Source organism: Bubalus bubalis, chromosome 8 (assembly GCF_019923935.1).
Source record: "Bubalus bubalis isolate 160015118507 breed Murrah chromosome 8, NDDB_SH_1, whole genome shotgun sequence".
NCBI lineage: Eukaryota > Metazoa > Chordata > Mammalia > Artiodactyla > Bovidae > Bubalus > Bubalus bubalis.
In genome coordinates, this window is record NC_059164.1 from 92,977,485 (window position 1) to 93,265,842 (window position 288,358).

General features: G+C 42.7%; 2 protein-coding genes and 1 long non-coding RNA gene across 9 annotated transcripts in view; 1 reads left to right on the top strand and 2 right to left on the bottom strand.

Moving 5' to 3' along the window:
• Positions 1-4,054: 4,054 nt before the first annotated feature.
• On the top strand, positions 4,055-135,229 carry NRF1 (nuclear respiratory factor 1). 6 transcript variants are annotated; one of them, XM_006043401.3, is made up of 13 exons: positions 4,068-4,192; positions 40,311-40,387; positions 49,305-49,536; positions 56,858-56,972; positions 63,006-63,132; positions 75,406-75,546; positions 88,581-88,739; positions 89,772-89,969; positions 91,698-91,799; positions 97,656-97,813; positions 104,735-104,859; positions 127,949-127,990; positions 130,272-135,229. In XM_006043401.3, the coding sequence occupies exons 3-13, from the start codon at positions 49,314-49,316 to the stop codon at positions 130,433-130,435; spliced, it is 1,554 nt and encodes a 517-aa protein (XP_006043463.1). In that variant the 5' UTR covers positions 4,068-4,192; positions 40,311-40,387; positions 49,305-49,313; the 3' UTR covers positions 130,436-135,229. The 6 variants fall into 6 exon arrangements, with proteins under 6 accessions (XP_006043464.1, XP_006043463.1, XP_044802792.1 ...); XM_006043402.3 differs by lacking the exon at positions 40,311-40,387 and having other exon boundaries at positions 4,055-4,192; XM_044946857.1 differs by lacking the exons at positions 4,068-4,192; positions 40,311-40,387; positions 127,949-127,990.
• A 2,631-nt stretch (positions 135,230-137,860) lies between these two features.
• On the bottom strand, positions 137,861-138,549 carry LOC123334798. The gene is made up of 2 exons (XR_006552932.1): positions 138,351-138,549; positions 137,861-138,268 (listed from the first exon to the last, which is right to left on the bottom strand). It is a non-coding gene; the product is annotated as an uncharacterized LOC123334798 (long non-coding RNA).
• Positions 138,550-199,707: 61,158 nt separating this feature from the next.
• The window catches only part of UBE2H (ubiquitin conjugating enzyme E2 H), a 103,135-nt gene continuing 14,484 nt past the window's right edge, over positions 199,708-288,358 (bottom strand). Inside the window, exons 2-7 of one of the 2 annotated variants that reach the window (XM_025291519.3) lie at positions 246,066-246,142; positions 245,223-245,297; positions 228,209-228,248; positions 226,846-226,898; positions 210,604-210,732; positions 199,708-201,483 (exon numbers count right to left, since the gene is read on the bottom strand). In XM_025291519.3, coding sequence (XP_025147304.1) covers positions 201,380-201,483; positions 210,604-210,732; positions 226,846-226,898; positions 228,209-228,248; positions 245,223-245,297; positions 246,066-246,142 — 478 coding nt within the window. In that variant the 3' untranslated portion in view covers positions 199,708-201,379. Of the gene's footprint in view, positions 201,484-202,034; positions 206,354-210,603; positions 210,733-226,845; positions 226,899-228,208; positions 228,249-245,222; positions 245,298-246,065; positions 246,143-288,358 lie in introns of those variants that run through there. The other variant, XM_006043406.4, reaches the window with a different exon arrangement.

Here is a 288,358-nt window from a genome sequence, read left to right on the forward strand (position 1 = left end):
AGAGCCTACTCAAACTCATGTCCATTGTGTCAGTGATGCCATCCAACCATCTCATCCTCCGTCATCCCCTTCTCCTGCCTTCAATTTTTTCCAGCATCAGGGTCTTTTCAAATGAATCAGTGCTTCACATTAGGTGGCCAAAGTATTAGACTTTCAGCTTCAGCATCAGTCCTTCCAATGAAAATTCAGGACTGATTTCCTTTAGAATGGACTGGTTTGATGTCCATGCAGTCCAAGGGACTCTCAAGAGTCTTCTCCAACACCACGGTCCAAAAGCATCAGTTCTTCGGCGTTCAGCTTTCTTTATAGTCCAACTCTCACATCCATACATGACTACTGGAAAAACCATAGCTTTGAATAGATGGACCTTTGTTGGTAAAGTAATGTCTCTGCTTTTTAATATGCTGTCTAGGTTGGTCACAGCTTTTCTTCCAAGGAGCAAGTGTCTTCTAATTTCATGGCTGCAGTCACCATCTGCAGTGATTTTGGAGCCCCCCAAAATAAAGTATCCCACTGTTTTCATTGTCTCCCCGTCCATTTGCCATGAAGTGATGGGACCGGAAGCCATGTCTTAGTTTTCTGAATGTTGAGCTTTAAGTCAACTTTTTTACTCTCCTCTTTCACTTTCATCAAGAGGCTCTTTAGCTCTTCTTCAATTTCTGCTGTAAGTGTGGTGTCATCTGCATATCTGAGGTTTTTTATATTTCTCCCAGCAATCTTGATTCCAGCTTGTGCTTCATCCAGCCTGGCATTTTGCATGATGTACTCTGCATATAATTTAAATAAGCAGGGTGACAATATAGAGCCTTGACGTACTCCTTTCCTAATCTTGAACTATTCTGTTGTTCCATGTCCAGTTCTAACTGTTGCTTCTTGTCCTGCCTACCGATTTTTCAGAAGGCAGGTCAGGTGGTCTGGTATTCCCATCTCTTAAAGAATTTTCCACAGTTTGTTGTGATCCACACAGTCAAAGGTTTTGTTGTAGTCAATAAAGAAAATCTTCTTTAATCTCTTACAGTAGATTTTTCCATATTTTTTCTGAGACTGATTCTAGAATCTCAGGTTCTGTTGAGCCTTTTGGTCAGAGCAATTGGAGTTTCCAGGCTCACCTGTTTTGGAAAGTTCAATGGCCTTCTATACCCACAGGTTCCTCATGTGTGGATTCAACCAATGTTAGATCAAAAATACTTGGAAAAAAAAAATACTTGGAGAAAAATTGCAGAAAATTCCAAAAAGCAAAACTTGAATTTGCTATGCACTGGCAACTATTTACATCACATTTACATTGTATTTACAATTATTTACATATCATTTACATTTTATTAGGTATTATAAGTAATTTAGAGATGATTTAAAGTATATGAGAGGATAGGAAGATGTGAGTGGGTTCTTTGCAAATACTAGCATGTATGCCATTTTATAAAAGGGACTTGAATATCTTGGGATTTTGTTATCTGTTAGAGTCCTAAAACTACAGCTCCTCCGATACTGAGAGCCACAGGCCAACTGTAATTTGTATTACTTTTCTATTTTTCTGAGTTGGGTAGATACAGATCTTTCATCATGTTTATTGAAGATCTATTGGGACTTCCTTGGTTGTCAAGTGGTTAAGACTCCATGCTGTCAAGGCAGGGAGCACGGGTTTGATCCTTAGTTGGGGAACTAAGATCCTACATGCCCTATAAACAAAACCCCTACCCTCATGCAACTTCTGAATTGTGGAAGATACATGGTTGGAGAAGTACTGTATAGAAAGTATAATCCAGTGCTTTCAAACTTTTTTGCAACTGTAAGCCAAGAAGAAATGTATTTTATAGCATGGTCTAGCACAAACATACACACATATGTACATACATTTATACACCTGAAATGAGTTTCATAGAATAAGAGTCTGACTGGGTTTGATGCCCTCTGATATTTTCTATTTCTTTTATGGAATGTTGGTCATGACTCACTAAGTTAATTTTAGTGGCTCTCAATCTACAGTCTGAAAAAAGCTGGTAATGGTTAAGAGCACAAGACTGAGGTCAGGCTGATGGCTTTCAGACCTGGCTCCATCTTTTACTCTCTGGGTTTGAGCAAGCCATCTCTTGCTAATTTTGCTTCTCCATCACCAAAATGAGATAATAATAATACTGGTATCTACCTCATAGACTCCACTTGAGAAGTAAGAAAGGAGGTAATGTGTATAAGGAATGTAAAATAAGGCTCAGTAAACATAGGTGTTAAATACCAGGTGTGATGATGGAAGGAGGAAAGGAGGGAATGTTTCCTGGAGGAGACCTTAAAGAGGTACTAGGAATTATTCAGGGGCAGGTTTAAGCAGATACATAGAAGAGAGAGCAGCTCTATGCAGATAGCAGTCCTTGCAATGTTGAGAGACGGGAGAACTTCCTCTGTCCTATGACCAGAGAGCTTCCCAGTTTGGTTGTAGTCTGAGGGAGAAGTCTGTGGCAGATGAGGTTAGAGATGGCAGCTCGGGGTCACATCCTTGTCATGGCGAAGAGGCAAACCACTCCAGTATTCTTGCTGAGAACCCATGAACAGTATGAAAAGGCAAAAAGGTATGACACCGGAAGATAACCCCCCAGGTCCCAAGATGTCCAGTATGCTACTGAGAAGGGCAATTACTAATAGCTCCAGAAAGAATGGAGCGGCTAGGCTAAAGCAGAAACTAAGGGCCCTGAGGGCACCTCAAAGAGTTTTAAACTAACTTATGTGTAATGGGATCTTATTAAGTCTGTTAAGTCGAGAAATGACATGATTTACTTTTTTGAAAGACCATTCAAACTGGAGGGTGGAGAATGGCAATTCCTGCAACAGGGAGACCATGAAGGATCTATTGCAGTATCTTGATGAGAGATGCGAGTCACCTGGACCAAGGAAAAAATGACATGGAACAACTGTTTCAAAAGATCTAACTGGATAATGGCATTTGAGGGAGAAAGGAGTAATGGATCTTTCCTAGGTTTCTGGCTTGAAGACCTAGGTGGTAGGTGGCGACACTCTATTAGAAATGCTGGATAAAAAAGACATTTCGTTTTTAGTTACCCTTGCATTTTGAGATTAATGGCATCTTGCTGAAAATTAAAAGTATCCGGATTTTGTGAAACTGTTTCCTGATACCCTTTGGGATGTTTATTAAGTCCCTAAAACAACTGGTTCTTAAACTATGGTGCTTGACAACCATGTGTATTTACGGGTGGGGGAGGAATGGAGAGGGGTGTTAGAAATGTGGGTTCCTGGGCTAAGAAGCTAAGATTCTGGAGAAACCATTTGGACCCCAGAATTTAAATAATTAGCCTGAATGACCCCGATGCAGGTAGTCTCCAGACCACAATTTAAAAAACAAAGAGCACTCTCCGGTGTCCCTAACATTAGTTTTTCTACTCTTCTCTCTCTCTCTACTTGCTTGGGGAGGGGTCCCTATTGCTTCTGACTGCCTCCACTCATCGATTATGTTCCTAACAGTGAGGACTTCCTTTATCCTAACAAGTACATACATCTTCAGGGCGCCCAGAAAAATATTTGGCAACGAACAGGCCCTCTAGAAATGTTTGCCAAACGTATGAATGGGCGAAAACATTTATAGATTGCTTGGTACAAAAACTTTAGCTTTTAAATAGTTCGGCAGGGTTTGAATAGAGAAGCAAAAGTCATTCCAAAGGCAGGGTGAGGATGCGACGGGCAAGGCAGCGGGGAGGAAAAGGCGGGGGAAGCCCCATGCCGGTGATCGAGGCACACTCGGGAGGTCCTAATTCCCGGGACTCGGGGGGCGAAAAATGTGACTATTTACGGATTAGCAACCATCTTGGGTTGCCTGCCTTACTTTCCCGGGGCGTCCACATTTGACTTTACTACTGTTGCCTCTGCGATTCCGGCCCGATCCAAAACTCTGAAGGGAAATGTGAACGCAGGGAGACTCGGGGGCTGCGGAGGCCCGAGCCCAAGCCCCCTTCGGGATGCCCCGCCGAAGTAGCGCCGACCTCCCCATCATGGCGGCGGCCGGGCGGGGAAGCCGAGCCCGTGCGTCGCGTGCGTGCCTCCTCTCCCTCCCCTCCCCCTCCTCGGCGGCGGCGGCGGCGGCTTAGGCGGCAGCGCTCGCCATTGCCGCTGGTGGCAGGAGGCTGCGAGGAGCCGGCGCGGTCGCAGTCTCCACGGCGCAGGCCCACGGTAGCGCAGCCGCTCTGAGGTGAGTGCCCTACCGCGCAATCTCCAGCTATTTCAGCCCCGGCGCAGCCGCAACACGCCGCCCGCCCGCCGGCCGGCCGGCCCGCCCCGCAGCCAGCACCCTGCCGCCCCCGGCTCCAGGCCTGGGCCCCCGCCGGATTCGGCCCGCCTCGGGCGGGGGGCCCCGGCCCGGCCCAGTCAAACCGCCACCCCGAGGATGCGCAGGCCGCACTAGGCCCCAGGCGTCCTGGCGGGCTCGGGAGGGAGGCGCTGCCCTCCCGAGAGCCCCAGGGTTCCGGCCTGCCCTGCCGCTTAAGGCTCTTGGGGCCGCGGCCTCGTCTCCGTCGTGGAACCCGGGGCCCCGGCCCTGCCTTCCCGTGGGTTCGGGAGCTGGTGGCCCGGGAGAGCGCGCTGGCCTGGGAGCGGGAGGTGGGCGGGCTGCGCGGGACCGGAGCGGCGGCTCCCAGCTTGCCTCCTCGGCCCTTCCCGGCTCTGGTCCGCGGGCGGCGCGGCGGGCTGGGCCGGGGCGCGGGAGCCGCTGTCTCCTGCGGGAGAGGAGGCTGGCTCTTCGGGCAACCTCCGAAGCTTCCCTCCCGCCGGGGTGGCGTGGGCTTGTTACCCAGGTAGACTGGGGGACGCTGGAATATGGCGCTTTGCCCACCTTCTTGCAAGTTAGGAGGCGGCAGCGGCGGCAGTTCAAGGAGGAGGGCGCGGAGTCCTTTTGTACGCAGAAATAAGGAGCGACATTGTGTTTTCTTCCCTAGCTAAGATGCTGCGGGTGGAGGGGCCTGGGTTCTTTCTGTGCTTGGGGTGTTGGTCCCCAGGGGGAGGGATAGGGGGAGTGGCGCGACCCAGGAAGGGACCAAACCTTTGACACTGGGAAGACAGGAGCTCTGGATGGCCTTGTGCGTGGGTATTATCCCGCAACCCCAGCCTTTCGGGGAACTCAAGGGTTTGCCCTTGCATGTTAGCCACTTAACTGGGCCATGATGTCCACCTCCTCTCTCACCTGTTGTGCCGTTGCTGTTGGTTCTAAACTTTCGACGGTTCATCTGACTGTGCCCATCAAAACTTGAAGTTGTTAAAAAATTTTAATATTTTTAAGGCTTCAAATGATAACTGGTCCAGCCAGTTGTCAGCGGTTGCCTGGTCTCCATCCCTTTTTAAGCATTAGATTAGAATATATTAATTGCTTGTTTTAGAGCTGATGTCAGTTGTGCTTAACTCTTTCTGTGGTCAGAGTAAAATTCACATTTTCTTAAGTGTGTAGAAACAGGGCATTGGAAACTGTTACCGTGAAAGGTAGTGTGAGTGAGACTCTCAGCTCGGACAGTGCTCTGCAAGAGAATGGGTATGCACATCTCACACCTTTTGTTGCAGGATATCATCTGCTGTCACAGTGATCCTTTCCCCATTTCACCTTCCCCCAGTTTTAAAAAAAATTCCTTTTCCTTTGGCCTTGAACAGTAAGTTACTGGATTGTTCCTCACTCAAGGGAGGTGGGGACGAGGGCTGGGAGATGCTAGGATTTTTTTCTTCCCATAAGTCAGTAGTAGCCTGACTCCCTAGAATTGTGTTTGAAAGTTCTTGATGTGTTATTTCATAGTGAAAATATGACTAACCCTTATCTGTGCATCCAAGTGAGATTTCCATATTTTATGAGCGCTGAAGCAAACATGCAGTTATCAAATGTAATGTAGTATACTTAACCTTAACTTGGGTCCAAAACTGCATGCAGAATTTTTTTGCAGGACCTTTTTCCCACATTCGGCTAGGAGTTAGATGTGCCTTTCAACGGGGTCCATCAGGATAAGAATTACTGTTTACTCTCTTTTGGTTCATCGTTATTTGAAATCCTTTGATTTCAGTGAACGCTTTCCTCCTCCCCCCATCAGACTCAGCATACATGAAGAAAATGATTTTTTGCTTGGAAGTTGTAATCATATTCTCATTTAGGGGAAAAGATTTCTAATTCCCAAGCCAGGAGTTTTCTTAACCATGTTTTAAGCAAATTCAGCTCCTGGATTTAGGGAAATATCTCTTAAGTGTAGGAGATAATGAGGGCCCTTGTCTAGTTGTAGAGGGAATTAAAGGAAAAGGAATTTCAGGTTTCCTTCCCAATTCTTGTGTATTCCAATGGAACCCAAAATTGTAGGTTGTTTTTTTTTTTTTACATTAAATCGCAGTTAATGTATCCATCTCTAATTTTGTTAGGTAGCTGAAGACCAACTTCCTAGGATATGAGTTTGCATTGCATCATAGGTTCAGGCAGACTTTCTTCAAGAAGTATTTTATGTGAAATGATAGGAAGTGGGTGACTTTTAAGGGAAATTAAGCTCCTTGTAGTCTGGGGTTAAATTTTTTATACCTCTTTCCTTATATGTAATAAGGCATTCAATCAGTGTTAGTTGGGGAATGATAATAATATGAGGAACATAATGATTGAAATTAAATTTTTTTCCACAAGTATTTGAACAGGCATCTTGGTTTCTGGAAGGACTAAACTGTCAGCCTTTAGAAGCACACCCCCAGTCTCTGGAGAACCGGAAGTTATTGCATACATTCAGCTTCTGTCTGATATCTTTAGGCAAGCGCAGTCCTTCATGTTGCAGTGGGCTCTTTCATCCACTCAGTGCCCCTCTGTAAAGGTGGAAGGTAGAGGGGGAGCTCTTTGGGTTGTTGAGTCACAGAAGTGTCTAATCTCAAGAGTTTCCGCGTACTCTCTGTAGGACTGTAATTCAGGAAATTCAATATTTGAATTTAGATGTTTATATGTGACTAAGTGTGATGTTTATTAATATGTTTGTGTGTGTGTGTATATATATATAGTATTTGGAAAATCATTCTTACTGAAGAATAGCAATCTTTGGTTTTATAAAAAACATTTCAGAAAATGCTTTATACTGAAGTACATTTTCTCTGTGCTCTTTCTTGTTTTCCTTGAGAGCTGAAGCCAGTGTTTTCAGCCTGAGCTAACCCAGATATAATTTTTCATGAATACTTAGTAAACAGCAATGGAAAAGAAACCCACTTGTTAAGTTTATTTTAGAAACATTTTATTTAGACCAAGTCCAATCAGTATTTTTTTAGGCTCTGGATACATGTTAACTTTTGAGCATTATGTATCATATAGTTTCTTCCTTATTAACTCCCTGGTGGATTATCTACTTTCTTGGCTTTTCAGGTAGTACTTTTATCTTATCTATTTTACTAAGGAGGTCAGGCTGGAAGAGAAAGAGTAAAGGAGGTGAAACAAATCAATTTCAGGTGTTTCCAGATGATTATAACCACATTGAGCTATTGGAAACTTTTAATCCTGGAGCAACAAGAATGCTTTGTCTGAAGTTATTTTGATGTAATATGGAGAAAACTTAAACAATGAACAGAATTTATGATTGCTAAGTGGATTATATATACCTTGGAGTATATATACGGGCTTCCCTGGTAGCTCAGAGGTTAAAGCGTCTGCCTGCAATGTGGGAGACCTGGGTTCAATCCCTGGGTCGGGAGGATCCCCTGGAGAAGGAAATGGCAACCCACTCCAGTATTCTTGCCTGGAGAATCCCATGGACAGAGGAGCCTGTTGGGCTACAGTCCATGCGGTCGCAAAGAGTCAGACACAACTGAGCAACTTCACTTGGAGAGTGTGTGTGTGTGTGTGTGTGTGTGTATATATATATATATTTTTTTTTTTTTTTCCGCCCCCTGCAGTGTGGTTCATAATTAAGCTAAAATGTTTCAATCCTGCTCAGAGCGGTTTAATTACTGACCCTTCAAAAATGTTTCATCACGTGCTCTTTAGTCCTAAAATGTGAACATTTATATGAACTGAAGAAAAGTCAGAAATACAGCTTCATAAAGATATTCTAGTATATTTTTAAAAGACTGCCCCTCCCCCATAAAAAAGGTAAAACAAAACCAGGGGGCATTGAAGGCAGGCTACTACATTGTGATCCTTTGAGGTCAGTCTGTACTTTATCATCAACAGCAGTCACTTAGAAAATAAACCGACCATAAGGAATCTTCTCCAGAATTCCAACTTGATAACCTTCCTTATCAAACTGTTTCTGAGCCATTAGATAATTTCTGAGGAAGCCATGCGTAGTAAGGGAGGAGTGTGTGTGTGTGTTGGGGAGAGAGGGTAGGGCGGAGGGGGGAAAAGGTAGATGAAACTGGTAATCTGGTTTTATTCATTGGATGATCACTGAAATTTTGGAGATATATTTTTAAAAGAAGCTAAAAGAGCTACTTCTGTTTGGGTCATTTTGATGATATACATGATTTGGTGTCTGCTGTTTGCAGTGTATTATTTAGTATATCAGGCTTCCCTGGTAGTTCGGATAGTAAAGTATATCAGTATAGTATTCACATTTGTTCATGTATGCTGATCTCTGTGGTTACAAATGTGAAAAGTTTGGCTGACAGTTTAAGTGGAAATTTTCATCAGAACTTTTCAATGGTGCCTGTTGGATAAACTATGCCAAGCCTTTTTCAGAATCATGAAGAATGAACTTTGTGTGCTTAAATGTTAAGACCATTTTTTAAAAGAGATTATATTTACTGTTGGTAATTGTAAAGTCTTAGCTTTTTAGAACTTGGAGAGTCTGTTTCATTGCTGCCACTGAATGTTAATGTGGTTAGGCTGACAGCTAAATCTACAAAAGACAAGAGGAAATGAAGACATATCCCCATGAAATATTGCTTAAAAACTAAGCGGTGGACTTGAAGTGGAGAGCTAAGGACTCAGTTCAGTCGCTCAGTCATGTCCGACTCTTTGTGACCCCATGGACTGCGGCATGCCAGGCTTCTGTGTCCATCACCAACTCCTGGAGCCTACTCAAACTCATGTCCATCGCATTGGTTTGCCATCCAACCATCTCATCCTCTGTCTTCCCCTCCTCCTTCCACTTTCAATCTTTCCCAGCATCAGGGTCTTCTAATGAGTCAGCTCTTCACATCAGGTGGCCAAAGTATTGGAGTTTCAGCTTTAGCATCAGTCCTTCCAATGAATATTCAGGACTGATTTTCTTTAGGATTGACTGGTGGCTAGGGACTAGGGGACTTAATTTGATTTATGTTCAAAAGAGAATGAGGCATTCTTTCCACTGGGAAATAACCTTAAGTGTGTCCTCACTCTGGAGTTTTGCCATTCATTCACTAGGTAGCATTTAACTATATACTATATTCCGGACATGTTCTAGATGCAAGAGGAACAAATAAATCATGGGCTTTGTCTATAGGGAAGAAAGATAAGGGTTCAACTAACTATAATACAACTTATTGAGCACTAAAATGAAGAAAGAGTGGTGTGGGATTATAGAAGAAGGGATGGAATTCTGGGGGAAGGGATGAGTGACGCAGGGAGATTAAGCGAGGTTAGGGAAGACTTTTCATGTAGTGGGTGTTTTAAGTATTGGGTTAGCCAAAAAGTTGGTTTGGGCTTCTCTATACCATCTTAAAGACCTGAATGAACTTCCTGGCCAACCCATTAGGACTTTGAAGGATGAGTAGCTGCTTTACTGATGAGAAAGAAGAGTCTAGAGGAAGGGCATTGATAGTCCGATTTGAGAAACACCAAGTAGATTTTGCTGTACTTGGGGAAGTACTGGGAAATGAAGCTGGTGAGATTGTGGCCTGATTAGGAAGAACACGGAGTTAAAGATTATAGTTGGTTAATGGATAATGATGATGCCTTTAATAAAGTAAGGAATGTATAGGGAGAACAGAGCTTGAGGAGGAAGGTAAATAGGATATGATGTATGATGCTAGGGGGTATATAATGCTGAATAGGTAAAGTTAGGTACCTAACGATTTGGACTTTAGATCAAGGGAAAATGGGGAGGAAGGGGTCTGTTAGGATCTTTGTATTTGTGGGCATAATGTGATGTAAAAACTGCCAAAGAGTATAATATCAAGAGTGAGGAAGGAACTGAGGGCAGCCCTGGGTAGCATCTATATAAAGGTCAAGTGGAAGAACAGAGGCCTGTAAGGGAAGTTGAAAACCAAAGCCTGAAGAGAGAAGGTAAACGGTATAGTGTTGAAGAAACTGAGGATAGGGATTAAGGGAATTTTAACAGGGTATAGCAATGTGGGGAATCCTGCAGAGCTCCTTGAGGCAAAAACTGGATTTTATCAGGATATGTTTATGTGTATGTATGTATGTATTATTTTGTCATGAATCATGATAATTAAACAGATTTACAGAGTCTTATTGAATATAGAGGTAGAGCCTTAAAACACAAGTTAATATTAATGGATGACAAGTGTTTAGAAATAGGTCCTGCTATTCAGGAGAATTACAGCATTAAAAACTTTGGGAGATGACTTAAATTTTAACAATTAGAGTTTATGTATTTGAGTATATATAGTGTAGCATATTTGAGCTTATCATCTCTTAAAACACAAATTCCTTTTGAAGGGTTTCGAGGTTTTATATTTATATGATACAGACAGGGGTTTTTAACTTGGGTTTTATAATTCTGGGGTTCATGGATATATTTTGGCTATGAGATTCTGGGTCTTGAAATTGTTTGAAAAATACTGTGTGGGCCTGTGTGATTTTTCTGCGAAGAGGGTCCTTTTATAAGATTCTCAAGGGGTTCTTGACACAGAAAAGTTAAGGGCCGTTTTGGCCCTTGGTAATGTAAATGTTGGCTATGTTAGTTGGCTGAAATCAGTTATCCTGACTGGGCTAGATCAAGCAAGGGAAAGAAATTTTGAGTAGGTGTTTGGGGTGAAGAACTTGGGAAGATGGAAGGTACCTTTCGGAGAGAAGAGTAGGAGCGCCAGAAGGAAGGTGGGAGGAATGCCAAAGCAAAGCTTAACCAGCTTTAGAATTTTGCCAAGTCATCCGAATTCCTTGCTTTTTTTATATTCCAGAATTTATACTTGTACTGTATATGACTATTCATGCACTCTATACAATAGGTTTTGTGGGAGGATCAGATTACTATTGTTTTAAAGAGAAAGTGAGTTTTGAAAGAAAGCTGAATAGTTCATTAGGTTACAATCAAACTCACTTTTTAATTTTAATTTCTATTTCACACTAGGGTAGTTGATCTGTAACGTTGTGTTAGTCTCAGGCGTACAGCAGAGTCAAATTCATTTGTAAGGTTGCTTATGTGCACTTTAGAAAACTTCTACAGTACACATATAGATATATTCTTTACTATCTGAGCCACCAGGAAGTCCATAGAAAACTTCTACAATGTACACGTATCAATCTGGTGATCTGGGACAAATCATGTATTCTCTCCTTGCTTAATTCTTCTGACTGTGAAATGAAAATACCATTGGCTTGCTTTATAGAGTCTGTATAAAATATGACAATTTAGGAATGTTTTAAGATCTAAGATACAATGGTAACAAATTGCTAGTGTCCATGTTTCTTAAATCATTGATAAAATGCAGAAATTTAAGCAGATTATTTAATAATGTTTCATACTAGAACTTTACTTGACTCCCAAAATATTTCATTCTGAATTTTAGATAATTGATCATTTTTACTTTCTTCTTCTAATCTTTGGATCCTAATGAGATTAGGAGGCAATTTTGTCAGCTAGGCCCTGGATTCTAGTCAGTGATCTCTAACTTTTGTTGTCACCCTTACAAGTAAGTTTTGAGCGCACATTCTGAAAAACATTTATTTATAGATGGTATTCCTGTTATTGTACTAATATATTTATGTGCATTATAAAATATGTAGAAGGTAAACATTTTAAAAGAATCAGGTAAAAATTGTCTTGCTAATGATGGTTCAGTAATTTGTGAGCTTGATTTGCTTGTTTTTGTAAATATATTTGCTTATAATTCATGTTTTTTTCTGTAATTAATGCCAGTTGGCAGTTGTATAGGATACCCTGTAAAAATATTGGTAAATGTAAGAATTACATGAATAAACATGTTGGATAATCTTAAGAAAATTTGTGTTATGCAGCTTGCAGTTGGGCTTGTGTTTGTGGATTATGTTTGAAAGTGAAAGTCGCTCAAGTTGTGTCCGACTCTTTGTCCCGTAGTCCATGGAATTCTCCAGGTCAGAATACTGGAATGAGTAGCCTTTCCCTTCTTCAGGGGATCTTCCCAACCCAGGGATCAGACCCAGGTCTCCCACATTGCAGGTGGATTCTTTACCAGCTGAGGCACCAGGGAAGCCCAAGAATACTGGAGTGGGTACCCTATCCCTTCTCTAGCAGATCTTCCCGACCCAGGAATTGAGCTGGGGTCTCCTGCATTGCAGGTGGATTCTTTACCAACTGAACTATCAGGGAAGCCCTTTGTCTCATTAAACAACTGTTAAATAAAATTTTCAGTAGTAGATCTTTCACATGATAATCACAAATGAAAGCGTCAGTTTGCTCCATACAAACACCATCATGTGTGTGTTACTCCCTCAGTCATGTCCAGCTCTCTGCGACCCCGTGGACTGTAGCCTGACATGTTCCTCTGTCCATGAAATTCTCCGGGCAAGAATACCGGAGCGGGGTTGCCATTTCCTTCTCCATGGGATCTTCCCGACCCAGGGATTAAACCTGGGTCTCCTGCATTGCAGGCAGGTGCTTTACCATCTGAGCTACCTTAAGGTCTTTTGACCCTAAACTGAATTTAGAAACTAAATTTGAAGAAATAATTCCAGTGTCACCAATTATGTGATTGATTGTTAACATTTTTGTCTTCCTTAATTTTTAATCTATTTTGAAAGTTTCTCTACATTGAAAATGTATAATTTTTGTAATGAAAACTTTTAGAAAAGAAATGAAGCAGCCAAATCAGTGGTTATCTTTGGTTTATGAGCATATATGCTCACAATGAAAATGCATTCATTTTTATAATTAGAAAAAATTAAAAGTATGATTATGGCCATAATATAATTATGGCCGTAGGGAGTCGCTAACAGATTTTGAGCGCACAAGTCAATTCTTCTCACTAGGCCTATTTCCCCATTTGAAAAATGAAGAGTACAGAAATGGTAAAGTCTCTTACTAAATAAAAAGTTCCTTCTAAAATTATTTCTGAGTTGTGTTACGATGTGTTAATAAATATATTTTTTTCTTGTAAAAAGTGTGTAAATATGTTCATTGTAGCGAAGAGAAAAAATTTTAAAATAATTGTAAATAAACAGTTTACAATTGTTTACATAGATATTTAACAGTGTTTTTAATTATACAGTTTTAGATATTTTCCAAGTATACATGTATGTTGGCACGTGCACTCACACTGTGCTTGTATGTACTGTATGATAATATGAAATAGTACTCTGTATACTGTCTTGAACCAGAAATGTCTAAGGATGTTTGATTTGTTGGTTTTTGCCTTGGAACATTCTTAATGGAACAGTTATTAAATCCATTTCAATGAAATATGAAAGACATTGAAAGTTTCTGTCGAAATACAAATTTGTCCAGGAATGCTTACTGCCTGTTTCATGCTCTGTATGGTTTTGCTGAATTAAGGGTAACTTGGAGTAAGCATGGAAGGGCTTGCCTGTGAAAGCTTACTTAATGAAGAATGAAAGCTAAATCCTGGGTTAACCTCAATTTCATTCACATATTAACTTGCTTTTTCTCCACTCTGTCCTCACAGTTCCTGAGCCAGGATTCCTATTTATAGGATAGTTTCTGGTTTGTGTCAATGTTGCTAGTCTTTTGTTTTGTCCTGAGACCTTCTAAGTTGTTATATTCCCATTGAGAATAAGTTGATATTAGTAGCAGCAATCATTTAATACAGAAGTGTTAAAAATGCTTATTTTTTTAAAAAAGCATTATCTGTGGAAGGTTCAAAAGATTTTATGTACGTAAAATATAAATATCCGTGTTTATAAAATGCTGTGTAGTCTAATCCATGCTCTGTCTCAAATAAGTATGTGATGTATATAATTCTATTTTCATGTAAATAATACTGGCTTTTTCTCACCTTTCTTAAAGATTTTGTGCAGTGGATTCTCTTTAGAAAAGTTAGTAATATAACCCAATTTTCTTGCCTACTCCTGTTAGTTCTGCTTTAGTCTTTCTGGAAGCTGGTTTGTTTGTCCTTTTTGTTTATTCCTTAGTTATCACAATTAATATCTAAAGTTGTCTAGTCATTTTTCATCGAAGTATAGTGTAAAGCCTATGGAAGTATATGCTGGAAGGAAAAAAGTCTGATTTGTTGATTCTTTTCCCTTCTACTTTGAAAATTAGAAACTTCTAGGAGAAAGACTTTATCATTTATACTTGACAATTAAGATGGTTAAATCAGTATCTTTCAGACATAGGAGTAGGTGGACAATCTGGGAATAAGTACAGACTTTTTGCCTCAAACTTTTTTTTTTTTCCGGTGTTTGTGTCCGAAAGATGTGAGAGCAGCAGCTAGTTCTAGCTTGGGAATCCACCGAGATGTATTGTTTTCATGCCAAAGAGATCCATTTTGTAGCTAGATGAGTAGTATATATCCAGTTTACTTTAAATAGGTAATCTTTGCTGCTGCTACTGCTGCTGCTAAGTCGCTTCAGTCGTGTCCGACCCTGTGCAATCCACAGACGGCAGCCCACCAGGCTCCCCCGTCCCTGGGATTCTCCAGTCAAGAACGCTGGAGTGGGTTGCCATTTCCTTCTCCAATGCATGAAAGTGAAAAGTGAAAGTGAAGTCTCTCAGTTGTGTCCAACTCTTTGAGACCCCATGGACTGCAGCCTACAAGGCTCCTCCGTCCATGGGATTTTCCAGGCAAGAGAACTGGAGTGGGTTGCCATTGCCTTCTCCAAGGTAATCTTTGGCTAGTATTAATTTAGGGCCTTTGGTAAGGTAGTGGTTCTTACCTTTTAGGCTAGCACAGTTTTGAAATTCTATTTCTTAAAGAATAGTGATTATTTTATAACAATAATTGTTTTCCCTAAAAGATAAAATAATGTGCAACTGTTCCATATAAATATGCATGCTCAGATTTGGCCTACCCGCAGAGTGTAAGAACTCTATATCCAGTGGCCTAATTGACATCTCTTGGGTACCTCAGATGCACTTCATCCCAAAATGAGATGCCCTTTTCAAACTTGGCCCTGTTCCATTCTTTCTTACCTCAGTGAAGGGTATCACTATTTCATCTATTTTCTCAGAACAGAAACCTGGTCTTTTCATATTGTCAAATCGTGTTTAATTTTCTAAATAAACTCAAATTGTCCTCTTCATTTCTACCATTACCACTTCCATTTGAGTAGTTTCTTTTCTGGACTGTTGCGATAACCTATAACTTAGCTATAAGTTAACCTATAACTTAACCTATAACCTGTAACTTAACAGTGCATCCACACTGGCTGAACACTAGTCCATTCTCCTCATTGCAGATCGAGTTAATCGAACTTTTCCAAATACACAAGTTTGGTCATGTCCCCGTTTAGGATGAAGACGGAGCTCCTTGCTGGGGCTGTGCCGCCTTTTGAGCTCATGTCATGTCAGACATGCTGCCCTCACCATTAGGCCTTCCCATTGCTCTTCCTTCTGCCTGGAAACCTTTTTCCTTTCTTCTCTCTGGTAAAATCTTAAAAATTTTATTCATTTCCTCAGGGAAGTTTTACCACATTTCCCTTATTTTGTACTTTTTCTTCACCATGTATGTCTGTATATGTCATTTTACATTTGTTGGTTTATTACTTGGTATATGTCTGTCCCTCCCACCAGATTGTAAGCTTTATGAAAGTAGACATCATGTTGGTGTTCACCACCAAGCACAGTGCCTGACACAACTAATATGTTTTTGAATGCCATGTTTTGTGTGTTCATCCTCAGCAGCCCAAGTGTAGGATTTCTAGATTTTTTTTTTTTTTTCTCTTTCTTTTCTATACCCTATTGTTGAGAAGCAGAAGACTAGATTCTACAGCTTCCCATTACTGATTTGATTGTGTGGGATGCATTTCCAAGAGTGTTGTATATTATATAGTTCTTTGTGAAAGAATTCTCTCTATAGGCTAAGTTTATACCAGGGAAGTAAAACCAGTTTTAATTCAGGCCACTTACTTAGAAAATGACTGAAGAAAAGCTCATCAATTCAAATTGGTTTAACATATTATCTTGGTATTGCTTGAGGCCTTTTCATGCTTGCTGAATGAATTACTCATTTTTATTATATTGACAGCAGGGTGAAATTATTTCAGGAGCCTGGTAGGTAGTATAGGTCTAGTTGAGAGCTGGAAAATTCCAAAATAGAAGGGTTGTGGTAGCTGTAGTAGTCTACCTTGAGTTATTACCTGTGGGTTTTTTACTCTTGTTACAGTGTAAGTCACTGTGAGCCTTTTTTTTTTTTTTTATGTTGGAATATAGTTGATTTACAATGCTGTATTCATCTCATGTATAGCAAAATGGTTTATTTATACATATATCTCTTCTTTTTAAGATTCTTTTCCCATATAGGTTATTACAGAGTATTGAGTACTATTTTATATTCAGTGTGTGTATGTTAATCCCAACCTTCTAATTGATCCTTTCCCCCACCTTTCCCGTTTGGTAACCATAATTTTGTTTTCTAAGCCTATGAGTCTGTTTTGTGAATAGTTCAGTTGTGTCATTTTTCAGATTCCACATACAATCAATATCATATAATATTTGTCTAACTTACTTCACTTGGTACAATAATCTATAGGTCCATCCATATTGCTGCAGATGGCATTATTTCATTCTTTTTTATGGCTGAGCAATACTCCATTAAATAACACCACACCTTTATCCATTCATCTATTGGACATTCTACCTTGGTTTATTGTACTTGGGGTTTTTTCCCTCCCTTTTTTGTTACAGTGTAAGCCAGTGGTTCTTAGTCATTGAGAACTCAAGAGCTTTTGTTTATATGGGTTGTAACTTATGATACTTACTATATTAGAAATTAAAACGTTTATTAATTTAAAAATAATAACATACCCAATACATGTTAAAATAAGTGAAACATTGTAATTAAAAAAAACATATTTTCCAAAACAGCAATTTAGTGAGAAGAATATTTTACAGTTTTTGCAAATCTCTTTACTGTCTGGCTGGATAGAAGACCTCTGGTGGATACTCCTATCTGCTTTCACACTCAGTCTGCTGCAGTATGTTACAACTTCTGTTAAAGTATAAGAAGATCTAGCCTCATACTAAATATGTAGTTGGAAAAGGGGAAAGTATTTTAAGAGCATTTTCAGATTATTGTAGATGATACTCTTTGATATTATACTAAAATTCAGCAATGTTAATTTCTTCAAGGTTAATTGCAATGCAGAATCTGAAAGCACATCTATCTATGCTTTGTTACATTAAAATATATTGGTTGTCGTGCACTTTGGATCTTTTAACCCATGCATGGTTTTTACGCAGATCTTCCAAATGTTGGCATAAAAGTCACATTCATGAACCCTACCACTGATGTCATCAGAAAAGGCTTTTAAGTAATGGAAAATCATCAAGTTCACTGTGGTGGATACAAGTTTTCCAAAGTTCTAATTTTCACTTGAAATACCCAATTTTATCATTGACAACAAATGCTCTCAGTTGCTTGAAGTGATGGGCTCACTTTGTTCATTTTTGGAAAAATGTCTGTCAGTTACCCAGGTCTGAATAGCCACATAGTTTGTTAGCCACTCTTTCAAGTAAAAATGGTATTCCTTGGGGAAAAAAGCCTAAAATTTTTTGAAATAACCATCATACTTCTGAATACAGAAGTACTCTGTATACTTTTTGATTATCAGTTCCATTCAGTTGCTCAGTCATGTCCGACCCCATGGACTGCAGCACGCTTGGCTTCCCTGTCCATCACCAACTCCTGGAGCTTGCTCAAACTCATATCCATCAAGTTGGTGATGCCATCCAACCATCTCATCCTGTGTCATCCCATTCTCTTCCTGCCCTCAGTCTTTCCCAGCATCAGGGTCTTTTCCAGTGAGTCAGTTCTTCATATCAGGTGGCCAGAGTATTGGAGCTTCAGCTTCAGCATCTTCCAATGAATATTCAAGACTGATTTCCTTTAGGATGGACTGGTTGAATCTCCTTGCAGTCCAAGGGACTCTCAAAAGTCTCCAACACCGTAGTTCAAAAACATCAGTTCTTAAGTGCTCAGCTTTATTTATAGTCCAACTCTCACATCCATACATGACTATTGAAAAAAGCATAGCTTTGACTAGATGGACCTTTGTTGGTAAAGTAATGTCTCTGCTTTTTAATATTCTGTCTAGGTTTGTCGTAGCTTCTCTTCCAAGGAGCAAGCATCTTAATTTCATGTATGAAAGTGAAAGTCGCTTAGTTGTATCTGACTCTTTGTGACCCCATGGACTGTACAGTCCGTGGAATTCTCCAGGCCAGAATACTGGAGTGAGTAGCCTTTCCCTTCTCCAGGGGATCTTCCCAACCCAGAGATTGAACCGGAGTCTCCTGTATTGCAGGCGGATTCTTTACCAATTGAGCTATCAGGGAAGCCCTTTTGATTTCATGTATAATTTTGGCTATACAGAATAGTAAAAAGACATGAATTCAAGGGTGAAGATTTAATAAAATAATTTTTACTCCTTCATGAAGACATTCTTAAATAGTGAAGTTGATTCTTTTATCATGAGTACATGCGGGTGAAGAATATAATGACAACCAGTACCGTTCAGTGCCACTGCCTTAAATTGTGCTGAGATTGCCAGTAGTTTTACCCTACCATTGCTTTTGCATTCTAAGTGCAAATATAAGCACAGTGAGAAAAGACAAAGAATGTCTTAGCTATTATGAAAATAGTTTGACCCAGGGATCCCCAGGTTTCTAAGGTTCACTTTGAGAACTGCTGCTGTAAGCTATTTCAAGGTTGAACCAATCATCCCACACGTCCCCCTTCAGTTTCTGGTCCAGGATTTTACACAGAAAAGGTGCTCAAAAGATATTTGTTTAATGAATGTGATTTGATGACATTTAAACAGGACAAAACTTGAGTAAATTTATGTAGCTGCCCTCCATCCATCCAAGCAGGCTTGATCAGGCAGCTTTCCCATAGACATTGGTGAGAACAGGGTGAACAAATGGAATGTGGATGATAATATACCTGGTAAATGCAAATGATGAAATACCTGAATATAAGGTGATGTTGAAATTAGAATTAACTGATTTCAGGAATGCACAGGAAAAGGATATACATGTACAAGTTCCTACAAAGCCGACACTTTGAGCCTTGTTAGGTTTCTATTAAAGTCGTCTACTTTTTGAGTCGTTAAATTTGTCGTGGTCTAAGAAAGGATCCTCAAGATGGATCTGATCTGACAAGCAAGCATCTCATTTAAATTTCAATAGGTCACAGTTTGTGCTTGATCTAGTAAAGTCGTCAAAAAGAGTTATTGAAGTTGAATGTTAAAAACAAATCACTTTTTATGAAGAATAGTGACTAAAAATCCTTGGTCTAAATTAACTGCAGACCCCGGTAGTCATTTTCCTCTTTAAGGAAATATGTCCAATGAATACCCTACTGTGTATTTTGGGGCAAGAAATTGGGTGATAAGACGGTGTGATATAGCCTCTTTTATACCCTCTTTTAAGTGTAGAAGCTTCAGTTCATCTAGCTAAGTTTTGATAATCTCAAAATTTGTTAAATAGTACTTCTCTTGTTTTGAAGTGATTAGTTTGTTACAGGTTTTCTAGATAGGAATGGGCAGTAAATTGGGATTTGAAATGGGAAGGAACAGTGTTAGTTCTAAACCATCCCAGGTCTTTCTCTGCTCCCACCCCCAATCCCTACTTTTAAAAAACTTCTCACTCCTAGTTCAAATAAAGATTATAAGAGGTAGGGCATTTCTAACCATCAAAACCACATACTTTTTTGTTTCATGTTAAAAGTTCCTGAGTCTCCTTTAAACATATTGTAAGTTTTTGTCCTTTCATCTTTGGAAAGTCATTGCTTCTGTTTAGAGTGAATACTACCAAAAAGTTGGATAAGGTAGGCACTAGCTAAACTTTGGTCATCATCATGCCTATTTAACAGTAAGAGAGGATTCAGCTAGTACAGGGGTGAGTTACTATTTGAGAGTCATTTATGTGTGCTTCTTGTCGTAGGTGCCATGTCCTGGTTAGAAACCATTTAAAATCACCAAACTGGAAACTACCAGTCACCTTTTAAGGCTGTCATAAAAATAAGATTAACTTTATTTTTATGACGTCCTTAAAAGACCAAATTCTGTTTTAAAACTAACCAAAGTAAAAAGTCTGTTTTCAGAGTTGTAAGTGGAAATGTAAAATAAAGTCAAATTAAAAATAATCCATGTATTACAAATTAAAGATAATTTATGTATTATATTTCCTGAACAGATTTAATTTTGAGCTCTGTATGCAAGGCACCAATGGGAATGGTTGCTATAGATCTTTTATGGAATACAGGTTTCAGATTGTTATTTGCTTGTAAATATACACATGAAAACCTACTTTTAGGACTCCTACTTTAAATTTTCCAGAGAATTTTCTCACTTATAAAAGATACATTTGTAACTGTTATTCCTGTAGTACCATATCCCAGTTCAGTAGTTTGCAATGAAGGTTAAGTACTGCTTACTACTTTGATATGACTTCTGTAGCTACCACCTTTAAATTTTTTAAAATACTAAAGGCATAAATAAGGATGTAGAACAATATAATGGATACCATATATCTTCTATCCAGCTTAAAAAATAAAATATCTCCGATAATATTGAAGCCTCCTGGCCATTCTTTCCCTTTCCATCTGTGACTATTATTCTGAATTTGATGTTTATCATTTCCCTTCATTAAAAAACAACAACTTTACCTTTATGTGTTTTATCCATAGGAAAGATAATATTGTTTTGTATGTTTTTAACCTTACATGAGATTGATGCATGTAGTTATAGTTTACTCATTTTACATGCTGTATAATATTTGATCCAGTGACATATAAAAGTAGTATATAATCTTTGAAGAGAATTTTGAAAATAAAATATACAGATGAAAATTTTGTATCCCTGTTATCCAGAGATACCACGGTTCCCTTTGATTACCCTGCTTCCCACTTACATTTATGCATTTTCTGGGTACATTTTAATATGAATGGGATACAGTTTTATGGATTACATAAAACTGCAAAATAGCCACATAAGGGCTGTAATCCTTTTTTAGTTGAAAAAGAAAATGAGCTTTCCATATTAGATATTCCACATAGACCAGGTATTCCACATACACCTAGTAAATTTGCTATCTATATCAATTATTGATGGTGTATTTCTTAGTGTGGAAACACTGTATAAGTTGCATCTGGGAAGAGTTAGATAGTATTAACATCTTTTCAAAATTTAAAACTCTGAAATTTTTGTAGTAAACTTAGAAGATAAATGATACCTCTTTAAATATTAAGTACTTTTCTGGTTTTAACTTATTGATTAAAATGAAAAAAATGAAATATTTAGGTATGCATCTAATATATGTTCAAGATCTATATGAGGAAAACTACAAAGCTCTAATGAAAGAAGAGCTAAAATAGATATTAATGGATAGGAAGACTCAATAGTGTTAAGATGTCAGTTCTTACCCCCTTAATCTGTAGATTCAGTGCAGTCCCAATTAAGATCCCAGCAAGTTATTTTATGGATATCAACAAACTGATTCTAAAGTTTATATGGAGAGGCAAAAGACCCAGAACAGCTAATACATTGTTAAATAAGAACCAAGTTAGAGGACCAACACTGCCTGACTTCAAGACCCACTATGTTGCTGCTGCTGCTAAGTCACTTCAGTCGTGTCCGACTCCGTGCAGCCCCATAGACGGCAGCCCACCAGGCTCCCCCGTCCCTGGGATTCTCCAGGCAAGAACACTGGAGTGGGTTGCCATTTCCTCCAATGCATGAAAGTGAAAAGTGAAAGTGAAGTCACTCAGTTGTGTCCGACTCCTAGCGACCCCATGGACTGCAGCCCACCAGGCTCCTCTGTCCATGGGATTTTCCAGGCAAGAGTACTGGAGTGGGGTGCCATTGCCTTCTCTGAAGACCCACTATAAACTATAGTAATCAAGGCAATGCAGTATTGGTGAAACAGAACAGAGGGCCCCAAAATAGATGCCTATAAATATAGTCAACTGATCTTTGACGAAGGAGCAAAGGCAATAAAATGGAGCAAAGGTTGTCTCTTCAACAAATGGTGCTGGAACACCTGGATATCTACCAGCCAAAAAATGAATGTAGACACAGACTTCATACTCTTTATACAAATTAACTCAAAATGCATCATAGACCTAAGTGTGAAACACAAAACTATGAAACTCCTGGAAGATAACATCAGAGAAATTTAGATGACCTTGAGTATGGTGATGACTTTTAGATACACCAAAGGCACAACCCATGAAAGAAAGAATTGATAACGGTACCTCCACGCAGTTGGATATTATTTAGCACTAAAAAGGAATGAGTCAAAGCCAAGAAAGACATGCGTGTGTGCTAAGTCACTTCAGTCATGTCCGACTCTTTGTGACCCTATGGACTGTAGCCTGCCAGGTTCCTCTTCTGTCCATGGGATTTTCTAGGCAAAAATACTGGAATGGGTTGCCATGCCCTCCTACAGAGGATCTTCGTACCTAGGGACCAGACCCTAGTCTCTTGCGTTGCAGGCAGATTCTTTACCTGCTGAACCACCAGGGAAGCCCCACTGTTAGAGTTCTTAAAGAGGACCAGACCTCTCTAGTTTAAGATCTATATGGATATAATTCTGTTTGTGTGTACATTTGTACATGCCCCAAACTGCAGCAGAATTGTGTATCAATAGGACTATATCAGATCTTATCTGGGTATGTATCCAGTTCACCTGAGACAGTCTTCCTAATACATATTTTGGACCTCATGGTTGAAAATCTCCTGGTGCAGAATCTTGGAGTTGTTTTGGTTTGCTCCTTACTTTCTGCATGCTAGTTTGTTAGGATAGGTGCAAGCCACCTCTCCAGTGCCCCCCAGTGGTTGTCTTTGCTTTGCAGGAGGATGCCTGTTGATGGGAGAACTCATTGCTTCCTAGCAACAACCAGCTCTGTCTTCACACCCCTATTAGAAGAATGATCTGTTTGCAGGAATTCTGCCTTACCTACCTTAACTTCTTGCCAATTTGTTCTTATTGAGGTCACGTAATATTTATAATTCCTCTTAATAATTCTTTAATATTAAATGAGAGGTCATTTTCGGTAAAGCCCTTTCTTTTCTAGATTTAGACCTCTCCATTTTTTTCAACTATTCCTTATAATAATTGACTTTTTCACAGTTCCAATGTAAACATCCCAAGATGTTTAATTTTTAACATCTTTAAAAAGTAAAGTGCTCACAGTACAATGACAACGGGAAATGTCCAGTTCTGAAATTTGGTCTTGAGGTGATAAAAATGCTCCCAAAATGACAATTTAAAAACATAATCCCCCCCCCCAAAAATATGATTCCTGACTTTAGAGACAGTTGTGAATATTGAGTGGTAAGGGAAGGGAGGGTGACGTGCAGGTAGAATATCCTTTCACACCTACCTTAAAATTACTGTTCATTTTCTTCTAATCAAAGTATAAGAATAAAAATGTTTTCCTAAAAAAAAAAGTGCCCAGCACTAAATACAAGTGTGATCAAGCTGATGCAGAAAGCACCTTTCATTATCCATAGTCTGCATATGATGCTTGTCATGATTCTTATTTCCACACTAAATTTAGTGTGAATCAGCACTCCCTTGAGTTTTTTTGTTTTGTTTTTTCTGTGATGAGGACACAAGTATTCATCATCCTGTGTTCTTCTGCAATGGGGTTTTTTAAGCCAAAGTTCAGAATATTATGTTTATGCTTGTTAAAATTTATCCTGTGAGGTTTTACTCATTCATTTAGGCTGTTTGAGTTTTTTGGAATTTGATTTTACCCTTCAAGTGCAGACTTTCCTATTTCTTGCATCTCTAGTTATCCACTTATTTGATTAACATATTTTTCTGTTTCTTTTCAGTTTCCAAAACAATTGTTGCCTTTTTTCCCCCACTTGTCTTTCTCAGTTTCAGATGCCATCTTGTGTTTCTTTGATGAATATGTATAGCTAAACATGAACCTCAAACAACAGAAAGACATACACATTTGCAGAGCCCCTAGGAAACTGTAGTGTGCCTGAATCATGTTGAACATTAAGAAGCTTTATAGCTATTTTTCTTTGACATTTATTAATTTTGATTATTCATTCTTTTGGTATTTTGAAGCCAATTCTCCTGTGTTTTCAGCTTTCTCTACACTTTTCTGTGTGCGTTTGAAAAGCTTGCAAGTCCCAAGGACTGTGGCTATCGTGCCTAGTATATAACATGACCCTGGGGCCAATCTCTAAGGCAGAGGTCTTAACAGGAGGCTGATTTTTGGGTCTTAGTTTCCAACTGCATGATGGGAGATTTGAATAATCAGGGAGCGCTCTGTGGCGTCCTAAGGAGCCTCGAGGGTACTGCAGGAGGTGAGGGGGATGAATACCTATGCTGTCAGCATTCCCCAGCTCCTTCTCAATAGGAAGTGTTCTACTTTTGTCTTACATTTTGAAGTTCTACATTGGATTCTGTTTAAAGAAAGTTCTCAGAGGACATTGGGCAGTTTTGATGGTCTATATATGAGTCTGTCTGATTCCATGAGCTTAGAGGTCACCTTCAGATTTTTCATTCACTGAAGGGGGAGAGGGGCTTATCATGCTGTTTGTCTTTTCTGTCCCAGATCTGGGATTAACTCCCCACTCACCATCCCCCCATTGTAAAAGTAACTACATAAAAGGAGAAAAAAATCTGTAAAAAGTCTTCATGATTCCATTGTGCACAGCGGAAAAGCATTCTTGACAGCTTCAATGTACCTTTCTAGATTCTTTTGTTTTTCAAATGAGACCACATTCATTTTGCAGATTTTTTACCCTGGTTTTTTGTTGTCCGTTTGTTTTGTTTGTTTATTTGTTTTTCCAGTTTACAGCAGTATATTGTGGACATTTTTCTGTGTCAGTGCCTATCAGTCTACTTCATCCTTTAATACTTCTGTAATATTTCTCTGACCAGTGATCTGTAACTAAACTAAGTCAGAGGAATATTCCTTGTTGCACAACACATGGAATCTGTTCTAAAGTATGAACCTACTTTTATTTACATCTTATTACTGGTATACTCATTTTTTTCAGCAGTTAACTCTTTATTAACTCTTTTTGGGGGTTGTGATATTTATTTTTTTCCAGTTGCTTCTCTTTCCTCTGGTTAGATTATACATCATGACCTCAGAAGTATTATCCCAGTGAAGCTATAGATACAGATAACCCTTTGTTTTAGGCAATAGCTCTAATTTAGTGTCCCCTTTAATAGTTACAAGACTTCTTAAGAACAAAATATTGGCAGACAGAATTATACTTTTATTCCAGTATATTACTACAGATGAGAAAAGCAGTTAGTTGAATTGTTTTGACCCAAGTGAGCTTAGTTCTAAGCGCCTAGGAAGGTGGGTGACAAGCAGCTTTTGGTGGTTTGACAGGCAGCTGCAGGGTGTTTATTGTGGCCAGGACTAAGCGGCTGCTAATAAATGTATCTGGTAAATTACATGTGATGGTCCCTTTCCCCCTTTCGTTTCTTAGAATTTTATCAAAGATCATGTTGCGAAATTGGTAGTGAGAAAAATATTTATTTTTTTATTCTTATAGGATGGTTATTACTTTTTTTGTACAGTGTTCTGTGATTTTTCAAATAACTTCTAAACAGATGCAACATTTCTGTAGTCATGGAAAAATTTGGTGATTTTTTTTTTTTGAGCAGGAAATATAGTGTAAATGTTTTTTAAGTAGCTTGTATTTCTTTAGAAACTTAGGATAGCATTTCTCCCTCGTCTTTTAACTTTAGGCATATCTTGTACAGGTTAAACAAATTCTAAAATGGAAATGTTATTCCCAGTTTGAAGTGAAGTCATTTTAATTTTATATTCAACCACTTTGCAAATTTTATTCTTGAAACATATGTGCTTTTTTACTTTTCTCTAACTTTCTTTCCTTATCTAGGATTCTAAGATTTTAAAACTTTGATTATATGCTATTATAGTTTTAATTTTGGAAGGAATTCAATATATAATTTGTTTTAATGGATTATGTAAATACGGAGATTTTTATTTTTGAATAGGTACTATATAGATTTAGATGTCTGACACTGAAGTGTTTATGGTAGGGACCATTATTTTGCTATTTAGAAAGGTTTCTTTATTGTTATTTATTTATACAAAATCTCTTGAGTATTCTTTATCTTTGTCTTAAAATGTATTTCATATGTTATTGTCCAATTTAGGAGGTTCTGATTTCTGATTCATTCAGTAAACAAATTTGAGTAATTATTGGGAGCCTTGAATAGTTCTAGGTGCTGGAGATAACACTGAATGAATAAAACAGAAAAATCTTTGCCCCCATGAGTTTACTTTCTAATGGGTTGAATAAAAAGATAAATATTCCAAGGGGAAAATTATGTCAGCTTGAGATTGTCCCCATATCTTTCAGACAGTTAATCCTCAAACACACCAAGGCTGCAGGGGAAACCTGGGCTGGATATATAACAGACTTCTGACTGACTATAATCATGGATTGCAACTTGAATGTAAATACAGGCATCCAGTTGCAAGAGTTGGACACAATTTAGTGACTCAACCACTAGGGTCATATTTACTGTCTGTTCCCTTTCATACCACTTTCATTTTCACAACTGTGTTAATTCTTTTTTGTTGTTGTTGTTGTTGTTTTTAACTGTGTTAATTCTTAGTGAGGATCTATTTATTGCTGCTTAAAAATGATACCTTCCCTAGTGCTTTACAGTTAAAAATATTTTCACATTTCATTTTTTAAAGTGGCTATAGCATAATAATTTTGGTTGAACCTAATGAAATTGCTGATGTTTTGGATCTCTAAAAAGCAGTTTCACATTGTTCAGTCTCATACTGTGTTGTGTGTGTGCTTAGTCGTGTCTGACTTTGTGGCCCCATGGACTGTAGCCTGGCAGCCATGCTCCTCTGTCCATGGAATTTTCCAGGCAGAACACTGGAGTGGGTTGCCATTCCCTTCTCCAGGGGAATCTTCCTGACCCAAGATCGAACCAGCGTCTCCTGCCTCTCCTGCATTGCAGGTGGATTCTTCATTGCTGAGCCACTGGCAAAGCCCAATACTGTGTTATACCTACCTTTAAAAACAAGATATGAACATGTTTTATTAATCGTAAAGCACTATTATGCAAACTGACAAACCTTGAATTTTGTTTCTATCATTTACTATTTGCTTTAGAACAATTACTTAACCTCATTGTGCCTCACTTCATCATGACAGTGATCCTAGAGTCATGAGGATTACATAATACATTATAATGTCATTATATATGTAAAAGTCCTTAGAAAAGCACCTAGCATATAGTTAAGGCTCAGTAAGTGTTAGCTATTATTATTACCATTACTACCCTATGAGGTAGGCATCATCCTTGTCAGTTTTGCAGATGATCAAACAGAAGCTCATAGAGATTTTATGATTTGATTCCAAGGTTATGCAACTAGAAATCAAAACCAGGCATTACTGATTCCAAGTTCTGGCTTCTCTTTGTTTACACTACAGCTATCAGGGAAAGAAAGAAAAAAAAAAGAAGAAAGAAAGACTATTCATATAGTAATTTGTAGAGTATATCCTTGAATCTCTCCAACATTGTTACTTATTCTGTTTTCATAGACTGTTTTGACATCCATAAAGAAAACTATTTGATAGAAATCTGATACGATAAGTAATTGTGACCTAGTGTTATATTGTTACCTTAGAAAGGGTAATAGTGGCACTTTTATAGCCGATTTGTCCAGAAATGAATGAACCCAAATAATAAATGTTTACCTCAGTATTTTTAAGATTTCAAGTGCAGTTCTTAATTATATTCTTCCAAAAAGGAGCAAAAATAAATGTTAAAGAACATTTAAAAGCACCTAAAAGCAGTTTAAAAAATAGCACACTTAAGCATCCAGTTCACAACATGCCACTCCACAGTTTCCTGTGGGTATATAATGAACATCTCAGTTGTTCCTCTGACATTCATTCCCATCTCAGTAAATAGCTATTAAGTTCTTCCGGTTGCTCAAACCAAAAACCTTGAAATCATTTTTTTTCGACTACTCTCTTTTACTCTACCCTGCATCCCAATGGTCAGGAAATCCTGGCAGCTGTATCCTCAAAACATGCAGAATGTAACTACTTCTTATCACCTCTGATGCTGCTATCCTGGTCCAAGCCATGCTCATCTTGCAGAAACCTTATAATTGGTCTTCCTGGTTCCACCCTTTCCTCCCTTCAGTCTACTCTCAAATACCAGCCCAGAAAATCAGTTTACATCTTCACCCTTGCTCAAAACCTTCAGACATTTTCCATCTCATTCAGAGTAAAATCCAAAGATCTTATGTAGCCTTCAAGGTCCCACAAGCCTGACCCTGGCTAATCTCACTGCTGCTTCTCCCCTAGCTTAGGATATTTCAGGTTTATGGGCCATTTTGCTGTTCCTTGATCACATCAAACATGCTCCTGTCTCAGTGTCTTTGCATTTGCTGTCTTTGCTGCCTTGTATACTTTCCCCCCACATGTTTCATGCTGTCTCCTTTACTTCCTACAGATTTGAGCTCAGATATGGTCAGAAAGGCATTCTTAGCCTGCAGCCTCTCTTGTCCCCACCTCTCCCCTCCCTAAAATATTGTGTATATACTTGTTTAGTTTATCTCCTTCTGGTAGGATGTAAAATCCAAGAAGGGGAGGACTTTTTAAAAAATTCATGGCTCTTTCCTCTGTGTCTTCATCAATGCTTGACACACAGTAGGTGATTTTTATGCATATGTTTTTTGAATGACTTGAATTTCTTGACAAGTCATCTCAGTTCTTCTTCCACTGCATTTGATATTATTGACTTCTCTCATTTGCCCTCCATGACACTTTCTATCTCCTGATTCTATTTTTTTCCTTCCAGCTTATTTGTCTTCACCTGTTGTTTTTTTCCTTCTTCAGTATGTTCCTTTGAATAGTCTCCTTTGCTTCTTTTATTACCTACTTTACATTAATTATTCCTGGTCAGTTTTATTCATGCTCTGTGCTTTCATTACCATCTCATTTTTGATGAGTCTCAAATTACACCTGCATCAGAGGCATCTGTGCATCACAGCTTCAGATCTGGGTATCTCCTTGGACAGTTCCTGTAAATATTGTCATGCACTGTCCTCCTCTGCAAATCTGCTCTTTTACTCTTCTATCTTGGTTAATAAGCCACTCTTTAACCCAGGCCAGAATACTGGCGTCATCCTGGATTTAGCTTTTCTTCACTGTTCTCATCAAGTTGTTCACTAAATCCTTTACATTTTCACCCCCTAAATATTTCACACATGTTCTCCATCTCCATTTTCTTAATTCAGGGCCCCATTAACTCTCCCTCATTGACCATTGAATTAGTTACCTGTCCAGTTTGACTGCCTCTAGCCTCAGTCCTCTCCAAGTGATTCTTCACACGCCTGGGAGGACTGTTTGCTCCTTACCACCTTTAGTAATGCTTCATTCTGTAGTCTAGAACCCTAAGGGTGACTGGGAGTTACTGCAGTGGGCTTTCATGACTTGTGGTTATTCCTAGACTGAACTGATAAATACTCTCTCTCTCAAAAGTATTGCTTACATTTGTGTTTTCAAATAAACTACCTGATTCATGGGTTTCCCTGGTGGCTCAGCTGGTAAAGAAGCTGCCTGCAATGCAGTAGACCTGGGTTTGATCCCTGGGGAGGGGAAGATCCTCTGGAGAAGGGAAAGGCTACCCACTCCAGTATTCTGGCCTGGAGAATTCCATGAACTGTATAGTCCATGGGATCACAAAGAGTCGGACCCAACTGGGCAACTTTCACTTTCAAGTGATTTATAGTATACTCTTCATAATTTGTTCCCCCCACCCCACCCCCCGCTTCCCTCTCAGACCATCCCTCCCTTCCTTCCTTTGGTTGTTATAAATGGATCTTCCATAATATTGAGTACCTCTGAGCTATAAGATGAACTACAAATTATTTTGCACAGTAGATAAGGCCCCCACCATCTGGCTTCCCCCCAGCTGAACCTCTGGTATACTGCAGCTTGGTCATGCTCCATATGTTACACTGTTTCCTCTGCTCTGAATACTTCCACCCCAGCCTCCTTCCTGCTCCCAGTGACACCTCTCAAATAGCTACTTCTGTAACATCTTTCCTGATCAGAATAAAATCCAAACTCCTTTCCAAGGCTTACAAAGGCCTTACTTGATTTTTTCCAATCTTATCTCCCTTTACTGTTTCCCTTTTCACCAAACTCTTCCTCTGACTGCCTCCTTACCCATTCAGGTCACAAATCAAATGTGCCTTATCAGAGACCACCCCCCTCCGCTGCCATTGTCTTATCATATTGCCTTATTTTATCCTCTGCATAGCAGAAATTCTTATTTTTTCCTTTATGTCTTTATTGTCATGGCTCCTTCCTCTGGAATGTAAGTTCTTTGAGATGAGACTCTGCCTTCTTGCTTATCACTGTGTCTCTTTCCTAGAACCTGGTTCCCAGTAAATTAAAAAAATTTTTTTGTTAGAGTATAGTTAATTTACAGTGTTGTGTTAGTTTCAGATGTACAGCAAAGTAAACCAGTTGTATATATATACGTATATCCACTCTTTGTCTTTTCCCATATAGGTTGAGAAATGGAGTATTCCTGCCATATCAGTAAACAAGGATGTCACAGTCACAGCAATTTCGACCCTCCAAATGTGAATTTCTGAGCCCTAAGGGGCACCAGGAAGCAAAACAATACCTATGATCTAGCAGCCTTGAGGCTGCAGCCACTCCCTACAGTAAGCACTGAGGAAAAACACAGGATACTGGCCCAAATAGCTGAGATGCATATGAAAGGAATGATTTCAATGAGCCCAGACTCTTGCACCTTCCCATACATAGAAAAGAGAAAAGTGCCAAATACCTGGTTTTCTTTAATTCACAAAAATACTTTTTGATGTTCAGACTACCTGCCCTTTGTTTCAGACTTCTATGTAACCTGACTCTCTGTGCCCCCACCTCCCCCCACCTCCTTGGAGCAGTTCTCTCAGGGTTATTTGAGATGCTGTCTCCTTGGCTTGAAGTCCTAAAAATTACCGCTGAATAAAACAGAACTCTCAACTTTAAGATTGTGACTGTTTTTTAAGTCAACAGGCTCATTATTGAGTAGAGTTCCCTGTGCTGTACAGTAGATCCTTATTTATTATTTTATTTATAGTATGGCACCCCACTCCAGTACTCTTGCCTAGAAAATCCCATGGACAGAGGAGCCTGGTAGGCTGCAGTCCATGGGGTCGCTAAGAGTCAGACACGACTGAGCGACTTCACTTTCACTTTTCACTTTCATGCATTGGAGAAGGCAATGGCAACCCACTCCAGTGTTCTTGCCTGGAGAATCCCAGGGATGGGGGAGTCTGGTGGGCTGCCGTCTATGGGGTCGCACAGAGTCGGACACGACTGAAGCGACTTAGCAGCAGCAGTAGCAGTGTGTATATGTCAATCCCAGTCTCCCAATTTATTCTCCCCCCTTATCCCTTGGTAATCTTAAGTTTGTCGCCTACATCTATAACTATTTCTGTTTTGTAGATAAGTTCATTTGTACCCCCTTTTTGTTGTTCAGTGGCTAAGTTGTGTCCAACTCTTTGCGACAGGATACTGGCCCACATAGCTGAGATGCATATGAAAGGAATGATTTCAGTGAGCTCAGACTGCATGGACTGCAGCATGCCAGGCTTCCCTGCCCTCCACGGTCTCCTGGAGTTGCTCAAATTCATGTCCATTGAGTCAGTTATGCCATCCAACCGTCTCATCCTCTGTCGCCCCTTCTCCTCCTGCCCTCAATCTTCCCCAGCATCAGGGTCTATTTCAATGAATCGTCTCTTTGCATCAGGTGGCCACAGTATGGAGCTTCAGCTTCAGCATCAGCCTCAGTCCTTGCAATGATTTACTGCTTTGGTCTCCTTGCTGTCCAAGGGACTCTCAAGAGTCTTCTCCAGCATCTCCTTTTTAGTTTCCACATACCAGCAATATAGTATGATATTTGTCTTTCTCTGTCTGACTTGATTCTCTCAGTATGAAATTCTCTAGGTCCATCCATGTTGCCGCACGTGTCATTATTTTATTCTTTTTTATGGCTGAGTAATATTCCGTTGTATAGAAGTACCACATCTTCTTTATCCATTTGTCTGTCGATGGGCATTTAGGTTGCTTCCATGTCCTGGGTATTGTAAATAGTGCTGCAATGAACATTGGGGTGCATTTATCTTTTAAATTATGGTTTCCTCTAGATGTATGCCCAGGAGTGGGATTAATGGATCATATAGTAGCTCTATTTTTAATTTTTTGAGGAACCTCTATACTGGTCTCCATTCTACATTTCCATCAACAGTGTAGGAGAGTTCTCTTTTTCCCATACCCTCTCCAGCATTTATTGTTTGTAGATTTTTTTTAATGATTGCCATTCTGATCAGTGTGAAGTGATACCTCACTGTAGTTTTGATTTGCACTTCTCTGATGCTTAGGGATGTTGAGCACATTTTCATGTGTTAGCCATCTATATGTCTTCTTAAATATTTGTTGATTGATTGGATTATCTACCCTCTCCTCTTTATACATTGCATTGTTGAATTTGCAATCTCCAGTGCTGGAACGAGCGGGCATTGTAAATGGTCAAGGCAGTCCAGGAATGGACATCTTGAAGAAATCTTGTTGTTAAGAGCATCTTCTTCTCCCTCCACTTAGTCAGTTGTTGCCAGTTTGAAATAATAAAAATTAGCATTTAATGGAGGTGGAGGGCACTCTTCCAAGTCCTTAATTACTTCATTTCATTTAATCCTGACATTAACACTATGAGGAAGGTATTAATACATGATTACCAGTTTATAAATAGGGTAACTGCTGTACATGGAGAGATTAAGTGTAACCGCTCTAGCAAATGACAGAACTGACTCTCCAGCCCAACCTGTAACACAGTACTGCTTACTGGCTTACCCAGATTGTCCTGATTTTTTAGGAAAAGTCAGAAATCTGGAACTTTTATTCTGTTTCTCTATTTTAAAATGTTGGCAATTCGTTCACACTAAAAAAAAAAAAACAAACAAAAAACCGTGCAAACCAAACAAAACACATATGAGGGGCTGCTTTGGTTTATGTGGTTTCTCTCTGAATAGACCTGGAACTGCTTATGATCCTACCCTTACGATCCTGGTACTCCAGTGCTGGATGGATGGTTGTAGGGACGATGGCAACAGTCATTTCCGATTCTGCTTTATTTTCTTGCTCCACAGTAAAATAAAGCAAAATAATGCCTTATGTTTCTGTAGCATATTGCAGTTACAAAGTGTTTTCATATACATTGTTTGACTTTTTAAATTTCAACTGATGCTGCCACCATCAAACTGTATGTATGTGTCCCTTAGCCTTCAGTTTCACAGTGGATCAGAGGAAGTAAAATGCAGGAAGTAAACCAGGAAGTGATGAGTGTTAGGCTCACTGCTTAGCCTGCTTTTCAGTATTAATCAGTATTGCTGTTGCCCCACTGATTTCATTATGTGCAACTCCATGTGTGAGAAAGCATGCTTTAAGTGTTATTTATTTTAAATTAATGAGACAATACAGTATCCATAAATTATGCACAATTTATGGAAAATGCATTCAGTACTGGGGTTTCGGTTTTTAGATTTTGACCCTTCTGCATATACTTAATTTCTAGTGACTAATCTGGTTCCCATTTTTACATGTGTGTTTTTTCTTAATTTCTAAATTTACATAAATAATAATCTATGCAAATAATAATTTATATAAACAGTAGGGACTTTCATACCATTTAAAATTCAATTTAAAATATTTTTTATAAAATGATATAATGATTACAAGCATTAAAATGTGAGCTCAGTTCTTCATTTTTTCCCCCCAAAAGTCAGTCCCTTGTCCTCTTTTTTAAAACAAAACAGTAACAATTTTGTTCTCTTCCCACCTTTTGGAAGTGGGAGTGGGTAGTTAGCTAAATAAGTCATTTAATACAAATGAAGAAAAACATGAAACCAATTGACCACCCTGGTGTTCACGGAAGACAGTGGCTTTGAAAGACATTGCTTTGGCAGCTTATGAGTTACATTCATTCTTGTGGCAGGGAAGAATGCTGTCAGGTCTTCCAGTTTGTAGAAACTAGTCTTTCACTAGTGGTGAAGAACCTGTCTGCCAGTGCAGGAGACAGAGATGTGGGTTCGATTCCTGGGTCGAGAAGATCCCAGATCGGGAAGTGGGGCACAGCAGCCCACTCCAGTATTCTTGCCTGGAGAATTTTGTGGACAGAGGATTCTGGCTTGCTACAGTCCATAGGGTTGCAAAGTTTGGGACATGACTGAAGCAGCTGAGCACGCATGCTAAGGCAGTGATGGTGGGCATTGAAGGGTGAGGGGACTGGAAGGCATGTTAGAGGGACTGGGATGAGTGACTGCAGATGCAGTTTGAAAATCAATTCGATGTGCATATTTTATAATGCAAATTCACTGGCCTCTCAGTTCAGTTTAGTTGCTCAGTCCTGTCCAACTTTTGCGACCCTGTTGACTGCAGCATGCCAGGCCTCCCTGTCCGTGACCAACTTCCAGAGTTTATTCAAACTCGTGTCCATTGAGTCGGTGATGCCATCCAACCATCTCATCCTCTGTCGTCCCCTTCTCCTCCTGCCTTCAATCTTTCCCAGCATCAGGGTCTTTTCTAGTGAGTCAGTTCTCATCAGGTGGCCAAAGTATTGGAGTTTCAGCTTCAGCATCAGTCCATCCAGTGAATATTCAGGACTGCTTTCCTTTAGGATGAACTGGTTGGGTCTCCTTGCAGTTCAAGGGACTCTCAAGAGTCTTCTCCAACACCACGGTTCAAAAGCATCAATTCTTTGGCACTCAGCTTTCTTTATAGTAAAAATCATAGTTTTGACTAGATGGACCTTTGTTGGCAAAGTAATGTCCCTGCTTTTTAATGTGCTGTCTAGGTTGATCATAGCTTTTCTTCCAGGGGCAAGTGTCTTTTAATTTCATGGCTGCAGTCACCCGCTGCAGTGATTTTGAAGCCCCCCAAAATAAAGTCTGTCACTGTTTCCATTGTTTCCCCATCTGTTTGCCATGAAGTGATGGGACCAGATGCCATGATTTTAGTTTTCTGAATGTTGAGTTTTAAGCCAACTTTTTCCCTCTCCTCTTTGACTTTTCATCAAGAGGTTCTTTAGTTCTTCTTCACTTTCTGCCATAAGGGTGGTGTCATCTGCATATCTGAGGTTATTGATATTTCTCCCAGCAATCTTGATTCCAGCTTATGCTTCATCCAGTCCAGCGTTTCTCATGATGTACTCTGTATATAAGTTAGATAAGCAGGGTGACAATATACAGCCTTGACGTACTCCTTTCCGAATTTGGGAACAGTCTGTTGTTCTATGTCCGGTTCTAACTGTTGCTTCGTGACCTACATACAGATTTCTTAGGAGCCAGGTCAGGTGGTCTGGTATTCCCATCTCTTTCAGAATTTTCCACAGTTTATTGTGATCCACACAGTCAAAGGCTTTGGCGTAGTCAATAAAGCAGAAGTAGATGTTTTTCTGGAACTCTCTTGCTTTTTCCATGATCCAACGGATGTTGGCAATTTGATCTCTGATTCCTTAGCCTCTTCTAAATCCAGCTTGAACATCTGAAAGTTCACGGTTTGCGTACTGTTGAAGCCTGGCTTGGAGAATTTTGAGCATTACTTTGCTAGCATGTGAGATGAGTGCAATTGTGCAGTAGTTTGAGCATTCTTTGGCATTGCCTTTCTTTGAGCTTAGAATGAAAACTGACCTTTTCCAGTCCTGTGGCCACTGCTGAGTTTTCCAAATTTGCTGGCATCTTGAGTGCAGTACTTTCACAGCATCATCTTTTAGGATTTGAAATAGCTCCACTGGAATTCCATCACCTCCACTAGCTTTGTTCATAGTGATGCTTCCTAAGGCCCACTTGACTTGGCATTCCAGGATGTCTGGCTCTAGGTGAGTGATCACACCATCGTGATTATCTGGGTCATGAAGATCTTTTTTGTACAGTTCTTCTGTGTATTCTTACCACCTCTTGTTACTATCTTCTGCTTCTGTTAGGTCCATACCATTTCTGTCCTTTATTGAGCCCATCTTTGCAGGAAATGTTCCCTTGGTATCTCTGATTTTCTTGAAGAGATCTCTAGTCTTGTTTTCCTCTATTATTTTGCATTGATCACTGAGGAAGGCTTTCTTATCTCTCCTTGCTCTTCTTTGGAACTCTGCATTCAAATGGATATATCTTTCCTTTTCTCCTTTGCCTTTCACTTCTCATCTTTTCACAGCTATTTATAAGGGCTCCTCAGGCAACCATTTTGCCTTTTTGCATTTCTTTTTCTTGGGGATGGTCTTGATCTCTGACTCCTGTACAATGTCACGAACCTCCATCCATAGTTCTTCAGGCACTCTATCAGATCTAAACCCTTGAATCTATTTCTCATTTCCACTGTATAATTGTAAGGGATTTGATTTAGCTCATACCTGAATGGTCTAGTGGTTTTCCCTACTTTCTTCAATTTCAATCTGAATTTGGCAATAAGGAGTTCATGATCTGAGCCAGTCAGCTCCAGTCTTGTTCTTGCTGACTGTATAGAGCTTCTTCATCTTTGGCTACAAAGAATATAAATCTGTTATCAGTATTGACCATCTGCTAATGTCCATGTGTGGAGTCTTCTCTTGTGTTGTTAGAACAGGGTGTTTGCTATGGTCGGTGCGTTCTCTTGGCAAAACTCTGTTAGCCTTTGCCCTGCTTCCTTCTGTACTCCAAGGCCAAATTTGCCTGTTACTCCAGGTATTTCTTGACTTTCTACTTTTGCATTCCAGTCCCCTATAATGCAAAGGACATCTTTTTCGGGTGTTAGTTCTAGAAAGTCTTATAGGTCTTCATAGAACCGTTCAACTTCAGCTTCTTCAGCATTACTGGTCGGGGCATAGACTTGGATTACTGTGATATTGAATGGTTTGCCTTGGAAATGAATGCAGAGCATTCTGTCGTTTTTGAGATTGCATCCAAGTACTGGGTTTCGGACTCTTGGTGACCATGATGGCTACTCCATTTCTTCTAAGGGATTCTTGCCCACAGTTGTAGATATAATGGTCATCTGAATTAAATTCACCCATTCCAGTCCATTTTAGTTCACTGATTCCTAAAAGGTCTATGTTCACTCTTGCAATCTCCTATTTGACCACTTCCGATTTGCCTTGATTCATAGACCTAACATTCCAGGTTCCTATGCAGTACTACTCTTTACAGGATTGGACTTTACTTCCATCACCAGTCACATCCACAACTGGGTGTTGTTTTTGCTTTCGCTCCATCTCTTCATTCTTTCTGGAGTTATTTCTCCACTGATCTCCAGTAGCATATTGGGCACTTACAACCTGAGGAGTTCATCTTCCAGTGTCTTATCTTTTTGCCTTTTCATACTGTTCATGGGGTTCTCCAGGCAAGAATACTGAAGTGATTTGTCATTCCCTTCTCCAGTGGACCACGTTTTGTCAGACCTCTCCACCATGACCTGTCTGTCTTGAGTGGCCCTACACGGCGTGGCTCATAGTTTCATTGAGTTAGACAGCGCTGTGGTCCATATGATCAGATTGGTTAGTTTTCTGACCAATCGGTAAGATCCAAATCTTGGGTTGAAGATATACACAGGATAGTGTGGGATAGAGTTAACATGCGGAAGCATGTTATGGTCAGAGACTGTGCTCTGGGACAAAGTGGGGAGCTTTGATGGAGCACTTGATTAGAAGGCTGGAGATGTGGGCTCAAGTTTTGATTTTGCTGCGAAGTGGAGTTGTGACTTTGGGTCTTAGCCTTTCTGCATCTCAGTCTGTAAAATGAGAAAATCAGAGTAGTTGGCCTCCAAGGTCTTAGGCATCTGGTTAAAGATAACTCTTTGTGAGCATCTAGGTCTGACTGATTATCAAGATAAAGAAGACATATATAGTTAGGGGATCCAAAGTGAATAATTACAGGTTTTCAGCCAATTATATTAGGGTATTCTTTGTACTTCCTAAGAAATTAAATAGCAGAGGAAAATTTATGATTGGAAAAAAAAAACATGAGTCTCCTGCCTTTTCTCTCCTTCCCACCCCATAGCCCTATGGTCCAGAGACAACCTTTAAAAATGATTTCACTGTTTGTTTTTAGCTTCTCTTAGAATTACTTACATGAGGCTTAATAATATGTGTAAACTTCTGTTTCTTGAATTACCAACTTTAGACCATATCTGTGGACTTTTTTAGTATGAAAATAAGAATTTAAGTCACTTTTTCTATTTCCTCCTTTCTCCATCCCCCATTTTTTGATAGTTATATTTTTGAAAGTATTTTATTAATTATTTTTATAGTTTCAAATTGATAGACTTATTTTTTGATCCATCAGCTTTCAGTCCACCAACTTGCCATTTTGTACAATGGCATTATAAGTGCCCCATGCACTAACCCTCTTTCTAGTATGCCAGGTTCTGGGAGCCATACTTGACTGTTACATCATTATGGTTAATATTTTTAGTTTGTCTTCCATCCCCCAAGTATTATGTGCTTATCTTTATGTTTAGATTACTGTTTTTACCACATTACATTTCTTTGCCTTCTTTAATGGCCATGTCCAGAATCATAACTGTATGAATATTCAAAAGTTTTATGTCTCTTAAGAGCTAAGGAAGTAATTGGGTATGTACTTAAAGACTTAACTTAGTAAACCATTCATTTACACATTTATTCAACAGATATTTATTGAATATCAGACTTGTCATCACAATTGAATTTAAAATAGTGAAAAATTGGAAACAACCTAAACAACTTCAGGGAGTTAGTAAAATTCCTGCTATGCATTTTTATAGGGAATGCTCTTTAAACATTAAAAAAAATGATGTTAAATGTTAATAACATAAAAAATTCTGTTCTATAGTAAGTTTTAAAATATTTCTAAAACAATATATACACTATAGCCTCACTTTTGTCTTAAAAAACACACACACACACACAAAGCAACCATGTAAGAAATTCAGGGGAAAATGCTAGAAGCATGAATTGTTGTTTATTCGTTTGGTGATATCTGACAATTGGGACCCATGGACTGTAGCCCGGCTGGCTCCTCTGTCTGTGGGATTTCTCAGACAAGAATACTGGCGTGGGTAGCCGTTTCCTTCTCTAGGGGATCTTCCCCATCCAGGGACTGAACCTGCACATCCTGCCCTGGCCAGCGGATTCTTAACCCCTAAACCACCGGGGAAGCCCAGAGGCAGGCACGCCAAATTGTTAATTTGGTAATGTGGCATCTCAGGTGGTGTTGATTTCTGTTTCTTTCTTTTTTTTCTGACTTGTGTTTTTTCAGTTACCCAAAAAGAACATGTGCCACTTTTATGATAATTTTTTAAGCTAAAGATTAAAAAATTAGAGTTGCCAGTTTTTCTTGAAATAGTGTATTAAAATAATCTAGGAGTACCCGATAAGGTTCAGTAAATATTTGTGAAGTGGATGAGAGAATGGTTGATCCTAGAGGTTTCTGGATCCATAGTATTGACACATATACAGTCACAGTTTTATCCAGAAGCAAGTCCTAGTTATCTCAAAAGAAAAATCATGCATTGAAAAATCTAAGAAATGGCTTTAACTGAATGTTGGTTGTGTAATGGCAAATCCAGCAGACTCGAGGCCCACTACAGAAGCGGCCAGGCAACAATGCTATATTTCACAGCAAGCAGGATCTGAATAAAAGTGTCCTTTGTGCTTGTGAGACTGAGGGGTGGGACTTGGGGCAATTTATGTTATTTCTCCTTAATGGAAATTGAGGCAGCCTCTAATCCTGCTGTCACATGACAGCTACTTATTTGATTTTTTGGCAATTTGGGGAGCAGCTGTGGACACATGATTTTTCTGCAGAAAGGAGCCAGCTGCATTCTTACCCGTTTGAAAATGCCTGAGTATACTAAGCTTCCTATCCACCATGTTTCTGATCCAGTGATAGCTTCAGCAACTCACTTCCTTTTAATTGATATTTGTAGCTGTTGATAAGCATCTGAATATTTGAGAATGCATTTTCTAATCCTTTTTATCATTGTCATCAACATTCATTAGGTACCTTCTCACTCAGGGCACTGTGACAGACACAGGGTTGTAAGCTGTAATGTGGAGACGACTTTCCTCTTTGACAGGTGGGTCACCATTATCCTTAGAATCATTTTGTTTTCAGCAGGTTAAATTACAATGTAAAGAAAGAATCTGGTGTGAAGGCAGCTGAAAGCTCCGTACCTTTGGTCCCCAGACTCCTGAGTATGACGTCTGGGTATTCACTCCCGTCCTCTTCTTTGCCACGTCCTTCACAAGCCGTTGCCTCAGCCTGCAGCCAGCCCCCTTCCTTCATTCTGGCACCCGACAGACTCCTGGCTGAAGACTGTCCCCCCTTCACGATTCCTACTCAGTGCCCTTGTGGTCCTCTCTTCTCAGTGCTCCCGTAGCCTTTGGTGATGATTATCACTAGAATATGATTTTTTCTTTTTTAAGGAAAAAGTTTTTATTTATTAAAAAAATATCTTTTGGGGAGCAGCCTGTGGGATCTTAGTTCCCTGACCAGGGTTCGAATCTGTGTTCCCTGCATTGGAAGCACAGAGTCTTAACCACCAGACCTCTAGGAAAATCCTGGAAAAAGGCTTTTTTAAAGGCAAAAAGCCTTCTAAGTTAATTTTATCAATTTGTACTTATTTTTAAGCTCTTTTAACCAAGGGTCCAAGAAATACAGTCAAGGAATTGGGTAGGCAAAATTTCTATAATGAGTAAAAGAAAGCTTTGCTTTTGATTTTGAACACCTTTAGGGTGAGGGAGTGACACAGACAGTCACTTTTCCTATCTTTGCAGCGTTGAATTATCACAAGGGATGGATTTGCTTGAAATATTCTATGAACCTATTTTATTAGAAATTTCTTTAACAATGATTAGAAGCAAGTCATTTCAAAACTTAAAAATAGAATGTAGAAGAACTGTACTGTTCATCGTGGCAGTCACAGCTACTTGTAGCTATTTATATTAAAATTATTTAAAACTAATTGTCACGTTTCATGTGGTCAGTAGGCGCATCTGGTTAGTTAACCACATGTGGTTAGTGACTTATTATTTTGGACAGTGTAAATTGAGAACATTTCCATCATTGCAGAAATTCCTATTGGACAATACATCAGCTCTTCTATAGGTTCTAAAGCAGTACTGTCTAGAACTTATAGAATTGATGTATTTTGAAGCTTTTGGTGGAGTAGATGCACCTATTTAATACAGAAGGATGTTTATTCCAGTTGAAGAATTTCAAGCTGTGCTTGAAATTCCCTGTGCTTTCCTTACATTTTTCCTTGGTTGTGGCACCCTCTAGTGTTTCAGCTTTGTTTAGATCACAAACTCCCAATTTGCGATTTATAAGCACCTTTTCTCCCAATGTAAAAATAAATCCTGTAACTTGCCCTTTGACATTTCTATGCTTTATCTGTCTTTATGTGGAATAGTAATACTAGTAATAATAGTTTACACTTAACTAGCACTTATTATATACCACGTTCCATTTTAAGCCCTTTTATAAAAGTTGGTCCAAAAACTCGTTTGGTCCTTACAATAATTCTATGAAGTAGTTTCTATTAATCTCCCCAACTGAAAGACTGTAAAACTAAGGTGTAGAAGTCAAGTGGAACTTGTCTAAGGTGGTAGAGAGTGGCAGAGCAGGGACTTGAACTCAGTACTCTGGCTCCAGAGTTTGTGATCTCAACCACTCTGCTGTGGAAGTGAGGATGAGCTTTCAAGCAGGAATGGGGTGGAATGGAGAGGACAACACCTTGCATACTCTTGGCATGCTCTTGTACTAAATTCCTTGGGGCTAGTTGTATAATAAGAAAACGAAACTCGCAATCTCTGCAAGCCACACTGGAAATTATAGTTAGTCCCTCCTATTGATTTTCAGCAGATATACATAGATCTACTGTACAGTCAGTCTGCCCAAGAAGTCAAGAGTGGTAGATAACGGTCACAGCTGCCACCACTACCACATTTTCTTCTGTTTGTCCAGACACTGGACCCAGTGTATTTATTGAATAATATAACAGATCTTTTTGTGATTGTCACTATTATTTCCATATATGCCATAAAAAGGCATTTATTATTGTGATGTTGATTTTGAGGTTTACTGGAATGTTAGACTTATTAAGTACTTTATTAAAAGAGCAGGTAAGATAGACTCATAAACAGATAAAAGTTTGTATAACTCTTACTTCTCTTCCTGTCTGTACCCCCTTCTCACGTCTATGTCCCATTTTTCTCTTCCTGTCTGTACCCCCTTCTCACTTCTATGTCCCATTTTTCTCTTCCTGAGGCATTTTATACTCTTAACTTCAGTTCAGTTCAGTTCAGTTCAGTCGCTCAATCGTGTCCGACTCTTTGCAACCCCATGAATTGCAGCACGCCAGGCCTCCCTGTCCATCACCAACTCCCGGAGTTCACTTAGACTCACGTCCATCGAGGCGGTGATGCCATCCAGCCATCTCATCCTCTGTTGTCCCCTTCTCCTCCTGCCCCCAATCCCTCCCAGCATCAGAGTCTTTTCCAATGAGTCAACTCTTCGCATGAGGTGGCCAAAGTACTGGAGTTTCAGCTTTAGCATCATTCCTTCCAAAGAACACCCAGGGCTGATCTTCTTTAGAATGGACTGGTTGGATCTCCTTGCAGTCCAAGGGATTCTCAAGAGTCTTTTCCAACACCACAGTTCAAAAGCATCAATTCTTTGGTGCTCAGCTTTCTTCACAGTCCAACTCTCACATCCATACATGACCACTGGAAAAACCATAGCCTTAACTAGACGACTGATACAAAGGGAAGAAAATATGTACCTTTGTGGATATTACTCACAAGTGTCAATAAGTAGCAAAATTTTATATTGATTTAAGTCAATACAATAAAATGTTTTGACATTTTTATACTATCAATGAAGTGATTGAAAGACATTTTTATAAGGACACCACTATGGTTTGCTTCCATATGCCGATGGAAGCTGAATACAAAATCATAGCCTCTTTTTAATGATTAATCAAACTCAAGATTCCATTTGCCGATGGAAGTTGAATACAAAATCATAGCCTCTTTTTAATGATTAATCAAACTCAAGATTTTGTATTCAACTTCCATCGGCATATGGAAGCAAACCATAGTGGTGTCCTTATAAAAATGTCCTTCAATCACTTCATTGATAGTATAAAAATGTCAATACATTTTATTGTATTGACAAATCAATGTAAAATTATGCTACTTATTGACACCTTTGAGTAATTTCCACAAAGGTACATATTTTCTTCCCTTTGTATCAGTCAGGACCTGTAAACCATGTGAGGTATTTCAGTGAATTTAATTCTGGAATTGGTTACACAGGTGTTGGAAGACTAGAAAAGCAAAAGCAGACACTGAGTTAATCTAGGTAACACGGGAAGCAGCTACCCCCGCTCCCCTTGGGCTGGGGGAACAGAATAGAGGAACCTAAGAGTTCAGAGGGGCCCCCACACAGCTGGGAATCTCACTTCCGAGTGGGATGTCACACAGCTGGTGCTCAGCCAATGGAGAGAGGGGCACAGCTGGAGTTGGGAGATGAGGCTATCCTTGGTCATTGGAGCAACTCGATTAGAAATGAAAACTGCAAGGCAATCCCTTCTCTCCACTTCTTCCCATCTTACCCTGTTGTCTCTCCTTGGTAAAACCTAATATGAAGCTGGTGAATAAAGTTTGCCAACCCAGCCCAGAATTGGCTAGAGAGCATTTCAGTACAGGTATAGAATAGAGGGCTTGGAAGTTGAGAGAAGAGATGAATGGCTAGCACAGTATTATAGGAGAACTAATGGAAACTGTAATTGCCTGGCTCTAGCTTTACTGATTATAATGTGCAACCAATTACCCACAAGCATTTATTAGGGAACAAATTATGATGGCTGCTATTCATAGAGACTTTAGTACCCAGGCCCTGCCTGCCATGAACTTATAATATTGGTTTCACAAAACCATCCACTCACCCTGAAGTCATTATGAAGTTGTGTGTTAAAGCTTGTTTTTTCACATATGTATAAAAGCAGTATGTGGACTCTTTGGTTGTTACTAATGAATATTTACAAATTTTATCCACATTGGAATGAAAAATATTATGTGATTCCAGTCATAAATTAGGCAGTTAGCCTTACTCAAGGTAAGACAATTTCTAAACGTGAACTGTGCTGTTCTCTTGATCTGAGCATGAGAAAGGGACTTGATTTTTCTAGTGATGGTTTGCTCTAGCATGTTGAATTTTTAAAGTTTCAAAATGATCAGATTGGAAGGCTATATTGGGGTTATTTGGTTTTAAGGTTCATTTTTCAAAGTAATACATTCCTGTGAGAAAAGTTCAAATAGAAGGATTTATAATAAAAAATCAGTGGCCTTTTGCCACACTCTTCACCTGCACCTAGTCCCACTGTTCAGAGACAAGTTACTCTAACTGTTTCTGTTTATAGTTTTAACTATTTTGTTAATAGTATTATCAAACAGTATTACCTCCATAACTTTAGAAAACATACCTGTACTACTTTTTCTTAATTTATCAAGCTTGGGGCATTTTACCTCGCTGTACTTCCTTTCCGCTCTGTTTCTGAGTTGCATTGTGATACTGAGATCTCGCTGCTCTTGGTCTGAGTCCCTCACTGTGTGAAGATAGGATGTTATGCTCCCAGCCATTCTCCAGCCTCTCTGCCGCCTCCTGCCTCCTTACCTCTCTCAGCCTGATTTTTGCCTTCACATTGCCAGGGTTCATAACTTTTACATTCTACTTTGTGTTATATTTAACCTGCTGGATTTTTTAAGTATAGTTGGAGTCTGAAAACGGAAAGCAAGAAGCTGCATCATGACTATGGCTTGTTCTTCTTTTCCTGTAGACCTCAGTAATGTGAGGAGTGTGTGTGTGTGTGTGTGTGTGTGTGTGTTTTCTTCTTCCTCTGCAAGTCCTATAACACCCTTGGGCTGTTTGAAAGAGAATATTCTTAGGAAGGTCAAATGGATTCCTTTTTTCTTAAGCTCCATTTATTACTCAGAATTAAACCACATTTTACCTTGTTTCTATTTTCACTTTGACTCTCTTGTTGCAGTTGTTTTAAAGTTTTTCCTGGTGTGGTAAAATTTTGATCCATTACCCTATGTCCCTCAAGAATCAAATTATTGTCTTTGGCTTTAGGCTTTTTTGGGAAAGGCTGTTTTGTTGAGTAAAATTTCTATCCCAGTCATGAAATTTAGATTCTGGACATGTCTATGAATTAAATTGAACCTCTCTGCTTTTCTGTCCCAGGTTTTGTCTGTGGACATTGTCTTGCTCTGAGAATTTCCCCCAGGCTGTTCTTGTAGCTTTTCCTTTGATGTGATAATTCTATTGGTGAGTCTAAGGCTTTCTCTTACTTTTATTTATACCTTGATTGGATTTCTCAGCCTGCTCTTCCACTTTGTTTTTTTTTTTAATACTCTACACTTAATCTCATTATGTGTGGATTAGACTAAATTTAACTGCCCTTAGACATTTCATCCACATTCCAGTAGCTCCTTACATACTGTTGACTACAACTAACAGGATGCTTCTGAACAGAAAATCTGTTTTTCTGAGTTCTCTTCCATTATCTTTAGTCCCATGCCTACTGGTCCACAGTGGCAAAAATAGGAACTCCTCTGTCTAAAATTCCCCTTCTCCAATCCCTGATGCATGTGTGCTTAGTCAGTAAGTCTGTCTGACTCTTTACAATCCCCTGGACTGTAGCCTGCCAGGCCCCTCTGTCCATGGGATTTCCCAGGCAAGATACTGGAGTGGGTTGCCATTTCCTTCTCCAGGGGATCTTCCTGACCAAGGGATTGAACCCATGTGTTCTGCACAGGGAAGTTCCCCATTCCCTTCTAGATTATATGTTAAAGAAGAACCTTCAGATGAAGTATATGTTGCACCGCAGGTGATGATCTAGGCTAAGAAACAGGCTTTAATAAAATTGCTACCAAGTTGTGTTATTTTAGGGGGGAATGCTTTTTTAAAAATGGAGTGTAAGTAATCTGCTGAACATCACTGGTTCCAGGTAATAGACATGCCTTTTTATTTGAATGTGATGTTTAGAATCACACTTACCTGTTGTCTGTCCTTTCATCTTGCTTTTCATATCTATTCAGAGGAATCACTGTTGGGTCCATTCTCTGTTTTGTGCATTCTCATGAAATTATGTTAGAGGTGTTCCCTATAATTTCCTTATGTTAATGTTTTGGAGTCTAGTATTTGAGTCGCTGAAGTTAATATAATAAAGTCTTTTTAGATGCTTGACTCAAAATTTTGTGCATGCAGTTAAGAAAGCCATGGGGCTTCCCTGGTGGCTCAGTAGTAAAGAATCTGCATGCAGTGCAGGAGACTCAGCTTCATCCCTGGATTGGGAAGATCCAGTGGAGGAGGGCGTGGCAACCCACTCTTGCCTAGAGAATACCATGGACAGAGGAGCCAGGCAGGCTGCAGTCCATAGGGTCACACAGAGTCAGAAATGACTGAAGCGACAAAGCAGCAGCAGCAGCAAGAAAGCCATATCCTCAGAGTTGGATGCGTAGCTTAAAGATGAGGTAATTGAGGCCCAGTCCTTGAGAGACTAGTCAGGTAATGTGTCAAGAAGGATAGAATCATGAAGACATAGGAATTCTGGCATCATAATAATTAGTGTTGAGCTTTTATGTGTTCTTCACCGTATCTGGAAAGTTTCCTTTAACCCCCTTCCTTTTCAGGAAAGGTACTACTTTTTTTTTTCTTTATCATTAAAAAAAAAAAGGTTGAAATTGAGGCTTACAGGTTAAGTAACTTGTCCAGGAGTTCTGAATGTCTGGTAATAGCCTGTGCTATTTTTAAATTTTCATATTATCTAATGTTTTTATCTATCAGAAGTTCCTATCATTTTTGCTGTCCAGAGAATCTGACTTTTTGAGGATGAAAGCTGGAATGCATCACTAAAAATGACTTAAGTGGGATGGGGTATGACAATTGCCTGCAGTATGTGTATGCCAGTCATATCTGGCTTTAGACAACCTGTTTTGCTTACTAAATTATGAAACCATTTAAAGCATCCTTTACAAGTATCCCACTCTGGTTCAAAGAAGTCTGAAATGATCTTGCCTTTGCTTTTTACAGAGTGTCAGCAGACAGGTTAGTGAGGCTGAAGGATGGCCTGGGGAAAGACCTAGAAAGAGATGAGGCTCTGGGTAGGAGTGACAAGCCTGTGAAACAGACGTCCCTATTGATTTATTCTGTGAACTGCTGTTCTGGAGAAAAGAACTGAAATCCATTATGCCAAGTGCATAGCGTACAAATCCTTTTGAAAAGGATTTAGATGCCATCTAATCCCAAATCATTTAAAAACAATTTTGGAGTACCCAGAATTCTAAAATGCCCTAGGCAGTTTGTCTCAGACTAGAACAGTGAAATGGATGGAAAAATAGTATTTTAATGGTATCTTCCTTTCATATATTGTGTTTAATTGCATGACTTAAATGATGCATTAAATTGCATTTTTAGATATGTACGAATCTGGGGGTATCTCGAATCTTCAAAATTCTATCTAGTTTCTCACCATTAAGTATGATGTTAGCTGTAAATTATTTTTTTTTATCAAGTTGAAAAAGATGCCCTCTATTCATAGTTTGCATTTCTTCCTTTTTAAGACTAACATTCCATTGTTTGTGTGTCCACTTTTTTTTAAGGTTCAAATTCATTTTATTTTTCAATTAGTTTTGTAAATTTATTTTTAATTGGAGGTTTGTTCACATTTTGTTACCCATTCATCTATTGGTGGATAGTTAGCTGCTTCCACCTTTTGGCCATTGTGAATAATGCTGCTGTGAACTTCAGTGTACAAAAAGCCTTTTCAGACCCTCCTTTCAGTTCTCCCAGCATATATAGTACCCAGAAGTGTGGAATTGCTGGATCATATGGTAATTCTTCTAAAAGTTTTTTGAGAAACTGATATGCATAGTTTGATATAAAAGGATGTTCACTTCACTGATGTTTATAGTAGCAAAAATATGGAAGCTGCCTTCCTACCTATATATCATGGCTTCCCAGGTGGCTCGGACAGTAAATCTCCCTGGGAGACCTGGATTCTTTTCCTGGGTCAGGAAAATCCTCTGGAGAAGGGAATGGCAACCCACTCCAGTGTTCTTGCCTGGAGAATCCCATGGACAGAGGACCTGGCGGGCTACAGTCCATGGGGTCGCAAAGAGCCAGATACAACTGGGTGACTAATGCTTTCACTTTCCTATATATCAGTAGGTGATTGATTGCATAATTATGGCACATCGATAATCAATCAAGTGAAGTATTCTTCAGCTATATAGAAAGGTGTATGTCTGTTTTGACATGTCAAAATGTCCAGATATCTTGTCACAGAATAATATATGTATTGTGAACCTATTTTTATTTTAAATCATACATATGTATGTATGCTTCAAAAGATTGTTAAGGATAATGTACCTCTCTGTATGTTAGGGCAGGGGGAAGAGAGAACAGAGCATTAAGTGCTGTCTGTAGGAGAGTATACCTTAGTCCTGTTACTGTGTCATTTCAGGGTGTATAAGAAACACAGTGTTACAAGCAGAAAAACCAATTTGAATGATCACAGTTTGGGAAAAAAATGTTTAGCTCCTATATGTGTTTAAATTACAAAGGAACTGTTAAGTATTTTACTTACCGTTTTTATGTGCACAGTGTCAAATGCAAGTCACCAGGACCTTTTAAATATCTTTTTTATCATTATGGATAATACCAAAGATATTTATTGTTTTGTGACTTTAAATATAAAATTAACGCAGTGAATTTCCATCAGAATAGTTTCATGCAAGGAAAATGTTCTACCATTTTTATGTCATACGGTAATGATGCTGCCCATTTCCTATGATTTGGTGTGGTGAGGTATATAGTAAAACAAAAGGCTTGTCGAAGTTCCTCTTCCCTTGAGGAAAGTATTTCTTAGTTTAAGTATTAACCTGTATTACACACTGAATCCTGTTCTTTACCTTTTTTTCCAATAGTGGATCTTCATGGAGGAACACGGAGTGACCCAAACTGAACACATGGCTACCATAGAAGCTCACGCAGTGGCCCAACAAGTTCAGCAGGTCCATGTGGCCACCTACACCGAACACAGTATGTTGAGTGCTGATGAAGACTCACCCTCTTCTCCTGAGGACACCTCGTATGACGATTCAGACATACTTAACTCCACAGCGGCTGATGAGGTAACAGCCCATCTGGCTGCTGCAGGTAATGTTTAGATTGGAATCTCTTCATTTTTGGCTTAACTCTGGTACTGTGCTTATCTGAAAGAGCCAAGGATACAGGCATTCAGATATCTTCATATCGTATCTTCATGATTTTTTTAAAGCCTTGTATTTTCAACTTGTACCTGTATTACACTGAGACTTAGGTTCTAGACTCATATACTGTGACATATATACTTAGGTGCATATACTTAGGTTCTTGTGTGAAAAGCCTTGCATTTTAGGTTCTTGTGTGAAAAGCCTTGCATTTTCAACTTGTACCTGTATTACACTGAGACTTAGGTTCTAGACTCATATATGTGTGACATATATACTTAGGTGCATATGCTTAGGTTCTTGTGTGAAAAGCCTTGCATTTTAGGTTCTTGTGTGAAAAGCCTTGCATTTTCAACTTGTACCTGTATTACACTGAGACTTAGGTTCTAGACTCATACACGTGTGACATATATACTTAGGTCCATATACTTAGGTTCTAGACTCATATACTGTGACATGAACATGAACATGTCATACATAGTGACATGAACTTTGGTTTTGCTTTTTCATCCATTCCAGTACTCTTTACTTTTAACTCAACAGCTCAGTCATATTCGACTCTTTGCGACCCCTTGGACTGTAGCCCACCAGGCTACTCTGTCTGTGGGATTTCCCAGGCGAGAATACTGGAGTGGGTTTTCATTTCCTTCTCCAGGGGATCTTCCCCATCTAGGGATCCAACCCGGGTCTCTTGCATTGGAGGCAGATTCTTTACCATCTTAGCCACCAAGGAAGCCCTACTTTTAATTCATTTAGTCGATTTACATTAAATGTAATCACTGATATATTTGGGTTTAAATTTATTATGTTTACTATATGCTTTCTCGTTGTCCTGTTTACTTTCCTTTCGATTTTTTTTTTTGGAGTGATTAAAAGGTGTTTTTTTTTATTTTTTCATTTTTTTCTTGTTAGTTTAGAAGTTATATGTACTTGTGCTATTATTTTTGTTTCATACATACTTAATATTAATTTTCCCTCTTATATCCAGCTTGCTTTATGTTGGTTTTTCTCCTCATGTTCTGGTTCTATTTGGATGAATGCTGGATGTGTGTGTGTTTAGAAAACTATTTTTAGAATAATTTGGGATCTAGAATAATACTATTGTCTTCTAGCAAGGATTTTTGTTTGCTTCTGCCAGTACCTGGGCACTAGCAATCCTGGATGATCTTAATCCAGTTTAAGGTTTTGAGATTTTCTGGGCCTCTAAATGACTTAAAGCTGGGTGATATTTTGTATCATTCTCTTTACTGTTTACACTGTACATTTAGCACTATGTGGAAAGCTCCATGTAGACCATGTCTGGATGGATCTAATATTGTATAAGGAACACTGATTTTGAAGATACTTAGGAAAAGATGGACAGGAAATCAATGATTAGAAATAGCCAAAGTACTACATTTTTTTAAAATGTATATGCTGTATTTAAGTGAAAGAAGACAGCTACAGTGAAAATAAACTTTTGCTGTCTGTTGTTACCCACTGTATTTTTCTGAAATAGTGAATTTAAAAATAAGATTTAGTGGCAAAATACATAAAACATGTTTGTGAGATATATTTTGAAATTTTTATACTTCCCAGAAGAGGGCATCCTAACATAATGAATCCAAGTCAACTTCTTGGAAGGAAGGTGTTTTTGAGACATAGTTTTGCTATAATACAGTACTGCATTGTCATAGTGTTAAGATTAGCAAAGAACTTTAACCCTCTTATGTGGCAGATGTGGAAACTGAGGCCCAACTCATAGAAATGATTTAATCATTCAACAGTTATTGAGAAATTATTACATACTTTATATTAGTATATATAGACACTATAAACAAGACAGGCAAGAACTTGCTCCTAAAGGACCTTACAGACCAGTGATAGGAAGAAGGGTACATATAACCAAGTTAAATAATTTCAAAACCACTGAGTTCTCTGAGGAATATAATGAACTTTAAATGGAGAGGGAAGGGTAGCTGGTTACCCTCTTTTTCTATTCCTGTTTCCTTCTCTCCCTCTGCTGAAGTAACCACTATTCTGAATTTGATCGTCATCATTCTCTTGAATTTCTTTCATATTTTTTTGTGTGTATCAGTAAACAATATTTAGCATTGTTTTTGCATGTTTTTGTCTTCCCTTGTGGCTCTGCTGGTAAAGAATCCGCCTGCAATGCGGGAGACCTGGGTTCGATCCCTGGGTCAGGAAGAGTCCCCTGGAGAAGGGATACCCACTCCAGTATTCTGGCCTGGAGAATTCCATGGACTGTACGGTCCATGGGGTCACAAAGAGTCAGACTGAGTGACCTTCACTTTCACTTGCATGTTTTAAATTATATATAAATGGTATCACTCTGGTATTGTTTGTCTAAAAGTGTTTATTTCGTGCAGTATTATTTTTCTGAGGTTTATTTATGTTGATAATATGACTAGATAATTTTCATTTTAACTGTTATTTAGTATCGATTCATTATCTGAATGTGTCATATATTGGGAGAACACTTAGGTTGTCTATAATCTTTTACTATTTACAGTTGCTACAAATAAAAATTATTTTGTGTTTTCTTGTACATATTGTGAGAGAGCTCTTGGCTTTGGTTTTCAAACTTCTTTTGACAGTGTGCCACAGTAATAATTGTGATCTAGAATAAATGCACATATAACTGAAATAACAATTTCTCATGAAGTGATACTTAACTTCTACTGCAAGTAACACACTCTATGATATGATATCTTTCACTTTATTCCATGTTATTAAAACAAACAAAAAACTACTCATAGTTTTAAAAACGCTGCTTCAGGGTATACTCAGGAGGGCAAAGATAGTCACATTTTCAACTTTACTGGGTATCCCAAATGTCTTTCCAAATACTTTCATTTGTTTGCATTCCCACCAGCAGTGTACTCAAGTGCCTATTGCTTCTCATCCTTGCCACATTTGGTATTGTCAATTGTTTTTATTTTTGCCAGTCTGATGGGTATGAAATAGTATCTCAGTGTTGGTTTAATATGCTTGTTTGAGCAAGAGGTTTCAGCCAGTGCAGGAAAATAAGATAGAGTATTATCTCAGAACTTTATTGACTATTCTTATTTTGCATATTTTCCTTTGTCCATTTTCCCAGTTTTTTTTTTTTGAGTTACTGATTTTTTCTTAGCACTAATCTCTTCTTGGTGAATATTTATTGTAATTATCTTCTTCTCTTAGTTGTCCACTCCCTGCCCAATTTTTTGTTATTTCTTTTTGTTCATAGAGGTTTGGATTTATATCATTGTGCAGTTACTGGTGTTTTATCCTTCTGGAGTTTTGTTTAAGCAGTTCTTCTTAACCCTGTGTTTCTAAATACTTTCCAGTAGTTTATTGTAGAAGTTACCTAGTTTGTTGTTATTTTATTGATGTTTTTGTTTAACATTTAAGCCTTTAAGCTACCTGGAATTTATTTTCTTGTATAGTATGATGTATCGATCTACTTTCATTATTTTTGCATGCAGACAGTCAGTTGCTCCGACACCAGATCTTTAATCATCCATCCTTTTCCCATCTCTGTCTTTTGACACAGCAGGGTGTTTGTGAACTCTCGAGTAAGTTATGTTGATTTATTTGTCTATCTTTTCAGTCAGTTCTACACTGTCATAAGGGATTGTAGCCTTATAGTAACTATTGGTACTTGGTAGGATGAGTGCCCCTGCTTCCTTTTTAAAATCTTCAGAAATTCCTTTGGCTGTTTTTAGCCCTTTGCATTTCCATTTAAATTTAGAATCAGGTCTTCCCTGTTGGTCCAGAGGCTAAAGCTCTGCCCTCCCAATCCTGGGGACCCAGATTTGATCTCTGGTCAGGGAACTAGATCCCACATGCTACAACTAAGAGTTTGCATGCCACCACAACAGAGATCGAATGTGCTGCAACCAAGACCTGGTGCAGCCAGATAAATAAATAAATAGGGTTTATTTCCTAGGAAAGAGGGAATAGGTTGTTCTTGATAGGATTTATTAAGTTAAACATTTCAAAATAAACATTCATATAAAAAGGTATTTAAAAATAAATAAAATTTAGAATGAATAAATATTATTTATTTTTATATAAATATGGACATGAATTTGAGCAAACTCCGGGAGTTGGTGATCGACAGGGAGGTCTGACGTGCTGCAGTCCATGGGGTCACAAAGAGTCAGACACGACTGAGCGACTTCACTTTCACTTTTCACTTTCATTCATTGGAGAAGGAAATGGCAACCCACTCCAGTGTTTTTGCCTGGAGAATCCCAGGGACAGGGGAGCCTGGTGGGCTGCCATCTATGGGGTCGCACAGAGTCAGACACGACTGAAGTGACTTAGCAGCAGCAGCAGCAGAATAGGCAAAATTAATGTAGGGTGAAACAAACAAGAATTGTGTCCTTATGATGGGAAGTACAGAGAAGAACTGATGGGAAGGTACAGGAGAGAACTATTTGTAGTGATGATATTACATATCTTAGTAGGGGTTTGGGTTTCATAGTTGTATGCTTTTTAAAAAATTTATTGAATGACTTGTACATTTTGTTATATGTAGATTTTATCTCAAAAGAAAAAACTTACAAATATTGAACTCTAGCTAATGATACTTCTACTGAAGTATATAGTGGGATCATACTGTAGTTTAATTTGAAATGTATTTAAAAAAACCCAATATGGGTTGATGAATGGGTAGGAAGGTGGATAGATACATATAGTAAAATATTAGTAGAATCTAGTTGGTAGATAGGTGAATGTTCACTATAAAATTCTTTCAACTTTGCTATATATTTTAAAGTTTTTAAAAAATATATTTGAAACTTCTAATACAATAATAATAAAAATGTTGGACTCACACAACTCAGTAACATAATGGCAACCTGATTAAAAAATGGACAAAAGACTTGAGTAGACATCTTCCTAAAGAAGGCATACAAATGGTCAATAAGTGTATGAAAAGATGCTCAGCATCACTAATCATCAGGGAAATGCAAATCAAAACTATGATGCGATACTGCCTCACGCCTGTTAACATGGCTGTTACCAGAAAATAAAAAAATAAGTATTGGCATGGATATGGAGAAATGGGAATCCTTATATGTTGTTGGTAGAAATGTAAAATGATACAGCCCCTATGGAAAACAGTATGAAAGTCCTCCCCCAAAATTAAAGATACAATTACCATATGATCCAGTTCTTCCTATGGATGTTTATTCAAAAGAATTGACATCAGGATCTCATGGAGGTATTGGCAATGCTGTGTTCACTGAAGCATTATTCACAGTAGTCAAGATGTGGAAACAATCTAAATTTCCATTGACAGATGAATGTGTGTTAGTCACTCAGTCGTGTCTGACTCTTTGTGACCCCATGGACTGTAGCCCAACAGGCTCCCCTGTCCATAGAATTCTCCAGGCAAGAACACTGGAGTGGGTTGCCATTCCCTTCTCCAGATGAATAGATAAAGAAAATGTGGTATGTATGTATGGAATATTATTTAGCTTTTTTTTTTTTTAAAAAGGGAGGAAATCCTACCATATATGACGACATGGATGAACCTTGAGGGCATTATGTTAAGTAACATATACCAGGTTAAAAGGACAGGTCCTGCATGATTTACTTACATGAAGTATCATATTCAAACTCTTATTCTCCTCTGCATATAGTAGAATGGGGTTGGCCGGGGCTGGGGTGTGGAAATGGGGAGTTGCCATTAAAGAACATAAAGTTTCAGTCATCTTCAGTCAAGATGAATAGTTCTAGAGATCTGCTCTACAACATTGTGTCTATAGTTAACAGTACTATATTGTACACTTAAAGTTTGTTGAGACGGTGGATCTCATATGTTGTGTCATTACCACAGTTTAAAAAATTAAATGTTAGGAAAAAATGCATCAGTAATATTTTTTCTTCTACCAGCTGTTTGTTTATAATGGAAAGGAAGGTAAAAGGCATTACCTTATTTCTTGCTTATTTTGGGGCTCTTTGAGTTCAGTTCAGTCAGTCAGTCGTGTCTGACTCTTTGCGACCCCATGAATTGCAGCATGCCAGGCCTCCCTGTCCATCACCAGCTCCCGGAGTTCACCCAAACTCATGTCCATCGAGTCGGTGATGCCATCCAGCCATCTCATCCTCTGTCGTCCCCTTTACCTCCTGCCCCCAATCCCTCCCAGCATCAGAGTCTTTTCCAATGAGTCAACTCTTCACATGAGATGGCCAAAGTACTGGAGTTTCAGCTTTAGCATCAGTCCTTCCAATGAACACCCAGGACTGATTTCTTTTAGAATGGACTGGTTGGATCTCCTTGCAGTCCAAGGGACTCTCAAGAGTCTTCTTTAGAGAGGTTTTATTTAAGTCAGACTGAGTATACTACTAAATAACATGTAGAGAGGCTCATCTAGATTTTCAGGGAGGCCTATTGTAATTGAGCCATTTATAGAACATATATGCCAGGATAAATGTGAGCACTTAAACCTGATTTTCATTTAAACCTTTTAGGGGGTTCACAAATAAAGATAAAGATGGATTGTCTGTTTTAAAAAATAAAAGGAATGCCACTGATATGTTGAGATTGGGTGAATCAGAGACTAATAATTCCTTAAAGCCTACCCTTTGTTTTAGTCATTAGTTTCAGGGCAAACCAGACCAAATTTTATTAACATTTTCCCCTTAGAGTGGGACAGTTTTTATTACTTTCCTTTCGGGATGCTTTCATCAACATGACCTTGTGGTTAACAGTTCCATTTAGGGCATGATTCTCAGATATATAAGAAAAAATTTTCCACTTAAGACAGTATTCTTCTAGATAGTCCTTTTAATATGTGGTGGTGGTGGTAGGGTTGGGGTTCCAAATATGAGTGATTATCTCTGACTTTCTGACTTGTCAGTGCCTTGTAACGGAAAGAGGGGCACAGGAATGGAAATGAAATTTGAAATCTGTAACTTTTTTTGTCTTGGCAAGCTCTTCCTCTCAATGGTGCTATTTCATCTAGCACCTTTGAGAATATTGCCTTAACAGTATGGGTATCCTGATAAAAAACATTATATAAAATTCAAGCTAGTATGTGGTGGGGAGGTGTAAGTCATTAACTTTTTAAAAATCTTCATTGTAAGTTTTAATGGTAAATTAAAATATGATCCATGTTGAACAGGAGTGAAGTATATTGATGGTATCAGTAATATTCTATACTTATTGATAATACACTAGGAAATAAATGCTACTTTTTTGTACATCTAATTGTTTTCTGCTTGGTGCAGTTAACAGACTCTGCCTGGTCTCAGCACATACGTTATTGTTTCAGGTCCTGTGGGAATGGCTGCTGCTGCTGCTGTGGCAACAGGAAAGAAACGGAAACGTCCTCATGTGTTTGAATCTAATCCATCTATCCGGAAGAGACAGCAAACACGTTTGCTTAGGTGAGGGCTTCCTTATCCATATTGTTGCTGTTCCTCAAATACTTTATGGTATGGATGACAGAATATACCTTATTAGGTTCATCAGGGGATGTGGTGTGCTGTGCTTAGTCACTCAGTCATGTCCAACTCTGTGACTCCATGGACCGTAGCCCACCAGGCTCCTCTGTCCATGGGGATTGTCCAGGCAAGAACACTGGAGTGGGTTGCCATGCCCTCCTCCAGGGGCTTTTTCCAACCCGGGATCAAACCCAGGTCTCTCACATTGCAGGCGGATTCTTTACTCTCTCAGCCACCGGGGAAGCCTAAGAATACTGGAAAGGATAGCCTACCCCTTCTCCAGGGGATCCTCCCAACCCAGGAATTGAACCTGGTTTCCTGCATTGCAGGCAGGTTCTTCACAAGCTGAGCTACCAGGGAAGCCCTTCATCAAGGGATACCAAATTAAATTCTTTCATGACAGAATTAGACTTTAAAGTACTCTAAACAAAAATAAATGAAACTATAACTATGATTAACAGATGTATGTTGTTGTTTAGTTGCTGGGTCTTATTAGCCTCTTTTGCAACTCCGTGAACTGCAGCCCACCAGGCTCTTCTGTCCATGGGATTTCCTTAGGCGGGAATACTGGAGTAAGTTGCCATTTCCTTCTCTAGTGTGTCTTCCTGACCCAGGAATTGAACCCATGTCTCCTGCATTGGAAGATGCTTTACCACTGAGCCACCAGGGAAGCCCTAACTTCCCTGTATAGATGTATAGAATTATATTATTTCATTCAGAGAAAATTTATTAATATATGCCTGCCATGTGCCAGGTATTGTTCTGGGCCTTGGGAACCTAACAGCTAACAAGATAAATTAAAGAGCTTATATTCTAGTGGAGGGAATAAGAAATATATGATACATCAGATGATGAAAAGTAAAAAAAAAAAAAAAAAGCAAGATAAAATAGAAAGGTTAGAGGATTGGGAGGGATATGGTAGTTTTTATTTTTCTATAGAAATGATCTTTGTTAAGGCAACCTTTGAACAGAGACCTGAAGTAATTTTAAGGGAAACCATGTTGATATCTACAGGAAGAACTTTTGGGGCTGACGGGTAGTAAAAGCAAAGGTTCTGAAGTGGGAAGGCATGTCTTAGGTATGTTTGAGGAGCAGCTAGAGAAAGAATGAGAAGAGGTGTGGTCATAATAGTAGTGGAAAGTCACGCCATGGCGTCTTCTGGTCAAGTCTAAGGGCTTTGACTCTTACTCTAAGTGACATAGGAAGTCAATGAAGACTTTTGATTAAAACAATGATATAATCTAACTTATATTTTAAAAGTATCACTCAGGCTACTGTGTTGAGAATAGACTGAGGGTACAAGAATGAAAGCAAGGCTGAAGATAGAAGCACATACGTAGCATTTGAAGCAGACTAGGAATGAGTGATCCACACAGTCAAAGGCTTTGGCATAGTCAAGAAAGCAGAAATAGATGTTTTACTGGAACTCTCGTGCTTTTTCGATGATCCAGTGGATGTTGGCAATTTGATCTCTGGTTCCTCTGCCTTTTCTAAAACCAACTTGAACATCTAGAAGTTCACAGTTCACGTATTGCTGAAGCTTGGCTTGGAGAATCTTTGAGAATTACTTTGCTAGTGTGTGACATGAATGCAATTGTGCGGTAGTTGGAGCATTCTTTGGGATTGCCTTTCTTTGGGCTTGGAATGAAAACTGACCTTTTCCAGTCCTGTGGCCACTGCTGAGTTTTCCAAATTTGCTGGCATACTGAGTGCAGCACTTTCATAGCATCATCTTTCGCTATTTGAAATAGCTCAACTGGAATTCCATCACCTCCACTAACTTTGTTCATAGTGTTGCTTTCTAAGGCCCACTTGACTTCGCATTCCAGGATGTCTGGCTCTAGGTGAGTGATCACACCATCATGATTGTCTGGGTCATGAAGCTCTTTTTTGTACAGTTCTTCTGAGTATTGTTGCCACCTCTTCTTAATATCTTCTGCTTCTGTTAGGTCCATACCATTTCTGTCCTTTATTGAGCCCATCTTTCCATGAAATGTTCCCTTGGTATCTTTAATTTTTTTGACAAGATCTCTAGTCTTTCCCATTCTGTTGTTTTCCTCTATTTCTTTGCACTGATCACTGAGGAAGGCTTTCTTACCTCTCCTTGCTATTCTTTGGAACTCTGCATTCAAATGGGTATATCTTTCCTTTTCTCCTTTGCTTTTTGCTTCTCTTCTTTTCACAGCTATTTGTAAGGCCTCCTCAGACAGCCATGTTGCTTTTTGCATTTCTTTTCCATGGGGATGGTCTTGATCTCTGTCTCCTGTACAATGTCACGAACCTCCATCCATAGTTCATCAGGCACTCTGTCTATCAGATCTAGTCCCTTAAATCTATTTCTCACTTCCACTGTAGAGTCATAAGGGATTTGATTTAGGTCATACCTGAATGGTCTAGTGGTTTTCCCTACCTCCTTCAATTTCAGTCTGAATTTGGCAATAAGGAGTTCATGGTCTGAGCCACAGTCAGCTCCTGGTCTTGTTTTTGCTGACTGTATAGAGCTTCTCCATCTTTGGCTGCAAAGAATATAATCAGTCTGATTTCGGTGTTGACCATCTGGTGATGTCCATGTGTAGAGTCTTCTCTTGTGTTGTTGGAAGAGGGTGTTTGCTATGACCAGTGCATTCTCTTGGCAAAACTCTATTAGCCTTTGCCCTGCTTCATTCCGTACTCCAAAGCCAAATTTGCCTGTTACTCCAGGTGTTTCTTGACTTCCTACTTTTGCATTCCAGTCCCCTATAATGAAAAGGACATCTTTTGGGGTGTTAGTTATAGGTCTTATAGGTCTTCATAGAACCATTCAGCTTCAGCTTCTTCAGCGTTACTGGTTGGACCATAGGCTTGGATTACTTGATATTGAATGGTTTGCCTTGGAAATGAACAGAGATCATTCTGTCATTTTTGAGATTGCATCCAAGTACTGCATTTCTGACTCTTTTGTTGACCATAATGGCTACTCCATTTCTTTTAAGGGAGCCTCTTGAGAAGCCTATATGCAGGTCAGGAAGCAACAGTTAGAACTGGACATGGAACAACAGACTGGTTCCAAATAGGAAAAGGAGTACGTCAAGGCTGTATATTGTCACCCTGCTTATTTAACTTATATGCACAGTACATCATGAGAAACGCTGGACTGGAAGAAGCACAAGCTGGAATCAAGATTGCAGGGAGAAATATCAATAACCTCAGATAGCAGGTGCCACCACCTTATGGCAGAAAGTGAAGAGGAACTAAAAAGCCTCTTGATGAAAGTGAAAGAGGAGAGTGAAAAAGTTGGCTTAAAGCTCAACATTCAGAAAACTAAGATCATGGCATCTGGTCCCATCACTTCATGGGAAATAGATGGGGAAACAGTGGAAACAGTGTCAGACTTTATTTTTTTGGGCTCCAAAATCACTGCAGATGGTGATTGCAGCCATGAAATTAAAAGATGCTTACTCCTTGGAAGAAAAGTTATGACCAACCTAGATAGCATATTGAAAAGCAGAGACATTACTTTGCCAACAAAGGTCCATCTAGTCAAGGCTATGGTTTTTCCAGTGGTCATGTATGGATGTGAGAGTTGGACTGTAAAGAAAGCTGAGCGCCGAAGAATTGATGGTTTTGAACTGTGGTGTTGGAGAAGACTCTTGAGAGTCCCTTGGACTGCAAGGAGATCCAACCAGTCCATCCTAAAGGAGATCAGTCCTGTGTGTTCATTGGAAGGACTGATGCTAAAGCTGAAACTCCAATACTTTGGCCATCTCATGTGAAGAGTTGACTCATTGGAAAAGACTCTGATGCGGGGAGGGATTGGGGGCAGGAGGAAAAGGGGACGACAGAGGATGAGACGGTTGGATGGCATCACCGACTTGATGGACATGAGTTTGAATGAACTCCAGGGGTTGGTGATGGACAGGGAGGCCTGGTGTGCTGAGATTAATGGGGTTGCAAAGAGTCGGACACGACTGAGCAACTGAACTGAACTGAGGGAATAAGTGTGTACTGAAGGGGTTAAAGAAAGGAAAGGAACTATCAAAGAGTCTAAGAAGTGACCAGTGAGTCAGGAGGAAACCAGGAGAATGGTGTCTTGGAAACCAAGTGCAAACATTGTTTCAAGAAGGAGGACTTGTGATCAGCACTATCAGATGGTGCTGACAGGTTGACTAAGATGCAAATTGACCATTAAATTTAGCAACATGGAGAACATGATTGAACTTGATAATGTGTTTTCAGAGGAGCAGTAAGGATGAAAGGATTAAAGGGTCTTCAAGAGAGAATGGGAAGAGAGGAATTGGAGACAGTGAATGTATTTTCTTATCATTCTTTCAAGGAATGCCACTGGATTTCTTTTTTGCTATGTGGTCCTTTACTTGGCTTCCCTGGTGGCTCAGATGGTAAAGCATCTGCCTGCAAACCGGGAGACTTAGGTTCAGTCCCTGGGTTGGGAAGATCTCTTGGAGGAGGAAATGGCAATCCACTCCAGTACTCTTGCCTGGAAAATCCCATGGATGGAGAAGCCTGGTAAGCTACAGTCCGTGTGGTCACAGAGTTGGACATGACTGAGCGACTTCACTTCCACTTCTTCCACTTGTTTTTATTTCTTCTGAAGAGTTTGTAGGTTGCAAAGAAAGATTATTACACATCTGTGGTACATGGAGGACTTCATATTTTGACAGGCTGCTCAACATGCATTTGTGTATAATAAAAAATTTAGTCTATAAAATGTTTCAGAAGTTTCTTCTTGTAGTATTTTGTATATCCAAATTGTTAAGATGTTTATTGGAATGTTGAATCCAAATGGAGTACCAGCACTTGTAAATGATATGGGGACAAAAGTTAGAAAATATATTCTATATTAAGAACATAAGATTATAAGAAACTGAAGGGAAAATCCAGAAAATACTTAATGGTAGTTTTCAACACAGAGGTTATATACCACTAGATGGGCAAAAAAATTTCCTTTCCTTTAATGATAAATCTTACTACCTTTAATGATAGTACAGGCAGGAGGAATTGAATATATTTTTTATAGAGCATCTTTTCTAAAAGGGGCATAGACAGTGCTTTTGGAGAAAGATGGAAAACTTTCTTGTGATTTGTTGGCTTTGCTTCATTTGAAATGACATGACTCACCAGTCCCTTGACAGGGTAGACTGTGTTCACAGAAGAATTATGGAATGTAGAACTTTAAAATAATCTCCCATAATTTCCAGGAGAGGACAGTGTTTCTGTTTAATACAGTGCTGATGTATTTGAAAAAGCTCTTTTACTCCATCCTCATTTGTAAAATACTTCAGGACTAAGAATTATTGTTTATATCACAGTGAAAATCTGGAAATGACAACATTTTGAAGTAGCAAGATATAAATAGGCTTCCCAGGTGCTCAGTGGTAAAGAATCAGCCTCCTAATGCAGGAGACGCAAGAGATGCAGGTTCAATCCCTGGGTCAGGGAGATTGCCTGAAGGAGGAAGTGGCACCCCACTCCAGTTTTCTTGCTGAGAGAATCCCATGGACTGAGGAGCCTGGCAGGCTATAGTCCATAGGGTCGCAAAAAGTCGGACGTAACTGAGCATCGGAGCAAGACATAAACAATGATGATATCAGTCAAAGAAATGAGAAGCAGTTCATTTTAGGCCCCTTCAGTAAGCATGGAGATGATATAGTAAAGTCTATAGGAGGACATCTCAGTATTAATCTTTATTATTATAAGCAGCACACTTTTGGTGCTGAGATCAGGAAGTATGATACTGTCTGTATTCAATGTTGTGTCACGGCTGTGTCCTGGGGCAGACTCTCATGTCAGTGAGCTAGTCACGGGTCTTTAGGACAAAGGGATGTACATATTTCTGCTGAACAGGATATTAAACCTCACACACACCCTTTTCACAATTCAGGTAACAGAAGACATACCTAATTAGAATAAATTGTCTCAAGTCAAAGGAAATCTTGTGTCTGTGTCACATAATTTCTGTCTTTTCGTTCTCTAATTCAGGAAACTTCGAGCCACATTAGATGAATATACTACTCGAGTGGGACAGCAAGCCATTGTCCTTTGTATCTCTCCCTCCAAACCCAACCCTGTCTTTAAAGTGTTCGGTGCAGCTCCTTTGGAGAATGTGGTAAGAAAACTGTGTGTGTTCTCAGATACCCTTTGCTTTCTTTGAGTTGTTGTTTGCATTCTTTTGATCCTTTGTCTAGCACAATAGTTATTTTATCTTCCCTTCATCCAGGGGTGGGAATTGAGACTGGTTTTCAAACTCCTTTATGCAGATCAAAGTAAAATGGATCATTTCTGTTTCTCCTTTTCATAGCAAGCTATTTTACCTCATCAGATGCAATGGGAAAAAATGATGTTGTATTCCTTAAGAAACCAATGCAAGATTTTGTAGGAAAATTGCTGAAACAAAATGGTATTTTCTCAAGATGTGAACTTCCTGAGGCAAACCTGGGAGCATTTTACTAATCACTGATATCTGAATTGCGTATTTTAAATCCTTTTTATTTCTTCAAATAATTGGTTTAATCCTTCAGTGTTGAAATATAGTTGAATATTTTTATTATATCCCTATCTATAGCTAACTTTATGAAAATAGTATTTTACTCTTGGATACTTTTACTATGTGAATTGTTCTTTCTTTGGATAAAGTAACTTTAAATCATTAATAGAATAATGATCTGTCCAGAATTAAATTGCATTTTATTTTTACTAGGATAAAATTTCTGAGCTTAAAATGAATTTATTAGATTTTCTCCCATATTGAACATAGATATTTCAAGAGTTCAGAATTAGTAATCAGTTGAGATTTTGTTTATTGTATTTTTTTCCCCATATACAGATGTTGTGATTCTTTCTAAACATTTTTGAGTTTGAGTTTTTCCTCAGATTCCTGAGTCCCTAGAATAGGATGCATATTAAGACCTTTCCTGAGTGGAGTGTGGTAGATGGCTTTTCTAGTTTCTACCTGACTAACAAAATAATGGAAGTGAGACCAGTTAATTCTGTTATAAACCATAATATAAATATTATAATTATATTATTGTTAAAGATTTTATTTTAGATTGGAGCAGAAACAATCCAAATCAAAACCCAATTCTATTCAATTTATGTGACATACTTACAGTGACTCACAAGTGTTTAAAGTGGCTGCAAATGATACCATCAAGAAAGTGAAAAGACAGTCTACAGAAGGGGAAAGAAAAAAATATTGGCAAAATATATCTGATACAAATTTGTATCCAGAATATATAAGGAACCCTTATAACTCAGCAGTGACAAGACAGTTAATCCAGGAATACCCTGGTGTCAGTGGAGAGGACTTCATGCTTCTACTGCAGCAGGCGTAGGTTCAGTCTCTGGTCAGGGAACGATGACCCGGCAAGCCGCGCAGCATGGCCAAAAAAAGAAAAAAGACGATTAACAGAATTTAAAATGGCAAAGAATCTGCATAAATATTTTTCCAAAGAAAATATAGAAATGACCAGCAAGCACATGAGCACTTGATAAATAACTTAATCATTAGGGAAATGAAAAGCAGAACTACAGAGAGATACTTCATGCCCACTATGATGAATATAATTTAAAAGATGGACAATAATAAATGTTGATGAGGATGTGAAGAAATTGGAACCCCCATACATTGCAGTTAGGGATGTAAAATGATGCAGCTGATTTGGAAAACAATTTGGCAATTTCTCAAAATATCAAAAGAACAGTTACTATATAACCCAACAATTCTACTCCTACATTTACCCAAAAGAGCTGAGAATAAAGCTTATACATACAGTGTTCATAGCAACAAAACTTATATATAAAAACCAGTGCACTATATTTGTAGAAGCATTATTCATAATAGCCACAAAGTGGAAATAACCCAGATGTTCATCTGTTGATGAATGGATAAAAAAAGTTGTATTATCCATCCAGTATAGTATTACTTAGCAATGAAAAGGAATGAAGTACTGATAAATGTTACAATATGGACGAACCTTGAAAACATTGTGCTAAGTGGAAGAATCCATTCATAAAAGGCCACATAGTGTATGATTTCACTTATGGGCAGTGTCTGGAGTAGTCAAATCTCAAGAGACAGAAAGTAGGTTAGTGGTTGCCAGATTTGAAAGGTGGGGGGAGGGAATGGAGGAATGGAAAGTGACAGCTAGTGAGTTTGGAGTTTCTTTCATGGGGGATAGATTATAATGATGTTTACGTGACCCTGCAAATATTTAAAAGAGTAAATTATACACTTCAAATGCGTGAATTGTATGGTATTGTATGGTAGGTTGAATAATGAATGGCCCCCAAAGATACACAGAACCAAGTCTTTATATGACATAAAAGATTTTGCAGGTGTGGTTAAGTTAAAGATTTTTGAGATAATCCAGATCACCCTGGATTATCCAGGTAGGCCCTAAATCTAATCACAGTGTCTTTATGTAAGAGGGAGCCAAAAGGAGATTGATACAGAAGGAGATGTGTCAGCGGAAGCAAGAGGTTGGGTGCAAGGAACAGGTCAGAAGCAAAGCAGTATGTGCTCAACAGCAGCTAGGCAGGATGAGAAAATGGTACCTCCCCTAGAGCTTCCAGAACAACCAGCCCTGCCAACAACTTGGGCCTATGAAACTAACAGAATGAATTTCTGTTGATAGAAGCCACCAAGTTTGTAATACTTTGTGGCAACCATAGGAAGCTAATATGTACGGCATATTAATTATATTTCGATAAAGCTGTTAAATTTTTTTTATTTATTTTTTTATATTACTTTCATCTTTTTTTTTTTTTAATATCGATGCATGATACAGGATGTTTGGGGCTGGTGAACTGGGATGTTAAAATTTTAAAAGCAAAACAATAAGCAAAGCAAATGTCAGACAAATCCCTACAAAAATAAATCATGGATCACAGCATTAATATCAGACAAAGCCAAATTCTCAAGACAAATGAGTCTTAACTGAGGACCATAGGTCCTTTAGTATTGATAAGCAGTATAAATTTATAATGAACCTTTTATGTCTCAACATTAAAGCAAAGAATATAGATCAAAAATTAGTAATGGGAGGAAAAAAAATAGAAACCACAGTGGTAGTAGGAGTCTTTAATATCTTTGTCACTCAAGGAAGAAAAGTATAAATAAGAATATAGATATCTGAAGAATAGAATTAATAAGGTTAATATAAAAGGTTAACATATTTAACATTGATACCATACGAAGGGAGAATATACCATATTTGAAAAATTACATGAATGGATTATAAGAATTGACTCTGTGTTATTATTAGGTCCCAAAGTAAATCTTAATAAATTGTAAAAGATAGAAAATTACACAGGTCATATTTTTTATTAAAGAATAGAAAATTTAGAAGTTAATATAAGAAAGATTGACAGAAATTTTCAGCCACATGGAAATTTATAAATACCTTTTACTGTAGTAGTTTTACAATGTTGTGTTAGTTTCTGCTGCTGCTGCTGCTGCTGCTAAGTCGCTTCAGTCGTGTCCAACTCGGTGCGACCCCATAGACAGCAGCCCACCAGGCTCCCCCGTCCCTGGGATTCTCCAGGCAAGAACACTGGAGTGGGTTGCCATTTCCTTCTCCAGTGCGTGAAAGTGAAAAGTGAAAGTGAAGTTGCTCAGTCGTGTCTGACTCAGTGACCCCACAGACTGCAGCCCACCAGGCTCCTCCATCCATGGGATTTTCCAGGCAAGAGTACTGGAGTGGGGTGCCATTGCCTTCTCCAGTGTTAGTTTCTGTTATACAGCAAAGCCAATCACTTATATGTATACAAAAACACTTAAGAGAAAAACTTAATCTGTGAACTATTTAAAAACAAATTTTAAATAGCCTGAAAAATTATGATCTAAACAGATGCTCCAAAGCATGTTTATTGCCTTTATTTTTTTTTTCTATATATACAAGAAAGAAAGAAAAGAAACTTCATCTGAGAAAGATATACAGTAAGTAAACATGTAGAAGGAATTAATGATTTTGTAAATAGAATTGTTATTCAAGAAATGGTACTATGAAAAAGTTCTATGAAGAAATGGTATGATGAACAGTTCTATGAAGACCTGCAAGACCTTCTAGAACTAACACCCAAAAAAGATGTCCTTTCCATTATAGGGGACTGGAATGCAAAAGTAGGAAGTCAAGAAACACCTGGAGTAACAGGCAAATTTGGCCTTGGAGTACAGAATGAATCAGGGCAAAGGCTAAAAGAGTTCTGCCAAGAGAACACACTGGTCATAGCAAACACCCTCTTCCAACAACACAAGAGAAGACTCTACACATGGACATCACTAGATGGTTGACACCGAAATCAGACTGATTATATTCTTTGCAGCCAAAGATGGAGAAGCTCTATACAGTCAGCAAAAACAAGACCAGGAGCTGACTGTGGCTCAGACCATGAACTCCTTATTGCCAAATTCAGACTGAAATTGAAGGAGGTAGGGAAAACCACTAGACCATTCAGGTATGACCTAAATCAAATCCCTTATGACTCTACAGTGGAAGTGAGAAATAGATTTAAGGGACTAGATCTGATAGACAGAGTGCCTGATGAACTATGGATGGAGGTTCGTGACATTGTACAGGAGACAGAGATCAAGACCATCCCCATGGAAAAGAAATGCAAAAAGCAACATGGCTGTCTGAGGAGGCCTTACAAATAGCTGTGAAAAGAAGAGAAGCAAAAAGCAAAGGAGAAAAGGAAAGATATACCCATTTGAATGCAGAGTTCCAAAGAATAGCAAGGAGAGGTAAGAAAGCCTTCCTCAGTGATCAGTGCAAAGAAATAGAGGAAAACAACAGAATGGGAAAGACTAGAGATGTCTTCAAGAAGATTAGAGATACCAAGGGAACATTTCATGGAAAGATGGGCTCAATAAAGGGCAGAAATGGTATGGATCTAACAGAAGCAGAAGATACTAAGAAGAGGTGGCAAGAATACACAGAAGAACTGTACCAAAGAGATCTTCACAAGTCAGATAATCACGATGGTGTGACCACTCACCTAGAGCCAGACATCCTGGAATGCCAAGTCAAGTGGGCCTTAGGAAGCATTACTATGAACAAAGCTAGTGGAGGTGATGGAATTCCAGTTGAGCTATTTCAAATCGTGAAAGATGATGCTGTTAAAGTGCTGCACTCAGTATGCCAGCACATTTGGAAAACTCAGCAGTGGCCACAGGACTGAAAAGGTCGGTTTTCATTCCAATCCCAAAGAAAGGCAATGCCAAAGAATGCTCAAACTACCGTACAATTGCACTCATCTCACATGCTAGTAAAGTGATCCTTAAAATTCTTCAAGCCAGGCTTCAGCAATACGTGAACCATCAACTTCCAGATGGTCAAGCTGGTTTTAGAAAAGGCAGAGGAAGCAGAGATCAAATTGCCAACATCCACTGGATCATGGAAAAAGCAAGAGAGTTCCAGAAAAACATCTATTTCTGCTTTCTTGACTATGCCAAAGCCTTTGACTGTGTGGATCACAATAAACTGTGGACAATTCGGAAAGAGATGGGAATACCAGACCACCTGACCTGCCTCTTGAGAAATCTGTATGCAGGTCAGGAAGCAACAGTTAGAACTGGACATGGAACAACAGAAAAGGAGTACATGAAGGCTATATGTTGTCACCCTACTTATTTAACTTACATGCAGAGTATATCATGAGAAACGCTGGACTAGAGGAAGCACAGGCTGGAATCAAGATTGCTGGGAGAAATATCAATAACCTCAGATTTGCAGATGACACCACCTTTATGGCAGAAAGAGAAGAAGAACTAAAGAGCATCTTGATGAAGGTGAAAGAGGAGAGGGAAAAAGTTGGCTTAAAGCTCAACGTTCAGAAAACAAAGATCATGGCATGTGGTCTCATCACTTCATGGGAAATAGATGGGGAAACAGTGGAAACAGTGTCAGACTTTATTTTTTTGGAGCTCCAAAATCACTGCAGATGGTGATTGCAGCCATGAAATTAAAAGACACTTACTCCTTGGAGAAAAGTTATGACCAACCTAGATAGCATATTGAAAAGCAGAGACATTACTTTGCCAACAAAGGTCCGTCTAGTCAAGGCTATGGTTTTTCCAGTGGTCATGTATGGATGTGAGAATCGGACTGTGAAGAAAGCTGAGCACCGAAGAATTGATGCTTTTGAACTGTGGTGTTGGAGAAGACTCTTGAGAGTCCCTTGGACTGCAAGGAGATCCAACCAGTCCATTCTGAAGATCAGCCCTGGGATTTCTTTGGAGGGAATGATGCTAAAGCTGAAACTCCAATACTTTGGCCACCTGATGCGAAGAGCTGACTCATTGGAAAAGACCCTGATGCTGGGAAAGATTGAGGGCAGGAGGAGAAGGGGACAACAGAGAATGAGATGGTTGGATGGCATCACCGACTCAATGGACATGGCTTTGGGTGGGCTCCGGGAGTTGCTGATGGACATGGAGGCCTGGCGTGCTGCGGTTCATGGGGTTGCAAAGAGTCAGACACGACTAAGCGACTGAACTGAACTATGAAAATCTAATGAAATAGATAAACGAGCATACTAATTGAGAAAAAGGATGAAGAAAACAAATACACAGTCTTAGAAGTGAGATGAGTTATAGTTGCAGATAAAAAATAGATTGAACATTGTAAGGAAATGCTATGCATTAATTCTCTTCTTTTAAAAACCTCAACCAAGTGGATAATTTAATAAAAAAATAACCAAATATATCCAAACCAGTAAGACAATAAACACATACAAAATCTAAAAAGTAATTAAACCACATCTCTCAAAGGGATACTACACTCCTGATTATTTCGAGTGACTTCCATTAAACCTTCAAAGTATAGAATATTCCTTAATCTTATATATATATTGATATACAGGGTGGTATTAAAGAATCAGAGCTCATATTTACTGTAATCAGTTGTACAGTATACTCTGCATAATCTCATATTAGTAACAGTAAAAGAAATTATTTGGATTTTATAATAATGCCTAACATTTACTGAATGCTATGTTCTAGGTTATAAGTTATAAGCAGTTTTCATGTATTATGTCATTAAATAATATTAAAACTCTGGTATTTGCATTTTGTCCTCCTGCCTGAAGCTGTCATTAACCTTTCTTCTTGCTCTTTTTTCTGGAGGCTGCTGGGAACTCTGGACGTTTAAAATTCCATAGGGCTGTTCATCTTTGGGATATGGATTTCAGACTCAAAATTATCAGTTTTTTACAAATTTGTCAAAGGAGAATTGAAAATTTTACTGGGCCCCCTAATAGATGGTATTGAAGCTTTTCTTATGGTTTCCAGGTTTTCATTTATTTCTCTCTACTGTGTTCTGCCCATATTACATCCTTGCCCACAATTGGAATGTAAGTTTTAGACAGGTTAATTGAATCATGCACATAGGTTGGTGTTAATGTATATAGCTAAAAACTTCACTTTGGTGAAAACTGTGTTTAAGTTTTGATTTTGTGAGTGATTTCCCACACTGATTTTTCCTTTATGTGACTCAGTGCCCTCATGTGTGAAATAAAGATAATAGCAACCTCACTGGGGAGAAATAGAAATTAAAGTTTATTATCTTTCTCCTATATGTAGTCTTTATGAAGAACTGGCATGAAAGGAATTGAACCTTGAAATCTCAAAAGACTTGGATGGAATTCTTGTCTCATACTTTGTATCTAATGGGAATTGGTAGATGGTAGATTTTAAAGTTGTTGAGTCGTAAGAACACTCTCTTTATGACTTACTGCTATATCACATACTTTAATGAGCTTTGTAGGAATAGGCCTAGGAACCACAGTCACAGAAGCAAGACGCAGCTCAGGGGTTATCACAGCTTCCTTGAAATCATCCTTCTGCCTTCGTTTAATTCCACCTTCCCAGTGGATAAGTGGACTCTGGAGTTGGTCATGATTTCTTGTTCTAAGTCATTCACTTATTTAGATAAGTTTTTAAAAGGTGGCTTCAGGTTGCTTGAAACGTGGAAGCATATTTAAAAAGTAATAAAGTAAGGGACTTCCCTGATGGTCCAGTGGTTAAGAATCCGAGCTCCCAATGCAGAAGGCATGGGTTAGATCCTTGGTTGGGAAACTAAGATCCCATATGCCACATGACACAGGCAATAATAATAATAATATAAAAAAGTAATAAAGTAAAAGCCCTGTTGCTTGTTTATTAAGTTATGCAATAAATGGCTAAGACTGTTAGATATAAAGTATGAGGTAAGAATTCCATCCAGGTCTTTTGAGATTTTAAGGTTCAGAACAAGGGATCCAAGGGGTTGGGGAAAAAGAGATCTGGACTGAGGCAGGAGAGAAAAGAGGCTGACATTGGGACTGGAGAGAGAAGAGGATGAAGCCAGCAGATTCTGTGGGCCACAGCTTGTGGCCTGGCTCTGTGCCAAGTGTGCTTCAGGATCCCTGATCTGAAGGCAGCCCTGTGCTTGGGCATCTCTTTGTTACATTCATCAGATGACAGTGTATTTTTAATCACAGAGGAGCTCATAGGCAAAAAATAATCTTAAAAATCTTTTTTGAGACCTTCCTGAAGATTCTTCTTTTATCCAGAAAAGCAAGTGTACAGAAGGATTTTGATATCTTGTCTGAGATTATTTTTGCAACGTCACTAAAGGCCCATTGACCTTATGGTTGTAGCAACCAGTTCCTAAATCCTCAACAAGCTCATTCTGTGCCCAGAACTCTTAAGTCTCCTATAAATACCCTAAACTCAGCGTCGCTGTAGTTATGAGAATGTTTTATCTGTACATGTCTGAATATGTGAAATGTTTCATAATGTATGTTAAAATAAAAGGTCTGGTTCCTGTGCTTAGTGATGTCATAACACTGGTTGTGTGCAACATAGACCAGCGTAAGTGACACACGATTGTTTGAGTCTGTTGGCATTTAAAAGAGTAAAAGAATTAGGGCAAGAACACTTGGGAAGATTTCTCAGAGAAAGTGGGAATTGAGTTGGTCTTGAATAATGGATAGTATTTGAATTAGAAACAGAATTAAAGACCCAGAGATAGAAAGTGTGTTAGTTGCTCAGTCATGTCCAACTCTTTGCGACCCCATGTACTGAAACATGCCAGGCTCCTCTGTCCATGGGAATTCTCCAGGCAAGAATACTGGTGTGGATTGCCATTTCCTTCTCCATAGAGATAGAAAAGAACTTGCTATATGCAAAAGTTAGTGAGGAGGCTGGCTGGCTAAAGAGGAAGGATGGTGAGCAAAGTTGCCTAGTAGGACTCTGGCTTATACATGGGGAACTCAAGAGGGTGCTTATTCACATAATCTACAGAGCTGAGCGTGCACAGCTGTAATTGGTGGCCTTGGCAGAGAGCATTGGGAAAGCAAGGAATGATCAGAATGGTTGAAATGCAATCCTGTAAGAAGTGGGGCATGTAGGACTATTTTTGAGAGAAAAAGATAAATGATCAGAAGTGGCTGAACATACAGGCTTTGGAACTACTTAAAAATTAATTTGACTTTCTGCTATATTCCTATATGATTTGGGAATGTTACTTAACCTGAATTTTCTTATCTGCAAAATGGATATAATGGTAGTTTCTTTATAAAACTGTGTGAGAATTAACTGAATGTATGCAGTGCTTGACACATAGCAAGTATTCAATAAATAGTATTTTATTATATCAATCTTTCAGAAATTTTAAATGGCAGCAGTATAGAGAATGAATTGAAGGAGGAGAGCTTGGTAGGCAGACCAACTGAATTTGTTTTTAAGTGGTTTTTAACTTGAATTGTGAAACCAGTTAGTTGGCAGTGACATATTGGTATGAAATGACAAAGGCTTTAGCTGTGGATTTTGGAATAGAAAGTAGAAGTTTCTAAAAGAAACCTGTATTTCATCATATCTGTGATACCATGAGTTATAGGATGCACCATTATTTATGTGCCACAAAGAAAGAAAAAACACTGATAAACTTTGATATAGCACTTACTATCACTTAGAATTTTTATTTTATACTTATTGAAAGAGCTTTTTCAGGCTTACTTAGAGACAGCTTTTGATCATACTGCTTTTGTAAATATGTAAAAAGGAAAATTTAAGTGAAATAAATTTCCAATTTCTGAAATTGTTTTTAAAATTCAGAGTCCAATTCTGAATTACTTCCTGTTTCAGAGTCATCATTGTCTGCATGGTTGCATGTAATATATTGTCTTCCTTACCATCAGGAGCATGGGTGATGCTGCATTTCTGTAAAAAGAGCTCTGCTATTGTCTCTGAGACTTTTTCTCAGCTGTGACAAGTTTGTTGCTGGTGCTTTTTGGTCTTACGGAAAGATCACTGAGAAAGTTATCAGACAACAACCAAGGTTCACATTCCGTTCTGAAATGGTGCTAAATGGTTTGCTGATTGAAAAGGCCTGGGGGTTGCAGTTGTGCCTCCATAGCAACCATGTTCACGTATGTGCAGGCCATGACTGCTGTGCCCCATACCACTTTGTCTATAGCAATTTTAAGAGGTATCCGAGTTTCCAGAGGAATGATAAATGGTGGGGGGTGGGGGGGGATTATCTCAGGATTGATAAATTAGGTAGAATTAAATGCTAGCTTTATAACTCTGGGAAAGTTAGTTAACTTTACTAAGCAAACTTAGAAATACTGTGCTCACAACCTGAAGTTGTAAATTACTCTGAAGGATGTTCTCCCAGCATTTTTTTTTTAAATCAAGATATAATGGATAAATTTAGCAAAATGCCTGGATCTGAATTTCTGGAATTCTACTGACCCATAAAATGGCTGAAATTGTTTGAAACTAGCTATTAATGTAATAATAGTAATAAGCTAATGATTTTTTATCTTTGAATGCAAGATGTTTCTGCACAATGAAAGTTTTTTTTACTATTTTCATTTACTCTTACTATGGGCATATATACTGATGTAATGGTTTAACCTGATACATTAAAGTTCAAAGACTATAACCTATGCTTACTCAGTTTTTCTGTGGGTTGGTAGTGTAAAAACTCTACTTATGATGTAGAAACCTAGAAATCAGAAAATATATATCCTTAAAGATGTCATGGCAACACAGCTATTTACAGTAAATACATTGGCAATAATTTTTGAAACTCTCTCTTTAGAAACCAGGATAAAACTGAATCTCTAGAGTAATAATGATTCTATAAGTTTGCACTATTTTTCTTTCATCACCTTTATTGTTGATCTGTTGGAAATTTCTATAAAAGTTTTACATCGTAGCCAATAATTTTTACTTTTCCATATGTTTGAGGTGGAGTATGGGGATTTTTCTCTTCTAATCTTTATAATGAGATATTTATAGGGAAATATATGGTGACTGAGAGTTCAGTCCAGGACTATAACATTGTTATAACTTCTAAGTAAACCTCATATTCTCTTACCTTTTTTTCTATGATGATGGCCTGAGCCCTGAAAGCAAGTTAATTTTCTATCCCATCTTGTTACATTTTTATAACTCCATGGCTTCCTTTACTATCCCTAAAGTATCCTCATCCCCCCTGATCTATTTCTTATAAGTAAGTGAACCCATTATTGGTGGTGGTAGAATCCAGTGAACTCTCTACATTCTGTAGAAGAATGTGTACATGTGCAACTTGCTGCTGTTCTGTTTTTTGTGAGACTTTCACTAATAGTGGAAGGAATGGAGTCAGAGCAACAGTGTCTGGTTCAGACATGGCCTTGTCAGAGTTCCAGAGGCCTCATGTTTTTAAAGTCCACCTCTGTCACCAGGGAGTCCCTGACAGAAAGGAAGAGGACTTGACCTGTGGTGCTGTCTCTGGCCCCAGGCCTACTGAGAGTGGCGCCTGTGGCACCCGGCTACACTGTGACGCCCAGTATACACGTCTTGTTTTTTTTCTCTGATGCCTTTTAGTTCAGCCTCTTGTATAGCTGATCTCCTGTTTGATAGTCTAGCTTTGTAGGAAAACAGTGGGCATAGCAAAGTTTCAAAGAGGGTGCTTAAAGTTTTAGAGACATAAATCCTCAGTGATCTTGGAAATGACTTTGGTAATTAACTGCCACAGGTGGGTTTTATCAGATGGCCTGGGAAATGCAGAATATGAATACCATTCCTGTTAGATCTGGACCAGGTAATGGGGCCAGCATTTACTGAGAAAATGTGATTTTTAACTGACGAGCTGTATTTCTAGAAAACTCTTTCCTCTCGCTTCTTTATCCCATTGTTACCTGTAATTTCATCATCTTTATATTTAATTCTGTACGATGTGATGTCTTTGGGCCAGCGGGTATTTTTACCTGCTAGTTGTAGACATGTTTGTTCTTAGGGCTCTGCAGTGGCTAAGGGAGTCCAGCCCCACCCACTCTCTGGTTGCTTGGCACCAACCCTCCCTGGTTGTTGGGCATCTTGTTTACTTCTGCCCTTAATTCCCTGCAGGTGCGTAAGTACAAGAGCATGATCCTGGAAGACCTGGAGTCCGCCCTGGCAGAGCACGCCCCTGCACCACAGGAGGTTAACTCAGAGCTGCCGCCTCTCACGATCGATGGAATTCCAGTCTCTGTAGACAAAATGACCCAGGTACAGGGCGGGGAGTGAGGAGGAGAAACAAGTGGCACAGGTGTGGGCGGGCCTCACATTGCTTTTTTTAGTTTTGTCCTCAGTGATCCACCATCAGAGGAAGATGCAGGCTGGAGTCTGATAGTGAAACAGTAGCGACCTTGGGAAAGAAAATGTAGGCCAGAAGAATGCCCCCCAGCTGAGGGCATGGATGCGGTCTTCTCCTCCTGTAGGCAGTTTTTTCCTTTCAGTTAGGCCCTTGGGTTACTTTTAGCTGGAATTGGTTTGGACAGGAGACTGTTAGAACTTTGATGAATCACAATCAAATGGGGCAAGAGACCTGCAGTCTCTTTTGGGCTGAGCTGGTCCTCTTTCCATATAAATTCTGAATTCTACCACACTGATGCCACAGGGGCCTCCCCTCTCCAGGGAATAAGAAGACCACCCTCCTGGGTCATTGCTTCCCTGCTCTCTCTTAGAGAAGGAAAGTCAAAATGTGCTAATCCTGGTAAATCAACATAACCTCAGGGGTTTTGCTGAGACTGTTCCTTTTGTTTTTTTAGCTCTAAAAGTGATAGCTTGATCAAGATCAAATGGCTTTTTTAATAACATATCTTCCTACCTTTTTTCTTTATTAATACTTCTAGCTTTAAATCCAGTTGTGAGTTTTCTTTTCTTATCTTTGTTGTTGTTTTTTGTTTTTTTCTGGCCGTGGCACATGGCATGCGGGATCTTAGTTCCCTGACCAGGTATTGAACCTGCATCCCCTGCAGTGGAAGCACAGACTCTTAATCACTGGACCACCAGCAAAGTCCCTTCTTTCTTTATCTTGTTCGACTTCAGCAGCATTTATCATACTCCTTCCTTCTCGGGACTTTCTTCTTCAGTTTCTGTACCCCACACTCTCCTGAATATCCTCCTGCCATTCTGCGTGCTCCCTCTCAGCTCTTCTGCTCACTCCGCTTCCTCTCACTTGACCAGTATTGGTGTGTCCCAGGGCTCTGTCTGTAGTTTTTCTTCAAGTAGTCTCATCTGTCAGATGGCCTTTATATCCCATCTGTGTGTGGTCTGTACCCCAGCTTATATTACTAGTAGATTTTCGGTACCAGACAGGTCCAAAACAGAACTTTGATTGCCCCCACTCCCCGCTCCAAATCTGTTTCTCCCTCTAGTACCCTCACATCAACTAATGGCTGCACAGTCCATCTGGTTGCTCAAGTCCCCTCACAGGAGTAATCCTTGGTTTCCTGTTTTGCCCTCACTACCCACCACCACATTTAGTTTTTCAGCAAGTCATGTCATTTCACCTCTGAACATACTCTGAGTCTGACCATTCATCTCGGTCCCCTTCGCCACCCTTGCCCAAACCTTTAGCTTCATGCATGGACTCTTTCCATTGATCAGTTCTGTTGATCTCCTTTCTGTTGGAAGTCCATGCTCTACAGAGACACCAGAGATTGTTTAAAAAACTTAAATCAGGTAATATCACTCTTGTGTCAGCCCTTTAATGGCTTTCCACTCTTCCTAGAATCAAATTCAGACACTGCCACGGCCTCTGAGGCCCTATATAACCAGGCCTCTACCTCATTTCTCCTTCTCCCCCTTAGTCACTGTGTTCTGGCCATGCTCGTCCTCCTTTCTGTCAAACACCCCAAACTCTTTCTTTCACTTTTGCTATTTCCCCTACCTGAAACATTGTTCTCCCAGACTGTTGCATGATTGACCTTACCTTATTCAAAGTCTAGCTTAGATTTCACCTCCTGAGACAAGCCTTTCTTGATTGTCCCATCTAATGAAGCTTTCTCTTCACCACCAAGTCACAGACTAATACAGCCCCATTTTACTGTCTTTGCAAGACTTATCACTACCTGAAACTATCTTATTTGTTAAATTTCTACTTGTGTATGATCTGTTTCTTCAGCTAGAATTGAGAGCAAGGGCTTAGTTTCTTTCCATTCTTCACCATGGTCCAGTATAGCTGCCTGGCATCAGATAATATCTGAATTCTAAATATGGTTGACCCTGTGTATCTGTGATTTCTGCATCTGTGGATTCAACTGGGAAAAAATTGCAGAAAGGTCCAAAAAGCAAAATTTGAATTTGCAGCACTGGCCCCTGTTGACATAGTGTGTACGTTGTATTAGGTATTACAGGTAATATAGAGACAGTTCAGAGCCTACAGCAGGATGTGTGTAGGTTATGTGCAGATCCTGTGCCAGTTTACGTAAGGGACTGGAGCATCCCCTAATTTTGGCTACCTATGGTGGGCTTCTGCAACCAATGCCCCGAAGATACCAAGGGACTGCTATAGTAATAGTATCTGTTCATTAGATGACCTGAAGGTCAGAACAGAAAGGAGTCCAGTATCATGGGTAACTGGATCGCGAGGCTCCTGAGCAGGCATTCATGCAGTCCAGACATTGATGCTGCAGCTCATGGGGTGGCGCCTAGTTTTTTTTCCCCTAAGTCTGAACCGGTCTAAACTAGCAACTTGGTCTGAAGTAATGCAATATTTTATAAATATAAAGCTAAATTGTAATCTTTTGATTGTTGGATTCATAGATCTTTCTGTGGATACTTGAAAAGCATCTCTAGATAATGGTTCAAAGAGGAAAACATTACCTAAACTTTTTTCCTGTCACTTCATACCTGCTATTATTAATACGTTGGGCTATTCTGACTGGTTAAAGAAAACATAAGGTGAATTTTACCTGACTAATGTAAAGAATCTACTCTATCTCAGATATAAAGTACATCTAAAGCTGACTAAGCTTCTGATTAAGAGGCTTACTTAATCATTAAGAAGAAGGAATGTACCATGTTTAAGAAACTCTTCTCCTGCCATGGGAGTGTTTTGCTTCTTTGTCACATTTGGTGTGTTTAGTTGAAATAATCTGAGATTTTTATTATATTAAAGCATGACTACTGATAATTAGGAAAGTTTGCTGATGATCATAGAAGTCAGAGCAAACAGTTTACTTATCATGTTGGGGGTAAAACATTTGAAATTATTTTTTCATTTTTGTGAAATATGCACTCAGTAGAGCTTGGTGCAGTGGTGCATCCAAGGGAAGCTGGTACCAAGTCATGAGTCAGTCTCAGAAGTGCTTTGTTGGAAGCTACATCTTCTTTATGGTTGTACATTCCCTCTGTACCCTTCTCACCACAGATGACAAGTGAAAAATAACACGTAGCAAACAAAACAAATGGTGAGGAGGAGTGAGCAGAATGATGAAAAACCCAGCTCCCAGCTGAATGGAAATTTCTGAGTATTCCAATCCTGGGGGTGGCCCCCCCCCCCCCACAGTTGTTTTTTTTTAGTTGTATTTTATTTTGTTTTCCTCAAATAATTTCTTAATGTGAGACAAATACCTCCCTTTAAAAAAATTTTTTTAACCTATTGATCCTAAAACTATTAAGGGTAGTAAAAGCAGAGTTTAATTTCAAACCAAACCTAGATAGGCAAGGTGATGGGAATATAAAGCATCAGCAATCGAATGTACATTGGTAAAATTTTTCCAGAGGGCAGGTTGGCAAAATTTTCAATGTGCATGTCATGCCCTCCAAGTAAGCAAAGATATATGCTCATGGCATTGTTTATAAAAGGAAAATCTGAGAATAATGTGACTGAATAAATTATAGTAGTGGTGTTTACCTGGAAAGAAGAGCAGCTTAGCCCAGAAGAGACTAGAAGTGAATATGCAGTGAAATATTGGATGCTAGAAATGATGATTATCTCTCTATCACAGTAGAATAATACTGTGGTATATTAAATTAAAAACTGATTATAAAATAGCATTTCTTATGTACCGTATAATTTGAGGAGTTCAGGGCTTTATTTCTGTTTGTTTGTTTCTACTAGGGGGGCTAGATTTTTCCATTCAGGGAATACAGAATTAATGATCTCATTTGTTTAAAACATGCACACAAAACTTGAGCTTGTGTGTGTGAAATTTTAAAGGTGTATACACCAATATTAACAGTGATTATCACTGTGTGGTGGCATTATGGGTGATTTTCATTGTCTCTGTCTAATAAGCATGAATTACTTTTATAACCATAGAAACCCAAAATTGAATTTTTTAAAGTGCAAGTTTTATGATGTTTCTGCTTTGTTTTGTCCAACGATTTTTTTTTTTAGTGTTCTGGTGAAGATGTCAACTGTTTTTGTTTTTGTTTTTTAAATTCTCTTCTGTAGCTACTGTGTGTTGGAAGGCACAATACTAATTCTTTACAGGAGTATCTCATTTAAACCTTGCTGTCCAGTGTGAGAGTGTTTACGTATGTATATAATTTCTATTTTATAATCAAGGAAGAAGAGCTCAGATATGATCTGTAACCATAAAGGACAAAGTGGATACCAATTTTGGATACCAAATTAAGTTTAAGTGTATACCAATTCTAGAGACCATGATTTCCTTGAAGTGATAAAATTCCAGATTTATAAAAGTGCACTAGAATAGAGATGGACTTGGGTTAACCAGACAGCTCAACTAATCATCTTATCTGCACCGAATGCTATGGAGATGACTACTTTAGAAATATAATTCGATATACGACCGAAAATGAGTTCTGAATCATCTGAAGAGAGTAAATTGCATTCAGTATTGTTTCAATGTTCAGTTCGGTTCAGTCACTCAGTCGTGTCCGACTCTTTGTGACCCCATGAATTGCAGCACGCCAGGCCTTCCTGTCCATCACCAACTCCCGGAGGTCACTCAGACTCACGTCCATCGAGTCGGTGATGCCATCCAGCCATCTCATTCTCTGTTGTCCCCTTCTCCTGTCCCCAATCCCTCCCAGCATCAGAGTCTTTTCCAATGAGTCAGCTCTTCACATGAAGTGGCCAAAGTACTGGAGTTTCAGCTTGAGCATCATTCCTTCCAAATAAATCCCAGGGCTGAGCTCCTTCAGAATGGACTGGTTGGATCTCCTTGCAGTCCAAGGGACCCTCAGGAGTCTTCTCCAACACCACAGTTCAAAAGCATCAATTCTTCAGCACTCAGCCTTCTTCACAGTCCAACTCTCACATCCATACCTGACCACTGGAAAAACCATAACCTTGACTAGACGAACCTTTGTTGGCAAAGTAATGTTTCTGCTTTTGAATATGCTACTAGGTTGGTCATAACTTTCCTTCTGGGAGTAAGTGTCTTTTAATTTCATGGCTGCAGTCACCATCTGCAGTGATTTTGGAGCCCAAAAAAATAAAGTCTGACACTGTTTCCACTGTTTCCCCATCTATTTCCCATGAAGTGATGGGACCACATGCCATGATCTTAGTTTTCTGAATGTTGAGCTTTAACCCACTTTTTCACTCTCCACTTGCACTTTTATCAAGAGGCTTTTTAGTTCCTCTTCACTTTCTGCCATAAGGGTGGTGTCATCTGCATATTTGAGGTTATTGATATTTCTCCCAGCAATCTTGATTCCAGCTTGTGTTTCTTCCAGCCCAGGGTTTCTCATGATGTACTCTGCATATAAGTTAAATAAACAGGGTGACAATATACAGCCTTAACATACTCCTTTTCCTATTTGGAACCAGTCTGTTGTTCCATGTCCAGTTCTAACTGTTGCTTCTTGACCTGCATACAAATTTCTCAAGAGGCAGGTCAGGTGGTCTGGTATTCCCATCTCTTTCCGAATTGTCCACAGTTTATTGTGATCCACACAGTCAAAGGCTTTGGCATAGTCAATAAAGCAGAAATAGATGTTTTTCTGGAACTCTCTTGTGTTTCTTTATTTTGATTCTTTACAAATTAGAAAGTTAGCATAGTTAGTTAAAGTCAGAAGATCTAGTCTTTAAGTCCCAGCTCTACTGCACAGTAGCCCTGGTTCCTAGTTTCATCTAATGAAAGTGAGAAAACATGCCTTCCTACCTTATGGAGCTGGAGGTAGAAAAAATGAGATGTTATATTGAAAAGTACTTTGAAAACTAAGGAATCACACAAAGTATTACTACTAATTAGAAATGCTAGATATATATGTTACTTATATTGAATAACCTGAATATAACATTTCTCACTCATTTTTCACTTAGAGAAACTTAATGAACTTAGAATTTTGATTTTGCTCAGCAGTGAAGTACAACAGTACAGTTCACAGGGTATTAAAGAATTGAGGCATAAAGAGAGAAAACAACCTAGGGACTGAAGCAAGCTAGTGACAAACGAATAGAACTTAGACTGGAGTCCATACTGCCAGTGCTTGCTTCTCCCTCTCTGTCTCTCCCCCAACTCCTGTTACTCTCTCTTTTTTGTGTAAAACTATATTGTGATCATCACTCAGATTGAGCGTTTCAGGTCATCTACACTGAACAGTTACTGTTATAAAACAATTTCTTGATTTTCTCTAACAATCATCAAAATTGCCTTCTACAACAGATTGAAATTAAGATACTAATAACATAGTATCTTAAATTCTGTGTGAACTGAATGCCCTGATTCTTTTAGGAATCAGCTTATTAGTTTCGGTTTTTGTTATGTTTTGCTTATTTTTGGTAAAAGTATAATTCTATATGAATAAATAGATTGTTTACCTGAAAAGCTTCTGTTTTTACTGTTATAAATATATCTTGATTCTGATATTTTTATGTTTGTCCGGCAAAAACCACACAGCTCTGTAGTATTTTTAGTGAAAAAATGAAAACGTGAATTTCTAGGCTCCTTTAAGAACAGTTGCTAGACTTTATCCCATTTCTGTCTGCCTCTTTGCATAAGAATTGAAGGAGGTTGAGAAAAGGCTTAGGAGAAGAAACCATTAATTTAATATAGATTCTGCAACCTTGTTTACAATGAAATAATTAAATCATCTTTTTCAGAGGTTTTGAAAGCCAGTTTAGCAAAATTTTCTAGGATATTTCAGACCAGAGACCAGAGGATGGCCTAATTGTGCTTTTCAAACTTCAGTGTACAAAGAAATCACCTGAGAGTCTTGTTTGTTTAAATGTAGATTATAGATCAGGGCTGGAGTGGGACCTGAGATTCTGCTTTCTACCTTCTAGGTGATGCCAGCGCTGTTGGCTCTCAGACTGTACTTTGAGTTTAAGGACTTAAATCATTTCTTCTAGAGTCTTTAATACGATTTTGCTGGTGGAAAATCAGTTATGTTCTTTACCACATTTGAGTTCTATAGGAGTCTTCTTGTTCTTGGGAGGTTGTTAACCTTTTTGGAATTTGTGTTAGAAAATATCCAGGCAAAGAATTATAGAATAAATACTTCTGGAAAGAACAGCCTGGTATTATTGGTTAAAATCCACTCCTTTTCACCTCTCCCTTTCTTCTCCTTCCTTGAACTTTTTGCCCTCCTCTTACTCTCACTGGGGCAGTCTTCGTTGCTTTAATATCCCCTTGGAGTAATGATGCAACAGGATAGTAATTCTTCACCAGTTTTCAGGGGAATCTTCAGAAACATTCAGCAAAGTGTGATTACTTCTTTGAAAGAAATTATTCACAGGGATTAATAGGTTTTACTCAGAAAACGTTCATCAGTTATCAAGTTAGGTTTTTTTGAGTATTGCTTTGCTTTGTTTTTAAAAAGCATATATTTTCCCTTTTCTCCTCAAAGACTAGGAAATTATGCTAAGTGAAATATGCCAAACACGAAGGACAAATATTGTGTGATTCTGCTTACATGAGGTATCTAGAATGGGCAAATACATAAAGACGGAAAGTAGAATAGAGGTTACCAGGGGTTGGGGGAATAGAAATGGGGAAGTATTGTTTAATGGATAGAGAGTTTCTGTTTGATGGTGAATGGGCTCTGGAAATAGCGGTGATGATTGCACAACATTGCAAATGTACTTAGTGCCACTGAACTGTATATTTTAAAAGGATAAATCTCATGTATATTTTACTACAATTTAAAAAAAATTTAAATAAGAAGGGTTGGATAAGAAGTAATTAGTTCAGTGGTCCTCAAACTTGGCTGCACAGTAGAACCACAATGGGAACTTAAAATCCTAGTGCCCAGGTCATGCTCTAGACCAATTAGACCAGAATATTTGGGGCTGAGATTTAGGCTTCTGCAGTGTTTAAACTCCCCAGGCAGTTCCATTGTGCAGTCAACTTTGAGAACCACTGTTATGGCTCACAGATCCTGACTGCTTCTCCCACTGTCATGTCAGAATCTCTGTGCAGAGTAGGCTTTTCTTACTGTCTAAAATGATCAAAAAGTATTGATGTATCTGATGCCATTCCATATCTTGTAGATGTTAGGTAGGAAGGATGCAATCAAGAGGAAAGAAAAATAACAAAAACATTGGCTGTGTTCTTACATAGAGCACAGCCTGTTTTGAGTAGAGTAAAATAATTCAGGGTATATTCAGGAATACTAAGGGAAGGGAACATGCATTTATATTCCATATTCAGGACAGAACTAGATTAGAGAAAAATAATTGTGTACTGTATGGCAAAGAATATCTAGAGCAGATGACTATTTCTTTCAAATTAGTGAAAAGATAACTAGAAAAATCAAGTCTTATAAATTGTAAAGAAAAATAATCAGTACACATATAAGTCTCAGCTTCACTAGTAATGATAATTAAAATAAATCATTTCTCCCATATCCAATGAGCCAAAATAAAAAAGAATAATTAGAAAATGTGAAGGCAGCTCAGGAGTTTACATGTGAACCCCCGTTCCCCTCACGCTCTCGAGGCAGCTGGCAGGCAGGAGCCAGGACCTGTCTCGGCCCAGCGGCTTTGGACAGTGCACAGGTGCTGGAGCTATGCGCTTCTTCCCTTTTGGAAGCAAAACAAAGGAAAAATGTGAAAAGTGAAGGGAGGTTTTGAAATAACTGGGTTTTGTTTTGCACCTTTGGTGGGAATAAGATTGACAAAATCTTTTAGGACTATAGTCACACAGTATCTGTGAAAATGTTAAATGCATATACCCTTTAACCAGCAATTCTTTTCTGCTAGAGAAATACTCACAGGTGTGCTCAAAGAAGCATGTCCAGGCAACTTTGTGTTGTGTTAGTGTTAGTCGCTCAGTCGTGCCCGACTCTTTGCAACTCCATGGACTGCAGCCCACCAGGCTCCTCTGTCCATGAGATTTTCCAGGCAAGGATACTGGAGTGGGTTGCCATTTCCTTCTCCAGGGGATCTTCCCAACCCAGGGATTGAACCAGGGTCTCCTGCACTGCAGGCAGATTCTTTACTGACTGAGTTACAACCTAAATGTTTATCAATAGGAGAATGGTTAAGTAAATTGGAAAAAATATGTCCTGTGGATACTAGGCAACTACTTTTTTTTGAAAATGATATTATTCTAGTTGTACTGCCACAAGCAGATCTCTATGGCAAAATGTTGAGTAGAAAAAGTGAATTATACTAAAATATGTTTTTTTCATCATATAAGACTGTGCCTTTCCAGCATATATCTGTGCAAATGCATAGAATTTGACCTGTAAGAAAGGATGTTCATCAAATTAATGTCTCTGGACAGGTAACTAGATTAGGGAAGGGTGGATCAAGAAGAAGGTTTTGACCTTATCTTATCTGTGTTATTTAGATTTTTATACAGAAGAGCACAGTTAGGATAAGGTAGCAGAAACTGACCAGTCTGAGACTCCTTCAAAGAGAAGGTAGAATTTTAAGAATGTTTTGATTAATGGGAGAGAGACAGTGTAATGGATTGATGTTGTATGGAGACAGAGGCAGAAGTGTTGGCTTGAGAGAGGAATGTCTTCATTGGCTGTCCCTTGAATTCTTTGATTTTATCTTTCCTTCCAAACTTGTTCTTCCTGTGTTTCCATGAAAGTGTGTTTTATGGGAAAATGAGATTAAGAGAAACCAGTGTTTCTGCTGGCCCTCCTGGGGAATGTGGGGACATAGGATTGGTGTTTCTAGTAAGGAAAGCCACTTTCATTACCTCTGTGAACAGAGGTCAGGGGTACAAATAATTCCCAATAATGAGCAAAAAAATCATTTTGCTTTTATTTTCTAATGCTCTTTAAATATCCATCTGAGTATGATAGGGACTGTCAACTGGAAGTTCACAATTTTAAATTAAAATAATGAAGCCACAGTCTGAAAGTTCTTCGGTTTTCCTTCTCTGCTCTGTTGCTGTTTTCCTGTTTGATGTAGAAAACATTATCTTTTAATGTGGCTTGGTTTTAGCTGTTATCTCTTTAAATATGTTGCATATTCTCCAAACTCTTCAATAGATATGGGGTTGGCAAACATTTTATTTTGAAAGGCCTTTTCTTGGTAACTGAACCTAAGTGGACACCTGAAGCCTCAAAATTCTTCATCTTGGGTACATGCAGAGCAAAGAGATGGAATGAGAAGAGTAGTTGGGAATATATAAGGGTAATGTATTGTTGGACCACAAAGAAGTGGCTGAATTTACAAGTGGAAAATTTATAGCATAATAAGAAGTATTGTTTCATTTTGGCCAGATTAAACTTTAAGAGTTAGAAAAATCTTCTTTAAAACTATCTGTGGTTTCTATATAATCTTTATTTTTGATTGCCACTGGCACAAATTTAACATATTTTTTCTTTGCTGAATGTGCCCTGGAAGGAGTGGTGTTTTCTATTCTCTGCTGATTTGAGGTGGGCTTTACTAACCAAGCTGGACACTTGAAGCCCGTCTTGAGCCCTAAATCAGAATGAGAGGCCAGGAAAGCTTGTTGCAGCCCAATTAAAGGACAGCCGGAGAGGATAGGCTTTACCTTTGCTCATCCTGTTGATTGTCTCCCCTGCGGATTAAAGACAAACCTTCCTTAACAAGCACATTGAGTAGCTTGGGTTTCCAAAACTCTCCAGGACCAGTAATTAATCCAACTGGTAATGAGAGCACAGTGTTGAATTCTGGAAAGAAATCATTTAACTCTTTCTATACTAGATAGCTTGTTTCCCTTTATTAATATTCCTTTGTGAACACTCGTTATTTGGAACAGTATAAAAATAGTGTGGTGGAAAATTGCCTTTATCACGTTATCTCTGTGCACTTAAATGCAAAAATTGTCCTTCATCCCTAAACTGTACATACTTGAAAAGTTGACTTTTCTGGTAGAAAGTGCTTTTTGCCTTTTATTTTGATATAGAGGCAAATTTTGTACAGTTGATGGTACTTCAAAAAGTAAGATCTGACTCTGTATTGAAATTTGTCAATTTCACTCTGGGTCCATTTTTTAACTTAATGGGATTTTCTTTTTTTTTTGTCTGTGGAAGTCACCTTTCCTTTGTGCTGCTTCTGTTTCTGCTGCCTCTCATTAGCCTCTACTATCTTCTTCTTAGGGCTTTGAAATATTTCCCATCTAGAAGTTCTAGCAAATAAAACATCTTTTCAGACTTTTATGAAAACTTTTGTTTTTTTTTGTTAATTTAGAGATATTTGGCCTTCTTGTTTCATTATCTCCTCATTCTATGGATATAAAGAACTCTCCTTTTGAAGACTGTTAATGGAATTAAAGGGGAGACGCATCTGAGAAAGCTATCGTTTTTCTATATGAAGAAATGTAAATACTGTGAGGATTGAACCTTTTCCTTCTCTATATAACTGAGGCTAGAAAAAGACACACTCCTAGGAAGCCAGGATAAAGGGAAAAATGCCTTTGAGATGCACTTTCTTAAAATAACTGAAGAAGTGACCTCATGAGCCAGCTGATAGCCTGGGTTTGCAAATGGATACATTTCTATTAGCCTGCTGCTTGATGCCACAGAGCCAAATATATAACAGAGTGTATTATATCATATCCTGCAGGCTGGAGACTGTCTGGGAGACAAGGGGGGCTTAGAAAGAGAGGTGAAATAGCAGGCTTGGGACACGAATTAGCAATGTAAATACTGTCAACCAAAACTTTTTATTAGTTGAACATTACCGATTTGGGTTTGTGATTCCATATTATCTGCTAATTTCTATCATCTTTGAATTAAATAATATTTAAATGAGAAAGCTTGATATTTAAGTAGGTTCTTCAATACAAGGGTTGCTGTACTCATTCTCTCAATAATACTTAAGTATTCCCATTTCTATTTTTTTTCTTTCTCTACAAGCTACAAGTCCATGTCCTTGGGTCTGACTCATGCTAAAATTGTTCTCATTTTGGTCATAAGAGGCAATGTAAGTGTGTCCTTAGATGGAAGATGTTGCTTATGTCTGGAGTACTGTAGACCCTCAGGTTCAGAGGAAAGCAGGAGATCTGAGGGGGAAGACTATAACTTGATAAACTGATTACTCTTGCCAAAAATCATTGTTAGCAATTAAGAATATTCACAAAGTAGCCTCCCCTTCTCCCCCAGCATACACGCCCATCGTGGTAACCATGCCAGAAAACAAAGAATGGTAGTTGTCTCTGTGGTTAACTGTTTGGTCTGGATTTGATTTGTAAAATAATTTGGGTGAAATCCATAATATGTTTAAGGTCAACGCATGTATCATTATGTTTATCTATATGTCAGACTCATAGACATTGGACTACCTTACTAAAAACTTTGTAGAAGAGTTTTAGAGTTATTTTCCCTTTTTATTAAGTAAATCCCATTTATTTTCATATATTTTCATATAGTCAGTCATGTTACTGAATTCTCTTATTGTTTATAGTGGTTTTTCATTTTATTCTCTAAGGATTTCCAGATACACAATCATACTATTTACAAATAACAGTGATTTTCATCTGTTCCTCACCTCTTAGTTCTCTCATCTTATTGTTCTGATTACTATCTCCAGAACAGCACATTTTTTTTTCTGAAAACATGTTGACTTTGTTTGACACCTTATATGCATAGACGTTCTAGAAGGGAGATGAGCTATAGCATCAATAGAACCTTAGGGGGTAGAAATCAAACACAGGACTAGATATTCTTGATCTTATAGGAACAAGTGTATGACATGCAGCTTAAGGTGCACTTTATCAATGTATGTATAATTCTCCATCACTCATGGAGCTCTAGTAACCTGTGGGAAGCAGTCAGTTCTAACATCACATTTTGGAACTCTAGGACCCTCTAGGAAGGGTCTTTATTTTATAATCTTAGAATTTGTTGGGAGACACAAACATATCCCAGATGAATTTCATGACGGCTGATGACTGTGCTCTTTTTTCCAGGCCCAGCTTCGGGCATTTATCCCAGAGATGCTGAAGTACTCTACAGGTCGGGGGAAACCAGGCTGGGGCAAAGAAAGCTGCAAGCCCATCTGGTGGCCTGAGGATATCCCATGGGCAAACGTTCGGAGTGATGTGCGCACGGAAGAGCAGAAGCAAAGGGTGAGGTTTCTCTAGCCTGAGTTTCCTGTTGCTTTTTTATTCTGAATCAACCAGCTCATTTTTGTTGTTCTACTTCTTAGGCTATAAAAAGTCTAAAAACATGTGTAGTAGTCAAACCTATCCTCGAAAAGAAGTTTGATATCCACTGATTCCTGTTTATCAGTCCATCACCATAAAGACTTGGGATAGGTCTATGAATTTATATTCCTCTCTGCAGTTGCCTTTTGGACTATTGTAATTTTATAAGGTGCTTGGAAAACTAAAGAAACTCGAAGTAAAAGTATTAACCACTCTGCATATTAAGTCACTTCAGTTGTGTGCAACTCTTTGCGACCTTATGGATGGAGCCCTCCAAGCTCTTCTGTTCATGGGTTTCTCCAGGCAAGAATACTGGAGTGGGTGGCCATGCCCTCCTCCAGGGGATCTTCCCAACCCAGGAATCGAACCCATGTCTCTTAAGTCTCCTGCATTGACAGGCAGCTTCTTTGCCACTAGTGCTACCTGGAAAGCCCCATTAATCACTTTGAAGACTCAGAAATGTCCTTATTTCTGGTTAGCAAGAATCACTGTTGAAAATACGTATAGAGAGATGTGAAACTAGTCAAGTCTGATGATAATGAAACATTTTTAAAAAGAAGAAAGACTAAACCAGGTATCCTCCCTTACTTGTTCTGCATATTTGTTTTTTGGTTAGCTTTTAAATTTTACTAAGAATCTCATATAAAATCCTTGACAAAAGAGTAACCTTCTTTTATGAGAGGTTTACGAGTTGACCTCAGGTTAGAGTAGGGTATAAAACCCAAAAGCTAATCCAGACCTTGATCAGGAAAGAAACCAGTGTGAAATCTCTGGTACTTGGTGCTGAATTTCCCTGTGTTCAAATGGGTCTGTGAGAAGTAATCCTGAAGAGAGTTACCCCATCCCAGTTTGATTTGATTTGTTTGATAACTAACCAGCTGCTTATTCCCCATTGGAACTAAATAACCAGCATTCTTTGTGACTTTATGTGCTTTTCTGGTCTTTTGATGACAGGTTTCATGGACCCAAGCACTACGGACCATAGTTAAAAACTGTTATAAACAGCATGGGCGGGAGGACCTTTTGTATGCTTTTGAAGATCAACAAACACAAACACAGGCCACAACCACACACAGTATAGCCCACCTGGTACCATCACAGACCGTAGTCCAGACTTTTAGTAACCCTGATGGCACTGTCTCGCTTATCCAGGTGAGTAAACCTTACAGTGAGTAAATCAGATTGTGATTTCTGAAGCAGGTCAGACTAGAGAGTTTTATTTACATAAATTCTTATATGAACTTTATACAGCTCCCTAAGATTTTACTACCTGAACTTGATTTTTTAAATAATATTTTAAATTGCTTGTATTTTGCTAAATACAGAGCTATAGATAGCTTTTCTGTGTATTTCCAAATCAAAGCTCTGTTAAAAAAAAAAAAAAAGAAGAAGGTTTTCACTTTTTGTTATTTTACTCTGTTAGTGGCCAGGAAATAGTCCTTCTGAATTACCTCTTCTGTGGTAAAACACAATTTGTTGGTAGATCAGTTCAGTTCAGTTCAGTCGCTCTGTCGTGTCTGACTCTGCAACCCCATGAACCGCAGCACTCCAGGCCTCCCTGTCCATCACCAACTCCCGGCGTCCACCTAAACCCATGTCCATTGAGTTGGTGATGCCATTCAACCATCTCATCCTCTGTCATCCCCTTCTTCTCCTGCCCTCAATCTTTCCCAGCATCAGGGTCTTTTCAAATCAGTCAGCTCTTCACATCAGGTGGCCAAAGTTGGACTTTAAGCTTCAACATCAGTCCTTCCAATGAATATTCAGGACTGATTTCCTTTAGGATGGACTGGTTGGATCTCCTTGCTGTCCAAGGGGCTCTTCAAGAGACTTCTCCAACACTGCAGTTCAAAAGCATCAATTCTTTCTTTATAGGCACTCAGCTTTCTTTATAGTCCAACCCTCACATCCATACATGACCACTGGAAAAACCATAGCCTTGACTAGACGGACCTTTGTTGGCAAAGTAATGTCTCTGTTTTTCAGTAGGCTTTCTAGGTTGGTCATAACTTTCCTTCCAAGGAGTAAGCGTCTTTTAATTTCATGGCTGCAATCACCATCTGCAGTGATTTTGGAGCCCCCAGAAATAAAGTTAGCCACTGTTTCCACTGTTTCCCCATCTATTTGCCATGAAGTGATGGGACTGGATACCATGATCTTCGTTTTCTGAATGTTGAGCATTAAGCCAACTTTTTCACTCTCCTCTTTTACCTTCATCAAGAGGCTCTTTAGTTCTTCTTCACTTTCTGCCATGAGGGTAGTATCATCTGCATATCTGAGGTTATTGATATTCCTCCTGGCAATCTTGATTCCCTCCTGTGCTTCCTCCAGCCCAGCGTTTCTCATGATGTACTCTGCATGTAAGTTAAATAAGCAGGGTGACAACATACAGCCTTGACGTACTCCTTTTTCTATTTGGAACCAGTCTGTTGTTCCATGTCCAGTTCTAACTGTTGCTTCTTGACCTGCATATAGGTTTCTCAAGAGGCAGGTCAGGTGATCTGGTATTCCCATCTCTTTCAGAATTTTCCACAGTTTATTGTGATCCACACAGTCAAAGGCTTTGGCATAGTCAATAAAGCAGAAACAGATAGGGAACCTCTAAAATTCAGATTGGGGTGAGAAGAGAAAGTTGGTTAGCTGACATAAGGCACCAGTGATGAAACATGATGGCTTCTAATATTGACTTATTTGGTTGAAGTAAAACTCTGAAGCTCATGTTAGTGTCTGATGTATTATTTTAGTTGTTGATTTCATATTTCAATGCATATTAATCATTACCTCTGCTGAATTTGGGATTGAATGAGTCTTTACTTCTGAGCAAAGGAGAGGTTGAAGAAGCCATTCATCGACACTTACTACTTCAATCTTTTTGTTTAGGTTGGTACAGGGGCAACAGTAGCCACATTGGCTGATGCTTCAGAATTGCCAACCACAGTCACTGTTGCCCAAGTGAATTATTCGGCGGTGGCTGATGGAGAGGTAAGAAAGAGGATTTGGTCTGTTTTCACTTGCTTGAATGTATAGGTGGAAGAGAAGGGAGGGGCCAGAATATGAAGAGACTGTAAGTAGCCTAGACATCTATAGCATTGTCTTATATAAACCTTCTAAAAATATCATTCCATGCCAATTTTGCAAATAGCATACTCAGTGTATGACATTTGAAATTAATGGATCTTTATGATTCAGACGTAACTGTCAGGAACTTAAAATTTTACATTTGCAACATAGCATTTTATATCCATTAAATAATTTTATGCTGTGAATCCCAAAGAATTTAATCTTTAGACTTTATTTTTAAAAATTAGATCATTAAAACAAGCTGACTAAAACATTCTTTGAAGGGATATATATATGTATATATATTTGTAAATCAGTAGACATGATTTATTGCATTGTAAATGAGCCTTTGAAAATACTTCACAAGAAAATCCTTCCTTGGGAATTCCCAGGCAGTCCAGTGGTCAGGACTCGGCACAGAACTCCAAGTTCAGTCCCTGGTTGAAGAAGTAATATCCCACAAGCTGTGTGACACAGTCAAGAAAACCCTCAAAGAAGCAAAAACAAAAAAAGCAAGAAAATTCTTCCATATCAAAACTGATCTAATTATGAGATATAAACTTAAAGGTAGTTAACCTTTATTGAACACTCAGTAAACTAAGCACTTCTCAGCTCTAGAAGTATAGGTTCTGTTATCATCTTCGCTTTTTACACAATAAAAAGGGGAAAGGTTAGGTGACTTGTCCAAAGGTACAGAGTAACCTAAGTGTGCAAGCTGGGTAACACATTTAGAAAAATGTTGTCTAAGCTCTGAGCCATCAGTGAAGTTCAGGAAAGGGTTTGTTAAGTGACTATAGGCTTTTCCCCTAAAGGTTGTACTCCTGAAGTTTGAAAACTAGCCAACAGATGTCAAAGAGCCGTTTCAGAAATGAAACTAAAAATATTATCTCCTCTTTGCTCAAAACCATAGACTGAGAACATCACAAAATCACTATAATTTGTGCATCTCAGGAAAGGTAAAGAACTGCTGCATTTCATGGCTAGTGAGGTGAAGAGAATTACAGCAGGCTCCCGCCAGCCAGCGTGTGGTGAGCCCCTGCCATGCTGCAGTTCAGGTGTTAGATGTATGGAGCTGAATTACACAGGAACCCTGCTCTCAGAGAGGGGTCTGTGTGAATGAACTGTAGTCCTCGCTGTAAGAGATGCTGCAAAGTGGTACCTTCAGGATAGAATGTTTCTAGTAACCGAGACTGGGAGGATTTGGGGCAGGAGATGGCCTTTGGTTTCCCAGTATAGAAAGGTAAAAGTCAACAGGAAATTGACTTATCAATTTCCATATGATATGGAAGAATGGACTAGCTGAGGGGGAAAGTTGTCAGTCCCCAAACACTAAGACTAAAGGACAGACACTCCTTGAAGTGTGAAGGAGGTAGTGAAGACACAGGTTGGTACGTCTGTGGGATTGGTTACTTTTTGAAGTTATTTACCGTATCTCCCGGAGAAGGCAATGGCAACCCACTCCAGTACTCTTGCCTGGAAAATTCCATGGATGGAGGAGCCTGGTAGGCTGCAGTCCATGGGGTCGCTAAGAGTCAGACATGACTGGGCAACTTCACTTTCACTTGAATGCATTGCAGGAGGAAATGGCAACCCACTCCAGTGTTCTTGCCTGGAGAATCCCAGGGACGGTGGGGCCTGGTGGGCTGCCGTCTATGGGGTCGCACAGAGTTGGACATGACTGAAGCGACTTAGCAGCAGCAGCAGCAACCATATCTCCCTACTGAACGTTTCCTGGGTTTAAAGAAAGTAACTTTGAGTTTCTATTTAAAGAAAGTAACTTTGAGTTTCCTAAACACTTCTCTAGAGATGGGTTTTTTGAAACCTGTTTTACAAAATAACTTCACGTAATCAACATTTTCAAAAGTTCATGGAAAATATGAAGGGAAAAAACATCTTAGTCATGTATCTGTGGCTTTTCTACCAGACTAACATCATTTTAAGTCATTTATATGGAAGTGTGTGAATGACATACACAAATAACCTGTTGGTAAATATCCAAATTCAGTCAGATTTTAAAAATTCTCACCCTTCCCATATTTCCAATAAAACAAAAAGCATATGAAGAAAAGAAGCATACATTGTCTCAAAAAGTGGCAAAATGTTTTCGATTTTATGGTTCGCTTCTGTTTGCCTTCTAATTTCTCTTAGATGTTGACATGATTGTTAAGCATCTTAGTTTTAAGCCATGAGTGCTGTGATTAGTCAGACTATCTCACAGGCTTGGAAAGGTAAGACCACATCAAGCCAACAAAGCATTGCATCAGATGACTCAGGAGAAACATCCTTCTGCCTGTATTTAGCATAGTTTCTTCCCAGGAACAGAAAGTACTTTACAGAAATAGACAGTACTTATACTTTTAGAAGTTGTACGGTCATTTTGTTATCTTAGCCTTGCCAGTGAGAGCTCTTAGATTAAATCATACTGCATTCAACATCCATTTAGTTGCATCACTATGATATCTGATAATAGTGGTACACATGATTCCGTTAAAGAAGCAGCAGAAGAGCTGAACTATGGACACATTAGAGACGTGAACTTTAAACTGAACCATCAACACATGTTAACAGTTTTGAAGTAGCATAGCTTATTTTAGGTGGGCTTTTTATGAATATCAATTTATTTGAAGTATGGGCACACTGAAGAACAAGCAGGGAAATATGAATAATGGAACATGTTCTTCATCTGGCCGTTAAGTAAATGCTTTCTGAGTTCTGTGCCAGGCACTATATATACTAGAGGTGAGCGACTTCACTCTCACTTTTCACTTTCATGCATTGGAGAAGGAAATGGCAACCCTCTCCAGTGTTCTTGCCTGGAGAACCCCAGAAACGGGGGAGCCTGGTGGGCTGCCGTCTGTGGGGTCGCACAGAGTCAGACACGACTGAAGCGACTTAGCAGCAGCAGAGGAAAATAAAGACCTTCCTTGCTCTTAAAGAACCCACAGGTAGCTGGTAGAGAAAAACACATCAGAGGAAATGGCAATGAGATAAGGATCTAGTAGAAGCCAGCCCAGGGTGTGGTGGGACACAAGATGAGAGGTCCTGAGCCTTGGGCTGGCTGTAGGGAGTTGTCTTCAAGCGGAGCTGTCCCAGCTCTCATCTCACCTGATCTCAGATTGGAGGGGTGAATAGGAAGCAACGGCAGGAAGGACGGGAGCTGTGTTCCTGTCAAAGGGAGCAGTACACGCAGCACATCACAGTGTGACAGTGGGGGAGAGCCACAGGTGGTTCACGGTGGCCAGAGCGACAAGGTCGCCACAGTTTGAAAGGCCTCACTGTAGTGGCTCTGTCTCAGAAAAGCACAGAAGCTGACCATACGTCCTCTGAATATCTTTCCCTTCTAGAGTGTGTGGCCCTTTCTCTGGGACATGGTGACGCCCAGGCATAGATAACCATAGAGTGGTTCCCAAAAGATGGCAAGGGAGTCAGCAAGAGCCCAAGCAAGTACAACCAAAGCACTGAGACTCAAGAATAGGAAATTCCAGAGAAATGTTAACACCTAAGCTGGTTGATGTATTGCCTATCAATACTCTGAATAAAAATCTCTTCACCTACTTCTTCTTCCCACTTCTTCTCCACCCTTTACCACAATCCATTAATCTTCTGTGCCATAAATTCAACTTCCTTAACATATACTGTATATGGCAACATTCTAATACCATTTCCACTACAAATAATAGCTGTAACTAAATGCATGTGTATGAAGTTGCTGCTGCGAGTTGAGCCTGAGTACTTGGGAGAGCTGCACAGGGCCACACTCTGCAGCAGGGTGGGCAGAAGTATAGTGGGACAGATCTGGAAAGAGGAAATGCTACAGGGCTGGCCAGCTTCAGCTGATTTTCAGAATAGAAGCATTGGCCATCTAGAAATTGGGAATGTAATTAATCATCTCAAATGATGTTGTTTTCTGTGATGCTCATTGGAGTAATAAGATCAAAGCAATAATATCTTAAGAAGCAAGAGTTTTGTGAATTCCTGAGTGGGCACCTTTGCAGCTTTAAAGGAAAGAAGTAGGATGTCTCTGGCTCTCAGAGCATGGAAGGCTTGCAGCCACAACCCATTGCCCATAAGAACTCAGGGCACATACTAAGGTAGCTCAGAGGGGTGTCTCATTCTCTGGGGGGCCTTTGACAAACACTTGGAGAAGCACTGTGATAATCAAAGTATAGCAATAGAACCAAAGAGGGAGGCATTTTAAGGATCTGTTCTCTTAGAGCTTGTGGTACTTTCTTTGGGACACAGTAATGTACCAGCACAAGTGAACTAGCACTGGGCCCCAGTGGGAGTTCCAGTAAGAACAGCTAGCATCCTAAGACCTGAATCTGTAGAAATACTATACCTGAGCTGCTTGGCTTATCACTTGCCATGTTTTAGAACTGAAATGGCTTTCGTTGCCCCTGCTGCCTTTTGGGTTTTGGTGGTGGTGGATGGGAGAGATACTTAACAGTATTTATTGAACAAAATGGACTGAAGTAGCTAGATTCAGGTATCCAGAACTGGGGGGTGGGGGGATGGAATCTCTTAATGCAAAGCATTATACTGAAATCAGTCATTGTCAGCCAGGTACACCCCTATGCCCATCAGAGAGGACATTTGGCGGTGTCTGGAGATATTTTTGATTCTCATGACTGGGGAGGATGCTGTTAAACATCCTACAATGCACAGGACAGAACTCAAAGAATTGTTTAACCTAAAATGTCGGTAGTGCCAAGGCTGAGAAACCCTGTGCTAGATCTAAAAAAGCTGAATTTTGATCTACTCGAATAACCAGATAGTATGGTTTTTTGTTTTGTTTTGTTTTGTTGGTTGTTTTGTTTCTTCATAATTCCTCACCAGTAAAAGAAAAACAGTTTTTGCTACATTAAAAAAATTATTTATTAAATTTGGCAGTTTCCATCAAAAATAAAAATATGAAGTAATTTTGATATATAATTCTACCTCTAGGAATTTACTGAATAAGTAGACTCACATAAACTATACAAAGTACTATATATCATCCAGTACTGTTTGTAATAGCAAAACATTGGAAGCTACTTAAATGCCCATTAAAAAAATGGCTGGTTAAAATAAATCATGTGTATCTATGTAATCCTATGCAGCCATTATTATGAATCATGAACGAATGAAGTAGTTTGATACATTCCAAGTTAGAATCATTTCAGAGCTGTATTGTTTGTGAAAAAAGCAGGGTACAAGAATATATGTAGTATATGCTGCAGTTTTTCTTCAGAGTGTGTGTGTGTGTCTAAATATGCTCATATATCAGAGAATATCCCTGCAGAGAAATGCAGGAGAAATGGAGAAACAGGTGATGGTAGTGGCCTTTGGCAAAGAGTCTGGAATACTGGCACTGTATCCCCTTTGGTACAGGTTGAATGTTTTTTTAGAAGTATACTTATGGTTTGTTCAAAAACTCAGATAATTTGAAAATTATTTGAAAGGATACAGTGGAAAATCTTGCTTTCTGTTTTCTATCCAACCTATTCCCACATCTCCACACACACTGAGGAAAATATTTTCATTGGTTTCTTTTGTGTCCTTCCAGAATTTCTTTGTGCAAACGTAAGCAAATTCAAATATATATTCTAATACCCCCTTTTTAACCCAAAAAATATCATGCTAAAAACCCTGTCCTATACATTGTAAGTCATGTTAATTTATAGCATGTATGTATTTGGCTGAGCACATGGCAATTTTTTAGAAATATGACTTTTGAAATCATAATCCCCATCCTCTTGTGACTGATTTTTTTAACTAGCCTGTCCTTTTCTGCCTCAGGTGGAACAAAATTGGGCCACGTTACAGGGGGGTGAGATGACCATCCAGACAACGCAAGCGTCAGAGGCCACCCAGGCGGTAGCATCATTGGCAGAGGCCGCAGTGGCAGCTTCTCAGGAGATGCAACAGGGAGCTACGGTCACCATGGCACTCAACAGGTGGAGGCAGGGGTGGGCAATAAAAGAGGAGGGTGACTCTGTCCCTGTATACAGATGTAAAGAGAAACGTCGTACCTCACTTTGTCACAACTGGCATTTGAAACTTAATACTCTTAACCCATAAGATATTGTAAAGTTGTCTTGTAATCAGCCCTCACCCACCCTATTCCCATTCCACTCCACCCCCAGCAACCAGTTCAGCCTTTCTGACTTCCTGCTAAAACCTGCTGGTCAGGGATATGGGTCCCTTTTGCTGTATCCTGTTCTGTGATCATTAACAGACCAAAAGCAACAGCAAGGTGTGCCTTGTGTTTTTAAAGGGACCAAAGGATGTAATAATAAAAAAAAAAATCAAGAAGCTTTGGGATTGATTTTCCTTTTACCCTACAAAGAAACTGCTTTTTGTTATGGATATTAATCCGTGTTTAAGCTGATCAGGAGCTAACTTTACTGACTTTTCAAGAAATTTGTTCTTTGCTTATCAGTGCCTTTGAAATAAAATAAGTTTTGGATTATTGGGGAAAAACTGAACCTTTTTTCTTCAGATATACTTAGGAAGGATACTGTGAATGGAATACTCTAGAAAGAAGTAGTTCCCAAAATGAAATTGTATTGTTTTCCATGCTGTTACTTCTATTGATTGTTGACAGAAAAAAATCATCCCCATATTATTCTTCTTCTTGTTCATTGCTAACACAATTTTATTTTCAATGGACCCAGATACTTTAAATAATGGTTAAGAGGGTGTGCTTTGAGGCCAGGTTACCTGGGTTTGAATCCCACCTCTGTCCCTTACTAGCTGTTTGACTTGGGCAGTTTACTTGACCTCAATGCCCAGGCTTTCCTCTGTGTAAAACGGGGGTAGACAGTACCTACTGTGAGAATTGGAGTGAGAGTTGGAAAAGCCAGTGCATATGAGAGCCTCAGATTAGTGTCCATCGTATGGTAAGGCTGCTGTTATCATTATGTGATAACATTAGCATAACATAATGTGATTATCATTATGTGATGAGACATTAGTCTCAAATAGTCGCTGGATTCTTGTGACATGCCAGCACTCTACTAGGTAAGATTGTATATAACGAGTGCTCTAAGATATATTGTCTGCCATTAAAGAAAGAATAATGTGATTGGGAGATTGATTTCAGTAAAACATTTAGCAAACATATTAGTCAGAGTGTAATTCACTGTACAATTGTATAGTGTGGACTATGAGCATAGGGGGAATTCAGAAGGGGATCACCTCCTTCAAAATATAAACATCAGATAAAGTTTAGATTGGCTGTGATGGACAGTAGAAAGCCTTGATAGGCTTAGTTAGGTACAGGTTTCCATGAGGCTGTATAGTACAGTTGCTGAGACCATTTCTGAGGTCATATTGGTTCAGGTTTGAATCCTTCCTCTGCCATTTAGTTGCCATACTGTCTTGAGAAATTTCACCCCTGAGCATTGGTCTCATCAAATAATGATAATTTTCATCATGTAGAACCGTAAGGATTCATTGAAATGATGGATATAAAAGTCTCATCAAACTGGCTGGCCTGTAGTTAGCATTTCAGGATTTATATTTATTATCATTTAACTTAGATTTTAAGATTCATCTATTCAGAATTGCTTATAGTAAAAAGAGATTAGAAATGGAAGTCCACTTGAGAAGAGGTGGTCCACTTGTGACTTGTCAAAGGCTTGGAAACTACTAGTAAGAGTGGAGATTAAGTGACTGGATTTTGAAGGAAGTATGGCCAGGACTTGGTGATTGAACTGAAACATATACATGCTTATCCTTCCAGAGTTACCAGTGAGTCCCTGAGTGACCTGGAACAGAAACTTTTTTCTTAGCCCATTGAACCGTATCATTTTTCACTGACATGAAAGTCTTATTTGGTCTCCTGCACTGTGACTCAAGCCCACTCGTACCCTTGAGAGAAGACACAGATAAACTTCCTGAAAACCAAGACCAGAGTGAGACACTCCTTCCTTTTGGTTTGGTAACCCCTCACTGATGGACGGGGCCTTAACAGGCCACCATTGAAGGCCAGAAAAATTTCATGTCATTGAGCCAGCACCTTGGACAGTCCAGTGAAGTGTGTGTCCTGAGAACCCTGTATGCTGGAAAATATGAGGCACATTTCTGGCTCCCTTTAGTGTGAGGACCAGGGCTTTTTTCCAAAGGCAAGGAGGGTAATGGTTTCCCCTGGGGGCTTGTTAACAAACTCAGAGGCAGCTGAGGCGGCTACAGTGTTTACTCCAAAGGAAGGAGAATATGGTTCACCGTGGCATGAAGGAGGAGTAAAGAGATGTTGAAATCTGTTTGCAATCATGGCCCCAGTGAATGTTGGGGGATGGTGTGTGGCAGCCTCTGCTGGAGGTGAAGAAACCAAGCCTGGCAGTGATGACTAGACATTGCAGGCTGTTAGGGGAACATCATGGGCTCCTAATTCCAGGAGCTATTATCACTGTCTAATGTCAGGAGGGTTGGGCTTGAAACACAAGCCCTTGGTGTTTGCTTCTCTGTGGGATGAGACCCATTCCCAGCCTGTCCACAGAATTTGTTGCTGGAAGTCATCTTGGTGAAAAATACTGTGAATCTGGGCTTTGTTCCTGTGGTAACACGATTTCATAGAGCTGCTCTCTTCCAGCCATCTCTTTCAGGTGCAGGTGGAACAGGCCTGGTTCTGTTAACAATCACCTGCACCTTGGCTGCACTGTAAGCAGGTGTGGGCACAGACTAAAGAGAGAGAGGCTGGCCACGTGGAATGGCAGGTGGGGCACAAGACAGAGGGGCGCCCTCAGCTGCTAATGGGAAAGGCAGTCGGGACAGGTGCAAAACAGGCCTTCTTTTTTCCAGCCATGCTGGTAGCAGTTTTGTATAGCAAGTTAGACTGAGGGCCCTGGGGTCACAACCTGTCGCCCACCCTGGCTTTACAATAACCGAAAAGGGGTATGGAGAAATCATCATTGAATACCCTGGAAACTTGTTAATTTTAATTATTTTCAAAATACAGAATCAATCAGTACTTCTAGGAAGGAGATAGAGAGTCAAAATGAACAAATGAAAAGCAGAGCATCACAACTCAAAAAAAAAAAAACTGTTCCCCCTGAACGGGCCAACGTGAAAGCAAGTGAAATCACCATTTGCTTGTTGCAGTACAGTGATTCAAGTTTCAGTCTGTTGGTTTAAGTCGTCCTAGACTTACATTCTAGGTCCTGCAGAGTCAGTACAGTCTTTGTGCATAAGGATGCATGATAAATATGGGTAGACTGAATCGATGTTTGCCCTCCTATAAATGTGTGCTGTGTTGTTGACAGGGAGATGGTTTTTACTGCGTCTCTACTGTGTATGGTGCTGTGACTCAGTGCTGTGGGGAGAGAAATGCCCCAGGAAGTTAGAATTGCTGTTCTTTTGCAGTGAAGAGGCTTGGCTTTAAAAAAGGAAGTGAATCCTATTTTTAAAGAAAAATTTACTCTTACCATTTTTTAAAGGAAAATATTGGCTTAAAATTAGAGATATTATTAAAACAAAGCATGGCTTTAATATATAGATTTGTATTTATTTGTCCACAAACATGGGATGGACAACCTAGTTCAGAAATCTTATCTGGAAATGGAGGGCAGAGAATGTGCAGCTGCCTCTTTTTCCTATAGATGAAGGTTAGACACTTGCAGATAAAAAGTTGATGGAAAAAAGGGAGAGGGGGGAGTTGATGGAAATTTCTCATTGTAATTCTGGTTTGGAAATGACTTGTTAAAAAATTGTGAAGTAGTGGCTTAGTGACATTTTGATCCTGATTCACCTTTTAAGTAAAGGTAATCTTTTTCTAGCAGCATATCATTTGATCATTTCCCATGAAGTCTAATGTAAGTGGTTAGAGTAGATTTGGAAGTAGTTGTCTGCTGACCACTGGCGGCACCATTGTCTTCATGCTCCAGGTGAAAGATTCATCCGTCACTGCTTTGCCCCTGCCTCCTGACGGGGCATGCAGTAAGTAACCTCACTAACGTGCAGACCTGTAATGCCCATCAGACCGCTCATCCCTGGCTCCCCAGGTTGCCTTAGTCGTTGCTGGTTCACAGCTTTTCTTCTCGCATAACATACTTTAGAAAGGTATCAAAGAAAATGACTTCAAATGTTTAGATTTTCAGACATCATAAAATGGGTGTGACTGGATACAGGGACTCTTCCAGGTCAGGGCTTGGGTAGCTGTTCCCCCCTTGGAGCCTGGGAAACCCCATACTGGAAGCATGCATCCAAGAGCGGCAGGGCAGCACCTCTGATGGTTGTAGAAATAAGATTATTGTAGATTGTGATTAAAAAAAACTGTGGGGAATGAGCAGTCGCTGAGGCGACCTGTAAACAGAGCTCCTATTTCCATATAAACAATTCTCAAAAACCAGCTTTCTTCTTCAGAGTACCACACAGTTGAAGCCTTTTCCAAAGACTCTACTTTTTGGCTTTCCGTGAAGTCTCAGGTCAGAGTGTTAAATATTTTTATCATTAATAAGTGATAGCTGAACACTGTTGAATTGTCTGGTAGTATTATCTGATACAAGTTTCTCAGAAAAATATGCAAAGTTATGGGTCTTAGGCATTAAATAATCATTTGTTTTACCATCTCTAATAAATAGTTATGATGGACCCTAAAATTAAAATCTACCTTGTAAAATGTAAAGAGTAGCCTTAGTAGTAATTCCAGGTCAAGGGTCTACTTTGCCTCTGAATTCATGTTATAGGTACTGTGGAATGACTGACTGTTGATATCAGATCTGAAGTACATTTTAACATAGTGATTGATCTTGACTTTTAAAGGGGCTGTATGGAAGCTCTGATTCTGTCCAACTTTTTTGCTCAACCTTAATTCCATCCCCAAATTTTTTTATAAAGGAAGTAAAAAAATTGAAATGTATAATATCTTGGACTAAGTCAGACAAAGAAGGCTGGAAATTAAAAACATCCACAGCTGAGCAACTAGGAAAGTGGGGGAAATCAGCAATTTTGCTCTTATTATTTTGAACAAATGTCAAATAATATTTACATGGGGAAATACAAAGTTAGGTAAGAAAAGCAGGTGATAAAACTGTAATACAGTATGATCTTGACTATCTGGTTAAAGTGTTTAAGATTATTAGGAAAGTAACTCGATGTTTTAAAATTTTCTTTTATACTTAATGAAATTTTTATGAGTTTCTACATGTATTTTATTATCAGAGAAAAATAACTTTTTAAACACACATAATTTAAAAAGCAAAGCAAGTTAGCAAGAGGGGAGAGTTTTCTATTTAATGAGACTTTTTTGTCCATTGGACTTCTCAGACTTCTTCCAGAATCCTTATAGTGTTAAAGAAGTCTTCCCCAGAAGAACGATTACGTCAGTTGCTTTTCTTGTTTGTTGACTTTCTCAGGTGGACATGACACTGTTGAGTTTGGTACATGTTGCTCTGCCCGCAGTCATGACACGTTTGCCCTCAGCAGTCCACAGCCCTTTGCCCTTCAAGATGACTGCCATAGTTACGGCAGAGTCTGCAGCTATAGTGAAGCTGAATCCACTGGCTTAGGCAGTGTCTGACCCAGAACTTCGTCCACCTCTGATAAGCTAAGTGACGCCACCTTCTCTCCTCCAGGCCCACTTTTGATATTCCCTCAGTACCTTTGCGAAGTGGTACCTGATGCTTTCCCAGGAGAGGTGCTGAATTTATCTAGTATTTCGTCGCTTGCTCTCCCCCAGTACCCGATATTTTAACATCTCTGAAGTTTGGATGGTAAACTATAATCTTATGATTACAGTTGTCAGGAACTTTTTTTTTGGCCACACCATGTGGCTTGGGGATCTTAGTTCTCTGACCAGGGGAACCACCAGGGAATTCACAGGAACTTTTCTTTTTTATTGGCACATAAAACAGTAATAATACATTTTATAGTTTGTATCATCACAGAATCAGTAAAAATGAATATTTATGTATATAGTAAAGAAAAGAAAAATGGGATACAAACTGTTAGAATAGTGTGTAAAGAGATGGCTAATATCTTTCTGTTCTACAAAGTGTTTGCTTTGCAGTGAAGGAAGATGTATTTATTAAGTTTTGAATCAAGGAGTTTGGGCTTATAATGATAATTTAAACTTTTAAGTGTTAATTTAGTGTTGCCTACATATACATGAGGCAAAAGGAAGGGGTGAACTTTGCAAGATACCAGTCAACCATTACTCTGTATTTGTTATCATGGATGTAAATCAAGTTGTTATTATTTAATATATTTTTATGAATATTTTAATTTTTTTGTTTTATATTGGAGTATAATTGATTTACAATGTTGTGTTAATTTCAGGTGTACAGCAAAATGATTTAGTTACACATATACCTATTCTTTTTTAGATTCTTTTCTCATATATGTTATTATAGAGTAGTGAATAGTTGTTATTTAATATTAATTGACTAAAAAATACCAGGTTTCTGACTCCTCATATTATCATCCATGCTTGGCCATAAAAGGGCAGTTTCAGGTGGTCCTCCTTGTGTAAGAGAAAAGATGAAAACAAAACCTTGTGACCCACAACCAAAATGGCTTTTGCATTGTGACTTTGTACCAGAGCTCCCACTATGACTTGCAAGCACTCTGTTGATACTGATAAAAAAGAGACTGGGAAGGAGTGCCGTCTGTCCTCAAACACCCATTTCCTAGGTTTAAAGAAAAGCCTCACTCTAGCTGTATAAGTATGAAAGACTTGGCATTTCTCTAGCTATTTCCTATAATCATTTAAAAATTGCTCTGGTTCTCTCAGTAACACTGGAATCCCTTGTTTGCTGGGAGGCTCTCAAACATGGAGTCAGGGAGCCATCCTAGGAAGGATTGAAAGTTGGTTTGTCTTGCTGCAGCACTGTTCTTCCTTCGCCTCACGCATCCCCCTCCTGTTCCTGTACCCACAGCGAAGCTGCCGCCCATGCTGTCGCCACCCTGGCCGAGGCCACCTTGCAAGGGGGGGGACAGATCGTCCTGTCTGGGGAAACCGCAGCAGCTGTCGGAGCACTTACTGGAGTCCAAGATGCTAATGGTAAGACAGCATGAATATTTTATCGAACTTCTTCCCTGTTTCCACAGAAACCTTCATGACATGACTGACAACAAGCCCTTCAGAATGAAGATGAACTTTGAGTTTTTATTGGTAGGCAGTTGATACCTAGAAAAATTCTAGGAGCCTCTGATTTCTTTCCCTAGTAGGAGAATTTGGGTTTCCTGTGGGGAGGAAGGAGTCAAAATAGTGGCTACCTAACTGAATGGCTTATTTGAGAAGTAACTGTTTGCTGTGACAGGACTTGCTGCGAAGGATTTAAAATTTTTCTGTGAGGTGCATTTTATCCTTTTTCTCCCATGGTGTAGAGGAGTGTCCTTTAGTAGAGCAGAGACTCTCTTGTGGGCGAGTGCATTGGGGTAACAAAGAATGTTCTGACCATCTTGAGAAAGGTAGCACCATCTCATATCAAGGTCAGCCAGCAGGCTGTGATAAAGGCGCTTTTCTGGTTGATGCTATGCGTTCTGCTTCTTGTTCAGTGCGGCCTCACCAAAGACCTCTGGACTGAGCCAATAACATGCCACTACTCTGCCCTTCTTTCCCAGCTCTTTGATTTTCTGGATATTGGTGCTATCCTGAATAAACAAAAGAGATAAAAGTTCATAGAAATACATTGACAGGGATTTCCAGCTCCAGTGCAGCTCTCTGAATCCATTTCAGCAGGCTCTGGGAGTCAGTTATCAAAATTGGGCTGCCTGGGAAAGTGCCTCAGAAGTCTGGTCAACAGGAGGACCAGCCCTGCTCTGTGAGACTCTGTGCAACTGTTTATTGAGCGTTTAAAATGTACATATAATGTTTAAGTAGGACAAATTAACTACTCTATGGTTTTTGGAGATCTGTAGTTTAAAGTCCTAGAAAGAGGATAATAATAACATACTTTTATTTAGGCAGACAATTCCTTAGTGGCATGAGTGGCTAAAAGAAAAGCCCTTGGCACTTTTTGAAGGATAGATTCCTAAGAACAGAATAATATGTTAGTGGAAAAGTCTTTGAAGAAAGACAAAATGCTGCATCATTCTTCAAAAGTGGGGAGAAGAAAGCACTTCGGTCTTCCAGAGAACAATAGGAAATGTAAAGAACCGTGTGGCTTCTGAGCATCATTTTCTTCATACAGACAAACAAACAAACATATTACAATGACAGCCTGCTTTTTCTGTAGGGCTAGGGGCTTTCATGAACTAACCCAAATAGAGATAGAGTTGATCTTGACCAGAGCACTGCAAAGTAAAGGGCATCTTACAGCCATGTATATTCAGGATGAAATGAACCATAGTTTGAATTAAGGAAATCCTCCCTCTTTAGCTAGAATCCTGCTCTTGTTTTCTTTTCTTTTTCTGTTCCATATCTGAGTCCTCATCTACCTTAAATGGAGAAGGATGGGATATCTGATTATGTCACATTCTGAATTGCAATTACTGTTATTCACTATGCGTGCATGCATGCTCAGTCGCGTCCAACTCTTTGTGACCCTATGGACCATATCCCACCAGGCTCCTCTGTCCATGGGATTCTCCAGACAAGAATACTGGAGTGGGTTGCCATTTCCTGTAGGGGATCTTCCTAACCCAGGGATCAAACCCACATCACTTACATCTCCTGCATTGTCAGGCGAGCTCTTTACCACTAGTACCACCTGGGAACTACCCCTGTTCACTATGAAACTGCTAAAAATACTTCCCAGTGTGGATTTGATGGGAGACATTGTTATCCTTTCTAATGGTCTTGACCTGTCTGAGCAAGAAGAGACTGCTTTGTAGTTCTACCTACTACTGCTTTGTAGTCCTCCCTAGGCTCACCTTTTCAGATAGAGGAGTTAATAGGTAAGTGTAAGAACTCTCTGGGTCTCCCGCCAAGTAGATATGTCTATTCAGCCATCAAATCAGACCATTGAGTTGTGCCACATCCTACTAATGTTAGGCAAAGGCTCACATCATGCCATCTATACCTTGACAATTCAGAAGATGAATCAAATATTGGATATGACCCAAGTAATTCTGATACACCTTCTTCTGTCTTCTAACATTTTTACCCAGAGTGCTGTAGGATTTACTCTGGGACTTGGAACCAAGTTATTCTCATTTAACCAACTAATTTGTCTGTCTGGACTTTTAAGGGTTCTTTTTTCATCATTATTTCAGATTGTGTCATGTTGGCATTGTTTGTCACTTCTGTGGTGACAAGCTTATGGTATCTGCCAGTAGACCCAATTTATTATCAAGAATTGTTATCAGGAAGAACCAGATGATAGCAGAACAAGTTGCTATTTGGTAACAGACATAACTGGGGAGAAAAAAATACATCCCAGATTCCAGAGCATGACTTAAATAAAAATCCTACTAGCAGATGACTCTTATAAGAACAGTGTGTGGATATTGGCCTGTTCAGGCCTGAAGCAAGAATTTCAGCATCTTCTAGGATGGAACTACCAGGGATGGAGGACCACTGCGTATGAAACTTGCTAGAGTACAGTAACCAGCACGAGACGGCCAGGGCAGTGTAGGCCAGTGGCATCAAGGCAGACCTGACAAAGACCTTGTACCTGAAGCCTTCTCCTTTTTTCTGGATCCTGTCCCACCCCAACACTAAAGGGACTACTCAAGCACTAGCATTACTCTATTTCATTTGTGTTCTCTCATTTTAAATAGTTATAAATGAGTCTTTTGTCTTTTATGATGGTGTTTCATGATTTGGTTCAGTTAAAAGGTTTTCACAGGTGCCTTTCTCTTCAAAATGTGTAAGGCTGGGAAAGGGCTCTGGTTGAGTTCTTTCCTTGCCTTTTTCTTTTCTTTCTTTTTAACACAGTTATCCCTTGCTTTACCCCCACAGCACACCTTAAGAGGTTGTACAATTTTAAATTGCCCATTGGTTTCCTTTCTCTCTACCATCCTCTGTACCCTAGAACCCCCTTTGCTAATAATAATGGACTTCAGGACCACTTCAGATCTTTTATCTTCCTCCCTGTTTCAACAACAACAACAACAACAAAATGACAAAAATCTAGATGGGGGAAAAAAACGAAACAAATAACTGAAGTTCATGGTTAATCAATAATGGTAATGAGAATCATCTGCTTCAGCTGTTGTCCATCAAGCTTCTTACCAGAGTTGCTTAGAAAGGATCAGTGTTTCCTAAAATGGTTGGCACTTTTCTAATAATATCACAGGAAAAAAGGGGAGCATAGCATTTTCTTGCAGGGGGTGGGGGGTTGTTTTGGTCCTGATTATAAAGCTCATCTATGATCCCACTACAGAATGTTTTTTGAGGGTTTGTTTTGGTTTTGTTTTTGTTGAGTTTTTTAAAATACAGCCTCCCCCACCCCATTCATAACTTTTTAAATCTAATTAGGATCATGTTGTACTATTTTATGACTTGTTTTGAAATATCTTAACCACTTTCATCTGGCTAAATGTTTTTTGAAAAGATCACTTTAATACTTGCTAATATATCATCATATTATCCATCATAATAATCAATCCCCTATTGTCGATAATTTAGGTTATTGGTAATTTTTTACAACATAAATAATAGTGTTCATCTTAGTACAAAATCTTGCCCACACCTATGAATCTTTGCTCTCTACATAGCTTATCCTTCCTAATACTTCCAACAGAACTGTTTAGAACCTGCTTAGTTACTCCTCACCAACATTAGATATTAGCATAATTTACTTTGTATGTGTATACCTATTTGGTAGGCAATAAGTTGAATTTTATTTAATTTGCATTTTTTAATATTAGTGAAAGATATTTTTACTTTTTTCTCCATGTTTTTATCTACACATATATATTTTAGTATTTGTCTATTTGTGTTCTTCACCCATTTTTCTACTGAGGTCTTTAATATATAAAGAGTTTCTCCAAATCAGTAGGAGAAAGATATAAAGAAATAATCCCTTTATTGTGTGTGTTGCAAGCTTTTCCCAGTTCATTTTTATTTCACTTCTGTTACTTTTACTTTTGTTTCCTTGTTTCTCTTTCACCCAAATCAGATCAATATCTAATTACATTCCAGTTCTATGGATTCAATTTTTATTTAAATACTATAAAATAATCTTGAATTTATTTTGGTATATGGCATTATGTAAGAATGTGAATCTTAGCTCCCTGACCAGGGAGCAAACCTGGGCCCAGCAGTGAATGCTCAGAGTCCTAACCACTGGACCACCAAGGAATTCCTGGGTGGGTGCTGTTTAGAATGAGGGGAGCTTGTTTAGGGAGACATAGATCATGGTCAGAAGGAAGTAAACTCAGTTGAAGAGTTGTTTCCTCAGAATCCTCTGCCCAAGCCCTCCTGCTGCCCTTCAGTATGTGCCCGGGCTCTTTCAGTCTCCCCACCTGTCTCCAGGGAAACAGAGACCAAGGTGGTATGGTTGGGGAATGTGGGAAAGAGCTTGGGGGGGTGTACATTTCTGCCTGGAGCAAGTTGACTGACCCACTGCTTCCCCTCCTGCTCACTGCAGCCTTCCCTTTGGCTCTGCCTCCAGCCCTTGATTTCATTCCCCAAAGTGTTCGTAAAGTACATCTCTACTATCCAGCACCCAGAGACTTTCCCCTGCCCGTGCTGTCCTGCGTGAGACAGCTGCCTTCCCCATGCCCTGAAGTGGGGCATGGAGAAGTGGGCTGGAGGGCTGGTCTTCTGAACACTGAAGCTGGTTGTTACAAGGCATTTACATTATGCACAGAGGAGCAGCCCTTCTCATTTCTCTTCAGTACCACATGCCCCTCTTTGTTCTGGCCTGGCCCTGGCAACAGCCTTGCTACTGTTGACTCTTGCCCCAGATTCATCAACATAGTTTCCTACAACCTGAAGACCCTGCTCTGCTCAGTCTTGCTGCACTATAAACAAATGTACATTCTACTATCCATTCCAACTGCCAGATCACACTAAATCAGTTTTCAAATTCTTTGAGGAAAAAACCTTGATCTTCCTTTCACATTGACCATGTCATCCCTTTTTCACCTCCTTGTTTTTCTTTAGCCTTTTTAAAAACTTTTAAAAATATGCATGTGTTTTCCCAGTTGAATTTAATCTCAACCATGATCACTGGAATGCTTTTTTTTTTTTTAATTGGCATTTTTAGCAAAGGGGATAAAAGAGTAGATGGATGAGGACAGTAACATAGAGTTCAGATAAGGCAGCAGGACTTTTGAGTGGGGTCCTTGCATGAGAGATTAGAACACACATTCCTATCCAGCAAGGCCTCCCACGTGAGACAGGATGGCTGAAAGGTCCATCCTGTACTTATATAAAGAGATCAGCCCAGCTGGACCTGCAGCAGGCAACATGTGTGTGTTAACTTTCTGTAGAAACCTGCTTTATGTGTATTATAGAAACCTTTAGGGTATTCTTAACTTGGATCTGTGGATCGTGAAAAATTCTGCACAAAAGTTTTATATTTATCTGGGATCTGCAGCTTTGATCAGATGTGCAAGTAGATCAGAGAGAGCTCCCATTTCCCCACCCCCCACCAAGATGAAGAACCTCTACCATAGAAACTGTGGCTAGGGTCACAGAGGGTATCTGATGTGGCATGGAGAATAAAAGGAAGGGCGGGGAAGGTGGGAGGACCTTCAGGCCTAGATGGGTCCTCTGAAAGCTGTACCACTGCCGAGCTCTGTGCTCTCAGGCAAGTTCCTTAAGCCTTAGCTATATAGTTAGGAGGATAATACTACCATGAGGTAGTCTGGAGCATTAAACAAAGAGATTCCTGTGAAGTACTTAGCATAGTGCTTGGCACATAGATCCATCATTCATAAATGTGAAATTATTATTAGCTGCCAGCATCAGTTTCTTCGCAAGCATCCCCCCAAATACATTAAGTGGTACAGAGCGCACAGTACTGTTCAGCAGACCCAGCTTTCCTGTCTATAGGACAGGTCCCAGTGCTTACCTTACACAGTTGAAGGATTTATGGTCCAGAGTTGAATACTGTAAAAATGGGAATATATGGGAGTATTTTCTATAACCTTGAGTGAAGGAAATTGAAGGTGACGTTGTTTAATGGCTCCTGCAATCGGTTATATCACCTTCCTTGGTCCAGGGCTGCTGTTCTCTTCCAGCAGCATTTCAGCTTCCATCACAAAGGGTGACTTTTTTCCTCACTTTTTCTGTATTATCACCACCACCATCATCCATTATTATTTGCAGCATGTCCTTTTGTTCCAGCTCATCTTTAAGAGTAAGAGATAAAGTGCCAGTGCTCATCTTGATCAACTATAGAATACATCTCACCTTCTCCCTTTTCCTATGGTCCTCGTTTTCTGGACCCATTAATATATGGACTTGTTCCCAGAAGAGTCAGTGAAGATGCAAGTATTAATTAACTTAGGAAATATGTCAGTGTTGCAGCCTCCAAAAGATGCGGATATGCTATTCTTGTGTGCACTAAATCACTCTTTGCCTCAATATTTTAAAGTTTAAATAAGTAAACTGTATTAAGTAAAGTTTTACTGTAAATATGCATATTCAGTCACCATAAAGCATGATAATAGCTTTAAAATAACTGTTGTTACTTTGACACTGTGAGACTGTCTGTACCTTGAATGAAAAAGTGGGGAGTTCAGTGCCTCCTAGATTGGAAGCAGTAAGCCCCTGAGCCCCAGGGTTGTGTGTGTGAGGTGAGAGCCTCAGCCTCAAGCCTCCTGAGAGCAGGAGCTGTGGGTTTTCAGGCCACCATCCTGTAAAGTAAATGGCCCTCTTTTCCACTGACAAGGAGACCTGAGGGGAAGCTAAGATGTTAGGATGGTGTCAGTCAGACCAAGCCAAGGCATTGCCTGTTCTGTGAGAAAAAGTACAGGAAGATTCATCTGTCATACAGCTGTTTTCCCCTTCAGAATCGCAAGTCTTTCTTTAAATGGAAGGGGTGTGGGACATACTCAGAGACCCGGGACGATCACTTCTTAGGACAGATAAGGAGAGCTCTGAGCTGTGGCTCAGAAAGAACGGTGAGGCTGAGCCCATGAACTAGGGCTGCCTGGGAAGCTGCTTCCACACCGGGGAACTGCAGCAGCCAGGGCAGAGCTCAGAGTGGGACCCTGCGCAGTGTCCTCCAAGGGCCACCCTGAGAAACACTGTCTGCAGAGAGGGGCTTCCCCATTTAAGTCAGCTAACATTTCTCCGTCTAGTCAAGGCTATGGTTTTTCCAGTGGTCATGTATGGATGTGAGAGTTGGACTGCGAAGAAAGCTGAGCACTGAAGAATTGATGCTTTTGAACTGTGGTGTTGGAGAAGACTCTTGAGTCCCTTGGACTGCAAGGAGGTCCAACCAGTCCATCCTAAAGGAGACCAGTCCTGGGTGTCCTTTGGATGGACTGATGCTAAAGCTGAAACTCTAATACTTTGGCCACCTCGTGCGAAGAGTTGACTCATTGGAAAAGACTCTGATGCTGGGAGGGATTGGGGGCAGGAGGAGAAGGGGACGACAGAGGATGAGATGGTTGGATGGCATCACCGACTCGATGGATGTGAGTCTGAGTGAACTCCAGGGGTTGGTGATGGACAGGGAGGCCTGGCGTGCTGCGATTCATGGGGTCGCAAAGAGTCGGACACAACTGAGCGACTGAACTGAACGTTTCTCCTAAGATGATTCATTTTCATTCTGGGAAACATGTTGGTAGATGTCATACTGGGAGAATAACTATTTCAGTTTCACTCCTTATTTGCCTTTTGACAGTGTGCATTAAACATTATTATTTAGGGCCTTCATCTTTTTCTTTTCTTCCTACCTTCTTTCCTTTTCCTTTTTTTTTTTTAATCAACACCCCTACCACTAGCCCTACCACTGCCACCTTGCAGTTGACTAAGTAAGTACTCTGCACTGACCTCCCTTCACCCAGGAAGGTGGGTAGAACAGAGCTTATGGCTTGTTTTGTAGAGGCAGCTACACTAGGACTTGCCCAGGGTCACTCAGCTGCTGAATGGTGAAACCAAACCCAGATCTCCAGGACTCTGTACTGCCTCTGTAGGCTCCTTTCACCCCCACTTCACTCCATTTTGCCAATCCAGTCAACCAAGAAAGTAAAGACGGTATAAAACAGATGAAAATCATCATCTTTACTGTATCTGATCAAACTGTTACTTGGTGTGGCTCACGTTTTTCAGGCTTGTTTTGAGAAATGGTCATAGCCATGTGTTGCTCACTTTAGAAGTCAGTGTCATGATGAGTCTTAAGAGAAGCAAACAAGTAAATGGAGTCAAAACCCAAGATCTAAAGTTATATCCTGGGAATTCCCTGGTGATCCAGTGGTTAGGACTCGACCTGTCATTGCCAGTGCCCAGACTGAATCCCTGGTCAGGGAACTAAGATCCCGCAAGCTGCATGGTGCAGCCAAAAATCTGTTAAAATAAAATAAAGTCCCCCGTACGGTAGCTACTAGCTATATGTAGCTGTTTGAATTTAAATGGAAGTTGAATAAAATTAAAATTCAGTTATTCAGTCACACTAGCCACAAAGTGCTCAGTTAGCCATATGTGACCTGAGGTACTTTTTTATTTATTTTTAATTTATTCACGTTCAAGTTTAAATAGCCACATGCAGCTAGTGACTACTAATGGACACAGATACGCAGCATCCCCACCACTGCTGGACAGTGCTGCTCTGAAGACCGCGGCAAAAGCACTGTGGCCTTCTGGCAGGTTGTGCCACCCTGCACAGGGGAGGGCGACAGAAGTGCATCACAAGCCTTCCTTCCCAGTGACCTTCTCAGCTCAGAGACAGCAAAGCTTTGCTAAAAAAAAAACCTGCCACGTGACTCCAGTAATCCACGGCCAGTAAACAGCTGGGCAGAGGGTTGCAAGAAGAGCTGGCCTATTTTTGTGCACTGCAGAGTCCTGAGCAGGAAAATCTGAGACAGGAAGCAGTGGCGACACCTAGACTCACTTTCTGGTCCCTTTATTCACACCAAGGCCACTTGCCCATTTCCACTTGGATGATCCACAAGTGCAAATTCCTCTTCTCAGCTGCAGCCGTCTTCAACACAGGTATGCTAATGGACGTATCATGGCCCCCAAAAGGATGAAATATCCAGAGCCTTGTGGGTTACAGTCTGAAAGAAGCCATTAGCATTGGATGAATTCCAGATTTCACAGTGAAACATGGCTGCTTCTGAGAAATGGGAACGTGGAGATGTGTGATGGCGCTCTTGATTCTAGAATCCAAAGAGGATTACAGTTCTATGTCTCATGTATGTTACTCATCCAGCCCTTTCGTATCATAGAGGTTTGTCCTCCTTCCCCACCCGCTTCATTATGATCTGAGGTCCAAAATGCCTTCCAGAATAGCTCTCAGAGGGAAGTAGCAGTTTTTTTGACACCCTGATCTCCACCCCCTCCATTCCCCCAAGATATACATTGATGGCACTAATTTGGGGGGCATTGTGAGCATACAGTAAGTGTTTACTACTACTACTATTACTGTTATTAAACACTCACATTGAATGGGAAGGGATTTAGTCTTCAGAGGGTTCACTCTTAACACCTCTGGGATGCAGTCTTAGGATCTGGTACAGTGAGCTGGAAGAAGGAAGTGAATCTCACACTGAGAATCCTTGCTTCAGAAAGCCTCTGGCATTAATAGACAAAGATTGTATCCCTGAGGATGCTGGGGCAGACAAAACTGAGACCCAGTTCTCCAAAAGTACCAAGTCTTTTCTGTCACTCATCAGACATTGCCTATACAGCTCAAGGAGTTTTTAGTTTTGGTGTTCTTTGGTACCTTTGTCTCCTGCAAAGATGCTGACCTGTGGATACATTCCGAAGGAGCAGAACTGCCTCTTGAAAGTATCACTGTGGGGAATTCCCTGCTGGTCCAGTGGTTAGCACTCAGTGCTCTCACTGCCGAGGGCCTAGGTTCAATCCCTGATCAGGGAACTAAAATCCCACAAGCTACATGGCACAACCAAAGAAAAAGAAAGTATTGTGATGTTTAGAGTCCTCTTTCTCCTTGCAGAGTCTGCAAGTTCAAAGGGGATGTGTCATCTCCTCTACACCATCATAAACTGGAGTGGCCTCAGGCATTCATCATTTTACATAAGGAATTGCTACTAATTGAGGCCCTTCAGAGAAAGGTAGGGCCTTTACAATGAAATGACCCCTATACATTCGTGTCAATTCTTAGTACTCATCTGAGCCATGGCCAGGTCCTTCAGATGCTTTGAGGTGTTTTTCACATTGAAAGCTGAGTTGGCTCCTTGGGACCCCAGAGGGAATTAGCACACGTGTGAAGCCAGGTTGGTCTGTGTCTGGTATTCTCAGCTTGGGGAAACTTGACAAGTTAGGGGCATTCTGGGCAGAGGACTCTCAGGTCAGGGCTTCAGGGCAGAGATTGCCGAGAAGGTACCCACCATCTGGCAGACAGACACCACTGACCACGGCATCCTCTCCACCTCCAGCGTCCTCAAGGCCAAGTTACATGTTTCGTTATCTCATTCTCCTTCCCTTTAGGTCCCCAGATCTTTCTGAGTCTTTGTATTCGAAAGACAGATTCTGGTCTTAGATGATTCCAGCTCCTTGTAACCAAGACAGAATCTTGGTGCCTGTCATTGCAGGTAATATTCTGTAAAGGGATTTTTTTTTTTTTTTTGCTTACCAAATCTAGAGCCATAATTGGACAAGTTTAATTGGAATCATTACTATTCAGTATGTGGATGAAAAAGCAGTTTTAATTAAGCATGTAAGAGGGGGATTAATCACTGTTCACACAAGAACTAGATTATCATAACAGGAGAAATTCTTATAAAGTTTTTAAGGTTCTTGGTTAAGGGTACTTGCCTCTTTTTATTTGTGCTTGCATTATGATTTTGAAGGAATGTCAGCACACTGTTTCTAACTCTGATAGCCTGCACATCACAGCCACTATGGTTTTGGGGCCCTTCTGGCTCTCAGATTACCTGTGTAAATACAGGGATTCACTTCTCAGCTCTACCATTTGCTTAATAAAGAGCGAATGTGCAGAACCTAGCAGCAGCAGCAGCCTAGCAGAGCAGTAATCTAAACAGGATAAACATGCTTCCTCTTTGTGTGATGCTCTTTCCCCATCCTCCTGCCAAGAGCAGGATATCAAATGAAAGGAAGGTTGTGGTTGGAGTCAGTAAAGTGAATGTCTAAGTGGCACCTGCTTCATTCACCAGATCTGCTTTCCCGGGGCCTCCCACTGTACATCTGCTCCTGACAAAGCCTCTTTTCTCCTCCCGTTGGTCAGAGTTGAGAGCAAAGGCCCAGCAAGGAGACATACTGGTTTTGCTTTGTCAGCACGATTGCCTGTGACATTATAATTATACCAAATCTTCATTATTAGAAAGGCCCCAATTTAGAGATTTTCAGAGTCTAAATGGGGTTTTCAAAAGTAAAATTGATAGAAACATCTTTTCTGTTGTAAAGCTAGCAAATGGATCTGAGAATCATTGAAGGGGTCTCAATATGGAAGCTGAGACACTGCTCTGAGTGAGACTACAAAGACCTGCTATCAGATTGGCTCACCGAGGCGGCCAGCAGTTCTCTGACTGTGCCCAACCCAGCCTCCCCTGCTGCTTGTAGTGCCCTAATGTATAGCTCTACTGCAGTACTCTCCAGTGCTGGCAGAGTTTCTCACCTGGGCACCCAGGAGGTAGGATATGTTAAAATAAGTTGATGGAGTCGGGCAGTAAAAAAAAAAGCTATGATGTAAATAAGGGAAATGCCAGGAAAATATATTTTAGGTGAATGCAGAGTGTCTAATTTCAGATTGAGTTTCCATCTAAACAAAAGTAACTCTTAGCATGTTCTGCAGTGTGTATGCAGTTGAAGCACGCTTAAGGTGTGGAGTTGGCTCACTGAAAGCTCTGGGAAGGTTTTAGAGCCTTGCTCTAGCCCTTTATAAACTGAAATTAATTAAAATCAAATAAAATTAAAGACTCAGCTCCTCAATTACACTAGCTACGTTTCAGGTGCTCACAGGTACACTGTGCCCTGCTTCACAGTGAGTTCTCAGGGACAGGACTGTTTAGAGATTGGTCTGAACCTCCTGAAATGCCTTGACTGCTTAAGTGAGCCTTGGACTTAGGGAAAAAACCTGAACAAACTTTTTGGCCACCCCAATATTTCAGCCACCCCAATATTTCAGCCTTGCTGGAAGGAGAAAAGGAAACTTGCCTGATTATTTTTGGATCAGCTTCCAATGGTGTTTCTTGACTATGATCTTTGTCTTTTCACCTTAAAATTATTTTTCCTCCAAGAATCTTGTGTCCTTTCTTCAGCCCCTCCAACTTCTCACAAAACAGTAATAATAGTGATATTAAAAATGTATTGAAACTATGAGAAAAGACTTTAATGTTCAGAATGTCTACTTATAGCTGACCTGCTCCCTGGCCTTCCCTTCCTTCAGCTTTCACAGCCCCACTGTTTGCCTGAAGAGTTCTTTTCTCATTAAACAGAGCTTCTCATTGACAAGAAGGCATGTGAACACTTGGAGGCCGAGAGTGTGTATATGGATTGTTCATTTTGTGTACAATGTGGGGTGTGGACAATATTCCTGGGGGTTGAGCACTGAGCTGGTGGCATCTTCCATTTTCAGCAAGTCTGGGGAGTAAGGGCAGACCTTTAAGCTTGTTTCTTCCATATGTCCGTCTCTGTTAGCTACTACATGGTGGCTTTGACTCCTGGGAGAAAACCTTTATGAAATAACGATGTGTATGTATGTTAGTCGCTCAGTCGTGTCTGACTCTTTGCGATCCCATGGACTGTAGCCCACCAGGCTCCTCTGTCCATGGAATTCTCCAGGCAAGAGTACTGGAGTGGATTGCTATTCCCTTCTCCAGGGGATCTTCCCAACCCAGGGATCGAACCCAGGTCTCCTGTATTGTGGGTAGATTCTTCACCGTGTGAGCCACCCATACTACCTCAAATTTAGACAATATCTCTTTTCTCAAGAACTTAAATTATTTAAATATAATGTTACTTATCCTCATAGCAGCCCTATGAAACAGAAATGGCCCTTTTGGTTTTATAAATGTAAATATAGTCAATTCTTAGTTGCCATACACACAATATTTGTCATGCAAATCACTCATGGCACGTTTTAAATCCTTGGACAGTGTCTCTAAGCAAGCCAGGGTAAAGCCTGAACCATCTCTTCCACCCCCTGCCCAGCTGCTGCATACTTAAGAAATACAAATTAGTTTTCATGTTAGCTTAAAGAAGACATGATTAGAAAATAAGTCTGTGACAAGAAAAGCACATCATGAAATCAGAGTTTAGCGGGGGCACTGTGGAGGAAATGACCCATGCTTCCTTTGGTTCAACTAAGAGGGGACTCGAAAGATCTACCTTTATATCATGGGCATCATTAGCACTCAGTGTGCTGGCACATTTCCCAAAGGAATCTGTAAACCCCATGGGTAGATGTCAGAGACACCTCTGTACCCCAGGCACAGGTGTGCATGGGAAGCAGACTTCCTGCTGCTGCCCTTTCTGGTGGCCCTTTTTGCCCAGTGCTTTTGAAAAGTTCTGTGTCATTGTCAGGCCTCTGTATGGCAAATTGCCTGTTGCGAGTGGATGCTGAACAGGCCACAGGGGCTTCATCTTTGTGGAAAGAAGGAAGTGGCTGGAGGGTAGACTTAAAAGGCTACCCTTCCAGGCACTGCAGCCTGCATGGGGTGGTGGCATTCCTTTATTCTACAGTCCTCATCACCTGGTCACCTAATGGTCTTGAGCCACCAGGGAAGCCCAAAAACACTGGAGTGGGTAGCTTATCTCTTCTTCAGGGGATCTTCCTAACCCAGAAATTGAACCGGGGTCTCCTGCATTGCAGGCGGATTCTTCACTAGGTGAGTTATCAGGGAAGCCCCAGTGGCTTTAGTAACCATTAATGATATTATGTAGATCCATTATTTCACTAAAAGTTTCAAACTAGTGATTTCTCTAGTGTTATCATTCCTCTGCCTTTATTAGCTGGAATTCTTTTATAAAGAACTTGTCCCCATTAACAGTTTGGTTATGCTAACTACAGTCCAGAGGAAAGATGGAATAATACTCAATTTAAATGAAGTTTATAAGATAGATTTCTTTCTTTGTGATCGTCTGACCCCTTAACTGTTTCTTTCCACCTCTAATCTGCTGTCTTTAGGTGTCTGATATTGTCTAAAGCAAATTTTGCTGAGGCACTCAGTCATGTCTGACTCTGCGACCCCATAGACTATAGCCCACCAGGCTCCTTTGTTTATGAAATTCTCCAGGCAGGAATACTGAAGTAGGTAGCCATTCCCTTCTCCAGGGGATCTTCCTGACCGAGGGATCAAGCCTGGGTCTCCTGCAAGTGGATTCTTTACCATCTGAGCCATCAGGGAAACCCCTAAATGATGCTCTAAGATTGGGCTAAGTGAGGCATTGAAAAATCTGGAGAGCACCTTTGGCAGATTTTTGCCTCAGTCTGTCCTTGTTCAGATGGAGGAGGCAAGGGCTGGGTGGTAGGCACAGGGGGTGGGAGTCCTTACACTAGTCTCTCTCCTTTTGTGCCTATTTGAAATTTTCTGTAATAAAAATTTTGAACATAATAACAGAAAAATAAATCTCCATTCTTAACTCTAGGTAAGAAGACCGATTGGTCTCCTGATTGGTCCATTTCTACACCCGACTATTGCAAACTCTTGGTAAACAGCTTGGTAACTTTCTCCTAAGGTTTCTGTCAGATGGGCTGTATTTAATGTTTGAAAATACCAACTCTTTACGTACTGTTCACACCTTCTCTACTACACAGACTGGAGATGTGGAGTGTTTCCCCATCCCCTTCCAGTGGTCTCTGGAACTTTACTAGAGTGCTCCTGCCCTTCTCCGTGCATCTCTGATCAGACATCCTCCTGAGTACCTACATGTCCTGCAAGCTTTCAACACTTTTCTCTCCTGCCATTTTTGGTTTAAAGCCCTCTTGGTCAGAACAGCATGGATCAGAGTCAGCTTCAGTCTTCCATTGGGATTTCAGTCTCCAGGATGTAGCCCATGGTGATTCTGAACACTAAAGGACAAAACCCTGATTTTGTTCGTGTTCCTGGGGACTCTAGTAATTTCAAGAGGGAATGGTAAAATTATATCTCCAAATTATGTTTTGAAATACATTCACTAATAAAGTAAAAGTGAATTCACTCTTAACGTTTGGCTTGTGGGATGCAGGCAAGACAATTTTCTTGTGGTCTTCAAAATCAAGATTAAGGACACAGTGAAACTGCCCTACCCAGAAAAGGCCACTGCTATGGAAGTTATTCCAGAAAGTGGTTTTTCCAAGAGCAGGTTGAGATGGTCTGGTCAGAGGAGAGAAATCTTGGGTGCTGAGGAGTGCCTGTTACACCAGGGTACCTCTGAGTCTGCTATTGGCTTCATGAGAATATTCAGTACTTGCCAGATGTAATACATATTTTAATCCATAAATCCCTCAAATGCCCTCAAAAGCCATGGACTTTAAAAACACGGAAAAGGAAGATTAAATGTCCCAAGAGCAGCTAATATAACAGAAACAGAACCACTGAGAGAGAAATGCTTTTTCTATTTCTCCCTTGTCTTACTATTATGAGGATTACCTGGCTCTCCTTTTCATTTGATATCATTGTTCTTTTCATGACCTTCATTTTCTTGCCCTCATCTGTCCTCTTTCCATGTGGTCCTTGTTTGTGTTTCTTGGCCTGTTTATCTGCCTGCTGCCTGCCTACTAGCTTCTTTACCTGGTTTTCCGTCATGTTCTCCCATCTCTATGCCAGGACACACCATGCCTATTTTTCTTCATATAATAGTGGCTTTTCTTAGATGTCAGGCACTGATGTAACTTCTTTCCAGGCCTGGAGATAAGATTTTTTAAAGGACTTCCCTCCTTCCTGTCCTCCCTAAGGACACTTATAGATATTTTTGATGGCTCTTTAAAAACTGCAGAAGTAACTTAGGTAATAACAATAGATGATTTCACTTTCTTATTTATTCCTCTCCTTTCCAGTCACAGTCACAGGTTCCCCATTTAAGCCAGCATTTTCCTAATACATACAGTTCACTTTCTTATGCATAAACCACAGAAAGCATTACATTGCGAATTTTTCCTTTCAGCTTTAAGAATTATTGCTCTTTCACCAACTGTTACATTTACTTGATAATTTATTTGTTTAGCTACTTTTCTCTCACAACCATCAATATTTTTTCCCAAACTAAAAGATATTTCCATGACCAACTAGGAAGGCCTTTGGGCTGAAAGGTTCAGTTACAGCAAACAACAATTCCCAAAGGTTTCCCAGATTGTGAGAGCACATGAAAGGCCCATTCTTCCTCAGGCTGTCTGTCCCGTTCTGTCTTGTCGTGGCGTGGGGTGGGGGGAGGGCAGCCTGTGGTTCTGGGTGACCCTGACTAGGCTTGCAACTCTGAGCTCTGCTGGGCTCCAGCGTGTGCCATTAGTTTTGGGGTTTAGAAGTTTATCGGCATGGTGACATCATATCATACTGTCCCTGATCATATAGTTAACATTCTTAATATTGATTAGTGGTTTAGCCTAGGTTGTGTCTTTACTGCTATACCAAATCGACAGCTATTTCATATATGTCATCATGTGGTTCCAGTGCCTGTGCTGACCATCGCTGCATTCAGAAAGGAAGCAGCCCACCAGTCCATCTGCCCTGATTTCATGGCTTTTATCTCTAATCTTTACATCTTTGAAGGCCTTTGGCAAATGATGTGCTTCCTGGCAGGAGCAAATCGCAGCTGAAAGGAGATCTGCACTGTCTCTGCTTTCCTTTCTGCTTCCTGAGAGCTGTAGTCTAACATCTGTGACCCCAGCCAGGCTTCATCAGACCTCTCATTCCAAGTCATCTGGGAAAGCAGCTGACAGTGTTCACCTACTGTGTGCCAGGCACTGTGCCAGACTCTACCCACGTCAGCACATCTAGTTCTCAACAACCCTGAGAATATTAGGAATTACCATTTTATGTAGGAGGAAAGTGAGACTTCCTAAGCCTGTAAGTGGCAGAGGCAGGATTCTTTCTGACTGGGAAGCTAATGGAAATACAAGCGCCTGTTCCACCTTCACATCAAATGCACCTGAACTGCCATACAGCACTTGGCTGCTGCCTTAAGAGTGTTGTGGGGACAATGGTACTCATTCCAAAACGAAGTAAAAGGCTTCGGGCCACAGAGACCAAAGCTAAGGGGAATGTAATCAAGTTTCTGAAAATCATGAAGAATGTGATCAATTGTCATATTCAGGTATTAACGTCTACTGTGTTCAAGTTGCTCACTGTTCAAGAACATCATCCTGCCAAGATCTAAGTAAGTAGTGTTTGTATAGAGAAAAACAGTAGCTATTTGGGAACAGGTTAGCACAGATCTGGTGCCAAATGAGTGGTGAAGCAATAAAATCCCTGGAAGGAGAGAACCTGGTAGGCTGTTCTGTCTGGAGGAACCCCTGAAAGACAGGGAAAGAACAGGACGTAGGTTGGCAGGGGTAATTCTAGGCAGAGAGACCTGCCTGAGTAAATATATGTGGTGGCTAGGGTATACTGAGGAGACAGGAACAGTTGTGATAAAGGCATAAGGTAGAGTATTTGTGGGAAAGGCTGATATAATCCCTCATCTATTAGCTATTTGGACTTGATTCTCCCTTAGTAGGGAGCCACTAAAAAGGCGGGGGGAGTTGGAGTAGCTGTTGTCAAACAATATCTCAAGATTTAGCTAACTGTGATGTATAGACTTATTCATCAGATCTCAAAACGCTGCTGCTGCTCCTAAGTTGCTTCAGTCATGTCCGATTCTGTGCTGCCCCATAGACGGCAGCCCACCAGGCTCCCCTGTCCTTGGGATTCTCCAGGCAAGAATACTGGAGTGGGTTGCCATTTCCTTTTCCAATGCACAAAAGTGAAAAGTGAGAGTGAAGTCGCTCAGTCGTGTCCAACTCTTACCGACCCCATGGACTGCAGCCTACCAGGCTCCTCCGCCCATGGGATTTTCCAGGCAAGAGTACTGGAGTGGGGTGCCATAAATGAATTCCCGTCAGTAAATAAATTCCAGTTATATGCATGTGTGTGTGTGAGAGAGAGAGATGCATCACGTGGTAGGTTGGTGATGGAACTCATTACCTCAGAAGAGGCCAGGAATAGAGTAGATCAGCTCATGAATGATGAATCCAGAGTGTGCAGGGCAGTGACCCTAACCTTCAAGTTACTCTCGCTGGCGCCCATGGTCTACCACAAAGCCTCCCCTGGTGACACGTTCAGAGAAAGACCACTGCAGAACCCGTTTTGCAGAAACCAAGGAAAAGCAAATATCTGAATTTTCAGAATGTGTGTCCCCATGTCCATCGTGTGGAAGTTTTAGAAGATCCCTCTGGCTTCTGTCTGGGGAGCAGAGAGTGCATTGGAGCCAGGGCTGACGCAGGGCAATGTGGCGGAAGCTAACACGTAGTCCAAGCAAGAGAGGATAGGAGTTCACCCAGGGGATCAGCGGCCGATGGTGGCTGTGTTCTGGGTTTATCTTTGAAACGAGAGAATTTGCTGATGAATTGCGTGAGAAGTCAGAGATGGCCTGACTTCCAAGTTTTGGGCCTGAGCAACTAAAAGAATGTAATTGCCATTTGTTAAGATGGGAGGAGCGTGTTTGACCATTTGGGCTCAAGAATGATACCCAACTGGTAGAAAAATAGAGCAGGGTCAGGACTCCTCTTTCTGTTCTGGGGCCAGCAGTTCCTCCAGGATTTGGGGGCTGACTGCTATTGGCCAAGGAAATCCTTGCACTGGGACCTGAAGTTCCCAAGTCTCTTTTGGCCTCTTTTTCCATTTTTGCCTATTCTGTAAACCTTACCAAGAAGCCTGAGAGGAGAGGCAGCAGTGAGCCCAAAAGGGACTGTCCTCTCTCTTCCAGGTCCCTGCTGGCTGTAGTGGTCAATGGTAAAGGCTTGCCGGTGCCTCCCAGCTGCCTTGCCTTACCACCGGCTCGGTCACTCAGTCTCCCTCAGTCCATGTTTTGTTTTGTTTAAATAAACTTTTTACCCATATGCTTTGGAATTTAAAGAAAAGGGGGGATTAGATTTTCTAAACTGAAGAACTCTATGGTTTCTTACAGCTTTGAAAGATGAGGTACCCGAGATTGGGGTACTAAAAGTTCCAGGTTTTTATAAGTGTGTGCTTTTATGGTAAGTCCATGGTTCTCCCAACAGTACTTGCCTATCATTTGTGAAAGGGAAGAATACCTGCCCTGCCTGCTGCTCCAGAGTCTCAGCAGGAAGCGAGTGCTGTGCAGTGGGGGTGAGAAGACTTTGAAAAGCACTGTACAAATGCCAGGAGAGCTTTCTTACTAGGGTTGTGCAGGGTCTCTGTGAAAAACAAAAAGGAGAACTTCAAGTCCCTAATGTAGAATGGGAAAGGCTTCCTGTTGCTTAATCAATCAAAATGACCCAGAATACAAGCTGAGATTAACATACGCCTTCTAGATTAGGGCTAATCAGGGGCAGGCTGAGCAGATGCAGGGACAATCCTGGCCTGATTACTGAACCTCAGCATTTAATCATCTCTCTTGCAAGGGCAGCCAGCCGATTTAGTGCGCGCTGGGTTTCCAAGCCTCTAGCCCCCTCCCCCTTTCCTTGCCATGGACATAAAGGCTGCTAGGTCAGAGACACTGAGACGATTTAATCTAATCTCATGTCAAAATGGCTGCATGTGTGAGATTCTAAAACCCTCACAGTGGGATGGTAATGCACTTATTTAAGGTGGAGGCAGACTGAAACTGTGTGTAGAGAGTAACGCCTTGGGTTTCAAGGTATCCGAGGTTATGAAATGCCCTGTATATGGGATTTCTCCAAGAAGCTTTTTAGATATGAAGTCGCTGTCACTAGTCATTCACTCTCGAGACGGCTTTGTGTGGGAGTCATCACCCAGTTGTTAAAGGCCAAATTGACTCCTTCCCAAGCTGTGAAGTACAGAATATGAGGTCTTTTAAAATGGTTTTATTTGGATGAGCTTTGAATGGAGTTGTTTCTGTATTGCTTTTTCTGGAAACTTCCTAATCACCTGAAGGCTCACCCACGTCAATCATTCTGTCCCGGGGTTGGGGGGAAGGTAGATACCTGTGCAATCTCGGAAGGCAGGTTTCATTCAACTGTGTAGAAAACACCTGCTCATTGCTAGGGGCTCAAATACGGAGATTCCATCTCTCCCTTAAGGAATTTACAGTTTCCCTGGAGATAAGACAAGTAACCAGTGATAAAGTATATGACCATCACCTCCTCCATGGAGACCAGTGCAAAGTGCTGTGGACCCTTGGGAGAAGAGGAGCTCAGACAGGAGGAGGAGAGACTGCAGCTGAAGGAAGAATAGAAGCCCATTCAAGGAACAAGCCAACAGTCATTCCAGGCAGGAGTCAGAAAGTGTGCACACCATTGTGGCAGGTGTGGAAAGAGCCTCAATCAAGTCGTTCACCTTCCTGGAATGTACAGTGGGTGGAGATTCACGTATCACCAGGCTGAACTAACTGAGCGACGGGCTGATGTGAAAGGCTGAAATACCTGCAAAGGGATTTGGACTTTATATTCCATGGGCCATTGGAAACCAGTGAAGAGTTGTAAAAGAGGAGAACAAAACCAGTTTGTGTTCAAAAGATTATTCCGGTTATAGCAGTGTCAGCTAGTTTGAATTTCTGCATTTGAACCCTTTTCCATTTTATTTTAGGGCAAATCTTCCATGATACTAAAAAGTGTTTCAACAACAGTGTGGGACATGGACCCATATCATAGGTAACCCAAACACATCATAAACCAGTAAGAAAGAGATTTAATTCTAACAATTCTTCCAGCTTCTCTCCATCCCAGCACTGACCCAGGACCATTGCTCGTAGTCAGTAAGAAGGTCCCACTCACAGTATTCCGTGTATTTGTAAAGTTTGTAACTTGTTATCCCAGCTTAGAGCTTTTGAATGAATCAGTCTCAGAAGCAAGAACAGTGAAATAAGACTGATCTTTGCTTCTGGTTTTGGTTGCTGTTTGCTAGCAGTACTCTTGCCTGGAGAATCCCATGGACAGAGGAGCCTGGTAGGCTGCAGTCCATGGGGTTGCTCAGAGTCAGACATGACTGAGCGACTTCACTTTCACTTTTCACTTTCATACATTGGAGAAGGAAATGGCAACCCACTCAGGTGTTCTTGCCTGGAGAATCCCATAGACGGAGGAGCCTGGTGGGCTGCAGTCCATGGGGTTGCTCAGAGTCAGACATGACTGAGCGACTTCACTTTCACTTTTCACTTTCATACATTGGAGAAGAAAATGGCAACCCACTCCAGTGTTCTTGCCTGGAGAATCCCAGGGATGGGGGAGCCTGGTGGGCTGCCATCTATGGGGTCACACACAGTTGGACATGACTGAAGCGACTTAGCAGCAGCAGCAGCATGAGGGTTCTTTGGAAGTGTCCTGGTTTTGCCACAGGGCATTTGGCAAAAAACGTTACTTCATTAACTTTGTCTGTTTTGACCAGAAGACAGGATGAAAGTGATAATGGAGATCAGGATGATGGAAGGGGGTCTTGGTCTTCACATATTCACATATACTCAGGCCCATTACTGCAGTCTAGATGCCAGGGACTAGAGCCCAGCCACACGTTGGTTAGGTCCTGCAATAAAATCCCTTGACCTGCTGCCCTTGAGGCTATGCTGATGCCAGTATTTGGTATACCTTGTACCTCATACTAAACATGAACCAGAGCCAGGCCTGACCTTGAAGGAGCCCTCAATCTAGGTAGATGGGGAAGACCTATCTACATGCATTAGCCAGACCTACCAGATTATATCCTCCTGTCCAGTGCTTACTGAGAATCCCAAGGAGGCTGCTCTCAGTATTGACTAGAGCTGGGATAGGCTTCCAAGAGGAGGGTTTTAAAGGGGAAGGTGTGGGCAGTAAGGGAATTCCAGGTAGCAAACAGCTTGAGCAAAGGCCCAGAGAAAGGAAGGTTACCAATGTGTTGGAGAATTGAGAATAGTCCAGGGTGATGCCCAGAGCACAGGGAATCGAGGCTGTAAGGGAAGTAAGGCTGGACAAATCATAAGAGTCCTGAATGCCAGGCCCAACATTTGAACTTTACTATAGGCTTTGGGAACCTTTTAACTAGCATCAGGGAATTTGAAAAGTTTGAGCTTGGGAAATGACATGTTACAGAAAGATAACTTGGGCGGCAGAAAGGAGTGAATGGAAAAAGGAACTGACTAGAGAGATGTGAAAGCCGTTTGCAAAGGTCTAGGTGAAAAACATTGAACCCAACAGCCTTCTGAAGCTGGCCCCCTCCTTCCCCTTTCAGGCCCCAGCATCTCAGTGTGAGGACTGTGGGCCATGCCTTCCATTCTCATTAACACATAGCAGGGTAAGCCTGGAATCCTAAAAACGTTACAAAACAGAACATTTAGCCTCATTTCAGGTTGCATCATTAAATGTTATGGTGTTGTATTGTGTTTGTCGCTCAGTCGTGTCCAACTCTTTGTGACCCCACGGACTGTAGCCCTCCAGGCTCCTCTGTCCATGGGATTCTCCAGGCCAGAATACTGGAGTGGGTAGCCATTCCCTTCTCCAGGGGATCTTCTCAACCCAAAGATCAAACCCAGGTCTTCTGCATTGGTCTGAGCCACCAGGGAAGCATAAACAAATACTTATTTCCAAACTGTCAACAGTTATCCCTGGAAAACAATTAGATACAATTTAACGTTGTAAAATTGACATGTTATTTTATGTTTGATATTTTTTTTTTGCATTAGGAAATATGCAGGTAAAACATCCCTTTTTATAATTAATTTTTATTTTCATCAAAGTGATACACAGTTTTAAATGGCAAAACTAAAAGGCCTTTAAAAAAAAAAAAAATATATATATATATATATATGTACCCCAGAGGCAACACTCCATGTTTTTTTTTCTGGTATTTATGTGTATTATTCTAAATAATAGTCATATTATTTCTTGAGTTGAGACATTATCACAATTTTCAATAACTCAGTTTCTATGTTTATATTGTTATAAACATAAAATTTTTATAAAGGTAAAACTTGTTCACTGCCACGACGAGTGGGTATGGTTAATCCTTGCTTTTTTTTTCTTCTACTTTTTAAGGAGTAATCACCGGTTCTACCCAATTCTGGAAGACCCCTCGAGGTACTCTATCCCACAAGCTCATGCCACATCCCCTGTGTCCTCCAGACGTACTGCACAGCCCCTGTCCTGGGCCTTCCTCCTGTCCCCAAGCTCCCTACAGTGGGTTCTCTGTCTCCTGGACCCCACGGCCACTTATTTCTTAAGTTTTCCTGTCTCATTTCTTTGGGGAACAACCTTCAGAGCTTCCAAAGAAAGTGTGCACAGGTAGCCGGCTTTTGCAGCCCTTACAAGTCTAAGGAGGTGTTTATTCTGTCCCCACACTTAATTGGCGTGGGTGTCATTTCATGGGCTGGAGAGAGAATTCTAGGCTGAAAGCATTTTCTCTCAGAGGTTTGAAGCCACTGCTCCATCATCATCTAGCCTCCAGGCTTGCTTTTGAGAAATCCAATAACGATTTCCAGTTCTTTGTATGTGACTTTTTTTTTTACCCTTTCTCAAATCCTTTGGAACCTCTGCTTTATCCTTAGTGTTCTGAAATTTTACAAAGCTGTGTCTTAGCATCCAGATCTTTTTTCTTCTGTTCTGCTGGGTATCTAAGGGGCCTTTTCAATCTGAAACTCATGTTTTTCAGTTCTAGGGATTTACTTGCAATGTGTCTGATAATTTCCTACCTTGTGTTTTTTCTAGTCTCTAGAAATCTTTTTTATCAGAGATTGGACCTCTTAAGGTCTCCTACTTTCCATCTTTTAATCTCTTCTGCTCTCTGGAAGATTTCCTTGACTTTACCGTCTCATCTTTCTGTGGAATGTATTTCATCTATTTGATTTCTTTAACAAATTTTCTCTAATTTTAATAAAAGTATCCGTTTGTATGATACAAATCTTTTCTGTCTCTGAAGATATTAGAGTTTAGGGCCATTTGTTTTTGTTTCTGCTTCCCACGTTGTGTGTCGCCTCTGTTCCTTAAGAGTGAGGCACTGAAACACAGCTGCTGGGCTGTGCAGGGCAGAGCGGGGTGGCCTGCAGGGCTCGGGGTGGTGAGTATGAGGACTGCAGGGCAGATCTTTCATTGTCTGCACACCCCCGACCCCTCCCCTGCCCACCCACCAGATACCTCATAGATCTTCCCTGGGACTTCTCCAGGTCAGCTTCTCAATACAGTGGATGAACTTCAGGTGTCTGGCCAACAAAGGCCTGGGTGTTGGGATTGGTAGGACCTACTGGTCCAGTCAGTTGAATACAAACTGTCAGCTAACTCCTGTCTTTCACTTCTTCCTCTCAATCTGCAGTAGCTGAGCCTCCATGCCCTGAGAACTCCAGGACACAGGACGTGCAGCTTCCCCTTCTTTAATGTCAGAACCACTTTATGTATGCTTTGCATCTCCCAGAAATATACTGGGTTGGCCCAAAAGTTTGTGTTTTCCCTAAGATGCTATTTAAAAACCCAAGTCAACTTTTTGGCCAACCCAATATATTGCCATCTCTCATTCATATCTCTTTTTTTCTCCTTCACTATAATTTTTGTTTTATGAGGAAGAAGAATTTTATATGTGCATTTATTCTGTCTTATTTAATTGGAAATTCTTTTTTTTTTTTAATATGTCATATAAAATTGTCAGTTTTCCTTTCTTTGGAAGGACTGCCCTTTTCTGAAATTATTCACTTCCTTCTCTCTTTCTACTAAACACTTCTTTTTACTGTGAAATAATAGTGATATTAGGAGGTAGTTGGGATTTTTTTTTTTAAGTTGACCCCAGAATGTATTTAAATTTCTACTGGTCTATGAAATCTAAAATCAGAAAACTAATGACCTAGGCTTTAGAAAAAAAAAAAAGCTGACCCAGAGGAGAGGGACAATGGCCAGAAGCCAGGCTAAGTTTAAGGGTGAAGTTTTTTCAAGCTGAGAGAAACTTGAGCATAGGCAGAAAGAGGGTTGAAGAAGTCAGTGTAGCAGAATATCCAAGAACATGAGTGGTGGCTCCTCCTAGAGAGGAGGGCAGTCAGAAGAGACAGGCTTGTTGGGAGGAGAATTCGTCCCTGAGGGGTCTGTGCGAGCCTCCTAAAGTTGGAGAGAGGCAGGCAGGTGGGGTCATCTCTTGGCACATTGGGGCGGCCCTGTTCTGAGGCATGTTTTTACAACTTCTCCACATTCTCTTTCCTGATAGTCTGTTTTAAAGAATTAAAATGGGGTGGGGAAAGGGATGTATTTGTGCCTGGACAGTGGGTATGCAGTTACCTGCGGCTGCAGACAGTGGTACCCCAAGGGCTGGAGCTGATTGCCCTGTCCAGCCATCATCTGGGAACCTATGCCCGGCACTAACGGTCTCCCCTTGTCTCCCCAGGACTGGTCCAGATCCCTGTGAGCATGTACCAGACTGTGGTAACCAGCCTCGCCCAGGGTAACGGGCCGGTGCAGGTGGCCATGGCCCCTGTGACCACCAGGATATCGGACAGCGCAGTCACTATGGACGGCCAGGCTGTGGAGGTGGTGACGTTGGAACAGTGACATGCAGCCATACCATGGCATCATTTTCTAGTCTACTTCAAAATTTTTTACACGTTTGCAGAGGTGCAATCAAATGGAATTAAGTCTCTCGACTTTGGAAGAAAAGTTTTGTTAACCTTTTTTTTAAAAAGGAAGAAAGGCAGTGGATTTTGGAATTGCATTTTTTAAAAAGCACCACTCTTGATTTTCTGGGATTGGTGGAATAAGATACTGTGTTGTCAATTTCACAGTCCCGAAAAAGCCAAATTGTGGCAGGACTTCTTTCTGCGGAAACGTGTGTATACTTCGGTGTGTGTATGTGTGAGTGTGAATATATGTATATGTGTACATATGAATATACACATTTACATATATATATAAAGTATATATATATGTGTATGTATATATATATATAAATATATATATATGTATATGTATATATATATATAAAAGAAACCCGCATGGAATTTTCTGTATGAAATCAAGGTGAGCTGTGGAAAAATAATTCACCCAGTTTAGTGGGTGTAGGGTACGTGGCCAGACAGCCGCCTGGTTTTGTTCATACCAGGGTCATGCGTTGAGCTACTGACAAACTCAGGCAGAGGTGACCATGCCCTTCACCAAAGCTGCCTCCCGGTGGCCACCCAGAACTCTCCCTGCTGGGCTCACCTGAGAACGGAGGTTCCGGATTGGGGTGAGGTCCAGAAACTGTGCTTGCAAGATCCAGGGGCCACGTGGTCTGGCAGCTGAGATGCTCCTCGGGCTGGCCCAGATGCTGACCTTGCCACAGGCAAATGAAATGTCTTTAAAGCTCCCAGGCAGGACCGAGAGGGTTTTCTTCAGCCTCCCATCTCCTCCCCTCCCCAGGAAACCTTCTCGATCTCACAACTATTAACCCGTCGCTTTGGTTTTAAGGTCAGTCCTGAATTGGTCATGTATATGAACTGAAGGTGACAGAAGTATTAAGGGTTTGAGGAGTGCGTGCGCGCTGCGTGTGCTTGTGGGTGTGTGCATTGTGGAGAGAGAATGAGGGGGTGGGAGGAGTTGGAAGGGGAAAGGAAGGAGGGAGAGAAAAATCTTTTAAAGACCAGGGTGCACCCATGGGAGCAACCTTTTTCCCTTCCTGTGACTTCCTTTAGCTTAACAGAGGAGACAAGAACTGACAGGGGCTCCTGGCGTGAGGAAGGCTGGCCACCAGACTAAGGGGCACTGGGGAGAAGAGGGCTGAGAGTGCGTCCTGCGCCCCTGGATCAGGCCAGATCTCAGAAGGGACCCTGCAGCTGTCCCAAGGTGCATCATGCTAGGCCCAGGCCCCACCGCTTCCTTCTCACGGCTGTTAATTGGTCTGGGTGTTCTTTGTAACAAAATTCTGTGATTTCTCAGCCACAAGCCCTGAGTCTCCAGGGGTTAAATTCACCTGACTTTTTGACAGGCCAAATCTCTGCTCCTTGAGTACAGGGACGACTCTTTCTCCCTCCTCCTGGGCCCCCCCAACTCCCGTGTGTGACTGTGTATTTAATGTTTGTTTTTTGTTTTTTTAATGCGACATTAAAAAGATTCTTCACGTCTTGCTCAGCCTTTGAGAAAAGTTTCAGATTCTTGTATTTGCTTGTTTTATATAAAACTATCCAGTGTTCTTTGTATTTTTTTTTTCCTGTACGTAATGGGGGGAGGGAAGGGAAATTTACATAAAACAGTCCTAGTTCTACAATTTGTTATTTTTTTAATTATTATTTTTTATCATCGTTGTGAAACTGTCCAGGGGCTTTAAAGTCCATGTTCCTTTGTGGTAAAATACCCTCCTGATAGTTTGAGAAATTGCCAAGAAGAAGAAGAAAAGCAGAACCCCAGTAGCAGAGCATGGATTCTGTGTCGTTTTCCATTCTGTCTATTACTGCCTCATTCAATAAATAGTTAACAATGTGGCAACAGGAAGTGGAACTGTTCGTCTGTGTAGGAGCACTTAGCCTCTTAGGAGCTCTTTTGGGGTGGCTTATTCTGCTTTGTAAAAGGAATAGATGCTTCTATTCAAGCTCAGTGATCTTTGAACCATGTTCCTTGGCGTTGTGGAGCCCTGTAAGGGGAGTGTGGGAGGGGAAGGGGGTGGTTCCTGCCTATCTTCCCTCACCAGAACAGCTCTGTTGAATCAGTTTTACAAAATGCTGTCCAGGGGGGTTATGGCGGGGGGGGCATCTAGTTTAAAAATTCCTAAAGATGGTTAGAAAACCTCTTCTCTGGAGTTCCTTTTTTAGGGGTTAATTGCATTCCACATTAAAATCAGGGTGGTGGTACTTGTCCATCTGTGTCCTCCCCACATGAGTGGTGTTCAGTATTGCAGTGGGTTTTCCTTCTTGAAGGGGGGGCCCCATGCCTTTGTTCCCTCAAGGCCGCCCTCGTGGCTTCCCTCACAGCTCACTACTTGAATGTGGCAGCTGTCATTGTGCCCCTACCTCCTGCCACGCCCCCAGCTTCGGGCCCTTCCTAAAGCTCCAGTGGCTTTGCACTCCCATGCTTGTGCCCGCTGCTTTCCTCGGCTCAAAACGATGCTCTCCTTGCCACCTCCATCACCCTTCTTTCCTTTTGTTAGGTGTTTGGGTCTGTTTCCTGGTAATAATGATTACAGTAGTTGAATGCGGGAGGCCAGAGATGTTTTCCTTGCTGACTGACAGTGGCTTGATAAAGCCAGTGCCACCCTTCTCCCTTCTTGCCCAAATGGCACATCATCTATTGTAACCAGAGAGGGTGAGCCAGAGAAAGGACTGGTGGCAGCCAGATCAAGCAGACATCATTGCCATTGGGCACCCCTGCAACAGCTGGCTGTCTGGAGTCCCTCTGTGGGGATGGTGTCTCTTCATAGGCACAGTAATTCTGTTTGCCTGGCAAGACCCAGATGCTGCCTGTTAAACAAGCGTGTGTTGAAACTCTCTTTGGTGAGGCTGATGGAGAACTTCACTTCTGTTACTGCCCAAATCACCAGCAGGAGCTGCTGACTCAGCTGCCTGCAGGGCCCCGGCAGGTGCAATCAGTGAGTAAAGCGGAAGCCGTTCCATTGTGAGAGGGGAAGGAGTGATGGAGATGGGCAGAGTGGAGAGCATCTCTAAAGAGAGTGGCCTCTCCTGAGTGCTAATGGACTGTCTCCAAGCAGGAGGAACATGGGCGCTGCAGTCCTGACTTTTAAATTTTCCAGAGAAACTGAGGAGTCCAGATTTGTGCATGAATCTCCTGATTTCAACAACAAATCAAAAGTCTTTTACATACTCTGCCAACAAAAGAAAACCCACCTGTAGACCAGCTCTGGCCCCAGGCGTCAGTTTTGCTTTAGTGAATGCCTACCATGTGCCAGGTGAATGAAGCATAGCAGTTGCCCAAGAAACAGGATGAGACGAGGAGATGTTTTTGTGTGAACAAACCGTGGCAGCCCAGCATGATAAGGTGCCATCTGGACAGAGTGATGTGGCAGAAGGGGTTCTGTTATCTCATTTTATCTGCTCAAGGGTCCTCTGCAATAAGTAGTTTATCATCTAGGCTCCAGACAAGGATCTGGTGCTCACCGAAACTTAGACCCCGGGCTTGGAATTCTTGCCTTTAAGTCCTACATCTGAGAAGATCCATTGGCGATGCTGGTGACCATTGGAGCCATCTGAACTGAGATGAGTGAGCCGAGGAGAACCAAAAGGGCAGGGAAGAGAAGGGACTACTCACCCTGTAAGAAGAGCCCCAGCTGCCAGTGTGCCCTGGGCCTCACTCAGACCCAGACAAGGCTCATTTCCAGCCACTTCTCACGTTGAAGAGGGCCTGCTTCTGCATTCGCCTTCCTTCCTATCCGCTGCTGTTCCTCTTCTCTCCTCTGTCAGCACCCTCCCAGCCCCCTGCAAAGCATCAGCTGTGGATGGAGTAGCTCTGGGCCTGTGGTAGGCCCTTTTGGTATCGGGAGGAACGTCCAAGCTTATCTGGAGCAGAAGCTTCGTGGGCTGAGGAAGACAAGCCTACATTTCCCCTTGCACCTCCATCTCAGTGGGCTGTGGGCCGCCCAGGTCCTCAGGCCAGGCCAGCCTGTGGCCTCTGCACAGCTCGTGCTCAGATGCCAGCATCAAGGACGCCCATCAGTGCATCCCATCTGGCCTCTGCTGTTTGCTCCAGATTGGCAGCTCTTGGAGAAGATCCACCCGGGACAGTGGAGACAGCCCAGAGGAAGGAGGCGCACAGAGCGGGGAGATAACGGCGTTAGGACTGGACTCGGAAATAGCTGGAGAATTCTGCTCCCGCTGCTGCTGGGTCCCTGAATGAGTCCCCAACCCACTCTGAATTTGAGTTTCTCCCTCCTGAAAAACCAGTGGGCTGTTAGTGGATGTTTGTTGAATACTGAAGTGTATTTCTGCGAAGAGTTGGAGACGGGGAGGCAAAGGTACCAGGATAATACTCATCTGCAGAGCAGGGCCAGCACCCCCAAAACCCAGGTCTTCCAGAGCCACCTTGTACGGCAAGGACAGGCCTGCGCCCTAGCCCTGTACAAAGGCCTTCCTAGCTCTAGTTTATGAGAACCATGGCCTATCTGCAATTAAGAGTGTTTATATGGTAGCAGTTAAAATAGTGAGCACTTGTACAGCTCTTACAATGTGCCTTGTTCTAAGAGATTTACATATACGTTGTTATTTATTAGTCTTTGCAAAAATTCTCTTACTATCCCTACTTTACAGATGAGCAAACTGAACCACAAAGAGGTTAAGAGGTAGCTTATTTAATACTTGGGGACGGGAGCTAGAAATATTCCCCAAACTTAATGCGCTTGTCAATAAAATTGTTGGTGTAACTTAACTGGGTCTCAACTCAAATTTCTTCTGAATTTATTTACCCTTTAAGAAACTCATAATTGTCAGTTATTAAATGGCTACTCTGCACAAGACACTATGCAAAATACTTTACACCTTTATTTCTAATCCTTCCCACAACCTCAGATGGAGGTTAGATTCCATTTTATAGGTGTGGGAGCTAAGACTCGGCCAATTCCGAGAACTAGTAAAGGAGAGCTGGGGTCAGACTAATAAGCCTCCCTCCAGAAGCTCAGCTCTTTGTGCCAAGCTCTCAGGGGACAGGTGACATAAAATAAGCTGCACATCTGGATCCCCATGTTTTATATACAGAACTTATGGCTGTGCTGGGTCTTCATTGCCATGCAGGCTTTCCTCTAGTTGCAGCAAGAGGGGGCAGTGTACGGTTGGCAAACTCCAGTTGCAGTGTACAGGCTTTTCATTGCAGTGGTGTCTCTTGTTGATGAGCAGGGGCTCTGACACGCGGGCCTTCAACAGTTGTGGCACATGGTCTCGCGGCTCCCAGGCTCTAGAGCACAGGCTCCATAGTTGTGGCGCACTGGCCTAGTTGCTCCACGGCACACAGGATCTTCCCGGATCCGTGATTGAACCCATGTCTCCTACATTGGCAGGCAGATTGTTCACTACTGAGCCACCAGGGAAGCCCCTAGATTCTCATTTTTAAAGGAACCTCCAGCTGAGTCCTGAGCTCAGCCCACATGGTCTCCCAGCTCTCCCAGTGGTCAGTGTGTTCTGAGCAGGAGCTAATGGTCCTTAACCCGAGCGTGCCATACCAGGAGCATCCTCACAGTGGCTGGGCTTTTTCATCACATGCACACACCCATGCATGCACGCACACGCACCCGAACACACACAGGAACTTGTATACAGGCAAGCAACCACTACATCCTACTGAATGAGAGACCTTAATTTCCCGGGGGTTCCTTATTCAATCAAAATCCACAGAACCCCAAAAACATCCATTCCCACATTCTCATTACTTCCAAATAGTTCTGCAAAAATCCAATGTTAACTTTGTTAAATGTAAAAATAATGTTTGATGTAAAAATGTTGATTTTATTGCTAAGAAAAATCAGCCCTATGAGATTGTGCCAAGGGTGAAGGGTAGTGAAGTTGCTGGTGCTCGAACACATTCTTGAGTATGAACAGTCATGTTACGCCTTTTTTTTTTTTTTTTTTTTTTTGTCTGCACTGCATGGCATGCAGATCTTAGTTCCCAGACCAGAGATCAAACCTGTGCACCCTGCAGCAGAAGCTCAGAGTCCTAACCACTAGACCACCAGGGATGTCCCACATTATGCTTTCTTTAAAAACCCCAGGGGGCACTTCCCTGGCATCTGAGTGGTTAAGGCTCCAAGCTTCTACTGCAGGGGGCACAGGTTTAACCTCTGATCAAGGAACTAAGACTCCACATGCCAGGAAGTGTGGCCAGAAAATTAAAAAACTAAGTTAAAAAAAAATAAAAAATAAAACCAAAAGCCCCAGGGCCCAAAGTCAGAGAGAGATCAGTTGATGTTAAAACCCAGGAAGCTTTGGGCAAGGAAGCAGGCCAAATCTTGGCAAAGCTGGGTTGTGGTGTCTTCAGTTAAGCCTAAACCTCAACCAGTCTTTGGGCTCCCCTGGCCCTTGTGTGCAAGAGACTTCTAAAGCTGGGAGGGACATTAGCCACCACCCATCATTAGGCCATGAAGTTTAAGCTTACAGGCACAGAGAAGCCCAGGGCCCCGTGACTGGTGGCATTGTTCCCAGACTTCTGACAGTGGAAGTCATCCGTACCCCCACGGCCCTCTGCTCCCTGAGTGCCTCCTGTGGCTTTTCCATTCAGACTCTCAAAACCCGAAATATTTTCTAGTTCCCTTACCAGAACTATTTTTATAGAGAGCTTTTTCTTTTTTTAATTCACAAGAGTAAAATTAAGAGAGATGAAAGACAGAATAGGATTCTTTATCCTAACCCACAGTTCTCATCGGTACAAAACACTGGTTAAACTCCATGGACAACAGACGTTTCTGGAGATCTATATCACCAATAGTGTGGAGTCGCTTGCCTCTCCCAATGAAGTGGCTGAGTCGGGTGTCACTCCTGTTCCGCAAATGAGCCAGGGGAGCTGGCTTGGTCTAGGCCGAGCATCCTGACTGTGAGTCCTGACATGCCCCAGCATTGCCCGGCCCACCTGCACAGACTGAATGAGACACCGAAAGCTCCTGGGGTCCACTGGTGATCAAAACCGCTCTGGATGTGAACAGCAGAAATCCGGAGGTGCCTGACAAAGACGGACCGGTGTCCTCGGAACCCAAGTTTGCACTCCCCAACAGGGAGGGGGTGGTATCGGGGAGGACACAGCTGATTGGCCCGCTGAAGTCACGTGTGTCTCCGGACTAATCAGCCTTGGGGCGGGGTAGCCAAGCCCAGCTGCGGGGCTGGCCGTCGCACAGGTGGAGCAGCCCTTGCAGGGGCTGGGATATGGATCCACCGCATGGCAGTTGCCATCGTTTCCACCGAAGCTGCGTCAACCAGGGAACAGTGAAGCTGGGATCCCTAACAGCTTCCCCACTGCCCTTCATTGCCTCTACGAAGATCCTCCTGAGTCTGTGAATGTCTTAAGTCAGAAAATTAGGAGTCATTGGATAATCAATAGCGTGTCCCTTCTCCCTGCTCCCACCACCCCCAATAACCTCAAGGTTTTTTAAAAGTTTTAATGATACATAATTTACATTCTATTAGGTGCATTCACTTTAAAGTGCATAAGTCAAGGGGCTTTAGTGTATTTACAATGTGTAACCATACACAAACATTTTCGAATTTCACATTTTCATCATCCCCAAAAGAAAAGGTTTTTTGGTTTTTTAAACATTTTTCTCGAAAAATAATTTGAAGCAGGTTATATAAAGGATGTGTGCAATGAGATTTTAAAAAAAGGAACTCAAGACCAAATAAAAGGAGGTCACACATTTGCCAACTGTGGGGTCAACATAGTGATATGATGAAGGTTCCCGTTTCGCTCCCAGTAAAGGGGTTCCTGTAACTAGAAGAAAGGAACAAGTCATCAGTTATTCAAAAGAAAGCACCACACAAAAAAATTCTTTTTTAAGTTTAATGGTAATTACATTCAGCATCTTCCACGTTTTTTAAAGCATTGAGCATTACTTTAAAGTAATGCTCTGCCATAAGTGTTGGCTGAAGCTTGATCTGAACCTTCCTGGAATGGAAGTCTCCCCCTGCACTGGCTCCACTGGGGCTTCTCAGGGTGAGAGGTTGGCTAGAAAATGAGGCCGCAGGCTTGGGGAGGGCAGTGGAGGCCACAAGGAAGGCTCCGTCTTCCCAGCCTGGGTACTCAGCCCAGCTCCATCAACAGAGGCACTTCAGGAGGGTCTTATGTGTGTGCTTTCAATTTTGACATTATTCTGGGAGAGGCTGTAGGTAGTTATTTGCAGGTCGCTAAGGAAAGGGAGGAGGAGAGACCAGCATGATGAGCAGCTGACCACTGAGTCATGTGAAATGGTGCGGCTGGAGGCTGTTTGGGGCTCACCCATTCCCTGGTCATTGGGAAACACAGCTGAGGACATTCAAACCCCTACGTTCTCTAGAAAACCACCAATCATAGGAGCCACTCCTCCACCAGGGCTTCTTGTTGTTTAGTCACTGGGTTGTGTCCGACTCTTTTGCAACCCCATGGACTGTATAGCCCACCAGGCTCCTCTGTTCATGGGATTTCCCAGGTAAGAATACTGGAGTGGGTTGCCGTTTCCTTCTCCAGGGGATCTTCCCAACCCAGAATCCAGGTGGATTCTTTACCACTGAGCCACCAGGGCTTACTAAGAGGCAAAACAAGCCCAGCTGCCTCCAGGTACCACTCCAGCTGATCCCTCCCCAATTTGTATAAGACCTGCAGGGAACTGGAGAGGCGCTATTGGGGTCCTTGGAATTGAGAAAAGTGCTTATAACTAACAGGATTTCTGCAAAACCAGGCTCCACCCCCCATTCTAGAGGCTCTGGACCACACCCTCATCCCCAAATACTGCAGGTCCTGCCTTCCCTCTGAGCACGGAAGAGGGTGAAGTTGAAGTCAGTATTGAGACTAAAGCTTCACGTGGTCTGGGCCTAATGATGCACCATATTTACAAAGCTATGGAATTCACTCAAAACCTCATTAAGGAATTAGAAGGGAGAGTCAACAGAACATGGCAAAGGCAGTGACTGCGGAAAGTAAACACACCTTGTGTTTAAACCCACCAAGATACCTTTGGTTTCATAAAAGATACCTCAGACTTGGGGGTTCATCAGTGGCAATGAAGGGTTCTGTTTCCACACAAGGGGGTGCCTCTTCGGGCATCTCACCTCCCCCGATAATCTTCACAGGAGGTTGTCCTTGTTCTCCTGGTCCAAAAGGCTTCCAGCCCCCGCCCTTCCCCCATGCCACCTTCCCAGGAGAGCTGAGAAGGCAGAAGTCTGGCTCCCAGAAGAGAGAGACCTCCAGGGCAGGGCAGATAACATCAGGGGGTGGGGAGCACACACATTAAACCCTCCAGAAGTGTCTCTGTTAATGGAGCTCAGCTGGGGGCCCAGGATGAGAAGAGGGAAGCTTCATTGCTACCTCCATCACCCTCCCCAAGCCAGCTGTCTCCTTTTCCAGTGGGCCTCTTACCCCGAGAAGCCCCAGTGGAACCAGTGCAGGGGATGACTGCCAGTCCTGGAAGGTTCAGGTCAGCCGTCGGAACACTTAGGGCAGAGCTTTGAGAACCCTTACATGAGACTAATCCACCATCAAAAACCCACAGCCCACCAGCCCTTCCACTGCAGCAACTGGCTTTCCAGTGTCTGGTGTTTGAGAAGAGAGACACATCTGCCATGCATGCAAAACTCGTGCATTAATTTGCAGTTTGTTCACCGCAACAGCACTTGCAAACATTTAAAAAGCTATGTGTGACGGGCCTCCCTGGAGGTCCAGTGCTTAATAATCTGGCTTGAAATGCAGGGCCTTGTGTTCGATCCCTGGTCAGGGAACTAAGATACCACAAGCTACAGGGCAACTAAGCCGGAATGCCTTAACTAAAGACTCCGTGCACCACAACAATCCCATATGATGGAAGGAAGGTCCAGCGGGCCGCAACCAAGCCCCGATGCAGCCAAATAAATAAATATTAAAAACGAAACTGTGAGCTAACACCTAGATTGTGGTCAGAGAGCTTAAGGAGATGCAAGAGACCCCCCTTCCCACCTTGGCTGAGGAACCAGCCCAAGTCTAAACCTGACATGTCACAGAGATATCTGGTCTAGTCCCCATCTAAGGCTGCCATCCCCCACAGCACCCCAACACCTGGGTGTAACATCTCCAGAGACGGAGAGTTAACCCATCTTAAGTTACAGCCTGACCTGACCTAGAAGTTCTGTGAGACAAACAGAATCTGCTTCTCTGTAAAGTCTTTCCATTGTGTCTGGGGCCACAAAGAACTGTGAAGGTCTCCATGCCTTCAAATACTTGAAAACAGCTTTCACATTCCCACCCTTTTTCATGGCTAAAATCTCCAGTTCCAACATTTCCTCGAGAGTGGTGAGCTGTTTCTAATTACAAAGTGGACTAGATGTCCTGAATGACCCTCCCAGGGAAAACCAAAAGAGCTGCATTTAAAAAATATTTTTTAAAACACATCTTTAAATGTATTACCGAGCTAGCAATAATCAATCCACAAATGGGAACCTTGCTCCCCAGACTGTCATTGGTCTGGTCCAGCTCACTGCAGGTGCTCTGAAGATGGCACCAGACCCTGACTGAGGCACAGATACAGTCTATTCACACCCACCCATCCCCATCCCCCATCCCACCCCCATGACCTGATGCTGTCCCTCCTTCAGTGTCATCCCAGGTGAATATGTAGTTAACCGGAGTCATCAGCTCTTCCTTTCACCCACATTTCATTAGAGTCTGGTTTCCTCCATTTTTGCCCTTGTCCAACTGATTTTTCTTCTAAACGTAGGGTTTTACACTTTTCCTTCTCAGATGTCAACTTGGTGCTTCTCACCTATCACTCTGTCCTGGGATCTCTCAACCTCAGCTCTCTTGACATTTGGGTCAATCATTCTGTCATGGGGAGCGATCCTGTGCGTTGTAGGGTGTTGAGCAACGTCCCTGGTCTCCACACACTAGACGCTGGTAGCAACTCCCACTCCAGTTGAAATCAAGTATCTCCATATTGCCCAATGTTGCCCAAAGGGGCAAGAATGCCCCCACTGTTCTGGCTGTTGTGGATGTATCAACCACATGCTCCGACTGTATCCTATGGCAAATGACTGTGGTGGGAGCAGGATCGTGTCCTCTAGCCTGAGCAGAGGGGCAAGTCCAGGGTTCCTCAGCCTCACCTCCCACTACTCCCTTCCCGACTCTTCTGGCATCTTATGGCTACAGCTTGGTCCTCCTGGAGCTGGCTGTTGCCCCCGTCCCTCTCCACATGATCCTCTTCTCTAAGGCTCAATCTGCTGCTACTGTTGCTAAGTCACTTCAGTCGTGTCTGACTCTGTGGAACCCCATAGGCAGCAGCCCACCAGGCTCCCCCGTCCCTGGGATTCTCCAGGCAAGAATACTGGAGTGGGTTGCCATTTCCTTCTCCAATGCATGAAGGTGAAAAATGAAAGTGAAGTCGCTCAGTCATGTCCAACTCTGAGGGACTCCATGGACTATAGCCTACCAGGCTCCTCCGTCCATGGGATTTTCCAGGCAAGAGTACTGGAGTGGGGTGCCATTGCCTTCTCCGAAGGCTCAATCTAGGTGCTACCTTTACTCAGAACCCACAGGATCAGCCCTGCCGTGGGGACCATGCCTTCCTCTCTGGGCCCAGTGCCTCCTACCATCTCCACGGCACAGACCTGCCCTCCATCCACATAGCTATTCATACCTGTCCTGCCACCCCAGCTGAGCTGTATGTGCTGAAACAGGCCCCGCCTACACTGGCCTCCAGGCCTCCATCAGTGAGCCCAGCCCTTTGCATTAGGGTCCAACAGGGGTATCAGTTGGCTCAAGGGAGCACCTCCCTTTGACCTAAGGGGCTGAGGGGCTACATGAACCATGAGTGTTCCTTTCAGTCCTAGGGAACTTGGAATCTGGGGGTGAACAGGATCCTGGAGGTGCGAGCAGAGCCATGCAGAGTGTGGAAGCTGGAACTTGATACCCTGTTGCATTCCAGGGCCTCCCCATTACACTCTCTGTTACACACCTTGCCGGTCCTGGGCATGAAGGTATGAGTGAGATCCTGCCGGGTCCCCAAATAGCTTTCAATGGATGGAGAAGCAGACCTCCCAGAAGGTGCTTTCAATGAGGCAGCCAGGACTGGGGGAGAGGTGTGTCCCGGGCATTCAGATAGCTGCCAGACCATAGATTCATGAGCACGGATAAAGGTGGAGGGGCAAGACCCCCCCATGTGGGTTCTCCTAGCAGAACACAAAGGGAAGTCAAGAGCAGTGACAAGGGGCCAGCCTGCAGGCCAGGTCACACGAGGCCTCATAAACCATGTAAGGCGCTTGGCTTTATCCTGGGGTGGGGGAGGGGGTGCCATGGGTTAGATTAGCACCGAGGACAATCCGGGGGCCGGGCTGAGAGGTGGCCATGGAGACAGTGCCCAGGTGCTCCCCATCAGACCTGGCTCTGGTCTCATCACCCCAGCAACCATGGCCCCTCTAGAGGGCAGGGCCTTCGCAGTAGTTGAAGGGGCCATAGCCCGGGCAGCTCCTTTCCTGCATGCAGAGCGGCGTTCACAGCCTCGGGAGGCAGATGGCCAGGGCTCTGCTTCCCTGGATGAGGTCAAGGTGCTTCGTCATCCGTCCTGATCCTGGCTGGCCCGCGGCTGTGAGGATTAATTGAAATCACAAAAATACACATTGTAAGTTGCTCAGAGATCGGTAGCTCTTTCCTTGACTATAACTGTCCAAAGTTCCCCATCCCCACTCCTGATTTCCTCAACTCTCCCCAAGACCCCAGATCATCTCATTCCTGTCTGCCCCTCCAGGCCTCAAAGAGCCAGCCTGGAGCAGGGAAGAGGCCTGGGGTCTTGTTGCAGATGGCCTTAAGTCCTGCTCCACCCAGCTCCTCGGCTTTGATGATAATTTATTCTCATCGGGCCGTTTCCCGAGTGCTCACCCTGGAGCACCACACAGGGCCCCCGCCAAGCGCATCCCAGGCTGTCCCTGGAGGGGGCCTGCCATGTCACAACAGCACACCGCCCCTCGCCACTCACAGTCTTAGGGACTAAGCCCTCTAAGGCAGGAGACCCATGTTCCCTCACTCATCTTCCCAGGCAGTGTTTCTGGCTCTCACTCCAGTCCAGCCCCACAGCCTCCATCCATCCAGACCACCTCTTCCCCACCAGGGACCTGTGCCCGTGTCTCCTCCCTCTATTCCTCCTCCACCTACTGCAGGTGGTCTTGCCAAATCACTCACCTGATCGTATCACTTCTCTGCCTTCCATGGCTCCCACTGCCCTCAGGTTCAAGGGCAAAAATATAGCCCCTAAGGCCCTCAACAATGGCCTCTTGCCTTCCAGCCTGGTGTGGTCCCAAGGAAATCTGGGCTTTCTCCAACACGCTCCGTTCCTCCTCCTCGTCCTCATCCAAGTCCCATGTCACTCAGCCCCCAGGGCTCCCATGTCCCAGCAAGTGCCCCTCGTACCCTGCTTGCTGCCTACTCCAGCTACACAGTGTGGCATGCCGTGAGTGCTTAATAAATGTCTGGCATGAGGCAGAAACCCACACTCTCCCTGTGCCTGGCTGTAATTTATCAGGTTTTGTAAACTCCTGTGAGTGAACGGTCCCCTTCTCTTTCTTAAGAGCTTGGGCTCAGACGCTCTCCTCTGGGGTACACATCCTCAACAGCCTACACCTCCCCCACCCTGCCCAGAACTCCTCACTCGGCCCATCTCATCCTGAAAGGCTGCAGCTACATGGACCAGGGCAAGCCTGGAGTGGGCTGCCCGTCCCTGCCCGCCATCAGCCCCAGTGCCTGGAACCACTGGCCACCCTGAGGGCAGGAGGCAGGGAAGGACAGCTAGAGCTACAGGGGACGGGGTCTTCCCAGAAATCGGGGGCTGAGCAGGTCTGGGGGCTTGGGAGCAGGGGGAAGGATTTTGCATCTGTATTTGTACAGTTCACTGAGTCAGAATACATGTGTGTGCGCACATGTGTACACACACACACACACTTGGAGCTCTAGTCCCACTGCCCCTGAGCCTTCTGCAGGTGCAGAAAGTTCCCAACAGGCCTGCCCCCCACTACTCTCCCACCTCTCCTGACCCAAGCCAGGTTCTTGACCCCAGGGTCTGTCTGAAGGAGCTCCTGCTGCAGCCTGGGCCCTGGGAAGTTGGGTGCCATCTGTCAGCAGACCCTGAGGCACACCTGCCGTCCACCCAGCGGAGGGCTGCAGCTAGAAGCAGGGCTTCAGCCCAGGGGCCACCAACTTCCAAGGGACCCGTTCCCCTATTTATGCAAATGGATTAAACATCACATCTCTAGGTCCTTTGTCCCACCCTCCTGTCCACCACTGTGTCAGGAAGGATGCCTGGGGACAGACGGCCAGTCCTCTCTCTGCCCTCATTCCCCCAGACAACAGCCCAAGGGAGAGACCTGCTCTTAGTGAGACAGGGAAGGGGGCCCTCCCCTGGGGCCTCAGAGCCCACCCTGAACAGAGGGCCTCCAGGTAAAGGGTAAGGAGGCTCCTCACCTAGAAGAGGTGGGTGAGGGCAGTGGACCCCCAGTGTTCCCTCCTTCCTAAGCCCTGCAGCCCGCCCACTCCCTCACCTCAGCCTGGACCCCAGCCCTCTCAGTGGCACTGAGGACCCCGGAGAACATCTTGCCGGCTGATTCAGAGACCTGTGACCTAGGGGGGCGCAGGGAGACGCTGAGTTCACTTCCAGCTGCGCCTCCCTCTGCCACTGCCCAGTGGTCCGGGGACCAGAGTCCCCTCCTCCTCCGCAGCGGGGCAGCAGGTCTAGGTGGAGCATGGACCCTCCCTCGGCGGCCGGCGGAGTTGCTGGCTAAGCCCTCGCACCATAGTTGGCAAGTCTAGAACCACCGGATCCCATTACCTCACCAGTGTGAGTTCTACCATTGCCAAAAATGGTGGGAGGCAGGCAGCGGCGGCAGACCTGGGACCCCACGAGCTGGGGGAGGAGACAAGGACAGTTAGCGTGGTTCACGGAGGGCTGGCGGGAGGCACCCTCCCCACGACTAGGACAAGGTCACTATGGTGTCCTTCCTGGTGGTGGCCCTGGGAGGGGAGCCAGCCCCTCCTCAGGCCCTCCCTCTCCTCAAGACCCCTGTGTACGGCAGAAGGGAGACAGCGGGGGAGGGGGGTGCAGCGATCAGGACTAGCCCAGGCCCCGAGGCTATGCCCACCCACTCTCGAGGAGATCCCACAGACAGGGCACCCCCACTCCAGGCCACCAGCTGGTGGTTCAGCAGGAGATAGGTGTGCTAAGGAGGACAGAGGAGTCTGGGGACTGGGGCGCCTCTCTAAACTTCTGCCTGGGCTCGAAAGAAGAGACAGCTGAAGTGGCAGTGCTTTGCTATTTACCAGGCACTCCATGTCACGGTCCCATTTGATCCAGGAAGACCCCTCCCATGACAGTCCCTAGAGCTTAAAAGTCACCAGCTGGGCACTCCATTCCACAGGTAGGAAGGTGTATTTCTGTACATAATACTCTTCCCTGTATGTGTCTGTGTTAGTGGCTCCGCTCAGTCACGTCTGACTCTTTGCGACCCTGTGGACTGTAGCCCGCCAGGTTCCTCTGTCCATGGAATTCTCCAGGCAAGAATACTGGAATGGATAGCCATTCCCTTCTCCAGGGGGTCTTGCCAACACAGGGATTGAACCCTGGTCTCCTGCATTGCAGGCAGATTCTTTACTGACTGAGCCACCAAGGAAGCAAAATACTCTTCCCTATCATCAAGCCCCAAAGATGCAAATCAGTCCATGTGTGGGGTCTCTTCCCTAAGGATGGTCAGTGAACACCTGGGCAGGGCCTTCCCCCCACGACTGGGCTCAGGTAGCTGCTGGGCCCTTGATATCACTCATATTGGCAGGTCAGTGGCAGGAATGGCCAAACCAGAACCAGCTTATCCCGTCCACACAGAATTCCTCAACCAAGGAATCCACATACACCCACACCTGCCCCACCACTCCCTATACTCCTGGAGCGTTAGTGCAACCTGGTTCCCTAAGGTAGCACCTCCTCAGGCCTCCTGGTAACTTACCCCAAGGACAGCAAGCACCTGAGTACCACATCCCCCATATGTGGGCAGGCCCTTTCCTACGGAGCATGGAAGCCTCTTGGGTCCTCAAGTCTTCAATCAGCAGGGTGGCCCAACCTTCCATGGCTGGAAAGATCTATTTGCCCTACAGGCCCCCTGGGCAGTAAGTGGGCCCATTTCCAAACCAGAAGCCCAGGCTGGAGAAGCAGCTGTTTGGGAGACTGGTCCCATTCCACAGGGCTGGGGGCCTGAGCAGGGGCAGGGAGACAGCAGCCACTGCCACGGGGAAGAAGAGAGGTGCAAACACAGCCAGGCCTTCCACGGATACCCCACTGGGGTGGGGTGGCTGCAGGCCGGGGGAGGGCCAGTGGGCCTGGGCCTGGTTACTGGGAGAGGAACCCCCATGGAGGGAAGTCTGCTTGGTGGTGACGGTGACGGCACTGAGGCCTGTGGGGGCACCAGCACAAAGTGGGCTCTGGGTCCAGGAGTATTCCCAGGGACCAGCAACTTGGCCAGGAAGCCCTCGAGGCCCCCACCATCGTGTGTGTGTGTGTGTGTGTGTGTGTGTGTGTGTGTGTGTGTGTGTTGGGCAAGGTCGGGCCCTTTCCACCTTCATCGGCCACGCCTGCAGGCTGGTGGGCGCCTGGGGAGGGGGTGTCTTCTCTGCCTCCGGCGCACCAGCCCGGCTTCTCTAGCAGCACCAGCACCGCAGCCCCCACCAGCAATCAATGGAGCCAGATCACATTTCGCAGAGCCGGGCTGGGACTGGGATAATGGCGGGGATTGAATAAGCAAATGGAGTGTGGGGGAGGGGCGGGGAGTCTGGAAAATCCACTTCACACCGCCCCTCCCGGGAGCTGCCATCTCCAGCGGCCCCAGGCCCCCGCTCCCTGTCTTGCCACCCCCGGCTACCCGGACGAGGGGCCCTGCACTGGGAGGCTGACACCCGGGGAGTGGCTGCTCTTGAAAAAAACACCAAAATGGAGAGCAAAGTCCTTCCCAGAGACCTTCCCACTCCGACAAGAAAATGCTTTCAGCTGCAGCGGCAGGGACTTAAGTCAGGCTGCAGGAGTTCCTAGGGGACACAGGGCATTAGGATGGGCTAAACATCTCCCAAACTGAGAGGTGTCTGCTGAATGGGTGGAGCCCTTCTTCCTCCGGGAAACACACAGAGGATTCAGGCCCCGTTGTAACGGGTGGTGAGGAACAAAAGTGAGAGCAGCTGGAGAGGCAAAATGGGGGCGGGCCCCCCACCCCAAACTTAGGGAGGAGCGCCGGCTGCAGGGGTCCTATCCTGGGGTCCCCACTCTTGTGGGTGAACTCATCTCTCCAAGCCAGGAGGAGCTGGGGCCTCACCTGGGACTGAAACTAACTGGGGCCTGAAGGCTTCCCCCGGGGGATCCCTGCTGGGCCCCCAGAGGCGGGGGCGGGGGTGGAGCATGGAGGCTGGCTGGAGGCACAGAACCGGCCCCTCCACACTCCCAACCTACAGGCTCAGCAGAGGCGCCCACCTGGGCAGGTGTGCGGGTGGGGGGAGCAGAAGCAGAGCCACAGGAAGACGTGCAGCCCAGCTGGCAGCCACCCCAGGTCTGAGGGCCCACCGCAAAGGGCTGCCCTCCGGAAGTCCCAGGGACGCGCCTTCACACCAGCCGCCTTCAGGCACCCCCACCCCTACTGGCCAGGGGTCAGCCCCTTGTCGCCGCCCCTCAGTCCTGGAGCCCTTGAGTTCTGGAGGGGAAGGGCTGCAGCAGGTCGGCCATCTTAGGCCTAGAGCAGACACAGGAGGAGGAGGGCACAGGGTGGCCAGCCCTGTGGGGGCTGGGCCGTCAGAGGGGACAGCCAGCTGCAGGGCGGCAGCTGGCCCGGGCAGAAGTCCTTCCCCTCCTGTCCTGAAACCAACAAAAATGCCACGTTTCTCTTCAGGGGCTTGGAAGACCTTCTGCCTAGGGACACTATCGCCACACCCAGGAGGGACTAGGAAGGGGCTCCTCCCAGGTAGGGAACCAGCAGAGAAATGGCCTGACCCATTCAAGGTGGTCCCTAGTTCCTGGGCAGGAGGGTTTGTGAGCAGCCCATGGGATCCAGCCATCCTCCACTGACTGACGGCCTCAACCACACAACTCCCACCCCCCCACCACCACCATTTCACTTTTTGGCTCAGAAACCAAAAAGGGCTCTTACTGGTACAGACTAAGTCCTTGCCTGAGGCTCGCCCCCTCAGAGACAAGCAGCTCCATCAGGGACAAACCGCTCCATCACAGACAGGGCCAGTGACTTCGGGTCTGACAGCTCCCGGCTGGTCAGTATCCCAGGTCAGCTGACGGAGTTCTTGCTGACCACTGTCCCCGGCTGTGTCCAGGCCTCTCAGCCTCATTCTCCGCTGTCTGGGGCACCCTTGGGAAGCCGGGCCTACAGATTCAGAGCTGAAGTGCCTCCAAGCCCTGGGGGACAGGGGGGCGCCCACAGCACAAAACCCATCAACAAGGCTGACCCCACACACATTGCGGCTGAAGTGCCAATCAGGCCCAGCTGTAACTCACAGACTGGGCTCTTCAGCTGGGTCTTTTCTCCCCGAGCCTGCTGTTCTGTGTACAACATGACTTCCCTACAGGGCTGTGATGGAGATCAATGAGGGGACTTACGTAATGTCGCCTGATACACCAATGACAGCAAAGGTTCAAAAACGACAGCCCCAATCCAGGGAGCCACATTCCAGCATGTGCAGTGTAAAGGGGGCCATTCACCTCCACCCCAGACACAAGGCCTGAACCATACCCCGGGACTCTAAGCTCACCAAGTACCCAGCTCATGGTGCCATCCAGACAACCCACTCCATGACAGGCTCTCCCCCCAGGGACGACAGCTCTCCCCACCACCTCCGCACTCCGCCTAACCTCAAGGACACCCCCTTCCAGGGGCTGCCCGCCTCAGTTCCTGCAGCAGCAGGCTAGGCCCTGGGCTGCCAAGCAAGGTCCCACTCCAAGGGGGTGCTGGGAGCCAAGCCAGCACCCATGGCACCGCCTTTGCGACCCATGGTACCGCCCAGGCTGGCCCACAGATGGTGACCACCCCCCACCCCCCATGGCCATGGGCAGCCCCATCTGCTGGCCCAGCTCAGATTGCCAGGCGTCCAGCTCTGCTGTGGCCCCAGGCAGTGTAAGGCGATCCGGCTGCCCACGGGCCGCCGCGGCCCTCGCGGCAGCTGAGCCAGATGGGCCAGGGAGCCGCTGAGGAGAATGGGGACCTGGACACAAGACGCAGGGGTGGGGTGGGCGGGGGTAGACGGCTGAGGCATCCTGCTTTTCCCATATTGGCACTGCACATGATTGCTCAGAGCGGAGAGACACAAGCAAAAATGTGCTAGTGCCAAAGTCGGCCAAGCAGACGGTAGTGGTGCGGACCCGGGGAGGTACCTGTTGGAGGGACGTGGTACCTCAAGCATCGCTGCAGCCCCTGGAAGCAGCCCGCTTCCGACATCCAGGCCCACTGGAAGGGGGGTGGCGAGGGACGGTGAGGTGCTCCTGAGACACTCGCGGATCTGTCTCTGCTCTGTTTATGGCCCTTCGGTAATTCACTGACCGAGACTGTTCACAGTGAATTCTACCAGTGCCATACACAGAACAGGAGTCACGCTCTCTGGCCTCCGACCTGCAGAGAGACTCCCGCTCCAAGGCCCAGCCTCCCACCCTCTGGTCGGCCGCCCCCTCGTCCCACCCAGCACCTTCACAAGTTCCACAAGCCATGTCTCAACCCAAGATGACCTCTGAGCTGAGGAGAGGCGCCCAGCTCCTGGCTTTGAAGAGGGTGCGGGGAGGGGGGGGCGGTATCCAGATCAAGGTGTTTCCTGTCTCAGCCTGAAAGCCGTCCGCAGTCCCTCTCCTGTCCCCCAGCCCACATCAGCTCAGCTGCCGGAGCCTCCTCTCTGCCCATCATGCCAGGCCCCAAATGAACAGTGACCAGCAGGACACCCAGGGCGCCTCTCCTGGCCTCTGAGCGGACACCAGCAGTCCTGTCCCAAGATGCCTCAGTCTCCTCCATCCCCCATTCCCAGCCTGCCCCGCGGTGGCCAGAGGAGCCCCAGGGGCCCAACCAAACCCGCGCTCTCATCCCAAACCTGACCAGACTGTGAACTGTGCAAGCTAGCCATCTCTGCTGCTGGCCCGCAGCTGGAAAAAGCCAGGACAGGAGGGGCGGGGGGCCAGGGCCAGGGGGCAGCATGCATGGAGCTGGAGGCATGGCTGCTCTCTAGCAAGGGGAGCGGCTTCTGGCTGGCTCCGAGGGAACCGCAGAGGAAAGCAGGAGGCAGGGAGGCAAGGGAGGGGCTGAAAAGGTTGCATCAGTGGTTGCCAGAGCGGCTGCCTAGAGAGAAGTTGCTGTGGAGGCTCCTGCCTCTGGTGCCAGGCTCCCTGGGGAAGGAAGGGGAGGAAGGGAGCGAGGGTCAGTCCCAGAGGAGCCGGTGCTCGGGCAGAGGGCTGGGAGCTCTGCAGAATGGTAATTCTGGCCTACTCTGGGCCAGCCTGGAGCGGAGGGCAGCGCGGCCCCCTGGAAGGGTCAGAAAGAGTCGTCTGGTCCAGAAATTATGAAAACTCCTGATGATGCTTCTCCCAGGGACCTCAGGGCTGCTGGCACCTACGCCAAATCCTCAACCAATTCTGCCCTTGTCACTTGTACCTGCTACTGCTGCTGCTAAGTCGCTTCAGTCGTGTCCGACTCTGTGCGACCCCATAGACGGCAGCCCACCAGGCTCCCCTGTCCCTGGGATTCTCCAGGCAAGAACACTGGAGTGGGTTGCCATTTCCTTTTCCAATGCTTGAAAGTGAAAAGTGAAAGTGAAGTTGCTCAGTCGTGTCGGACTCCTAGCGACCCCATGGACTGCAGCCCACCAGTCCCCTCCGTCCATGGGATTTTCCAGGCAAGAGTACTGGAGTGGGGTGCCATTGCCTTCTCCATGTCACTTGTACCTAGGGGAGCCCAAATCACCACTCTACGCTCTATGCTCCACTCTCCCCACCCCCCAGGGACTCCCCACCCTGCCAGAACACAGGCCCCTGCTGGGCTCTGGTCTTCCAGAACCAAGCCAGCCTGGTTGGAAGGAGGTTTCTGGAAGTCACTCTCTGGCAGTCTGCCTCAGTTTCCTCCATAAAACTCCAAACCTTGCAGAAGGAAAGAAGAGACGAAGGTGGAGGTGGGGGAAGGGAGTTGTTGGGAGCCTTGTTAGCCAAGACAGTGGCTCTAGGGGAGGTAGTTTTCAAGGTTCTCCAGGTGTAACCAGCAGGCTCACCCAAGGGGCTGTTGAGATGTAGATGGATGGGCACACCCACAAATCTGCATGCTAATAGGAACCCGGGCCCCTCCACGGCAGGGGACGAAGATCCTCCCGGAGAAGTTTCTGGGAGCTCTTTCCCAAAGCCTCTCATCCAAGTGAGGGGAAGCCTTACTTGGCGTCCTTAAACAGAACCCTGAATTCCCTTTTCCTTCTTGTCTCTGGGGAGCAACACTGGGCACTAGCCCGGCCCCGGGCAACCAAGGAGCAGGCTGGGGTCTGAGGAGAGGACTGTAGCTATGGATTCCCCTCTGCCCTGCCCTGGAAATACAAGTAACCATAGGTAAGAGCGCAGGGTCACCAGGTTCTTAGGTGCTCTCCTGACTAATGTGGCATCTCTGCGCAGACACTCAGTCTCTGTTCTCACCTTTGCCACTGCTTAGGGAGAGAATGCCGAGAATGGCTAACAAGGCCAAATCCCCTTCCAGTCTCCCTTGCTCGGTGCAGAGCTGGGCGCGGCCCCACCCCTGCGTCCGCCTGGCTAACGGGAATGCGGCAGGCCCTGGTGCCGCAGTGCCGGGGTGGGGCCGCGACTGCCACCCCAGCTAGGGTCAAGCCCCAGGGCCCTGCGGCACATCTCCAGTTTCAACTCTGGGGAGCTCGGGCAGGGGCCCTGGGAAATCAGGGTCTGCCTGCTCTGCGGAAATGGGGAACAAGGGGAGCTGGGAGGGTAGTAATCAACAAAAACCTCATTTGAAAGGTTCAAGAGGGAAAACCGAGGCCTGTGGTTTAAGAGGAGTCCTCAAGCAACCTCCCCCTACCCTCCCTGGGCGGACAGGGTTGGGGGAGGGGACCCAGCCCCGACTTTTGAAATCCAAAGGCACAGAAATCCACCTGGGGTGTGGGAAGATGAAGAAAAGGTCCCCAAGGAGGCTGGTCCCTGTCTCCCACCTTGGCCGTGAGTGAGCTCCTGGCAAAGAAAGAAGCCCCCAGAACTGGTGCAGGTCCGACCTGCAGGCCAAGTGGGTGGGCCTGTCCTGCCCACAGTGCCACCAAAGTGCTCCAAATACTTGAGGGTCTCATGTATCCTACACACCCTACAAGGTCTCTACTGACAAATCCTTCCTCGGTGGTCGCAGCTCCATCCTGCACTGTGCTGGGACAGCCTTGACACTTTGGTCTGTTTCCCTTCCTCAGTGCAGATGCCTTGAAACATAGAGCAGGTCTCCTGTTCTCCTCCAGTGCTATGGGCTTCAGAGAGGTCAAGAGGTTGAACCCTTCCAGATCCCAGTCTTTGACCATCCGAAAGCCCGGAGGCTCTCCACTTCTACACAACGATTCTGGAGTCCTGGATCCCAGCTCTGCCCACCGCTTCCGGCAGGGATGGGACAAATGTCCCCAAGGTCTAAGGGGTGGTTGGGGCTCTCAGATATGCCCAGGGCACGGTACCTGCCGTTGTTTCTCCCCAGAGGTCCTAGGGGAGGGGCCAAAGCTGCTTCCCTCGCTGCCCTGGATGCCAGAGCACCCACCATTAACACAGAGGTAGGAGCTCTCTAGCTCCATTAACCCGGTTGGCAGAGGAAAAAGGCATAAACGAAATTCTGACAAGTGAGACTGGTACCCAAGAATTTTTTCTCTTTTTACTTAAGACCGACTCCAGGGGTTCCCCATTCACTCCCCGTAGCCAGCACCAGGATTTCCAGTGTTGGAAGGGAGGTCCTGAGCAATAAAGAGACCAGCAGCAGAGGCTGCGTCTCAGCAGCCAGGATTTGAACCAAGAACCAACCTCAAGGGGAATTCGCTGGCCAGTTGTGGCAGAGAGCTGGGCGTGGGGCCTCCGCTTTCCTTTGGGTGCGCTCAGCCCCCAGTCAGGATAGATTTCTTTCTCCGCTGGAAGAACTGCCCACTCTGTGCCCGTTGGGCCCGCTGCGGGCGGGGCAGAGGGTGATGCACACCCTGTTGAGTGAGCCCAGTGACCCAGCCAGAGAACCAGGGGCATAACGCAGACATGCGCCACCTGGCCCCCAGGAGGAAATTAGGCTTTTAATCCTCAAGAGCTTTGCGAAGCCGGGCAGAATACAGACAGGCTCGGTCCTCACCTAACTGATGGGGGTGATGGTGGGGGTGGGGAGGTTGATTAGGGCACCGCCGGCTTCCAGTTTCCTAATCGCCCTGAGCCAGTATTAGCACTCCCAGCCCCTGGCGGGTACGTCTATACACAGTGTAGGGATGCCAGGACTGGGGGATGGGAAAGTGAATGGCTCGGCCTGGAGGGGGCCGCGGAATGGGGACGATCCCTGACTCCGGGGCGGCACCCTCCCAGCCCAATTCCTAGGATGCGCTGCCGGTGAGGCCAGGAGACGCGCCGTCCAGCCGCCCACCCAGGGCAGAGCTCAGGGGCCTCGGTGGCTGGCTAGCGCAAACAGGGATGGGAGAAGGGGCGAGGGGGAAGAGTGTCTCAGGCGCGTGCTCCGAGGCTCCCAGGATGGGTGGCAACGATACAGAAGGGAGCCAGAGGTCCAAGAACGGATTGCCCCCTAAGACTGGGCGGGGCCGCCCCGGGGCCACAAAAGCGGTAACGACTTGCAGTGATGCCCAGAGAAGAGGCTGAAGAAACCAGCTCTCGGGGCAGGAACTCCCTCCCTGCGCCGGTTTGCAGCCCTCCTCCCAGCCTTGCGCTTCCATCCGAGCCCACCAGGGCGGCGAAACGCCGACGCGACCCCAGCTCGATTCCCCACGGAGGTGCGTGGGCCACCGCGGATAAGCATCTCGCTAAACCCCAGCCGCAATCAAGCCGCGCTGCCGCCCCAACTGCGGGGCACAGCCCTGGGCACACGGCAGGGTCCGCTGGGGGACCCCGGGATCACGGAGCCTCGTGGGCGACTCCGCTGGAAGGCGCTTAAGAGCCAGGAGGCCGCACTGCCGCGTCATTCCCGAAGGCCGACCTGCGCGGCCACCTGCCCGCAACTCGGATCTAGCACCGCTCGCCCCGGGGCGCCCGAGTCCACCTTCCCTTCCTGGCCCGCCGCTGGCCCCACCTGGCCCCGCCCCGGACACTCACCTGCGCCGGCTCCGGGCTGGGCTTGCCGCCGCCTCCTAGCTCCGAGAGGAGTCCACACCGGAGAAACAAGGCAAAAAGGACACCCTGGTTCTGAGCGGGCCGATGGACGGAACCCAAGGAGCTCCCGGGCCGCCCCGAAGGCGGCGCCCAGAACCTCCAGAGCGCGACGCTGGAGGAGGCGGCGCCCGAGCGCGGAGCCCGGCGGGGGAACAAAGAGGAGCCGGGATGGGGCCGCGCGCTTCCTGGGTGTCGGGTGACAGGTCTGCGGGGGGAAGGCCCCGGCTGGGCCACCTGAGGAGGAGCAGCCTCCGCGGGCCTGGCGGGGTAGGGTAGGAGAGGCAAGGGGACCCCGGAGCCCGGGAAAACAGTGCGCAGGGTGCCCTGGACGGCGCGGCCTGAGAGAGGCTCACGGGCTCCAGCGCAGAGGTGCAGGGGCTACACCGAGTGCAGGGATAATGACTCTGGGAGGTTCACGGCCCCCTGAGCCCCGCCCGCCCCCTGCGCCACGCCATTGGCTCAGGTGCCGAGAGGCGGGGGAGGGGCAGGGGGCGGGCCGGGGATGATTCACCTTGAATGTGGCTCCGGTTGGTGCACAGCGCAGGGCACGCCCGACCGGGACTGCGGAGACGCTGGGAGCCCCGCCAGCTCGTCCAGCTCGGCCGGCTCTGGACCCAAGGGGTCTCGCCGCCTGCCCTCGCTCCTTGCATCCTGCCTTCAGGCCAAGGTGCAGCTGGCCGAGATGCGCCCCCAACGCTCGGCTACCCCATCGCCCTCGGAGCCGGGAGATGGCCGAGGTGTGCGTAGGGTAGCAAGCTTGGAAATCCGATCCTGGACTGGGGGAAGGGAAGTGCGTTTGGAGCTGAGACGCACTGTGGGGCCACTGGACGGATCTCCGCAGTCTCCCCCGCAGAAAGGTGCGCAAGCCTGAGTTGTCTCAGCGGACCCGCCGGAGCGCAGGGCTGGAGTGGGTACGAAGGGCTTACACCACGTCCTCACCCACCTACAGTCGGGCAGCTCCGCGGCCCCACAGGTGTCTGGCCACTGCCGCCGCCGCGAACAAAGGCTGCCTGTCCCAGAAGGGGGAGGGGGAGGGGAGCCGCCCCCAGACTCGTTCCCACCCCTCTTCTTCCCCCCCGCCCCCTTTGCGGCAATGGCTCCCCCAGGAGGGGGCGGGGCAAGCCAAGGCTGGGGCGCGGACGCGGATTAGATCCTTTTCAGCGGTCCTTCGCTCAGGTAGCACCCGGAGCATTCTGAGGGGCGGGGCAGGGGCTAAGAGACTCCCAGGCTGTCAGTGTTTGAGGTGACCTCTTCCTCCTTCCCCAGCATCCTAACACCCGAACGCCCCCAACCCTTGCTGTTCTGGGCTCCCTTCCCTGCCTCAGCCCCTCCTGGCTGCCGCAGACGGCAACCGCAGGACAAAACCAGATTAAAATAAAACGCTAATCCGTCCTCCTCCGTTTTAGCCCCTAGTTCTCCTGATCGAACCCCGTCTGTCTGGCGGTTGAGAAGCGACCCCCCCCCCCGCCCCCGCGCAAAAGGATGTGCCTAGCCGAATCCCTACCAATTCTAAACGTCTCTTGTATTAAAATTGAAGATAGCACCAGGCCCTAGGCTGGCGAGAAGGGCGTAAGGAGTGGTGGGGGTCGGGGATGGGGTGGAGGTCTACGGTCCTCCGCACCCTCGCCCCTGCGGAGCCGGGAGGGGCTGAGAAGGCGGGTGAGGTTACCAACCCATCAATAGGTCCGACTTCTGGGCGGGGCCTACTCAGGCCCCGGGAATCGCCGCCAGAGGAGGAGGCAAGACCCTCAACCCCAGGCAGGCTGGCTTGGCGAGTCGCGGGGCTTCGATACAGCCAGAGATGGAGCTTCAGTGAGTCAGGGCCGGGACTGGGGAGATCGGGAGCAAGGCACAGGGACCAACAGGCCAAAGCGGGGGAGGGGATTGGCTCCACATTAAGCCCTCCCCAGCCCGCACGCATTCCCTCACCCAGCCAGGTCGTCTTGAGCTTCCCTAGCTCAGTCCCCATCTGCGCCCTACCTGGTCCCCAAGGACTGTAGGATGCTGGTGGTAAGCGCATGGTGTGCCCGGGACCGCAAAGAGGTAGCGCAGACCCCGCCGGCTTCGAGTGGCCCCCGCGGCCTGCGGCGCCCCCCTTTATAGAGCGCGCCCCGCCCCCCTTGCGCGGTGCGCCCCGCCCGGGCCCATTCACCTGCTGTTGAGAACCGGACACCGCGCGGCGCAAAGCGAGCCACCCGGCCGCGCGGTCCGGCCGTCGGGGCTGCCGGGGCGGGGGCGCAGCCGAGACAGATCCAGTTTCCCTTTTCTTAAATGCGCGGCTGAAAGTCGAGACGGCCCTGGCCTTGGGAGCCAGCGTTGCTTTCTCCCCCCGTGGCTCTTCGAGCACCCCGACGCCCCCAGCCCCACTCCGGGAGGGGCACCGAAACTGCACCCGCAAGGACTCATACATATTTTAGGGAGTAAAGCCCGGCCGGTAACCCGAGCTGGACCCCGACGGTGAGGGGGCGGCCCCTGGGGACCCGATACCCCGGATCCCTTTCGGCTCTGGGCCACCTCAGGTCCTCACTTTGTTGCCCTGTCCCGCACACCCCGTTCCTGCTTCTTGCCTTCCCCTCAGCGGGTTCCCCCATCTTGTTCGGCCCGCGGCAACATCCTCCAGCTACAGAGACCCTTTCGTCTTTGCCGCAGACATCACCCGACTCAGCCCGAAGCCGGGCATCCGCGACGTGTAGTTTTGAGTTTCTTGACCCTCGGGTCAGGCTCAGGAAGGACCCCAAAATCTTTAGGAAGGACTGGTTTACTTACTTCACCCTGGAGGACTCGGCTCCCTTAGCTCAGACCCGGGACACGGCCCCTTTCTCTCGGAGTCTCGACTTTCGTCTCCGGCCATCTCAGTTCTTTCCTGGCCCTCGCCCCACTCTCCTTCCCTAATAACCCCCAACCTCGTCCTCTCCATGGCAGTTCCCCGTTGTGATGAAGATGCTGGGCGAAGAGGTCATCCATCCGCTTTGGCCTCGCGCTCTCTTCCCACTCTACAAGGCAGGGCTGGCAGGGGTGGGGGAGGCAGGCGTCCGAACCCCACCTAGACCCTCCCGGACAGGGGCAGTTCTGTCACAGTCGCTGGCCTGGCTCCGACTGGCCGCGGTCCGGCACGGGCCCTGGGTCTCCGCCCCAAGACGTGGGTAACTAGCATCAGTGAGACCCAGCCCCGGCTTCAAGTCCTTCTGCGCTCTAGTTACCAGGTGGGCGTTTTTCGGTGATTCACTTCACTGCCTAGAGCCTCAGTTTCCCCGTTTGCAAAATGGGTCGAGTGACTCTCACCTCTCCGTAGGATAAAAAGAATGCTCGCGTAGGCTCGCCGGTATTTCGTGACCCGTATATCTCTACAAATTACAGACCCCCAGTGTTATCTCTGTAGCGGACTCTGCATCCCCGCCTGCGAGATGCCTTCCGGGTGCCTCACCCCGCAGCCGCACCCCAAGCTCCCGGTGCCGCCCTGGGAGATCTCACCACCACCACCCACTCCTTGTCAGGACCTCGTGCTGGGGGCTCCAGTCCTCTGGGGCGGGGGCGCAGCGGTGTCTTTCGATCTTGGCCCAGGCCCAGCCCTCGGGGCTTTGTTCTAGAATCTTAGATGTGATGTGCTTCGTCGACTCGCGCAGGGATGTTCGAAACCCAGTTAATCCCCCGACATTTTTCGAAAAGTAGTGTGTTTGTGTGTCTGCGTATTTTCTTCGGGCAGTGCAGCCATCTCTGTAAGGTTCTCAAAAGGCAGGGAACCCCGGAAATTCAGCTCCGGCTGGGGTGTGGGGCCGGAAGCAGAGAGTGAATGAGAGGATGGAGAAAGAATGAGAAAAACAAAATGAAAGGCGATCTTGTCTTAGGAATCTGTTTAGCTTTTTTTTTAAATGTGTGGGGGGGGAATATACAGTGGTTATATAGCCTGGAAAATATTCTGGATGTTAAGTGAAAAACGCAAAGGACACATGGGTTTCTGTTCGTGGAAAAATATAAATGAGGGGGTATCTAGGTGTCATTTATTTTATGCGCAGAAAGTCTCTGCCGGGAGATTCAAGACCCAGCAAATAGGGGTGGTTTCCATGTAGGAGAACTGGAGGCCAGAGGGCAGGGGGCTTTCAGCTGTATGTCCTTCTGGATTATTTGAAGCCCATGTGTTTATCACATGCTTGTATTACATTTTTCAATTAAAAAAGCAACTTCAGGAATTGGTTTTATAAAAATCTTATTTGAGATGTTGAAGCCAGGAGTAGTCAATCACAGAGTGAGAGAGCTGAGCCCCAGAGATGGTGAGCTGGGTTAGGAGAGCGCAGGGGTGGGGTGGAGGGGGCGCCTTGGGATTCTCTGCTCCGGGGAGACACAGGTCCAGAACTCCTGCTCAGAGTAAGGGCGGAGGGCAGCTAGAGGGCACAGCCTGTGCAGTTTTGCACCTTTCCATCTCCAACCTTCCCATCAGCTGGCACCCAGGCTGACTTGGGCCCCTACAGCGCGGAGGCTTGAGTGCCCACCCCAGAGCTGTCCTTGACTGCAGTCAGCGGAGGCAGCTGCTGGCGGGCATAGGGGACTGATCTCTGGGTGGGAGCTCAGCCCTTGGGGCTGAGAACAGCTTCCATTTCCTCTTACCTGAAATAAACTGAGAACACCCACCACATGTTCTTTTGGAAGATCCAAGGAGAAAATTGGTTCATGGCCCTGGAGAGGAGCCCGTGGGCCAGAGCTAGGCCAGCGTTCCTCCAGGTCTAGAAACCTAGCTCCCCACCCCAACCTGAAGCCGGGGGATGGCTGCAGGGATCCAGGGCTTGGGAACTCTGAGGTTCTAAGCAGAGATTGTATCTGCAGTTGGTGGCGGAGGGGTCCCAAAGCCTTCAGATTATCCAAAGGTCGGTGACCCAGATATGGTTTTGGTCAAGGGCTATGTTTCACTTCCTATGTCCAAGGCAGAATTTAGCTGAATAATTTGGCCCCCAAATCAGGCAAAGACTTTTATTTCTGTTTTAGGATGCTTCAGAAAGTGAGGGTTTAATAGTCTCAAATTAGAATAATCTCTATTTTTAACCATTTAACAAGTATGTATTTGTTAGGCTCCTGCCTGACCTTTCTGAGTCTCAGTTTCTTCATCGGTCAATTGGGAGCTTGCCCAAGTCAGAGAACTGTTGTCGTTTAGTCTCTAAGTCGTGTGGGACTCTTTGCGACCTCATGGACTGCAGCTCGCCAAGCTTCCATGTGCTTCACTCTCTCCTTGAGTTTGCTGAAACTCATGTCCATTGAGTCGGTGATACCATCCAACCATCTCATCCTCTGTCACCCCATTGGAGAAATCGAATAACGAAATGTTTCTGCAAGCGCTTTAGAAGCTGCAAAGTATTTCTTCGGGAACACTTCTTCTCAGTCTTCCCAGATTCGAGGGGGTTAAGTTGTCCGCCTTTCTTGGTTGAGAACCCGCACCTCCAAATGGTCTTGTCCCGGTGCGCAGGCAACTGTGGCGGGCGCGAGGCGTTCCGTTCCGGGCGTGGTGTCCCTTCCTCCCGTCCTAGCGGGAAGCGTCTCCGTCGCGCACCGCCCACCGCCCCACGCCCGGTCCCCCGTGCCCTGTGCCTGAGGTGCGCGCTTCCCTGCAGAAGCTTCCTGGATGCCCTGCAGCCCACCCGGCCCCGCATCTTCGCAGACATTCGCTGGTGGCGCTAGGGTCCATCTGGCTTGCCGAGCGTCTCCTCCAATCTCCCCAGGGCTACAGAGATTGTCTGATCCAATCCCTCAGCTTTTTTCACAGGAGGGATGGGAGACGCAGCTAGGCCCCCAGTTCGGACCAGAGCGGCGACTAGAGCACGGTTCTCGGATGCCAGCCTGGGGCTTTTTCCTCTTCTGAGTTGGGTGCATCCAGAGAGAACTCCTAGAGATGAGTGCTTGGTTAAGAAAAATTACCGAGGAACCCTCTATGGTGCCCCCACCCCCACCCCCGCCACAGGAGCTCCCAGCCTCAGAAACACCCAGGTTCCCTAGGTGGGCTTGGGCATCTAGCCAAGAGTGGGGAGCTGAGGGGACTTGAGGAGACCCTCGAATATGCTGAGATTTTCCTGAGGACAAACCTGAGGGGTGAGTGAGAAGCAAGTGCTGGGATGCCTACAAGGAGGGTAATCTCCGTGTGTTTGGCTACCAGCCAAGATCCCCTCCTGCGAAGTGTGATGGGCGGGTGGGGGCGGGCAGGACGAGAGCGGTTGTGGCTTGGCAGATCAGGAATTCCTGAATCTCTTTGATTCTCCTGGATTCTGGCTTTCACAGAGCTCTTCCAAGAACGAAAGTCCAGTATTGGCTCCTGCCTTGTGGGAACCAGTTCAAACGGATGCTCCTGAGACTGAGGGCCGCTGCAGGAGGGATGAACCAAAGCAGTGGGGATGCAGCTTATATGGTAACTGGGAGCCCTGTCCTGAAATCTGTGTGGTCCCTGCCGTAGGAAGCGGCTTTGACCGGAGTCAAGGCAGCAGAACAAGGACCACAACCTGTCCCAGGCTTCCTTCCCACCACAGCCGCCTGCTCTCCTTCACCCCTTTAGCAGCAATGACCCGGGTCATCTCCAGAGAGGTGGAAACTGCTCAGTGTGACCTCTGGGGACTTTTTCTCTTCCTGTTTTCCCATATCATGGCCTTTGGACAAGTGCAATAGCACCCCATTCCAGTACTCTTGCCTGGAAAATCCCATGGATGGAGGAGCCTGGTAGGCTGCAGTCCATGGGGTCGCTAGGAGTCAGACACGACTGAGCGACTTCACTTTCACTTTTCACTTTCAAGCATTGGAGAAGGAAATGGCAGCCCACTCCAGTATTCTTGCCTGGAGAATCCCAGGGACAGGGGAGCCTGTTGGGCTGCCGTCTATGGGGTCACACAGTGTAGGACACGACTGAAGCGACTTAGCAGCATTCCCCCTTTAGGTTGCAGTTTCCTCATCTGTAAAGGAAACCTTGGAGCTATATCTGCTTTTCTAAAGGTGATGTATCTATACATGCTGTTCCTTCACTCCTTTAACCCTGAGTTTTTCTTGTACAAGACACATGGAGGAAGTATGCTGTAGCCATAGAAACAGAGGCAGATGAGCTGGGCTGAGACCAGAAGAGCTCTACTGTGCTGGCCATGAACCTCCCACTGTGTGCTACATGGTGTGGGGCAGCAGGAGTCCCAGGCTGTTCTGGATGTCACATAGATTAACACACAGTGGGCTTCCTTGGTGGCTCAGTGGTAGAGAATCCGCCGGCCAATGCAGGAGACACGGATTCAATCCCTGATCTGGGAACATCCCACATGCTGAGGGGCAACTAAGCCCGTGTGCCACACCTACTGAGCCCGCGTGCCAGAACTGCTGCAGCCCGCAGGCTCAAGAGCCTGTGTTTCCTAACAAGAGAAGCCACTGCAGCAAGAAGCTCATACACCACAACTCGAAACTCTCTCTCACTCACCGCAACTAGAGAAAAAGCCCGTGCAGCAGTGAAGACCCAGCAGAGCCCAACATAAATACATTAGGTTAAAAAAACGTTATTTAAAAAATTAGCACATGGTACCCCAGGAGCTGAATCAAGCCCTGGAATTCTAGATCATAAAACAGACTGGGCATTCAAGGAGCTCACAGTCTGTTTGAGACGAGAGGATGAATGCTCGGTAATACTCCAACTTTCACTTCAGAGAAACTGAAGTTAGCCTAGAACTTTCCTTCTGGCAGAGACTGGGCGGAGTGAGGTAGCCCAAGATCAAAGAGCCAAGAGGCTTAGCAAACACTTTCCAACAACGTTCCTCGTTCTGTCTTACTGACCTGCAGAGCCCTGTGGGTATGAGCACCGAAGCCCATAGCAGTGACAAGAGGCATGACAAGAGGCGTGTGTGAGCCATAGCTGGAAAGCTGGGAGCCTGCCTCCTATTACACACCCCCAGAGTGTTGGGGATATGCTTTCCCTTTAGACCCACCCTGGACCCCAAGCCTTGGGCTCTCTTCCATCCTCTGCTTTGGAATTGGGAAGCTGCCCCCACCGGCTGCCTGGACTCACTTCATTGGGTCCCCATCACGTGGCCAAGCCTCAGCCTTAGGCCACCTGCTAGCTGATGGGGTCTCTTAAAGAATTGATTTCCACCCGTCCCTGAAGTGTTTCCTAGGCAGTAAATCTCCTGTCACCCGGGCTCTCTACCCCATGAATGATTTAGCACCTCCGAGGAGGCCGGAGCGATCTTCCTGTGCGCTCGGAGGCCTGCAGCTGTGACATCCCCATCCCGCTGGTGATGGATGGACTTTTCTGCACTAATGGGGAAGAGAGTGCACAGAGCCGTCTGGGAGGGGGCCGGGCTGTGGAAGTAAGTACCCATCTGGCTCCACAGACTTCTGGTTTAGGGGGTCTTACTGATGGGCCAGCCAGCTAATTGCCCTCCAAGGTACCTAGAGAAAGGGTCTGAGTCCATCGCTCTGTCCCCAGCCCAGAGGGACCCAGGCTCATTTAAGAATGAGGTTTGTCTTTTGAATTCCTGAAGTGTTTCAGAGTAAGGAATTATGTAGACCCAGTGCCCTCTTCCCACTCTGGTTTTACAAGACACACACACACACCTGCATATACACACACACCTGCATGAGTGGACACATGTGTCCACTTTCTCAAGAACTCTCTCAGGAAGTTCATCACCATATCTCACCTAAATCTTTCATGCTACCAACGAAGGCCATTTTTCTCCGACTCCATCTGGAACCGACAGAGAACATCTGGTCATTATCTGCCATATGCTAACCCTTTAAGCACACATGGTGAATGATGACATGGTCCTGGTCCCTCCCTGTCCTCACCCCACCCCCTATCATTTTCCGTCTAAGCATCAATGACCCCAGTTCTCTCCATTCCACCAGGCTTTGGGGGAAAGGACATAAGTGTTGTCAGTCAGCTCCACAGGTTAGCGACTTCTTCAGGCAGAGGGTAGGTGTCGAGGACGGCCACTGAATGGGACAGAGACCCCTGCCCACTCTTTTCATCCTTGACTCCAGCAGGCCCTGGCTTATCCTGGAGGAGATGTAACATGCGGTACATCTTCCTGCTTTAAAATCACTTGCCCGGGACTTCCCTGATGCAGGGGGTCCAGGTTCCATCCCTGGTCAGGGAACTAGATCCCACATGGTGCAATGAAGAGGGAAGATCATGTGCAGCCAAATATATAAGTAAAAATATGTATTTTTAAAAATCACTTCCCCATCAGCCTATCCAATAAACAGTCATCAGGTGAGGAGCACTAACTGATAAGATTGATCCTGGGGTAGGCAGCCTGTGAACCCACCAGTATCACCTATGTGTCTGCAGGGACAAGGACCTAAAGCAGTGGGACTCAGAATGGATAAGCTTGGGGGTTTTGGTTTGGGGTTTTTTTGGACAACTTTTTTGAGATACAGTTTTCATACAATAAAATTAATCAGTTGAAGCCAACAGTCCAATGAACTTTGACAAGTATATGTGCCCACATAACCACCACCACAATCAGGATCTAGGACACCCATCACTCCTAAAATTTCACACAGGCCTCTTTCAGGTTAACCTCCTTCCCCTACCTCCCGCCACCTACCCTGTCTCCAACCCCTGACAACTACTAATCTGCTGCCTATCACTATAGTTTTGTCTATTCTAGAATTTCACCTAAATGCAATTATATGATATGTAATCTTTCGAATCCAGCCGGTTTCACTTAGCATAATGCCTCTGAGAAGGCAATGGCACCCCACTCCAGTACTCTTGCCTGGAAAATCCCATGGACGGAGGAGCCTGGTGGGCTGCAGTCCATGGGGTCGCTAAGAGTCGGGCACGACTGAGCGACTTCACTTTGACTTTTCACTTTCATGCATTGGAGCAGGAAATGGCAACCCACTCCAGTATTCTTGCCTGGAGAATCCCAGGGATGGCGGAGCCTGTTGGGCTGCCATCTATGGGGTCGCACAGAGTCGGACACGACTGAAGCGATGCAGCAGCAATGCCTCTGAGTTTCATCCACGTTGTTATTTGTATTACTAGTTCACTCCTCTTTATTGCTGAGTCATATTCCATTGTCTGGATGTACCACAGTGTGTTCATCCATTCACCTGCTGGTCGATATTTGGGTTATTTCCAAATTGAGGCTATCGAGAATACTATGTTACTGTGAATATTCATGCACAAGTCTCTTTATGGGCATGTTTCCATCAGAGAGTGTGCTGGTAAGTGTTTAACAACCAGGCACTTCCCTAGTGGTCCCGTGGTTGAGAATCTGCCTTCCAATGCAAGTTTGATCACTGGTCAGGAAACTAAGATTCCACATGCACGGGGAGACTAAGCCTGCCTGCCACGGCTAGAGAGAAGCCCCACATGCTGTAACTAAGACCTGATGCAACCAAATAAATATATAAAAATTAAAAAATGTTTGAACAGCCAGCTCTTTGAAATGGGGGGGAAGCCCTGATTTGTAGCCTTTGCTGGTTTCTGGAGTATAAATACTTCCATCATAGCAATTTGAAACCATCAACATGCTATCACCGATTTGGAGTTCCTGTTGCTCCATACCCTTGCCGACCCTTGATTGGCCAGTCTTTTTAATTTTAGCCTTCCAGAGGGTGTGAAGCTACATCTCCTTTTGGTTTCCAATTGCATTTCCTTGATAACTAATGATGTCAAGCATCTTTTTCATGCCCTTGTTTGCCTGGATGAGTAAGTTTTGAGGTGGCTAGGAACAAGGGTCTGGCTCTGTGGTTTTCTTCCTTGACCAAGGATTGAACCCTGCCCCTGGCATTAGAAATGTGGAACCTTAACCATTGGACTGCCAGGGAAGTCCCTGTTGTGTTAATTCCTGCTATATAGCCATATGATTCAGTAATACATAAATATATATATACGTTCCTTTTCATATTCTTTTCCATTATGGTTTAAGCAAATGGCAACCCACTCCAGTATTCTTACCTGGAGAATCCCATGGACAGAGGAGCCTGGGGGGCTACAGTCCACAGGGTCGCAAAGAGTCGGACACGACTGAGCGACTTCACTCACTCACTCACTCCTTTTCATAGTCTTTTCCATTTTGGTTTAAGCATAGGATATGGGATATAGTTCCCAGTGCTATATAGCAGGACCTGTTGCTTATCCATTCTCTGTATACTAGTTCACACCAGCCAACCCCAAACTCCCAATCCATCCCTCCCTTCCACCGCCCCCCACCCCCCGCCCCATCTCCATTGGCAACCACACGTCTGTTGTCTATGCTGAGGAAATGTTCTGAGTAAAGTACCACAGTGAAGGACTCCAACACTTTGGAGCCCCCAGGGAATCCTGGGGCACCTGGGCCAGTGATTGACTGAGATCGGATAGATCATGGCTTATAAAATTCTCCCCTCAGATCTCAGTGGCGTGGGAAGATCTGAGGTTTGCTGAGAGTGTGCATTTTCCAAGCTCACTAAGAGGGCAGATGAAGTCTCAGCCCTGGGTTTTCTCACTCCCAGCCCCAACAGTGGCACTTGGCTGTTTACAAACAGCTGTCACACACTTCATCTCATCGGATTCTCAGGACAGTCTTGTTCCACCGGTGAGAACACTGAGGCTCCGGGAGACTGAGTGGTTTGCTGACATCCCACAGGTAGTGAGCGGCAGGGCTGAGACTTGAACCCTAGATGTCTGGCTGTTGGGATCCCAGGAGTCAGGTCTACTCACTCCACCCCACTCAGGTCTACTGGAGGCTGCAATAGGAGCTGGCATCTGCGTCTGTGTCTGAGAACTCTTGGGTCCTCAGCCTGGCTCTGCTGCTTCCTAGCTGGGTCCCTGGGCTCCCTTGTTGTCTCAGGTCATCTGCCTAGGTTTCAGCCAGCCCCAAGCTAGCTCTGGCTGAGTCACGTTCATAGAACTATTCTCTTAACATGGTAGTTTTGACCTTGCCTCAAAGACCCCTGGACACCTTGCTTCAGGTTGCCTTCAATCTAGAGGTTAGAAAACCAAGAAATTCCTCCTGAAGACTCTTGTCACATTTGGTGAAACTTCTATTTTCCACATGAAATTCCAAACACAAAATGCCTCGTGACCACACAGGCTATGCGTCCCTGTGTGTACTTCCTACCTGTAAGCTCAGGACCACCCCCGCCCCCAGTTCCCTGCCAATTGTCTCAGAGCTCAGGTGTTAATGGTACCTGTCTGGCACATAGTAGGCACTTGTTAAGTGTTTGTTGAATACATAAATGGCATTTGTTAACGAACATGGTTTCTTTTTCTGGTCTGTAATTTATTTAAAAAAACCTAGGAGGTGGGAAATTACATTTATTGGGTGTGTGCTTTACCCTCCTCCCTGTAGCTGTGTTAGGTTAGTGGTATTACGCCCACTTTATGAGTGAGAAAACTGTGGCTTGAGAGGTTCAGTACTCCGGCCACTCAGCCAGGATGGGGTGCAGCCAGGACTCCAACCAAGTCTGTCTGAGTGCCATGCTGACCCTCTGTCCGTGTATGTAGGGAGACTGAGTGTGGATATTCCTAGAGAGACCTCTGGCTTCCAGCAGGCAGGGAGGCAGCCCCACATCCTGAGCTCCAGACCTACAGGCCTTGGCCCCATCTGGCCAGTGAGGGTAGATGCTGGTCACAAAACTAGAAGTTTCACAAAGGTAGAGAACAGATGTATGGATACCAAGGGGGAAAGGGCGGGTGGTGGGAGGAACTGGGAGATTGGGATTGACACATACACACCACTGATATTATGTGTAAACTAGACAACTAATGAGAACTTACTGTATAGCACAGAGACTACTTACTGCACTGTGCTGACATAAATGGGACGGAAATCCCCAAAAGAGGGGACATATGTATATGTATGGGCTTCCCAGGTGGTGCTAGTGGTGAAGAACCCATTTGCTAATGCAGGAGACATAAGAGACTCAGGTTCAATCTCTGGATCGAGAAGCTCCCCTGGAGGAGGGCATGGCAAACCACTCCAGTATTCTTGCCTGGAGAATTCCATGGACAGAGGAGCCTGGCGGGCTACAGCCCACAGGTTTGCAAAGAGTTGGACACGACTGAAGAAACTTAGCATGCACACATGTATATGTGTGGCTGATTCACTCTCTTGCTGTTCAGTAGAAACTAACACAACACTGTAAAGCAACTATACGCAATAAAAATCAATCTGAAAAAAATTACGGGTTTCCAACTTTCTTCTGGAGCTGTGTCTCCGAATTTGGGCATTGGCCATAACCAAGGAGAATGTCACTCTGTGTCAAAGTATAAAGTCCAGGAGACTTTCCATCCATTTGAAATCGGAGAGGCCAGCCCCACTGTTCCAGCCCGTGCAGGCATTGGTCTGCATGCAGCAGCTATTTGCAGTCTGTGGCTTTGCCTGGTCACGGCCACCAGAGGCCAGGGCAGCAGCCAATGGGAAGGGAGATGGTGGCCATTGTGGGGACGGGAATGCTGCTCCACTAATGTCCAGCTGCCTGAAAACCGCTGGGCACGTGTCACGTGTGCACTTGTTTATTCGAGGCCTGTTCTAAAAGGGGCAGATGATGAATGACAGTCTGCAGAAGTGCTCTGCACAGGAAAAGAACAGTGGAACCCTCACACAAGGAGGGAGACGAAAGCACACCTAACCACCAGCTACCATGGGGGTGACTGAACGCTTAGCTCTGCACTGCCCCCAGGGCTCCCAGTCAGTCCTTCCCATGCGCGTTGTGAGGAACTGGCCAAGTGTGGTCTTGCAACAGGGTGGCAGCTTCCCCCAGGGCAGCTCACACTCTCCCTCTTACCCGAATGCCCAGGGGATTAGGAGGGTCTTGGCCAAAGGCTGGATCTGAGCTTGGGTTATGCGCTTGGGCACCTGAGCTCCTCCCCGTGTTCTGCAGTAACACTGGTCCTCTGGTCTGAGCCCATTGTCTGGCCATGATGGCCCTGTTTGGGAAAGACCAGCTGTCAGCTTGGGAGGAATGGTGCAGGAACAGGGGCCTGCCTGGCCTAGGCGCGCCCAGCCCCCAGGGTCGTCCTAGGAGTAGACGAGAAAGAACAGCCACAGTGATACCTCATAGTGCCAGGAGGAGCCTATCGGCCATCTCGCTTTCCTTCAGAGCCCATTCCATGGGGGCTTGAAGGGAGGGGCAGGGAGGCTGGTGAAAGGCCACCTGAGGCTGCTTTTCAACAAGACTATCCATGTACAGGCTAGAATTACCCGTATCAAGTACCCAGGACTTAATCCACTTTGTAATCAAATGGGGCATCTATCTCTCTGGGCGCTGTGAGCCTGAGATGACAGAGTATCTCCACCCACTTCACTGGTGGGGAAGCTGAGGTGCAGGGGAGGACCAGAAGGCATCCATTCAAGCGGAGCAGGCAGCGGGGAGTTCAGAGTCCTGGGCTCCAAGGCCAGCCCCACCTTTGCAGAAGGTGGGGTGGGGGCTCCACGTGCCAGCAAGGGGCTGTGGGGGTGGGTTGCTGCTGGAGGCACCTCTGTTATCTTACTCAAGTTTGCAGAGTCCCTTCTTGGATGAATTGGAATCTTCCAAGACTCTCTGGGGTGGGGGATTGTTTGCAAATAACACTAAGTATTTCATCATTTAGGCATGCCTATGAATTTGAGTTTCTGTTGGTGGAAGCTAGGTGACTTCCCTGGGTGCCTACCCAGACTGGCTGAAGAATTAGTAACAAGTTGCTCTGGGGCTCCTCACTTTGCCTCCAGCTAAGACAGCTCTGGTTCTGGTTGTACCTCCAGCACCACCTCTCTGGATGAATTTTGGGCTAGTTTCTGGGGCTTCCCTGGTGGCTCAGGGGTAAAGAATCCACCTGCTAATACAGGGGACATAGGTTCGATCCCTGGTCCCAGGAGATCCCACATGCTTCAGGACTGCCAAGCCCATGTGCTGAGACAAGTGAGCTTACGCACTGCAACTCATGAAGCCTGTGTGCTGAGAGCCCATGCTCTGAAACAAGAGGAAACCACCATAATGAGAAGCCTGCACACCAAAACTGGAGAGCAGGCCCTGCTCGTTGCAACTGGAGAAGGCCCTCACACAGTAACAAAGACCCAGTGTGACCATAAGTAAATAAATCTTTAAGGGAAAAAAGAAAAATAAAGACTGTGGGCAATTTCTTGTATGTACTTCAGTGTCTGCATCTGTAACAACAGGTCCAGTGTGCATCTGCACCTAGGGTGGCCGTGCACCTCAAATGAGACAAAGGTGGGGAGAGAAGTTTGTTTTGTTAAATAGAAAATGTTAAGTCCCCTTGAGGGCTCTCCTGGTGGCTCAGTGGTAAAGAATCCATCTCCAATGCAGGAGATGTAAAGAAACATGGATCGGGAAGATCCCCTGGAGGAGGAAATGGCAATACTCCATTATTCTTGCCCGGAGAATCCCATGGACAGAGGAGCCTGGTGGGCTATAGTCCTTAGGGCTGCATAGAGTTGGACACAACTGAAGCGACTGAGCACCCACAGGTCCCTTCGAGGGACAGTAATATGTCATGGCCACAGGCCACAATGGTGCAGTGACATTCCACATGCCAGTGGAAAGCACCACCCTGGGGACCGAAGGGGCTGGGCTCTGCACCCAGGCCTGCCTCTCTAGACGCTCCTCCCTTGAGCAGGGTGGGAACTCCCTTTCAGCTAAGGTGTTTTATGCTGGTTCCAAGAGACTGCCTGGCATGGGCTGGGTGATCTCCCTGGTCTCACCCCCTCTGCCTGGGCCCCTGAGCAGAAGCTGTGCATCCTCTGGGTGCTTGGACCAGACCATCTGCTGCCATTCATCCCTTGAGGAACCCACCTCAGCCCATCTGAGCTCCTCCACAAAATTGAGCTTGTCACAGGACGGGGAGGGCCCCTTCCTGACTGTGAGGATGGCCAGAGGGGGCAAATAAATGCCTTCTGACTGGCCTGGGCAGATGAGGGAAATGTAGACCCTGGGTTTAGAGTTGCCATTTAAAACCCACAAGGCCAGTCACATTGGAATTTCTGATAACAATTAATCATTTTTTTGGTATAAATATGTCCCCAAATCAGTGACTTTTAAACAAGGTGAGGATTAGGGGAGCGGATGCTTCACCCAATTGAAACTTACAGTTGGCCCTCTACATCCGAGGTTCTCTGAGGCTATTCAACCTACTTCAGATGATGTAGTACTGTCATATTTACTACTGAAAAAAATCTGCATGTAGGTAGACTTGTGCAGTTCAAACCTGTGTTGTTCAAGGGTCAACTGGATCGCACAGGACACACTTACATTTAAAAGAAAAAAAGTATTCATTGTTGTTTGAAACTGGGCTTCTCTGATGGCTCAACAGGTTAAGAATCTGCTTGCAATGCAGGAGACACAGGAGACGCAGGTTTGACCCCTGGGTCAGGAAGATCCCCTAGAAAAGGAAATGGCAACCCACTCCAGTATTCTTGCCTGAAAAATCCAATGGACAGAGGAGCCTGTCCATGTGATTGCAAAGAGTCAGACACGACTGAGCACATAGTTCAGTTTAGTTCAGTTCAGTCGCTCAGTCCTGTCCGACTCTTTGCGACCCCATGAATCGCAGCATGCCAGGCCTCCCTGTCCATCACCAACTCCCAGAGTTCACCCAGACTCACGTCCATCAAGTCAGTGATGCCATCCAGCTATCTCATCCTCTGTCGTCCCCTTCTCCTCCTGCCTCCAATCCCTCCCAGCATCAGAGTCTTTTCCAATGAGTCAACTCTTCGCATGAGGTGGCCAAAGTACTGGAGTTTCAGCTTTAGCATCATTTCTTCCTAAGAAATCCCAGGGCTAATCTCCTTCAGAATGGACTGGTTGGATCTTGCAGTCCAAGGGACTCTCAAGAGTCTTCTCCAACACCACAGTTCAAAAGCATCAATTCTTCGGCGCTCAGCCTTCTTCACAGTCCAACTCTCACATCCATACATGACCACTGGAAAAACCATAGCCTTGACTAGACGGACCTTTGTTGGCAAAGTAATGTCTTTGCTTTTGAATATGCTATCTAGGTTGATCATAACTTTCCTTCCAAGGAGTAAGCGTCTTTTAATTTCATGGCTGCAATCACCATCTGCAGTGATTTTGGAGCCCAGAAAAATAAAGTCTGACACTGTTTCCACTGTTTCCCCATCTATTTCCCATGAAGTGATGGGACCATATGCCATGATCTTCATTTTCTGAATGTTGAGCTTTAAGCCAACTTTTTCACTCTCTTCGCTTTCTGCCATAAGGGTAGTGTCACCTGCATATCTGAGGTTATTGATATTTTTCCCGGCAATCTTGATTCCAGCTTGTGCTTCTTCCAGTCCAGCGTTTCTCATGATGTACTCTGCATATAAGTTGAATAAGCAGGGTGACAATATACAGCCTTGACGCACTCCTTTTCCTATTTGGAACCAGTCTGTTGTTCCATGTCCAGTTCTAACTACTGCTTCCTGACCTTCATACAGATTTCTCAAGAGGCAGGTCAGGTGTTCTGGTATTCCCATCTCTTTCAGAATTGTCCACAGTTTATTGTGATCCACACAGTCAAAGGCTTTGGCATAGTCAATAAAGCAGAAATAGATGTTTTTCTGGAACTCTCTTGCTTTTTCCATGATCCAGCAGATGTTGGCAATTTGATCTCTGGTTCCTCTGCCTTTTCTAAAACCAGCTTGAACATCTGGAAGTTCACGGTTCACATATTGCTGAAGCCTGGCTTGGAGAATTTTGAGCATTACTTTACTAGCGTGTGAGATGAGTGCAATTGTGTGGTAGTTTGAGCATTCTTTGGCATTGCCTTTCTTTGGGATTGGAATGAAAGCTGGCTTTTTCCAGTCCTGTGGCCACTGCTGAGTTTTCCAAATTTGCTGGCATATTGAGTGCAGCACTTTCACAGCATCATCTTTTAGGATTTGAAAGAGCTCAACTGGAATTCCATCACCTCCACTAGCTTTGTTCGTAGTTATGCTTTTTAAGGCCCACTTGACTTCACATTCTAGGATGTCTGGCTCTAGGTCAGTGATCACACCATCGTGATTATCTGGGTCGTAGAAATTGAAATTGGACTGGGAATCTTATATTTCTATTTGCTAAATCTGTCAACTGTGCCTGGGCTCATTCTCCACCGTAGCCACAGTCCCCGAAGCTGCTGGCCCAGTGGGGGTCCTCCTGCATTTTCCACCAGTCTCTCTGAGTCTTTTCTTCTTCTTCTTTTTAAAAAAATATTCATTTATTTATTTGGCTGCACCAGGTCTTCATTGCCTTAAGTTGTGGCAAGCAGGATCTTTTTAGTTTCAACATGGGAACTCTCAGTTGTGGCATGTGGTATCTAGTTCCCTGACTAGGGATCGAATCCCGAGCCCCCTGCATCTCAGGCATGATATCTTAGTCTATGGACCACCAGGGACGTCCCTCTCTGAATCTTTCTGATGTCTGCTCTTGCTGGCTCTGTTTCTATCTCTCACTGCTGTCTCATGATCAACTCTTGCTCTCCTGTCCTCTGCTGTCTGTCTCAGACATTCTCCCCTCGGCCCCCTCCCATATACCCTTCTGTCCTCCAAGGTGACTCTGGTCAGCACAACTAAGAGCCTGGGGCACAGACACATCCCAAAGGGCAGCCCACACAGCTGGGAAGGTGAGACCTCAGAGGGGTGAAGGGCACGTGGGGATCAGGCCTAGCTCCCTGCAATGTGAGAGTATAAACCTGGGCCTTCAGGCCACACCGCCACCCAGCCCAGTCTCTCCAGACACCCTTCTTCACCCAACTACAGGCTGGAGCCTATCCAAAGGGCAGCTGGGGGACTTCCCTGGTGGTACAGTAGTTAAGACTCCATGCTTCCACTACAAGGGACACAGGTTTGATCCTTGGTCCAGGAACTAAGATCCTGCATGATGTGCAGTGCAGCCAAAATAAACAAAACAAAACAAAAAAAAAAACCCCAAGGGCAGTTGGGCATATGCCCTGAAGGGGTGAACACAGTCCATTCTGTACCCAATGAGGGGCAGGTGGCAGGAACAGCCTGTCCATGGCCAGGCTCACTGGTCCCACCCACCTACAGTCGGGCTGGCTGAGCCTGGGAGCAGAGGGCCTTATCAGATCTGTCCCATCCAGGGGCCCAGCTAAGGAGGAGCAGAAGAGATCTCCTGCTGCCTTCCTGACCCAGGAAAGGGGCTAAGACTTGGCCCCACTGGAACAAGCCTGGGAGACCAGGACTGAGCCCTGCCAGCGGCTAGGAGCATCTTCTGGCTTTCTTGGCTGCTGCTGCTGCCTGAAACAAGCTCCCTCACCTTTGTGAGCCTCAGTTTCCTCATCTACAAAATGGGAATAAAACTCATCTACCTCATAGGAATGTTAGACTTAAGTTCAATGATCTATGTAGAGCTTTGAGTTCAGGACACAGAAATGGGAGACCCTTGATATCAGTTTCTCCTCTTTGTCTCTGAAGACCAGGAGCCACCTCCAGTGTCTTCCTACAGAACAACTAGCCAAAGGGGAGGAAGCCCTTGGCAGACAGGACCACCCAAACTCAGGTCTTGCAGACCCACTTCAACTTCTGGACACAGTGCGTGTTGGAGCACAGGACTTTCCTCTCAACCTGGGCTTGCTGTACAGACTGAGCCAGCATCTCCCTCTTAAGCCCTGAGCCCTGGGTCCAGGAAATGCAGCTGGTCTCAGAGAGAGGAGCCCATGAGATGGAGACCCTCCTCACCAGGAGGATCGAATTACCTGAGTGACAGAGAAGCCTAGGAAAAAGGGAGGGAGAGCCATGGAAGTGCCAGGCCCAGGGGTGTGCCACTTGGCAGGATTTGTTTGGTTCTTTGGGTTTTTATATTTTTCCCTTTTCGCTAATTCGTTTTTAAAACTAATGTGCGCTATCTTTCCATCACAGAAGTAACCCCTAAACTGCAGACAGAGAACAACATATCACCACCCGCGGGCCACCACCCAATGCAGGCTTCCAACATGCATTTTAATTAAAGAGAGAGAGAGACCATATTGTATATCGTATTTTGTATCTCACTTTTCTCACAGAGTAACCTTTCCTTCTTGGGAAGATTACATTCTATGACAATTTGTTACTGTAATATTTCATCCTTTGCTTGTTCCTTTATTTACCCAGCTCATCTTAAGGACATATAGGCAGTTTCCAACTTCCTGCTATTAAAAAAAAAAAAATCCGTATTTTTTTTAAAAAGTTACATTTGATAAATAGAGAACGTGCAAATTTAAAACATTACTGGTTCATATCACAGAGGCCACACACACTGTCATAAATGCTAAGGGGTACCCCACGGACGGAGGAGCCTGGTAGGCTGCAGTCCATGGGGTCGCTAGGAGTCGGACACGATTGAGTGACTTCACTTTCGCTTTTCACTTTCATGCATTGGAGAAGGAAATGGCAACCCACTCCAGTGTTCTTGCCTGGAGAATCCCGGGGAGCCTGGTGGGCTGCCGTCTATTGGGTCGCACAGAGTCGGACACGACTGAAGCGACTTAGCAGCCCAGCAGCAGGTGCTCGGGCATAGCCGTGGGCGATGGAACAGCGTTCCCTGGGCAGGCTCCGCGGAGGGCGGGGCTGAGGGCGGCTCCGGACACCGGGCGGATCCTGTCGATCCTCTCTCCCTGCTCCCGGCCGTCTCCTCCCCTCCCCGCCCCGCTCCGAGCTGCAGGGGTTCTGGACGCACGAAAAAAACCGGACAGTTCAGCTCCGATTCCCCGGGGACTTGGAGCCGAGCGACTCCTTTTCCAGGGCTGGGACTTAGGGCGTTTGTCCTCATCCAAAACCTGCGATACAGCCCGGGAGGGGCCAGCGCGAAGGCGGGGTCACCTGCTTGAGCTGGGGATGCGCGGTGGGGGTCGAGGGACCATCGTGGGGCGGGGTCAGGACCACAGAGTTGCTGTCATGACAGATACCAAACCCAGAGACTGTCAAACAGCCTCCCAGGGCGGACACAAGACTGTACGCTGATCAGGACCCGGGTTTCTCCCTCGCGCCGCCGTCAGTTAGCACAGCTCCATTTTTATCCATTGTTCTAAAGGTTCCCAAGGAAAATCTCCTTTAAGGAAAAGCTTCCAGGCTCTAATGCTAAAAAAAAAAATTTTGGAAAAATGACTAGTGGTTTCATTTGCTCCAAACCAGTCCCCCATATTATCTTTGAGAACACGGAGACTAAGTGGCAGGTATGACGTCACCAAGCTAACAGCAGGTTAGTAGCAGAGTTGGAACCAGTCTCCAGCCCTAGTCACCCTTCAGGGGTTTGGAAACCTCCACCAGAGGGAAGGTTGTCAGTACTACGGCTCCTTAATACACCCCACTTCCCACTTGCCATTCCAGGGCTTCCAAGACCCTCCTGAGGATTTTAGGGAGGGCAGTGCCCACTCGTGTGTTCTGAGGGGCTGCTTCCTGGCCAGAGGCCTCCAAACCCAGCATTCTTACCTCAGCTGTGCCCGTGTCAGTCTCCTGTCTCAGTGCTTCCTGAGCCCACCTCTCCCTCAGGACCCACCTTAGAAGCTGTGTGAGCCCCGGTATGTGGGGCATTCAGCACATACATGATAAGATGAGTATTCTTACTTCCAGGCATCAGTGGTGGGGGGCTCTGCTCTGGGACCCCCATGTGGTCAGCCTCAAGTGCCACAGGGCACCCTTGACAGTGGGGCTCTGCGCTGTCAGCCCCTGGAGGGACCTGCGGAGTTGTGACAACATCCTGCCCTCAGACCCATGGAATCTGGGAGAGGGAAGTTGGGGTGGTGAGCAGCCTGAGATACCTGCCTTCCTCCAACCTAGGAAGGTGGGAGTTCAGGTCCTGAAAGCAGAAAAGGACATGGCATCCCCTCCCTAAATTCTTCTGGAAAGGATCCTTGTATCAGAGTCAGACAAGAGGGCCTTCTTCTAGGGTACCCACTAATCTGCATGATGCTCCCCATGACCTGGGCCATAAGATTCACTGAGATATATTCCTGAACACAGGCTGCAGGAGCCCAACAGGAAGGAGGAACAGCCCACGCTCAGTGGATGGTGGAGGTGCTGCCAGGGCTGGGGTGCCCAGATGCCTCTACCAGCCTGCCCTGGAGGCTCCGGGTGTCACAGGATCGCGGCAGTAATTGCAGTACAGCAGGACTTCTGTTTTACGGGGCAGTGAGAGGCTGGGGTAGGCGAGGGCTGGGAAGTGGCAGGAGGGAAACTCCTCGCAGAGCTGTGGCCCTGGCAGGGTGAGGGTGGCCCCTCCTCATGGAATCCTGCAATTCCATTGCCCTGAACCTGGACAGAGTGAAGGATGGGCCCTGGGGTCTTTTAAACAAACAAGCCCATCACCTGCTGAGCAAAGTTGCCATGGGTGGGAAGGACTGGGTGGGCAGCCCGAACGTGGCTGTTTAGCGTTCAGGTTATCTTTGTTTACCACTGAGAGAATCATAAAGCCATACGCAGGTATTAACTGTGCCCACCTGCTTCCAACATTAATTTGCTCTTCCAGGCTTCCAGCCAATGGTGCCAGTAATAAGGGAAATTGCTTTTGAAGTTGATAGAGACCGAGACAAAGAAGGCAATGGCAACCCACTCCAGTACTCTTGCCTGGAAAATCCCATGGACGGAGGAGCCTGGTGGGCTGTAGTCCATGGGGTCGCTAAGAGTCGGACACCACTGAGCGACTGCACTTTCACTTTTCACTTTCATGCATTGGAGAAGGAAATGGCAACCTACTCCAGTGTTCTTGCCTGGAGAATCCTAGGGACAGGGGAGCCTGGTGGGCTGCAGTCTGTGGGGTCGCACAGAGTTGGACACGACTGAAGCGACTTAGCAGCAGCAGCAGAGACGAGAATGGAACTCTAAGAATGGCTGTCTCCTCCAGGTGGCAACTGGATCCCTCCCCACCTGCCTGCCTGTCCGCCAAAGTCAAGGGGGGTATAGTGATCACTGTGGAGCTGAGCAAAGTCCTCAAGTTCTGTTGTATGTTTTCCCTCTCCAAAGACCCTCTGTCTGTGTATCCCAGCCCAACAAAGGGTATCTGCCAGGGTGCAGCATGAGGGCCTTAGGAGAGATACCAAGCAGAACTTCCTGGTGCCAGACATCTGGAATGTAAGGAAGGGGGTGGCATCTCCTCCCTAAGTTCTTCTGGAAAGGCTCTTGGGCCTGAGGAATCAGAATCAAACAAAGGGGTCTTCCCCTAGGGTACCCATGAATGTTCATGATGCCCCACCCCACCGGGTAACCTGAGTTGTGAGAGTCATGCAGATATTCCTCCTTAAAGGGGCTTCTCTGCTTTCAGGACATGAACTGCCACTTTTCTAGGTTGGGGGAGGTTACCTCAGAGAAGTGTATTATCGCCCCAGTGCCTCACTAGTGACCACTTTGTATGTGTGTGTTAAAAACTTCATAGCAACAGCCCTTTTTACTCCCCCAACATCGCCCTCAGGACACGCACTGTTGCTGTACCTCTTGTTGGAGATCTGAGACTCGGGCGGGTATCTGGATGGTGGGCTGCCTGGTTCTTTGTGTTTCTCAACTGCCAGCTCCTTCCCCACCTGCCTCCAGCCTCCAGCTCAGAGAGAAGCTGGGCTGGGCTGGCCCTGGGCACCCTGCCTCCCTCCGCACCGCCCTGCACATCTCGCTCAGGGCCAAGGTGCAGCGGCCTGTGTGGCTGATGTTGGGGGTGGGTAAGGGGGCTCTCCCAGCCTTCTTGGGGCTCTGGAGGGGCTTGGTCTGGACGGACTTTTCCCTGGGCAAGAGGAGGGGCACCCAGAACTTGCAGGGTCTGGACACCATGTCCCTCCCTCCCCCATCCCACCCCCACCCTTGCCCCTTCTCCGCCTTCTTTATTTCTGTATCAGCATCACCAGTATTCAGAGGCTTCTCAGGCTGGAAGCCTGTGTAAACGACACCACCTTCCTTAATGGAACAGAACCCTGACTCTCCAAGGCTCAACCCTGAGAGGAGGCTTCCAGGAGGGCAGCCCATGTGCCTCAAGGAGCCAACGATGCCCTCACTTCCTCCATGCCAGGGCCTCACTTCGATGTCTGCTGACACCACCTTGGCACAGGTAAGCTGAGTCCCATCTGTTACTCTGGTCCAGGAACCAGGTTCTTTGCAACACAGCCAAGATGGACTAGAACCTTCAAAAGGGACTTTGTTAAACTCCAAAGGAAATGCAGCCAAGGAGTAGAAGCATCACAGCAAACAAAGTAGAACCATCTACTCCCACCTTCTCTCGTCCCCGAGGGGGTCCCTCTGCAGTCCCGCTGCATCTGAGGTCCAGCCCCGCAGGGAAGCTCCCGCTTGCAGGGTTCTTGCATATTTCTTCTCCTTAAAGGATGGTGTGGTGGGTTGAATGCTGCCTCCCCTTGACCCCTCAAAAAAAAGAGATGTGCCCATCCATGGCCTAATCCCTAGAACCTGTGAATGTTACCTTATTTGGAAAAAGGGTCTTTGCTGATGGAAGCAAGTTAAGGACTTTTAAGACAAGGGGATCATCATGGATTATCCTCGTGGGCCTTAAATCCAACGATGAGTGTCCTTACAGGAGACACAGAGGAGACAGAAATGACAGAGGAGGCGGCAGAGAGATAACAGAGGCAGAGATGGGAGTGATGTAGATACGGGCCACGGCAGGCCAAGGGCTGCCAGCCAACCCACAAGCTGGGAGAGAGGCGCAGAGCAGGTTTCCTCCTGGAGGCAGGGACCCTACCAACTTGATTTTCATTTCTGGCCCCAGAACTGAGAGAGAGAATGTGTTTCTATTGTTGTTTATATATTGGCTGCTTTGCACAGCATGTGGGATCTTAGTTCTCTGAATAGGAATCGAACCCAGGCCCCCTGCATTGGAAGTGGAGTCTTAGCCAGTGAACCATCAGGCAAGTCCAATTTCTGTTGATCTCCACCCTCCAGTTGTGGTCATTTTTTATAGCAGCCTCACAAAATAAACACAGCGGGTGTCCTAGTACATTTTACCCAGAGACCCCCACCACCCTCTGGAGGCTGCTGACGGCTGAATCTGTCTCTCTCTGCGGGTCTCCATCCCATTCCGGTATTCTTGCCTGGAGAATTCCATGGACAGAGGAGGCAGGTGGGCTACAAAGATTTGGACACAACTCAGCGACTAACACTCACTTTTTTTTCACTTTACCAGATCTCTACTCCAGTGGCCTTGTGGACACCATCCCCTGCCTGTCTCACAGGAACCTCAAAGCCAACATGTTAAAAAAAAAAAACAAACCCTATAACCTGCTTCTTCTCCCAGACTTCCCCTCCCAGGAATGGGAGAGCTGCCTTGCTCCACATTCAGCCAAGGAGCTCCTAGGCCTTCCAGGTCTTTCCACCTCAAGGATGGCACCCTCGTGCAGGGCACCAGCAGTTTCCCCTGAGAGTAACCTCCTCACTGACCTCTTCATTTACACTCTACCACTTCATTTAAAAATAAATATCTATTTATCTGGCTGCATTGGCTCTTAGTTTCGGCATGTAGGTTCTTTAGTCTTGGTATGCAAACTCTTAGTTGTACCATCTGGAATCTAGTACCCTGACAAGGGATGGAAACCAGGCCCCCTGCATTGGGAGTGCATAGGCTTAGGACCACTAGGGAAGTCCCAACTCCACAACTTTAAATTAGCCCTGCAGTACTGAGGTCTGGGGAAGGTGACCCTCAGACACCTCTTTCTCATGTAGCTTACTATGTCCCATGTGAAGGATCCAGGTTCGATTCCCAAGATACCTGCTGGTGGGATGCTACTCCTCCAGGCTCCTTTCTTTGCCCTTGGCAGACATGTTCCACTTGGTGGCTACCTGTCAGCCTGTCCCAAATGAGGTCCTAGAGGAAGCCCCAAGTGGGGGCTTACCAAGCCTCTATCCCCCTGGTATGTCACCTTGAAACTCCAGCATAATTATTTTATATTGATCCCCAAACTACCATCAGCATACTGTTACCTGTCTTGAAGGTTATGATTCTTGACACAATTGTTAGCATGTCACCAGGGTGTTGGGCTTCTCTGGTGGCTCAGATAGTGAAGAATCTGTCTGCAATGCAGGAAACCCAGGTTTGGTCCCTGGGTTGGGAAGATCCCTTGGAGAAGGGAATGGCTAGTATCTACTCCAGTATTCTTGCCTGGAGAATTCCATGTTCAGAGGAGGCTGGTAGGCTACAAAGATTTGGACATGACTGAGTGACTAACCGGAGAAGGCAATGGCACCCCACTCCAGTACTCTTGCCTGGAAAATCCCATGGATAGAGGAGCCTGGTAGGCTGCAGTCTATGGGATCGCGAAGAGTCGGACATGACTGAGCGACTTCACTTTCACTTTTCATTTTCATGCATTGGAGAAGGAAAGGGCAACCCACTCCAGTGTTCTTGCCTGGAGAATCCCAGGGATGTGGGAGCCTGGTGGGCTGCCATCTATGGGGTCGCACAGAGTCGGACACGACTGAAGCTTCTTAGCAGCAGCAGCAGCAGAGTGACTAACACTTGCTTTTTTTCACTTTACCAAGGCCTCATGCCATGTCTGATGGTTCTATAACACTGGCCAGATGTCACATGGGCACAGTCCACTGTGACCAGTGACTGTGGCCAGCTTTGGATCTGGCTGTCCCCTGCATGGCCAGGTATCAGTGGGAGGGAACATCCAACCCTCTTAATCACTTCCCCTCTGCAGCCAGAGCGAGCTTCCTGGAACAGAGCTGACCTCATCTCACTCCTCGCTGGGACACTCAGTCTGCATGAACTGGCCCTCCCTACCCTACCTGCTCATCTCTCCCCTCCCCAGTGCTCCCCATCCACCTGCTTCACTGAACTACTGCAGTTCCCTGAATGAGGATGTACCTTTTCCGGAACACTTGGTCCCAACTCTTTGCCAGGACAATTCCTGCTGATCTTTCCAAACTCAGAGCAAGCATTGTCTCTGTTAGCAGGCTTTTCCTGATTTGCTCTGTCTCAAGACCCCTTGCCTTAGCTTGGGCTGCTTTTACAAAATACTATAGACCAGGTAGCTTAAACAATGGACACTTATTTCTCACAGTTCTAGAGGCTGGAAAGTCCAGGATCAAGGTGCTGGCAGATATGGGGTCTAGTGAGGGCTCTCTGCCTGGTTTGTAGACCATCACCTTCTCGGTGTCCTCACGTGGCAGGAAGAGAGAGAGCTCTGGTCCCTCCCTCTTCTTTTAAGGACACTAGTTGCAACTTCATGCTCTCATCTAAACCTAGAAAGTATGTTAGTCGCTCAGTCGTCTCCTACTCTTTGCGACCCCATGGACTGTAGCCCACCAGGCTTCTCTGTTCATGGAATTCTCCAGGCAAGAATATTGGAGTGGGTTGCTACTTCCTTCTCCAGGGGAATCTTCCCAATCCAGGAATAGAAACCCAGTCTCCTACATCGCAGGGAGATTCTTTACCTAAGATTCATCTAAACCTAATTACCTCCCAAATGCCCCACCTCCAAATACATCACAATAAGGACGCAGGCTTCAGTATTTGAATTTGGGAGGGGGGTGGGGACACATACATTCTGTCCATAACACTCCCTCTGTTTGTTTGAACTGGGATCCATATGTGGTCCATACCTAGTTCTTGGTTGGTATGTCTCTTATCTCTTCTAATCGATCCCAAGACAGATTCCCCTTCATTTTCTTTTTTAAAAAATAATGTTTAGACACTATACTAAGCAGCCTTGCCTAGGAAATATAAGTTCCAACAAGATACCATTTTCTATCCAATAGACTGGCAAAAAAATTTTAAATATTGGTAACATCAAGTGCTGTAAGGATAAGTCGCTTCAGTCACGTTCAACTCTTTGCAACCCCATGGACTGTAGCCCACCAGGCTCCTCTGTCCATGGGATTCTCCAGACAAGAATACTGGAGTGCATTAATGGGTTGCCATTTCCTTCTCCAGGGGCTCTTCCTGACCCAGGGATTGAACCAACATCTCTTAGGTCTTCTGTACTGGCAGGCTGGTTCTTTCCCACTGGCACCACGTGGGAAACCTGCTGGAAGGACATAGGCAAATGAATAATCAAGACTGTTATGCCCTTTCAGAAGGCAACTTGGCCTTCTAAATTTGGTATTCTTGAAAATGTGCAGTACACAAAACCCTCTACATGGGATTCTACTTGGACGATTGTGGCCTACAGAAATAAAAGCATCAGTCTATACTCTGTTCATGAAATTGAAGCATTATTTGTGGTGCTAACAAGACTGGAAAGAGCACAGATGTCCATCACAGGAGCTATGGTTGAATAAATTATGTTACATGCGTCCCATGAAATATGCAAAAAAAATAAGAATGTTATTGGCTGATTTTGTTGGCTGTGCTGGGTCTTCACTGTTGTTTGGGCTTTCTCTAGTTGCAGTGAGAGGGGGCTACTCTCTAGCTGTGGATGCGGGCTTCTCATTGCCTGGAACTTCTCTTATTATGGAGCAGGGCTCTGGGGCATGTGGGCTTCAGGTATCTATCATCCTTAATGACATTCACATCGTCTCACCTGTGGTTTCAATTTGCATTTCCTTGGTAACTAATGATGCCAAACAGCTTATTCAGGCTAGCTCCTGAGTTGTTTTGACTCAGTGACCTGTTGTCCTTGAGAGCATCTTTACTTACTGGTATGATGTGTTCTGGATTCACCTTGGACATTTTCTGCTCTCCCCCCCACCCTCACCCCCAGACCTGGAATCAATCAATTTCCTCCACAGATACCTGTTTCTTTTCAGTGGGAGGTAATATTCAGAGCCTAGAATCTGGGTGTCAGGGATCTCATTGCGACTAGATTGGTCATTATTTCCGGTCCTTTCCAGTCGCTGAACTTGGAAATATTATTTGTCTTAAAGAACAATTTTTTTTTTTAATATATTTATTTGGCTGTGCTGGGTCTTAGTTGCCACACTCAGGATCTTTGATCATCATTGCAGCATGCAGAATCTTTAGTTGCGGCATGTGGGATCTAGTTCCCCAGCCAGGGATTGAACCCAGACCCCCTGATTTGGGAGCATGGAGTCTTAGCCACTGGACCATCAGGAAAGTCCCACGTTTTGAAGAACAATTTTTTAAAAAATAAATTATTTAAAATTGTCTGTTCAAATATGAGACCCAACCATATTTTAATTAACCCTATCGATCATCTGTCTGCTTTCTTCCGTGCCAATACCATATCGGTCCTCAGTGACGCCAAAATAATTGCTCACTTGTTTTATTCTACAGTCCACACATAACACAGCTCAGAGTGACAAAGCCAACCCCACCACCAACAGCATGATTGCTAAATTTAAGTGTTTTCAGTTCTTTAGTCTGTTGAGTATTTTCTACAAGGACTATAAAGTCAAATTATGTATTGTGATTTAAAGTCGTTCATTGTGGGTATACCCTTTAACTAGATATACGGATTCCTTTGTTTGAGTCCATTTTTTATTTTTAGGAATTTCTTTTTTTTTTAACATTTCATTTTTAAATGGCATTTTAACTAATTTTTTTTTTTTTTTAAAGAGGACACACACATTTAAAAAAAAGAACTTTCTGGTGGTTCAGTGGTTAAGACTTAGCACAGCAGGGGTCTCAGTTTCAATCCCTGGTTGGGGAACTAAGATCCCACATGCATGCTCTGCAACACGGCCAAAATAAGTAAATAAATATATGATTAAAAATTTTAAAAATAAAGATTAAAGAGATAATACATTCATATAGTCAAACCCAAGACAACAAAAAAAGATAACAAAAAATCTTCCAACCTCTTTTTCATTTTCCCCTTTCCAACCATTTTTATTGGTATCTTGAGTATCCTTTGAGAGTTTGTTGAAATGTAGGCAAATATGAATATAGATTACATTCATTATTATATAACTGTGATTTACCTATACATCGTCCAGCACAGTGTCATGCCATAAAGTAACTAAAAGTCACCTTCATTCATTTTTACAGCTGCATAGAATTCATTTTATGAATGTAGCAAAACTGTTTTAACCAGTTCACCACTGATTGACATTTTAGTTGTTTTGAGTTATTACAAAAGGTTTACATTTAATTTTGTTTTATAATTTTGTAAAATATTTACACAGTTCCATAGCCAAATCTACAAAAAAAAAAAATTAAATCTGGTGTCCATTCTCTCCACCCTATATAACCAATCTGTCCCTGTAAATAACCATTTAAAATTTTTGTTTGGGTTTTTCTTTCATTTTTTTTAATGGAAGCATGTGCATATATGCACTCATATTTCCCTTTCTTAGATAAATGAAGCATACCACACATACTTTTCTCTACCTTGATTTAATTTTTTTTAAATGTGAAATAATTACAAACTTACAGAAAAGTTTTCAGTACAGTAAAAAGAACATTTGTTCCCATTTGAGAATAATGGATATTCTAATGGTGAATACTGTATCACCTCTGAATACTTTTTTATATTTTCTATAGAAAGACCATTCTTCTACATAGCCAGAATACAAACACTAAAATCGAGAAAGTATGGCTGATAGTCACTAAATCCTCAAACCCCACTCAGTTTTATCAGTTGTCTCAATGGAGTCCTTTGTATTAACTACAAAAGGCTCCAGCTCACACTCTTGCATCATATTTACTTGTCAAATCTCTTTGGTCTCCCTTAATCCAAAAGAGTTCTTCGGTCCTTCCTTAACTTTCATGACCTTGACAATTTTGAAAATTTCATGCCCACGATTTTGCAGAATGGCTCTTAGTTGGGGTTTGTCTGCTGACGGTTCCTCATGATTGGATCCCTCAGGTGATGCGTCTTCTGCATAAATATCTCAAAAGTAGCTCCGTGTCCTTTTCGTTGCATCAGGAGGTGCAATATTCTTTGCTCCGATACTGATGCTGTTCACTTAGATCTTGTCTGCAGGGCTCCCCCTCCCACCCCATGAACGTACTCTCATCCCCTTTGTTATTAGTAAGTATTTTGTAGGAGATGCTTTGAGCCTATGTGAATACCCTGTGTGTGTAGGTGTGTGCGCATGCTAAGTTGTTCAGTTGTGGCCGCTCTTTGCAACCCTATGGACTGTAGCCAACTAGGCTCCTCTGGCCATTGAATTTTCCAGGCAAGAATACTGGAGTGGATTGCCATGCCCTTCTCCGGGGGAGCTTCCTAACCCAGGAATCGAACCTGGGTCTCCTGCATTGCAAGCAGATTCTTTACTGCTGAGCCACTGGGAAACCATGTAAGTACCCTGTCCCTCATCAAACTTTCAATTTGTGTGTTTATATCAGAAGAGTCACAGATTGATATTTTATTCAATGGATTATAATCTTTTACTTTACTATCATTATTTTGACGCTCATTGTCTTAGATTTGGCCAGTGGGAGCCCTTTCAAGAGGACTTCTGGGTCCTTTTGACACATCCCTATTTTCTTTGAGCACTTCCTTGGTTTTTGGTGCAAGATGTCTCACACCCATTTGTACATTTCTTTAACAAAAAATTTTTTTGGCTGTACCACACAGCTTGTGGGATCTTAGTTTCCTGACCAGGGATCAAACCTGTGCCCCCTGAACGGGAAGCATGGAGTCTTGACTACAACCAGGGAAGTCCCATTTGTAACTTGCCCTTGGACTAAAATCAACCATTGCTCCAAGGAGTCCCAGTTCCTTTTAGTGGAAAATGTTACTTAGAACCAGTTTGGGCACTGAGGATGGCGACTGCTCATCCTAGGAGTATCGTAGGCACATCAAGGTGCAAAGTAACCTTTGCTATCACTGTTATCACTGATCCCATGCCCTTTTGGTGGGGAGTGCTAGGAAATATGTTTACATTTATATTTATTCTTGGATCTATCGATGAAAATATATATTTACCTAGAACCATATTTCTACACTGATGTACACATGACAAAATACCACAAGTTTTCCAACTCCATAGCTTCTCCCAGCTTTCCCTCTTTGCATATTTGTAGCTTCTCCTCCAAAAGTGGGAAATCTGGTTCCTGTTAATCTCTTAAAATCTTGACTTATTTGATCAGTTCCTCTGTGCAACCAATCTCAAACTGCAGTCACTTCTCCCCTACAGGTCCTCTTAGTGGAACGGAAGCTCTATCCCTAGAGTGGGGTATCCTCTAGTTGGATACAGCACTCTAGTCCACCCTCCTATTCCCCTTGATCTCTGACACTCCACGACGGGTGGGCCTCCCATGGGAATGTCTCTCTCACCCTGTTTGGGCTTACCTGACTCAGGGGCCCACCTGCTCCACCACGTGCTTACCTCATTCAGCCCACTTCATGGCTTTGGGAATGAATCGTTCAGAAAGGGAAGAAAAAGAAGTAAGAGTAAGAAGAAGAGATCTACCTTAAAATTTTCTTAAATTTTATTTAATATATCTGGGAGGTCACTCTATATCCATTTATGGAAGTAGAGACATTTTTCATGCCTTTAATTTTTTAACCATTGCAATATGTAAATATATCATGGTTTATTCCATTGCTCCTTTGTGGTGGCCAATGTTTTGCCATTACAAATAGTTGTCAGGTCTGTTTCTGAGGCACCTGGGAAGAGTCGAGTCTGGTATTTTAGAGGTTCTGTACCCTTGGCCCTGTTCTGTAGAAGCCACCAGGCGCTCTTTCCAGAGCATGTCCCAGATTTCAGAGAAGTCCCCCTCACTAGCCTGTCCAGGGCCAAGGATAGAGGCTTGAGCCACCCATTGGACCACAGACTGGACCTCAGGGAAGCCAAGAACAGTTGAGGAGTTCTGGAGACACATTGGGCTTCCCTGGTGGCCCAATTGGGGCTCTCCATGTTGAAGGTGATCAAGGATCCAATCGGAGCCTCTGTTTCAGGAAGGAATTCCTTTAGCATACATGGAGGAAGGTCACAAGTGCTCCAGCTGTACCCAAATGGCCCTGGGATTTGTTCCTTCAGAGGAGTCTCAGGACCCAGGGATCAGCTGAGGAGACAACCTCCAGTCAGCCAGTTTCCCTGCCCTGAACTCTAAGGGCAACCTTGAAGAACCTTGTGTGTATAATTCTCGTAGGATATTAAATAAGGCTTTGCCCCTCACCTCCGCCTTCAATTATGCTACTTATTTACGCAATACTTTTTTGCATGTAGGGTACAAAGGTACATTTCCTCTTAATTCTTGTTTTCGCAAGTGTCAAATTATGAATTAGAAATGTTTTATGGTAGGCGCTCCTGCAAAGTGCTTGATGGAGAGAGTGTGTGTGTATGTGTGTGTGTGAATGTCTCGTATTTGCATGGGCCAGAACCAAATGAATGATTTTATGAATGAAATTCTTATCAGGATGACACAAGGCAGCTTCAGGAGATGAGATGCTCGCCTGACAAGGAAGGAGACGGTATTTGGAGGAGAAGGAATTGGTTAAGAATTTTGAACACATGGGTCCTCCAGCTCCCAGGTGTGGATGGGGAGCTGCCAGAGGGAGATCAGAGAGGCCAGTGTTGATGTCCCAGAAAAGTGAGAGGAGGGATGTGGCTGGTGACTGTCCTGCCAGCCGGGCACGAATTATTTATGGGAAGGCATAGAGCCCAGTGGAAAGAACACCGGGCTATCTATAAGGAGGCTGGTGTGTGACACTGGATGGGTTCTGCTTGGCCTTAAGCAAGTCATTTAAACTCTGAGCTGAAGCATCAGTGGCTGCTCATGTCCCACAGGGCAGGAATCCACCCTCTGCGTCTCTCAGGACACAGTAACTTTGTTACTAGGTACAAAGTGTCTGTGCCTGAAATCCTTTCTCCAACAAGGCAGGGTATAAACAGACAGACAGACAAATAAAACCCAAGGCATCTGGTGCAGGGTGGACAGTGAGGCCCAGCCCAAGGATCCTAGGAGCAGCATTGTTGTTGTTTTTTTAATTGTTATTTGTTTATTTTGGTCACATGGATTCCATGTGAGATCTTAGTTCCCGGACTAGGGATCAAACCCGTGCCTCCTGCAGTGGAAGTGTGGCATCTTAACTGCTAGACCACCAGGGAAGTCGCCCTGGGAATATCTTGACCCTGGCTCTAGGGGGAGAGAGCTGCCTGGAGTGTGTGGGGGTGCTCTGTGGGACAGAGTGGCCTGTGGGGTGCCAGGCACCCCAGGAAAAGCTAGGACTGTCCAGGGTGGAGGCCCTGGCAGAATCGCAGGTTATTTCCCTTGCAAAACGAAATTCAAATCTCAGGTTGTATCAGTCTAGGGAAGACAGCTGGGCACAGATGTGTCCAGGGAGGCTGTGGGGACAGGTGTGGACGGTGCTGTTGCATGAAGGCACTGCTCAGGGACTCTACCCTCTTTTTTGCCGGTCTGAGCTCTCAGAGCATGGGGGCTGGCTGTTTTCACAGACCAGTCTGGCATTTCCCCAAGGCTGTCTCTGGGGCCAGAGCCAGGTGAACACAGGCTCCTGAACCCCCAGCCCGCAGGCTCCCCGGGCCCAGCTGGAGAGGCTGAGACGGCCACTTGGCCGCCAGCACATGCATTAGTAATGGCCACTGATCCTGCTGGCCCCACGCCCTGTTTCCAGAAGGGGACAGTAACCGGAGCCCAGGTGCCCCCTGCTTTCCAGACTCCTCCCTGTGGTGGGGTATCGGACACCTCTTCTTTTCCTGGTCCTTGATCTCCACATCAGAGTGGAAAGCAAAGATGTTATTTTTCCTCTGACATCCTGAACGTTCTGAATTCACATTGTTGCTTCTTTCAGAGGCTTCTCCAAGACGGAAGAGTTAGGAGGTGACTTGGGAGGCTTCTTAGGGGCACCTCGGCTTGGGTGCAAGTCCTTCCCAGGCTGGACCTCAGTTTCCTCATGTGGACTGTTCAGTGTTTATCTCTGTTCTGAGGCTGGGCTTCCAGGGACCCTGGGATTTGGTTCCTGCCCTAATGGGGGTCGCAGTGGGTGGTGGGGACATAGCAGGGCCACCGTCAGACCACAGCAGGCTAAGTATGTGTGCCAAAGGGCAGCAGCGGTCTAGCTGTGGGGGTTCCTGAGAGGGCGTCCTAGACCAAGCAGGTCTGGAGGGTGGTAAGATTCAAGGAGAGTGGCGGGGTCCAGGAGGCACTGCTCACACCCCAACTGTCCTCTGGCCCAGGAGGGAGCGAGGAAGCTTTGGGGGCGCTCCTCTCACCCTGGGCCTGCAGAAAAGGCCTCCTCCATTCCCAGGGCCGAAGTTCTGCCCTGCCTCTCCCCTGCACCACCCTTTACCCCCACAGCAGCTTGGGGGTGTCCCCAAGGATCTCCAGCTCTGTCCTTGGGCCCGTGGCCTGGCTCTGACAGCTGTCCTTGGGTGGGGGGAGGTTCTGGCCACTCTAAAATGCCTCTTCTAGGAGTCCTGTGGTTCCCCTGTGGGAGACCAGGCATTGCTGTTCTTATTGTTGCTGTTCAGTTGCTAAGTCGTGTCTGACCTTACCTGAACACATTACACTGGGGAAAGAACACCTCCAGGAAGGAGGCCATCAGTGAGGGATGGATAGGCTTGCGTAGGAAGGGGAAACTTTGGGGGAGGGGGTGGGCAAGTGGGGGCTCGGGTAGCCCAAAGACTGAGAAAGTGCAAACAAGAGGGAAGCGGGAGGGCGGGGCCAGCCCAGGCTCCGTAGGGGACCAGCTGTGCGACCTTAATGCCACCATGACCCTCGTCGGTCCACCTCTGCTCACCCACCCGTGGCCCAGGGTGTATCTCAAGACTGCTCCAAACAGAGCTGCCTCTACGTGCGGAGGCTGATGTCTGGGTCCACTAGGGCAGAGGCTGGGGGCAGAGACAGGGGTGTCAGGGCAGGATGACCAGAGCTGTCTTTTCTGGTTGGAGCTTTTACAAGAGCCCAGAGCTTCAACTGACTGCCCAACACCAGGCTCTGGGGGTCAGAGGCTGTGGCACCTGCCTGGCTTTGCCCCTGTGCCCACTTTACCTAGAGCTTACCTAAGTGCTACCACCCTGGGCCTGGGCGTCCTGGTGGCAGAACTAGAGTGATCAGCAGACGGATGGTGGGGCCTGAGGCCCTGGGCCAAGGTGAGGACACAACCCACCCTCAGAGCTTGGTTCTCGTTGGCCCACCCAGGACACCAGGCCCCTGGCAGGATGGAGGGTGTCAGAGAGACGATGCCCCAGCCTGGCCAGGCCCAGAGGCCCGGCAGCAGGGGAGGTGTGCTCTCCCTGGAGACTCAGGGCACTCTTGTCCCCAACTTCCCAGGCAGCCCAGAGTAACCTGGGTTTCCAGCACCAGCCACGGCCCTGGAGGGGGCACAGTCATGGCTGAGAGGCAGCTGCTGAATAATTCAGTAACGCTGGGTATCTTGATTCCTCGTGGGAGGCCAACTGCCAGCCCCTCAGCCCTCCACCTGGGCTCCCCAGAGCTCCTCCACACCGCCGAGGTCCCGTCAGCCCCCTCACTAGGTGGAAACCTGCTTCTCCAGCCCTGCTTTCCCCACAGCTGTGACCCTGCCACACCTGCCTCTGTCATCTTCCTCTCCTCTTGTGCCTGGGGGCTCAGACAGGCAAAGAATCTGTCTGCAATGCGGGAAGCCCGGGCTTGATCCCTGGGATGGGAAGATCCCGTGGAGAAGGGAATGGCAACCCACTGCAGTATTCTTGCCTGGAGAATTCCGTGGACAGAGGAGCCTGGCGGGCTACAGTCCATGGGGTTGCAAAGAGTCGGACATGACTGACCAATTTTCAGTCACTCACTCCCTCTCCTCTGTCTCACATCATCAAATCTTTCCAATTCCATCACAGAAACCGCTTTTTATGAGATCCATCTGCCTGGACTCCACTCTGGTCCAAGTCAACACCATCCTGAAACCTCTGACAGCCCCTGGCTGGGCTCCGGCCTGCAGAACGGCACTGTTTGCTCTGCGCTTGATTGCTCACATCCTCCCTTGCTTCAGGCGAATTCCGCATTCCCACATCTTAGGATCAAATCCTGCTTCCTACAGGCGTTCACCCCATCCCCGGTGGTCCCACCTGTACCTCCAGTCCAGGCATTTCACCTCCCCTCCAACACCCTCCTGCCCACCCCAACCTCGCCACACACAGCAGGATCAATATGCAGTGTGTTACCCTCAGGCCTAAATAAATGCCTCTTCCTCAGCCTGGAACATCACCCCCACCCTCAGCCTCCTCAGCTGTCACTCAGCTCAAAAGATGCAGCTCAAGTCTTCCTCCTCCAAGGAGTCCTCCCTGATTACCATGACCCAGGCCACCCTAGCTATGTCTCTATCACAGCCCCTTCTGCAGAGTTTATAACTGTCCAGTCCTGGGTCTGTCTTTTCCACCAGGGTATGGAGTATATGAGAGTGTTAAAAGTGAAAGTGTCAGCTGCTCAGTCGTGTCTGACTCTTTGCAAACCCACAGACTGTAGCTCACCAGGCTCCTCTGTCCATGGAATTCTCCAGGCAAGAATACTGGAGTGGGTTGCCATTCCCTTCTCCAGGGGATCTTCCTGACCATGGTTCAAACGTGTGTCTCCTGCACTGCAGCGGATTCTTTGCCATCTGAGCCACCTGTATATATGCTTTTCCTTGTGTGTTTATCAGGTATCTACCTTTTCTTTCTTTTTACATATTTTATTCATTTTTCTGGTTAAGATACATATAAAATATACTATTTAAACAATTTTGAAATGCTCTATGCAATAGTGTTAAATACATTCACAAAGTTGTGAAACCATCAGTTCGGTTCAGTTCAGTCGCTCAGTCTTGTCTGACGCCAGGCTTCCTTGTCCTTCACCAACTCCCGGAGTTTGCGCAGACTTACATCCATCAAGTTGGTGATGCCATCCAGCCATCTCATCCTCTGCAATCATTGTCATGGTCCATTTCCAGACCTCAGGCTCCTCTTGTCAGATGGGCCTCCTCTCCTTATCAAGTCAAATCAAGGGCCAGTTCATCCCCTTCTCCTCATCCATGCAGCCCTCCCGCACACCTTGGCCTCACGCTTCTTGCCAAAGGAACACACACGGACCAGTTTGCCACGTATCCTTCTCCTGTATTGGCGTGACTGTGTGCAGTGTGGCTGCTGCTGCAATTGGCAGTGTCTGCTCAAATAAATCACAAACTATTGAGACCAGGCCCTAGGTCTCATATGCCTTCAGTGACACCCCTATCCTCCCCGACCCATAATACAAATCTAGGCACACAGAAAGATCCAGTAAGTACCAGGCAATGGGAGTGTCTAGCAGGTGTCACGCCTGGAGGGACATTAGAGCATAAGACACGCTGGGAACTGAGCTAAGCTGTGTGTCCCCAGACCTATTCCTTACTAATAGAGCTCCAAGGGTTTAGAACCCAAAATTTTAAAATATTAATATCAATGCTTTTACCTAATAGCAAAACTTTAAAGAAATTTCTTTTTAAAAAATGTATTTATTTATTTATTGGGCTGTGCCGGGTCTTAGTTACGGCACACAGCATCTTCAGTTGTGGCATGTGGTATCTAAATCCCTGACCAGGGGTCAAACTCGTGATCAAAGCCTTGTATTGAGAGCTCGGTGTCTTAGCTACTGGACCTGCAGGGAAGTCCCAGAACTTTAAAGGGACTTCTAAGTACTTAAAAGTAGAGAGGGTTTCCCTCTACTCAGCTGGTAAAGAACCCACCTGCAGTGCAGGAGAGGAGACCCAGTTTGATTCCTGGGTCGGGAAGATCCCCTGGAGAAGGGATAGGCTACGCACTCCAGTATTCTTGGGCTTCACTGGTAGCTCAGCTGGTAAAGAATCTGCCTGCAATGCGGGAGACCTGGGTTCAATCCTTGGGTTGGGAAGATCCCTTGGAGAAGGGAAAGACTACCTACTCCAGTATTCTGGCCTGGAGAATTCCATGGACTGTGTATCTATGGGTTCACAAGGAGTTGGGCATGACTGAGTGACTTTCTAAAAGTAGAGAGGATGGTCTAATGAATTCCCATGTACCAATCACTCAGCTTAGCTTCAGAAGTTGTTAATAAAGGGCTAATTATGTTTCATCTACTACATGCCCTCCCATGATTGGGTTATTCTAAAACAAATTTAAAAAATCATATTATTTCATCCATAAATTCAATATGTATTTTTAAAAGGTAGGTAGTCTTTGAACAAATATATACACACAATATTAAACAATACATTTCTCACCTATAAAAAATAATAATAATTTCCCAATATGACATCACCAGGTGATCAATACTGAAATCAGATTAATTATATTCTTTGCAGTCAAAGACAGAGAAGCTCTATACAGTCAGCAAAAACAAGACTGGGAGCTGACTGTGGCTCAGATCATGAACTCCTTATTGCCAAATTCAGACTTAAATTGAAGAAAGTAGGGAAAACCACTAGACCATTCAGGTATGACCTAAATCAAATCCCTTATGATTATACAGTGGAAGTGAGAAATGGATTCAAAGGATTACATCTGATAGACGGAGTGCCTGAAGAACTATGGGTGGAGGTTTGTAACATTGTACAGGAGGCGGTGATCAAGACCAGCCCCAAGAAAAAGAAATGTAAAAAGGGAAAATGGTTGTCTGAGTAGGCCTTAAAAATAGCTGAGAAAAGAAAGAAGCTAAAGGCAAAGGAAAAAAGGAAAGATATGCCCATCTGAATGCAGAGTTCCAAAGAATAGCAAGGAGAGATAAGAAAGTCTTCCTCAGTGATCAATGCAAAGAAAGAGAGGAAAACAATAAAATGGGAAAGACTAGAGAACTCTTCAAGAAAATTAGAGATACCAAGGGAACATTTCATGCAAAGATGGGCTCAGTAAAGGACAGAAATGGTAGGGACCTAAGAGAAGCAGAAGATATTAGAAGAGGTGGCAAGAATACACAGAAGAACTATACAAAAAAGATCTTCATGACCCAGATAATGATGATGGTGTGATCACTCACCTAGAGTCAGACATCCTGGAGTGTGAAGTCAAATGGGCCTTAGGAAGCATCACTATGAACACAAAGCTAGTGGAGGTGATGGGATTCCAGCTGAGTTATTTCAAATCCTAAAAGATGATGCTGTGAAAGTGCTGCACTCAATATGCCAGCAAATTTGGAAAACTCAGCAGTGGCCACAGGACTGGAAAAGGTCAGTTTTCATTCCAATCCCAAAGAAAGGCAATGCCAAAGAATGCTCAAACTACCACACAATTGCATTCATCTCACATGCTAGCAAAGTAATGCTCAATATTCTCCAAGCAAGGCTCCAACAGTACATGAACTGAGAACTTCCAGAGGTTCAAGATGGATTTAGAAAAGGCAGAGGAACCAGAGATCAAATTGCCAACATCCACTGGATCATAGAAAAAGCAAGAGAGTTCCAGAAAAACATCTACTTCTGCTTTATTGACTATGCCAAAGCCTTTGACTTGTGTGGATCACAACAAACTGTGGAAAATTCTTAAAGAGATAGGAATACCAGACCACCTTATCTGCCTCCTGAGAAATCTGTATGCAGGTCAAGAAGCAACAGAACCAGACATGGAACAACGGACTGCTTCCAAATTGGGAAAGGAGTGCATCAAGGCTGTATATTGTCACCCTGCTTATTTAACTTATATGCAGAGTACATCATGCGAAACGCTGGGCTGAAGCACAAGCTAGAATCAAGATTGCCGGGAGAAATATCAATAACCTCAGATATGCAGATGACACCACCCTTATGGCAGAAAGAGAAGAAGAACTGAAGAGTCTCTTGATGAAAGTGAAAGAAGAGAGTGAAAAAGCTGTGTTAAAACTCAACATTCAGAAAACTAAGATCATGGCATCTGGTCCCATCATTTCATAGAAAATAGATGGGGAAACAGTGGGAACAGTGACAGACTCTATTTTTGGGGGCTCCAAAATCACTGCAGAGGGTGACTGCAGCCATGAAATTAAAAGACACTTGCTCCTTGGAAGAAAAGCTATGACCAACCTAGACGCATATTAAAAAGCAGAGACATTATTTTGCCAACAAAGGTCCGTTTAGTCAAAGCTATGGTTTTTCCAGAAGTCATGTATGGATATGAGAGTTGAACCATAAAGAAAGCTGAGTGCCAAAGAATTGATGCTTTTGAACTGTGGTGTTGGAGAAGACTCTTGAGAGTCCCTTGGACTGCAAGGAGACCCAATCAGTCCATCCTAAAGGAAATTAGTCCTGAATATTCATTGGAAGGACTGATGGTGAAGCTGAAATTCCAATACTTTGGCCACCTGATGCGAAGAACTGACTCATCTGAAAAGACCCTGATGCTGGGATGAAGGCAGGAGGAGAAGGGGACGACAGAGGATGAGACGGTTGGATGGCATCACTGATGTGATGGGCATGAATTTGAGCAAGCTCTGGGAGTTGGTCATGGACAGGGAAGCCTGGCGTGCTGCAGTCCATGGGGTCACGGAGTGTCGGACACAACTGAGCAGCTGAACTGAACATGATCACTTGTTGTTCCAATTTCCCCGACTGTCTCATAATTTTTTTTCTTTGAAAGACTTATTTATTTTTGGCCGTGGTGGGTCTTTGTTGCTGCGCACAGGCTTTCTTAGTTGCAGCAGGCGGGGGCTGCTCGTTCTGGTACACGTGCTTCTCACTGCAGGGGCTTCTCTAGTTGCAGAGCACACGCTCTAGGGCTTTCAGGTTTCGGGAGTTGCAGCCCATGGCTCAGTAGTTATGGCACTTGGGCTTAGTTGCCTTCAGGCATGTGGGATCTTCTTGGACTAAGGATCAAGCCAGTGTCCCTTGCATTGCAAAGGTGGATTCTTAACCACTGGACCACCAAAGAAGTCCCTAAGATTGTTCAAAGAGTTGTCAGGTGGGAGATAAAGACCTTTTTTCCTTCTCTCCTTCCTTCTTCCTACTGCCTAAAACTTGGGATGTGATTTCTGAAGCTCCAGCAGCTATCTTGGACTATGAGGTGACATATGAAAAGTGGAAGCCAAAGTGAGGATGACAGAGAAGAGACAAGGAACCCACTTCACTGTTATTCCTAATCTTTATTATAGCATAATTTAACATTAGGTCCAGTTGTAAAACATAGAAAACAAAACAAAAAGTTTAAAGCAATGGGTTAAATATGATAAAAATTACTTTTCTCTCTCATGTAACGTAAGTCTTGAGACAAGCAGTCCAGTGCTAACACAGTGGTTCCACGAGGTCACAGACTATTAGATATGGATGGCTGTGTAACTACTTACACCCCAAACTTAGAAGTTTAAAACTACAAACACTGCTTCTGTCTTTCAGTTTTTGAGGGTCAGGAATCTGGGATTCATGAGACCTGGGCTGCAGTCATTCCTAGCTTGACTGGGTCTGGAGGAGCCTCTGGTTTAGGGCTTCAATTCCCAGCCACCTGAGTCTTTCCATAGCGCAGCTCAAAACACATGAGCTGATTCCCCACTCCTCCAGAGCAAGAGGGCCAAGATGGAAAGACGGAGCAAGACAGGGCACTCAAGGCGGAGGCTGTGGTCTACTTAGTAACATCCTCAAGCCTCTCTTATCCTCCAGCCCCCAGCGCTCCTAGCCCCACCTGCCCCTGCAGCCTGTGTCTCTGTCCCTCCTTGCCCAGTCCTCTTGCTGCTGGGGAATTCTTCAGGCCCCTGTCCACTGTTCTCTGTCTCCTCTGTATTTTGTTTTGTGGCTCTGATGGCTGACTTGGCCCCAAGCCACCATTCAATCTCCTTTCGCTCCATACCTCAAGGCCAGCCAGAGCTCTGAGACACCTCCTCTATCTTCCCCCCATATCTATTCCCATCTCCTTAGACACCCCTGGTCACTCCTTACCTGGGCCGCCCTGGGCCTTTCTCTCTTTATACAATCCCTCCCCATCCAGCCAGGCTGGATCAAATCCTCTCTTCCAGGAAGTCCCCTCTTTGTGGTTCTTTGGAGAACTTTATTCCTCCCTGCCCCAAAGGTCAGCTGGGGAGGCGGAGAGTAGCAGAGGGTTTGGAGAGTGGCTGGCACAGTGGTAGTATAGCTACCTCGCCTTTGGTGCCTCTGTGCTGAATTCCCTGGCTGCTCTGGGGGCTCTTTCCCTACAGGGATCACGTTTGAAGAGGTTTATATCCCTACCTCTGGGCCCCCACCCACTAGCACAGGGTCCTGGCTTCCCCTGGGGCTTCTCTGTCTTCAGCAGGTGATGCAGAGAGGAGGGATGGTTAGATCCAGGTCGCGTAGCCGGGCCTTTTGTTAGGGAGGACTTGTTCTGGCCAGGTTGCTCTTGAGGACGGGTGTCCAAAGTCCCTCAGCTCCTCTCATACCCCAAGCCTGGTCATACAGCCCCCCAGGAATTCTGGGGTCCCGCCTTGACATTCCAACAAGCCGCTGCTTACTTAAGCACTCTCATCTGTCGCTGGCCACCAGGAGCCACGGCTAAGGCAACAGTCAGACTTCGAGGCTCTGGCTCCTACTGAGATGGGCAGGGACGGTCCAGGCCAGGGAAGGGGATCCAGGGGCGGCCTCTGTGGCACCAACAGGGAACACCAGGGGGTGGGGAGGGCCATATCCAAGGCTCATATTTGGTGACCTCACTGCTTGTCTTCCTGGCAACCGCAGGGCACCGCGGGTCTCCCGGTCCCACCCCTGCCGGCTGGGCGGGTACAGGGCCTGAAGGACGGGTCCGTCCGGAGCCGAGGCCGCAGCGCAAGGCTCGCGCGCCCTCTAGTGCCGGAGGCGGGACCCGCTAAAATGGCCCGGGATGGGCCGCGCCCCTCCGCGCCGGCCTCGGACCCCCGCCCCAACCGGCCCGCGGCAGAGTCCCCAGACTCGAGGAGGAGGGAGGAGCCACTTCCATCCCCGCAGGGGACACCTGCGAGCCTCCGGAGTGACTGTAGTTTGGGGTCGCGGGCTCCAGCCAGCAGCGCGCGGCGGGGCGCACGGCCGGGGGTGCCCTCGCGTCCTGGGAACTACGAACCCGTGGCCGCGGGCCCGACCCCGACCTCGACCCCGGCCGCTGCTATGATTGGCCCACGATCCCGCTGCGGGGTCCGCACGATCCCGCTGCGGGGTCCGCACGATCCCGCTGCGGGGTCCGCACGATCCCGCTGCGGGGTCCGCACGATCCCGCTGCGGGGTCCGCACGATCCCGCTGCGGGGTCCGCACGATCCCAGAACACTCTCCGCGGGTCTGGGTGTGCGGGTCTGGGTTCTGCGCCCCGGAAGTCTCTTTTGTGATTTGTTCTTTTGTCCTAAAAATCCCTTCTCCACCCCGAGCCGTCCAGGGCTGCGCGGTCCAGTAGGTGGCCAACCAGCCACTTGTGGTGGCTCTTGAGCCCGTGCCAGGTGGTGACTGAGAAACGGAATTTTTCGTCTTAGTTGATTGTAATTAACTATTTCAAAACCAGCAGGGTCCAGATTGAGATGTGCCGTGTAAAACACCCACTGTATTTCTAAAGAGTTAGCACCGTAATAAGAATGCAGAATATCTCATGCATTTTTAAATAGTCATTACACACTGAAATAATATTTTGGATATATCAAGTTAAATAAAACATTACTTTTACTTTTTTTTATAAAAGAAATGTGGCTACTAGAAAATTTTAAATTATTGATGTCGATGGTATTCTATTTTTATATTTCTGCTCTAGGTTTCAGTCTGAGTTTCCTAACTCCACTGCAGGGCCCAGAGGTTGGGGACACTGCTAACAGTGGAAACGGGGATGCATGTGGGGAAAGGCGCTGACCCTCACGGATCAAGCCCACAGGGTCTCTGGACAGGTCAGCTAGCCTCACCGGGTCAACCAGGCGGCATCCTGAAGGAGCCCCAGGTGGCAGGATGAGGCTCACAGAGACCCAGGTGCCCACAGACCCAGTTGAGCACAGAAAGAACAGTTGTCTATGACCTGAAGATATAGGTCCAGCATGGGTCATGCCACACACTGTGTGCCCAGGTCTCTTGGCACCTCACAAGGAGTTAGTGCAAAGTGGGGCCAAGGCCTGGTTTACTTTCTGAGGGGCTTCTAGGGCCAGTGTGAGGATGGCATGGGGAAGCCCCCAGGGGTCACGGCTCATGGTGGTTATCTCTGCAAGAGAGCGCTGTGGAAGACCTTCATGGGTCTCTGGAATGTCCTTTTGTTAGCAGCACAGAATTCTTTGGAGGAAATCTGTAGAAGTACATCTTTTAAAAGCTTAGCTTTACTTTAATGTACACTTTTACTTGCGCATTCGCAGGTACCTAACCCACTGTTTACAGAGCTGGAGAGAACTGAATTTGGCCTGAAGCTTCTCAAAGCGAGCTGCTTGCTCAGCGCTGGCTGACCTGGGTGATAGGAACCGAGGGAAGGGGAGCTGAGTGAGATCGGAAGGCCAGAACCCACCAGCAGTCCAACCGCCCCTTCCCAAGTTAATCATCAATGATGGGGTGGCCAGAAGGGCCAATTTTTTCTTTTAGGGAGGTCAAGTCTGTTCTTGCCACCCCGAGTCATTTGACACTAGAAGCCAAGTTTGAGCCCCAAAGTGCTCTGAGGAGTCCAGGTTCACAGAAGTGCCCCGACCCTTTTGAAAAATAAACATCCTTCATTATATGGGTCTACACCCACACTTGCACACACACACCCCACACACAAAGTGAGAGGGGACATGCTCTGGCTCCTTTTACCTTCTAACAAATCCCTAGTATGTGTAACTGCAGTTCTAAGCAGTTCTGAGTGCACAAACCCTGTAACGTGAGGCACTGGGAGGCAGGCTTGGCTCCAGGTAGATTGTCCCAGGCTCACTGGGGTGTCTGAATCCCTGAGAAGCCTGTGAGCTCCCCCTAAACAAGGCTGCTTGGTCTGTCAAGTGGCTCCCAGGACTGCAGGACCTTGCAGATCCAAGGACAATGGGAGCCAGACAAATGCCCTTTGCTGTGGTACTAGGTGGAGAGCAGAAAACACCAGGGTCCAGTGTCACAGAAATCTATTCCCTGAGGCAGAGAGCAGCCTTTGGAGATAAGAGTTTAAAGTAAGCATAAGGGGCTCTGAGCCCCTAACTTTCTGTTCCAGGACAATATACTTCAGAAACCCGGCATTCCCTTCTCAGGAAAGGGGCAGCGCCTCAGGCAGGCAGCAAGAGCCCCCTGCCACTCAGGAAGCAACTGGACTGAGGCTGAGAGGTAAGTGATGCTGGGTGAGACTATGGCGGGTGGGGGAGCCAGCACTGGACGCTCTGAGACTCCTTGTGGCGTTTTTTACAGCAGCTGCCTGTGTGGTTATCAACAGGATGCTGGTTCACATGACCCTTAATTCTTTCAGCTCGAAAATGGGTGCTCTAAACTCCTGATCTTTAGGTCCAAAACCTCTAACCTCTGGTCTTGAAACCTCGGTGTTTTCTCAGGTCGAGACATCTTCTTCTCTCAGGATACTAAGATATGATATCATTTCAGAGCCCAGATGGAGTTGTGAGTCCTAAAATGTCAGTCAAAGCCTATTAGTTTAGGGACTTGATGTTACAGATGAACCTGAGGCCCACGGAGCTCAAGGCCACACAGCTGGTTTCAACAGGCGAGATGGGACCAGGACTCACAGCGCTGGTCCAGTTCTTCCGTCCCCTGCTCCCCTGGCGGAGAACTTAGTGAGCTGTCAGAGCCGGCTGTCAACTGTTTTGTTTCTGAGCACTGCGGGCAGCCAGGGGAGCTGGACATGCTTGCTGGCACCAGAGCAGGGTTCCTAGGTGGTCCTGCCCTCCTCTCTGGTAGATAAAAGGCTGTGCCTCCAGTTGAATGCACTGGGATGCAGTGAGGAAAAAAAGAAGTGTGGGGGAGATGAGTAAGGAGAAAACAGTGCAAGAGAGTTGGGGGGATGAGGGCATGTCACCAAAGGAAAACTCTTCCCTTTGTCTGAAGGGTCTTCAAACTTAATCCAGCGTAGGACAAATGAGGAAACATCGCCACCTGCTGGCCGATATGGACAAGTGCTGTAGAAAAAGAGTTGAAATGTCAGGCTAATCCACTGATCAGCTTCCGACCCAATACCCACTACTTCCTCCCTTCCTTGTTGAGGCAGATGAGCCCTGGCAGGAAGCTGTACCGCCTGTGAACTCCAGGCCAAGGGGGTGCCTTTTGCTCAGCATGAGTTATCAGGGTCCAGAGGTCTGGGCTGAAGAGCAACACAGGAGCCACGCCTGCTGAATCACATGGGGTTAGGCCAGGTCCTCCAGCCTACAGAACAGATGGCTTTTCAAGACGTTAGTAGGGAAGCCTCAAAGACAGCCCCGTTTATAGCTGGCAGTCACCTGCCACTCCATGTGTAGGGACAGGGCTCTGTAGGCAGTTTCTACTGTCTACACACGACCCTCCCTTCCCAAACTAACCCAGTCATCTGCCTTGTAAGAAATTCTCAGTTAAAAAAAAAAAGTCAATGTCTGCTGCTCAAAGGAGCCAGATGAACAGGGCGGGTGTTTTTGAAAAAATTGGGATCAGTAATCACAGGGGCTATTATCTTATTGATCAAGGTCCAGCCATTTGCCAAGGTATATACACATTTTATTTAAAAAAAGTTTACAGTTTTTCATTATACACAACTATTAAGAGGTTATAGTCAGAAGAGGCATTTGTCCTGTTGACAGAAGTGCCCACTAGATCATCACAATGCAAGGAGAAAGGTGGGAGGGAGGACAGGGGGCAAGGAAAAAATAAGTGATAAAAAGCTTAGATTTCAATTAAGGGCTGGTAAATCCCTTTTATCTCTTCAAGTATCACACAATATGTACCAAATACAATCAGTAAATAACGGCCATTTCTTCCCAAACCCACAGCCAAGACGATTATTTGCTGACTTAAGAGAGTCCTGGCCCTTCCTCAGGTGAGTGGAGAACCTGCACCCCTTCCCCAATGGGCCTCCACTCCATCCAGTCCCTAATGGAATCTCCAAGGTGTTCAGTGGCCAGAGAAAATATGAACATGGATTCAGAAGTCCAAAGAAACGCAGGTCTGCGTCCAATCAGAAATGATTTGATTTCAGTCAGTAAGGCCGTGAACCCAGGCAGGAAGATAATGAGATGAATAAAACTCTTACTAACTTTTGTTAATGGCTTTTACCTTTCTGATTGAGTCCCCAGAACACAGAAGGGTCACATGCCATTTAAAAATCAAACACGAGTTCCCAGAAAGTTGGTGTCTAACAACTTCACCATGGAGGCTAGCAGAGGATCTGTTTTTCATGATTCTCAGCCACCCCAACAGGACGCCTAATAAAAAGCAAGTGTCAGGTCAAGGCCAACTAGGGCTTCTGGGAGCCTTGTGAGGGGGAAAGAAAGATTGCTTCAGAGGGAGACACTCTTTTGGAGCTTAGATCAGCCTGTTGGCAATTAGAACCGCTTTTGGAGTGGAAGAAAAATGTTAGGTACTGGAGAGATATATGGCAACTTCTGATAATTATCTCACTAATATGAAACGCTGGTAACCTGCACAGTAACCTCAAGGAGGGTGATACAATTGACGAAAATGCATAAATGCCAGTGTCTAGGTTGGCTACCATAAAATGCAGCCCGTGAGGCCCCGGTGCTGGGGAGGCTGGAGGGCAGTGGGCCATGGTGAGGCCATCTCGTCTGTTGTGTTTGGTGAGAGATGGAGCTCGGTCATTTGAACAGGGGCAAAGAATGCTTTGTGCTGATAAGCCACCAGGTAGGATTTCAAAAGTGAGGGGTACTAAAGAAGGGGAGGGAAACTGCCGGAAGCAGCTCTGATCTACCACTACCACCTTTAAAAATGTGCAGCCTTCCTGAGGGGCTCTGGATGCTTCTCGAGAGTGTGGCGATGGGACAACGTGGAAAAAAGCTTTTGGTGTCATACCACCCCTTGCTCCAGACTCACTCGACCATCTGTTATTGGGGGCCTAGAGTCCTCAGAATCACAGCCAGACCCTCTTCCAGCTTCCTCTCCTACCTCTCTCAGGCACAGGGAAGGGACAAACGTTAGTGTAAAAAGGGAGTCTGTTCAGCTTATCAAAAGGCAGTTTCCCCGTGGAGAGGAAAAGCTTCACACAGAGCCCAACACATGCACGGGACCAAGGTTAGTGCCCAGAAAGCACAGGCTTGAACAGAAGGCGGGGGAGTTCAGTGTGACGCGGGCAGCTATTCCAGGAGCTTCCAGTGCTCACACAGAAGCCTACAGGCACCATCACCACACAGACTCGGGTGGGCGCGCACACACACGTGCACACACACACACTGCAGCCATACTCGTACCAGCTTCTGAACCCCTGCAACCGCCCCCAACAAATCTCCAACTGGGAAATCCTGCACCACCAGACTCCTAGTGCCAGTGCTCTCGAGTGCAGCGAGCTGGAGTCTTTTTGTTAGACCAACACGGATTTAAGCTGGGGAGGAGAGCTGTGGCACGCTCGCGAGCCTTCCCTCAACTTGCTTCTGCTAGTTTTGTTGCTTTGTTTTCTGACAAGATTAAAAGCAATTTTTATCTGGACATTATTTTTTTTTCCCGAAAGGTAATTAGAACACTATTGTTTATACAATATTGAAAAAATACAATTTTTTATTGTTTGAACTCAGATCACCACCCAGCACTTTAAGCCTACCCTAAGTCGCACCTACAGATTATGGTTATAGCACAAGCAAACTGCTAATTCAGCAGGTAAGCAAGTTAGTGCCAGCAGAGACCCTCCCTCCCCCAAAGTAATGAGAAGACAACGTGCTAGATAAGAGTTAAAGTACACCATTACATGTTAAATAGTTAATACTACCCTTCCAACAAGCCACAAATGCTAGAGAGAACTCAGTACGTGAACTAACCACAGCCCTACTTGACTGCACTTTTCTTTTTTTTTTTTTTTTTAAGAAAACCTTTTGCTTCATGCCCGTAATTAACATAAGTAAATTATTTGCTTTTTATTTAGGAAAATAATCATGCTAAAAGCAGGTTGTATTTCATATAGATTTTCAAAGAAAAGACTGATTGTGCTTTCTGAATAAAAAAGATAGGGTATCTTCCAACCTCAATGACTCATATCTTGTGGAATATAGCACTTCTAAACTAAAAACACACATCAAAAAGAAAGATTAAATTCTCCCAGTAGGACATTCAAAAATCATCTTTAGAAGATTTTAGGATTGGCTGATTCTGCTATTGTCCTATTGGTTGTGGCAAAAAATCAAAAACAAAAGTCCACAGAGCTACTGTCTGAAGTTCTCCAAATTCAGCAGGCAACACTTGGATCTGAAAGAAACTCTGCCAGCAACCTGGACACATGGTTAGCTGAATAAACATTTGATTAGCAGGCATTGAAACTGTCTGATTTCCTTTTAACATACACAGGAGAGAAAATTCTCTTCCTTCAAAACCTGTTCTACATCGTATTTCTGAATCCTTTCCTCCTATTCAGTCTCACTCAGGAAAAAAAAAAAAAAAGCTGTTTTTCCCATGGAGAGTCACTTTAGGTACAAGAACCTTTATTTGTTCCAATTATTACTCATTATAAATTTAGAATGTGTGTTGGGTCTACAATACCCGTTTCCCATTTCCACAGGCAGATGATGACCAGGCTGCTGTCAAGAGCGCCAGCAGAAGGGAACACACACTCAAAATGTGAGCGAGAGGACCCAGGAGGCACAGCCGCCAGCAGGGTCTTCTTCCCGAGTCTAATGGTCCACTGAGCGGCTGTCCAAGGGGGAGGCCATCTCTTGGAAGGTGAAGAGTAAATGTGCAACCTAAGCACGATGCACACACACGCACACACACCAAAATTAAAAAAAAAAAAACCATCACCAACCCGAAACCTTGAAACAAAACCCCCCCACGAGCACCCTCAAAGTTAAAGCTCTTAGTCCAGGGCAGCGGTCTCACAGTGGCCAACAGCACAATGAGGGCGGACTCTGCCGCAGGAGAGGAAACTTCTTCCCAGTCACTTTTCTCCTCCTGTCCTGTCCTCTCAAAAAATGGTCTGAAAAATAAGTTCTACCCCAAAGAAAAAAGAATCCAATTCAGCAAAACCATTTCCAAAAGGTTCTCCAAAGCAAAAAAAGAAACAAAACACTTGTGGCTGCAGGGCCTGGTAGCAAGAAGGGCAGAGATCTACATATAAAAATGTACTTAAAATCCAAGTCGAAAAAAATCGTTTTAAGTTTCAATACTCCAATGAGCTCCCTGTTTTATATTGTTACTCCACAGAAGTGGGGCCACCTGGGATGCACAGGAGGGAGCAGCTCTGATCCTAACGTGGCTGGCTCTAAATGCTCCCACAGCAGGCCTTTTCCTCCCCAATTTTTTCCTTTCCGTTTTGAAAAAGCACTATTCTATCTTCACATCCGAGAGCTGGTTGGTTTTGGTTTGTTTCTTTGGGACCATCAATAAAAGAAGCGACTTTTTCCTGTTATTTTGACTCAGGCCTATCTATCAGAGCGGCTATTCCTTTTGACAGTTCAGTAGCACACAGGCTGACTTGGCCAAATGGACTTATCAATGCATGCATTCGGACCGCATATTGCTACCAAAATGGAATGTGGGAATATGCTATGCACCTCAGGTTGAGAAATGACCAAGAAATCAAGATCTAAAGGGTGATATATAATATATATATATCAATGCTATTATTCATAAAAACCTTGTTTAGTAATAAAAAAAATTGCTTTGTTTAAATATGAATATTATAGTCTGCTTCTCATGGTTAGGAAATAATAGTCTTTCTGAAAAGCAGGTGCTTTTTCTACTACAACTCCATATCCTGGGCCTCGTCTTCCGAAAAGTCAGACATAGAACTCTCCGATGAGCTGTCTCCAGTGCCCTCTTCCTGCTCTTTCAGTGCCTCCTCCGTTGCATATTTCTGGATGTACTCTGCACGGGGGGTGGGGAAGAGAAAACACAGTAAGCAGGCGGGCATGTGCTTCAGTGACCCCCAAAGCTGCCAAGTCCAAGGGAGCCTCCAGCTCTCCCTGTGCTGCAGGGGTGGGGGACAGGCTGACAAAGATGACAGTTACAGTCACTAGACCATAAGCAAAGGGGGAAACGGCACAGGGGATGTCTTTGGATGTTATGCATTTTGCCCGCTTGGTAAGAGAGGCAGAGCTGAACACCTGATTTGCAGGGGAAGAGACACTGCACCACCACCCTCAAGTCTCCTGTGGGCCATCACCTCCCCCGTGGGCATCTATGAGATAGCTGACCACCCCTGGCATCGGCAGCAAGGCTCAGGACAGCTGGCACACGTCCGGGCCCCTGTCCTCCAGCCACGGTGCTCTCCCTCTCTCCTTGCTGTCTACTGATATGGCTGCACTCCTCCAAACTTGGTGGACCAGGGAAATGCAAACCCCACTCTTTCTTTTTACTTCCCATATTCAGAAAACTATTCACCACTCCCCCCTTCCCCAGACAGAACAGGGCTAATTATGATTTCATAGTCATGTATAAGGAAATCCCCCATCATTTTTTAGGGTTGCAGTTATGTAATTACAGTCAGCCCAAATCTATTATTTTAGAAGTAGGTTTTAGTCTAAACAGATCCTGCCTGTCAGGTTTTGAAGCAGTGGGTGAAAACAGTCTCTTGATCTGCTCAGGAATGAGCTGCTATCTGGGGACACAGAGAGCCTGAGTGTGACTTCACCTCCTATTCATTTATTTACCTGAAGATTTAAGTTGTTGTAGCCTAGGCTGAATCTGCTGGTTCAAAAAATGTTAAGAACTGCTGAATAAACAAACTTTTCCTAAAAGCTCCAGGTGCAGACAGTTTTCAAGTAAACAGCCTATGCGTAATGTGAAAGGCAGGGCAGACTCCCACCCAGAAGAACACATCCTCACGTTCCTATGCTGGTTGTTCCCCCTCTGGAGTGGTGGCGGTGAGAAGAGAAGGTAAATGGGCCAAGTCTGAATGATTCGGTGCAGGGCCAGTGAAAAGTATTTTTTATATTTTCAAAGGATTGTTTAAAAAAAAAAAGAAAAGAAAAGAAGAGTATGTGACAGAGTCCATATGTGACCAAATCTGGGCCTTAAGAGAAAAAGTTTGCAGGGTTCTGACTTACACCCCTGCAGATTCATTACAATGAAATTTCATGCTGAAAACAGGATTTCAAAAGCCCCTGGCTAGGTAGGAATCTGCCTTAATTCTTCTTAGTGTGAAAGAAACGTTTACTGAAGTCTTAGAAATTTTATTTTTATTCTCTGATGGGCTGGCTATTTTGTTTCTTTGTAGAAAGAAGTTGCTGCATAGTGACATTGCTCTCGGACACTGTAATTCCACACTATCAGTGCATTGAAGGAGACCATCCTATATTAAGGGCTTACTGGGAGGAGGCTTTTCAGGAGACAGAGAAATGCAGAGCAAGGTCACTGATGAGCAGGAGACACACAAAAAAGCAGTTAGGTAGGGGGTTCAGTGCCAGGCAAAGGGATGCGGGAGGAAGGGACTGTGGTCCTGGAGAGCCAGGAAGGCAGAATCTGCCCTGAACCTTCAAGCAGCTCCTTGAAGCAGCACAGGAGATGCCACCCCAGGGGAAAGGCGTAGACAGCCCCGCCCCAAGCACAGGGAGGAGGAAGTGGCTGGGATGTTGAGACACATTCAGACAGAACTTTACATTTGTTTTTTCTTTTAAAAAATCTGAAGCAAACAAGGCAAAAGGTACAGGCTTTGCTACAGTTGGATAGTGGGTACACAGTTAAGTTATTCTGCTTTTCTGCATGGTTGACAACTCTCCCTGACCAACTACAGAAGCAGATACAGTTGGGTATCTGAAACTCTTTAGAAAGCTCCAGTGGTGCTCCATCCTACAGACAGTTCAGTATCTACAAGATAAAACAGCACCAACTAACTATGAATCATGCACACGGTAAGAAAGGTTACACTTACCTACGCTGACACTGAAACAGTAAGGGGTGAATTAGCTTCCTAATGGGTAGGTGGAGTGGAGCGGTGAATAGAGAGACTGAATGGAAGTCTGGGACGGGAAAAGTTCTCAGAAAGGCAAGGGGTAAAAATACCACAGCTGCAGGGAGGAAAATGTGTCTTGAGAAAAACCCAAATGATTAAGAAGAGAGGAGGTCACGGATTCAGCAGAAGAGGGGAAGAGAAGCTAAAGCTAGACTCCATGAGTTTCAGGGAAGGAACCGAGAAGTTTGAAAATTAAGGGAAATAAACAGCGGGACTCGAAAGGAGTCCACAGGAGCAGATGAAGGCTTTTGACACGGGGAGACCTCTGACAGTCTGGGGATGGTGGGGAACCAGGAGGAGGAGGAAGACTAACAGTGCTAAGAGGAAGGGGATAAATGAAGAACAAGATCATGTTGGTGGGGGGACTGGGTCTGAGAAATAAGACAGGATCTCCTATTTCCTATAGGAGGAACCAGAAAAGATGGGGATATATATATAAAGGTAAATTTATATACCTATAAATATATATATATACACCTTTAAATATATATATGTACAAAGGTACAGTAGGAAGCTGGGGTGTGCTCAGGTCTGGTAGTCATGATCTTCTCACATTTCTAAGGAACACAAAGTAAGACTAATGTTTTGGATCTAGAGCCCCCTAAGCTGGAGCTTGCTGCTCGAAGATAAAAAAGGAAGTTAGGTTCCTATAGCAGATATGTACTAAAACAGGAAAAGTGCTAAACAGAGAGGCATAATGACTGTAAGAACTATAGAAATATGCTCTGCATAGAGATATCTGTGGGTTGCAGACACGAAGTGATTCTTATGTCAAAATAATACAGTCTCGTAACAGAATTTTATCTGGTTGAAAAGGAAAAACATGTTTTCTTGAAATATATGTTTCTTTGGCTATGTCAATTTCTGGCTACATAAATTAGATATTAATTGGCAAAGCACTTGAGACTTAGGTAAGTTAATAGAGTAGATTTATTTGTATTTCATTTCAACACAAAGTACCAAATACCCTAAGAGACTAGGGAAGAATGAGAAAACGAAGGAAAAACACTGTTCAACAAATAGCCCCAGATGACCCCATGTGTCTCATACTTTCACATTTGAGACTGAAGACCTATGCATTCTGGGCTTTCAAATTATTTCTACTGCCATCGCTTGCAAATGTACTCAGAGGGGCTGGCCACTTTGCAGAAGCTCCTATTCTGAGCAGCTCTGCAGATGAACAAGTCAAGCTAAAAACTGGGTAAAAACCAATGCCTGCCATTTGTTAAGAGCCTGTTTTCATGGACTTTGAAGGCCTCTCCTTTCTTGTAGAACTTTATGTATCTAGACCTTCCACTACGACAGTTCTCAAACATCTACAGAGACAAAAGAATGTGATGAATGCCAGTAACCCAGTGTGTCGCTTTAGCGGCTCGCTCACAACCCCCCTTTCATTCTAATGAGACTCGTGTCCCGTTCGCACGTACGCTTAAGAACGGGAAAACAGGATTCTAAGTCGTAAAGGATGAGCCACTACCATTGGCACAGATCTCAGCTTCAACAGCACATTCTCAAGTTTTGATAGAAAAATCCACAGCACCAAAGCACTGAGACAAATCCCTGCAGCAGAGAGAAAAGTACCTTAGATGCAAACTTCCCCAAATGCAGGCAAGCCAGTATGGGAACAAGAAGTGAGTTCTTGGGTAGTTGGGTAATTTTTAATCAACGGGTAAAATGATATAATAAAAAAAAAGTCTAATGATGAATTCAATAATTATTCCCCAACTCTCAAAGTTAACTGCTGTCCTGAAAGGCCAAGATGATTTCATGTATTTCAAAAATGTGAGATTATGCCTTTCAATTAATACTTTACCCTCAAGTAAATTTTCTAAATTACAAGACAAGAGGAAGCAAGTGAAGGCAAAAGTTCTTTCCGATAGGGGGTCACAGGGATTTCTAGCAGGGTTATGTCTGCTTCTACCCAACTGGTAAGTCTCCACTTCCTCATCCTTTGTTACTCTGCTTTCTCCTCTTCTTTGAAACCTTCAGCTTTTTAAAGGTGTCTCTGGCCCTTGAAGCTACAGAGGCTAGTGAGCTCTGCTTCAGCCCAGAGCTGTCTCTTTTTAGGCCTGAGAAAAATTATGAGTAACTAAGAAGGGTTTTTAATGATGAACACCTAACAGACTTAAGTTCTTTTGTCTCCAGGCTAAGCTATTTGCCTTACCTTTAATTTTCTGCTTGTATTCTTCTGGTCGATGGAGGTACATAGCTGCAGCGTCACCATTGAGAGGATCTATGGGGTTGGGATAGGCCAACAACTGGGGCAGGAAGGACTCAAATATATTGGTAAGATCTGAAAAACAAACAGAAGTATGTCATGTGCATCAAGTATGTCAAGTTCACCTAAAATTCATTTGACTTCAGTAGTCAAAGCTTCTTACCTTCCAACATATTTAACTACATGGAAATTTTCCATAAAACCGTGGTCTATTACATGTGACTTATATTACATATTCGTTTCAACACCAATTTTAAAATTTAATTTGAAGAAACAGATTAAGGTACACTTGATATTCTCTATGAAAGGCAATTGTCCCAATTCTAATTCACTCCACTCTGTAAACTGTGAATTCAGAAATACTACAAGGTTTATTAAAACTTGTACCCCAACACCGTATAAGCACTCTACATTCTTACAAAGTGAGCAGTTAATTTCTTAGCATCAACATTTTCTATGATTTTGTAAATCCCCATTCTGAAAAGTATTCAAGCACCAGGTCTTATGAAAACTGAATACAATTTTATGGGCCTTGACACTTACTTCAATTCTCCTAACTTCTAATGGAGGTAAATATAATCAGTTTTTCAATTATTCTGGGCAATGAGGGTAGGAACCTATATGGACCATTTAAAATCATAAACCATTGTAAGACAGATAAGTACCAACTTACTCCTTTTATTAATACTCATTTAAATAAACATTATTAACCCCCTCCTTACCAGATTCAGCATAAGGTGCTGGGTGTACACGGATGACATCTACATATACAGCAAAAACAACAAAACCCTGTGGTTACCTAGCATTTTATGAAGGAAGTAGGCCTTGAAAACTTCTTAGCACAGCCACGTAACTTTAGAGATGCTCTGACTTCCATCCTGTTCACTGCTCAGTTAGCAGACAGTGGACTGCGGAACCTTAGCGCTTCCATCTCTTTGCCCACTCTAAGTTAGTCACCATGTTTTATAAAAAACATTTCTGTTTCTGGAGGGAATGCTGAAGAATAGTAGCATACGAACTACTTTTCAATTTATTCTGCTCTTTTCATGGATTTTGTTTTAGAGTGGGCGCTCTCATGCAGTATTTTTTTTTTTTTTTTATGGTTAGTATTATCATGCAGTATTATAAGTGAATGTTTTGTCAAGCCACGTCACTTTAGTGATTCCCAGCCAGGGGTGATTTTGCTTCCCAGCGGCCACTTTAGCAATGTCTAGAGAAATCTTTGGTTGTCATAACTGTGTGGGGGAAGAAGTAGGGGAGGCTGGGGTTCCACTAGCATCTAGTGGCCAGAGGCCGGGGACGCTGCTGAAACGTCTTACCATGCAGTGCACAGGGCAGCCCTCCACGATGATTATCTGGGACCAAAATGTCAACAGTGAAACACCCTGGTCTAGATAAAAGGGGTCAGCAAACTTTCATAAAGGGCCAGAGCAAATACTAGTTTAGGCTTGGTGGGCCACACTTGGTCGGTCATAGCTACTCAACACTCAGCTCTGCCATGCAGCACAAAAGAAGCCATAGATAACTGATAAACAAATGGGTGTGGCTGTGTGCCAATAAACCTTTACATACAAAATCAGGCAGCCAACGTTTGCTGACCTCTGCTCTAGAAAAATCCTACAAGAAGCAGATTGTCCTTGTTGTTATAAGGTTAAAAAGCTGAGCACTCAAAAAACTCTATGACATCATGGATGGACCGGAATGGCATTATGTTAAGTGAAATAATTCAGACAAAGAAATACTGTATGGTTTCACATATGGAATCTTAAAAAAAAAAGAAAGAGGAAGAAACAAATAGCGAACAGACTGGTGGCTGCCGGAGACAGTGGAGGTGAGGCGGGCGAAACGGTGAAGGGTGTCAAAGGCATGCGCTTTCAGCTATGGAATAAACAAGTCCTGGGAATGTAATGCACAGCACGGGGACTACAGTTAACAGTACTGGATTGCAGATTTGAAAGTTGCTAAGAGAGGGGATCTTAGAAGTTCTCATCACAAGGAAAAAAATGCTTTCATTTAGTATGTATGGTGGCTGACATTAACTAGGCTTAATGCAGTGATCATTTCTCAAATGTATAAAAACATTAAATCATGTTGTACATCTGAAATAATGTCATATGTCAATTATACTGCAATAAAACAAGAAACAGAAAAACAAAACAAAGCCTATAATTGCACTATTCAGCAGAACTTTCTGCGATGATGACAATGTTCTGGATCTGCTACTAATATGGTAGCCACTAGAAACGTGGCTACTAAGCACGTGAAATATAGCTGGTTTGACTGTGAGGACTTAGTTTTTCATTTTATTTAATTCTCCTTAATTTAAATAACATGTAGCCAGTAGAGCCCATATTGGACAACTCAGGTCTGGAGAGTGATCTATGGAGAGTCCCATGATGGCCAAGTGTATTAGTCACATAGTCGTGTCCAACTCTTTGCGACCCTATGGACCCTGCCCACCAGGCTCCTCTGTCCATGGAATTCTCCAGGCAAGAATTTTGGAGTGGGTAGCCGTTCATCCCCTTCTCCAGGGCATCTTCCCAACCCAGGGGTTGGCCCTGGGGTCTCTTGCGCTGCAGGTGGATTCTACCATCTGAGCCACCAGGGAAACCCCAAGCACAGTCCTATTCTCATGTACAGACACTGACGCAGAGCAGGTTTACCTTCAACCCCAAGTTAGGGACTCGGTATTACTGATGAGGCTAACTTTCCAAAGAACCACATTACAGTACAATTCTCACATACCAGAAAACAAATGTGGATATCCTTAATCAAAAAAGAAAACCGAAATGATCCTCCAAGATAGCCCCAAACGTTCAGCAGGATTTTTCACTGTTGTTTTATTTTTTTTTTTTTAAGGAAGCAACATATTTAATAAACCAACTGATGGTACGAAATCATTGAAAACTATTTGTAAAGCTCAGGGACAGAGAAAAATGCTTATGTTATAATACTGAATAGAGAAAGTCTGTAGAATATTATGTTCTCTAGAGTTATAATGATGTACTCAGTATGATGCATAAGAATATTTTTAAAGTTATGTCAAATTACAACAGGCTTGTAATTTCTACTTTTCACACTTCAAATAACACTTTACCTTTTTTTAACCTTTAAAAATAGCCATTTGCCTATAAATATGTACTTTCTACTTTTACATATGTTTAAAACATTTAATAAAACATGACAAGTCTGAAAAAATTTTTCCTCTCTTTAACCTTTAGTAGGTGGGTTATCAAGGCAATGGTAGAAAATGTTAAAAGGTAGGCAAATTAAGGGTAGCTTTGTGGGTAGCTCAGCTGGTAAAGAATCTGCCTGCAATGCAGGAGACCCTGGTTAGATTCCTGGAATGGGAAGATCCCCTGGAGAATGGATAGGCTACCCACTCCAGTATTCATGGGCTTCCCTGATGGCTCAGATGGTAAAGAATCTGCCTGCAATTCAGGAGACCTGGGTTCGATCCCTGGGTTGGGAAGATCCCCTGGACTGGGCTTTCCAGGAGGCGCTCTAAAGAACCCATCTGCCAATGCAGGTAGACATAAGAGATGTGAGTTTGATCCCTGGGTCAGCAAGATCCCCTGGAGGGAGGGCACCCACTCCAGTATTCTTGCCTGGAGAATCCCACTGACAGAGGAGTCAGGCAGGCTGCAGCCTATAGGGTCGTACAGAGTCAGACACAACTGAAGTGACTTAGCACTAAATTGAGAAAAAAAACAAGGGGTGTGAACCCCGAGTTTTACAGCTTAAACAAGATCCTAGCACAGAGAAGAGTTACAATAACACTAATGACAGTAACGTAATAGTACTGGCAGTAAGAGTTCACACTTACACAGCCCTTACTACAAGCCAGGCCCTGCAAACACTTTACATACATACTCTTCGTTTCACTACAGCCAATGAGGTAGGCACCATTACCATCTCCATTTTACATACAGGGGAAATGAGGCAGAGAGGGGTTAGGTGTCCATGGGACTGGGTTTCAAACCTGGGCTTTTGCACTATGCTGCTTCTGTTAGTGGATTAAAGGAACGTTGTTCTCAACCATGATGGCACAATCTCCCTACATCCCTGGCCATCCCCCTCTCCGAAGGTTTTCTTTCTTGTATGTTCAAGGCCAACAGGATGGTCTCTAAGCAGAGAATGTTCAGGAGCTTCTTGGTTGAACTGTCAGGTGTTTCTTCGAGTAGCCCAGCCCCAGGAAGGAGCCATGGCCACTCACAGATACACACGCATAGTAAACTGGGAGCCTCTCCTGCCACATGAGCATTCTAGGCGCCACCCTCAGAAGATTAACAGCTGAATGTTCCTATCAAATGGAAAAAAAAAAAACCTTGAAGATTTTACTCTTTGTAAGTTCAAAAGTGTTTCAGGACTTGAGAAATATTGCAGACATGTCTCATATAACTAGGTGTTTCATGTGTTCCAGGAAAAGACTTTATACCCTTCCCCACTACTTTTAAAGTTTTTCAAGCTATCAATAGATGGCTTTGCCTATGTATTTGTTCCAAACAAATAAAAGAACAAATAAAAAAACAATTACTGCTTTTTCCTTCTTGTGTCTGTTGTCTTCCTATATTAATATACGTTTGGTCCATTTTACAGAGGTGCTTAGTCACACCTCTAAAGACAGAAGAAAAGAAAAAGGAAAGTATGCAGCCCAGTTTTGGGGACGATGGCAGCTTCTAGAGGCCAAGATGCTGCGGCCACGGCCACTGCAAAGCAGCGAAGCACTCCTGAGAGTGGCTGACAGAGCGGCTGACCACTGAGAGGGCCCTCCCCAAAGAAACAGCTCTCAAACATGCTGATGTGCACAATATCTTCAAGATAAATATTTTGGCAGGAGAGACATAAACCATAAACCAAGTATCAAATAAAGATACTCATCTTTGGAAAAATCCATCATAATAAAATTTTTTTCCCCTAGAACTGTTAATAATAAAAAACTTTGATCAGTTCCGAAGTCTTTCAAAAAACACTGACCTTTCACTTTTTGAAAGGGAGAGAGCCAGACATGGATCACCCAATCTAGAGATTACAGTCAGCTGGCTCCATTACTGGATACCTTAATTTTTAAAGCAAGTCCCAAGATCCCTGAGAAGTGTGGTTTATGATGAGCAAACAGCTTTTCTTTTCCCTTGAACTAAATCAGCACTTAACAAAATGCTGTCCATTAGGACTGAGTCTTCAGCCTGATCTTACAGTATTAATGTTAACAATATTACTACCGTCATAGGCTCAGTTCTGTTGTTCAGTCACTTAGTCATGTCCAACTCTTTGTGACCCCATGGACTGCACCACACCAGGCTTCCCTGTCCTTCACTATCTCCAGGAGTTTGCTCAGACTCATGTCCATTGAGTTGATGCAAGAATACTGGAGTGGGTAGCCATTCCCTTCTCCAGGGGATCTTCCCGAGCTAGGGACTGAACCCGGGTCTCCAGTACTGCAGGCAGATTCTTTACCATCTGAGCCACCAGGGAAGCCATATAGCTCAGTTTAGGCATATAAACTAATGGTTTATAGCCGTATTTAATTATAAGCAAGACAGTTCCAGAAAAACATCTATTTCTGCTTTATTGACCACACCAAAGCCTTTGACTGTGTGGATCACAACAAACTGTGGAAAACTCTTCAAGAGATGGGAATACCAGACCACCTGATTTGCCTCCTGAGAAATCTGTATGCAGGCCAAGAAGCAACAGTTAGAACTTGACATGGAACAAAGACTGGTTCCAAACTGGGAAAGGAGTACATCAAGGTTATATATTGTCACCCTGCTTATTTAACTTATATGCAGAGTATATCATGAGAAATGCCAGGCTGGATGAAGCACAAGCTGGAATCAAGACTGCAGGGAGAAATATCAATGACCTCAGATATGCAGATGACATCACCCTTATGGCAGAAAGTGAAAAAGAACTAAAGAGCCTCTTGATGAAAGTGAAAGAGAGCAAAACAGCTGGCTTAAAACTCAACATTTAGAAAACTAAGATCATGGCATCTGGTCCCATCACTTCATGGCAAATAGATGGGGAAACAATGGAAACAGTGACAGACTTTATTTTCTTGGGCTCCAAAATCACTGTAGATGGTGACTGCAGCCATGAATTTAAAAGATGCTTGCTCCTTGGAAGAAAAGCTATGACCAACCTAGACAGTATATTCAAAAGCAGAGACATTACTTTGCCAACAAAGGTCCATCTAGTCAAAGCTATGGTTTTTCCAGTAGTCATGTATGGATGTGAGAGTTGGACCATAAAGAAAGCCATCCGCCGAAGAATGGATGTTTTTGAACTGTGGTGCTGGAGAAGACTCTTGAGAGTCCGCTGGACTGCATGAAGATCAAACCAGTCCATCCTAAAGGAAACCAGTCCTGAATATTCATTGGAACAACTGATGCTGAAGCTGAAACTCCAATACTTTAGCCACCTGAGAACTGACTCATTGGAAAAGACCCTGATGCTGGGAAAGATTGAAGGCAGGAGGAAAAGGGGACGACAGAGGATGAGATGGTTGGATGGTATCACCAACTTGAAAGACAGACTTGAATTTGAGCAAGCTCTGGGAGTTGGTGATGAACAGGGAAGCCTGGCGTGCTGCAGTCCATGGGGTCACAAAGAGTCAGACATGACTGAGTGACTGAACTGAATTATTAAAAACACTCAAATCATACTGATCTCTCACCAAAGCAGCAGTTACCCAACTTGGTCTAGAGCAATGATTCTTCAGCAAGTCTAAGTCCTGGATGTTCATCCATTAGAATTACCCGTGGAGTTTTTCCTATGTACCCTAGGGATTCTGATTTAGGATTGGTTGGCATCAGCATGTGTGTGATATGTGTACAGAAATGCACCACCTACCCTACCCCCAATGACCAAATGAAAACAGTTATGTGCTGGTGGGTTCTTCAGCTCAAGAAAATGTTTAGGTCTTGGCAGCTAAGCTGCTGCAGAGGCTCTAATTTAGCGGCCCTCCCCGACCCTCTCATCATTTTTTTTTCCCTGCACACTGCTATCACCATCACTTCCTCCAAGTGGAAGCATTCCAAACTATAAGTAGGAAAGGCAGGTCTCTTCCTCTCTGCATCTCAATTTCTTCATCTGCAAAAAGAGAAGTATAATACCACAATTCCTTACAAGAAATATACATCTCTAAAAATGACTGTAAAATAGTCTTTGAATTGCACCAAAATATTAATTTAGACTAAAATATTAATACTAATATGCCATCTTCCCAGAAGAAATTTCAGTTACCTGTATCCCTCAAGTGATACGTATTAAAAATTAAAATGAATCACATGCACAAAAATGTACCAATTCTTAAAGTAAAGCCACCCTACTCCAGGTGACTCACAAAAAGATGGGTACGTGGCTTAAGGCAGAAGACACACAGGAGAGGATGAATCACATATCTCACATTTTATTCTTGGCTGTTTATGAACCAGTGACCGTAAGTTATTTCTTCTGCCTCTATTTCCTTTGAACATTAAAATGGAAACTTTTGTAAAGCATGCTGCTATCTTCAGGTTAAAACCCTGTGAATGCCAAAGCTTGACGTGGTCAGCCCCACCAGGAACCACAATTACCAAGCAGGCAGTCCTCTTAGAGACCTAAACGTCATAATCTTCGTTTGTTTTTCATATTTAACATCCAAAATGCTGTGACTCAGAAAATACCACCACTGTACAGCGCAGTCGTGGACAGGTCCCACCAACCGTGAGAGCCCTCCTCCATTCTCCAATGCCACCTCTCACGCCCACTTTTCTCAACACCCTTCAGATGCCCAAGGCCCTGGGTTCCTTCTCATTAAAGCTAAACAAACAACACACAGAAAAACTTGTTTGGAAAGACATCAGCCACCTGCACAGCAATGTGAATTCTGTGGTCTTTGTATTAATACAAAGAGTGTATTTTACACTCTTATTCCAGGAAGTTCATCATCTCACAATTTTAAAGAAATTAAGTCTATGCTGATAACTACCAAACCAGTCTTTTACATTTTTGGTCTTAAACTCGACATGGCCTACAATTATTTCCCTGAATATGCCTTTCTCCTAACACCTACGTTGACTGCTCTAAACCTCTGGAAGGACCTTGGTTAGGTTTTCCTCCTTTATTCCATGTACTCAATCAATTTTCCAGACTCACTATTTACCTTAATGAAATGCCTCTAGTTCCTCTTCTATTTCCCCTGGCATGTAACTATATCAAGTCCAATACATCTTTCTGGCCACACCACGCAGTTTTGGGATCTTAGTTCCCTTATCAGGGATTGAACCCGGGCCATGGTAGTGAAAGCGCTGAGTCCTAACCACTAGACCCCCAGGGAAGTCTTCCAGTCTATCTTTTTAGATCTGCATCAGGACAACCATCTCTGGCTTCAACCTTCCAGTCTCTAAACGCTAGCCTTTGGAACCAGAGAACATGTCCTTAAAACAATCACTCAGGTTATTTCCCATCAAGAGCAAGTTCCTCTCATTTTTCCTACAGTACTTTGTATTCCAGAAGCATGTTATCCAAACAAACTTATATTTTACTGACCCTCTCCCTCCAAGAGAAGGACTCCTGGCTTCCCAAGCTGAGAGTCACTAAGTTAGCCACAACTCCTTAAGGTGTTTAACTGTTTTGTAATTCAATAGGAAGCAGGGCTAAAAGAAGAGTAAAAAAGGAAAAGTACCCCTTACAATCAGAGAGGTAAAAAGATGGGCAAAAGCAACAGGGTGTAGATTCTGGTGGCTTAGGACTCTTGACTCTGTGACCTCCTCTTTCCATGGCTTTAGGCCATTATAGTTGAAGCTGATGGCTAAATAAGTTGAGATCACCAGGGAATTAAAGCTATGTTATCCTTGATTTGCCAGAGAAAATCAGCAGCTGACCTTTTAAAACCCCACTGACTGACTCTGCTTATCTTATGAAGAATTAATTCAACATATTGCTAAGTAAGCTATGGATTTACAGTTATATGTTCAAAATAAAGCCAACCATAAAATTCCATCTTGCTTACTCAAGTTTTTTTTTTTGGGGGGGGGGTAGGATCTGTATGTATAAAAACACACTAACATACATGTAGTCAATGTTTGTAAGATTGAATCAGGGCAAATACAATTTCCAGGTTTCCTCAGGTTATTTAAGAATTTGGGGTTAATTAATAGATCTTTACTTTTCTACTCTTGTCAGCTCCTAAGAAGCTGTACTACTAATGATGGATTTGAGTTTTTTTAAACTTTAATTTTCTTCTGCTTACAGTCTGTGAATACGAAAGCCAATCAGGAGGAATGCCCTCAGATAGGTAGGAGGACTTGAAAAAAGAAGTGGCTTTGAGATGAAATATTCTCTAACTAACACGAACCTAACTTAATATGGAAAGCCTATTTCTATAGCTGTTTGAGGGCACATATGTGGCAAAATGAAGCAGATTACTACGAAGACCTGCTGTGGTACCGTGATACAGAACCAGCTGGCCACAAGGTTTGTATTTAGTATACCAAATGCTAACATGCTTTAATGGAATACTATATCCGGCACACCAAAATGCTAGATGACATACTCAAGAATGTATCCAATCACTTTACTGAGAGGGTCTTCTGTGTGGATAAAACATAGGAAAGGTCTGAACTCATTAGATTTATGCGTGTTCTCGTGTTAGACCATGAAAATGAAAGTCACTCAGTCATGTTCGACTCTTTGCAACCCCATGGACTGCAGCCTGTCAGGCTCCTCTGTCCATGGAATTCTCTAGGCCACAATACTGGAGAGGGTAGCTGTTCCCTTCTCTTGGGAATTTTCCCAAACCGGGGTCTCCTGCACTGCAGGCAGATTCTTTACCAGCTAAGCTACCAGGGAAACCCATGTTAGTCCATGGGGATATTTTAAAGACAGAATAAGGTCTCATGCATGCAAAAAAGCAACTTCCCTCCTCATACCTTCTACACAGAATTAGTAGGAATTAGTAAGAATTAGTAAACACTTGAAGAATTTTTGCAATATTCATGATATACTTAATCTCACTATTGAAAGCATTACACTTTTAAGTATTCCAAGCTAAAAACAAGTATTCCTGTCATACGTGGGAAAGAGCAATGTCAAAGACATAGGGTGTTAATTAAAACCTGGAGGAATACCAGATACATTCTGCCAAGTGTCGGATCACCAGGTCACCGATTAGAGGTGTAGTTTTATAACATGGAATGTTTTAAAGCATTCTGCTATCTTAGAAAATCATCTTTCACCCACTGCCTAATTACGTCCCCTCCCAATAATGTCTTTAAACTGCAGAGATCTGCAGAATGAAATGAATGCTACTACACAGATCGGAAGGAATAAAAGAGACCCTCGTTCAACAAAAACATTCCCCTTGTTGTCATATCAATCTCGAAACACTTTCCACCTTACCTAGGTGTTCTTTAGAGGTCATTCATCCTAGTTTAAACCTGGCATGACCCTGCTTACCTTAAAAGATTGCAAGCTAAAACATGGTAATAGGATTTGTTATTAGCCTTCTAGAAATGAGGGCAGTTAATGTATAATTAGCTAGTTGGATTGGAAAAGGCAATGGCAACCCACTCCAGTACTCTTGCCTGGAAAATCCCATGGATGGAGGAGCCTAGCAGGCTGCAGTCCATGGGCTCGCTAAGAGTGGGGCACGACTGAGTGACTTCACTTTCACTTTTCACTTTCATGCATTGGAGAAGGAAATGGCAACCCACTCCAGTATTCTTGCCTGGAGATCTCAGGGACAGAGGAGCCTAGTGGGCTGCCGTCTATGCAGTCGCACAGAGTCGGACACGACTGAACTGACTTAGCAGCAGCAGCAGCTAGTTGGATATTCTTACAGTCATACTAAAACTCATTTTTAAAGTTTTAAATTACTAGGCAACAATTTAGTTTGTCTTTAATGTCAGAAAAGAACAAGATAACTTCATGGAATTATAAGATAAGTGGCCATGGATGGGGAAAAATTTTACCTAGACACACTGATCACAAGCAAAGAAAGAAAAAACAAATCTATAAAGTCACAGTCACTTTCTTTGCAGCTATAGCCCCAAAGAAAGAAGAACATGGCTGTGGCTGTCTTTCAGGACCATAGCCTGGTTCATGTCCCACGATCCACAAAGCCTGGACTACTCCATGGTTCTAATGCTGACCGTCAGCAAATGTGAATGTGGTGTTTTTAATGAATTTCTGCTAAGTTGTTCAACCCAAGGAGGCCCCAGTTTTCTGTGCATAGCTAGTTAAATTCTTGGGCCACAGGCCAACACCAAATCTAAATATCTACAAACACACAAAGGAGGCGGATCATGAAGCTAGCACTGTAGAAACCATCAAATCCCAAACTCCAGCATATTTCTTTTTTATCTGTTGCAGGTGACATCTCTCCCTTAGTCCGAGAAACAAACTGTTCTACCTGGCCTCAGTCTAGACTCATAATGAAATCCAGCTGCTCCAAAAGCAGGATGACATTTGTGATTCCAACACGGATCAATACTGAGCTCTCAAGCCTGTTCAAACAGTAGTTGTTGGTGAGTCAATCATCCATGCAGACAGATAAATGTATCTCTTATCTCTACAACTACACTAAAATGTCTAGAAACATACCAAGCAAAACTCTGAAACAGCCTAAAGCATTATTGTAAGATACAGTTACCCTCAGGTACAATCTGAGTAGTCTGGAAAGATTCACAGACTACCTGATTGAAAACAGGGGTGTAACAACAATGTATGTCCAATATGGAAAGGCTTAAATTCACTTAGCAGCTTAAAGTCATTAAGTTATAGCACAGTACTATTAAGTAAATTTATGACTTAAAATTTTTCTAAATGCCTAGTAAAAGAAGCATTGTTTCTTCTGCCTAATTCCAATCTCAAAGTCCCCGAAGTACTCCTTTCATTGTAGTCAACTTCATTTGTCTGTTATTGACTCTCCAAATGACTCCAGGGGAAGTAATTTCCCAAATGTTGATTATTCTCACCAGCAAAATAAGAGGAGTATCCAGTCCATTGGCTAGCAACCCTAAGGGTGAGAATAAAATTATAAACTGCCCAATTTTATAAGAAAATTGTCTTCCACATTACTTGTTCACACTTAATCCACAAATAAGTAATTTATCAAGTCAGTCGAAAAATGAGTAAAAGGAAGGCTAGAGACTGAAACATAATTTGTGAGGATCAGGTATGCATGGGCCAGAAGAGTGAGAGAGAAACTCAAGTTGTATAATGCAGTAAAGGTACCTGACCTTCCAGGAGTGTGGGTTGAAAATACAATGATGGATAAAATATATTTTGGAGTAATAAGGAAGACTGGAAAACAGAAGAGGAGCTAAGAAAGCTACCTACGGCTTAATGAACTTTCCTTTCACCAGTCTTTAAAATTACAGTTGTTTTTGAAACTGAAATCCAGATTCCCTTGGCTGAACTGTAAGTTTTCCAAGCTTTTATCACTGCTGCCTGCAAGAGCAGAAAGGGATATAAAAAAAGGATGCTATCATACAGGAAGCCAAAATGAAATCAATCTTCTGATGGCATATGCTACTTTCCTTTTGATGTTGCAAAGAGTGACAACAGTAACTCCAAACTCAACAGACAGCTTCATATTGATGACAAGCAGCATCTTTAGAAAATTAACCATATTACCTACTATAATTCGTTCTCTGGTAAGGTACATAAAATTTAAAAATTACTGGGTGATTCAACTACAATTATACCAATTTTGAGCTTCTGAATGAACAAACTGCATGTACACTCGGTAAAGGAAAAGCAGGAGGAGAAGAGAGGCAGTAAGTCAAATGGGCTGCCAGAAATCAATTTTCTTTTGCAGGGTTGCAGGTGGTAGTCACGGTGGTAGAGGAATAAAGGACTGAATTTGCTACAAACATAAACACTGTTTATTATCAGGTAATGATGAGTATAAATCTGAAATTTCAACTAGGAATTGCCATTACAATAAAAATATGTATACATATTGCACAGTACATACCCAGGGCAAAGTTAATTGCAGGAAATTTCACAAGTACCTCCCTGCTCCTTACCATATTATACAGTAGAGGTGCTGAAACAAGTTTTGGTTACCAAGCTAAGCCTTTTGCTTTTCAGTTGAACACCCATGTTAACTTGCCAACTTTCTCCTATTAGTTGTTTCATATTAGGTTAGATTTTTTTTGTCCTTTGAACTAGAATAAGAATCACAGCAGGAGACTGAGTGATTCAGAATTTACCAATTATGAACTAACCTTCAGCCAGAGGGTTTAGCAGTTTGTAATAAAAATTCAGTTCAGATCTCAAGGTCAGATAAGTCTAAAAGAAACTTCAAGGTCACCTGAACCAATCCTTTCTACCAGTACTTTTATTAAATACATAAATTGTAGTTACCTGCTCCTAATAAGACTTTTCATAGAAGAAATGCTGGATTTTCTTGAGGAATAGTTTGGATTTGAGCAAAATGTCAAAACAATTCTCCCGTGATGAGTATAATTTTAACTGTACTCTAAAAATATTTCCTTCCTAGTTTCCTACACTTACCTATGTGTTCATGTTCTTGTATTATGGAACACTTAAAGGTAACTCATACACATGTAATTGGGAAATCAAAATTTGCTCTGATCAATGTGGTTTAATTCTTGTTACTAAGTGCTTTGCAAGGTAATACAAGAACATATTCTAAAATTTTGTAGATGTGATGAAACCTTAGTCATATTGGCCTTATGCTTGAAAGTCTATTATTAACCTTATATATTATGACTGTTGGTGGGAATCTAACATGGTACTATTTCGGCAAATAGTTCCTCAAATGGTTAAACAAAGTTATTGTATCACCCTAGGTACATACCCAAGAGAAAGGAAAACATATCCACATAGACTATGTGTGGACAAATATTTATAGAGGCATTATTCATAATAGCTAAAGGGCATAAACAACTAAAATGTCTATCATCTGACAAATAAAAATGGTATCCGTGCTGTAGAATATTACTTGGCCATAAAAAGGAATGAAATACTGATACATGCTACAATATAGATGAATCCTGAAAACACTGCAAGAAGTGAAAAAGCCAGTCACAAAACACCATATATTATATTAATATAATTCCATTTATAAGAAATGTCCAGAATAGGCAAATCTATACAAACAACAAGTAGGTTAGTTGTTGCCTAGGGCTGGGGGAGGGGCTGGGAAATGAGGGGGTGATAGCTAAAGGGTACAGGATTGCCTTTTGAAGTGATGGAAATATTCAGTGATAAAAACGTGGCAGTGGTGTAGTGAATAATTGTGAATATACTAAAAACTATCAAAGTATACACTTTACATGTGTATATTTTACGTATGTGAGTTAAAGTTCAATAAAACAGTTATTTAAAAAATCTATTCTGAGATGTGAGATGCTTGAGAATCAGCAAACCTCGTCCCCAAAGCTCCTCTGGTCAATAGTAAAAAAATTAGTCAAACTGAAGTCCAATTTACTTTATTGTAATTGGAACCAGCTTGCAGTATTTAGTTATGTACATTTCTAAAATGTGAATGCAGTTTAAGACAACACATCATTACATCAGATATTCCAGGCAGCCTGCCACGAGACATTTTTACCAAAAAAACCATCTTGAAGGGAATTCATTTAATAAACCTCAGAGTAGATGTTCTTTCCTGTTCCCTCATCTCCTTATAAGCTGCCGTTTCCCTAAACTCTCATGTTAAACAGTACTGGGCATGGTTAAGTCACTTATTAATTCAACAAATATTTGAACCCTTACTGTACACGAGGTACTGCTTTAGGCACTTGTACCTATGTGCATACACACACGAGACAAAGTCCCTGGTCTGGTGGAGCTTACAGTCTGATAGGACAAGATGAACAATAAACAAATTTTAAGGTTTTTAAAATAGAGGGTGCTGCACTATGGAGGGACATTATTTTAGGTGAAGCGGCCAGGAAAGGAGGCGTCTCTAAGAAAGCATGTTTGAGATGAGAAAAGAAGGTGCCAATCACACAGAGATCGGGGAGGACAACTCCGGGCAGAGGAAATTATTTCTGAAAGAATCGGGAGGAGGGAAAAAGAAGGATTAACTGTGCTGCTGATGACCAACCTCTGTGGTTCTTATCACCAGGTCAGTGCAAGGTGACTCGCAGATGGAGTCACCAAGACCCCTGGAATAAGGGGTCTTGTGTACCTTCAGACCACCAGAAGGTCTCATAACAAGAGGCGGCCGTCTTTGCTTAACCCCTGCCTGATGTGATCTTTCCCTCTCTGCACCTCTCAGTAAGTGTCTGCTGTCTGGACCATTCATTCTTACAAACACACTGGTGCGAGGCACTGTGCTAGGCATGCCAGGACTTAAAAGACCAATCAGAAGGGTGCCTTGCCAGCCCTTAGGGCAGCAAATAATCCAGTAGCACAGACAATGTCGGGGCAAACAACAAACACTAAGTAGAAAGCAGAAGCCACCACCGCCCCCTCGCCCCAAAAAAAAGAGCTGTAAAATTGAGCCAAGTCCAAAGATTACTTCCAGCTGGAGCATCAGGGGATGCTGATGAAGTGGGGGCATGAGAACAGGGAGACTCTGGGAAGCCTGAGAACTTGGTCATGTGGGGAGAACACACAGACTGATCTGTTGTATCCCTAATTAGCTTTAAATATATTTTAAAATATTTTTAGCTCCCCAACCAAGTTATAAGCTCAGGGAAATAAGACCTGATACTCTCTCTCTGTGACCTCAATTTACGTGCAGATTCACTGTAAGAGATGTCAGTTTCAGCAATGAAGGTAAGGCTAAATGATTCTTTGCTTCATAACAAAGTTTTGATTTTTGAAACAGATGATCTCCCAAACCTCCTAATTACATCATTTCATTTCAAAGGGATATTCCTAAGGGTTTTCCCAAAACTAAAAGGCATTACAGATAAACATGTATACAATGTGCTTCAGAATAACACATATATGTTTCTGTTTGTATTTGTGTGTCTGCATGTGAGTATCAGTATACCTTCATTTCAGAATCTTAAAGATTATTTCAAACTTTCACTGCTAAACCAAGTCTGTACTCATGAGAAAATATGTTTTTTCACTGATTAAACTTTCCCACCAGGCCTTCAAAATCCCTTCACATTCCCAACAAAACATCTTAAACCAGAGAAGAAAATCCAAACAACTTTTTTTTAGGCATTGTCTCAACATCTCTAAAAAATATTCCATAGCCAAACTCACCATAGAGAGCTGTCCAAGTTTGATTAATTACATCTAGACACACAGTTCCTGACCTGAAACAGATGGAAAGAATGGCATTAAAAAAAAAAAATCAGAAAGTTAGTTGCATGTATCAGACAACTAATTTTATCATCAGAAATATTTTTAGTAGATCATTGGGGGAAAAAAAAAAACAAAAAAACAACTCCAAAGAATCCCAATTGGTAAAAACAAGATGAGGAGCAGAATATACAAAGTCTTAAGGGTCTCTTTGCAAACTGAAAGGGAAAACCAGTAACTATACAGTGAAGAAACCAGACAACACCACAGCCAGGTGATGAGAATTAACACTGTAATCAGGGTAGACAGACTTGTGTGCCTCCAAATGGAATACCCTGGGGAGGACACAATCTTATCTTTCGGTTTTCCAGTCTTAAGAGCATACTCTGAACCTAATAAGGGAAAATCAGACAATCCCAAATTGAGGGATAGTCTATGACATAACTGGTCTTTATTCTTCCAAAATGTCAATTCTGTACAAATCTGAGGAATGGTTTCAGATGCAACTACTTTAAAGAAACATGAAAACTAAATGCAGTAGATGATACTAGACTGGATCCTTTAATGAATGAAAAAGCACATTACCAGAATACGGCAGTAGATGAAAAAGTACTGCATTAATATTCATATTCCTGAATCTTATGACTATATTACAGTTACAGAAGAGACCATCTTTATTAGGATGATTGACAGTTTTAAAAGACAATGGGGCATGATACACACACACACACACACATATATATACATACAACCTCTCAGAGTTCAGAATACTTCACATGTATACACGTGTGTATATATGTAATATCAAATTTTAATGCTATGACAATGAAAAACTGTGGGACAAATAGTATTCTAAATTGCCTTGGAAGTAGAAAATAGGAGGCACTTTTAGCACATTTTAAAATACCACTAAGAAAATATTGGAAAGAAAGGGGTAATTGTGATTGATTAATTGTTTGCTTTACTCTCAAGAACTGAGAAATACTTCAGGGGCTGAAAATAATACACTCTGTACACTGAAGACCAATCTCTGGACTGTCTATGCAAAGAGATGGAGATGTGGAATAGTACAAATGTTAGCTGGATATCAAGGGAAATGAAGGACTCGTTCGTGACAATGGAAAAAACCAAGGAGTCCAATAGCAGACTTTGAACTAAGTGGTTTAGAATATCATATTCTTGGATTCTATAGTGTCAGTGACCTTTCTGACAGTCCTATCTGTTGATAAAATCCAAAAAGATAATTGAGACTTTTTTACAATACATAAACTCTAATCAAGGGCAGTTGCTGCTAAGATTTAAACATTTTAAAATAGTTACTTACGCTTCATCAATGTTGGGATGGAAAATTTTATTCATGAATCCTGTAAAAAGAAATGTTAATTAGCAGCAAAAAGTATCCAGAGAACAATTAAAGTATTTCAGTACTGGAAATAATTTCAGTATTAGGATAACTCACTACTTTCAATCTTAGATCTTTGGTTACTGATTAGACTATATTCTCCTGACAGTGTCAATTACTTAAAATATATCAGCATTCTATTAATCAAATGGGCAAACTTTGAGAGCAATGAAGCTTCTAATAATCATTAGATTATTAGAATAATCTAATGAAGCTTCTAATAAACACTAAAAGAATTATTTTCTGAGTTATGATGATACTTGCCAAGAAAATGTATAGTATTAAATGGTTTATAACTAGTGCCATGATAAAAGTTAAGAAAGCTACTCTGACTTTCCTCCCCCAAAGTTTTATTGTTCAATTTCTAAATGTGGAGGTTCTGCATTTGAACTTCTCCTTCTGAAGCTCAGTTACTGGCATCATTGTGCTACACTGTGTGCGGAACATGAATGAAGCTGTTGAAACACTGAAGGAGTACTGCTTCCAAACCACAAAGGATTTCATAAGAAGAGTGACCAAAATATTTCCTTTAACTTTAGTCTACTCATTCCAGGAAACCCAGTTTTGATTAAAATTGGGGCAACCAAGAAATTGGGCAAGGTGTTTAAAAAAATTCTGTAAGATGGCTATATTTGTCGGGGATTCAAGCTTTTTGATTTATTCCTAGAAAAACAAGTAGGTATAGACTTTTAAACAAATGTATTGGTATTTAACTTCTGAAAAGAAATTATTTTCTAACATAAAACCAGTGATTTAATCCATTTGCATACGAGCAAATGACGCCCTCTCAAGCAGAGCCCACCGTCAAAGCTGGCGTTTTGTCATCTTCACCGCCTAACTCCCTTTTAAGACTTCCTTATTCAGCTCCCTAGTTTCAATAAATTGAAGTTCCTTACTAAGGTGAGCATCACCACGTCCCAATCCCACCCTCCCTCACCCCATAGCTCACATTCACCTCTTTCATTCATTCAAAATATATTTGTTCAACATCTGTGTATCAGGCACTGTGCTTATTTAAGGTGCAAAACCAAATAAAGACAGTACACTATTCTTGAGGAGGTCACGAGACAGGAGCAATGGGACAGGAGACATGAAGAATAATTGCAAGATGCACAAAGAGGTGACAGGGAAGCATGCATGAGGAGAGGAAGATTACAGGAAAGAGGCAGACAAGCGGAATCAAAGGAGGATTCTCAAGGATGAGGAGTGACAGAGGTCAGCTCCAAAAATCTAAGAAATTTCTCTAGACTTAGAAAATGGGGATTAGACTAGATGAAGTTCCAGGCATTCCAACCCTTACTTGCTCAAGCCACTCCAAGTACTAATCATGGTTCCGATTTTTGTTCTTTAATCTTTGGTGTTAAAATAGCTTAATGCTTTATCTACCTACTATTAAGAAAGTCCATGCAATCTTTAAATTACTCTGATGCAAAAGGATTTGTGTCCAATTACTATGTCATATTAATTTTTCATTAAAGATGTCTCAAAGTCTAGATTCCCAAAGTATGTGTTTATAAGGAGATTACAGTAAGCCAATGGAAACATTCATGCCTTAAATGTTAAAAGAAAAGGCAGGATAGAAGTTCTACCTAACCTTAGAAAAACACTAACACATGTATACAACAAGACCCGTGAGGATACCTTTTGCTGTAGTGTTTATAAAAACCAAGAACTAAGTTCAACCCCATCACCAAGGGACTGGAGAGATGTTGCACATCCTTGTACTGGGAGTCCTATACGGCTGAGGTAGTGAACTAGGTCGGTATGTATCAATTAGGATAGAGCCAAGGCTGAGGGGAAACAAAAAAACTGCAGGATGATATATATATGCATCATGACACCGTTCAGATAAATGAAAACAGAGCAAGACTGCATATTCTCTATGGTAACAACAACAGAAAACTCTACTGGACCAGCATATACCACATTTACAAGAGCGATTATTTTAGTGAGGGTGCAGGGTCAAGGTCATGGTGGAAATGGGGAACAAAATGGGGAACAGTGATCAAGGATGAATTTAATTTATAGAACTATACTCCTTTAAAAAAGAGATGGTGCTTGCTTTGGCAGCACATATACTAAAAAGAGATAATGTGCTTACATATTATTTGCTCTTTTTTTTTAAAGTGTGCACACAGATAAAAAAACTGGAAACAAAAATGTACAAATATTAACAGTGCTTCATTCTCAGGGGTGAGGATATTTTCTCCACAAGTTCTAGTGAGGTGGACACACCCAGAGCCTGTTACACAGAGTGAGTAAGTCAGAAAGAGGAAAACAAATATCATATATTAACACACATATATGAAATCTAGAAAAGTGGTACTGATAAACCTATTAGTGGGGCAGGAAAAGACACGCAGACATAGACAACAGACTTGTGGACACAGCAGAGGACAGAAGAGGGTGGGACAAATTCGGAGAGTAAAACAGCTAGCTAATGACAAACCAGAGGGTGTGGGATGGGATGGGGAGTGGGAGGGAGACTCTAGAGGGAGGGGACGTATGTATACTTATGGCTAACTCCTGCTGTTGTATGGCAGAAACCAACACAACACCGTAAAGCAATTATCCACCAACTAAAAAAAAAAAAAAAAAAAAGCACCTCCACCTCTGTACCAGAAGTAGGACTACAGCAATGGAAATGGGCTAGAAGCAATGAACTGTCAGAAAACTAAATAAAGCATCACTGTTTAATCTAGGAACCCCACTCCTGGCTTATATCCAGACAAAACTTTTAATTCAAAAAGACACAGGCACCCCCCATGTTCATAGCAGCACTATTCACAACAGTCAAGACATGCAGACAACCTAAATGTCCACTGACAGATGAAGCAATAAAGAAGATGTGGCATATATACAACGGAATACTGCTCAGCCATAAAAAAGAACAAAACAATGCCATTTGAAGCAGCATGGATGCAACTCGAGATCATCATATTAAGTGAGGTAAGTCAGAAACAGAAAGACAAATAGATACCACATGATATCCCTTATATGTGAAATCTAAAATATGAACAAATGAGTCCATCTATGAAGCAGAAACAGAATCATGGATGTAGAGAACAGATAGGTGGTTGCCAAAGGAAGGCTGGGGTTAGCAGATGTAAGCTTTTATACACAGGATGGAGAGCAACAAGGTCCTATTGTATAGGATAGGAAACTATATTCAATATCCTATAAGCCACAATGGAAAAGAGTATTAAAAAAAGAAAATATATGTATAACTGAATCACTTGGTACAGTAGAAATTAACATCACATTGTAAATTAACTATATTTCCATAATAAAAATAAAAGAATGAAGCTTCAATAATGTGATGTCACCGGGGACCTCAAAAGTATAAGCCAAGGAAACAGCCATGGTGAAACAAGCCTGAAATGTTTATCAAAACTGTCTCTAAAAGAATAAGGTGCCTGACTCCTTGTACAAGGTCTGGAGATTACATTTGGCATCAATACAGTTTCCACACCGTTTTCAATTAAATCTAGATTTTGGCTTGGTTGAGTTCAAAACTACATAAAAAAGAGAACCAAAAGGGGCTCAGTAAACATATTCTTTAGTAACAAATGGGTTGGAGCCCAGTCCCCATTGTCCCTGCTGAACCCCATCTAGGTGTGATGTGGAAAGCAGAACCTGACTGGAAGGGTCAAAGTGCTAATAGGGGCTTGACTTCTAGTCCCAACCCTGCCTTTTAACTGCAGGCCTTGATCAGGTCACTACACTTCTGTGGGCCTGTTTATTTACCTGCAAAGAGAGAAAGCTGGACATGATCTCCAAACCCCCTACTCTTATTTCTGTTTGTAAAAGGACGATCAGTTCTAAAATCTAGGATTTAATAACAATGGCCAGAGCTCTGAGAACAGAGAACTTAAGGAGAAATGGCCAATGGTTAAGTCCACTAAGGAAATTAATTCTGTGAGGGCACATTCTAGGTACAGAAGTATTCTGGAGAATGTAATACAAAGCTTCTAACATGCTAAAATACCACAAAGAGATACAAAAATCTGCTGACTATTCCAAAGTAGGCAGAAATGGAGTTTATAACCTTGCCACTGAGAAACAAGCACAGCCAGACCAACTCTACCAAAAAAAACAATTTCCACAGTACAGTCATCTCTTCCTACACCAGTTTTTTTCTATTGTTAGAAAAATTACCCGATGCAAATAAATGGAAAGGGGTATGTGTGTGTGTCTGTATACACACACACATACATATATACACACACGTCCTTTACATTTGTTCTTGGACAAGCTGTGGGAAGCATTTCTGGCAAAGCTATTTACATTCTGGATAATGATGGCAACAGTGGAACTTTTGCACAAGGAGGGGAGGAGACGGATAAAGAATAAGCTAGGAATTCAGGGAAGGAACGTTCTCAGGACTGAGCGTGTTTGCCCTGGCACGTTTTCCTTCCTTTTGGCAAAGCTATCACCACCCTAATGAATTTGTCTGCAACAACAGAATTTTCCCAACACTTGTTTCCATTCGACCAGGAACTATTTTGAAGATATTTTAAGAGAACATGTTTTGAAAACTGCTTTTATGGAAACATGACAAGTGGAAGCAGCAAGTCATTTTTAATCCACATAGGATTTTATTCACTACCAGACATCTTCTAATGGTACATTTCAGTGATTTGTTCAGATAAAATTCAGAACTCGTTCCAATTTTTTGGACAGTTATTCTCTGGTATGGCTCAAGCACTTATAAAAAGGGGGACAACAGGTACAAACGTTTAGCTGAACAGCTTACCCCCTCTGTCCTCTATCTTTTATCAGAAGGAAATCAGATTTGTAATTCTGGAGGAGGAATCCAAACCATGCTAAGCTGACGCAAAACTACACATCTTAGAAAATAAAAGCACAGATTATTAAAATAGAAAAATATGCCATGCTTTTGCTTGTTTCACTCACTCCAACAACTCAACTGCTCTAGAGTTGACCCACAGGCTAATAAGCAGAGAAAGTAAATAATACCATGCCGAGTCATGCTGAAAACGTTTTTTTTTTTTTTTAAATTTCAGACTGTTTCTGTATCCAATCCCAGGAGGGGATCTGTACAAAGTTGTACACACTTTCAAATAACTGATACTGGATCAATATATAAATAAAGGAGGCAGAAATTAACCATACTTTCCATCTTTGTTCCTTTTATTCGTGGGGATATTTTTAGTGATCAAATTTGTGGGTAGAATGAAATACCAAGGGCCAATCACCTATTCAGAAATTGCATCCAGAATAATCTTGGAGAAATGAGAGGTCAAACAAGGTGACTCATGAAACAAGGTAAATCCACCCTAAGGTAAATGGGTGAAAAGCATGAAAGGCAGAAATGAGAATTTTATCCTAGAGAAGAAATGAACCTGGACTTCAGATGGTTGGGGCAGCTGTGGCTGATACAATTTAATTATAAGCTTATGAATCTCTGTAAGAAAGTATTAAGTTACTCTGGTGTTTCATCTTCAGGACAAATACCCACATAAAGTAGACCATTCAGAATAAAAATGATCAATTCTCTATTTTTAAAGTAGATAGAATTATTTAAAATATATTTATTAAAGATTAAATCCTATCTTCCCTAGCAGTGTCTCAGACTATAAATTTTTAAGGGCAGTAACTCGGGTCTTCATTCCTAGCGTGCAGGAGGTGACTGGACTTAGGATGCTCCAGCTGAAAAGGGGCGTGGATGCTGCCAGCTTCGTGGTGACCGCTCTGCTGCCAGCTTTGTGCGTCAGTGCTCCTCAGACAGATTTTTCATCTTACCTCAGCCAGCCAGGCCCGGCCTGTGGCAGCCCGCACCCAGGCAGAAGTCTCTTCCGAGAGCTGAGCCTTTCCTACTCAGGACAGCTGGACCTGGGCCGGTCTCTTCTTGAGTGAGGAACCAAGCAAGGAGTTCACTCTCATTGCCCTGTGTCATGGGAACTTCTGAACTGATCTTGTGTGTGTTCAGGAGATCTAAACTCAACAAGGGGTCCTCTTTTCTGTTTCTTCCTTTCTCTCTGATAATATGGAATCTGAGGAATGGGCTGGATGGATAAGAAAAGTTTATTTATAACTAAGAAAAGGTGAAGTGTTATCCTTCAACAGTACAACTCTTCTACCAGCCTAGTAGATTACCAAAACCTGCTCTCTGGCAGTTCCATTTTTTGGAAGATCACCTTCTTTTTCCTGTCTCCACAGTTTATCTTTCACTCTCCTGGTCACTCATAACCACACTGACTCAATCAGGCAGGATTTATTTTCATGGTCAGAGGCAGGGGAGTATGAGCAGAACATCCTGGACGTGAAACTTCAAGACTTAATTTCAAGTCTCTGCCACTTACTATACAAAGTTGGGGTTAAAATACCAGGCTCCAGTCAGGCTGCCTAAGTTCCACTTAGACCTACTGAATCTCTTAGCCTGTCTCCTTGTTCATAAAGCTGGGTTAAGTAATGGTATCCACACATCACAGGAGTGTCACCAAGATTTAATGAATATATGCAGAGCATGTGACCAGTAACTGGCACACAGTAAGTACTCAGTAATGTTACTATTAGCTGATAGAGTTCAGGCACATAATTTCATATCACTTTCCTCATCCTAAAAATGAAAATATCTGCCCCAATATAACCTTCTCTTAATCCTTCAGGAATTGTCAAGTGCATTATAAGGTATTTTGATTATGGGATATTAGTTTGTTTTTTTTTTTTAAATAACCCTATCACACTGGAAACGGAAAATACAGCTACTCTAACATTTATTATTAAAAAGACTGTTCTGATTGCATTGGCATATGGAAAGAACACTGGAATGGAAGCTAGAAGGCAGACTCTGCAACTAGTCAGCAATTCTGCATCTCTGCCTTCCTAGGTCTCATTTTTATCATCTTTCAAATAAGGGAACTGGATGGTATAAAACACCAAAGTTCCTTCTAGCAATATGGTTTTCACCAACCATGGTATTCACAAGAATATGAACAAAATCTTCAACTGCATGAACAAGCTTTCCCAAAGGAACCAAGATATTATTTAGTTTTTAAAGTTTTAAATGAATTTCATTTAACTAAAGAAAAATGAAGCTAAGAATATATGTTTTCATTAGACTACCAGTCCTAAAGGGAAAGTGAATTTTATGCCCAGAAAACGACAGAATAACTAATCAGCTCTAAAGCTAGAGGTTATCTACTATAGTTAAAGTAGGACCTAACCTAAACAGTGAGTGAGGTAGGATTTCTATACAGCAAATGGAAAGACTATATAATCATAAATTGCCAAAGGTAGAATCAAAACTGACATCAGCCAGCTTCAGGAAGGAAATGGGTGAATCTTCTCACAGAAGCAAGCAAGAATAAAAGCAAAGCTACCCCTCAGAGGTGACATGGGGAAGGGAAATGAAACCGACTACTATTTTTATTCTGGCTATACAGCAAGATGAAGCTAAGTGGACTTAGATATTGCAAACTGTGCACAACAGGTTTTTCAATGAAAGGGCCAATTTGGCAACTGACTTCTTCCATCACTGAGAACTTCAGCACTTGGCCCCCAAGTTTCTCCCCCATCAACTCCTGTCATTTTTAGTGACATAACTGCCTATACAGACCATCCTCTTCATACCCTAGCCTTTCAGTTATCTCAGCTTCTCCTCAATGATCTTTCCTCAGTTCTATCTCATTCACACTCCCAGGACATGCTTTTGAAGTCTGTCATCCCTACAGACGGCTTCACTTTCAAAATCACAAATTCAGACATCCCCTCTCCAATGACAGTCTCCTATCCTTGTCAAAGCGCTTCCCACCCCCATGCACAATTCTTTGGTCTGTGAACTCTAATCCACTGGCCCTCCCCTTTTTCTACCTGTGTATGTGCACGCATGCACACGTGCTCAGTCGTCTCTGACTCTTTGCAACCCTATGGATTGTAGCCTTCTTCCTACCTACCACCCTATTTTCACTCCTTCTCCATACTAAGTCTAAGAGCTATCACCATCATCATTCTCTAGCACTCTACTAATTCCCTGCCCTCTCCCCTCCAAAATGCCCGTCTACAATGGAAGGATACCAATCATTCACAATGTCTATACTTGGACTTGAGGATGCCACTAAATAGGCATTCACTCACTGACTCAAACAATATTCTTCTGCAGAACAGGCAATGCACCAAGTCCTGAGTTGGGGAGATAGATTTTTAGTGAACCATACCCAGGGACTGTCTTCATGTATCTACTGGGTTGGCAGGGAGAAGAGATGTTAAGTAAACAAATATACCAGTTTTTAAAAATACACTCTATAATCTTTTGTGGATTCAACATTCCCTATAATTTTCCTCTCTCCTTTTTGTAGTAGCTTGCTCCCCCATTCTCCAATGACTTGTACATTTTACCAGTATGCTTCAAATCTCTCCTTCCCTTTGGTCCTCCATTTCTCACTTAATAGGACTTAATAGCCCTGTGTATTTTTCACGCGAAAGTGGGTGCTAATCAGCAGGACCCCTCATTGTCCCCAACAACCCCCCATGCTAATTTCTCCTGCCTGAACAGCTTGCTCATATGTCCATGGTCTTCTCAAGTACCAGTCCTATCTTGTCCCTTCCTACAGTGTCAAAGGCACCACTCCTTCATCCTCTCTTTCTAGACATCACCAAGCTTTCCCTCTCTTCTAGACAACTCGCTACAACGAGCATATAAACATCCTTTGAAATCTCCTAGAAATAGAAAGCAAAGCCTTCCTTTTATCTTCCTCTAGGTACTAGCCTCCTTTGTATGCTTTACTTAATACAGACGGATTTCTTCAAAGTAACATGGATCTACATCACAGATTTTCAACCTTGGCACCTTGACCCAACCCACTAGTATCTCTACTATTTCCCCACAACAGCAGAGTGGTCACTGAACCTGTTTAAAACACTGCAATGATCTTTTCCATTACATTAAAAATATAACTCAACCCTTTAATCTGGCCTACGAAGCCCTAATAGGGCCTCGCCCTGCCTACAATTTGGACCCTTTCTCATATCTCACTCTCTACCCAGCCTTCCAGCCTCATCTCTCTTCCCTGAGCAAGCCAGCTAAGTTCCTGCCTTAGTGTCTTTGTCTTCACAGTTTTTCTGCCTAAAATGCTCTATCTCTGACCTTGGAAGATCAGGGCTGGCTTTTTCCCCCTTTTCATTTAAACCCCGGCTTAAATTTATTTTGTCAAAGATCCCTTTCCTGAACACCTAATCTAAGACAGCTATCATGACTGTCAATTCTATTACATCAATTCTCTAAATAAACCTATCAAGACATTAAAAATTTTGCTTTATCAGCCCCCCATCCTCATTTACCCTAAAAGGATTTAAGGGTCAAGAGACCAATCTGTTCACTTCTGTGTCCCTAGCACCTAGAATAATGCCCTGCACATAGCTGGTGCTGATACATTTGTGGAGCTGATGTGAAGAAATAATATAAGCTGTATCCATTTTATGAGAAAGTAGGTTCTATCTCAGATGCCAAACATAATCTTTTCAAAATCATATCCCCAAAAATTTCATTTTCACAACACCAGTAAAAAGAGAGCTTTTAACAATGGCTTATGGTCTCATAGCATTATCTTAACATTTTTTTTAAGGAAATTCTTCTACTAGAACCTTGTTTCTATTGGAATTCAAAAAATATAGATCACTACACAGTAGCACTTAAGTAACTATTTTTAAACAGGAACTACATTCAAACCCAAAGTTATAAAAGTAGAGAAGTATACTGGTGATCTTAATGGACTTTAGCTTCTTCAGTCTAAGAATTCATTCTATTTGTGGAAATACTGTGGTTCAAATCAGTCTTTGTTAAATGACTGACCCCAAACCTCTCATGAATGACACTCCTCTCTATTTCAAATCCTGGTCCACTCCTGACTAAACATCACTCACTTAAAGTCACTCACACTAGTTCCTGAGGGAGTAACTATACAATGTTTCCAACCAGGAAGAGGCAAAGGAAAATGCTAAGTATTCTAAGCTCTAGAGTTAGTCATACACCATATTAGAGAACTCCATTCCAAAAATACTGTGAGGTAATTTCTGGCCATGGTGAAATAAAAAGTGTATTATGCCAGAAGAGTCTGCTAAATCTGTCAATGAAAAAGGTGAAACCATTTCCCTTAACCACTGGCACAAGTAAAAAGAACACGGTACACTGATCATCAGAATACCTTTTTAATTAAGAACTGGCAGCAGGCTGGGAAATTCAGAAGGAAGTCTGAGAGGTTATCTAGTCTAGTTTCCTTTTGGAACAGAATGACCTAAAACCATTCTATTTAGATGATAGTCTGAACTAGTAAAGGCCACTGGTATGGGTCAAAATAGCATTCTAATTTTTGTTATTGCCCATGACTTTCATTTTGTTTCTATTTACTTAAATGGATTTGACTACCTCCTGCCATATGCTATTGACATCAATCATACTGTGGAATGAGCTTGGTTTTCCCCTAGCCATTCTATCAACACTTGGCAAACCATGATGTGGTCTCTCCAGAATCTTGCTCTCAACCAACCACTCCTTTTACACAGTCAGCTTTGGTATCATCAAATTACAGTCCCGACACACAGTGCATGTAGCCTGCTCCTGGGAGAAGGTCCTCCTCACTGTTCACATGGAGATACACACATGTAGTAAGTACTTCGTAGTCAGTTTCGAGACTCGTCAGCTGGCTCTTACAACACAGTTTTCCATTTTAAGAAAGTATCAATGGTGACAGAGTTCTTGAGCTTATCTTAAGGTTACTTACAAAAGATTCTGTAATACTCTATAGTTCTATCTGAAATCAGTAGAATGTATGTCTCTTAATATATTAGCCAGTAGTCATTTAAAAATAAGGTTCAATCACAACTTTAAAATATTCTCTCGAATGCTATTGTTCAAGTAACATAGGTAGATCTGATGGATACTAATGCAGATCTTGGACTGACCTTTTCAAGACCTTTAGAGGCTAAAAGCCTTAAATCCAATATTTTATGTCATATTTTATTAAAGGCATAATTTTTACCCCTTGGGTTAGGTTTATCAAAAGGATTACTGTTATTAATAGCTACAAAGGGGTCTTTCTGGTTCACATGAAGAGAAACATGGAACAAAGGAGAACAAGTGGAAGAGTCAGACTGAAAAAACAGGTAAGAACTGCTCAAAGTAACAGGACAGGAGAAGGCAAAAGGGGAAGGCCAAAAGGAGAAGAAAGGAGTGGAGAATGGTTACATGGGAAGGTGCAAAGATGCTCCAAGAGGGAGTAAACCAAACTGTAAGCAAGAGAGACAAAGGACACAGTATGTACACTTACACGCTGCTGCTAAGTTGCTTCAGTTGTGTCACACTTACATGCACAAGTAATTAAAACTGAAGGAAAAAAATTAAGGGGAGTGGTGGGAAACATGGGGGCCAGTAGGCCCTTAGCAAACTGAGAATTCTGACTAAGGACTGCTTGATGGCTTTCTGGAACAACAGACAGGAAAAGCACAGACTCAGACAAAGATGCAGACAGGACATCCGAAAGACACACACTTGCCATAAGTTTCTTAAATACTTACTTTTTTAATAAAAGGGAACTTCATATAGACTATTTGGGAATTACAGGAAAATGGCTTTAATTCCTTTAACAGCAATGGATAACTATAGCCAAAATTTGGCATTCAAACTTGGTATTTGCATAGAAAAAAATTATAGTTACACTATTTTATCTTTTTTTTTTTTTTCATTGTACTGTGTGCAACTTGCAGGATCTTAGTTCCCTGACCTGGGCCCCTGGCAGTGAGAGTACCAAGTCCTAACCACTGGACCACCAGAGGATTCCCTCTTGTGTGTTCTTTCATTAAAGATGGTGTTAACTATTTACAATAGCTAGAACATGGAAGCAACCAGATGTCCATTGACAGATGAATGGATAAAGAAGTAGTGGTACATATATACAATGGAATATTTCTCAGCCATAAAAAGGAACGCATCTGAGTCCTAATAAAGTGGGTGAACCTAGAACCTATTATACAGAGTGAAGTCAGTCAGAAAGAGAAAGATAACTATTGTATTCTAATACATATACAGAATCTAGAAAAATGGTACTGAAGAATTTACTTATAGGGCAGCAATGGAGAAACAGACAGAGAATAGACTTATGGACATGGGGAGAGGGGAGGAGAGGGTGAGATGTATGGAAAGAGTAACATGGAAACTTACATTACCATATGTAAAATAGATAGCCAATGGGAATTTGCTGTATGGCTCAGGAAACTCAAACAGAGGCTCTTTATCAACCTAGAGGGGTGGGATGGGGAGGGAGATGGTGGGGGAGGTTCAAAAGGGAGGGGATATATTTATACCTATGACTGATTCATGTTGAGATTTGACAGAAGATGACAAAATTCTGTAAAGCAATTATCCTTCAATTAAAAAATAAATAAAAAATAAACATAGTATTAAAATATTAAAATATGAGTAATGGCTGTAAAACATTTTGTCCATTAAAATGTACTGTAATTTGGACATTCCTGGCAGAATCCAGCGGTTAAGATTCCATGCTTCCACTGCAGGGAGCATGGGTTCTCTCCCTTGTTGGGGAACTAAAGGTCCTACATGCTATGCGGCCTAAGAAAGAGGGGGGATAAAAGGAACCATAATTTAACTACTTTATTTATCAACTGAGTCGTTAGGTTGCTTCCAACTTTTAAGTTTTAAAAATAACACTGCAATTTACATACTCCTGTGCATTAATCTTAGTGTACAGGTCTGAATATTTCCTTATTTTAAGTAAAATCATTCAAAGGATATAAAATTCTATCAATATATACTGCTAGGTTGGCTGTATCATAATACCTTTGCCAACAATGTTTAACTTGCCAATTTAGAAAGTCATATATTTTCTCATTTTTCAATCTTTGCATTCTTTGGATTGGATACAAAACTATTTTGTATCCTATGCTAATTGGTTATTTTTCATTTTTAGGAAAACACTGCTCTATGTGACGTCTTTATACATGGAATCACTCATCTTTATTTCCCCCCAGGCAGCAACTGCAAGTCTGTTTCCTTAGATGGGTAAAAGCTTTTTCTTAGTTGAGCACATGTGTAATGACTGAAAAGTGTGAATCTAGAGAAGTACGGAAAATGACAGTCTCCGCAGCCATTTCTTTGGATAGAACAAAATCTTCATGGACTGGGCATTACTTGCAGTTTTGAAAGAGTATTTATAAAGTCCTTATGTTCACCTTCACCTCTCTGAAGCTTTGTAAAGACTCTATTCTCAATACATGAGATACAATTCGTGTAAACATCTATCTCCTCCATATATTCTCTTCCTCAATTGAGGTGCTGAGTCACACTTCTAAAAAGCAATGAAATGCTATCATTAGAGCAAATGCAATATTTTAAATACATTGATATTTTTTCCCTCCCATCTAGTGAAAGCCTTATATACAGCCTTCCTAAGTATCTGGTGGAATGCCATATATCATATATCCTGAATATTTAATACACTGGTCAATATCAAACATGCACAGTCCATTTAATCACAGTATCTCATTTTCTAGAAGAGGAAACAAAAAGCTAAGTATCATCAGAGTCAAGGAGAACTGGGGCCAGAACCATTCTTTCCTGATAACCCAGCCACTGACCAATCAGACCCTCCTAACTACACGGTGACACGCCCAGCAGCGCTGCTCTCTCTCTAGTTTCTGAATGAGGAGAGAAAAGTCTGGACCTTCAAATAAATCAGAACTCAGAGATTTAAATATGATTTATATCAAAGCAGTCTCTCTGGAAAACGATGCCAATATTTCAATGATGTTACAACTGATTAAAGGAGTTTTAGAATTTTTTTCTGAAAGAGCCCAAAGGGCCAGTTTAAAAAGTAAATCATAACTCTTAAACTTCAGTCAGTTTCATAATCATATATCATTATAGACTTCAACTGATGTTACTCAGTTTTTCAATTCATCTTATTCTCTGGAATTAAATGACCTTTAGCCATTTCAAAAATTTATATCCAGCTTCAAAGCATCAAGACTTGCCATCACTCATGATATTCAAAGAGAATGTAAAATTCCAAAAGATGAGCTTATTAAGATGTTTGGAACAATGATGGCTTTTAAGAGTAAGCTGGTAACTTCCCCAGGAGGCTGTTAATATTCCTTCTCTTTCCAAAGAGGAGTTAAGATGTAAGTAAATTAAGGAGTTAATTTACTTACTTAAAGATGAAAATTGTTTTTAAAAGGACTTTTTCAGTTACACGTCAAGCAGTCAGGTAACTATTGAAAACTCCCTTAAATTGTGTTTGGAGTTTACAGTTTACCTGTAAAAGTACATTGCATATACACTTAGAGAAAAATGTTTTAAAATACATTTTTATGTACTTTATGTAAATAATAATATCCACTGAGGGACAGGATTAGAAGACATTCTAATTTTTCTTTAGTTTTGCTCACCTGGACCTTCCTACATTCTTATAGATAAGGAGCATTTATACAATTAAAAAATATACACAGCAACATGAAACAAAAAAGTATACACAGATATATATTTTAAAACCCCAAGCAAGACCTAATCATCAAAACACTTAATCTATGGAGGCAGGGTTTAAAAAGAACAGTGAGGTTGGATTTATCTTATCTCCTCTTCTGTATAGTTCTGCAGCTATCTATACAATTCAAAAACAAACCCTTGCCTACTCGGCAGGACCCACTACCTCTCAAAATGTTTAAAGCACATTGCAACAGTAATTACATTGTTGATGACCTGAAAATGGGTCACCCCACATGACTGATTAAAACTCTTATGCAATCTTCCTCTGGAGGAAACAAGGACAGCTTGTAAAATATTTCAACTAGATCTACTTCCCTAAGAGAAGATGGTACATACACATTTGTAGGTATCATCAAGGTCTAAAAGCACACAGAAAGGGAAAGGAAAAATTATCAAGAAGTTAAGTTAGCCTAGTCATTTGTCCTAACCAATTTCATGTTACATCATTAACTTAAGAAAGTACAGAGGCTTCTGTTGCATCACTAGTTAACAAACTATGTCTGAAGTTCAGATAGTTTTGCTTTGAAAGTTATGATGAAATAATTGTTACCTGGCAACAGGCTAAGATTTGAGAATCTTACATTTCTGTAGGATATGTAATTGCACTTCTTGGTTCATTGTCAGTTTCATCAAGCTATACTGTTTCCTTTCTGACTAGGAATCTAGGGTAACAAAACTAAATTTACTGCTAGATTTAGCAAGCAAAATTTCAGTTCTATAGGTAAATAGTTACTTATGAAATATACCTGAATGAATTTATATGGTTTGGATATTCTGTTTATAAAGGTTTAAAGATTCTACCTATATCCCACCACACTAGAACTGAGAAACAGCTGCTGTCCCACCTGTGCTAAGGTATTAAGTCAGATACACTCAGGAATTGTCTCAAAGATTCAACACCTCAGAGTACCCTTCCTATATCACCATCTGATAACTCTACAGTTGCAGGTTCTGATAGCAATGGAAGATTTCCAATTCAGTTATCCATAAACTCCTCAACTGTTGTTTAGTTGCTAAGTCATGTTTGATTCTTTTGCGACCCCATGGACTGCAGCTCGCCAGGCTTCTCTGTCCATGGGATTTTCCGGGTGTGAATACTGCTGTGCATTGCCATTTCCTTCTCCAGGGAATCTTCCCGACCCAGGGACTGAACCTGTGTCTCCTGCATTGGCAGGTAGATTCTTTACCACTGAGCCACCAGGGAGGCAAGCCCATTTTGTTAATTACCAAGTTTAAAACTCAGCTAAGAGCCCTTCAGAGGAAATTACCAGTTTATTCTTAAAATGAACATTAAGAGTTCCCAGACTAAAAAGGAATTATAGATGCTCTATAGTATTTTTATAGCCTTAAATTGTAAAACATATAAAGTAGCTAGATGTAAGGGGGACAGGTCACTGCATTTGATTGGGAATTACTAACATTTTCACATTATTTATCCCAGACAGAAATATGGGGGCTTAGAATTAAAACACAAAGCTCAGAATGTCTTTGGTTCATCTCTTTTAAAAAACCCTTTTTCAGGGGCAAGGGAGAAGTGTAAATTCCAAGAGTTTTGGCATTAGCTCTGACAATTCTGAATAAGTGATTCACTGTGAAGGAGAACGCTCTAAACATACTCCAATTTTATTTTCTTCTTCCTTCTTAAAATTGGCCAGTTCTTTGTAACATATAAAAATCATCTACAGAATGAAAATTTTAAAAGCTGGCTTAAGTTAGCTAAGTTACTACCATTCTACAGTCTCAAATTTAAAGGTATCAAGCTCAACCAAAATATACCCCCGCAGTATCTGATGCTAATACCTAAACTGTCAATGCCTTAATGGGGGTGGTAAGTTAATATCACCAATTATGGCACAAGATGAAGGTGAGGAAAAAATACCCCACTGAGGGTATTTTATGTAACCCTACTGAGGTTTGTTTCTATTCTACTTTCTTTAGCTGTTTAGAGGGTTAAAAAGATTTGGAATGGAAAGAATGGAAAACGGTACACAGAGTTGGAGTGAACAAAAGCAAAAGTAGGGAATAAGGAGGATTTTTAAATGACAGAACTAGAATAGGCACTATATAATATTCATTTCAACAATCTGGCATTTAAAATGAGATTTAAGATGTTTATTATTTTACTGCTAATAGCCTGAATGGACAGTGGGTCTTAAAATTATTTGACCCTAAAAGACAGAAAAATCTAGAGTTACAGTCATTATAAGCATGCAAAGGATATATTTAAACACCTTTTTATCACACTATGGAAGTCCCTCCTTAAAATTACTAAATAACCTAAGCCAAAAAAAGGGGGAAAATTCAGTTGAGTAAATACTTCTGGAATTAATTAACTCCCATAAAATGTAGGCTTGTTGTTTTTTTTTTTTCCCCTCCATTTCAAAATTCTCTAAGGAAAGAAAATGGGTAGTTACATACCTATAGAAGGAGATTTGAAAGGGTATTTATCAGGAAGATCCACTCTAACTTTCCATACTCCGCCTTCATATGGTGCTGAAATAAAAGCAAAAATGTTAAAACATTAGAATTGTCTCCAAATTAGAAAACAGAATCCGACTGTAAGTTAAACATTAAATTCTAATCTCTTTTGAGAATCTTGCAAATTAATTCCTTCAAAAGTCAGGGAACTCTTATAACTAGTAGGTACTCTATGTTCAAATGTAATGCTTTCCTTTAAAAAAAATCTAGAATTAGCATAGATTCATTTTCTCTCTCAAATTTACCTGATTCTTCAAACATTGTTCAATTATTTGGTAAGTAATAGCTTACTATCTCAGTCTATCCTGTGCCTAACCCACCTCTCCCCCCAAACAACAAAAACATTTCCACAAAACCCAGAATTCACAATTTATGTTTAATACTGTCTCACAGGGCTTCCCTAGTGGCTCAGATGGTAAAGCATCCACCTGCAATGCAGGAGACCCAGGTTTGATCCCTGGGTTGGAAAGACCCCTGTAGAAGGGAATGGCTACCCACTCCAGCATTCTTGCCTAGAGAATTCCAAGGACAGACGAGCCTGGCAGATTACAGTCCATAGAGTCGCAAAGAGTTGGACATGACTAAGTGACTAAGTCAGACTAACACAGAGATAAGAGAAAGCATATAGAATATTTATCCTAATAGCAAGATTTCCTTACTGGTTCTAGAATTCAATTAAATTTACTTTTCAAGAACTATACATATCACCATCTATCTTGATATTCACATTGTCTATTAAGGAATATAAGTAAAATAGAAAAACATACCAACACATATACTTACTTCCTTGTGGTCCATAAAACTTCACTACAAATTCATTGAGTCCTCCTAGGATAGTAACCTCATGCTTACTCTCAATACTAAGGTGGAAGGTAAAGGAAATTACACAGGCTTTATGTTACCCAGAACTAAAGATGGTACCCCTAAGATATGCCAATGAAAGTGTTACCAACATTCTACCAGAAACCAATAAAATATAAAATATGATAATAATTCTGGTAGTTTAAAAGGCAATATATAATCCTGTGAAAAGAATATGAATGAGCTTTAGATTCAGAGAGATTGGTGCTCAAATCCCAGGACTGCCATTTGGTGGGTTTGAGGCTAGACAAAATAATGTAAACTCACTCCCTGAGCCTTTTGTTTTTGGCAAATCAGGAAAACACCATTTTACAGACCTCTGTAAAGAATAAATGGGTTAAGTATGTAATATGTGTAAGACTACATTGTGTATGTAAGTAAATGAAAAACAGGAACTTAATTTTAGCTTTTCTCCCCTCTGTTCTCTCCCCACCCCAACCTCTTCCCAATGATCCTTTAATATAAACCCAGTGTTCCCTTTAGTAAAATTCAAGCATTCAGCAAAACACTGATTTTCTTGAACTGGAAATGCATGCCTAAAATTACAGATTTTCTAAGGAAGTCCTGATAATTTTCTCCTGGCTTAGAGAATAACTGAAATGACTAGTGATGCAACTGTGCTGTAAGAAGCACTGCCAAATGCAAAACAAACAAACAAACAAAAAAATATATATATATATTTTTAAACTTTGTCTGTAGTATTTATTTTCAGCTATTCTTTTCCTCACTCACAAACCTCTATCCTCCTTAGGTTTGCCTCTAGTTCTGTGTGTTTGGGGGCTCGAAAACACAGAGCACCGGCACTTCTGTGTTCTCTTCCTCATCAATTTTATGTGTCCTGAGACTCATTCTTTTAAGGTACTAAGATTCAATTACAGAAACCAAAACAACCCATTTCCAGATGATAGGGCTTCTGGTCTAATTTCTGTTTTGTCTCTGCTTTGTGGTCTAACCCAATAATGACTTTGGTGATAAAAATTTTAGGTGGTGGGGGCTTTGGGGAACTCTCAAATCCCACTGGAACATTAAAAAAAAAAACAAAAAACAACCCACCACAAGAAGATACGACAGACTGGCCTCATCTTTCTCAATCAGAAGTACAAATTACATTTTAATTATGTGTACTATTATACAAAAAGAAAAATGCCAAATAAAATTTAAGTGATCTCTTAAATAGAGAAAAATGTTATTTTTTAAGGCTTGAAATTTGACTCTCCAAATCCTCTGTCCTGTAGGTCACAGAACAGAGGTCAGGTGTATTTTTGGCAAAGTCCTTGCTTAAGAGCAACTAGAGATATTAAGTAAGATAATGTAGTCTATTTGATCTCATTCTTTTCTAAACAAAATCTACTTTTAATAACATGCACATTGAAAGGATTCAAATGGCAACTACATTGGAAAATTGGCTTCATTTCTCATGGTCAGATGACACATGAATGTAAGTTTTGGTGTACTAACTTCTTCCTGGCCAGTCACACTCTGACACCCCTCTACAAATATTTCAAAGCTAATGCTAATGTAGTAAGTTAAAGTAAGTGCTTGCTTTAAAAAACAAAACAACCAAAAAAGCTCCCTTGCATTAGTGAAAGAAAAAGTCAAATCTAGTTACAATAAACAAAATTAAAATTAAGTTCTCAAAGAAAAGAAACAAAAAAATTTTGGAGATAAAAAGGTTTAAGAATGACACCAAAGTCAGAAACCACAGGGGGAAAAACTAGCAGATGCAAGCACACATGCACATTTAAACTTCTTTATTATAAAAAACCAAGGACAAAGCACAAACTAGGAAGAAAAGGCCAGAACAGCCAAGTTAAGAAAACTGAAATTAAGCTATAAAAAGCCCAACTCATCAAAGTAGTTTAAAAATGAGATATTTTCCATTATTAATTGATAGAGATGAAGGAGCTGGATAAAACCCAGTGTTCAGTGGAATATAAATTAGCATTCCTGAGAACAAATTTAAACACTATACTCTAAAACTTAAAATGAATTTACTCTTTCACTTAAATTTCACTTCTTTGAAGTTATTTTAAAAAAAACAAAACACAACACTGCTGGCAGGAGTGATCCAGTTTCAACCACGTGAAAACTGCTGGCGCGGTGAGCTGCACACAGATATGCCCTATATCCATCAGCACTATTGCTAGTAGACAGGAAGAGCTATGTTCACCAAAATACATGTTTAAGAATGTTCATAAAAGGCCTCCCTGGTGGCTTAGTCAAAGGTAGAGAATCTGCCTGTCAGTGCAGGAGACAGAGGTTCGATCTCTGGTCCAGGAAGATCCCACATGCCTCAGGGCAACTAAGCCCATGCACCAAGATCATGGAGCCTGTGCTCTAGACCCTAGGAACCAAAAAGCTACTGAAGCCCAGCTGTCCTGGAGACTGTGCTCAGCAACAGTGAGAAGCCCCTGCACTGCAACTAGACAGGAGCCCCCACTTGCCACAACTAGAGAAAAGCCTGTGAGACAGTAAGTACCCAGCCCAGTCAATAAATTTAAAAAATTTAAAAAAGAATGTTCATATAGCACTATGTGTAATATCCAAAAGTTAGGTCACAACCCGAAAGTTCAACAATAAAAAGAATAAATTATGGTACAGCTGGGCTTCTCTGGTGGCTCAGTGGGAGAGAATCTGCCTGCGAATGAAGGAGACCTGGGTTCAATCTCTGGGTCAGGAATATCCCCTGGAGAAGGAAACGGCAACCCACTCCAGTATTCTTGCCTGGGAAATCCCCAGGGACAGAAGAGCCTGGTGGCCTACAATCCGTGGGGTCACAAAGGAATCAGACACAACTTAGCGACTAAACAACAGTGGTACAGTCACCCAACAGAGTATTACACAGCAATAAAAAATGAACCCGGAGCTTCCCTGGTGGTCCGGTGGCTAAGCCTCTATAGTTCCAACGTAAGGGGTGAGGGTCCGATCCCTGCTGGGGGAACTAAGATCCCACATGCCCTACAGTATTGTCAGAAAAAAACAAAAACAAAAATAAAAACCACCACTACAAGTAAATGGATGAACTCTCACAGACATTACAGTTGAGTAAAAGAAGCCAGATACTAAAGAGCACATACAGTGTGATTCCATTTACACACAGTTCAAACAGGCTAAATGAATCAAGATGCTAGAAATTAGGACAGTTACCGGCTAGTGGGGACTATGGTCATTGTAAAGGGGTTTGAAGGGGATTTCCAGAGTGCGGATTACACGTTTACACTTCCATTTATCAGTGAGCTACAAAAATGATTTGTGCCCTTTCTGTATATCTATTTAATTAAAAAGCTTACTAAAAGTAAGACTATCTGATGTATGTATAATTTTTTTTTACCATAAATCTTTAAAATGAAAATAATTTGAATATTTTGAGTATTTTTTTGTCTTGAATTTTTCTTTTGGCCATGCCACATGGCTTGTGGGATCTCAGTTCCCCAACCAGGGATCGAACCCAGGCCTTCAGCAGTGAAAGCAGAGTTCTAACCACTGGACTGAAAGGGAAGTCCATAATTTAAGTATTTATGACTAGGAAACTGGTTGAAGAATTATAAGCCATTTATACAACAGGCTGTTATTAGTGTCTATTAGTGTATACTAGTGCCTTCTCACCATCTAGAGCTCCTCTAATATATGCTCCTGTTTAATTGGGAGGTATCCAGAAGTAGTCAAAATGAATATACTGTAGTGCCACATAAGATATCTCAGATCTTCAACTAAAAAAACTGCAAGGATAATAATGGAGTAAGGTAGAGGATTAAATTGGAGAAGGCACTGGCACCCCACTCCAATACTCTTGCCTGGGGAATCCCATGGATGGGGGAGCCTGGTGGGCTGCAGTTCATGGGGTCGCGAAGAGTAGGACGCGACTGAGCAACTTCACTTTCGCTTTTCACTTTCCTGCATTGGAGAGGGAAATGGCAACCCACTCCAGTGTTCTTGCCTGGAGAATCCCAGGGACGGGGGAGCCTGGTGGGCTGCCGTCTATGGGGTCACACAGAGTCGGACACGACTGAAGTGACTTAGCAGCAGTAGCAGAGGAATAAATGAGTTTAATAAAAGAAGTCAAACTAATTTTACAATATAAAAATCTGTAGAAGCAGCATTCCCTATCAGACCTAATTTGCTATGAATGACATTGATCTATAGCAATCAGTTAATTAATTATTTAAAACTATAAGTTATCTACATGAATGTCCCCTCTGGAAAATTGAAGATATCTTTTCTATCCTTTAGGTGGATGCAGTAAATGTGAGTTTCTTTCATTTTGTGATCTGTCTGGGATTAGTTCATGCTTTTATCTATTTTCCAAAGAAGATTCTCCTTTCGAAAAGGTCATGTTAAAACGAGATTAGAAATTAATGCTCCAGATCTCCTCTTTCCCAGGATCCCAGGTATAACCCACATTCCAGATACACTGGGTCTGTCTTTAATTACACTTATACTGTAAATTAAAGAGTTCTTATGGTCCATTTCATATGAAAAGCTAAAAGTAAACTGAAAGAAACCTTTAAACACTTCTACAAAGTTGGTAAAACGAAGAAGCTGTGCTAAATTTATGCTACCTTGCAATGGTACAGACACTAAATCAGATGGGAAAAAAAATTTTTTTTAAGTTTAGTTGAAAGAAAAACACTGCATTAAAAATAAGTCATTCCATCACCATGAATGAATGACTTGCCCAGAAAAACTATAAAATTACTTGACTACTGTTACCATGTGTATTTACGGTACAGGCCATGAGTTTCTTTCTGCTCTCTGCTGTAAAGTCAAGGGCGAGGAAGGCAAATGAGAAGGCAGGTTACAATGACAAAAATAATGATCTATTTTGGATATGTGCTGGTCAGACTAGTAGCCTGGTGGGAACTCACTAGAAGGTTCCTTCATTACTGCCTCACTTTCAAAGTCTGAAAATATAAGACACCCTTCAGATACTGGTCTGGTAAAAATATGTTAAATCCATAAAACCCGCATTTTACTCACCTCTAAGTTATTTGTAAAATACTGCTTTTTACTTACTTAATGTTTCACTATTAAGGAATATCAGCATTTTCAGTAGAATAATGATCAACATTCCCAGGAACCCAAGTTCATTTCACTTTTAAAATGCCAGCCACCCACCACTTTATTTTCCCTGAATGGCACTATGATTACACAATCTAATATTTAAAGGTTAATGCCAAACTGTCAAGAGATAATTGACATTCTTGGCAAAACGTGTCTATTGGGATTTTAGAAATGATTTTTATGTAGTTCTGGGATTTTCCAGAAAGCGAGTCAAGGGCTAAGTCTGTTAAACAGGTCAAGGATTCAGACGGCATGATTTCCTAAATTTGCTGATAATGAGTTATTAAGATAAAAGATGGTGACCTCCCTGAGCTGTGTCCATGACAGTAAGTGACCAGGATAAAGAATGGGCTTCTTTTGTGAAGAAGGTAAAGGCTATTTGCATGGCTTTCTATCTACATGTTCAGATCAGTCTGCTTCCAACTCTCCTTGAGATTAACTACATTACGAAAGTTCAAGAAACTAGGCAACTTTCTCTACCTAGCTTTCTTTTTTTTTTTTTTCTACCTAGCTTTCTTGATAAAAATATGGTATGTTTATTAATCCAGTAATGTTCAAAAATAACAAAGATAATACTTTGGGCGTTATGTTTACAAAGAATTCTTTTCCTTTAGAGATATAAACTGAAATATTTATTAAAACATATGTGTATGATTTACTTCAAAATAACTCATTTAGGAGAGAGAGATACAGAAGAAAGGACACTGACCTCGAGTCAACAATTACTGTATCTGATGATCAGTACATGGGGGTTCATTATACGTTCTCTCTCGTTTGAAATTTTGTTATAAGTTCTGAAAAGCTAATGTAGTCAGTTATCAGAACTTTAGTATTTAACAAGCATGACAATTTAGAAGAACTTAGCTACTGTAACTCTTTTAAGGGCTTACAAAACAATCCAACATTTTCCTGAGGTCCAATATTTAGTTTGAGGAAGAAAAAAATTAGCAAACGATCAGGTCTTCCCTGGTAGTCCAGTGGTTAGGTTTCCATGCTTCCACTGCAAGGAGCACAGGCTGGATCCCTGGTCAAGGAACTAAGATCCTGAGTGCCGTGTGGTGTGGCCCAAAAACAAAAAATTTAGCAAGTGATCTAGTACTTAAGGAAACAAAGACTTCACACTGAAAGAGAAGAATACTGTGTCAAGATAGTCAAATTCTAGAAGAATCAAATTTAAGTGGATTCAAAATGATGTCTAAGAAAAATCTAACCACAATGAAGGAAGATGAGCATGGCTTCTGCATATTCATGACAAATAGCTTCTGGGCAAAATAATAATTACAGACATGGCTTTGCTTAAATTATAAGAAAAAAATGGGTCATGTGTAATATCAAAGGCTCCTTGTTGAGATGAAAGTTTAAATTTTTTAAAAAAGTTTTTAAATGTTTGTGTTCTTTGTGTTAAGAGGAAGGGAGACTTCTATTCAAAGGAGAAATAATAAAAATAGCAGAAATAAAAGCTACTGAGAAAATAAGCATAGGGCAAAAAAGATGAAAGGTAGTAAGAGGGAAACATACACACACCATGTACAATACAATGTGTAATACAATGTCAAGAGGAATCACCAAAACAATATACTTGTGCCTTATCTCTTAAGTTCAGCAGTTTTATTCCTTGTATTTCCCACCCCCCATGAAATACTTATGCTTTCTACATGACTTAACAGAAATCCATAAGCTGGGCTATGCAGAGTATAATGTTAGCATCTATTAAATTCACAAAGATCACAGGCTTTAATTTCTACTGAAAGTTATGCTCCACATTTCCCACACACATACTACAAGGCAAATAAAAACCACTCTGAAACTGAACCTGCCTTCAAGAAGCTTAAATTTTAGCAAAAGATTCTAAGATCTGTACAAGTAAACGCAAAAAAAAGTTTGCATAAAGTGTATTAGAGTTTAGAGTAGAAAGAGTACAGCTAGGTAGACGGAGAGATGGTTTGCTATGGAAACGCAGGATTGCTGCTATACAGTACTACAAAATACAATGATGCCCTTTAAGAAATATACTTCTTTCCTGAAATAGAAATTTCCCACACTCTTAGGCTGAAGAGATTGGCAGGTTCTTTTCCTAGTTTCTCTTCCTTCTCTAGCCACGTTTGAGAGCTGTCACTGGGCTACCATTCCTTAAAATGGATCTATGGTAGCTTACAAAAATCAGATAACCAAAGTTCATGAAATTTTGTTTTTTAAAAAAGGGTAAGTAATTCTAAGTAAGACATTCTCCAATACATAATTTTTAGCTGTTATGTTTTCAGGTTTAAAGCAAGCCAAACAACTCTGGAGGGAAACGTGTGCTCAGTTGTGTCTGACTCTACAACCCCACGGACTGGAGCCCACCAGGCTCCTCAGCCCACGGGATTTTACAGGCAACAACACTGGCGTGGGCTGCCTGCCATTCCTTTCTCCAGGAGATCTTCTCAATTCAGTGATCCAACCCACATCTCTCGTGTCTCCCGCATTGACAGGCGGGCTCTTTACCATTAGTGCCACGTGGGAAGCCCAATGTGTGGTTATCAGAGGGGATGTGACTTATTTTAAAATAGTCTCTTCAGGGAATTCCCTGGCAGCCCAGTGGTTAGGTCTCTGTGTTTCCTGTGCAGGGGGCACAAGTTTGATCCCCTGGTTGGGGAACTAAGATCCTACAAGGCACATGGTACAGCCAAAATTAAAAAAATAAAAAAACACCTCCTTCAAAGTAAATATGTATTGTCCGGAAGTAAGTAGAGCAAAAAATTTGACAACTTATTATGATATACTGAACACTGAAAGCCTCATTATCTAAGTGGTAAAAAGTAGCATGCATGATTTTTTAAATTTAACAAAGATAGTCCAAAAATTAAGTTAAAAACCAAGCATGTTCATTACCACCCAGCACTCTATAAATTACACTATCCTTTGGAGTTTTTCTGTGTGTGGGTATTTTTTTCTTCTCAAGTTTATGCTTTTACTTAAAGCTTCCATGTCAGACACCAAAGCAAACACTGGCAAGACCTAAGTAAACATTGTTTTTTTAAATGGGAAAATCATTATAACTTAGCTCTTCCCTAGAAGCATTATTCTGCTACCAGGTTCCCAAATAATAAAGAAAAAAACTCAAAAGAAAAATTAAGAGTCATATGTTATGGAAAATAATTTTTTTGAGGTGGGTTTTAGAAAAAGGAAGTGTATCAGAAACACACATAAGAAATCTAAGACCCACTCCTACTCCACAAAAATTTTTATACAGCAGGTTTACAAAGTCAAATAGTCAGAGATGACCCAGATGCAGAAGTGAGAGAAAACAAAGGGAAATATGGAAAAACTATGATACCATCTTGAGACCAAGAAAATATAGTCAAAACAGAAATAAGATTTACATTTTCTAAAAAGCTTTAAAAACTAGAAACTTTTCTAAAAAGTGAAAATTCAAGTTAACCACCTAAAAATATTTAGAAGGCTACTGATAAAATTGCAACAGCACTTTACTTTACAAATTTTGATGCTTTGCTATTTTATGGCAACAACACATTGTTCATTATTAACTAAAAATGTATAAATCCATGTACACAAATTAATAATGTATTACCTAATAGTATATTACTCTTGCTTGTTGTTGTTGCTAAGTCGCATCAGTCGTGTCCGACTCTGTGCGACCCCATAGACGGCAGCCCACCAGGCTCCCCTGTCCCTGGGGTTCTCCAGGCAAGAACACTGGAGTGGGTTGCCAATTCCTTCTCCAACGCATGAAAGTGAAAAGTGAAAGTGAAGTTGCTCAGTTGTGTCTGACTCTTAGCGACTCCATGGACTATAGCCTACCAGGCTCCTCCATCCATGGGATTCTCAATAACTCATAAAATTTTTCGTAGTTTGGTTTGTTACAGCTTGATTCACAGCATGTTAAAAATAAATCACTGTCCTAGTATGATAATGTTATTATGGTTACTTAAGAAAATATTAGTATTTTTAAGAGGGGCCTACTGATAGATGCAGGTAACAATGTCTGGGATTTGCCCTAAAATATTTCAGAAAGAAGAGAAACAGATGTGGGAGAAAATACTGATATTAACAAAATTTCAATTTGGGTAATGCGCATTCATTAAACCTTTAGTTTTGTGTACACTTGAACATCTTAATGAAATTATTTCTTTTTATTTAATATCCAATACTTATCATTTTTTAAAATCAGAAGCCTATATATATATTTAACTACACTCTACTTCTGTGGAAAGGGGACACTCACTGTCAACTAAATCAGCTGGTCAAATGTCCAATTTAAATCTGCAAACTTGGAATACACCTTTGAACTGCAGAGAAAAAAATAAAAGACTGGCAAGATTCTCAAGTCACAGAACATTCCTGAGACATCAAGTCCACAATGAAAATCAAAACCAATGATCTAGATAAATTGTTAAAAAAAAAAAAAATCTGGGGAAAATTTTAGAGATAGGACACATTGAAAGATTGCTATTGTTGTAGTTTAGTCACTAAGTTGTACCTGAATCTTTGACCCCATGGACTGTAGCCCGGCAGGCTCCTCTGTCCATGGGATTTCCCAGCCAAGAATACTGGAGTGGGTTGCCATTTCCTTCTCCAGGGTATCTTCCTGACCCAAGGATTGAACCCACATTTTCTGCTTGGCAGGTACTGAAAGATACCAGTACTTAATTACAATCTCCAGTTCTCCTGTCCTCAGTATGGAGGTACATGAAACCATGCTTCACATGCCACAGAAGGAAACAGAAAAAAGAACCCCGTCATTCCAAAGGCATACTACCTAATCACAGCAGGCTGGAAAAAAACACATAAATCACAACCCTACAGATGACAATAGTACCTGAAAACTTCAGAGTCACAGGCAATGTATAATTTCCCCAGAGATGATAAAGAAACGTGAGTGGTCATCTGCAAAATCTTAACGGAAACATCTATTTAAAACACATTCTACCTTCTCTTCTGTGATGCATGCGACTTCACCAAGCCATCCACAGTGCAGGGCAATGCACATCATGAAGCAACTTCTCAGTAAGAAGCTAATACGGATTTATGGAATATCTATGCAGTATATTTATATTCATATTTCCAGCATTCTTCTCTTCTCAGAAAATCCTTGACAACCTACTTCCTTTGTTGGTTTTAAATGTAGCAGAGCAGTTTTTACCCTAACACCTGACATATAGCTACAATGCCAATCAATGAAAATAAAATTAAGTTATGTGTTTCATAACACATAACAGATATTCTAATCAAGGCATATTCATTCGCAGTAAGCAGTGACATTTTAAAGGAAATATTTTCTCTGTACTCTAAAAGTGACATATAGTATATTACAACTGCAAAGTGATGTGCAAAAATTAATAAATACTGAGCAGTGGCACCCATTCAGGAGATGAAGATTATGGACAAGTGAAAAACAAATGGATCACAGAAATGAGAAGGAGAAGATCTTAGGTATCAATGTACAGTCAGTCACCTCTTAAAAAGAAAAAAAGAACAGTCAACACATCTTAAGGTCATGGAGCTACAGATGGAAAGACCTAGATGTGCAACCCAGGCCATGGCTCTTCCTCCTTCCCTCTCGGCACTGGCTAATTACGAGCTTGTGTCTCTGGAGACCAGTTTTTCCCCATCATAATTTTATGACTTCAATAATCTCAAGGAAAATTTCTTAAAGCAAGCTCTTTAAAATTAAAACAAATGCCTGTAAACCCAGATGAAAGAACGGAAGATAACAACTGGCTTGTTCTTACAAATCACTGCTCCATGGCCCTGGTCTGAGCCTCCTCACCCCATGCTTCTTTCTCAGAACATGAATGACCAACGCCTCCATTCCCTTTACTTCTCCAGCACGGTCACTGGGCAAAGCGGGTGTCAAGCATTAACAACAACCTTGATTTCATGAAAACTGTAAGTTGGAAGTGAGCAGCACAGACTCAGGCTTTTTAAAGCAATATATGTACAAAGGAATAAGTAACAGGTTCAAGATCATTGTCAAGATTTTACACTGAAAAAGGCAGAACTACAGATAAATACACTGGATAGGATGCTAAATTAAAGTGCAATCCACCACGTAGAGAACTCTGCATTCCAAAACAAATGAATGTGCCTTCGTTCAGTTGAGTCCAGTCTCCATTACCCATTTGGAAGACTTATGAGCGGTAATAGCTCTGTTGGAAATTTAATAAAGGCCTGGATAAAGTACGGGGAAGAAAAGGATTAAAAAGTAATCTAAAGTGATATAGAAAATAGCACTGTCTTCTCGACTGAAATTCTGCTTAAGAACTATAGTATATAAAAGGGTACTGAGTAGGCAAATGTCCTATTTGATAGGATCAAGTAACTAGCTGCCTTCATTTATTACCTTTATACACAATTAGAATGAAAAAACTCAGATAAAAAATTTCAACAGAAACTGGACTGTTGCTTTAAAAAAAAGTCCATACTGAAAAGAAGCAAAAGAAACTTTAAAATGGTGGTGGGGGTGGGTTGGGGGGGAGCTGCTTTTAGAGAAACATCCTACCATAAGAAAATAACCCCAATATGACTGAACAGTAGAAAACCCTGGAAAGTCAAGAGACGTGAGGTGAAAGTGAACTGTACGCTAGGTTTGCAATGCGATACAACCACAGGGAGGCTGCAGCTATTTAAAGCACCGTCCAAGGAACAGGTGACGGAGCTGAGACAGGAAGCCTTCTTGCCATGCTAGTGAGCTTGCTAGCTTGAGACCAACAGAAATGGTTAGTGCTTAGGAAGAAATGGGTTGTTGGGTACAATGAAGAGACATGGGAATGGTAAGTAAGTGATATGGAAGCTAGATTAATAATAATTTAAACAGAGGTTTGACGTTTAAATATATACAAACAGTAAATAGAAGAAAGGCTGTATTGCTATGAATCATTGCTAGGAAATTTTAAAAAATCAAGGTTCTCACAAGGATTACTTCCTGAATAATTAAACAATGTGGAAAAAAATCAAGTTATTTAGCAAAACAAGAAAAAATAAACCCAGACATACACAACAGTGGGTGTATATATAGTAAGAAAACCTGGCACTGAAAAGGTGACAAATCTATTAGGTTTCCCTCTCCTGTGTTTACACCATGGGGACAGGGAGGATTGACAGGCTCAGGTGCCACTAAGTGAGACAGTGTTCCGGGACCACAATCACAGGGCAGAGCGCAGTTCTGAGAACACCTTAGAGTACGACCAAATGATCTCTGGCAGTGAAGCACTGAGTGTTAGGCTTTTAAAAAATTGTCTTTTAAAATGTGACTGGGGCATAAAGCAGCGTCCCCATTCCTCTCTCTAATCCCACTTGCCCAGATATTACTACTGTTTATATTAAGGCTTATATATACATACATTAACATCATCATGTACACCCAGACACACAGGTGTAAACTCTTCTGTAAACACCTTTCTTTGGGTTATACACAGAAAACATCTTTATTAGTACATACAGACCTAAGCTCCCTTAAAAAAATGCCTGTGAAATATCTCTGTACTATAAATTAAATAAATAAGAATCCATTACTGAACAGTAGGTTGTTGCTGGTATTTTGCTATTGCAATGTTACAATGAACATCTCAGTACATGAATCTTGCTGTACTTTTGACAGTGCCTAAATGTCCTTCAAAAAAGGTTGCGTACAATCACTTTATAACACTGTCATATGAGCCAACCTGTTTTCCTGATACTCTCACCAGAATTGGCACTCAAGCTTTTAAAGTGAAACAAAGTTAATCTTTAAAAACTACCCCAATTGCCATCTGAGCTTCAAATTGGCCAGTGCTCTTTCTCACCAACTCAAGTGAGGCCCTGGCTGGGTCACCCAGAAGAAAAGGATCCACCATGTTGGGCAAAAAAAACTGAAAACAAGGCAAGTTTAGTCTAACATGGCATCACTCAGTTAAATGACCGGAGTAGTATCTTACTTATTTCTCTAAATACTTAGATCATTTATACTTTTACTTATCCCCTCAAGTAGAATGTTAACTTCTTATTTCTTGGGTGCTTCTGATATTTTAAATAGCTCCCCTTAGACTGAACTACTTTTGCTGTTACAGTATACAAAATAATGAATTCTCACAAAAGAATTACAGAACTGAATCCCTCAACAACAGATAGTCAACATTCAAAGAACTATGTTAGTCTCCAACTTACTAAACGACACAGTTTACCCGACTACAGAAAACAAAAGAAAGATCTTGTAATAATGGGCATATAAATATTACTGCTAAGCCAAATATCAATAACCTCAGATATGCAGGTGACACCACCCTTATGGCAGAAAGTGAAGAAGAACTAAAGAGCCTCTTGATAAAAGTGAAAGAGGAGAGTGAAAAAGTTGGCTTAAAGCTCAACATTCAGAAAACTAAGATATGGCATCTGATCCCATCACTTCATGGCACACAGATGGGGAACAGTGGAAACAGTGGCTGACTTTATTTTTTGGGGCTCCAAAATCACTGCAGATGGTGACTGCAGCCATGAAATTAAAAGCAGCTTACTCTTTGGAAGGAAAGTTATGACCAACCTAGATAGCATATTAAAAAGCAGAGACATTACTTTGCCAACAAAGGTCCATCTAGTCAAGGCTATGGTTTTTCCAGTGGTCATGTATGGATGTGAGAGTTGGACTATAAAGAATGCTGAGCACCAAAGAATTGATGCTTTTGAACTGTGGTGTTGGAGAAGACTCTTGAGAGTCCCTTGGACTGCAAGGAGATCCAACCAGTCCATCCTAAAGGAATTCAGTCCTGGGTTCATTGGAAGGACTGATGTTGAAGCTGAAACTCCAATACTTTGGCCACCTGATGCGAAGAGCTGACTCATTTGAAAAGACCCTGATGCTGGGAAAGATTGAGGGCAGGAGGAGAAGGGGGCGACAGAGGATTAGATGGTTGGATGGCATCACCAACTCGACGGACATGGGTTTGGGTGAACTCCAGGAGTTGGTTAATGACGGGGATGCATGGTGTGCTGAGGTTCATGGGGCCACAAAGAGTCGGACATGACTGAGAGACTGAACTGAACTGAAGTCACAAAGTACTATAAGATTTTTTTCTTTTCAGGATTTTTTTTTCCCAAAGAAATAATCACCACCCTAAAAAAACTAAGCAAACAAAGAAATAAATGTATCTATCATTATTTGTCCTTCAACTGCGACAGACTGTCTCCTGATGCTTAAACCCATCAAGATGAGTATCTGAGTATCTGCATTTGAATGTTTTCCCTCAAAAACTTACCTTCCCTACTCTTCAGGCTTGATCAGGTGGCGTGTGTTCCCCAAGTATACGCTGGCTAGACAGCCAAGGAAGGTGACTCACGAATATCCCAGCTGACAGAAAGGAAGCCGCCCAGGGATCAATACCTGACTACTCTGCCGAGTGTAATGAAGAATTTTTCTATTAAAACCACTACGATCACTTTAACAGCAAGAGACAATATCCAGCATTGGCATTATTCAGACAATAAAATCCAGGGCTGCATAGGCACGGGCTGGAGACTGACAGGGTGGCAGAGAATTCGTACCAATCCCTGCCACTCAGTTTCACATCACTGGGTTGCAGAGTTCCGGTTCCCCAAAGGTATAGGGCTCTTTTCCAGGAATAGAGATCTCACAATAATACTGTCTGGAGTTCTAGTGGTTAGAGAGGGGGTTCATTAGCGTGAATCTCAAGATGCCACACGGGTCTTGGGCAGGCCACTTAACCTCTCTGTGCCTTCGTTTCCCTCAATGCACAAAGGAGGCAACAGTAAATATATCATAGGATTAAGGTTAAGGCTCAGTATTTGCTATTATCATGAATACTTCCAAGACAGTAACCTCAGATTTAACAAGGTACATCTATTCATCTAATCTACCTTAGTTACTAACCTACAAAGCTGAAATTACAGCTCTTCAATCTTGAGAAGAGTTAAGCACATAATGACTTTTTACCTTTAATATGCCTAGGTCCTTAATAATATTGATGTTAGCAACTGCTAATGAGGGGATAATTAACCTATAATTTGTTCCAAAGATAGCATTCAGCCCAATTTCTATGCCGGTGCAGCCCCTCCCCAATTTAAGAAATTGCTACTTCCCCTTTAGTCACAAATATTAACAGCTAGCCCTTTCAACACTTACAATGCCCTGAGCACCATTCTAAGCCTTTTGTACTAACTTACAACCCTCACAACAGCCCAGGGAGACGAGTTGTTATTACAAAGACAGGCTAAGTAACCCTCTCAGGCTCCTGCAACCAGCAAGTTGTAGAGCTGGGGCTGAAACCCAGGCAGCCTAGTTCAAGTCAGTGCTCTTAGCCACTCAGCATATAGACCAGAGCTTTTGGAGAAGGGTGGAGTATGCTCAGTCTTGTCTTGATTTAGGAAGATTAACTCCAGTGAGGCTGCAGAGCTGTCTGGGAGCCAGTGATGGGAAGGCCAGCTGGGATCTGATCAGTAAGAACAGGGAGGAACCGACTGGGAGCAGGAGGACAGAAAGGAAGCCATGTTTCAAAGAGATTTCTAAGAGCTGAATGAACTTTATGACAAATTATACGTGAGGGGAGAGAGGACTTGGTGCTGAAATAGTAGGTGGACCAGCAGAAAATAATGATGGTCAGTAAGACTAAGAGAAAAATTCTCAATGATACAGAAGGCTAAACTGGCTGTATTATAGGTTCCTAGGGAGATAAATTTAGGCATAAAAAGGCACTTCCTATGAGTGTCTGGCCAACTGTAAGCTGTTTCACACGTTAAGACTGAAATTCTCAGTTCTCTTCCAATCATTATTTGTGAAAACTATCTTTCCAGAAAAGAATACACAAAAAGAACATCTAGAATCACAAGTTCTAACAAATAATGCTGAATCCAGTTGCAAACAAATCTTAACCTGTATGAATCACCATATCAACAGTTGTCTTATTTTACTCATCCAAACCCATAATATAACCAACACATTCATGCCCTACTCTGCCTCCCTTTCAAGCTATGCTGGTCTTTCATTTCCCTGCAATACAAGCTCTTGCCCTTCTCAGAGCCTCTGCAATGGCTACTTCTGGCTAGCCTTAACCTCCCTGTTTCTACAGATACTTTGCTTCTTCTTATCCTTTATGTTGTGTCTTAAATGCCACTCACTCACTGATCTTTCTCATCACTTGGAGTGTATACCCCAACAGACCCCCAACTATTCTTTACTTCAGCCTAAGGTCTGTTTCCTTCTAGGTCTTACTATAGTACTATTTTGTCTAATCTCATTCTCCCTAACCTCCAGAAAATCTAAGTTCCAAGATGGCAGGGAACCTAATATCTGACTTATTCTTTGTCTGGAGTATGGTGGGTGCTCAACAAACACTTGGTTAAAGTAAATAAAGTGAGCGCCAGGCACCATGGCTACAAAGTGGGATCTGCTCTCAGAGAGCTCAAGTTCTTGTGGGGAAATAGGCAACCAACTACCAAGTGGTGAAATAAGTGAGTGTTACGGTAAGGGTTACCCAGAGGTGCTACAGAGGAGCACAGAGGATGCTCTAAATTCAGGAGGGTGGGGTACGGAGAGGGTGTTTTCAGGAGGTAATGATGCTAGCTAAACCCAAGGGGAAATGAGCCTTTTGCTCTTGGCAGCTACAATGAAGTTTTCTCTAAACATAAGAAATAAGAAGGCCCTCAAAGTTCAACTGAAGATCAACAGATAATGGCTAATAAGAGAGAGGCACAAGCCATCTAAAACAGAAAGCCTGGTTTGCTGCATAACAAGATTCAAGCAGAGCCAGAAAGAATGTACTTATATATGTAAAGAAACGAGGTATTCAGTGACTTCACTGGGGGTCCGGTGGCTACAACTCCCCGCTCCCAATGCAGGGGGTCCAGTTCAACCACTGGTCTAGGAACTAGATCTCACATGCTACAACTAAGACCCAGCAAGGCCAAAATAAATAAGTAAATATTTTTTAAAAAAAGAAAGAAACAAGGTATTCAACAACAAGGGTCTGCCCTGCAAGCACTGAAGAACAATGGAAAAGAGAAAGGCTGGTAGGGGCCACTGAAGTAAGTGGGCAGGAGAAGAGGACCTTTTGCTCACGGATGAGTTTTCTGGTCACAAAGGATCTCCCTGTTTGTTACGAGACGGACGGTAGCATCATTTGATCATGACAAGCCATTAAATACTTGATTCATCGCATCACTTTTGTTCTGACTCCTTCTCGGATAACATTCTAATTATGGTATAGGCTTCTAGCTATGTCTAGGAGAGAATACACTGAAAATTATATACTAGCTTTCCAATTTCAGACTCACGAGTTTGGTTAGTCTGAGGCCAGGGAAATGGATCTGCTCTTAGTCCACCCCCCAATTAAAGACTCTCCCAACAAAGCATGAGGTTAGCCTATCTTCAAACAGAGTTAAGGAAAAGGATTTAAGGAAAATGTTTGAGGTGGATCTGACTGATTGGGAAGGTGAGGGAAAAGGGACATGCTAAGGATGAGTCCAAGGTTTTAGCTTCAGTTATCTGGGGATGGTTGATACCATTCAGCAAGAAAGCAACAACATGAGAGTGGGCATAAGACTTATAGACGATGTACCATTTAGGACATGTTGAATCTGTAGTCTCTGAAGGGTAGGTAACTGGAGATGTTCAGTAGGCATTTGGCTATCCGAGACTGGAACGCCAGAGACATGGAATTTTTAAAATTTGGAGACATTTGTATTTGAGCAATCATAGATGAAAGCACCCAAGAAAGGCATGCCAACTACCAAAAGATGAGGAACCTGAATACATCCATTATTTAAAGGACGGAAGAAAAGAAATCTGCAAGGTAGGCTGTGAAACAGAGAAAGGCACCTATAATTGTCCTAAATATTTGTTAGGTTATCTTCAATGTCAGATTTCAACAAGCACATCTGCAATTTTTTTTTTTTTTTAAACAGATAAAGTAAAACAAATTGCTTATAGTAAAGTCACTAAAAAAGACACAAAAGTTCTTTCAGAATACCATAATATGGCTTCCTGGAACAGGAAGGAAATCAATGAGATACACCCTACAGACTTCTTACTAGGACTTGAAAACGTGAAATAAGGCTGGTTGAAAGGAACAAAGGCTTTTCTTTTGGGACCTACTTTAAATGTTTAAGTCTTGCCAAGAGTTCAAAGTCCATGATGCTAACCACCTTTGGATGAATGTGTGAGGCAGAGATAAAAGCGCCAATGTGCATCTTAATGACTAACACTGGTTTTGAGAAACTTGACTGTCCATTTATACGTTTTTTTTTCACTCTGTGACAAATCAAACTTGCATCCCCGAAGAGATCTATAATACAGCACAGTACTATTCACCCCAACAGTGTCACTGAGCTGGTGACTGATTTTGAAGAACCACTGAAAAGTTTACTGTCAACAAGAACAATTTATTGTCTTTTTTTTTTTTTTTTTAAAGCAAAGCCATGTGCTGAAAATTGAGCTGTACAACATTTTCTACCCTATTGCAGTTAACAAGTTTGCTAGACAAGACCAAATTACTCCACAAAAAACCTGAGATTTCAATATAGATTGCAAAGTTAAAAGGCCGAACAGCAGTACACTCAGTCAGATGAGGGTGTAATTACTCAAGACCTGATTGTACAAGAATAAAATGGGGTCTAAGCCAGATTTACGGAAAGGCCAGACAGTCGAGAAAAGAAGCAAAGTGAAGGTACAGCAGTGCTACAAGCAGAGTACAGATACAAGCAATGGGACGGATGCAGGAACTGTGCCAGGAATCAGCTGAACAGGTTTTGTTTGGTTCTGTTTTTTTTTTTTGAATAAGAGATTCATGTAGTTGAGCCGTAATAAACAAGGCCAGAGAAGCCAACAAGTGGCAAGACAGCTGAGCACAAGGCCATGGAGTTTTGTCCTTTATCCTATGGACAGTATATGGCCAGTGGTGGTTTTATGCACAGATGGGTGGTGGATGCAAAGCAAGATTTTTGGAAAAATCAATCTGGCAACTGCATGGAGAAGAGGTAACAAGACTGCGGTGTGTTATACATTATGGCAACCCACTCCAGTACTCTTGCCTGAAAAATTCCATGGACTAAGGAACCTGGTAGGCTACAGTCCACAGCGTCGCAAAGAGTCAGACGTGACTGAGCGAATTCACTAGCTCACTAGCTATTCATTTGTCAAAACTCACCAAATCTACACTTGAAATTGCCAAATTTTATTGTATGTATTAATACATTATACATCCCCAATGCTAATTTTTGGAAAGCAAAGGACAATCGCCAAGTCAGGAATGAGACAAGCATTAAAGGTACAGGCTGTAAAACTCCAAACGTTTAGTGACTGCGGTGAATTCAACAGTGTGCTGAAGCCTGCTGATCACATGCATCTCTTCTCAAGTTCAATGACCTCCCATCTGTAGTCTAAAATCAGGCATGATGGAGTATTTGTACCTCAAAAATCAGTAACTGCTACAAATAAGGGCTTTATCCCCCCATGGGTGGTTGTTCAGCATTCACCAGCACACCACTATGTCAATTCTACACAAGGTCTCCTATGAATATGGCACTAAATGAAGAGTCCCTCGACACTTTTGTCTAATTCAAAATAATGACATTGTTCTGAAGCACCATTTCTTAATCTTACCATCGACAGATGGTTACCAAAAAAGTATTAAGATTTTAAAAGCCTAACATTTATTTAGTTTCAAGAACTAAAGCATGCCTATGAGTAAGACAGAAACCTTTGTCTGCATCTCTCAATCAAGGTTTTATAGCTATTATGTGGTTGCCCTGGGACTAACACCAATTGATGATGATAATACACAAAAAATTCCAGCATTCACTCCAATATAGTAGAGGCTAATTGCATGGGCCTATTATTGGAATATGCTTTCCAAGTTCAAACTAGTTGCATTTCAATAGAGTTCAGAGGGTTTTCTGGGGAAACCCTATTGTGAAAAGATGAACTTTGTCTTAACAACTTTAGTTTCAAAAACTATTCACTTATAGATGCCTATTTCACATCTCTGAAGCAAAATGGCTCATTTGTTATGTAGATTACTAAGCAGTCACTTAGGAATAAAGAGATTTTTTTCTTTAGAGGCTCCAGCTAACTATCTGCATAGGCTTACATTCAAAACGAGCAAAGTGTACTCTAAATATGACAGCAAATAATTGTTTGAACCTTTCTGATTTAACTGCAGAAAATACAAACATGCACCTCCTTCCTATTTTCCAACCAACTTTCCAGGGGCCAACCTGGAGTTCCTCCCAAGAAAGGCTGCCTTTCTATAGAGCCCCTAGTGAATGTGAAAGTGAAAGTCGCTCAGTCATGTCCGACTCTTTGCGACCCCATGGACTATACAGTTCATGGAATTCTCCAGGCCGGAATACTGGAGTGGGTAGCCTTTGCCTTCTCCAGGGGATCTTCCCAACCCAGGAATCACACCCAGGTCTCCCGCATTGCAGGCGGATTCTTTACCAGCTGAGCCACAAGGGAAGCCCAAGAATACTGGAGTGGGTAGCCTATCCCTTCTCCAGGGGATCTTCCTGATCCAGGAATCGAACTGGGGTCTCCTGCATTGCAGGCAGATTCTTTACCAACCGAGCTATGAGGGAAGCCCCATAGAGCCCCTAGGTCACCTGCAAAGCTAAGCAATCAGGGTCCACAAAGAGGTGGGGTACAACAAAGGGCAAAGGTTGATGTTCACCAAGCAGGCAAGCCCTTGGTGAACAGACAAGTTTTGTTTCAAAAGTTCTTTAGTTCATTACTTAAAACTCAGAATGTTAATTTCTCACAAATAAAAGCCAATTAAACTCATCTTTATTTTCTTGGGCTCCAAAATCATTGCAGATGGTGACTGCAGCCATGAAATTGAAAAGATGCTTGCTCCTTGGAAGAAAAGCTATGACCCATCTAGACAGCATATTAAAAAGCAGAGACATTACTTTGCCAACAAAGGTCCGTTTAGTCAAAGCTATGGTTTTTCTAGCAGTCATATACAGATGTGAGAGCTGGACTATAAAGAAAGCTGAGCACTGAAGAATTGATGCTTTTTTTGTTTGTTTTTTGTTTTTATCTTTATTTTTTTATTTTTTAATTAATTAATTTTACTTTACAATATTGTATTGGTTTTGCCATACATTGACCTGAATCCGCCATGGATGTACATGTGTTTCCCATCCTGAACCCCACTCCCACCTCCCTCCCCATCCCATCCCTCTGGGTCATCCCAGTGCACCAGCCCCGAGCACCTATATCATGCATCAAACCTGGACTGGCAATTCTTTTCACATATGATATTTCACATGTTTCAATGCCATTCTCCCATATCATCCCACCCTCGCCCTCTCCCACAGAGTCCAAAAGATTGTTCACTACATCTGTGTCTCTTTTGCTGTCTCGCATACAAGGTTATTGTTACCTTCTTTCTAAATTCCATATATATGCATTAGTATACTGTATTGGTGTTTTTCTTTCTGGCTTACTTCACTCTGTATAATAGGCTCCAGTTTCATCCACCTCATTAGAACTGATTCAAATGTATTCTTTTTAATGGCTGAGTAATATTCCATTGTGTATATGTACCACAGCTTTCTTATCCATTCATCTGATGATGGACATCTAGGTTGCTTCCATGTCCTGGCTATTATAAACAGTGCTGTGATGAACATTGGGGTACACGTGTCTCTTTCAATTCTGGTTTCCTCAGTGTGTATGCCCAGCAATGGGATTGCTGGGTCATATGGCAGTTCTATTTCCAGTTTTTTAAGGAATCTCCACACTGTTCTCCATAGTGGCTGTACTAGTTTGCATTCCCACCGACAGTGTAAGAGGGTTCCCTTTTCTCCACACAAGAATTGATGCTTTTGAACTGTGGTGTTGGAGAAGACTCTTGAGAGTCTCATGGACTGCAAGGAGATCCAACCAGTCCATCTTAAAGGAAACCAGTCCTGAATATTCATTGAAAGGACTGATGCTGAAGCTGAAACTCTAATACTCTGGCCACCTGATGCAAAGAACTGACTCACTGGAAAAGACCCTGATGCTGGGAAAGATTGAAGGTGGGAGGAGAAGTAGACAACAGAGGATGAGATGGATGGATGGCATCACCGATTTGATGGACATGAGTGAGTAAGCTCCAGGAGACGATGATGGACAGGGAAGCCTGGCATGCAGCAGTCCATGGGGTCACAAAGAGTCAGACAAAACTGAGCGACTGAACTGAACTGAAACTCATCTCTGAAGTATACTATTTTACTTCGAATTGTTAATCCTCATCTATACCAACATTTCTATTGGAAAGGACACACACATCCATACTAAGATGCTAACATCATGATTTGAACCTCACTGTATCTAGAGCCCCTCTGTCAGAAGAAGGGAAGTACGATATAGAATCATCATCATGAAGAACTCTGAAATGGAAGGAGCAGGGAGAAAACATCAGGTGGAAGAAATAACAATTACCAGGATATTAACATCCCCTGCCCCTACTGATAACTGGGTGGGGACAGTGGGGGGTAGGGATTCATCAGACGTGTGCACACACTCCTTGAAGCTCCACTGCTCTAGGGAGTGACCTGCCAGGCCATGAAGAGCACACAAGGGAATGGTTCTAAGCCCCAGGCCTGTTCACTGAGCATTCTTTGTACCACAGACCCTAGCCGAAACTTTCCTTTTGACACTTTCCTTAGGCTTTTAATTCCCTTGGAAGAGTAGAAATAAGAACTCCCCAAAAAGGAAAGAAAAACGTACATGTGTCCCTACCTCTTTATTAATGAACATTTACCATTCTTCAAAATGTCCAAGCCCAGGTGTACCAGCTATGGTTCTAGCAACGGGGGACAAAGGTATAAAAGATTCAGGATCTATTCTCCAAGGAGCAGCTTAAAGAGGTGGGAGTTGGATATACAAGCACAAACTGATTATAAACTGAGGGGAACACAAAGGGTGCTATTAAAATAATGCAGAAGGCAGGAAAGCATCTAAGGCAAATACGGAGATGGGGCGTTTGAGGAAGAACCAAGACTGGAGGAGTGGAAATTGACAGCAAAGGACTTATTAGTAAAGATATAAGAATTCATAGACTGGATCATTTTTGAGAGAATATTGAGGAAAAAAATCCTGGGGGGGGGAGGGGGAAGATTAGTCATTACAATAAAAATTCAAAGAAAAAAAAAAGAATAAACCAAAGTTAGCCAAAAGAAGAGAAAGGAACTACATAGATAAGTTAGGAACTGTCCTCTCCAAAGGCTGGTGTACTGCAAAGCGGGTGCAGCACTGCATCTCAGACTCTCACAGTAGGAAGGCAATACCTCTCTACTGAAATGACCTTTACACCAAGGGTAGGCTTTAAACCACAGGGACTGAAGAACAACCGAAGGTTTTTAAGCAGGAAGTGGTATGATCAGACGTAATACTAAAAACAGGATCACTCTAGCAGCAAAATGAAAGGCAGACTGGAAGGAGATCAGAGGCTAGACACAGGGAGCCCTGAAGTGAGGTGATTTGCAATAGTCCAGGGAGATGACGGGAGGCTGAATAAAGCAGTGGTGGTACGGATGGGGAGAAGCGGGGGAGTAAAGATTTCAAGGGGGGCAGAATAAACAGGACGAGGGAGGAGTTAAGGGAACATTCCGGTTTCCCACTTGGAAACAGATGACTGACCACACATAAAAAGACTACAGTCTGACTTTGAAGAATACAGTACTAAAATCAGTATCAGAAATGTTAAGGGGCTTGTTGGGATATTTATTCTTGGAGAGAAGTTGGAAGGCAGGCAGCTATACTAATCTAGAGTTTGGGAAACAATTCAGCTGAAGGTGTGTGTGTGCATGTGCATGGATTTCCCAGGGAAGAATACTGGAGTGGGTTGCCATTTTCTTCTTTAGGGTATCTTCCCAACCCAGGGACTGAACCCGTGTCTCCTGCACTGGTATATTCTTTACTGCTGAGCCACCAGAGAAGCCCAATTCATTGTATATATGAATCATTTTATGGTAAGGAAAGTTATGTGAAAAGAAGAATGAGGATCAAGCCCATGGGAAAACCAACCTTTAAAAAATCTACATCAACCTACAAAGAGAGATGTAGGCCCAAGACAGGGCTTTAAAATGAGACTGAACCAAGCAATTTTGTTTAGTCCAGGTGTCCACAAACCATGAACCATCATCTGTTACTACAAATATAATTTGACTCTACCATGCCAAGCCTACCCACTTATAAATAGCTGATGGCGGCTTCTGTGCTGCAACAGCAGAGTCGAGCAGAGTTGCAAAAAAAGACTGTATGGTTGACAAAACCTAAAATATTTACTATTTGGCCCATCCCTGTTTTAGTTAACAGCCCTTCGGCAAGAGTCCATCCCTACTTCGTACCTCAGTTTCTCCATTTGAAAAAAGTACATGTTTTTAAATGCAGCAAAAACTTACAAGGCTCATGAAAGTTGTTAATATCAAAGCCTTTCATCAACCAATGTATTTCCAGTTAAAATCAAGGTTTTAAAGTATATAAAAATTTACAACACATAATTTAAGAACGCAGTATTTAAATTACAAAGCAATTTACTGATTCCCATGACTATAAAATAAATGGAATCCCAAACTGTACCTTAAATCCAATTCCGGTTATAGCACAGTCTACTCTAGAAAGTATTCACCGCTACAAAAACCTTTGGTAACAGAAGAGATGGTAACAGAAGCAGAATAAAACAGCACCATCTCCGTCACCACTGCCATCATTTCCAGAACACCTTTCATGTTCAGACATTACGCTGAGCACTCAGTGCCTGTTTGTCTCTCATTCCAGCACTACAGCGATGGTACCCATCCATCTCACAGATGAGGAAACTCAGCCTGAGGAAGGGTAAAAGCCTCCTCTCACTCTCCTAGTGGAGAGTGGGTGGAACCGGTCACTAGCGCAGCCACAGTCAGAACCAGGTCTGACCTCAGAGGCTCTGGACTTATCCTAAAACCCATTCTTTTTAGTTTGTTACCCACACCAAGGGAGATAAAATCTGTAAAGGGACAAACGGAACCTGGAAACAACCAGGAACACATACCTATCTGCTTCTCTTACTCTCTTGAAACTCAAAGATCTTAGAACCCAGGTTGGTATCACAGGCATAAGAAGGTGAAATGTATCAATTGCCCTAAGGGGCTATGGCCTTGGAAGGACAATCAGGTACAACACTTGTTGCCAGAAGACAACGTACTCTGAGTTCCAAACTACCATCTCACAAATGAACTTTTTAAGCAACTCTTTGTGTAAACTGAGGGCAGCCAACACAAGAAATAAAAAGATCTCAGTAAATCAGATATTATAATAATAAAATAATAATAATCAGATATTATAATGTACTCTAAGAAGTAATACAATACACTTAATGGAAAGAACATGGGTGTTCCCTTTAAACTGACCCAGGTTTGAATTCTTGTTTCAACACCAGCCTCATGACAGTAAACTACTTATCTTTTCTGAGTAGACAACCTCCCGGAAATAAGACCATCCATCTCTCCACGTGGTCTGGGGTAATACCGGTACTACAGAATTGAGTGGCCCAGAGTCAAAGAGACTGGGTTTATCAGCCAGCTCTGCAACTTAACTTGGCATAAGCTGTTTAGTCGCTAAGTCATGCCGACTCTTTTGAGACCTCGTGGACTACAGTCCACCAGGCTCCTCTGTCCGTGGGATTCTCCAGGCAAGAACACTGGAGTGGGCTGCCATTTCCTTCTCCAGAGGATCAAACCTGCATCTACTGCATTGCACGTAGATTCTTGACCACTGAGCCACCAGGGAAGCCTGCAGCCTAAACCTCAGGTCCCTCAGCTGTGACAGGAAAAATGACAGTAGGATTTCCTTCTGGGGTTATTTTGAGGACTAAGATATCAAAAGCGCCACAGGCAAACGTCCGGCATATAGTAAACACTCAAAAAAAAACAAAAACCCCACTTTTTATCACTTTAAGTTACCTAATGACAAGTCAGCTTCCAACCCTCCTAGAACAGATCTCTAAGGGAGGCAACATCTTTCCCTGAGGATATGACATTAACTTTTATAGCTTTAAAGGAGTCATAGAAAAAACACTGCCACCACCACCACTCCCCCCCCCCCAAAAAAAACAACCATGGCTTGGCTCCATTTTGTTAAATGTGAGAAGTTTTCTTCATCTCTTGCCTCAAACCTTAAAATAAATATTAAATAATACTACTGGTGCTTTCAGGAGGGCAACGCCCTTAACCTTAAAACAGAACAAGACTCTCTTCCCCCACATATGGTTTTCAGAGCACCAGGAAGAAACACTGGAAAGGCATCTGTTAGAAGCAGAACTTTAACTCTTTGTAAAACAGTCTGCGTGCACCTGTGGCCAGAGCAGAAGCACAGGCTGAGTGGGCCACGACCCCTGCCCAGAACTACCCCCGCCCTAACATGCAGTACCCTTTAAGCCCCACCCCCTCTCAAAAGCCATAAAAATACTGAGTTCCACAGATTTTTCTTTCAATCATTAGCTCAAGATACAGAAACAGATCAAAGGAACTGCAAAAATAATCTATAATTTTAAAAAAATTCCTTGTCCTTTACCAGTCTTGTAAATCCATCCAGCTAAAATATATCTTTCACACCAAGTTCAATTATTAATGACAAGACAGAAGAAATCCATAAAACATTTTGACTCTCAGAAGGCTTTCTCAAATGCACTTTACATTTTCAAATGGCTTATAGCACTGCACCTGTTCATTTTCCTTCAAATGACTTCTGCTTTTTCTTTTTTTTAAGGACTCTCATACTCTAAACATAAAGTTTCAATGGGCAGTATAACTGGCTTAACACAGAAATCCTCTGCCATTAAATATAACCAATTCCAAATGGATCTAAGAAAATTGGGAAAACAGTCTTCAGATACAGCACTAGTTTTATCTAACACAGAAATCAACAAGCTCAGCCTTTACAGCTCTCAACAGATTTGGTTTATATTTCTCAGCCATTTTCTACAGAATATGCACAGTGATTAAGTCCTGGGCTTTCCTCTCACTCTTCCAAAACCATTTATCTGTGTTCAAGTTCTAACAGAATTTTTTAAAAAGAGAAATCCTCCCCAAAAATCAAACCCAGGACCAGAGCCATCATCTCCAGCACTAAGCAAATAGTCTAGTTCAGATTATTAACCTGACTTTTGTTTTGAAAGCTAAAGGGAAGTAGCTTTTCTGTTTTAGATTTCATTCCTGGGGAAATGGAAATAGATGCAAGATTTCAAGGTTATACAGTACACACAGAGAACATCCTGTCCACTTGCCTAACATACTCCTAGCATGCTTAGAGTTAATGGCCAAACCATCTGCAAGTCTCCTTTGCTCAGTCTCACATGTTGCCCACAAATTCAAGATTACACTGTTTCATTTTGTTTATTTTAGAACAGTTACCTTGTATCCAACTGATCCAGCCTACTTCTGCTGCCAAGGTGTTAACATGTATTATACTTGCTAAAGGCAAAAGTAAATAGGACAGGCCCAGCTCCCATCCTGAGGACAGACCCTCACACCCCTCTCTTCCCTCACCCAGTGAACTGTGTGTATTTGTGTGCGCATGTGTGTGTGTTCGCACGTGTGTTACAGGCTGGGTGGGTGATAGGAGGATAAGGCTGAGAGAATCAACACTATGGGGGGTTTTGAGATGAAAGACACAGGTAGAATAACTGGGCACCACAAACTTCTGTCTAGTTCTTTTAATCCCAGCTATGATTCCCTCAATGAGCGCTCTCCCTGGATTAAGTCCTAAACTAATAAAAAGCCTTTTTTAGAGATCTCATGGAGGGAAATAGGTATTTTTAGGGTATCAAGTAGCTAGGAAAAACAACAAAGACTTTGCACTGTAAAGTTTAGAAAAGTTATTTTAGGTATCTACTTGCATATGATTTTCCTAAATTAAAAATAACATCTATGCAATAGTCAGTGTTGACCCAGCATCTCAAAGAACATACCTCTCCTTAAAACAAATGCCAAGTGTGACATTTATTATGAGTGCTAACTGTTCTGTGCTAGATGTTTAACATTTATTCTTTTAAGGCATGGAGAATTTCAAAACACATTTGGTATCTCCAACCTGGTCTCTAAAATTGTCCTATTTAAATTAGGTGCTGGCAGGCCTCAACTTTCACGCCTTAAAGCAAGATGAATGCTCCTATGAAATGCTACTATGAAAAAGAACTGGCAGCTGAGGGATGCCAAAAGCAGATAGGACCTCAGAAAGACCTGTCATATCATCTATACACACACAAGAGTTGATTGACAGAAAACACTCAAGCTTTCTTAAGGAAATTCTTTCAACTACACTCGTATTTGCTATGAAGCAGTGAAAGAGATGAAGACTGAAAATATCACCATGAAAGAGTGTCCAGAACCACAAATTCCTAAAGTTACCAATTCTATGCAAACCTATACCCATTTGACGATAGAAAGAAAATACCATGAAGACTGTTTGCTGTCCCACGTAAAACCAAGCAGCATGGATGAGAGCAAATGCATCGCATGCAAAGCTACAGATATTTCTGTTTTGGAAAGCAAATGACCAATTCCAGTTCGGAGGAAAAATATCGCTTTCTATCATCTGTTTCAAAAGGCAGTAATAAATAAAGAGCCAAGCTAATGAGCCTGAAACCCAAATTAAAAACAAAAACTAGATTAACTTTTAAAATACAAAAAATTCATTTTTAGACTTAAAAAAAACAAAAAAAAATTCCTGTTTAATACCCTGCTTAAAACTTTCACTGACGCCTGCGAATGCAGGCAGTGCTCAGCTCCTTCAGCCTGCCCACACGTCCACAGCTTCTCCTCTCCCTTGGCCGCCCAATCCTGGGACTCTCCACAGTCATGAACACTCAGTCAATTCTTAGAATGATTGGTTTTACACCTCTATGTCTTTGCCTAGTTCCCTCCTCTCCACCTGGAATGTCCTTCAACTTTATGTGCTGTCTGAAAATGCCTGCTCATCTTTCAAGACCAAGGTCAGACTTCTTCAAGATCATGCCAACTGTTGTACTGCAACAACAGTACCCCGTGGGCTGCATACTGCTCCTTCCTCTGCACCTCTGCCAGTCATAGGCGGGCAAAGTTCACCCCGCTCTCCTAAAACAGAGAAGCCATGTCTCTTCTTTTGGTAGCATCTCTACTGCTTTACAAAGGGTCTGACAGAAAAGGCACTCAAAATATTTGATTAGAAAACAGGCTGAGAAAAAAACCCTGGGATACCGTTTCACATCCAGTAGACTGGCAAATGTTAGAAAGCTAGATGCTGGTGTGGGTATGAATAAACAGGAAGTCTCACAGGCTGCTGAAATGTAAAGTTTGGTACAACCACTTCCAAGAGCAATTTTTTCATGTCTATCAAAGCTGAAGATGTGCACCGTTAAGAGCAGCAATTCTGCTCCAAGTTATATACACTGAGCCATTATCTGTCAAATGTAGAGCCTGATTAGCATTTTTTGAGAGAGGTATCTCAAGGGTTTATGAGTAATCACTTTTTCAGGGTAAATATTATTATTACAAAAGGAAAGTTTCTGTTTTATATATATGTATGCATATATACATTTTATTTATATACATGCTGCATCTCATTGTAAAGTACATTCCTTATTGTGTTCGATAAGCAAAAAAGCCTGATAAACAGTGCCCTAGAGAAACATATGTGGTCAAAAAGATTTTCACGAATGTTCTTTACAGCGCTATATATAGTGGTGAAAAACTGGAAATAACCTAAATGTACATTAACAAAATGGATAAGTAAAATATGGTAAATGCATGCAACTTTTACAAATGATCTACCGGAGAGCACCAAAGATGCATGCCTCTCCCTGACCACTGCAACAGCAGTAAAAGTACCAACAATGAGAATGATGATTTGTAATAAATATTATAATGGAAAAAAAATGAGTTACAAATGAAGTAGATCTACTCCTGTCAACATCAAATCTCAAAAGTAGTAAGTACTGATATCATTTAAACATGCAAGATAATGCTACATATTTATGGACATATACATATACTAGAAAGCCTTTTAAAATGATTGGAAAGATAATTCAAGAAAGTTGCTACCTCTACTTCATGAAGAGAGAGAGGGAAGTGAAATCCAGGAGGATTCCAAGGGGGAGTGAAAGTAATCAGATCTTATTTCTTTTTTAAAAATAAATTTTCTGGGGAATTACCTGGCAGTCCAATGGTTAGGACTCTGTGCTTCCAATGCAAGGGCACAAGTTCAATCCCTGGTCAAGGAAACTAAGAACCCACAAATTATCAATCAATCAATCAATCAACCTTCTGAAGCAGTAAGGCAAAATGTTAAGATTAGACAAAATTGGGTAATGGATTCTCTTTTACTATCATTCTCTTATTCCTCATATTTGTTGTGGTGCTCAAAAAATTTCATCATTTCAAAAACATTCTTAAATGAGTAAATAAATAGAATACATCAAAAGGAAAAAAAAGGCAATCTTGTAAATGTCCTGGTGTTTACAGCTTCAAATCAATACACATTCCACATTTTTCCTTAAATTTGAATGCTTACAGATCAGACACTGCGGTAAGCCTTAAGTACACAGTCTCACTTAACTGATTCAATGGCCTCTGTGCCAGTCACTATTATTTTTTATTAGGATGACTGCATCGCTGCCTCTGGTCTTTAATCTTGAGGGTCCAACTGTACTTACCATTCCACATTTTCTGAGGGCAGAAAAATGGATTAATCTATTTTTTAAAGATTTTAATATATATTCAAATCAAAAGGGTTCCTTCTGCTCAACTTTCAATTAATTCAAAGAATCTACTCCAAAATCATACACAACTGAAAATTTACTAAAATGTATCCTACCTTTGCAGCTTTTTGTAAAAAATAAATATATGTACAATGAATGAATGCTAATCTAGGCTCCATTTGGTTGCTTTGCTTTAAAAAATCAATTCAATGAATATAGGTACACATGAAGTTCATTCTATGTAAATTGCTAAATGTTTAGAAGATAAGCAGCTGTAACAGCTAATTTAAATTCTAATTTAAATGCTGAATTTACAAATTATTAGAATGTGTGAAAAGTATTTTCCTTACTAGGATAGCATTGATTTTAAAGTAATCTTTTGGCACTTTGTCTTTTTAATACTGTTAAATTATTTAAAGCAAAAAGAAAATATGCTTTCTTACTCTGAAAATGAATAAACAGTCTCATCACTTGAATATTTTCTCCGTGGAAGTTACATGATTTAAGTGCAATTATTGTTAAAAGTATTTGATGTGATAATGGTTCTATGGTTACATAGGAAAAGTCCTGACTCTCTGAGGATGTATGTTAAAAGTAGTTAAGCTAAAATGCCATTATTTTTGCAACTTAGAAATGATTCAACCAAATATATATAATTACATGCTGCTCCCGCTGCTGCTAAGTCGCTTCAGAGTCCGACTCTGTTCGGACCCCATAGACGACAGCCCACCAAGCTCCCCCGTCCTTGGGATTCTCCAGGCAAGAACAATGGAGTGGGTTTCCCTCTCCAATAATTACATATTTATATATAAATATATTTTTATAAAATGTTATATATCTATATTAAATATATAATTATTTATTAGTTATAAATATATAATTAAGCAAATATGGCAAAACACTTATTATTGAGTCTAGTGGGAAGATATACAGAATTTATTTATATTCTTCCCACCCTTGTTTATCTGAGATTTTTCATAGTAAACTAGAATGAAAAATTTCTGGTCAATACCTGCTGTGCAAATATAATACTGCCAACATCATGCAATTCTATCTGAATTACCCTTATCAATTAACAACCAGAATATAATGAAATTTTACCTGCTTTTGTAGTTTTATTCATAAAAATGTATAGCTGAAAGAAAAAATATTTACAATGTAGCCAAATTCAAGGCATACCAGTGTATTTTAACCAGTAAGTATTATTGAGAACCTAGAATTGATTCCTTAGTATTATTAGTCATAATTTAAGGCAGCGTGGACAAGCTTAGACTCTTTTTATGTGATTAGAAGTTATGTAGCAATTTAGAAAAATCATAAAACTGACAACCAATTTTCTCAATCACAACATTTCCAATAAGCCAAAATTTGGTAAAAGGATCTATAATTTAATACCTTGGTTTCATCTATCAGTGAAAATATCCGTAAAAGCAATTACAGATATCTGAGTTGATTTATATTAGATAGGACTGGTTCTAAAACACAGCTGCATTCTCAAATATTGTTCATAATGCCAAGGATCAGAGACCAAAGATGAAAGAAATTTACTGATTGAAATTACATTATTTCAAGAAATTCTAACACAGGCCTTCTCCCATCTACTATACCATACCGCTTCTCAAAACATACTCTACACAAAAAACACAACTGAAACAAGACATGAGGTAACCACAAGCTTCTCTCTCCTAAAACATACAATGAACAGACACACTCACCCCCTGGACAAAATCAGAGTGTATTCTTAACTTGGCTGCTCCCCATTATCAATGAAGGACCATAACATCTTGCCTCAATTTCATCATCTACAATAATGATAATAGCTGCTTCATTCACAGAGTTGGTCAAAATTTGACCTAAACATGGTAAACAAAGCACTTGTATTCTCAGGTAAATAGGTGATGAGTTAACACTGAAGAGAGTCTGAATAATTACACTTTCATAATACTTCAACTAATTCCAAGGATCCATTTTTAGAAATGAAAGAGCATTTAACAGGCTTTTCCTACACAAACTTAACGTTAATACAGGTTTATAAATATGAAGCAACATTTTACTACCATATTTCAGAGTCAGAAATGAAGATGTCAGGGTTTCCTACTTTACTAAAAGCCCTAGTAAAAATTCATACCAAGAAAGTACTAAACTGCAAAAACTTACTTATTTTTGCTACCCCTATCTGCAAAAATAGTAAGATTCAAAATAAGATTTTAAATTTATGCTATAAAGCTATTTTCAACTCTCTAGTCCCTAGAAGGCAATGCCAGGTATACATATGGCTGTGAAGGTCTTTCACTTCCTTTACATATATATATACATACATATATACAATTAAGAGTTATATACAAAATGCCTTCAGATAAAATCAAAATATTCAAGTTGCAAACACTCAAAATGTCTAAGCCAACTCCTTCTTTGATAGGTGAGGAAACAGATATCCCCAGAAGAACACGAAAGGTACACTTCACAGCAAGCAGCAGCCGAGCCAAGGGCAAGCCTTTCAGGGAGTCCTCCTTCACACTAACGCGCTGCCTCTCCACCAACCTCCCGTGACCAAACTCCCAAATTAGGTCCTCTGAGTTAAAGTTTGAAGATACCAGCTAAATTATAAATGAAAAGTGCCAAGTGAACGCTCTTCCTTCTTCTTTAATGCCCAAGTAAATAATTTATCACACCATCCCAGTCCCGCAACAAAGCAGAACCTAGAAGACATGGAATAAGGGTTAAAAGATCAATTTTTGTGAGCCAAAACGCAAGGCATGGAAAACCAAGCCTAAAATGATAATGCTCTGAAATATGTATGAAAGAGAAAAAAAACAGCAACTTAGCACTCACTGTGGCAAAGCACTGCTGGTTTCCCGACCCAATACCTATTCTCCCCTTCTTTCTTACTAATAAAATCCTGACTTTATTAAGGGTAGTCAAAAAGCAGTGTTTCCCAGCCTCCCATGCAGCTAAGGTTGGTCAGTTGACATTTCGTGCCTGGGATATAAGAAGTGCAATTTGTAGGAAAGGATGCTCAGAAAATCTCCTTAGAAGTCGAGGGAAGGGGAAGGGCTGTCTTAGCTAGTGCATATCCCTTTCACCTTACTCACTCCTTTCTTCCTCCTCTTGCATGAAACATTAATGTGATGATAGGAAAGACCCCTTAAGGAAGTGAGCCACACACAAAGACGGTTGGGGGAAAAAAACAGAAGAAAGCTGGGTCCTTGCCAACATCAATCCTGTCCTTATCTGCCAACCTGCTAACTCTATGTTACAGATATATTATTTTAGATCTTTTACTAGCGTGCGACATCGCTTTAATCGTGTCTGACTCTGTGCAACCCTAGGGAATGTAGCCTGTCAGGCTCCTCTGTCCATGGGATTCTCCAGGCAAGAATACTGGAGTGGGTTACCATGTGCTTCTCCAGGGAATCTTCCAGACCCAGGGATCAAACCTGCATCTCTTATGTCTCCTGCACTGGAAGGCGGGTTCTTTACCACTAGAACCACCTTGCTGCTACTGCTGCTAAGTCGCTTCAGTCGTGTCCAACTCTGTGCGACCCCATAGATGGCAGCCCACCAGGCTCCCCCGTCCCTGGGATTCTCCAGGCAAGAATACTGGAGTGGGTTGCCATTTCCTTCTCCAATGCATGAAAGTGAAAAGTGAAAGTGAAGTCGCTCAGTCGTGTCCGACTCTTAGCAACCCCATGGACTGTAGCCCACCAGGCTCCTCCATCCATGGGATTTTCCAGGCGAGAGTACTGGAGAGCACCACCTTAGCCAACTACAATTTCTGAGTTAACTAAGCAAATACATAGTAAACGCATTTATAAACATTATTTCAAATAATCCTTCACACAATTCTATAATGTGGTATTTTATTCATTTTTTGGATAAGGAAACCAAATGCAGATGCAAATCCAAGTATGTCACTGAAACCTACAGTCATCCCACTGTAATTTTTCAAAAGTAGTACATATCTAGAAAAGTATATGCATTTCAAAACATTACCTTAATCATTCTCATGTAACATGCCATAAAATCCATGCATTCCCTTCTACTAACACCATTAAAATCCTGCCAATTCATGATCAGATTTCAACAACCTATGTGTGTAAATTCTTTTTACCAAGAGTCCTTCTTTGGTTGACTAAAGATGAGAGATCATACCTCTAGCAAATATCAGGTGTACACTACTGGTTCCATAGTGTCCATTAGATGATAAAAGGTAAAAAAAAAAAAAAAAAAAAAAAAAGCTCAGCCTATTCACCTTATAGCAACCATATAATCCTGATCACACACACTGCACTCTAATATATACATATTTACAGTGACAAATGTACAGCCTCTGATCCTTTCATCAATCTAAGCCACCAACCACCTGCCATCCCCACAGGCGCCTTTTTGCTTATTTACCTCCAGTCTCTATGACATTCAGCTTTCTCCTTCTCTAACAGACTTAACTCCTCACTTTTCCAGGCTCTCTCTTTTTAAACTTATTTTTAAGGATACCTATTTCTACAATATCTTTATATCTTCATATCATGGTCCTATTCATTATTTATAGACACCGAATTAAACAGAGGCACTGGAGAAGGAAACGGCAACCTACTCCAGTATTCTTGCCTGAGAAAGCCCTTGGACAGAAGAGTCTGGCAGGCTGCAGTCCATGGGGTCTCAGAGTCAGACACAACTTAGCAACGAAACCACCACAAACAGAGGCACAAGGTTAATAATAGAACCTAGTAATTTATCTTTTACTAGAATTATTTAACAGAACAGAAAATGCTCTAAGATGAAGAAACAAGCATCTGTACCTCGCAGGTCCTCATGAAATCATGCAGAATACATATTAAGAATCTTCAGACTTAGAGTAACAGATGCCAGGGCTTCCCTTGTGGTCCAGTGGTGGCTAAGCATCTGCCTTGCAACGTGAGGGACACTGGTTCAATCCCTGGTCCAGGAAAATTCCACATGCCGAGGAGCAACTAAGTCCATGAGCCACAACTACTGAAGCCCACGCTCTAGAGCCTGTGCTCTGCAACAAGAGAAGCCACAGAAATGAGAAGTCTGTGCATGGCAACTAGAGAGTAGCCCTTGCTCACAGCAACTAGAGAAAGCCCAAGCAGCAACAAAGACCCAGCAGAGCCAATAAATAAATAAATATGTCGATTAAAAAAAAAAAAAGATGCCAAAAGTAAACTTGTAAATTTCCTCAAGCTTCAGTAAATAGATTAAATTTTTTTAATTAAAAGAAAAAAATTAAAAAAAAAAAAACTCAATTCTGCCACTCTCCTTCATTCATTTTCTAAGAGCTACACAGTAAAACCTTCCAAAGCCTGCTTTACCACAGAAATGGAAATAACTCAATACTCACCACTGTGGTCCAACATTATGATTAAATAGAAAAACAAAAAGCTTTATATATAAAAAACAAAATTAACATCATGCCTTACATTTTATTTTAAAAGCCTGAATTCAAGGATTATAGTCTTCCAGCCTGGAATAAAGATACGTGCTTTACGAATGGAATATTCTGACAATGGACCCATTGTCAACTGCCCATAGTCAACTCGGTGCCTGAAAAAAACATTTAATGCATCATACCCTGAAGCCCAAGAAGTAAACTGCTATCCAGTGTGTTTCCTCATCTCCACACAAGTACTATCTTATTTCATGACATCTATGACACGCCAAGAAAGAAAAGAGCTGACAAACTGATTCACAACCAATTCTAAGACATCTCAAAGATGTTAAGGGGAAAAAATGCCTTAGAATCTATGTAACATGGTGTAAACCTGGCATTCTTTACTAATATAAAAACACTTGCCACCTTCACACACCTATTTTCCTTCTTGGGTAAATGTGTATTTACATGGTTTACTGTATAATTCAATTCAATCTGATTCAAATATGTTATTAAAGAACCTACTATTTTGCCAACGCTATGCTAGGTACAAATAAAGCGCATCCTAGGCTTTATAATAACATGACAACTTCTCTATTGACACACGTTTGTTAGAGCGGCAGTTCTCAAACTTTTTGGTCTTAGCACCCTTTTCACTTATAAAATTGATGACCCTGGACTTCCCTGGTGGTTCAGTGTCAAGAATCTGCCTGCCAGAGCAGGGGATACAGGCTTGATCCCTGGTCCCAGAAAATTTCACATGCCACAGAGCAACTAAGCCTGTGTGCCACAACTACTGAGCCTGCCTGATGCAAATACGAACGTTTGTGCACCCCAGAGCCCATGCTCTGCAACAGGAGAAGCTACCACAGGAGAAGCCCATGCAACACAACTTGAAAAAGCCTGTGTACAGCAACCAAGACTCAGCGCAGGCAAGAAATTGAAAAATTTTTTTTAATTAAAAAAAATTGATGACCCCAAAGAGCTTTTTTGGTATATATATCTATTGATATTTATCATTGAAAAATGTTTAAACATTAATCCATTTAAAAGTACTAATAAATCTTATGCATGTTAACATGTTTATGAAAAAACATTTCAAAAAAAAAACAATTTAGCAAATCTCTTTTATGTCTGGCTTAATAGAAGTGAGCTGGATTCTCAAATTTGCTTCTGCATTCAACTTGGTACAATATGTTTCAAATGTAGTTAGGAGACAGAAGAGTAGTTCAACAGATTTTTCAGAAAATTCTGAACATTCTGGTATCACACCAAGACTTAACAAGTGGTAGATTCCTAAAGGCTACCTGCAATGTGGAATCTGAAATAGTACAAATGAAATTTTCATAGTTACATTAAAATCCACTGCTCTACCTTGTATTTTAAACAAATCTTTTACCCAACACATGACTTTCTATCATGCCACTTAGAAAATACTAGTTTACTGACTTCTATAAATCTTCCCAACACTAACACATTTCATTACACAACATCAAAAAAATCACACTACTATCTTCACTGATCTCATCAGAAATGTCTAAGTATTAGACAACTGTCAAGCTCGTGGTGCAGATAAAAGTTTTTCCAAATTCTGATATTCACTTTAAAGCTTATATTATTATCACTGGCAACATACATTATCAGTTTTGCTTAAAGTGATGGGCTCACTTTGTTCCTTTCTGAGAAAACATCTGCCACACATCCAAGTCTGAATAACCAGTTTGTCATCCAGTCACACTTTCAAGTTCAAATGGTGTTCCATTAATTAAAAAAAAAAAAAAAAGCAGCTAGTTTGGCTGGCAAGTCACCTATGTGCTTTTTCTGGAAACCACCACCATACTTTCAGTATGCAGGAATAGTGCTCCCCATTTTAACACAGAGAATATAGTAAGGAGACAGGTACTTGAGAGTTAAAATTCTGAGTAACTGTCAAAATTTCGAGTACCTGTCTTGATAAGTTACTCCTTATCAAGAGCATGTTCAAGTGAAACTGCCTTTTTAAAAAATTGTAGATGTATGGTGGCAAAAACTATGACAACCACTAATATGGTTCTGGTGTGCTACGGGTTCGATGGTGTACTTTGTGGCGGGGTGGGGGGTGGGGGGCCAGTGGTGTGTGGCCTGCAAGGTCTTAGTTTCTCCACCAGGGACTGAATCTGCGCCCCACTGGATCACTAGAGAAGTCCCAAGGCTTTCATAGTTTAATCCATTATTGGTTTTGGCCCTGCATCATCAGTACAAAACATCACTACTGAAAAAAACAGAAAAGGGGAAAAAAATTAATGTAACTATGAAACAAGTTTTCGTTTTACCATCTCCCTGAAAGTATCCTGGGGTCCCCAGGGGCCTGCAGGCAACTCTGGAACCTCTGCATTAGAGAATTCAAACGACTGAAGAACTTACCAAAAACCTAAGGAACAAAAATTTGTTCTTCCCTAAGAGCCTGTACATGCACACAGAAAGAAAAAAGTATACTTATGTGCATATACAGTTTAAACATATCATTAAAGTTCTGCATTTGCAAAATGAGATTTTAAATATCTCACTATAACAAAGACATGGAAGCAAACGCCCAGTGACAGATGAATGGATAAAGATGTGGCATACATAATACAATACTACTCAGCCACAAAAAAGAATGGAATGACATTTGCAACAACATGGATGGACCTAGGGATCATCATACAGAAGAAGAATGACACTAATACATGTACTCATACATGATATCACTTAACAGGTGGAATCTCAAGTGTGACACAAACAAACTTATTTCCAAAACAGAAACAGACTCACAGACAGAGAAAACAAGGTTACCAAAGGGGAAAGGGTGTGAGAAAGGGACAGATTAGGAGTTTGGGATTAGCAGATACAAACTACCATATCAATATTTAGTATGGATAAACAACGAGGTTCTATGTAGAGCATGGAAAACTATATTCAGTACCTTGGGATAAACCATAATGGAAAAGAATATGAAAAAGCACATACACACATATATGTAACTGAATCACTCTGCTGTATAACAGAAACTAACACAACATTTTAAATCAACTATACTTCAATAAAAAGTATTCTTTTAAAATCCAACTATTACCAAGTATTCCTTCCATGATTCTGCCTAACTAAAAATAGGCCACGTATGACTTTTATAGCATGCGTGAGCTGTTAAAGCACTTCTTAAAATCTTCTCTTTCCTCACAGAGTATGGGTAAAAGGTAAAAATAAATACAAAATGAAGGTCCTCAGCGAAATCCTGAACAGACCAACAAGTTCACGGTATCAAATATTAAGACAGTAAAAGTCATCTCTAGAACTACTAATTTGTAAGGGAGAACTTGAAACAGTTTATAAAGTACAAAATAAGAGTACTAATAAGCTAAATGATATGATGAGTTTAAGGTATTCAATTTTACAAATGGAATAACCAAAGTTTCAGCTGTTTCTTTTCCCAATCTTAAAAATTTCCTTTGATCTTAAATAAAACCAGCAATCAAAGAATCTTTAAAAAGAACTCCCCTGAAAATGCCATTTAATAAACAAAAGTATTATCATTTGGGACAATTTCAGAACACAAATACATATTACATGTGGACAAATGAACAATGTCCAGAAACAGCAGATGGCTCCTGCACGTAAAGGAACTTCAGTCCTCTTCATGTGAGGGGGATCCGCCTCTCTCCTGCGAGATTTCCATATTGCTTCTATAGAGAAACAATGTTTAATCTAAAACTGATCTAAGCGAGGACTTGGTGGAAACCTGTGGTATATTATTTATCAGAATTCATTGAACAGGTGTTTCCTGAGCACCTACTTCATATGCAAAGCTGAATATATGCTAGAAGGGACGGAAGCATGAGAAACTCTCATAGGCTCCAGACCTGTCACTAAAAGGACTTAATGCTATCATCTCAGCACTTTCAACCAATCTGTGCAGCTCATAAAAAGTGGGTCATAACATCTCAAAACACAAGGCTTCTAACAGACTAAATGTGAAATATACCAGAATGAGAAGTAGCACATTATAAAACAAGTATCAGGGGATAAGAAAGGTAGAACTGAGGATAGAACAGGGCAGCTGTATAAAACTCAGCTACTTGCTACTAAGAGTTTTTTGTTGTTGTTTTTAAGCACAAAAGCGTATCTGGAAAAACAATTAAAAGTTATTATTAGCTCTGGTCACAAAAAAATGGCTCACCAAGGTGAATGGATAAACTGTGGCACATCTAGACAACGGATTATTATTCACCTCTAAAAAGAAATGGTTATTGGGCCAAAAAAAGACATGAAGGAAACTTAAATGCAAATTGTTAGGTGAAATAAGCCAATCTGAAAAGCCTACCTACTGTATGATTCTGGAAAAGATAAAACTAAGACTGTAAAAAAGATAAGGACTTGCCAGGGGCTGTGATAGGGAAGGGAAGAGTGAACAGGAAGAGCACAGAGAATTTTTCAGTTCAGTTCAGTTGCTCAGTCGTGTCCGACTCTTTGCGACCCCATGAATCACAGCACCCAGGCCTCCCTGTCCATCACCAACTCCCGGAGATCACCCAGACTCACGTCCATCAAGTCGGTGATGCCATCCAGCCATCTCATCCTCTGTCGTCCCCTTCTCCTCCTGCCCCCAATCCCTCCCAGCATCAGAGTCTTTTCCAATGAGTCAACTCTTCGCATGAGGTGGCCAAAGTAAGAGAATTTTTAGACAGTGCAAATACTCTGTATGATACCACAGTGACAGATCCATGTTGTTATACACATGTCCAAACCCACAGATGCACAACACTGAGTGCACCCTAGTATAAACTTCGGACTCTGGGTGATAATGATGTGTCAGTGTAGGCTCATCAACTGAAACAAATGCCGCACTCTGGAAGGGGATACTGATAAGAGGGGAGGCTGTTTATGAGTGGGGCAAGGGGATACAGGAAATCTTTGTACCTTCCCTTCAATTTTGCTGTGAACCTAAAACTGCTCTAAAAAAGTATTCTTGGGAATTCCCTGCTGGTCCAGTGGTTAGGACTCTGCACCTTCACTGCCAAGGGTGAGGGTTCAATTCCTGGTCAGGAAACTAAGATCCCACAAGCCACTCAGCATGACCAAAATGAATGAATAAACAAACAAACTTAAAAAAAAAAAAAAGCCTTCCAGGGTACTCAAACTTGAGAAAGTGAGCAAAGAAAAAAGGAGTACAAAAGAAAGAACCAGCTGAACATCTGCCCAGAGTCGTCAAACCAGGAAGATGTCACTGAGTGCTACACCACTGACTCTTAGCACTGACATGACAAGCAGGTGCTGTTAGGTCAAAGGTCTAAAAATGCACCACCAGAGTTACTAAAACAACAAACAGCTGGTTACAAACACTTCTGACTTACATACCAAAAACCCAGGTGTCCTCATGAGTTGAAAACATAAATTCTGAACTATTCTCTACAGTCTTAAACAATTTATTACCACTACAAATATTATAATATTTAGAACTAGCAAGATATTTACCATTAACATTCAGTTTCTACCGTTCTTCCTCACTGTCTTCAAGGAAGCCCCTGAGAGCTAAATATTTTAGCTTAACTTTTGAGCCTAGAAATCAAATGGGTTTGGTCAAATTTTAATATCTCATTATTACTTTTTCAGAAGTCACCTACCCAATAACCTCAACTATAAATATACTCTGCTGAAGAAAACAATGTATTGTAAATATTTTAATACTTTTATCATATGAAAATCAGTGTTATTCCTAGGGAGAAAGGAGAAAACAGCAAAAAAAGAAAACAGTCAAAATAAAATACACCAAAAACTGTCAGAGTAAACAAGTTCTCTTAAAGAAGAATTGCTTTGAAAATTCTCAGGAAGTTCTATGCAGTTTATCTTTCCATAATAATTGAATTTCTGGGTTAAAACTGTCAACTATATCCAAGTTTTCATTGAAACTACAAATAGAACTGCCAAAAACAAGAGAAAAAGATATCGAAATGGTGAAAAATACACCCCTTTAAGATAGAATAAAATGTGTCAATGGGTCAAAATAAGGACCCTTTGCTAGAATTCACAGCTAATAATATTTTTTTTTCTGTTATAAGTTA

Coding starts and splice junctions, on each gene's coding strand:
- NRF1 (XM_006043402.3), top strand. CDS start 49,314: ATGGAGGAACACGGAGTGACCCAAACTGAACACATGGCTACCATAGAA. Junction 63,133..75,405: donor CAGCTCCTTTGGAGAATGTG/GTAAGAAAACTG, acceptor AATTCCCTGCAG/GTGCGTAAGTACAAGAGCAT. Junction 127,991..130,271: donor ATTCTGGAAGACCCCTCGAG/GTACTCTATCCC, acceptor TTGTCTCCCCAG/GACTGGTCCAGATCCCTGTG.